This window comes from Ornithorhynchus anatinus, chromosome 7 (genome assembly GCF_004115215.2).
Source record: "Ornithorhynchus anatinus isolate Pmale09 chromosome 7, mOrnAna1.pri.v4, whole genome shotgun sequence".
Lineage (NCBI taxonomy): Eukaryota > Metazoa > Chordata > Mammalia > Monotremata > Ornithorhynchidae > Ornithorhynchus > Ornithorhynchus anatinus.
Genome location: NC_041734.1, coordinates 23,693,147 through 23,957,232, shown reverse-complemented (window position 1 = coordinate 23,957,232; position 264,086 = coordinate 23,693,147). Strand labels below are relative to the sequence as shown.

The following is a 264,086-nucleotide window of genomic DNA, read 5'->3' as shown; positions in this document are numbered from 1 at the left end:
AAGTCAGCAAGGAGGCTGAGGCAGTGTAGGGCAGGAAATGATGCGAGCTTGAATTAGCAAGGCAGCAGTCTGGTTGGAGAGGAAAGTGTAGTCACTCCAGACTTGACTTTGCTCTGCTCTCCAGATCATTTTTTTAAAAAGCTGTTGGTTCCATATCTCTCCTCTCAAGAACCTCCAGTGGTTGTCCATCCACCTCTGCATCAAACAGAAATTCCTTACCATCATTCCTGACAGGAATGATTAGGAAGGCCAGTATACAGCAATTGCTAAATTCATGCGAAGGGTTTGATGGCAGAAATGCCCAGTCAAATGGGTCTATAACACCCAATTTAGGGTGGATATTCACTCCACTTCAGCCCCAGCCCCACAGCACATATGTATCATATCCTTAAATTCTGCTGCTTCCCCTACCTGTAATTTATTTTAATGTCTCTCTCCCCTACTAAATTATAAAAATCCTGAGGGCAGAGATCATGCCTACCAACTCTACCATGTTGTACTCTTCCAAACGCTTAATATAGTGCTCTGCACACAGTAAATGATCAATAAAAACCATTGATTGATTGACTAATGGGCGTGATAGCTCCCAGATATATGACCTGGATTCTTAACTTTTCTCTTCCCAGGTCTCTGAGAAGTCCTGAGAGTTTCTGACCAGGGATAAAAAAGACCCAAAATGGTGGCTTTCTGAACTAATATCTCTTTGATAACTGTCCCCCTTCAGACTCTCAGAAGCCTGATTGCAATGGGTCAAGAAGAGAATTGCCAGAAGGTGGGTTTGTGGGGCAGTTGATATTTAAGGTGTAAGGCTGTGGGATCCAGGAATAAGGCAGTTTATTGAGCTAAAAAGGGCAGGTAGAAAAGAGAAGCAGCAGCTGAAGAGATATCTTCAGACAATGGGTAGGCAGGAAGTACAAACACCCCCCCAACATACACACAAACACACACACAAACACACCACCACAGTGGTTCTCATGGGGTAAGGTAAAAGATTGAGCCAGAAATGACAGGGTGGAGGGATAACCTGGTTATCTTCAGTGAATGGGAAAACAGCAACTCCAAAGAAGCTGAAAGGGGAGGAGGACTGCCCCCTTCCCTGAACTGTCAGAAAAAAGAGGTTCTCCAAGCACAGAAGACATATTAGCTGAAATGATGATGAACCCATCAAAGCCCATCAAAACCCATCAGGAGCAGGATGGGGAAAATGATGGTAAATGATGCTGATGCAACGGCTCAAGAAGCTGGATGTGGCACCTGTGTGGAGTCCAGGTCTCACAGTCGTACAGAAGGTAGGACAGCACTACAGCTTTGTAGACCTTTGGAATAGAACCTCCATTTGACACTTATCCCAAGGATATGCTGGCTTGCTTTGTTCTGTTTTCTACTTCCTCATCTGCCATTATGTAGTTGGTCAATGCTGCCTTGGTAGTATTTTGGGACAGACCATTTCCGTGTTGCCATTGAGTTCTGGTTGTACGTGGCCTGATACATCACCTGGGCTTCTTTAAACGTACTGTCAAACCTTCAGTGAATGGTTTACCATCCTCCGCGTGATTTTGAGTTTGTGTGTGTGTGTGTGTGTGTGTCTGCGCGTGAGAGCCTCTAGGAGGCAGTCATTCTCGTACAGTAATTATTTAGTGTAGGGGAGACTTCAATAGATTTTGAAGGCGTCATCTAAGAGTCATCAAAATGGGAGAGATCGAAGATAGCGATGCGGGAAGGGAGGAGAGTGGGAGCAAGATCTTTAGAGGTGTGATGGGACGGAGTCAGAGGCACAGGAAAAGGAGGTAGATTTTTATAAGCAAGCAAGAAACTGCCTCATGAAGAATAACGAGGAAGAGGGAGGGAGGGTAGTGAGGAAAAGATGAAGAGGATGGAGGCAATTTGGGAAGTTTATCCCCAGTGTTTTGTTTTTATTATTATCATTGGTAACAGTAATAATAATAGCTTTTGTTAAGCATTTACTATGTGCAAAACACCTTACTAAGCCCTGGGGGAGATACAAGGTAACCAGGCTGGACAAAAGCCCTATCCCATATGGGGTTCATAGTCTGAGTAGAGGAGAGTATAGGGTTTAATCCCCATTTTACAGATGAGTAAACTGAGGCACCGAGAAGTCAAGTCCAAGGTCACACAGCAGGCAAGCAGCAGAGGCAAAATTAGAACCCAGGTCCTCAGGCTCCCAGGCCCAGACTCTTTCCACTAGGCCGTACTGCTATGCTACTTTTCTTTTTTACTAAGTAGTTGATGAAGAATCAGGAGTTAGTGCAGGAGATGATGAAGGGAGAGTGTTAAAGGTTTGGAATAATTAGTGGAGGCTGCAAGCATGTGAGTGATTGAGAAAGGAACGTAAATTAGTTGTGGTATTTGTTGTGTTCTCTATGTTCTAGCACTGTGTTAAGCACTGGGTAGACTACAAGATAAATAGGTTAGACCTGGTTCCTGTCCCACACAGGATTCACAATCTAGGTAGGGGAGGAAAGACCCATTTAAAAAGATATGTAAGTTACAAACAATGAAAACATTTTAAAATACATAGATATATAAATAAAGGAGATAAAAGAATAATAATAATTGTGGTATTTGCTAAGTGTTAATACCATGTGCCGAGCAATTACTCAGTCTTTGCTTCCAAACTGCCACTGGTTCCTGGGTGGTTCCTTGACTGTTTCTAGCTTTCATCTTCCGTTGGCGGCTGAACTCCCAAGGTGATGGACAAAAGGTGGAAGGCTGCTCTGAGCAGCAGAAGCTCTGGAAGCTCCCCGTGGCTTGGTGGCACCATACACTCAGGTCCCAGGCTTGGTTGTTACTGAGCCAAGAGAAGACTGAATTATAACAGGTTAGAGTGATTTTCAGATGGTGGAAGTCAACCTGGTACCTGGATCTAAAGTTTAACTCTGCATCTCTGCCACTACCCACTCCACAATTTGTCTCCTCCACTTCACTTTCCCATCCCTGTTGAGAATATTACCACCTTCCCAGTTTTTCCACCTCATAACTTTGACACTGTCTTTGATTCCTTCCTCTCTTTAACTCCCTCGGTTCAGCCTATTGCCAGATCCCATCAGGTCTTCCTCATTACCGGAATCTTCCCTCCTTCTCCATCCAAACAGCTATCATGCCGTACCAAGCACTTGTCATGTCCCGGCTTGAAGAGTGCATCAGCTTTCTCACTGATCTCATTGTCTTCAGGCTCTCTCTCCTCCAGTCAATTCTTACCTTCGCTGCCTGGATCATTCTTTTAAAACATCCTGTAGCACTCATCTTCCCACTCCTCAAAAACTTTCAACAGTTGGCTTTAAGCAGCTCAGTCAACTCTTTCCTCCTATTGGTCCACTCATTTTCCCATTGCACCTCAGTTTCTGATCTCAAGCTAACGTATTCACTGTATCTCTAGTGGCTTAATCACTAAGCCACTGTTGCTAAGGAGTGTGGCTTAGTGGCAAGAGCACGGGCTTGGGAGTCAGAGAACGTGGGTTCTAATCCCAGCTCCACCACTTGTCTGCTGTGTGACCTTGGGCAAGCCATTTAACTTCTCTGACCGTCAGTTACCTCATCTATAAAATGGGGATTAAGTTTGCGAGTCCCATGTGGGATAACCTGATTACCTTGTATTTACCCCAGTGCTTAGAACAGTGCTTGGCATGTAGTAAGTGCTTAACAAATCCCATAAGATATTAATTTTTTAAAATCTCCTTCTTGATTCCCCTGCCACTGACCACTTGTTTACAACCTTCTTCCTGCTTGGAGTTCCCTTTCATATCTGACAGACCACAGCTCTCCCCAACATCAAAACCCTCTGAAAATCACCTCTCCTTCCAGAAACTTCCCTGACTAATCTCTAAATTTCCTCATTTTATATTCTCCAACTACCACTTTTTAATTGTATTTTTAAGTGCTTGCTATGAGCCAGGCACTGTACTAATCGCTGGGGTAGACATTAGTTACTCAGTTTGGCCATGGTCCCTGTCCCGCATGGGGCTTATGGTCTTCATCTCCATTTTACAGAAGATGTACCTGAGGCACAGAGAAATGAAGTGACTTGCCTAAGGTTACCCAGCAGACAAGTGGCAGAGCTGGAATTAGAACCTAGGTAATTCTTACTCCCAGACCCGTGCTCTATCCACTAGGCCACACGCTGTTTCTCTCCAGCTACCTAAACTCTTAAATAATCAACATCCCTCTAGCATGTATATATAAATATCAATAAATATATATTTATAAATATCAATTTATAATTTTATATATTTTATTTGTCCTCTATCTTTAATTTTTTTTAAAGTGTCTGTCTCCTCTGCTAGTCTGTGAACTCCTTGAGACCAGAGGGTCCTCTTCTAACCCTTTTGTTCTCTCCCTAACCTTTTGTACAGTGCTCTGCACACAGAAGGAGCTCAAAAAATGCTATAAATTGCCTGATTGATTGCTCCTGAGATGTTCTCAGAGTGTTCGCCTCAGTTGTCCTTGTTGCAAGAAAACATTGCTCTAAAAGCTTGGCTACTGTGTTAGAGATGTCTAAAAATGAAGTCAGAAGTTTCATAAGAGTTCTCCAGCCGTGAACCTTATTGCACTTCTCCTTCTCTATGCCACTATGCTGCACAGGAAACCCTTTTGCAAGCATTGCCATAGCCAGGAGCCCCATCTGAGACCATTTGATTGCTTATTTTTTAATCCATCTCAGCAGTCAGTGCAGCAGCCTACCCCTTTCTCAAGCTTCCTGGGTGCCAAGCCTGTCCTTTTGAGGAAGAGTGCATCAGGGAAAATTCCAGAGGCTCTGCATGAGATCAGGGCAAAAACTTTGCTCAGAAGCTTCCGTCAAGTGTTTGGGGGACTGCTCCTTGGGAGCGCGGAGAAGTGCTGCAAATGCCCCTCCTTATCCCTCGGGGTCATGTGACAAGGCCCCTACTGACAGCAGTCTCCGGAGCCAGTGGGAATGTTCCTCCCCCATCCGGTTCCAGTTCTTTGTTCTTCTCCCTTTCTTTTCTTCCCTTTACTGAGTCGAGTTCCCGATGTCTTCTTTTGCAGTAAGAAATGGTTCCTAGGATTAGGTTTGACCCTTTGGCAAGATAAGAGCATTGTCATCTGAAATGGAGATCCATCACCAATTGTCCCAAGCAAAACCCAGCAAGAGGCCATGTTGGTATTAACCCTTTAGCATGTGATGCTTACCACCCTAAGGTAGAATATTGAAGAAACTTAAAGTGTTCCCAAGAGTCAAGAAGCTTGCATTAGTCAGGTGGTGTTCTCATGCCACAGGTTGTCACTTAACCCACCCATGTGACATACAATTGGTAAATGTATTCATGACATTTTTAGAGGCAATTATAGTATCTGGGTGCCTAGGCATCTGGTGTCAGTCTGCAATGGGTTTATTTGATCGATCTTGTAAACTGGGACATAAAGTGAAAGGGCCATAAAGTGAAAGTCTACTGCTAAAGTTAGCCAGTAAATGGTTAGTAATTACCATGAATTTAAAAATGAGGGGGGTTGTTGCTGCCTCCTTAGTTCCACCTCAAATATTTTGAGATGCTCCCCAAATCAGAAGAGGACAAAGCCAACATCCACTGGAAGTGAATCCAGGTGTTACTAAAGGGCCCTCTGAAAAAAATCTGCCAACTGGCAATGTGTATTTTTCAGTTGCAATTCACCAAGGAAGAATGGAAATGCATCCATTGGAGGATGTATGTACGTATGTAGTAGCATTTGTTGAGTGCCCACTTAGTGCAGAGCATTGTTCTAAGCATTTAGGAGCTACAGCATAGTAAAGACACACAGTCTCTCCTTGAAAGGAGCTTACACTCTTATAGGAGAGACAAATACAACAATATTCACAAACAGAATCACATGACAAATAGATGCGGAGGCACAAATGCTAAGTAGGGTGGAAATAAGTTCAAAAGAGTTCGTTAAAGTGGGGATTTGGGGGATGACCTTGAAGCCAACTATAAGAAAATTTTGTTTGATTTGGAGAGACGCAGTGGAAGGTTTTGAAAAGAGGAGAGAGTAGGCCAAGGGACACTTCAAGATGATCCATGCAGCATTAATTCACTCATTCAATCATATTTATTGAGCACATACTGTGTGCAGAACACAGTACTAAACACTTGGGAGAGAACAGTATAACAAGAAACAGGCACCTTCCCTGCCCACAATGAGCTTACATGTAGTGGTGTAGGTTGGAGAGGGAAGAGATTGGTGGCAGCGACACCAGCGAAGAGGCTGGTGCAGTATTCCAGTAGCGATGTGACCAGAGCTTGTATCAGGGAGGTAGCAGTTTGTATAGAGAGGAAAGATTAGATCCCAGAGAGGCTGTGAAAGAAGAATTGGCCGGATTTGACAACATGTAGAATGCTAGAATTGAAAGACAAGCAAGGACTTGAGGATAATACTGAGTTTGCAGGCTTCTGGGACAGGGAAGGTTTTGGTGTTATTGAGATGGGAAAGTTAAGAGGAGTAGGTTTAGGAGTAAAGATGAGGAGTTCCATTTTGGACAAATTGAGTTTGACGTGAGGGTGGGACATCCCGATAAGGGACCAAATTCTGCCGCTTAAGATTCACCTCTTCTGTTACAACTCCACTTTATTTCTGCTCAGCAACCCTTCTTTTCTATCCTCGTCAACTCCTATATCCAAAACCTGCACCAAGTATTTCAGACCATTAACTACCTCCTGAAGTCTCCAGAAGTCCCACCATCACCCCCTCTAGGCCCTGATGATCTTGTCAGATACTATATGGGTAAAATCAAAACCACTGGGCATTAGCTTCCCCATTCCACCTCATCCCCTCAACTTTCTTCATCTTCACCTTAATTCTCTCCTTCTTCCTAGCTGCCTCTCAAGAAGAAGTCTCCCACTTGCTCTCAAAATCCACCCCCTCTACCTGAGCCCGAGCCCCAATCCCCTTTCATCTCCCACTAACCCTTCTTCCTGTCTCCTTCCCCCCTTTACCACTTCCTTATCATCCTCTCACTTTCTAATAGCTCTTTACCTTCAGCCTTCAAACACCCTCAACTGTCACCTACACTAAAAAAAGCCTTCTCTAGATTTCACTGCTCCTTCCAGATAATGCTCCATATCCCTGCTTCTATTCCTAGCCCAACTCCTCACATTTACACACAGTTAATCATGGAAGACCTTTCCCAGTTTGGCTTTTTGCGGATGAAGGGCTATGCACCCCACAACCACCTTGAGAGCCTCTGTCATGACTTGAGGTTCTACCTCCCGATGGAGCAGTTGGGATAGTAAGTGCTTAACAGATGCCATAAAAAAATGTTGGGATGGTTGTGCCTGGATTCGAGAAGAGTTGAGGGCTTTTCCCTTCAGTACTGATGTGCTGCTGCTGCAGTTTTAACCTAGCCCCTCCTGGATGCAGAGCACTGTGCTAGATTGGCCTACACAGTCTTTTTTTTAATGGTATGTGTTCACTTGTTAAGCACTTACTATGTGCTAGGCACTGAACTAAGTGCTAGGGTAGATGCAAGTTAATCGGGTTGGACCCAGTGCCTGTCCCACATAGGACTCGCCATCTTAATCCCCATTTTACATTTATAGTCAAAGAAGAAATCACTGACATTGAAATTCACTTATGAGTGTGTGGGGCTGAAAAGTTCAATGTGGGGCCCACAGTCTCAGCTACATTGTGCACACAAAAAGGCCACCCCCTGTTGTTATGTTTAATTTTTGCAGAGACTGGTTGTATTTTCTCTTTTGCCTCCTTTTCTCTTCCTCCTTTGAGCTTTAGCTCAAACAGAGTGACTTCTTTCTTTCTTGCTAGCAGTTTGCCATGCCGATCTATGCTCGATAACTGACTCCCACTTTTCTGCTGGGTTGCAACAATTGTTTGAGCTTGTGTTTATCCTTCTCCCTTTAATGTTCCCTCTCTTCTCCTTTCTTTCGGTTTCCCAATTTCCGCTCACCGTACAGCAGTTGTTTGGGTATCCTGCTGTTGTTCATTCTTCTTACCTGACCCACCCAGCAGAGTGAGTATAGCTTCAATGCTACAGGACTGACTCTGTTCTGTAACTTCAATGTCTGTGACCTTGTCTTGTCTTTTGATCTCCATTCTCTTCTGGACCCCCTCCAATCTGGCTTCCGTCCCCTTCACTCTACCAAGACTGCGCTCTCTAAGGTCACCCATGACCTCCTTCTTGCCAAATCCAATGGCTCCTACTCCATTCTAATCCTCCTTGACCTCTCAGCTGCCTTTGACACTGTCGACCATCCCCTCCTCCTCCACACTTTATCTCACCTTGGCTTCACGGACTCCGTCCTCTCCTGGTTCTCCTCTTATCTCTCTGGCCGGTCATTCTCAGTCTCCTTCGCAGGCGCCTCCTCCCCCTCCCATCCTTTAACTGTTGGAGTTCCTCAAGGGTCAGTTCTTGGCCCTCTTTTGTTCTCTATTTACACTCACTCCCTTGGTGAACTCATTCGCTCTCACGGCTTTGACTACCATCTCTACGCAGATGACACGCAGACCTACATTTCTGCCCCTGTCCTCTCCCCCTCCCTTCAGGCTCGCATCTCCTCCTGCCTCCAGGACGTCTCCACCTGGATGTCTGCCCGCCACCTAAAACTCAACATGAGCAAGACTGAGCTCCTCATCTTCCCTCCCAAGCCCGGTCCTCTCCCAGACTTCCCTAACACCGTGGATGGTACGACTATCCTTCCCATCTCTCAGGCCTGCAACATCAGTGTCATCTTTGACTCGTCTCTCTCGTTCACCCCACACATCCTATCCGTTACCAAGACCTGCTGGTCTCACCTTTACAATATCGCCAAGATCCGCCCTTTCCTCTCCACCCAAACGGCTACCTTACTGCTACGGGCTCTCGTTATATCCCAGCTAGACTACTGTGTCAGCCTTCTCTCTGATCTCCCTTCCTCCTCTCTTGCCCCGCTCCAGTCTATTCTTCACTCCACTGCCCGGCTCATCTTCCTGCAAAAACGTTCTGGACATGTCACTCCCCTTCTTAAACACCTCCAGTGGTTGCCTATCAACCTCCGCTCCAAACAAAAACTCCTCACTTTAGGCTTCAAGGCTCTCCATCACCTTGTCCCTTCCTACCTCTCCTCCCTTCTCTCCTTCTACCACCCACCCCGCACACTCCTCTCCTCTCCCACCCACCTCCACACCATCCCTCAGTCTCGCCTATCCCGCTGTCGACCCCTGGGCCACGTCCTCCCGCGGTCCTGGAATGCCCTCCCTTCTCACCTCCGTCAATCTAATTCTCTTCCCCTCTTCAAATCCCTATTTAAAGCTCACATCCTCCAAGAGGCCTTCCCAGACTGAGCTCCTCCCTTTATCCCTCTGCTCCCTCTACCCCCCCTTCACCTCTCCACAGCTAAACCCTCTTCTCCCCTCTTTCCCTCTCCTCCTCCCCCTCTCCCGTCCCACCCCCTCAGCACTGTACTTGTCTGCTCAACTGTATATATCTTCATCACCCTATTTATTTTGTTTATTTTGTTTAATGAGATGTACATTGACCTGATTCTATTTATTTGCCATTGTTTTTCTGAGATGTTCTTCCCCTTGACTCTATTTATTGCCATTGTTCTTGTCTGTCTCCCCCGATTAGACTGTAAGCCCATCAAATGGCAAGGACTGTCTCTATCTGTTGCCGATTTGTACATTCCAAGTGCTTAGTACAGTGCTCTGCACATAGTAAGCGCTCAATAAATACTATTTAATGAATGAATGAATGAATATCGAGTATGGCCAACAGATGATGCTCATGGAACCGTTCAAGGAGCTGGAATGTGGTGCCTGTGTGGAGTCCAGGTCTCGCAGCTGTAGAGAAAGTTGGACACACTATAGCTCTGCCGACTTTTACCTTGGTCTGGACAGGCATTCATTCATTCAATCATATTTATTGAGTGCTTACTGTGTGCAGAGCACTGTACTAAGTGCTGATAGGCATATGCTGCTGCCACACTCCGACAGTCTCCCAATGCTACGTTGCCCTTCTTGATTCATTTTTTAACTTACTTGCCTATCATTGCTTCATCTATCAATAAGCTGCCTAGATAAGTGAATTCTGAGACAGTCAATCAATCAATCGAACTTGTTGAGAGCTTACTATGTGCAGAGCACTGTACTAAGAGCTTAGGAGAGTATAATATAACACAGTTGTTAGACTCATTCCCTGCCCAAAATGAGCTTGCATTCTAAAGGGGGAGATAGACATGAATCTGTCTGAAACATGAAACATGATAAATAAATCACGGATATGAACGTAAGTGCTGTGGGACTATAGGAGGGGCAAATATAGAGTGCAAATTCAAGTGTAAGGGTGACGAGGAAATTAGGGCTTAGTCGGGGAAGTCCTCTTGGAAGAGATGTGCTTTTAATAAGGTTCTGAAGGTGGGTAGAGTGAAGGTTGATCGGATGTGAAGAGGGAGGGTATTCCAGGCCAGAGGCGAGAGGTTGACGGCAAGGTAGATGAGATCGAGGTAGAGTGAGTAGGTTGGCATTAGAAGAGCGAAGTGTGGGGTCTGGATTGTAGTAGGAAAGCGACAAGATAAGGTAGGATGGAGGGCAAGGTGATTGAGTGTTTTAAGATCTATGGGAAGGAGTTTCTGTTTCATGCCAAGGTGGATGGGCAACCACTGGAAGTTCTTGAGGAGTGGGAAAACAATGGACTGTATGGTTCTATAGATAAATGATCCAGACAGCAGGGTGAAGTATGGACTGGAGTGGGAAGAAACAGGAGGAAGGGAGTTCAGCAAGGAGGCTATTGCCATAATCAGGTCAGGGTAGGATAAGTGCTTAGATTAATGTGGTAGCAGTTTGGATGGAGGGAGAAAGATGGATTTTAGCAATTTTTGAAGTTTGAACCAACAGGACTTGGTGACAACTTTTAGCTCTGTGTTGCCAATAAAAATTTTTTCTTGTATATATGGCTTCACTGCTTCAGGACAGTGCACTGGGCTGGCAGTCAGGAAGTCATGGGTTCTAATCCTGGCTCTGCCACTTGTCTGCTCTGTGACCTTGGGCAAGTCACTTCACTTCTCTGACACTCAGTTACTTTATCTGTAAAATGGGGATTGAGACTGTGAGGCCCACATGGGACAGGGACTGTGGCCAACCCGATTTGCTTGTATACAGCCAGCACTTAATACAGTGCCTGACACATAGAAAGCATTAACAAAAACCATTATTATTATTATTATTACCTCAGTTTTCTTTTTTTAGATTTATTGTCAGCCCATAATACCTGGGTGATTCAGAGAAGCATTTTACAATAATTTGCATGTCTTGTTGGGTGGGTCCTCTAGGGTAGAGTCATTTGGATACAGTTAGTCTTGAATGATTGTTTCTAGGACTTTGGATGATGCTAAAAGCCTGTTGAATTAGAAGAGTTTTTACCATCGTCCAGCATGGCTGCACAGAATAAGTTGCCCAGCACCAGACTTCATTCCACTGGCAGTAGGGTATGGACAGTTGCCCAGGACCAGACTTCATTCCACTGGAACTAGGGAATGGACCTGAAAGATCACATCTGCTGTGCAATACTGCCATCTGATGCCACACAGTAATTCCAGGAGCGTTTAATTAATGATATTCCTTAGCTGCTGGTCCAGGAAGGCCCTGGTTAGCATTTTGCTGGCAACAGAGAGTAGTGAGACACCTCAAAAGCTGCCACAATCTTTTGCTTTTCTTCTTGAAGTTGGTGATAATAGTAGCCCCTTTCAGTTCCTAGTGCATTTCCTCAGGGTTGAAGAAATGTTGAGGAATAGTCTGTGCAAGTGTCACAGCAGAGCATCCCTTCCATGTTTGTAGATCTCAGCAGATATGCCATTGGATCTAGTTGCTTTTTCCATTTTTTTTGCTCTAGCTGCCGAGGTGACTTTTTTTTAGTGGTATCTGTTGAGCGCTTACTATGTAAACACAAAATGTCTGCAAAGTACTGTACTAAACGCTCGAGAGAGTGCAATGCAACAGAAGTGGTAGACGGGTCGATGAGGACGATAACGCCATGTGCCGTACTAAACGCAGGGGTAGATATGAGCTAATCAGGTCGGACACAATCCATGTCCCACATAGGGTTCACAATCCCCATTTTACAGAGGAGGTAACTGAGGCAAAGAAGTGACTTGCCCAAGGTCACACAGCAGACAAATGGCAGAGCTGGTATTAGAACCTAAGCCCTCTGACTCCCAGGCCTGGGAGCTTTCCACTAGTCCACACTGCTTCTCCTGTAGTTGGTACAAAGGCCCATTTTCACATTTGGGCAGTGTTGTGTGTCGTGCTGAGTCTCATCTTCAGTAGTAGGAGGCACGTTGAGGAGGATAGTGAAATGTCCTTGCCATCTTTTAATCAATCAATCAATCAGTAGTATTTACTGAGCATCATGGGAAGCAGCGTGACATAGTGGAAAGAGCATGGTCCTGGAAGTCAGAAACTGGGTTCTAATCCTGTCTTTTCCACTTGCCTCCTTTGGGAACTTGGGCAAATCACTCATCTCCTCTGTAACTCAGTTTCCTCAGCTGTAAAATGGGGAATCAATTCCTGTTCCCCCTCCCTCTTAGACTGTGATACCCTTCTGGGACAGGAGCAGTGACCAAACTTATAAACTTGTATCTACCAAATCATAGTGCTTATGCAGAGCAAGTACTTAACATACACCATTAAAAAAATTGAGTGTATACTCTTTGCAGAGCTCTGTACTAAACATTTGTCAGAGTAAAAAGGAGTTAAGAGACTTTTTCTCTGCCCTCGTGGAGCTTACAATCTAGTAAAATCCCTCCTGATGATCGATGAGACCGAAGCCGTCCTCACTCTTCAGAGGTACTGGAATGGCCTGTATGGGACCATGTAATGTCTTCAGCAAAGACTAGAAAATTTTGGATCCCTGGAGGTGCAGTCATGGTGCAGATTTCTGAAAGTCTCAGTTTTGTCAGAGTTCTCGAGTTCTACAAGATGCTGCAGGTGCAGTTGATGTCTCGCAGGAAGTAGACCTTTTATTTCCAACTTGTTTGCATCAAACCAGTCTCAATGTCTTTTCTTGGCCAGTCCCAGTGCATTGACAACTGCCTGGAAGACAACATAGAGAAATATCCATTCACTTTTTATGTTGGAGATAGTGATTTGATTTTCTTTTTTTCAGCAGGGCTTCTGGGATGTTGTTGCGGAGTTGCTTGTGGATGTCTTCATTTTCCAGAAGCTTAAGGGTAAGGTGTTTTGGTATTTTGGAAATCAATTTTTGGTGAAATGGATCTAAGGACAATGTGAGCTTGGAGTGAATGAGATGATGGTCCAGACAACATTCTGTTCTAGGCACAGTGGTTGTGCTTGAACCTCCTTTAGGTCCATCTGCCGTGCTGTGATGTAATCAGTAAGATGCCACTGTTTGGATTGGGGTGGTATCTGGAATGGTAAAAGATGGTATAGTATTTGTATGGCACATTCACTCGGCAAAAAAAAAGCTTCTACTGCTGAGTCTGCCAATCCCATGTGACCTATGACTTTCCTCTATATGTATCACTTTCAACTCTATCATTGAAATTGCCAGGTTACAATTAATTTATCTGATATCGGTACTCCCTGCGTTGAGTTTGTCTAAATCTTTAGAGAAGCACTCTTTATCCTCATCGCAATTCATCACTGTGAGGGCATAGACCCTTATGATGATAGCAAAGCACTTTTGTTTTGGGGCCAGGCAAAATGTCATTTGAGGGTCATTATGCCTCTGGGCAGATTTGGCAGGCCCCCTATTAATGACTGACTGACAGCAAATTCAACCCCTGACATGCATCATTATGAAGGGGGAGGCCTCTCCAAAGGCAGGTATATTCAATCAATCAATCAGTCGCATTTATTAAGTGCTTTCTGTGAGCAGATCAGTGTACTAAGTGCTTGGGAGAGTATACTTTAACAGAGTTGGTGGATACGTTCCCTTACAGTCTAGAGGGGAAGTCAGATATTAATATAAATGAATAAATTATGGAAATGCACATAAATGTTATGGGGCTGTGGGTGGCATGAATAAGGTACAAATCCAATTTCAAGGACAATGCAGAAGAGAGCCAATGGGAAAAGTGGAAATGAGGGCTCAGTTGGAGAAGGCCTCTTGGAGGAGATGTGCTTTTAATAAGGCTTTGAAGGTGGGGAGGGTGATCGTCTGTTGGATATGAAGCGGGAGGGAGTTGCAGGCCAGAGGCAGGATGTGGGCAACGGTTTGACGGTGAGATTGATGAGATCGAGGTACAATGAGTAGGTTGGCATTAGGGGAACAAAGTGTGTGGGCTGGGTTGTAATACAAAATAAGAGAATTAAGGAAGGAGGGAGCAAAGAGATTGAGCATTTTAAAGCCAACGGTAAGGGTAAGGAGTTTCTGTTTGATATGGAGGTGAATGGCCAACCACTAGAGGTTTTTGAGAAGTGGGGAAACGTGGATTGGAAGGTTTTGAAGAAAAATGATCCAGGCAGCAGAGGGAAGTATTGATTGAAGTGGGTAAAGACAGAAGGCAAGGAGGTCAGCAAGGTGGCAGATGCAATAATCAAAGAGGGATAGGATAAGTTATTGGATAAACATAGTAACAGTTTAGATAGGAAAGGGTGGATTTTAGTGATGTTGTTAAGGTTGAACGTCAGGATTTGGTGATGATGATCAATTGAATTTGTGGATTGATTGAGAGAGATGGGTTGAAGACAGTGCAACGGTTATGGGCTTGTGAGACAGAGAGGATGGTGGGACAGTGTACAGTGATGGGAAAGTCGGGGGGACGAACAGGGTTTGGATGGGAAGATGAGGAATTCTGTTTTGGACATGTTAAGTTTGAGTTGTTGGGGGGACATCCAAATAGAGATGTCCTGAAGACAGGACAAGATTGCAGAGAAGGAGAGAGATCAGAGCCGGAGATGTATCTTTGGGAATCATCCGCATAGAGATGTTAGTTGAAGCCATGGGAGTGAATGAGTTTTCCAAGGGAGTGGGTGAGGATGGAGAACTGAAGTGGGCAGAAGCCAGATTGGAGGGGATCAAGGAGAAATTCTGCCAGCTGTCCTTCATCATTAGTCTAGTCTGGGCTGGGATTAGACCACTCTGGGCTGGGAAACTGACTTGCTATCTGGACAATTCATGCACTATTAGAGCTGTTCTTCTTAAAGGTCAGTGACTACTTTCATCATCATGCAGTGTCTTGATGTTTCATGGTATGATTTTTTTCTTTAATATAGGTTTTTTTCTTTCTGTTTTGGCACAATATGTGCCAAATATACCCCATACCTATGTGTATGTGTAGATAGCTATAGATGCACCTATACATACACATACAGATATATCTGCATATATAGAGCTCCCCAGTCACAGTTTAATGATGAGCTGCATTAGGGTGAGGCAAGCAATTTTAGAAACTTTTTCTGGTTCCCTTCCCAATTCAGGATGAGCAGGACACTCCTAAATAGGGCTGCTCAGACATTCAGGGGGCTGCCGAGTGGTGCTCAGCACTCAAGTGGCCAATATCCTGGATTGCCTATTCACATCGGATATATTTATGTGCAGGGATGAGACATCGCACTGTCAGTAAGGGCTTGTGCTTGATGGTTTGCACTGAGTCATCCACACTCTCTTGCTCAGTCCCGTTTGAAGGCCACAGCATGCTTTGTAAGGTGGTTGGTTAAGGTTTGAGTGCAGTGTCTGTGTCTGTAGAAAAGGGCATCCCTGTTTGCCCTCTAAGCAGCATGCCCTAAGCCTCTATGGTATCCAGGCCCACCCCTCAAAACCCATCACCCATCAGTAAGGAAGAACCAGGCATTGACACTTAGAACAACTCACTCAGCCTCATTAATCACTTAATATTCATTCATCCAATCATATTTATTGGGTACTTACTGTGTGCAAAGCACTGTACTGAGCACTTAGGAGAGTACAATACAACAACAGACACATTCCCTGTCCACAGTGAGCTTGCAGTCTAGAGGGAGAGACAGACAATATAAATAAATAAATATATAAATTACAGATTTATACATAATAGAGGGATGTTCACCCTTACCGTGTCAAAGAACCCCAAGAAGTAATAATATTGTCTAAGACAGACAAGAGGGCTTACCTATCCTGTTGCTCTTCCTCTGCCTGGATCTGAAGCTGGCTGGGCACTGTATGAGGGCTTTGGTAGAGTAGATTAAAAGTAGAAAAGGGGTCCCTGTCCTTACAGTGCTTAACAGCCTGTTGTCGTTGAGTGCTTTTTTAGCTGTATTTATCCTGCTTTCCTTTCCTTGTGTACCTGCCCTCCTAACTCTAGATTTGAGTGAGCTTCCCAGGGGTCAGAGACCATGAATGAATCATTGTTCTTGTACCTGACGGCTGCATTGTACCTTCTTAGTCAACAGCAAAGCAAGTAAGTGTATCAGGTACTTAGAATCTGGCAGCAAACATTGGAGCTGTGCATAACTATCCACATAAGGAGGAAGCCCCTCCCTAACCCACACTTCAGAAATATTCAGCCATTAGATTACAGGAAGGAACTGCAGGGTTCACCTCTGGCTGAGGCCTAGGAGAGGTTACTTCTCTTTTTTTTAAAATGATATTTGGTAAGCACTTACTATGTGCCAGTGCCGGGGTAGATACATGCTAATCAGGTGGGACACAGTCCCTGTCCCACCTGGGGCTCATAGTCTTAATCCCCATTTTACAGATGAGGTAATTGAGGCACAGAGAAGTGAAGTGACTTGCCTAAGGTCACCCAGCAGACAGGTGGCAGATCTGGGATTAGAATCTGTGATCTCCTGACTCCCAGGCCTGTGCTCTCTCCATTAGGCCAGGCTGCTTCTTGTGTTAGGCTACATCATACTGCCCCCTTCCCATCTTTGAGGCCTTGAAGGTTGATTCCAAGGTGACTCCATAACCTGCCATACCCTCCCCTCTTTCCGGGGCCACTGACACTGATGGGTTAGAAGATTGGTCATAATAGATGGAAGAAGCAACAGGGGTGACAGTTTGATGACTGATTGTGGGGAGGGGCAGGGGGTTCGGCCAAGCCGAGGTGCCGTAATCTAGGTGAGATAGGGCCAGAGCAGGTCTAGATGAAAGGCAGAGCGATCAAGGGATGGGAAGCTGCTTCCAGGCCGGGTCTTATATTTAGAAAGGGGCATGATTTGCTAACTCCCCTGGGCTCCTCTCTGCAGCTTTCTAAATCTGAACAAAATTTCTGATTCTCCCATTGCATTTACAGTACTTACACTTCTAACAGTGGAAAGGCCAGGAAGGGCTCCATCTGGGAAAGTGCCACAGGAGTGGGAATAGGGCAACTTTTTAGGTTAACTTGAACAGCTTTGGACGTCTGGGAATGTTGCCGAATCTTCATTTCATTAAACATAGTTTTGTCCCTGCCATTCTCGGGGCGAATGCTAGCAGGATGAAGAGTTGCCCGCAAGTCTGAGGGTCCTTGGAAGAGATGCCATTAGTGATTTCAAGACTCAGCAATACCACTGGGCTAAGAAGACTGGATGCAGCCCTACGTGTAATAAAAATGCATCACTTGTCTGCAACTAACAGTGGTGCTGATAGTCTGATATTTTGAACTAGCCTGGCAGATGAGCTAATACACTTTGAAGGCTCAGTTCTTGGCCCTCTTCTGTTCTCCATTCACACTCACTCCCTCGGTGAACTCATCCGCTCTCACGGCTTTGACTACCATCTCTACGCAGATGACACGCAGATCTACATCTCCGCCCGTCCTCTCCCCCTCCCTTCAGGCTCGCATCTCCTCCTGCCTCCGGGACGTCTCCACCTGGATGTCGGCCCGCCACCTAAAACTCAACATGAGCAAGACTGAGCTCCTCATCTTCCCTCCCAAACCCGGTCCGCTCCCAGACTTCTCTATCACCGTGGATGGCACGACCATCCTTCCCGTCCCGCAGGCCCGCAATCTCGGTGTCATCCTTGACTCGTCCCTCTCGTTCACCCCACACATCCTATCCGTTACCGAGACCTGCCGGTTTCACCTCTACAATATCGCCAAGATCCGCCCTTTCCTCTCCACCCAAACGGCTACCTTACTATTACGGGCTCTCGTTATATCCCGGCTAGACTACTGTGTCAGCCTTCTCTCTGACCTCCCTTCCTCCTCTCTCGCCCCGCTCCGGTCTATTCTTCACTCTGCTGCCCGGCTCATCTTCCTGCAGAAACGATCTGGGCATGTCACTCCCCTTCTTAAACAACTCCAGTGGTCGCCTATCGACCTCCGCTCCGAACAAAAACTCCTCACTCTAGGCTTCGAGGCTCTCCATCACCTTGCCCCTTCCTACCTCTCCTCCCTTCTCTCTTTCTACCGCCCACCCCGCACGCTCCGCTCCTCCGCCGCCCACCTCCTCACCGTCCCTCGGTCTCGCCTATCCCGCCGTCGACCCCTGGGTCACGTCCTCCCGCGGTCCCGGAACGCCTTCCCTCCTCACCTCCGCCAAACTGATTCTCTTTTCCTCTTCAAAACCTTACTTAAAAATCACCTCCTCCAAGAGGCGTTCCCAGACTGAGCTCCTCTTCCCCCTCTACTCCCTCTGCCATCCCCCCTTTACGTCTCCGCAGCTAAAGCCTCATTTTCCCCTTTTCCCTCTGCTCCTCCACCTCTCCCTTCCCATCCCCACAGCACTGTACTCGTCCGCTCAACTGTATATATTTCCATTACCCTATTTATTTTGTTAATGAATTGTACATCGCCTTGATTCTATTTAGTTGCCATTGTTTTTACGAGATGTTCTTCCCCTTGACGCTGTTTAGTGCCATTGTTCTTGTCTGTCCGTCTCCCCCGATCAGACTGTAAGCCCGTCAAACGGCAGGGACTGTCTCTATCTGTTGCCGACTTGTTCATCCCAAGCGCTCAGTACAGTGCTCTGCACATAGTAAGCGCTCAATAAATACTATTGAATGAATGAAAAGGCTCTCAAAAGACTTCCTTTTCAATCTACTGGTGACTTAATAAGGAAATGTTTCCTATCGGCATTGCATAGATCAGGGGTTCAATCTCACTTGATTCAAAGCAGGTATTCCCAGGCTTGATTAATCGGCGATGGAACGGGGCAGACAGAGACGACAATGTTTTTTAATCTAGTTTTCTTGCATTTTATGTCTGTCATGAAGCACTCAGTAATAGCCAGTGGGGGCGCTGGAGTTTAAATGTGAAATACATTGAAACTCCCACTTAGTACACTAAGAAATCAAAACTTAACCTGCGTTTTAAGAGCAAATTTCCACTGGATAGAAATCAAGTATTTGATCGAAGCATTACATTAAATTCCCTTGCTCCCACATTAATGAGTTTGAAAGCTATAAGGAAGCTACGCCCCCTCGATTCACCCCTCTCTCAGCCCAGCACTAACGTACATATCGATCATTTATTTGTTTATACTAGTGTCCGTCTCCCCCTCTGGATCTAAATCCGTTTTAGATTGTACTTTCCCAAGCGCTTCGTACATTGCTCTGCACGCAGTAAGCGCTCAATAAATACCACCCAGAGGTTACAGTAACTAAAGGTCGGCTTGTTTTCCGAAATGGCCTATGCTCTTTTAGCCTAGCGAAAGAAGGGTGGGGGTAGTAAAATGCGGGGACCAATTTACAAAACTAGTGACGGTCCCCCCCAACTCAGCTCAGTTGAAGAATCGACTCATGAAGGGAACAGTCAGAGCAGGAAATGGCCAGACTGAGAGTTATGTCATTCGGAGAAAAAGTCATAGCTCCGAAGGGATCGCATTGAGAAACCTGAACGTGAACGAGATTAGTAACCGATGCTTATGAAACCACTTGTCAGTTGGGGTGGGGGGGGTGGGGGGAAGGACCATGCGATCCGTGTGCTCTGGTGGGAGGTGTTCCTTGCTGTCTTTTTGGGAGAATAATTTGGGTTCGTTGATCGCTGTTATTACCCGTGAGCGTCCAACCACCAATTCCTCTTCATTTCCGGGAGCTCTCCTCCACTCTAGACTCAATTATTCCAAGATCCCGACTCCCTCCGGTGTCCCGGGGACCACCCGGCCAGCCAGGGGCGGCTGAAACTCAAGTGCGGCGCTTCGGGGGCAGGGAGGGGTCCGGAAGAAATGCAGTGAGTCAGTGTCGGCCCGGTCTCGGACGTTAATAACCGCTTCGGGAGCTGGCGAAGTGGGGAGGCTCTCTGCTCGGTGAACCGCGGCCAGGGCTGAACGGAGGAGGCAGGTTGCTCCAAACGAGGGGACGGAAAAAATCTCCTTTCCGTCGAGGGCGGCTTCCCTGAGCGCGCCCCCCCTGTCGTCCAAACACCACAGGAGAGCCCTCCCTCTCCCTCCCCACGGCACTTGTGTATATTATTTATCGCTCTATTGATTTGATGAATGGTATATCTACGATTCTATATATAATATAGAATAATTTTCCATGGTGAGGTAAAAATTTATATATAGATATATATATATATAAAATCTACGATTATATATATATCTATGTTTCTATCTATTTTGATGGTATCGAGGTAATCTGACTGCTCGTTTGGTTTTGGCTGTCTCCCCCTTTTGGCCCCTGAGCCCGTTGTTGGGGCAGGGATCGCCTCCTCGATTCCGAGGGCTCGGTCCAGGGCTGCCCACAATGTAAGCGCTCGGGAAAGGGGCTTGACTGAGCGAATGAATGAAGGGGAGATGCAGAGCGCCGGTTGAGAGAGTTGGGTGAGTAGAGGGAGTGAGCGGGGCGGGCCATCTGCTGAGGAGAAGGAGGAGGGGGAGGACGAAGCGGCGGCGGCGGCGGCGGCGGCGACGTTGAAGGAGGCCGCCGATTGGCTCCCGGCCGCGCCCTTCTTCTCCCCACCGCCCCCGTGGCGCGCGCGTTCTCTTCCCGCGAACGCGCTTCTGCCCCCCTCCCGTCCCCGAGGTACTTCCCCGCATGCGCACTGCGTCCGGCGTTCTCCGTTTGTTTTAAACAGGAAGGCGGACATATTAGGGACTCTCACCGCCCCCCGCCCCCGGGCCGCCGTTGTAGCGGCCGCCACCGGCCCGGCTCCCCCCTCCCCCGCCCGCCTCGGTCGTCGCTCGCCGGACCCCGGGCTCGTTGGGCCCCACCCTGCCCGCCGGACTCCCACGTCAGCCAGACAAAATGGGCGAGTGAGGGACGGCAGCCGCCGGGCCCGCGGCACCTGAGGCGCCTCAGACGCGGCCCTCCCTTCCTCCTGCCCTCCGGCCTTCCCTCCCTCCCTCTCTCCCTCCCTCCCTCTCTCCCTCCCTCCCTCCTTCCTTCCTTCCCTCCCTCCTGCCCTTCGGCCTTCCCTCCCTCCCTCCGGTCCTCCGCCGCCCGCCCGGGCCCCCGCGGTCAGAGCCTTGCCCGAGGCGGGGAGCCGCGGCCCGGCCCCGACCCTTCGCCGACGGCATCTTCCCCGCGCCCGGCCCGGCCCGGCCCGGCCCGGCCCGGCCCAGCTTGCTGCGGGGCTGAGCCAGAAGGGAGGAGGAGGAAGAAGAGGGAGGGAGGGGGAATGTGCCTCGGGGCGGGCCTGAGGGAGCCGCTCCGGGGCCCCGGGGCCCGGGCCCCGCAGTGAGGCGAGGGCGACGAGGGAGCCGAGGGCCGGGCCGAGGCGGGGCCGCCCCCGGCGGGGGGAGTCGCTCGGGCTTTCGGCGGCCGCGGGCGGGCCCGAGCCAGCACCATGTCGACCGGGGACAGTTTTGAGACGCGCTTCGAGAAGATCGACAACCTGCTGCGGGACCCCAAATCCCAAGTGAATTCGGACTGTTTGCTGGTGAGTAGAGGGCCGCTCTCCCCCGCTCGGCCCTCCGAGCGGCTTTCCCGGCGGGGACCTCCGCGGCCGTGGGGCCGGAGTGGCGGGGACGGTCCTGCCTCGAGGCCTCCCTTCCTCTCTCTCTCCCTCCCTTCTCCAGCTGCACCTTCAACCCAACCGATCGGCCGAGGTCCGTGGGAAGGGCTCCTGCCGGGGCGGGGGGGACGAGGGAGGGTTGTTACTCCAGCCGCAGACCGGCGCAGCATTGCACCGAGGCCCTCCTTTTAGGAAGTCGTCTTCCGGATGGGGCTAAACGGTTCCGTGGGAGGCTTCTACTTTTCTGTCGCAATGAGGCGATCGAAGACTTGGCCGGATTTCGTCCCTGGAGCCTTGTGAAACAACAGTGCCTTTTGGCCGAGACGTCTTAGGTGATCCCCGCGACTCGAGAACTATTTGCTGGACTGGAGAGTATAAGAACCCAGACTTTTTATGGGTCATCACTCACCACGACCCTCGCTTCATTAGCCTCGTTGTGAGCCCTAATGATGTTTGTCTGTAGCTCTTGTAATCTTTTTATGGCGAGGCCTTGTGCTCGTTTGGGCCCTTTTCATTGTTCCCACAACATTTTATGTGAAGGAAACAATTCCAGGTTTTGCAATAGTCGTTTCGCCTTGTGCCACGCAAAATTTAGTCTAAGCAGTTGGATTTGGGGGGAAGCATGTTATCGTCCTGAAGTTGCATGAAAAACCTTGGTTGCATTCACTGGTGACTGAACCTGCCAACGTTTTAAGAACCTCTTAGAGAGGTCTACTCAAAACATCAGTTTCTGATGGTGCTAGCAGCTGATCAGGGAAATAAGCATGCCCCCACAGCATTTTCCCCATCAAGTCTCAGAGACTCTCTGTACCGATCGGATTTCACTCCTCTCTATCTAGGGAATTAGTGTTCAACTGACCCTTGCATTCTTGTCTATTACCACTTAAGGCCAGATAGTATTTGGGGCGGTGAACAGCATAGTGGTCCCTCGGCCTTTCGGTATATTTTGTTTGAAATAGAATTGATCTTCTCCGCTTTAAAAAGGAACCTAAATTTACGGAAAAGATCACAGGAGCGGTAAATTTACCAGGTTCATTTACAAAGGGTATTGCTGCGGTTACAAAGGGTATTGGTGCGGTTTCTGGAGGTAGGAACTTTTGACTCAGACCTAACAAGGGTCGTAATGGTTTTCCGCAGCCGGAAAGCAGTTTTGTGACTTTACAGATGGCCCTAGCTCAATTCTTAGCAGGTAATACATATGTTATCTATATATATGTGTGTATACATAATGTGTAGGTATATATGTGTGTGTGACGCCCACAGCTGATAGTGCTTTTCTTGTGAGAGCATGTGGGAAGGGATAAGGAAAATATTTACCCTTGGCTAGAAATTTGAGTGGTTATATTTAAAAAAAAAATTGGCCCCTTCAATATTTAATGGTAATCACTGCTCTCAACTTGATAGTTAACCTGTTAGGATCACTTCAGTCACCGATAGCCTAACCATCTTCACAAAAATTTCAGACTGACCGTTATTCTCTGGTGACTTCGGTGTTATCTGGAAGTTTCTCATTCTCTCCCTTAGTGTGACTCTACGCTTGTAACTTCCTTTACACATTTCACATAGGAAATATCACCCTGCAGTATTTTTTTTGACTATGTAGAAGGGAGCATGCTGTCTGTTAGATGCTAGATTGGAATTGTACCTATACCCTCCTTTTACGTGAGTGACTCCCAAATCTGTTTTTCTACCCCTGCATCGTTTTTCCTAGTCCAGCATCACCTGAGGCAAGTGTGACGAAAATCAAATGTTGGATTTTTGTTGGGCCATCCCACATCTACATAGTTGTTCCTACTTCCAGAAGTAGCCTGCAGGGTGACGATGAAAGGTACCCCCTGAATCTGGTGCTTTCTGGGCATTTTTCAGGACCACCACAGCTATTTGGAAACGCCCGTGGGCCCTGTTTCTCAGCACAGATAGGCTGGGGAAGGGGATGGAGCGTCCCTCAGTCTAGTCGACCTAATGAGCTTTAAGGAACTTTCTTACCTGGGTTGTTTCGGGGCCTCTTCTGGATTCTGATCAAGGCCTGGGCTTTCTGGTTGTCCATAAGCCCTCCAAATCTCTGGGGGATTCTTGAACCAGGAGTATTATAATCTAGCCAAGCATCCCCTCGGGACTGCCTCTCCCCCTCAATAGCTTGGGCTCTCTGTACTTGACTTGAGATACCTCCAAACCATCTCTGGTATCTGGTATTTATCGAGCACCTACTATGCACAGAGCAGTGTACCAAATGCTTGGGGGAGTACCAATGAGTTGGCAGATCCCATCCCTCTCTGAAGGAGTTTATAGTCGAATGGGTGAGGAAGCTATTGAAGTAATATACTGAGAGGAGGCAGAAGGAAAAGGGGTTGGTATAAAAATTAGTGTCGAAATTATAGGGAATGTAAGCTATGTCCATACATGCTTTGGGAGGTTGTGAGTACACAAGTGCGTAAGTGCTGCAGAAGTACCAGAGTGGTTGTTTCGGAGGTATGGCATCTGGGGGTAGTAGGAATTCTTTGGGGAAGGCCTTTTGGATTAATGTTGGTATTTGTTAAGCGCTTACTATGTGCAGAGCACTGTTCTAAGCGCTGGGGTAGATACAGGGTAATCAGGTTGTCCCACGTGAGGCTCACAGTCTTCATCCCCATTTTACAGATGAGGTAACTGAGGCCCAGAGAAGTCAAGTGACTTGCCCACAGTCACACAGCTGACAGGGGGCAGAGCCAGGATTTGAACCCATGACCTCTGGCTCCCAAGCCCGGGCTCTTTCCACTGAGCCACGCGGTGATTTCAGAAGGGATCTGAAGGGAGGGAGGGAGGGAGGGAGGGAGACCTCTGTTGGGTGTATTCAGGGCAATATTTCTGTGTTGGTAGTTTGCAGTTACGGCAGCGAGTCTTTCGGGTCTGCAAATTTGTCTTTCTTACAGATCTGGGAAGTGCCATTTCTTTCTCTCTATGGACTGGGAAAGAAGGATGAGAAGCCGACGGGGAGGGGTCGGGGGAACGAGAAATACTGTCTACTAATTCCTTAGGGACTTCTGGAAACTCCAAGCTCTTCCATGCAGAAAGTTTTGGAATTATCTCTTTTCCGTCCATCATACAAAATGGCTACATCTTTTTTTTTCTTCACAACAATTTCAAATCTATTTTTACTTAGGCCCTTGAGGGTAAAATCCTTTCTGACTAGCTTATCTCAAGTACTGGGCCAATATAGCCTTTCTAATTTCTTTTTTGTCTTTTTTTCTATTGCCTTTAATTGACAACTACCTATATCTTTCTCTTGTTTCCTGCATTAAACTCAAATTATTCACCAGCCTTTCTCCTCCATTGTCCACTCTCATCTCTCCTTACTCTCCTAACTGCTTATTTCTTGACTCTAGTCAAGCATACTTCTCACAAACCACTCTTTTTTTCTGTTATCTAATGCCCGTAACAACTTCCCAAAAACCGTAATGTCTGTAGTGCCGATTCAACTGAGTAGAAAAAACGAGAGTCCGCTTGTCCTTTCTAGAACCAAGTATGTACAATCATTTCTGCCGTAATTTGATAGATGTGTTCTTGAAGAATCTCTTATGAGTTAATGCATTAGGGGGAAGATGGCTCTAAGATTCCACCATGACTGATTTTTTTTTTTTAACAAATTCGTGCATTATTTTTAGGTTCACTGTTAGGTGAGTGTTTCATACCTTTTCCACTCATTTTTATTTTACTCTGTTAAATACTGTAAACTTCCCCAGGCACAAAGAAATGGATCCTACTGTAAAGTACAGTAAGACTGAGGCAGAGGCTGGAACTATAGCAGTATCTCACCTTGATTGATGTCATGTCCATGCGCACAACTGTTTCTTCCTAAACCCATCTCACCTAGTATCAACTTGTGGATTGTGTTGTGCCCAGAACAGAGACTCATGTTTCAGGAAGGAACATTCTCTAATACTTCATCATGTTAGGTCCAAATGGCATAGTGAAAGCATGTGTTAAAGCAGGGATTATTGCAGATCAAACAACCCTGAACCAAATCATTTTTTAAAAAAAGCTCATTGATGATACTTATCTGGACATCTGGCAGTGGATGTTCTTCGAGGTACCCTGTGAATGTATAATACGGGCTTAATTTGTATGCTTTTTTATGGTTTATTTGTTGAACGCTTACTGTGTCAAACATTCTTCTAAGTGCTGGAGTAGATACAGAGTGATCAGGTTCAACCCAATCCCTGTCCCACGTTGGGTTCACAGTCAAAGTAGGGAGAACAGGTATTAACTCTCCATTTTTCAGCTGGGGATACTGAGACACAGATAAGTTAAGTGGATTGCCCAAGGTCACACAGTGAGCCAGTGGAGGCGCTGGAATTGGAACCTGGGTTTTCTGACTTGCAGGCCTGTGCTCTTTCCACTAGGTCACATATTCAGTGGTTTTAATAAAGTAAATTGGAATTCATTGTTAAATAAATTACCAGAGTATGTAGACTGCCTCTCCTCTGTTCTAACCAACGGTAACTTTCAGAAAGTATAACAAAGTATCACCATAGTACTAAATCCTGTAAATTAATTGGAAGCAATGTGTTTCATGTGGGTTTAGGTTACTTAAGAAAGTGATGAAAATCTGTTGTGATTCCATTTCCTACGGTGAATTGACTTGGCTGAGATGATGGTCACTAAAATCAGTACCTGTAAGTTTCCTGAGAATTGCTTTGGAAAATGAAAGCACTATATAAATTGAAGGCTCAACATTCAACATCGATGAAGTGCCTTGAAAGCACTAAAACAGGATGAAAAAATTGACATCTTTGTTTTAGATGGGGTTCGTGATTATCTTCATAAATAGCTTTTCTCAGTTTTTAAATGGTATTTAAGTGCTTACTACACACCAGGCACTGTAGGCGCTGGTAGATACAAGCAAGCTAATGAAGTCGGACACAGTCCACATTCCACATGGGTCTTAAAATCCCCATTTTACAGATGAGGTTACTGAGGCACAGAGAAGTTAAATGACTTGCCCAAGGTCACTTGACCCCGCCAGTATCTTCCTCTATGTATCCTTTAGGTATGCAGTAAATACTGGATGATGATTTCGGTAATTGATTTACCAGGATTTTAATTTACAATGCAGATTTGGGCCGGTGTGGGGGGAGTTGATATTTATGCTGAGGCTGATCAGCACCAATTTTGTTCCGTATTCTGTCAGACATTATAGTCGACTATTATGGATTTTTCGATGTGTCTTTGCTGTTGGTTTGGATTTATTCATTCATTCATTCAATAGTATTTATTGAGCGCTTACTATGTGCAGAGCACTGTACTAAGCGCTTGGGATGAACAAGTCGGCAACAGATAGAGACAGTCCCTGCCGTTTGACGGGCTTACAGTCTAATCGGGGGAGACGGACAGACAAGAACAATGGCACTAAACAGCGTCAAGAGGAAGAACATCTCGTAAAAACAATGGCAACTAAATAGAATCAAGGCGATGTACAATTCATTAACAAAATAAATAGGGTAACGAAAATATATACAGTTGAGCGGACAAGTACAGTGCTGTGGGGATGGGAAGGGAGAGGTGGAGGAGCAGAGGGAAAAGGGGAAAATGAGGCTTTAGCTGCGGAGACGTAAAGGGGGGATGGCAGAGGGAGTAGAGGGGGAAGGGGAGCTCAGTCTGGGAACGCCTCTTGGAGGAGGTGATTTTTAAGTAAGGTTTTGAAGAGGGAAAGAGAATCAGTTTGGCGGAGGTGAGGGAGGGCGTTCCGGGACCGCGGGAGGACGTGACCCAGGGGTCGACGGCGGGATAGGCGAGACCGAGGGACGGTGAGGAGGTGGGCGGCGGAGGAGCGGAGCGTGCGGGGTGGGCGGTAGAAAGAGAGAAGGGAGGAGAGGTAGGAAGGGGCAAGGTGATGGAGAGCCTTGAAGCCTAGAGTGAGGAGTTTTTGTTTGGAGCAGAGGTCGATAGGCAACCACTGGAGTTGTTTAAGAAGGGGAGTGACATGCCCAGATCGTTTCTGCGGGAAGATGAGCCGGGCAGCGGAGTGAAGGATAGACCGGAGCGGGGCGAGAGAGGAGGAAGGGAGGTCAGAGAGAAGGCTGACACAGTAGTCTAGCCGGGATATAACGAGAGCCCGTAATAGTAAGGTAGCCGTTTGGGTGGAGAGGAAAGGGCGGATCTTGGCGATATCGTAGAGGTGAAACCGGCAGGTCTTGGTAACGGATAGGATGTGTGGGGTGAACGAGAGGGACGAGTCAAGGATGACACCGAGATTGCGGGCCTGCGGGACGGGAAGGATGGTCGTGCCATCCACGGTGATAGAGAAGTCTGGGAGCGGACCGGGTTTGGGAGGGAAGATGAGGAGCTCAGTCTTGCTCATGTTGAGTTTTAGGTGGCGGGCCGACATCCAGGTGGAGACGTCCCGGAGGCAGGAGGAGATGCGAGCCTGAAGGGAGGGGGAGAGGACAGGGGCAGAGATGTAGATCTGCGTGTCATCTGCGTAGAGATGGTAGTCAAAGCCGTGAGAGCGGATGAGTTCACCGAGGGAGTGAGTGTAAATGGAGAACAGAAGAGGGCCAAGAACTGACCCTTGAGGAACTCCAACAGTTAAAGGATGGGAGGGGGAGGAGGCTCCAGCGTAGGAGACCGAGAATGATCGGCCAGAGAGGTAAGAGGAGAACCAGGAGAGGACAGAGTCCGTGAAGCCAAGGTGAGATAAGGTGTGGAGGAGGAGGGGATGGTCGACAGTGTCAAAGGCAGCAGAGAGGTCAAGGAGGATCAGAATGGAGTAGGAGCCATTGGATTTGGCAAGAAGGAGGTCATGGGTGACCTTAGAGAGAGCAGTCTCGGTAGAGTGGGGGGGACGGAAGCCAGATTGGAGGGGGTCTAGGAGAGAATGGGAGTTAAGGAATTCTAGGCATCGATTGTAGACGACTCGTTCTAGGATTTTGGAAAGGAAGGGTAGTAGGGAGATAGGACGATAACTGGAGGGGGAAGTGGGGTCAAGAGCGGGTTTTTTTAGGATGGGGGAGACGTGGGCATGTTTGAAGGCAGAGGGGAAGGAGCCCTTGGAGATTGAGTGGTTAAAAATAGAAGTTAAGGAAGGGAGGAGGGCAGGGGCGATGGTTTTAAGAAAGTGAGAGGGAATGGGGTCCGAGGCGCAGGTGGAGGGGGTGGCACTTGCGAGGAGGGGGGAGATCTCCTCTGAGGATACTGCAGGGAAGGATGGGAAAGTAGGGGAGGGGGTTGTTGGAGGGGAGGGGTGAGGCGGAGGGGTGACTTTGGGGAGCTCAGACCTGATCGTGTTGATTTTCGTGAGGAAATAGGTGGCCAGATCATTGGGGGTGAGAGTTCTAGGATTTTGGAAAGGAAGGGTAGTAGGGAGATAGGACGATAACTGGAGGGGGAAGTGGGGTCAAGAGTGGGTTTTTTTAGGATGGGGGAGACGTGGGCATGTTTGAAGGCAGAGGGGAAGGAGCCCTTGGAGATTGAGTGGTTAAAAATAGAAGTTAAGGAAGGGAGGAGGGCAGGGGCGATGGTTTTAAGAAGGTGAGAGGGAATGGGGTCCGAGGTGCAGGTGGAGGGGGTGGCACTTGCGAGGAGGGAGGAGATCTCCTCTGAGGATACTGCAGGGAAGGATGGGAAAGTAGGGGAGGGGGTTGTTGGGGGGGAGGGGAGAGGCAGAGGGGTGACTTTGGGGAGCTCAGACCTGATCGTGTTGATTTTCGTGAGGAAATAGGTGGCCAGATCATTGGGGGTGAGAGATGGGGGAGGGGGAGGAACAGGGGGCCTAAGGAGAGAGTTAAAGGTCCGGAACAATCAGCGGGGGTGACGGGCATGGGTGTCAATGAGGGAGGAGAAGAAGCTTTGCCTGGCGGAGGAGAGGGCAGAGTTAAGGCAGGAAAGGATAAATTTGAAGTGTGTGAGGTCGGCTTTGTGCTTGGACTTTGGCCAGCAGCGCTCAGCAGCTCGAGCATAGGAGCATAGGAGACGGACGGAGGAGGTGATCCAGGGCTGTGGGTTAGTGGAGCGAGAGCGGCGGAGGGAAAGGGGGGCGAGAGAGTCGAGATGAGTAGAGAGGGTGGAGTTGAGAGCGGAGACCCGATCGTCGAGAGTGGGAAGAGAGGACAGGGCGGCAAGGTGAGGAGAGATGCTATTGGAAAGACGGATGGGATCGAGAGAGCGGAGGTCTCTGTGGGGCAGTAGCGAAGATTTGCAGGGGGAGGGAGTGTGAGAGATGAGGCAGGTGAGAAGGTTATGGTCAGAGAGAGGGATTTCAGAGTCGGTGAGGGAGGAGATAGTGCAGCGGTAGGAGATGACGAGATCGAGGGTGTGACCGAGTCGGTGAGTGGGCGCGGTATGGTGGAGGAGGAGGTCAGCAGAGTCGAGGAGGGATAGCAGGCGGGCGGCAGAGGAGTCGTCGGGTACATCCGTATGGATGTTGAAGTCTCCAAGGATCAGAGTGGGCAGAGAGAAGGAGAGAAGGAAGGTGAGAAAGGGGTCAAGGTGGTTGAAGAAGTCGGAGGTGGGACCGGGAGGGCGGTAGATGACGGCGACAAGTAACTGGAGTGGGTGGTAGAGGCGAATGATATGGGCTTCGAAGGAGGGGAAGGAGAGGGAGGGGGGAGGAGGGATAGTGCGGAAGCGGCATCGGGGCGAGAGGAGGAAGCCGACGCCTCCTCCCTTACCGGTGAATCTGGGGGAGTGGGAGAAGGAGAGGCCTCCGCCGGAGAGAGCGGCGGCGGAGACCCTGTCTTCGGGAGAGAGCCACGTTTCCGAAAGGGCGAGGAGGAGGAGAGAGCGGGAGAGGAAAAGGTCATGGATGAAAGGTAGCTTGCCTGTAATAGAGCGGGGGTTCCAGAGGCCACACTTGAAAGTAGCTGTGGGTGCAAGGGGAGGAGGGGGGGAAGGGCGGGGGGAGGGGAGGGTTTGGATGGGAAGGAGGTGGCGGGGCCCTGGACGAGGAGAGGGGGATGAGGGGCGGCGGTGGGACAAGAGGACTGGGATGGGGCATGGGTGGGGAAGAGAGAAGGGGGGAGGGGGTGAAGAGGGGGTTTGGTGGGGGGAAGAGTAGGGGGAGGGGGAAGAGGGGTAGCGCTGGTAAAGTGGGGTTCTAGGGCGGGAGAGGGGAGGGGTGGAGGAGACAGAGGAGAGAGCGGGAAAGAGCTGAGCGAGAGAGGGGAAGGGGAAGGGGAGGATAGGAAGGGGCGGGAGGGGGGAGGAGGGGAGGAGGGACATGGAGAGGCCAGAGAGGTGGGTGGCAGCACTGACAACAATAAACAGTAATAAACGAAATCGGTAATATAGCAACATGATACAATATGATACAATACAGTAGTGGATTTAGCAGCTTGCAAGGGGAACCGTAATATGTGCCTGCACCCAACTGCACCTGCATACCCAGTCATTATCCACAAAGGTCTACTTACCGGACCTGCATTTATCGCAGTTAAATTCTCCACAGCAGTGTGAGGGTGTCCTCAATTGAGCTTCTTAATTTTTAAAGTTCCTTCTTGGGAGATATAGATCAGCACTAAGTGCCTTTTTGTTCATTTTAATCACAGCTCTTGGCTTTGATTTGGCAAGTAATTGCTATCTGCACTTTATCTGCAGAGGGAAAATGAAGCTACCGGAACCACAACTTTGCTAGTGAGGTAAATTGTGGGAATGCCGATCTTGTGTTACCAGCATCTTATATGCTAAAATGTACCCCAGGATAGTGTTAAGTAAATTATTTGTTAAGCGCTTTCTATGTGTCACGCACCGTTCTAGGGCCTGGGGTAGTTACAAACTTATCAGGTTGGACGCAGTCCCCCTCCCACGTGGAACTCATAGTTTTACAGTGGACTACTAACTGACATTTTCTACTCTGCGGCCTTTAGAGTCTTGTCACGATACTTGAACGTTATTTGGGGCAGAAGCTCCTTCCCCGCTTCTGGCTCTTGGTGGTAATATGAAAGGTTACTTCAGGGTATTTTTTGACATCAGAGCTATTTATTTATTTATCTTTTCCTGTTCTCTGCCTTTGACCCTCTCTCATGCTTCTGGCTGCCTGAAAGTATCCCTTTCTTCTTTTGGCCAGTTTTGAAGATAACATGAGTATATGGTCAGCCAATAGGTCCAACTGTTAAGAAATCTTAAAGGGGCAATTATTTTTCATAATTATCCACTTGGTTCTCCACTACTAAGGTCTTGATTTTTAAAAAGGTATTATTCAGCATCTTGTACAAAAAGCTTTCTAAATTCCTCACTTCAGATCTAAAATTCTGAAAGGTAGAGCCTTGCTCAGGCTTAACACTTTTTGACCACTTTTCTCCAAGCGGTGCTTTAGGACTCTGGTCTCATCGTGGCTCACCAGACCTGAAAGGTATCCTGGCAATTTTAGCTCTATGTCAAATAATACGTATATATCAACTCTAGTGACATGCTGAGAAATAGACATGGTCCGTGGCCCTCAAGGGGCTCCCAAACTGAGAATAAAGAGAGGAAAGGGACCTGGTAGCAGGCATATGTTAAAAAAAAAAACAAAAACAAAACTATAAATATATGACAACCCACCCCCCCAGAAAATCAACATAAAATAAAAGCCATAGTGTGCTGTGGCTAGGACTCAGTTTTGGGCTTCTCGCAGCTTAGAGTCTAACAGTCTAACACAGCTTCCTAGTGTTCAACTTTCCATGGAGGTGGCCAGCTGCCATTGTTTTAGTCCTTCCCACTGCGATGTAGCAAAACAGGCTTTGGTAGGACTGGTTCAGGAATGGCCCTGCTACCTGGTGGATTGGGAGGCTGAGTTGCATGGATGGCTACGAAACAATAGCGGAGACGCATCTGCTTTTGTGGGGTTTAGGGAGAAAAAGAATAATTTTGAAATGCCTATGCTGGTTTTCATTTAGAGAAGCAGCATGGCTCAAGAGAAGCAGTGTGGCTCAGTGGAAAGAGCCTGGGCTTGGGAGTCAGAGGTCATTGGTTCTAATGCCGGCTCTGCCGCTTGTCAGTTGTGTGACTGTAGGCAAGGCACTCAACTTCTCTGTGCCTCAGTTACCTCATCTGTAAAATGGGGATTAAGACTGTGAGCCTCACGTGGGACAAGCTGATTACCCTCTTTATATCCCAGTGCTTAGAACAGTGCTCTGCACATAGTAAGCGCTTAACAAATACCAACATGATTATTATTTTCCTAAGCAGGGCTATTAAATAATGGTATTTATGGAACACACAATAGAATACGAGAGTAGGCTCCATCTCTGCCCTTAAGGAGCTTACATTCTGGTGGCTATATTGAGAATGTGGCAAAATGTACAAAGCCTCAGATTGTGCTATCTCCCAAGCACATAGTTCAGTGCTCTGCCCACAGTAAGTTCTTCCTCCCTTTTCTCCCTCCTACTTAAGCCCCATGTGGGGCAGAGACTGTGCTCGACCTCACTAACTTGTATGTACCCCAGTGCGCAGAACGGCAGGTGACCCACTGTAAGTGCTTAACAAATGCCCTGATAATATTAATAACAGTAATATGAATGTCAGAGGGGGATAGTCCTGGCTACCACCATTCCTCCTTGCCGCTTCCCTCCCTGCTGCTGTCCACACAGCTCTGGTTCCTTTGAGAGTTTTTAGGGAAGTAGCTGAGTCAGGTTTTTCACCCCAGAGGGCTAGTGGGATAAGTAGTAAAGTAGAATTAGAGAAAAATTCCCATTTCCGTCAAAAACTTTTTGTAATGTTTAGCTCCCTTCCGAAAGCCTCCACTATCCCCACTTGGTCCTCTCAATACCCTCATAAATTTGCCAACTAATCTGTTGACAAAGTCCAAACCATCACAGATGCCCCCACAACTCCCCAACTTCTTCACGTTTCCACTCTTAACTCTCTCCCTAGAGGAGATCTAGGGGCTTTCAGATTTTACTTCTCTGAAGTCTTCTTGCCCTTTGTTTTCAGACATGCCCATGTGTCCCCTATCCTAAAAAAACACCCAACCCAACCCTTTGAATCACACTGCACTTTTCAGCTATATCACCCCAACTCCTTCCTTCCATTCCTCTCCCAACTCCTCAGATGGGTTGTTTATGCCTGATGCTTCAGCTTCTCCTCCAGCTCCCTCTTGGCCCCTGAAAAATCTAGCTACTACCGTTTTCACTTCACTGAGACTATTCTCTCTAAGGTCACCAGCGGCCTCTTCCTTGTCAGATCTAGCAAACGCTACTCTGTCCTAATCCTCAACTGCCTCCGACACTGTGGATCACTCCCATCTCCTGGAAACACCATTCAGCCTTCTCTCCTGGTCTCCTCTTACTTCTCTGGCCAATTCTTTTGCTCTTACACAGGTTCTGCCTCCCACCCCTCAACTGTGGGTGTTCCTCAAAGCTTTGTTCTGGATGCTCTTCTTTTCTCTCCTTAGCACTTAATACCTTGGGGAGAGCTTATCTGCTCCCATGGTTTCAACTATGCAGATTGATCTCAGATTTACCTCACTAACTTGGACTTTTCGACTTTTCTGCAGTCCCGCATTTCTATATGAATGTCTCCCTAGTACCTCAAGTTTAATATGTTGAAAATTGAACTTCCCATCTTTCCCCCCCATTTTCTCCTCCACCCTGCTTTTCCATCACAGTCGTCAACACCACCAACCTCCCAATTTCTAGTCCTGCAGCCGTGGATTCCTCCCTCTCATTCAGTCCTCATATTCGGTTAATTGCCACATCCTATCCATGTTTTCTCCACCCTGTTTCCAGGATCCATCCCTTCCTCTCCTTCTTTAATGGCCACCTGTTGGTCTCGTCATCTCTCAGATCCCAATTTGATGTGTCGGATCCCAGTTTGACATTCCATCAGCCTCTTTACTGATCAACCTGACTTCAGTCTTTCCCCTCTCCAGTTCATAATTCTCTCTGCTGCCTGGATCATTTTGCTAAAACATCATTGTGTACATGACTCCTCACAGTAAAACTGTCAATGATTTCCCATTCCTTCTCCACATCGACAGAAACTCCTAACCCCAGACCTTCAATCAGTTCTCTCCTTCCTACTCAGATCTTCTAGTCTTTCAGTGTAGCCCACCTTGCCCCTCTCAAGCCAGCCTACTCATTATGCCTGTCTTCTCATCACTCCTGCTGCCTACCCCTTGCCCCTACACCCCCCAATTCCTCTGCCTGGACTCCCTCCCCTTCCTGTCTTTTATATGTTGTTTTTGTGTTTTTGTTTTATCCGCATTTGTCCATCGCCAACCCTCTTGCTTATTTCTTAGATTGTGAACCCCTCAGGACCAGGAGACGTTACCAGTTTTCATCTGCATATGCTTTTCCCAGTGTCTTGCATACAGTAGATACTTAATAAATACTGTTTACTACTAGGGGGGCAGCCCAGGAATTTATATTGAAAAAAACACATCAGAACTCTGTTCTAAGCCAACTTGGAGGTATAAATGAAGAGCGTTTGTATTTGTTGTCTGTTCCTTTTCCCCTTTCCTTTGGAAATTTTGAATGTATTCATTGTGCAAACTGATGAAACATTCATCCAATGTAAAAACAAAAACCCAAAACATTATTCTAAGAAGGATTTACCATGATGGTTCTCTGCCAGCATTTTTTATATAAAGTAAAAGCATATGGTAATTCACTTAAAACATTTCGGGCCTTAACCATTTTAATGTCTGGCTTCTGAAAATGACAATATTAAAAATAGAGCTTATATTTAAACTCTGCAAAATAGAGACTGGTGCTTCTCCCATATTGGTTATAGGAAAAAGAATGTGGGATTTCTTTGAGGGTGGGGGGACAGGGAGGTTAGTGGCTAGCTATTCCTGAAAAGTTTCATCAAAAAGAGTTTAGGCTAGCTAAAGAAAGAACTTCAGTCATGTTTATTGAGTGCTTACTGTGTGCAGAGCACTGTACCAAGAACTTGAGAGATATGGAAACAAATTAGATGAAAAGTATGGAATCTCTCTGAAATTTTTATAGGCAGACAACTCATCTGAGATTATTTCAGATTATTTTCCCAACCTTCAAAGCCTTATTAAAAGTACATCTCGTCCAAGAGGCCTTCCCGGACTTAGCCTTTATAACCTTTTCTCCCACTCTGTGTCACTCTTGCACTTGAATGTGCACCCTTTATTCACCCCATCCTGAGCCCCACAGCACTTATGTACAAAGCTGTAATTTATTTATTTTGTCTGTCTCCCCCTCTAAATCATAAACTTATTGTGGTGGATAGGAAACGTGTCTACCAACTCAGTTATATTATACTCTCCCAAGCACTTAATACAGTGCTCTGCATAAAGTAGGTGTTCAGTAAATATGATTGAGTATTCAGGGACATTTCATCCAGGAGGGACGAGAAGGGACTAAGTGACTCTCGCATGCCTCTTCCAGCTGTATTTCTACAGCAGCATTATTATCATCAGCAACATTCATTGAATGCCCACAGTATTGAGAGCATTGTTCTAAGCATTCTGCTCTGCCCTTATTTGTTCCTTCTGGTTCTCCTCTTACCCCTCTAGCCACTCCTTCTCAGGCTCCTTCTCTGACTCCTCCTCTGCCTCCCATTCTCCAACTGTGGGTCTTCCTCAAGACCCCGTTCTGGATGATCACTGCACACGAGGAACTTAAAATTCTTTCCTCATTGAGGGTGGCAAATGGAAATGTCTGTTCCCTGTTAACAGTAGACATTACATCTAGTTAGGGCCCAAGAGAACCTTTTCAGGAATGAATCTGGTTTTGGGAGAATGTAAAAAAAATAAATGGCATTCCTTATTTAGGTATTAAATAAGTATGGATACTTTTGATCTCATGCCAGTCCATTGCCTCTTACTGTTTGCCATTTCTGAATTTAATCCAATTGTCATAATAAGTTTCATAACATTCACTGTACATCTAGATAAATAGTATGTGTAATGGTGCTGCTAGATGCTTTGTAGAGCGTATTGAAAGTGCGTAGAAAAGCATAGTCGATCAGCAGTATATGAGTGTCTAATGAGAGTCCGGTAGAATTAGTCATGATCCTTGTCCTCAAGGAGTTTACAATCTAGGGAGGGAGACAGTAAAGTAAATTACAGATAGGAGGAAGTAATGGAGTATTTAAACTGTGTCCATAAATGCAATGGGAGTTGGGTGTGCTTAAAGGTCTAGGTGCCATCAAAGTGCTGATGTGGCAATTGGGCGATATATCAGGTAGGGAGATTCCATGTTAATTGATCAACGCCTCCCGGAGGAGATGGGAATTCAGAAGACTAGACTGTAAGGGTGTTGTGGGCAGCAACTGCCAACCAACTACCAACTCTGTTATATTGTACTCTTCCAGGTGCTTAGTACAGTGTTCTGCTCACAGTAAACGCTCAGTCAGTATGACTGATGGAGATGTGGTTTCAGAAGGGCTTCAAAGATGTGGGGAGTTGTCATTTGTCAAATATGAATGGGAAGGAAGTTCCAGCAGTGGGAGGTCGGGGTAAGAAAGAAGTCAGCGGTGGGTGAGATGAGGGGGAGGCATAGTAAGTAGGTTGGCTCGTCAGAAATTCATTCACGATTGACATTCATTCACTGAAATTCATTCAGTTATACTTATTGAGAGCTTACTGAGTGCAGAGCGCTCTACTAAGCGCTTGGGAAAATGCAGTATAACAATAAAGGGTGCAAGTCGTCGTGGATTTGGAGAAGAGTGAATAAGTAGGAGGAATAGTGCTGATTGAGTTCCCTAAAGCCAGAAAAAAGGAGTTTCTGCTTGATGCGAAGAGGAATGGGAAGTCATTTAAGTTTCTTTCGTGGAGTTGGGAGATGTGTGCAGAATGATGTGTAAGAAAAATGATCAGGAGAGCAGAGTGCAGTATGGGCTGGAGAGGGGAGAGACTGGAAGCGGGCAGATCAGTAAGGTGCTTGTGAGCAGGGAATGCGTCTACCGATTTTTGTAGTGTCCTGTCCCAAGTGCTTAGTACAGTGCTCTGCATAGAGTAGCAGAGTAAGCAGTCAGTGAAGAGGCCATTGTTCAGGTTGGGATGTGAAAAATACCTGGGCTAGCATGTTGGCATTTGGATAAAATAATCATAATAAGTATTTAAGAGCTTACTATATGCCAAGCACTGTAGGAAGTGCTGAGACAGGTCATCGGCTTCCTCATGGGGCTTGCCGTCTAAATAAGAGGGAGAACAGGTATTGAATCCCCATTTTGCAGATGAGGGAACTGAGGCCCAGAGAGGTCGTGACTTGTCCAAACTCACACAGCGGGTATGTGGCAGAGCTGGGATTAGAACCCAGGTCCCCTGCTTCCCAGACCCCTGCTCTTTCCAGTAGGCCTTGCTGCTTCTCAGAGGAACAGGTGGATCTTGGAAATCTGGTGGGGAAAAAAGCAACAGAGCTTGGGTTTCAACCCTGATTGTGAGAGTTGAATAGAGGGAGAGGATTCAAGGGTAATACCACGATAGTAAGTCTGAGGGAAGGGAGGGTTGGTGGTGATGTCAGTTGTGTTGGGAAAGTTAGGTGAAGGAGATGATTTGGGAGAGAAGATAAGTACTTCAGTTCCAGGCATATTGGATTTGAGGGGTCAGCAGGACATTGATGTAGTTCATGCTTAGCACAGTGCCGGGCACATAGTTAAGTGTGCTTAACAGTAACCATGAAAAAAATGTAGGGATGTCTCGGAGGTAGGAGGAAATGCGAGATTGCAGAGGTGAAAGGTTGGAGCTAGTAAGGTTGGTTTGGGGAATCTTCTACATAGAGGTGGTAGTTGATGCCTACCACAGCAGCGTGGCTCAATGGAAAGAACATGGTCTTTGGAGTCAGGGCTCATGAGTTCGAATCCCAGCTCTGCCACTTGTCGGCTGTGTGACTGTGGGCAAGTCACTTAACTTCTCTGTGCCTCAGTTCCCTCATCTGTAAAATGGGGATTAAGACTGTGAGCCCCATGTGGGACAACCTGATTCCCCTATGTCTACCCCAGCGCTTAGAACAGTGCTCGGCACATAGTAAGCGCTTAACAAATACCAACATTATTATTATTATTATTATTGAAGCAGCGGGAGTGGATGAGTGTGTATCTTTCTAAGACTGTGAACTCCTTGTGGGATAGGCACTGTGTCCAACCTGACTAACTTGTATCTCAGAGCTCAGAACAGTGCTTGGCACATAGTAAGCACTTAACAAATGCAATAATAATAATAATCCAGGAAGGCATCATGGAGGAGAGATGATTTCAAAAGGGCTTGAAAATGTGTTATGGATGCAATCTGACAAATTTAAAGTGGGGAGAGAGTGCCGGGCACGGGGAAAGAGCAATGGTCTGTCTGATTTGTAGGGAGAAGCAGCGTGGCTCAGTGGAAAGAGCACGGGCTTTGGAGTCAGGGCTCATGAGTTCGAATCCCAGCTCTGCCACTTGGCTGTGTGACTGTGGGCAAGTCACTTAACTTCTCTGTGCCTCAGTTCCCTCATCTGTAAAATGGGGATTAAGACTGTGAGCCCCACGTGGGACAACCTGATTCCCCTATGTCTACCCCAGCGCTTATAACAGTGCTTGGCACATAGTAAGCGCTTAACAAATACCAACCTTTTTTTCTTTTTTTTTTTTTAGGGAGAGGGAGTTTAAGTCAGGAGCTAGTGTTTGAGCAGGATGTCGGTGGTAGGAGAAATGAGAACGAGGCCAGAACAGTGAAGCCACGGAAGCCAGAACAGTGACTCGAGAAAGACCCAGAGATAGGGAGTGGAAGGTAGAGGAAGGGCTAGTGAAGGAGACTGAGAAGGAGTGGCCAGAGAGGTAAGAGAACAAGGAAGTCCATATAAGACAAGGTGATGTGGTAACATTTAAGTGCTTTACAGTGGGCAAGACTCTGGTGTTGGGAGGGGTTGAGCGGGGAACGGCCTTCCCCCCGCCCTCCGCCTGAGACACCCCGAGAGCTCACCTCCTTCAGGAGGCCTTCCCAGACTGAGCTCTCCCCTTCCCTCTGCCCCTCTTCCCCTCCCCATTCCCCCTACTCCCTCCCTATGCTATACCTCCTTCCCCTCTCCACAGCACTTGTGTATATTTGTATATATTTTTTAATACTCTGTTTTATTAATGATTTATATATATCTATGATTCTATTTATCTATTCTGATGGCATTGATGCCTGACTATTTGTTTTGCTGTCTATCTCCCCCTTTTAAACTATGAGCTCGTTGTTGGGCAGGGATTGTCACTATCTGTTGCTGAATTGTAGATTCCAAGTGCTTAGTATAGTGCTCTGCACACGGTCATTGCTCAATAAATATGAATGAGTGAATACTAAGTGCTGGAATAAATACACAGAAGTCTTTTAAGGCACTCTCCTTGGCCACAAGAGGTTCATCATGCAAATGGGGCTGACACAGACACATACAAGTAAGATTGGTCTGTGGACGATGGAGTCTCCTCTTGTAAATGGTGGGTACACCTCAGCCCAGTCACAAAGACATCAGAATAAGAACTTGTGTGTCATTCAGTTGTATTTATGGGGCGCTTACTGTGTGCAAAGCACTGTACTAAGCACTTGGGGGAGTACAATACAGCAACACATTCCCTGTCCACAACGAGCTCAGAGTCAGACAACAATACACATAAATATATAAATAAATTACAGATGTGCTGTGGGGCTGGTAGGGAGGATAAATAAAGGGAGCAAGTCAGGGCGATGCAGAAGGGAGAGGGAGAAGAGGAGAGGAGGGCTTAGTCAGGGAAGGCTTCTTGGAGGTGATGTGCCTTCAGTAAAGCTTTGAGGTGGGGGAGATAGGAGGGAGGGCATTCCAGGCCAGAGGCAGGATGTGGGCAAGAGATCGGCGGCGAGATGGACGAGATGGAGATACAGTGAGAAGGTTAGCATTAGAGGAATGAAGGTGTGGGCTGGGTTGAAGTAGGAGAGTAGGGAGGTGAGGCAGGAAGGGGCAAGGTGGTCTGTCCAATGCCACTTCTTCACTTTTGTCCCTTTGAGTCATGTAGGTGGGCAGGGGGACAGCAACCCATTTTGAGATGCCCACCAGAATTTAGGGAACAACGCCCATTTACGACCATAGTAACCCCAGTGAAATAACCAGAAGTTGGTGGATGGGTGGCGGCCTGGGGAGTCAATGGGGGCCTTCTACCCCCGTAATTAGCCAGTTTTTTTCAGGATTTCTGCTGAGCCTTTGCACCAGACTGCTGAGCCTGTCAGACCTTTCTACCACTGATAGCATAACCCCAGCAGGCACTGGGTAGTACACCTGATTGTTTCACTTCACCCCCTTGCCCCCGCCCTTCACCACCATGGTGGGGACCCTTGGCAGTGGTGGTGGGGAAATGATGAAAATATAATCCATTTAACAGTGCCATCCCCCCTTTACCTCTCCGCAGCTAAAGCCTCATTTTCCCCTTTTCCCTCTGCTCCTCCACCTCTCCCTTCCCATCCCCACAGCACTGTACTCGTCCGCTCAACTGTATATATTTTCGTTACCCTATTTATTTTGTTAATGAATTGTACATCGCCTTGATTCTATTTAGTTGCCATTGTTTTTACGAGATGTTCTACCCCTTGACGCTATTTATTGCCATTGTTCTTGTCTGTCCGTTTCCCCCGATTAGACTGTAAGCCCGTCAAACGGCAGGGACTGTCTCTATCTGTTGCCGACTTGTTCATCCCAAGCGCTTAGTACAGTGCTCTGCACATAGTAAGCGCTCAATAAATACTATTGAATGAATGAATAAACCCAAATTAAAGGAGCAGGTAGATTCAAGATACCTCACCATGCTAAGTAAGTAGTTCTTGTTGATTTTGAAGTAAGTACTGTGTGATGTGGAATATCTGCCTCTCTTCCACTCTCACTGAGTGGGAGATTTGATGAGTTTTGTAATAATCTGATGAATTCCTTGTCTAATCCACCCAGAAGGATAGTAGAAGTTTAGGAGTCATTCTGGGCCGTCAAGTTCATTTGATTGGATGTGGAGATTGTACAGGTCATCCAATGCTTGGAAAAACATTGCTTCAGTTTCATCAGTTTGGTAACTCTGCCTTAATTTTTGTTATCAAAATTTTACCTCATTCAAGCACGAATTTATTTAAATTTGAACTAATGAGAAATGAAATTTTTTTGGTGCAAGTTTTTACAATGCATTATGTGCATATTTTAGAAGGTTTTTTTACGTGTTGTTTTCTAGTGCCCTTACTGTCCTGACTTTCCAGGGAAAAAATTCAGTATTGCTGGTCTTTTTCCTTCTGTTCGGAGCAAGAAAGATCATCTCCTTGGTAGTGTCCTTTAACGTTCCCACACATTTTGGCTTCCATTTCTTAGCACCAGTGGGCTCCATCCTGCTCTGTTCTAGTGCAGGAGGGTGAGCACAAATGGTAGCTTTCCTGATGATCTTTGAACTGTTGGGATTGGGGTGATTGTTGGTCTCTGAACAGACCCTTCCGAATTGAAAGAAGCTTGACACTCTTGATTTAACTTCAGTGTTATGCTGCTTTTAGCATTTTTAGTGTCTGTCCGTAATATGTTTTTATTTCCTCTCACTTTATGTCCATCACCTATCCTCTCCCTTTCTTAGATTGTGAGCTGCTTGGGGCCAAGAATTATGTATAGTTCTCATCTGTTGATTCCCTTCGGCTAGATTTTACGATCCCTGAAGACAGGGATGTGTCTCCTTGCTTTCTTGTACTCTCCCAAGTACAATATTTAATACGGTGCTCTGCACACAATAAGTGGTCAGTAAATACTATTGACTGGCTTTCCCAGCAGTTAGTGTAGTGTGCTTTGCACACAGTAAAAGCCCTTAATAAATATTATTACTCCTATTTGCCTGAGTGGGATCAGCTACTACTTCCTAGGTTTATTTTGAATGACTCATGTACTTGTTAGGATATAACTTTTATCAAGGGAATGCAATCAGCTGTCCTGTAACATAGAAGTTATATTCTTGAAGAATCTCACTTTAAAGAAAAGTTGTGATGTACTGAAGCATTGACTGACACAGTACACATGGGAACAACTGTTTCTGCCAACACTGCATCGCATTCTGTCCAGACAAAACTCTATTGTTGGAAAAATATTCTCTAATTCCTTAATAGTGGGCTCTCCAAAATTCATAATGAAGGTAGTAGTGTATCCAAATTTCATAATGAAATGCATTATGGTAGAACTGACTGTGCATGTATTCTTAATCTACTTTGTTGGGTAAATTTAAGCAAAATGGCAGTGTCTGGGATTGGTAGTGATGAAACCTCATCAGGAATCGATTGGTAGAATCTTCCCTTGGCAAGGATTGGTTTTGATGAGCAGGACTATCCAGTCAGTCCCCTTAAATCAAGGAAAGATAGAATTTTATATTTTTTTTGACGATCCAGTGATTGATTTCCCTAAGGCCATAGCCCAACCTATTTCTTGGGAACTAGAGGGAAGTGGAAGTAGGATGGACTCCTTTCTCTGGGAAACAGGTTTCATGGCCCAGAAGGGCTCAGGTCTCAGTCCAGATGAGGTGAGAGTCCCAGCCTCATCTTTGAGAACTGGTGGAGAGGATGTTGGGTGGAGGAGAGGCAAGTTATATGTGATAGGTCAACCTGATGACTTACATGAAGGAAGGAGGGGAAGAAGGCAGAGGTGGAGGAAATCTATGTGTTCTGTTCCTGTAAGTTGTTCCACCTGGATTTGTTGTAAAGGAATTGTTGAAAAGTTATAAAAAAGATACTAAGATTCTGGGTTGCTGTTGCCCCTTTTGATCAATGAAAGTATTTATTAAATACCAACTGTGTGCAAAGCACCATACTTGGAGGGTACAAAAGAAGACACGGTCCCTTTCCACATGGATTTTCTAAGCTAGTAGGGGAGACAGGCCCAAAGTCATTATAGATAGGAAATATGAAAATGGAAAAATATATATGAAGTGCTTCATTGTAATGCAAAAGTATCGAGGAGGGAGTTGAGAGGTATGATGTAGCGAGGAGAAAAATTTATTGGGGAAGGGCTCTTGGACTTTGCCTAAAGCTGGGATTTCATAAGAGCTTTGGAAATGGAGAGAGCTTTAGTCTGGTAAATTCGAAGGGGGAGTGGCATTCCAGGTAGGAAGATTGATGGTAGAAGAGTCGAGAATAAGGCACAGTGAGAACTGAGCTTGAAGCAAAACTTTTGGAATATTGGTTCTAATCCCAGTTCTGCCTTTTTCTTGATGTGTAATGTTGGGCAACTTCTCTGTGTTTCCTCATCTAAAAAATGGAAATCAATTACCTCTTCTTCCCCCTAACCAGTCAGTGGTACTTATCAAGCGCTTACTGTGTGCAGAGTATGATACTCAGGTTTTGGGAGAGTACAGTACAATAGACTTGGTAGTTTTCATCCCCGTCCACAAGGAGCTTTCCATCTAGAGAGGAGCTTGCAGACTAAATAATGAGTCCCAGGTAGAACAGGGATGGTTGGATCTAGTAATTATTTATCGCAGCACTTATCCCAGTGCTTAACACATGTGTTGAACAAATGCCTCAATTATTGTTATTTGTGGTTCTGGTTCTGCTGTTGCCTGTACCAATATTTTGCTGTCATGTCTGCGTGATTGCCCTGGTCATTGAAGGTGGAGGTCTTAGCTACTTGGTAGATGGTGTAGGTTAGCCCAACCCACCTCTGCTTGAGAGCTGAGGTCTCTTAGGTGCCATGGTTGTTCTGTCTCCTTTTTTTGTTGTGGAATAGCGTTGTTGTCTCCTCTCCAAGCAGAATTTTGCGGTGGAGTGCCAGATTTCTGGGCAGTCTTGGATTTCCTTGGCATTTGCTGCTGGATTCAAGATTTGGCTTCCGGTGTCTGTAATTAGACTGATGGCTGACACAGTTTTTCAGACAACTGAGTTAATGGCAATTGGGTATGCAGTGGTACTCTGATTTTTTCTTGCAGTGGTTTGGATGAAGGCTTGAGATTAGCTGGACTCCTTTGTTTCTGGATCATTCCCACCCACTGTGCCAGCTACAGATGTCTGGTATTGTTGTGCTCCCTGATTTTTAAGTTCTAAGGCTGCACTTGAGTGAAGAGATTTTGGAAATGAGGAATGCTCTCTCGATACACTGATTTTGAAATGCATTAGGGTTCGCAGATAGTATCTTCACACCTCAAACCGATAATATCTTCACACCTCAAACCGTTATCCATCTCCCTTCCCATCAGCAACAGCTCTCTACATCACCCACTACTCCCCAGCTTGTATTCTTGGCTCTTCCCAAGAGTTCACCATTTAACCATACCTTATTCTTGCCTCCTGCTTCTGACCTCATAGTTTTTGTTTTCCCTCAGCCCTCCCTTCTCTGTCTCTTCAAAAAAATCCATCAGACCAGAGCTTTTCCCATCTTCGCAGGTCTCCTAAAGTCCCTCCTCCTCCAGAACACCTTTTCCAATTAATTCATAAAACAAATCATATCACTCCAGCACCTAAAGTAGTACTTGTAAGTTACTCTTACTCTCCCCATTCATGTACAAATGTGTGTTTTTATTCATATATATATTTATTCATTCACTTTATCTGTTCAGCTGTTTTCTGGTGATGATTCTTGTACTGTTTCCTACGTGATACTTGTTCTTTTCCTGCATTGCCTGTTGTTTTATAATATTTTTGTCTCAGATTCTAAGCTCTTGACAGGTGATGAGTGAATCAGTGGTATTGAGTACTCACTATGTACACAGCTCTGAACTATAGGCAGGGAGTAGTACAATAAAGTAGGCACATTCCCTGCCTTCCAGGAGCTTACAATCTAGTAGGGAGACAGACATTAAAATAAATTACAGGTAGACAGAGCTACAGATAGGGAGGGTAAAGATACGTATGTACATTCTGTGGGGATGGGAGGTTAAAGATTTGTACTTAAACTCTGTGGGGATGGGGATATGTGTGTCCCTAAGTGCTTAGGGAATAATATAGGCACCAAGTACCCAAGTGTTCAGATAATATGTGCCTTACCTCTGTTGTAGTATCCCACTATGGTTCCTTGCCCCCCAGTCTTGGATGTTAGGGCATGTATGAGATCCTTTCCTCCTCAGAGACTTCCTGATAACATTGCAAACTGGGGGAATCACACAAAGATGATACCTGCTCCGGGAGAATGGGTACTCCAGTCCTGGCGGCCGTAGAGTAGGTAGCCTCCCTCCACAATCGTTCGACTAAGTGGGAAAGGGCAGGGTCAGAGTGCTGTACTCTTCTTTTTTCCTACCACCCATTGTTGACAAGTTGCTGCTACTGCTGCTGATAATAATAATTGTATTTGAAAGCATGTACTATGTGCCAAAGCACTGTTCTGAGCACTGGGTTAGCTACAAGATCATCAAATTGAACACAGTTTCAGGGGCAGAGAAGACAGGCTTTTAATGTCCATTTTACAGATGAAGAAACTAAGGCATGGAGAAGTTACCTGACTTGCCCAAGATCACACAATAGGCAAGTGGCAGAGCCAGGATTAGAACCCAGGTCCACTGACTCCCAACCCTGTACTCATTCCACTTGCCATATCGCTTCTCTTACTAGAAGGGGGTTAGGGATTGAAGTTTCCTAGCTTGCTTTGTTCAGAAGATAGAGTTTGAAGTTAGAGTTAAGAAGATCCTTTCCAAAGCAGAAGGAGCCCAGGTGAGCCCCACTTTTTATAGGGGCCTGATCAACCCTTGGAATAGGGACATTCTGTCTCATGGGTTCCAGCCAGTAAAATGTGCCGAGTTCTTACTGCAGTCTCTTTGCACACAGTAAGCACTCAATAAATACTGTTGATTTTATTGGGCTAGAAATGGCCCGACATCAGGGATGAGATGGAGCTCCTTCCTTAATTTTATCTGGTGGACTACCCATTTTTGGTCTGTCACTTCCCTTGGGGATAACGATCTGGGACAAAATGATTTTTGGATTCTCGGATGAATCTTTTTATGAGTGTTTTCTTATGTTGATGATAATTATGGTACCTGTTAAGTGCTTACTATGTGTCAAGCACTGTTCTAGGTGCTGAACTAAGCATTGATAATCCTACACAATTGAAATCTTGGATTGCTTTAATTGGAGTGGAGGGAAACCGGCAAAAATTTATGTGCTGTATTACACTTACCTAGTCATTGCTTCAGGGTTTGGGAAATATTTTGAAGTGTTATGTTTATTGAGAGCATCCAGTATGTCAGGTGAGAAAAAGCAGTGTGGCCCAGTGGATACAGCACAGGCCTGGGAGTCAGAAGACCAGGATTCTAATCTCAGCTCCAACAGTAGTCTGCTGTGTGACCTTGGCCAACTCACCTAACTTCTGTGCCTCACTTACCTCATCTGAAAAATGGGGACTATGACTGTGAGGCCCATGTGGGACAGAGACTGCATCCAGCCTGATGAGCTTATATTCATTGATTCAGTTGTATTTATTGAGTGCTTACTGTGTGCAGAGCACTCTTCTAAGCCCTTGCGAGAATACAATACAACAATAAACAGACACATTCCATGCCCACAATGAGTGTACAGTCTGTGGGGGGCGGAGACGGCCATTGATATAAATAAATGCATTTATTTCTACCCTAGCACTTAGTACAGTGCCTGGCACATAGTAAGCACTTTAAAAAGGTTGGGCTGTATAAATAAAAATATAGTCTCTTGGATAAGGTAAACTTACTCATAAATTAATGATTTTGAAGGAAATTTACCGTCTAAACTGAAAGCTCTAATAAATCCTGGTTCCCCCACTGCCGTTCCTTTGCAGTCTGATGTAAATGAACTATTATGTAAGTAGACACTCTTTGCACTATAAGCTGTGTGGGTGTGTGTGGGAGAAACCCAGAGGAATAGATGAGGCATGAAATGGACCATTCATTAACCTCTTGAGTGAAATTTATCCAGAAATATTTCTAATTCAAAGAGGCCCTGTATGGAAATCTGTAATAAACAAAGAGGAAATGGCTCAATAAAATATGCTTTTGCTTAACTTCGTTTAAAATTTTATCTCATTTCATCAGATTTTAATACTCTCTTATAGCAGAGTCATTTTGATTTTTGGCGGATGGTTAGGCTAATTATACTGAAGTAAATGTTAATTTATATGTTTTTGTTTTAGAAAATTATCCTAAAATCCTGACTTAAAGGTATGTTTTATAGATAACCCAATGTGTGGTGGTGTGCACAGCGTGGCTGGGTCTGTAGGTTCCACTTGGGCCTTTTCACTCACACCCTTATTCATTGGTGCATTTGACTGTCAGTGGTGTCCCAAGTACAGAAAACAGTTTTATATGTATGTGTGTGTATGAATTTATTCAGAGAGCACACTAAGTTCAGGTTGTATTGCTAAGTATCCTACATTCCTCAATTGTGTATTTTGAGAAATATTTTAAGAGGGGAAACAGAGTAAACAGGAGGAGGAAGAAGGTAGAGTGCAAGAGAACCCTAGTTATGTAATTGACTTCAGATGTCTCATTTTTTGGGGTGACTGTCCTGAACTTAATAATTGTTGTCTTTTTTTGCCTATAGCCCTAGGTTCTGTGCTAACAAGTGTTCCTTACAGTCTTCCCTGCACCACTTTTCCTGTTTTTTTTTTTTAAAAAAAAGGTATTTGTCAAGCACTTATGTGTCAAAAACTGTTCTAAGCACTGAGGTACATAGAAATGAAATAGTTTGGACACAGTCCCAGTCCCGCATGGAGCTAAGTAGGAGGGAGAAAAGAGAGAGCAGGAGAACAGCTCTCTCAGAGCTTTTTATAAATAAAACTGCATTGTCCTGTAACTGATTTTTTTTTTTTACCCTTTTAATTTACCTACTTGCTCTGCTTTTGTTGCAGTGCCAAAGGGATTTGTGATCGAAGTGTATAGTTTAATGATTAACTTCTTACTAATTTAAAAATAGAAATACAGAGCTGAAAGTTGGAATCGTGTGGCTGAGGATGTCCTGCTGCTGTTGGTGTGTTTTCTAAAGAGTGAGTTCGGGTTCTCAACCCATTCCTTGGTCATATGTCAGTCCAGTGCTTAGAACAGTGCTGGGCACACAGTAAGTGCTGAACAAATACCATAATAATTATTATTGTTATTATACTGTTCCTGGCCCCCTTGGTTATCTCAGTTGACATGGAACAGTAACTATGGCTGAGGGCCTTTTGTCTGTCAGCCAGCCGGACTGGATCCTTCTGCTAGAGCAGAAGCCACAACCATCTTTGCATGCACCTTTCTACCCTTTTCACTAATCTTCAGAATCACTGTGGCATTTGTTAAGCGCTTACTTTAAGCCAGGCACTGTACTAAGCACTGGGGTGGATACAAGGAAATGGAGTTAAATACAGTTCCTGTCCCTGGCTCACAGTCTCAACCCCCATTTTGCAGATTAGGTAACTGAGGCATGGAGAAGCGAATTGACTTGTCCAGTGTCACACAGCTGACAAGTAGCGGAGCCAGGATTAGAACTCACGACCTCTGACTCCCAGGCCTATGCCCTATCCACTAAGAGACCAAGGTGGGGGAATGCTCTATAGATAGTCCCTGTCTAGCCAATGCAAGAGTGGTTTCCTTTGTTGCTACAGAAAAGCTGACCACAAAGGTTTTTATTATCATTATTATTATTTGTGATTTAAGCGCTTACTGTGTGTCAAGCTGTATATGTATAGTAAGCACTGGGGTAGATACAGTGCAATAAGGTCATACAGGGACTGACACAGTCACTGTCCCACGTGAGGTTCACAGTTGAAATTGGGAGAATGTGTATTTAATGCTCATTTTACAGATGAAGAAAATGAAGCACAGAGCGGTAAAGCGACTTGCCCAAGTTCCCAGAGCAGCAAGTTGCAGCCCTCACACTAACATTTAGATCTCTTGACTCCCATTCCCGTGCTCTGTCCTTTAGGCCACAGTCCTTCACATCACCAAGCGCTGTGCTCCAACCTCCCAACCTCTGTTAGCCTGATTCCCTCCCCCCCCCCCCCCCAATTTTAGAAATGGTTAGGCTTGCTATGCCCAACCAGGGGTCAAGGATATGCCAACAACACCCAGCTCACCAGCCGATTACTAAAGAAGATTTGTTAAAGTGCCTTGTAAAGTATGAAACCCGATATCGATCAAACAGTATTTGAGTGCTTCTGTGTGCAGAGCACTGTAATAAGTGCTTGGAAAGGGCAGTAAAGTAGAGTTGGTAGTCACAGTCCTTGCCCACAAGAAGCTTACAGTGTACGGGGGGGACACAGACATTAAAATAAATCACAGCTAGGGGAATTAGTAGAGTATAAGGATACATACATAAGCTCTGTGGGGCTAAGGTGAGTATCGAAGTGCTTAAGGGGTAACCAGCCAAAAGCAAAGATGTCACAGAGGGGAGGGGCGATAGGGGATATGAGGGCTTAGTTGGGGAAGGCGTCTTGGAGAAGGTTAATCAATCAGTTGTATTTGAGCACTTAATGCGTGCAGATCACTGTACGGAACACTTGGAAGAGTACAGTATAACAGAGTTGGTAGACCAGTTCCTTGCCCACAACGAGAGTGATTTTTTAGGAGGGTTTTGAAGGTGGGGAGAGAAGTGGACTGTCTGATACGAAGAAGGGAGGGAGTTCCAGGTCTGAGGGAAACATGGGCAAAGAGTTGATGATTGGATCAAGACCTAGAGAGTATGCTGGCATTAGAGGAGCTAAGTTTGCGGAATGGATTCTGGTAGGAGATCGGACAAGTTTAGATGAAAGGGAGGGAGCTGATTGCCTTAAAGCAGTTGGTAAAAATGACACGGACATGGATGAGCATGGAGGTTTGAGGAGGGGGAGTAGTGACTGAGTGGAGAATACATGGTTATTACTCGCACACAACCACTGGCCCCAAAGCCTCGGCAGAAACAGAAGGGTGAAAATGCCCTAGGGACAACATTAGGAATCTTGGAATGGCTGGAGCTTCTCCAGACTGTTTGGAACTGAGCTGCTTTACTACCTTCTGCCCACCTTGTGCCCAGCAGCATGGCTCAGTGGAAAGAGCATGGCTTGGAAGTCAGAGGTTATGGGTTCGAATTTGGACTCTTCCACTTGTCAACTGTGTGACTGTGGGCCTGCCTTAACTCTGCCCTCTCCTCCGCCAGGCAAAACTTCTTCTCCTCCCTCATCGACACCCATGCCCGTCACCCCCGCCGATTGTTCCGGACCTTTAACTCTCTCCTTAGGCCCCCTGTTCCTCCCCCTCCCCCATCTCTCACCCCCAATGATCTGGCCACCTATTTCCTCATGAAAATCAACACAATCAGGTCTGAGCTCCCCAAAGTCACCCCTCCGCCTCTCCCCTCCCCCCCACCAACCCTCTCCCCTACTTTCCCATCCTTCCCTGCAGTATCCTCAGAGGAGATCTCCTCCCTCCTCGCAAGTGCCACCCCCTCCACCTGCGCCTCGGACCCCATTCCCTCTCACCTTCTTAAAACCATCGCCCCTGCCCTCCTCCCTTCCTTAACTTCTATTTTTAACCACTCGATCTCCAAGGGCTCCTTCCCCTCTGCCTTCAAACATGCCCACGTCTCCCCCATCCTAAAAAAACCCGCTCTCGACCCCACTTCCCCCTCCAGTTATCGTCCTATCTCCCTACTACCCTTCCTTTCCAAAATCCTAGAACGAGTCGTCTACAATCGATGCTTAGAATTCCTTAACTCCCATTCTCTCCTAGACCCCCTCCGATCTGGCTTCCGTCCCCTCCACTCTACTGAGACTGCTCTCTCTAAGGTCACCCATGACCTCCTTCTTGCCAAATCCAATGGCTCCTACTCCATTCTAATCCTCCTTGACCTCTCTGCTGCCTTTGACACTGTCGACCATCCCCTTCTCCTCCATACCTTATCTCACCTTGGCTTCACGGACTCTGTCCTCTCCTGATTCTCCTCTTACCTCTCTGGCCGGTCATTCTCGGTCTCCTTTGCTGGAGCCTCCTCCCCCTCCCATCCTTTAACTGTTGGAGTTCCTCAAGGGTCAGTTCTTGGCCCTCTTCTGTTCTCCATTTACACTCACTCCCTCGATGAACTCATTCGCTCTCACGGCTTTGACTACCATCTCTACGCAGATGACACGCAGATCTACATCTCTGCCCCTGTCCTCTCCCCCTCCCTTCAGGCTCGCATCTCCTCCTGCCTCCAGGACGTCTCCACCTGGATGTCGGCCCGCCACCTAAAACTCAACATGAGCGAGACTGAGCTCCTCATCTTCCCTCCCAAACCCGGTCCTCTCCCAGACTTCTCTATCACCGTGGATGGCACGACCATCCTTCCCGTCTCTCGGGCCCGCAATCTCGGTGTCATCCTTGACTCGTCTTTCTCGTTCACCCCACACATCCTATCCGTTACCGAGACCTGCCGGTTTCACCTCTACAATATCGCCAAGATCCGCCCTTTCCTCTCCACCCAAACGGCTACCTTACTGTTACGGCCTCTCGTTATATCCCGGCTAGACTACTGTGTCAGCCTTCTCTCTGACCTCCCTTCCTCCTCTCTCGCCCCGCTCCAGTCTATTCTTCACTCCGCTGCCCGGCTCATCTTCCTGCAGAAACAATCTGGGCATGTCACTCCCCTTCTTAAACAACTCCAGTGGTTGCCTACCGACCTCCGCTCCAAACAAAAACTCCTCACTCTAGGCTTCAAGGTTCTCCATCACCTTGCCCCTTCCTACCTCTCCTCCCTTCTCTCTTTCTACCACCCACCCCGCACGCTCCGCTCCTCTGCCACCCACCTCCTCACCGTCTCTTGGTCTCGCCTATCCCGCCGTGGACCCCTGGGCCACGTCCTCCCGCGGTCCTGGAACGCCCTCCCTCCTCACCTCCGCCAAACTGATTCTCTTTCCCTCTTCAAAACCCTACTTAAAACTCACCTCCTCCAAGAGGCATTCCCAGACTGAGCTCCTCTTCTCCCTCTACTCCCTCTGCCACCCCCCCTTTACCTCTCCGCAGCTAAACCCTCTTTTCCCCTTTTCCCTCTGCTCCTCCACCTCTCCCTTCCCATCCCCACAGCACTGTACTCGTCCTCTCAACTGTATATATTTTCATTACCCTATTTATTTTGTTAATGAATTCTACATCGCCTCGATTCTATTTAGTTTCCATCAGTTTTTACGAGATGTTCTTCCCCTTGACTCTATTTATTGCCATTGTTCTTGTCTGTCCATCTCCCCCGATTAGACTGTAAGCCCGTCAAACGGCAGGGACTGTCTCTATCTGTTGCTGACTTGTTCATCCCAAGCGCTTAGTACAGTGCTCTGCACATAGTAAGCGCTCAATAAATAGTATTGAATGAATGAATGAATGAAGTCACCTAACTTCTGCTTCTCTGCTTCTCTTTACCTTATCTGTAAAATGGAGATTAAGACTGTGAGTCCCACGTGGGACAACCGGCTTACCCTGTATCTACCCCAGCGCTTAGAACAGTGCTCTGCACATAGTAAGCGCTTAACAAATACCAATATTATTATTTCTCGCTGCTGCTCTAAACCATCCTTCTCCAACATTGCCAAGACCTTCTCCAGATTGCCCCTTTCCTTTGCATATTAGCTTACTTGACCCACTACTCCCCAGCTCGTACTCTTTGGTCGTCCCAAGTACTTCTAATTGCACCTCAGTCGTGACTCCCACTCCTCTGTCCCCTGGATCTGGGCTGGATCTATCCCCTTCCCCAGACCACCTCATTCTAACTCTCCATCTTCAGAGCCCTCTTAAAAATCCCATCTCTCCAAAGACTTTGTCCTAGTGAATTCTTAGCAGCCCCCTTACCACATTGAAATTTACTGACACCTGTCCTCAGCACTTGGCTATTCATGCATATTCAATTGTTCAATTAACTACTCTAATCATGTTATTTGTGAATATTTTTATGCCCCTCTCCCCATGGGAGGGTAAGCTCCTTGTGGGCCGGGAGCATGTCACTTATTTCTGTTGTACTGCTGTACTTTTCCAAGCACTTATTACCGAGCACTGCACTCTGGACACTCAATAAATACCTTTACAACACAGACCCCTCCCATCCTGTAGCACCATGTAAAATGTGCCTCTGGAATTTCTACTCCATTGTGAATAACCTTCCCTTGATCCTGTACCTGTTCTTATCACAACCACTCTTCTTTGCCATCACTGAGACTGCTTTTTCCCTGAGGTGACCTGGCTCCAGCCAACTCCAAGGGAAAGGTGGAAAAGCAGGGTTAGTCTCACCATCTCACCTTTGTACTGATCCCTGGTGTTCACCTGTCCATCAGTCAGTACATATTAATCCCTGCCCGCAAGGAGTTTAAAGCCCAGCAGGGGAAACAGACACCAAAGTAAATTACAGAGAAGAAAAAGCAGACTACTTAGGAGAAGCAACATGGCATAGCAGATAGAGCATGGGGTTGGGAGTCAAAAGGTCATGGATTCTAATCCTGCCTCCGCACTTGTGTGCTGTGTGACCTTGGGCAAGTCGGTTCACTTCTTTGCCTCAGTTACCTCATCTGTAAAATGGAGATAGAGGCTGTGAGCCCCACATGGGACAGGGACTGTGTCCAGCCCGATTTGCTTGTATCCTCCCCAGTGCTTAGTACAGTGTAGTACAAAGTAAGCGCTCAACAAATACCACAGTTATTATTATTATTATTATATAAGTTGGTATTGCAGTAGTTCCCCATAGTTGCCATCTACTTCCTTCTCGGCACCACCTTTTTGTTTCTGAGTGGCTCTAGTAACTTTCCTTTCTCCTGTCTCTTTCTCTCTATCATCCACTGATTCACATTGATGTTCATGATGAGTCCCCAGGTTCCCACTTCCTCACACTACTCAGTTCTGCTGACCTCTTGCTCTACCCCACATTGGTCACACACCAACTTGTACAGGCACTAGATCTTCTTAGTAAAGCCACCACATCATTTCATTTATTCAGTCGTATTTACTGCGCTCTTACTGTGTGCAGAAAACAGTACTAAGCACTTGGAAAGTACACTTCGGCAATAGAGACAATCCCTACCCAACAACCAGGTAACAGTCTAGAAGGGGGACACAGACAACAAAACCAAACAAGTAGGCATCAATGCCATCAAAATAGATAAATAGAACCATAGATAAATGCAGATCATTAATAAAATAGAGCAATAAATATGTACAAATATACCCAAGTGCTGTGGAGAGGTGAACGGAGTAGAGCAGAAGGAGCGAGTAGGGACGATGGGGAGGGGAGGAGGAGCAGAGGGAAAGGAAGGGCTCAATCTGGGAAAGCCACCTGGAGGAGGTGAGCTGTCAGTATGGCTTTGAAGAGGGGAAGAGAGTTTGACGGATGTGAGGAGATAGGACATTCAGGGTCAGAGGTAGGACGTGGGCTAGGGGTTGACGGCGGGACAGGTGGGAACGAGGCACAGTGAGGAGGTTAGCGGTAGAGGAGCAGAGTATGTAGGCTGGGCTGTAGGAGAGAAGGGAGGTGAGATAGGAGGGGTCAAGGTGATGGAGACCTTTGAAGCCAGTAGTAAGTTTTTGCTTCATGTGAAGGTTGATAGGCAACCAATGGAGATTTTTGAGGAGGGGAGTGACATGCCCAGAGTGTTTCTGCAGAGAGATAATCCAGGCAGCAGAGTGAAATATAGACTGAAGCAGGGAGAGACAGGAGGATGGGAGATCAGAAAGGAGGCTGATGCAGTAATCCAGTCGGGATATTATGAGAGATTTGTACCTGCAAGGTAGGTACAAGGTAGCAGTTTGGATGGAGAGGAAAGGGCGGATCTTGGCGATGTTGTGAAGGAGAGACCGACAGGTTTTGGTGACGGATTGGTTATGTGGGGTGAAAGAGAGCAAAGTCAAGGATAATAATGTTGGTATTTGTTAAGCACGTGCTATGTGCCAAGCACTGTTCTAAGCGCTTGGGTAGGTACAGGGTAATCAGGTTGTCCTACTTGGGGCTCACAGTCTTAATCCCCATTTTACAGATGAGATAACTGAGGCGCAGAGAAGTTAAATGACTTGCCCAAGGTCGCACAGCTGACGAGCGCGGAGCCGGGATTAGAACCCATGACCTCTGACTCACAAGTCCGGGCTCTTTCCACTGAGCCACGCAAGGATGACACCGAGGTTGCAGGCTTGTGAGACGGAAAGGATGGTAGTGCTGTCCACAGTGACGGGAAAATCAGGGAGAGGACAGGGTTTGGGAGGGAAGATAAGGAGCTCAGTCTTGGACATGTTGAGATTTAGGTGGCGGGCAGACATCCAGGTGGAGACATCCTGAAGGCAGGAGAAGATACGAGCCTGGAGGGAAGGGGAGAGAACAGGGGAGGAGATGTAGATTTGGGTGTCATCTGCTAGAGAGATGATAGTTGAAGCTGTGGGAGCGAATGAGTTCACCAAGGGAGTGAGTATAGATGGAGAACAGAAAGGGACCAAGATCTGACCCTTGAGGAACCCCTACCATTAGAGGATGGGAGGGGGAGGAGGAGCCTGCGAAGGAGACCGAGAATGAATTGCCAGAAAGATAAGAGGAGAACCGGGAGAGGACGGCGTCCATGAAGCCAAAGTTAGATAATGTGTTGAGGAAAAGGGGATCGTCGACAGTGTCAAAGGCAGCTGAGAGGTTGAGGAGGATTAGGATAGAGTAAGAACTGTTGGATTTGGCAAGAGGGAGGTCATTGGTGACCTTTGGGAGGGCAGTTTCAGTGGAGTGGAGGGGACGGAATCCAGATTGGAGGGGGTCCAGGAGAGAGTTGGAGTTGAGGAATTCTAGGCAGTGAGTATAGACGACTCACTCTAGGAGTTTGGAAAGGAAGGGTAGGAGGGAGATAGGGCGATAACTGAAAGGGACAGTGGGGTCAAGAGAGGGTTTTTTTTAGGTTGGGGGAGGTGTGGGCATTTCTTACCACAGCAACTCTGAATACCATTCTCTGAACATAAGCACCACTCTCCTTATCCTCTCACTTTCCATAGCTATCCTTTCCGTCCACAAATTCTTCATTTGTCCCAAACCATCGGCTTCTTCTTCTTCCTACCGGCACTCGTATGTCTGGATGTGGAAGCCCACACCATCTTCTCCACTCAACTTTTGCCCCATGTTCCTCACTTGCTCTCGTGCTGTCAGTTTGCAGTCACCGTCCCCTCAACTCTCTTTGGCTTTTTCTACTCCTGCACCTGTGCTGTGTCTCAGAGTCTGTCCCCTCTATCTGTGCTTTAAATTCTGTCGCTTCCCACCCCTTAGTGCTTGGGAAAGTACAATGTAACAATAGGTAGACATGGTCTCTGTCCATGAGGAGCTCACAGTCTTAGAGGGGGAGACCTAAATTAATGTAAACAAATTATGGATCTGTACATAAGCGCTGAGGAGCCGAGGGTAATAATAATGTTGGTATTAGTTAAGCGCTTACTATGTGCAGAGCACTGTTCTAAGTGCTTGGGTAGATACAAGGTTCATTGATTCATTCAATAGTATTTATTGAGCGCTTACTATGTGCAGAGCACTGTACTAAGCGCTTGGGTTATCAGGTTATCAGGTTGTCCCACGTAGGGCTCACAGTCTTAGTCCACATTTTACAGATGAGGTCACTGAGGCACAGAGAAGTGAAGTGACTTGCCCACAGTCACACAGCTGACAGGGCAGAGCTGGGATTCGAACCCATGACCTCTGGCTCCTAAGCCCGTGCTCTTTCCAGAGTGCTTAAAGTGAGTAAGGGGTACAGACTCAAAGGCAGAGATGATGCAGACAGGAAGGCGAAGGGTTGGAGAAATGAAGTGCTAATCAGGAAAGGTTTCTTGAAGGAAATATAATTTTAATAGGGCTCTGCAGGTGGGGATATTAGTGATTTGTTGGATATTTACAGGAAGGGAGTTCCAGGCCAGAGGGAAGATGGGGCAAGGGGTTGGCGGTGAGACAGATGAGATGGGGTTGGTTGATTGGGAAAGTACAGTATAACAGATTTGGTTTACATGTTCCTTGCCCACAAGGAGCTTGCAATCTAGAAGGGGAGACTGACAATAAATAAATTATAACTATTTACCTAAGTGCTCTTGGGCTGAGGGTGGGGTGAATAAACAGTACGGATACATTTGCAAGGGGGAGGGAGTGGGGGAAATGAGGGCTTATTTGGGGAAGGCCTCTTGGAGGAGGTGTAATTTTAATAAGGCTTTGAAGGTGGGGAGAGCAATCATCTGTCGGGTGTAAAGGGGGGAAGGAGTTTCAGGCAGAGGCAGGATGTGGACAGAGGGCTGGTGGCAAGATAGGTGAGATCGACGTAAAGTAAGTTGGTGTAAGAGGAGTTAAGTAAGCATTCAGGGAGGTAAAAGTGATGGAGTACTTTAAAGCCAATGGTAAGGATTTTGTCTGATCCAAGGTTGATTGACAACTCCTGACGCTTTTTAAGCAGTGGGGAAACATAGATGAAAGATTTTTTTCTTTGAAAAATGATCCGGGCAGCCAAATGATGTATTGATTGGAGTGGGGAGAGACAAGAGGCAGGGAGGTCAACAAGGAGGCTGATGCTGACCTCCTTGGTGACCTGCCTGCTTCCTGTCTCGTTCCACTCCAGTCCATACTACCATTCTACTGCCTGAATCATTTTCCTTCAAAAATGTTCAGACCGTGTTTCCCCACTCTTCAGGAAACTCCAGTGGTTGCTCCGTATTAAACAAAAACTCCTCACCATTGCCTTTAAAGCACCCAATCCCCTTATCCCCTACCCCCACCTCACCTTGCCACTCTCCTAATACAACCCAGCCCACACACCTTGTTCTTTTGGTGCTAACCTTCTCACTGTACCTCGTTCTCATCTGTCTCGCCACTGACCTCTCGCCCACATCCTACCTCTGGCCTGGAACGCCCTCCCTCCTCATTTCAGACAGATAATTGCTGTCCCCCACTTCAGAGCCTTATTGATGGCACATCTCCTTCAGGGAACGTTCCCTGACTGAGCCTTCTCCTCCTCTTCTCCCACTCCCTTCTGCCCTCCTGATACTTGCTCCTTCATTCATCCTTCCTCCCTTCTTCACAACTTGTATGTATATATCTGTAATTAATTAATTTATATATTTATATTAATGTCTGTCTCCCCCTCTAGACTGTGAGCTCGTTGGGTGCCAGGAATATATCTGATGTTGGATTGTACTTTCCCAAGTGCTCAGTACAGTGCTTTGCACCCAGTAAGCACTCAGTAAATACGATTGAATATGCGGTAGTCATGGCGGGATAGGGTTAGTGCTTGAATCAGTATGGTAGCAGTATGGATTGAGAGGAAAAGGGTGGATTTTAGTAATGTCGTGAAGGTAGAACTGATAGGATTTGGTGACAGATGGAATGTGTGGGTTGAATGAAAAAGATGTCGAAGATAACATCGAGGTTATGAGCTTGTGATACAGGGAGGATGACTGTACTGTCTTCAGCTATGGGAAAGTTGGGGAGAACAGGGTTTGGGGTGGAGGATAGAGAGATCAGTTTGGGGCGTATTAAGTTTGAAGTGTGAGCGGCACATCCAAGTAGCGACGTCCTGAAGGCCGGAGGGAAATGCGAGACTGCGGAGAAGGAGAGAGATTGGGGCTGGAGATGTAGATTTGGGAATCGTCCACGTAGAGGTGGTAGTTGAAGTGAATGAGTTCTCTGTAGAGAATAGGAGGAGACTCAGAATTAAGCTTTGAAGGACTCCCACAGTTGGTGGGTGGGAGGCAGATGAGGAGCCTGAGCTGCCAGAGAGCTAGAACCAGGAGAGGACAGTGTCATTGTCAGTGAAGCCAAGGTTGGATAATGCTTCCAGTAGGGAGGGGGTGGTCAACCGCGTCGAAGGCAGCCGAGAGGTTGAGTAGGAATAGATTGGAGTAGAGACTATTGGGTTTGGCAAGAAATAGATTGTTGGTGACCCTTGAGAGGGCAGTTCCAATGGACTGTAGTTGGCAGAAGACAGACTGGATCAAGTAGAGAATAAGAGGGCAGGAAATGGAGGCAGTGGGTGTAAACAACTAGCTTTAGGAGTTTGAGAGGAATGGTAGGAGGAGATTTGGGGTGGTGACAGTGGAGCTGTGGGTCAAGGGAGAGTTTTTTTTGGGAGAGCGTGGAGAAGGGGTGGATTTTAGAGACGATGAGAGGGTAGAACAGATAGGATTTGGTGAGAGCCTGAATATGCAGAAGGAATGTGAAAGACCACAGTCCTTCCCGTATTCAAAGCCGAATTTCATGGGATGATAGGGGCTGTCACCCCCACAGCTTTATGACTAGAGTGCCAAGCATGCTTATCCCAGAACTCTGAAAAGATTTAAGACATTTTAGTCAGTGCTGAAAATATCCAGAAATGGTGGCTCTGTGTAGATGATTCCCAATTATCTCTTTGAAGTCTGTCTCTGCCCAATCAATTAGTGAATCACTGGTATTAACACTGTCCTCCCCTGACTGTCCCATCGGTGTAGACAGCACCAACATCCTCCCCGTCTCACAGGTATGATCCTCAATTCATCTCTCTCCTTCAACCCACACATTCAGCCATCACCAAATCCTGTTGATTCAACCTTCACAACATACCTAAAATTTGCCCTTTTCTCTCCATCCATACTGCTGTTATGGTAATCCAAGCACCTAGCCAATCCCACCATGACTACTGCATCAGCCTCCTTGCTGACCTCCCTGTGTCCCGTATCTCCCCACTCTGCTGCCCAGATAATTTTTCTACAAAACTGTTCAGTCCACATTCCCCATTCCTCAAGAAACTCCAGTAGCCCAACTTCAGCATCAAACAGAAACACCTTACCATTGGCTTTAAAGCCCTTTCCTTTCTTATCTTGCTGATTTCCTTCTACAGTCCTGCATGCTCACTTTTCTAATGCCAACCTACTCACTGTACCTCGATCTTATGTATTGTGCCGCAGACCTCTCGCTCATGTCCTGCCTATAGCCAGGAACTTCCTCGCCCTTCATATCTGACAGGTGATCCCTCTCTCCACCATCAAAGCTCTGTAAAAAGTACATCCCATTCAGGAGGTCTTCCCTCACTTCCTCATTTCCTTTACATCCACTCCATTTTGCCTTATCCTTGCACTTGGATTTTCACATTAATTATATTAACATGTGCCTCTCCCCACTAGACTGTAAACTCCTTGTGGGCAGGGAATATGCAGAAGGAATATTCTACCAACTCGTTATATTGTGCTCTCCCAAGCACTTAGTACAGTGTTCTGTACACAGTATGTACTCAGGAAATATGATTGATTTGAGTACTTATTCTGTGTTGACCCCTGTTCTGTGTCCTTGGAAGAATTCATAGAGTAAATACGCTTCATTCCTGCCTTCAGTGAGCTTACACGAGAAGCAGCGTGGCTCAGTGGAAAGAGCACGGGCTTTGGAGTCAGGGCTCATGAGTTCGGATCCCAGCTCTGCCATTTGTCGGCTGTGTGACTGTGGGCAAGTCACTTAACTTCTCTGGGCCTCAGTTCCCTCATCTGTAAAATGGGGATTAAGACTGTGAGCCCCACGTGGGACAACCTGATTCCCCTATGTCTACCCCAGCGCTTAGAACAGTGCTCGGCACATAGTAAGCGCTTAACAAATACCAACGTTATTATTATTATTATTACTTACAAAATAACAGGGGATACAGACATTAATTATTACAACTGAATATAAGAGTTTGTGCGTAAGCACGTAGAGTGAGTGCCCAAGGGAATATAGGATTGGGGAGATGAGAAATTAGGGAAGGGTCAAGGGATCAAGTGAGGGTTTACCCTCCCCCCCCCCCAACCTCCCAATAGGGAAGACATGAGAGCATGTTTGAAAGCAGTGAAGAAAAAGGCATTGGAGAGTGAACAATTGAAGATGGCAGTGAGTGAGAGAAGAAGGGAGGGGGCAAATGCTTTAATAAGATGTGAAGGGATGGAGTCGGAAGTGCAGGTGGAGGGGTGATTTTGAGTGAAGTAAGAGATGGCCTTTTGAGATACTGTGGGGAAAGATGAGAGAGTTTAAGGGACCAGGGAAGAGCAGGGGAGATTTTAGTGAGATCACACCTGATGGTTTCAATTTTCTCAACAAAATATGTGGCCAGATCATTAGGGGCAAGAGATTGGGAAGACAGGCGGATAGGGGGTTTGAGGAGGGATTTAAAGCATCTGAAGGAACTGGCAAGGGCAGTGAGCATGTGAGTCAGTAAGTGTACTGGAGAGCAGAGGAGAGGGCAGAGTTAAAGCAGGCCATGATGTGCTTGAAGTGGACGAGGTTGGCTTGGTATCTGGATTTCCGCCAGCAGCACTCTGCAGCTCTTGCACAGGAGCAAAGGAAGTGGCCTAGGGAGGTGATCCAGGGCTGTAGGTAGTGGTTTGACACTGGTGAATGGATAGGGGATCGAATGAGTTGAGTTCAGTAGAGAGGTTGGTCTTGAGGGTGTCAGTTTGGTTAGTTTTGGTTTGGAGACTAAATGGGAAGAATTTCCTCTCCATTCAAATGGCTATCGTGCTGGTACAAGCTCTCCTAATATCTCATCTGGGTTATTGTGTCAGCCTTCTCTCTGATCTCCAGTCCTCCTGTCCCTCCCCACTCCAGTCTATTCTTCATTCCGCTGCCCGGATCATCTTCCTACAGAAACACTCTGGGCATGTCACTCCCCTCCTTAAAAGCCTCCAGGCGTTGCCTATCAGCCCCCGCACAAAACAAAAACTCCTCACTCTTGGCTTCAAAGCTGTCCATCAGCTTGCCCCTTCCTACCTCACCTCCCTTCTCTCTTTCTACTGCCCACCCCATATGCTTCGATCCTCTGCCGCTTACCTCCTCACCGTCCACCATTCGCACCTATCCCACCGTCGACCCCTGTTCCACGTCCTGCCGCTGTACTGGAAAGCCCTCCCTCCTCATGTCTGCCAAACTAACTCTCTTCCCCTCTTCAAAGCCCTACTGAGAGCTCACCTCCTCCAGGAGGCCTTCCCAGACTGAGCTCCCCCCCTTCTCCCTCTGCTCCTTCTGCTCCCCCTCTGCTCCCCCTCCACCCTCTGCTCTTCCCTCTTTCCCCTTCACTTCTTTTCAGCTGAGCCCCCTTCCCCTCTGCCCCCCCTCCCCACCCCGCCCTCTGCTCCTCCTCCTTCCCGTTTCCCGTCCCCTCCGCACTGTCCTCATTTGTATATATTATTTATTACCCTATTTATTTTGTTAATGAGATGTACATCCCCGTGATTCTATTTATTGTGATAATGTCTTGTTTTTGTTTTGTTCTGTTTGACTTTGCTGTCTGTCTCCCCGGATTGGACTGTGAGCCCATCACTGGGCAGGGATTGTCTCTATCTGTTGCCGAATTGTACATTCCAAGCACTTAGTACAGTGCTCTGCACATAGTAAGCTCTCAATAAATGCTATTAAATGAAAGAATGTAGAGCACTGTACTAAGCACTTGGGAAAATATATTATAACAATAAACAGTGCCAGTCCCTGCCCCAACAAGCTCACAGTCTAGAGGGGAGTGTGGGGAGGGGAATTGGTGAATGGGTGAGGTGGGATGGAGCAGGAGATCCATTGAGTGAGGGGTGATAGCCAGCAGTGGATGCATGGGTCATCAGGAACATCCCTGTGGATATTGAAGTCCCCAAGGATCGGAGAAGTAGCACAGCTTAATGGGAAGAGCACAGGGTTGGGAGTCGGGATGCGGGTTCTAATGCCAGCTCTGCTACTTGTCTGATATGTGACCTTAGGCAAGCCATTTGACTTCTCTGTGCCTCAGTTACCTCGTCTGTAAAATGAGGATTAAGACTGAGCCCCATGTTGGACAACCTGATTACCTTGTATCTACCCCAGCGCTTAGAAGAATGCTTGGCATGTAGTAAGTGCTTAACAAATACCATCATCATCATCCAAGTAGGGATGAAGAAAGCGAAGGAATATGAGATATAGGTTCTATTAGACTAAGTAAAGTGCACCATACTGAGTGGATCCACTTAAGGGATCATCTGATTTGACTACATTACCTCTGGGGAAACTCAGATTTTGAGTTTCAGGTGGTTATGGGAAAATCCATTTCCACTCCAGCCACACAGATGGAAATCCATTTCCAGCCACACAGATCTGGGTTAAAGGGAAGAAGGATCTGTACGCATTGCATGGCATGTTTGTGAAAACATTTAGTTTTGTGAGTTGGGAATGTAAGTAGCTAGAAGTTGAAATTTCAAGCAAGAATGCCAGAACAGCCTTCAGGAGACTGTCATAGGAACTGTGACAACAGGGGGGAATTAGGCCCTAGACCAAACTGTCGTTCTACAGTGCTAAGTGTTGTCCAACTGTCTTTAAGTCTTGTCAGACCATGGTTCCCACAGATGCTACATCCAGCTCCTTGAGCAATTCCATCATAGTTATTTTGAGCTATAATCAGATGGCAGGATAGGATCGCAAGTAATGAAGTACTAGAATGAACTGAGCCTTGTAGCATCGGAACTCACTACACCGCTATGCTGGGTGGCACATGTGGGGAGAATGGACAACAGGATACCCAAGCAGCTGTTGTGTGGTGAGCTATCTGAAAGCGAAAGTCACTTGTGTCTTGGAGTATGAAGGACACTTCTAGATTTTAGACAGATATCATGAGACTGACTGTGGCTTGCTAATCTCACTGACAGGCTTACATGGCTTGGGCTTTCCAACTTCACTGACTGTAGTTTCCCACTTATAAATGTAGGTGATGGTATATCTCTTAGGATTTTCACAAAAAGTGCGTGTAGAACTTAAACTTGGGAAAGAAAAGCTCCACACACCAAGTGATGATGAAGATAAAATGTATATCAGCTATTAAGCGTTACCTTACTTGTGTGTGAAAACAGTGGTAGAGTCCACGCACATTGAATTTTTAATACAAGAAATGAAAATGTACCTTAATCATTTTCTGTCAATTAAAATTTTTCCAATTACTACAAGTGGGTTTAAGGATAATTTGTCGCCCTTCTTTTTATGAGTGCAAACCTGGAGTCTGGTAATTAGAACCTGTTGTGGATGAAACTGAACTCCCAGTTGAAAGTTGATTTTAAAAAAAGCACACACCTGTTGTGATAAAATTGGGTTCTACAAATGTAGTTACCAACACTTTTGAAGTTTCTTTTTCTCTAAGCACATTTCCTACCAGAAGTGCTGTTGCAACTGACTTCCCTTTCTAGGCTTAGGGTTTAGAACATTATGGTTTCAAAATTCTTACCGTAGCAAAACCTAAGTGTTGAAAATTGCCAAATGTCAAGCCATATTGAGTCACTTGATCGGTTTTTTTAGTACTTACATCCATAGGGGTCAGTGCAGGCAGTTACACAGACTTGCTTGTCCCCAAATGATGGATTTCTGGCCTACCAGCTCTCATCCTTCATCCTACAACTTCTCATCCAGCCCCCCAATTCCTGACTCTTTTTTGCTCCCGTGCTGTAATTGTAAAAAGTTGCCACCTTTGAGGTTTATAATCTGTACCTAAAATCCACCCTTTATCTCCATCCGAACTGCTACCATGTTAATACAATCACTCATCCTATCCCTCCTGCCTGTCCCCTCTCCAGTCATACTTCACTCTGCTGCCTGGATCACTTTTCTCTAAAAATGTCAGGACATATCACCCCCTCCTCCCTGTTCCCCTCAGAAAACTCCAGTGATTGCCCATCCATCTCTGCATCAAACAAAAACTCCTCACCATTGGTTTTAAAGTTCTCCATCACCTCACCTAGCTTCTCTCCTACTACAACCCAGCCTGCACACTTAGTTCCTCTAATTCTAACCTTCTCACTGTGTCTCCATCTGGTCTATTTCGCCGCCAACCCCCTCACCCATGTCCTGCCTCTGGCCTAGAACGCCTTCCCTCCTCAAATCTGACAGTTATTCTCTCCACCTTCAAAGCCATATTGAAGGCACATCTCCTACAGGAGGCTTCCCTGTCTAAGCTCCTCCATTCCTCTTCTCCCACTCCCTTTTGCATTGCCCTGACTTGCTTCCTCTGTTTTTCCCCATCTTGTAATTTATATTAATGTCTGTCTTCCCCCTTCTAGACTATAAGCTCATTTTGATCAGTGTATGTGCCTGTTTATTGTTGTATCGTACTCTCCTAAGCACTTAGTACAGTGCTCTTCACATAGTGAATGCTCAGTAAATGATGGAATGTTCCTCACCTATAAACCAGAAAATCTTGAGTGAGCTTCAATAGTTAGTAATACCTCAGTATTATTATATGTGGTATATATATTTGAGGAAGGCAGTGTTCTTAGCAAACACTTAATACTCTGGCTGACTTTCTGGGGCAATTCAAGTCCTAGGTAACATTAGATCGGAACACTCAATGTGGACCAATTCTGTGGTAGGAAGCTAGATGTCTTGATTACATAATCCCCTCTCAGGTAAAATACTGTCAACCTCCCTGTTGGTCCCATCACCGCCAGCCTATTCCCTCTTCCCTCTGCCCACGGTTGTCTGGATCATCTTCCGAAAAGGCCATTTTGAGTACTGCACCTATTTTTTTTTTTTAATGGTATTTAAGCGCTTACGGTGGGCCAGGCACTGTATTAAGCACTGGGGTAGATACAAGTTGGACACAGTTCACATTCCACATCTCTTCCTCAGAACCCTCTAGCAGCAACTCATTTTTCTTTGCGTCAACTCATATTCCTTGTCATTGCCTTCAAGGTTCTCCCCCAACTGTTTTCCTTTTTTTCAAGCCACACCTGAGCTCGTACATCTCCCAAACGAATCAAGCTCTTCTCCACTCCTTATGATTATGGTTCTTGCTCTTTGCTAACTGTGTGCCAAGCATTGTACTAAGCTTTGGTACAAGCTGACTAAGATGCGAGATAATCAGGGCCGACACAGTCCCTGTCCCACAGGAGGCTCACAGTCCATCTAGGAGGGAATAGGATTTGATCCCCATTTTACAGATGATGAAACTGAAGCCTAGAGAAAGTAAGCGATTGGCCCAAGGTCACACAGCAAGCAAGTGGCGGAGCTGGGATTAGAACCCAGGTCTTCTGACTTCCCAGCTTCAAGTTCTTTTCACTAAAACACGCTATTTCTGACTCTACCATCTCCTTAAGGTTTTCCTCTGCTCTGGGGAGCAAGTAAGACCCATCTGTCCCCGGAGACTTTGCTCATGGGGGAGGAGGGAGCGGCTCCTGCCTCTCTATTGTTGGTCTGCTCCCCTCCCCCCATTTCCTGCTGGCTCTAACAGCTGTTGCTGGGAACACCTATTCCTCTGAAGCAACCATGTGGAACAAGGTCATCACAATACACTGTGTGCAGAATGACAAAATGATGCCCTTAAAACTATTGAGCAGTTGGGATGCATTTCGTTGGACTGTGCAGTCTCATCTTTGGTCTGACATCCATCCACCAGTGGTATTTATTGAGCACTTACAATGTTCAGAGCACTGTACTAAGCACTTAGGAAAGTACAGCACAACAGAAGAAGGAGACATGTCCCCTGCCCCTAACGAGTTTACAGTCTAAAGGACTACAGCCTGAAACATTCAGTTCACTACTTTCTACTCCTCCAAAGTCTTCAGTAGTTTCTTAATTCTCTCGACCCCAAGCAGAAACCTCATCAGTGCACTGTATCAACACTCTCCATCTTAACTGTCACCCACTACATTCCAATGTGCACTTTTCCTTCCCTCCATGCTAGTCTTCTCATTTTGCCTACTTTTTTTTGTACCCTAATTCTCCTTGCCTCCATCTTGCTTATATCCTTGGCCTGGAACTCTTGACCCCTTCATATCTGCCAGACCACTGTTTTCCCCATTTTCTCACCCTCCTGAAACCTCACCTCCTCCAGTAGGCAGTCCCCGATTTAAGCTTCACCTTTCTAATAAATAGTATTTATTGAGCACCTACTGTGTGCAGAGCACTATTTTAAGTACTTGTGAGAGTGCCAGAGAATAAGGCACAGTCCCTACCCTTAAGGCACTTGCAATCTAGCCAGGAATATAGACGCTAAAATAAATTATAGATAGTAAATTGTATATAGTAGTATATATAACATATGTTCTTAAGTGCCTGGGAGTTGTAAGTACATAGGTACTTAGGTAATATGGAAGCGCTAAGAAGTGGCATGGCCTAGTGGAAAGGGCACAGGCCTGGGAGTGAGAGGACCTGGGTTCTGATCCTGGTACTGCTGCTTGTTTTATGGTGTTCCCTTGGGCAGATAGATCACTTAGTTGGCTCAGTTTCCTCATCTGTAAAATGGTAATTAAATCATACTCCCTCCTGCTTAGACAGTGAGCCCATAGGATAGGGAACTGTGTCCAAACTGATTATCTTGTGTCTACTACCTACTACAGTGCTTGTTACATAATAGAGACTTAACAACTGTCATAAAAATTGGCAGTTGGAAGGTGTAAAGTGGAGAGAGAAAAATTAATTGAAGATCTCTGGGAGGAGATTTCAGAAAATCTTCAAATCAATCAGCCAATGATATTTTTTGAATGCTTACTCTGTGCAGAGCATTGAACTAAGCACTTTGTCGAGTACATACTTCAGAGTTGGTAGACAAGTTTTCTGCACACAAGGACCTTTCAGTCTAGAGGGGGTGACAGGTTAATATAAATAAATAATTTACAGATGTGTGCATAAGTGCTGAGGGTGGGGTGAATACCAAATGCCCAGGGGTCACAAAAGAAGCTATTGGAAAGTGGCTTTGAAGATGTGAGGAGCTGTTGTCTATCGAATATGAAGGGTAAGGGAATTCCAGACGGGGAGTGATGTGAATAAGAGGTTCTAGCAGGAATGACAAGAATGAAGCTTCAGGAAAGAAGTGTGAAGAAAGTGAATAGGTGAGCTGGAGGGAGCTCTTTGAGGTTTCTAGAGCCAGTAGTCAGTAGTTTCTGTTTGATGCAGAGAGAGGAATGGGCATCATATGAGATATGTGAGAAGCGGAGAGGTTTGCCCATTTTGGAAAAATGATCTGGGCAGTAAAGTAAAGTATAGGAGAGGGGGAGAGACTAGAGGAAGAGACATCAGTGAGGAGACTGACAACTGTGGCATTTGCTGTGCACGTACTATGTGCCAAGCACTGGAGTAGGTTCAGGATAATCCTATTGGACATCAGGCTCTGTCCCACGTAAGGCTCACAGAGAACAGAATTCTGGATTCCGCCGCCCAGATCATCTTCTGCTGCCCAGATCATCTTCCTGCAGAAGTGCTCTGGGCATGTCCCTCCCCTCCTTAAAAACCTCCAGTGGTGGCCCATCAACCTCCGCATGAAACAAAAACTTATCACTCTGGGCTTCAAGGCTCTCCATCACCTTGCCCCCTCCTACCTCACATCCCTTCTCTCTTTCTACTGCCCACCCCGCACGCACCGCTCCTCTGCTGCTCACCTCCTCACCGTCCCCCCTTTGCATCTATCCCACCGTCGATCCCTGGCCCACGACCTCCCGCTCTCCTGGAATGCCCTCCCTCCTCACCTCCGCCAAACTCTCTTCCCCTCTTCAAAGCCCTACTGAGAGCTTACCTCCTCCAAGAGGCCTTCCCAGACTGAGCTTCCCCCTTTCCCTCTGCTCCCTTTCTGCTCCTCCTCTGACCTCTGCTCCCTCCCCCTTCCCCCCTTCACCTCCCCTCAGCTAAGCCCCCTTTCCGTCTGCTCCTCCCCCTCTCCCTCCCCTCAGCATTGTGCTCATTTGCATATATTTTTATTACCCGATTTATTTTGTTAATGAGGTGTACATCCCCTTTATTCTCTTTATCATGATTACGTTGTCTTGTTTTTATCTGTCTGTCTCCCCCATTTAGACTATAAGCCCGTCATTGGGCAGGGATTGTATATCTGTTGCTGAATTGTATATTCCAAGTGCTTAGTACAGTGTTCTATATATAGTAATCACTCAGTAAATACTATTGAATGAGTGAATGGAGATGATGTGGAGGGAATATCCACAGGATTTGGTGACAGACCAAATATGGGGGTTGAAAGAAAGGGAACAACCAAGGGTAATGCCAGAGTTGTGGGCTTCAGAGATGGGGATGCTGGGTTGTCATCAGCTGTCGGGGAAAGTTAGATGGAGGAGAGGATTTGGTAAGAAAGATAAGTTCCTCATCTTTCCCATGTCATATCCAGCTGGCAGCTACCCATAAGCATTTGGGTTTATTCCTTAGCACTTATCTATATTCTTGGTGTACATTAAGAAAATTATATATACATCTATCTACATGTATAGATAGAGGTGTATATATATATTCCACTAGATCAACAGACAGATGCCTTCCTTACAGTCCCTTCCTCCACTTTGACCTCATCGTGGCCCTTGCTTTCTAACCTCAGTTCACTTATTTCTGCTCTGGAAAAAAGATCAGGAAGTCATAGTAACCTTTGTCTTGGTTCCTTGTGTATGTTGTTAGAGCATCATAAAGGATTTGGTGGGTTGTTGTTTTTTTAAAAAAAATGCTTTTATGTACTTCGAGATGTCTTCTGAAGAGTTCTGAGATGGTTTAGCCCAAGGAATTGAGTATGGTATTTAATTTTGAAGATAGACTAATTTAAAAATAGTACTAGCTAAAATAGCATGGGGAAATATCGACTATTCATGCCGTCAGAAATAGCCTTCAAAATATGTTTAAAAACACAAATTTTATTTTGTCAGCAAAATTGCCTTCAGAGACATCGCTACTTTGCAGCAGACCATATATGCTGCTGCTGTCAAGATGCTCTGATAATGAATCTTCAAATCTGAACTCATTGTGCACCCGAGGGCGTGTCTGAGTTGTTTGCTGAAAGAGAAATCTGCCTCCTTGGCGATCCATGCAAATTCTCATCAGCATTTCCAGAGGTAAAAGAAACCTAGAACTGTCTGGCACGCCATATTTGGCTAAAGCAGGGAAGTGCCAGTGAGGCCGGCTTTTGAGGTGTGAAATATTTAAGAGCGAGTGATTTCTTCCCCACCTCTCCGCTCCTTGCAGCACTGCAGGGGCTCAGGAGGGAAGCTGGTATGTCCGGAGGCTCCGGACTGGGGATTCCATGTGGCCCAGGAAATGGGCTACCCCTCACTGGGATGGGGGCTCTCCTACTTGAGGTGCAAGGGAGTGGACTTGGCTTCACTGTGGAGCTGGCCCCTCCTCCCGAGTTCGTAGAATGGGGTCAAAGCTTCGGCGTGCCAGTTGGCCACCAGCTGCACCACCTGTCCCTGCAGCTAACTGAGGAGACCCCCTCCGGGTTGGGGTTGTGGGATAAGTCCAGTCCACGTGCTGGCTGCTCCGTCACTTTCCGCTAGCAGGATGAGACCCTCTCCCCCCCACCACGAACACACACATATACAACACAAGACCTCACAGGGTGCCCATCACCCCTCCTGGGCTGCAAAGCAAGGCATTGCAGCTCTCTGCCCTTTGCCACATGCCCAGCTCACCAGAGGGACAACCTTACTTATAAAAAATCTCATTTTACTAACGAGACATTTTTACTTTCACCCCTTCTTCCACTCGACACTTTCCACTCTGCTTATGGCCCACCTGTCTCTCATCCCAGCCTTTTTTCAGATTCACTTCTTTTGTTGAGCTCCAAGTTCAGACTCTGTCTCCTGAAACCTTATCTTTTAGCCACTACCAAGCCTGGAGAAATAGAGTCCTGGGGTTTTAGCAGTTTGGCAGAGTTACTCTGATTCCTGATGCTGGAAGGAGTTTTAGCAAGTCCCTGATTTTATTCATTAGGCAGATTGTGTTTTAATAACAAAAAGATAGGGCATGCTGCCATGACTCCTAGCGAAAGAAATTGCTGGGGGATATGAAAGTGGGGGAGTTTAGAGATTAGTCAGGGACTGTGTCTTGGAGGAGATATGATTTCAGAAGGGCTTTGAATCTTATTATTTCTCTCTGCCTGTTTCCTTATATGATTCCTTCTCCTTAGACTGGGAGCCCTATGAGGGGCAGGGACTGTGTCTGACCTGACTGTATCTACTCTAATACTTAGTAAGCGCTTCCAAAATGCAGAGCACTGTACCAACCTTAGCAGGCACGTTCCCTGCCCATAATGAGTTTACAGTGTAGAAGGGGAAGATGGGAGTAGCTGGGGTCTGTCGGATATGAAATGGGAGGGAGTTCCAGGCAGTGGGCAGAAGGTGAGCAAGAAACCAGAGAGATGAGCACAAGGCCCAGCGAATGGGTTTGGAAGTCTCTCCCACCCCACACTACATATCATAGCTCTCCCCACATTTGAAGCCCTCCTAAAATCCTGCCTACTCCAGGAATCCTTGCCTGATTAATTTCCCAACATTCCCCAGAGTCCCATCGGTCAGCTATCGCAGTAATAATAGTGGTGCGATTTAGACACAGTCAGGTCAGACACAGTCAGGTCAGACATAGTCCCTGCCCCTCATAGGGCTCCCGGTCTAAGGAAAAGGATTCATATAGGGAAACAGGCAGAGAGAAATTAAGTGACTTTACCTAGGTCACATAGATCAGTGATCTTTCCACTCAACCACCCAGTTTCTCCATTGCAACTCTTGCTGCTTTGTACTCTCCTTAGCGCCCATGCAGCGTGGCTCAGTGGAAAGATCATGGGCTTAGGAGTCAGAAGTCATGGGTTCTAATCCCTGCTCCGCCACTTGTCAGCTGTGTGACTGTGGGCAAGTCACTTAACTTCTTGGTGCCTCAGTTCCCTCATCTGTAAAATGGGGATGAAGACTGTGAGCCTCACGTGGGACAACTTGATTACCCTGTATCTACCCCAGCGCTTAGAACAGTGTTCGGCACTTAGTAAGCGCTTAACAAATACCAGCATTTTTTTTTTTACTCTGACCACTCCTCTTGCAAATATTTTTATGCTTGTCTCTCCTGTAGAGTGTGAACTCCTTGTGGACTGGAAATGACATTTCTTTATTCTGTTCTTCCCAAGATGCTAGGTCAGTGTGCTGCTAAGTGCACACTCAGTGAACGCTACCATTACTAAGAATGGAGAGTGAGAGTTGGGTTATAGTGGGAGAAAAAGTGTGTGTAGATGGGAGAGAGCTGACTGAACACTTTAAAGCAAGTGGGTCAAGAATTTCTGTTTGATGGGGAGAGGAGTAGAAGCCAGTGGGAAGAAGGAATGGTGGAGGAGCAGAAGCCAGTGGGAACTCCAGAAGGAATGCTAACTGTAAAACGGGGTTTAACATTCATTCATTCATTTATTCCATCGTATTTATTGAGCGTTTACTGCGTGCAGAGCACTATACTCCGGGCTTGGGGAAGTATAATACCACAGTAAACAGTGACGCTGCCTGCCCACAACCAGCTCACAGTCTGGAGGAGGGGAGACAGGCTTCAATACAAATAAATAAAATTGCAGATATGTACGTAAGTGCTGTGGGGCTGGGACGGGGGAAGATTAAAGGGAGCAAGTCAGGGCGACACGGAAAGGAGTTGGAGATGAGAAAAAGTGGGGCTTAGTCTGGGAAGGTCTCTTGGAAGAAGTGCGCCTTCAGTAGGGCTTTGACAAGGGGGGGGAGAGTGATGGGCGGATTTGAGGAGGAAGGGCGTTCCAGGCCAAAGGCAGGACGTGGGCTAGGGGTCAGCAGCGAGACAGGCTAGATTGAGGCATGGTGAGAAGATTAGCACCAGAGGAGTGAAGTGTGCGGGCTGGGTTGTAGAAGGAGAGGAGCGAGGTGAGGTAGGAGGGGGCAAGATGATGGAGTGCTTTTAAAGCCAATGGTGAGATGTATTCAATTTATATGGCGGTGGAAGGGCAACCACTGGAGTTTTTGAGGAGGGAGGGTGAACAATTTTGTAGAAAAATGATCCCGGCAGCAGAGTGAAGTATGGACTGGAGTGGGGACAGACGGGAGGCGGGGTGGTCAGCAAGGAGACTGATGCAGTAATTCATATGGGATAGGATGAGTGATTGTATTAACATGGTAGCAGTTGGGGTAGAGAGGAAAGGGCAGATTTTTGTGATGTTGTGAAGGTTGGAATAAAGGTATTTGGCGATGGATTGAATATGTGGGTTGAATGACAGAGAGAAGTCCAGGATAAAGCCAAGGTATGGGCTTGTGAGATGGGAAAGATGGTAGTGCTTTAACCGCTCATGCTCCAACCGTTTCTTCCCTTCTGTCTTCAAACATGCCCATGTCTCCCCGTCCTAAAAAAAAAACAAAACCCTCTTGACCCCACTGCCCCTTCCAGTTATCACCCTATCTCCCTCCTGCCCTTCCTTTCCAAACTCCTAGAACGAGTTGTCTATATTCGCTGCCTTGAATTCCTCAACTCCAGCTCTCTCCTGGCCCCCTCCAATCTGGCTTCCGTCCCCTCCACTTCACTGAAACAGCCCTTTCTAAGGTCCCCAGTGACCTCCTTCTTGCCAAATTCAATGGCTCCTACTCTATCCTAAACCTCTTCCACCTCTCAGCTGCCTTTGACACTGTTGAGCATCCCCATTTCCTCAACACATTCTCACCTCGCTTTCACGGACTCCATCCTTTCCCGGTTCTCCGCTTATCTCTCTGGCAGTTCATTTTTGGTCTCCTTTGTGACTCCTCGTCACCCTCTCACTCCCTAACAATAGGGGTTCCTCAAGGGTCAGTGCTTGGCCCTCTTCTGTTCTCCATCTATACTCACTCTCTTGGTGAACTCTTTCGCTCCCACGGCTTCAACTATCATCTCTATGTAGATGACACCCAAATCTACATCTCCTCTCCTGCTCTCCCTCCCTTTCTCCCTCCCTCCAGGCTCGTATCTCCTCCTGCTTTCAGCACATCTCCACCTGGATATCCACCCGCCACCTAAAACTCAACATGTCCAAGACTGAGCTCCTATCTTCCTCCCAAACCCCGTCCTCTCCCTGACTTTCCCATCACTGAGGATGGCACTATCGTTTGTGTCTCACAAGCCCATGACCTTGGTGTCATCCTTGACTCTGGTCTCTCCTTCACCCCACACATCCAATCCATCACCCAAACCTGCCAGTCTAACCTCCACAACATGACCAAGATCTGCCCTTTCCTCTCCATTCAAATTGCTACCTTGCTGGTACAATCTCTCAAGATCCCGACTGGATTATTGCATCAGCCTCTCTTCTGATCTCCCATTTTCCTGTCTCTCCCTGCTTCAGTCTGTACTTCACTCCACTCACCAGATGATCTTTCTGCAGAAACACACTGGACAAGTCACCCTGCTCCTCAAAAGTTTCCAGTGGTTGCCTATCAACCTTGGTTTCAAGCAACAACTACTTGCTCTTGGCTTCAAAGGGGTCCAACACCTTGCCCCCTCCTTCCTCACCTCCTTTCTCTCCTCCTACAGCCCAGCCCGCATACTCCGCTCCTCTGCTGCTAACCTCCTCACTGTGCCTCGTTCCCGCCTGTCCCGCCGTCGACCCCTGGCCCTCATTCTACCTCTGACCTGGAATGCCCTCCCTCCTCACATCTTCCAAACTAAGTCTCTTCCCCTCTTCAAAGCCCTACTCCTCCAGAAGGCCTTACCAGATTGAGCCCTCCCTTTCCCTCTGTTCCTCCTCCCCTCCCCATTCCCCCCTACTCCCTCCCTTGGCTCTACCCCTTTCCCCTCCCCACAGCATTTGTGTATATTTGTACATATTTATTACTCTATTTTATTAATGATGTGTACATATCTATGATTCTGTTTATCTATTTTGTTGGTATTGATGCCTGTCTACTTGTTTTGTTGCCTTTCTCCTCCTTCTAGACTGTGAGCCTGTTGTTGGGTAGGGATTGTCTCTCTCTGTTGCCGAATTGTACTTTCCAAGCACTTAGTATAGTGTTCTACGCACAGTAAGTGCTCAAAAAATACAATTGAATGAATGAATAAATAGTACTGTCTACAATGATGGCACAGTCAAGAGTTTGGGCAGGAAGATAAGGAGCTCTGTGGGCCCGATGTGGGATGTGTTCAAACTGATTAGCTTGTATTTGCCCCAGCGCTCAGTAGAGTGCCTGGACATATAGTAAGTGCTTAAGAAGTATCATAAAAAAATCAGAGGAAAGTCTGTCACGAAGCCTGATTCTTCACTGTCACTTTGCAGGTTTCACTCAGATAGGAATTACCTGCTTTAAAAAGGAGATAGAAATTTATTACTCTCATTAGATTTACCTAGTAAAGATATGCCTTCAAATATTCTTCAATATCATTTAGTGTAGCCTGGCTTTGAAATGACACAGTGATATCTACCCCAGAGTCCAGCTAGTAGTGATACAGAAATGTATGATGTTTATCACTGATGAAACTGCTCAAGGGGTCAGATGTGATTGATGTTTGGAAAGAGCCCAAGTCTCTCAGCCGTAGAGGATTTTGGCCAACATGACAGCATTGTAGACCGTCATTTTGTTTCTAAAGGCTGATAACACACGTCTGCCCCACTGTTTGACAGTCAACCAAAGGATGGGCTGGACTTTTCAATTCTGGAGCAATATTTAGTTCTGTGATGCCAGAATTTCTTAAGATCTTAAAGGTAACTCCTGGCTAATTCATTGAAGCAGCTCACAGTCACTTGGTAACCTTTTAGCCACATGTTATTTTCTTAATCTTAGAATACATTTCAGTCCTAAATACAAGAAATGAACCAGTAACGGTTCAGTGAGCAGATACAGTACTCATTAAGGTCATTGTGGTCAGGAAATGTGTCTATCAACTCTGTTGTATTTTTGCCAAGCGTTTAGTGCAGTATTCAGCATCCAGTAAGAACTCAGTAAATACTATTGATGATGATTAAAGTGTTTTTGTGTGTTCCTCAAAATGAGTCGTTTTCAGATTAGCAAAAAGGCAAGAATTACAGGAGGTTCATTTAAATGAGTTAATTGTGATTGCAAAGTACTTAAAATTATTTAAATACAATGTGTCATAATTGCATAATTGGGTATATAAACAAAGTGTAAGTTACCTTATTTGAATGGAAAGATGGGCATGAAGTTTAGGTTGAAATTTTTATTCTCAAATTAGCCTTGGTTATGTCCGTTTAAGAGTTGTACTGTAGAAAATGTCAATCTTTTAGTTTCCCATACTTTGGGGCAGTTTCTCTGGATTTGGGGCTTTTAGGTTTAGCTTAGTTACATTTCAGCCAACCTGTTATTGACAACTATATTATTTTAAGGTATAACGTAATAGAAAGGCAAATCCATTAAGATGCCTGGTTTATTTTACAAGTATAGACATTACTTTCTAGGAGTAAACGACTCACTTTTAAGGATGTATCACTCTTTCCATTCCTACCAGCACCGCTGCTCTAAATGGAATCTCAACAACAATATCTTGTGGAGAATTAGATATGATTGGACCTCGGGTACTTTGGTAAATATGAAGTCATGCTTTTGAAAGTAATAGGAAAAACTGCTTCAGTAAACAGAATTAGTGATCAGATTGCTATTTTTGAAGATTTCAAGTCCTCTAACCAAAAAAGGAAGGCTCACAAAGCCGCTGAGAACTGAGATATCCAGAAATACAATTTGTTTTGTATGCAGCTAATTTTTGCAAGGTTTTTCCTCATAAAAGTATTTAGGTGACCCAGAAAGGAATGCCTGTTCGATTGCTGGTAATTAGTGCATTTGCTGTGAAGATAATTCCTAATCTGAAAAGTCACCATGTAATGGGACTGTGCTTTAAATCACTTAACTTGCATTTAAACTGTCAAAAAAGATAACGATAGCAACGTTAATAATGATCATCGTGATATTTGTTAAGCGCTTACTATATGCTAAGCCCTGTTCCCATCCCACATAGGGTATACAGTCTAAGAGGGAGAAGGGTGTTTAATCCCCATTGTACCGATGAGGTAACTGAGGCCCAGAGTAGATAAGTGGTTTGCCCAAGGTCACACAGCAGGCAAGAGGCAGAGCTGGGATTAAAGCCCAGGTCTTCTGACTCCTCAGCCTGTGATTCACCCATTAGGCCATGCTGCCTCTCAGGTCTTTCTCTGGAGTTAAAAAATAAAAGTAGAACCAGTGACCTCATGCACTGAGTTAAAAGCCATCTTCTGGGAATAGGAGAGATTCAAGTGAAGGTTCATTTTGAGTGATTGTGGGTACGGATGCCATGGAAAACATAAAGCTAGCAGAAAGGAAAAGGCAGCCCGACTGGTTTAGCTGGTCGACGTGCCAACGTAAAGTTTCCCAGTAAATAGCGAGGGGAAACAATTCACTTTGTGTTCACTCCTTAAAAACTGAATGGCCTTAAAGCTGACACATTGGTCCCCTCTCAGGGTTTGCTGTCCAGGAGTTCGGGGCTTTTGTTCGGTTGGTACGTCGGGCTCTCATGCTTTTAAATGGCGCCCCGTTATTGAGCACAGAGCTAGAAAATAGGGTTGCATTGCCACTAAACTTTCAAAGGTTTCAGGTGAGTGGCCCCTAGAGAAGGTTAGTCTTTTGGGGCTCTTCTAGAGAAGCAGCGTGGCTCGGTGGCAAGAGCCTAGGCTTGGGAGTCAGAGGTCATGGGTTTGAATCCCAGTTCTGCCACTTGTCAGCTGTGTGACTGTGAGCAAGTCACTTAACTTTTCGGTGCCTCAGTTACCTCATCTGTAAAATGGGATTAACTGTGAGCCTCATGTGAGACAACTGATTACCCTGTATCTCCCCCAGGGCTTAGAACAGTACTCTGCACATAGTAAGCGCTTAACAAATACCAACATTATTATTATTATTGTTTTTATTATCCATTTCCTACTCCCTTTTCTCTCTTCTACCCGATCTAGTCTTTTTGAGAGTTACTATCTAAATCAAATTTAGTACTTGGCCCGTTTTACCACTTGTCCACCAACCATCAGATTATAAGTCAATTAGTCATATTTATTGAGCGCTTAATGTGTGCAGAGCACTCTACTAGGTGCTTGGGAGAATCACTTAACTTCTCTGTGCCTCAGTTGCCTCATCTGTAAAAATGGGGACTAAAACTGTGATCCCCATGTGGGACAACCTGATTACCTTGTATTCTCCCAGTGCTTAGAACAGTGCTTTGCACATAGTAAGACCTTAACAAATACCATCATTATTATTATTACAATACACCAGAGTTGGTGGACCCATTCGCTGCCCACAAGAAACTTACAGACTAGAGGTCTTGACTTTCATTTTTTTTTGTGTGTGTGTGTTTTTCTAAGGTCCTAGCGTAGTATTTTGTCATGTGTCTGCTCAGTAAATTCCGCTGATGACTGCGATAAAACCTAGAAAAGTGAGCTCCAGACATCGACGTAATGATAATAATAATAATAATGTTGGTATTTGTTAAGCGCTTACTATGTGCCGAGCACCGTTCTAAGCGCTGGGGTAGAGGTGCTATGTCCTCGACTCAACAAGAATGGAGTCAAAATTGGCTTCCGTGCCAGTGTGTGCTCAGTAAATCAGCTAATTTGGAGAGGGATTAAGAAAAAGTGCTATTCCCCGTCACCTGAAAGCTAGCTAGCGTAGTGCAAAGGGTAACTCAGAGTTGCGATCCTAATGCGAGTTAGCGGGCAGACTCCAAATCTGTTCGACAACTTTTTTTATAACTTTCAGACTCATTTAAGTGGATGAATAGGATTCACTTGGAGAAGCTCTGGAGGTCTTTGAAGTGAAATTTTGGGTATGCTAGTGACAACAAGATGCCTTAATATTTGCCCCAGTTGATGTCACCCTGCTTGAGGAAAAAAATGGGCTGTAGCCGTAGAATTTTCTGGTCTAAGATAACCGAATGGTTCACCCGGGCTTCTGCCTAACTGGCACAAGGCAGAATTTTCCATATCCACCCCTGCTGGCTGTTTACTTTAATCCGGGATCCTTAGTTTTCTGCGCCCCTTGACAGAGGGCGGAAGGAGTTTCTCGTCCAGAATAGCACAAGATTGGGAAATGCTATCACCATGCCAGTTGTAGGATTCATTACCTGGAGCAGCTGGGAAGATAGTGGCCTTCTCAGTAGAGGTCTGACGTGGACCTTAATTATGTGACCCAAATTTGGATTTTCTTACCCAGAGCACAAAGCTTATGTAAAAGCATTTCATTAAAGTTAAAGATGAGGTTAAGCATTAGGGGAAATCACTAATAGCAATCAGGATTTAACAGGCTTATTCTATCAATGACATCATGAGAAGCAGCATGGCATAGTGGATAGACCATGGGCTTGGGAGTCAGAAGGGTCATGGGTTCTAATTCTGACTCCACCACTTGTCTGCTGCGTGACCTTGGGCAAGTCACTTCTCTGTGCCTCAGTTACCTCATCTGTTAAAATGGGGATTGAGACTGTGAGCCCCATGTGGGACAGGGACTGTGTCCAACACAATTTGCTTGTATCCACCCCAGTGCTTAGTATGGTGCCTGGCACATAGTAAGCGCTTAACAAATATCAGAATTATTATTATTTTTATCATTCCAAAGAGCATAAAATTAAACCCCCAAACATTCTTTCTCTTTCCGGAGACTTCTCTGTAACAGGATTCCAGGTTTCAAGTTTTCAAACGTTACTAAGCAGGGCCTGGGGAGCTGTAGAATCTCTCTAGCATGTAATCTTCATGCAACTCTCGCTCTTCAGACCCAAGCTGGTTCTCCTTGGTAAAAGCTCTGAACTTTGTTCTGTCTTTCTATTTGATCCCTTTTGCAGGTTTCCACTCCCAACCTCCTGTTTGCTGAATCTTTAGTGATGACAACAATTTCAAGGGGCCCTAGCTTTTAAAAAATGTCCCTTTCACCTAAAGTGAATCCCTTTCACCTTAAATCAAGCCAAGTTTTCGGGGCCCTGGCCATTCATTCTTGCCCCATGCCTCAATTAACAGCTTATTGATTCGTTCAGGAAACTCCAGGTTTAATTCCCAGAACAGCTCAAGGACTAGTAAATCACAGTGTTTATTAACTCAGATCTTCCCGTTAGGCTCAGAAGCACATGCTTGGAGAGACTGGTGCCTATTTGCTGAACAGTGCTCGACAGAGATTAAAATTAACATGAATCTTAACATTAAGGTGAAACGAGGGGATAAGGATAAGGATAGCCAGGGCCTGTTTGCTAGTGCTACGAAAACCCTGGTAACTGTGACTGAACTAGGTTCCCACCCATAACAATGGCCCATGCCAATGTTTAATATTCCAGCTGGAAAAAATACGGACAGAAAGATTCAAATCGAAGTTGTGCATAGATGGAGATTTGCTTGACAGCCTTAAAAGATGGAGGCCTCTTAAACTGTGACCCGACTGAGGCCTGTAAAACACATGTGCCCCTAGATTGGAGACTTTTTCTTGGGGAAAGAGGGTTGGAAACTAGTCTACTAAAAGACAGTATGTATGTCCCACTGGGCACAGGATTGTCTCTGTCTGTTGCCGAATTGTACACTCCAAGCGCTTAGCACAGTGCTCTGCACATAGTAAGCACTCAATAAATACTGTTGAATGAATGAATACTAAGTGCTTGGGGAAAGTACAACAGAAGCACGACACACATTCCCAGTCTACAAGGAGCTTACATTCCAACAAAGGAGACACGTGAAATAGGTAGAAATGGGGTCATCAGAATAAGTAAGTTGCCTGTACAGTTGATCACATGTATATGCATCCATGCTGAGGAAGGGGATGAATAAATATGAAGTACAGAGGCGAAAGCAGAAGCTGTAAAAAGAACTGGGGTTAATAGAGTACATGCAAATTGGACAAAATGCCCGTCCCACAAAAGGGCTCTAAGTAGAAGGAAGGACAGCTAGTTAATGCCTATTTTACAGATAAGGAAATTGAGGCACAAGAGAAGTTGCGATTTGCCTTGGATCATTCAGCAGGCAAGTGGAGTTCTGTTGCCGACTTGTTCATCCCAAGCGCTTAGTACAGTGCTCTGCACATAGTAAGCGCTCAATAAATACTATTGAATGAATGAATGGAGGAGGAGGATTAGAACCCAGATCCTCGGACTGCCAGAACTGTGCTCTTTCTCTTAGGCCATGCAGGGTCACTATCCACCTATGGCAGCCAAGGCAGTTCCCTCCCAGAATGCCCTAAACAATAATAATAATAATGTTGGTGTTTGTTAAGTGCTTACTGTGTGCCAAGCACTGTTCTAAGCTAAACACTGGGGTAGATACAAGGTAATCAGGTTGTCATTCATTCATTCAATAGTATTTATTGAGCGCTTACTATGTGCAGAGCACTGTACTAAGCGCTTGGGATGAACAAGTCGGCAACAGATAGAGACAGTCCCTGCCGTTTGACGGGCTTACAGTCTAATCGGGGGAGACGGACAGACAAGAACAATGGCAATAAACAGCGTCAAGGGGAAGAACATCTCGTAAAAACAATGGCAACTAAATAGAATCAAGGCGATGTACAATTCATTAACAAAATAAATAGGGTAACGAAAATATATACAGCTGAGCGGACGAGTACAGTGCTGTGGGGATGGGAAGGGAGAGGTGGAGGAGCAGAGGGAAAAGGGGAAAATGAGGGTTTAGCTGCGGAGAGGTAAAGGGGGGATGGCAGAGGGAGTAGAGGGGGAAGAGGAGCTCAGTCTGGGAACGCCTCTTGGAGGAGGTGATTTTTAAGTAGGGTTTTGAAGAGGGAAAGAGAATCAGTTTGGCGGAGGTGAGGAGGGAGGGCGTTCCAGGACCGCGGGAGGACGTGGCCCAGGGGTCGACGGCGGGATAGGCGAGACCAAGAGACGGTGAGGAGGTGGGTGGCAGAGGAGCGGAGCGTGCGGGGTGGGCGGTAGAAAGAGAGAAGGGAGGAGAGGTAGGAAGGGGCAAGGTGATGGAGAGCCTTGAAGCCTAGAGTGAGGAGTTTTTGTTTGGAGCGGAGGTCGATAGGCAACCACTGGAGTTGTTTAAGAAGGGGAGTGACATGCCCAGATCGTTTCTGCAGGAAGATGAGCCGGGCAGCGGAGTGAAGAATAGACCGGAGCGGGGCGAGAGAAGAGGAAGGGAGGTCAGAGAGAAGGCTGACACAGTAGTCTAGCCAGGATATAACGAGAGCCCGTAATAGTAAGGTAGCCGTTTGGGTGGAGAGGAAAGGGCGGATCTTGGCGATATTGTAGAGGTGAAACCGGCAGGTCTTGGTAACGGATAGGATGTGTGGGGTGAACGAGAGGGACGAATCAAGGACGACACCGAGATTGCGGGCCTGAGAGACGGGAAGGATGGTCGTGCCATCCACGGTGATAGAGAAGTCTGGGAGAGGACCGGGTTTGGGAGGGAAGATGAGGAGCTCAGTCTCGCTCATGTTGAGTTTTAGGTGGCGGGCCGACATCCAGGTGGAGACGTCCCGGAGGCAGGAGGAGATGCGAGCCTGAAGGGAGGGGGAGAGGACAGGGGCAGAGATGTAGATCTGCGTGTCATCTGCGTAGAGATGGTAGTCAAAGCCGTGAGAGCGAATGAGTTCACCGAGGGAGTGAGTGTAAATGGAGAACAGAAGAGGGCCAAGAACTGACCCTTGAGGAACTCCAACAGTTAAAGGATGGGAGGGGGAGGAGGCTCCAGCGAAGGAGACCGAGAATGATCGGCCAGAGAGGTAAGAGGAGAACCAGGAGAGGACAGAGTCTGTGAAGCCAAGGTGAGATAAGGTATGGAGGAGGAGGGGATGGTCGACAGTGTCAAAGGCAGCAGAGAGGTCAAGGAGGATCAGAATGGAGTAGGAGCCATTGGATTTGGCAAGAAAGAGGTCATGGGTGACCTTAGAGAGAGCAGTCTCGGTAGAGTGGAGGGGATGGAAGCCAGATTGGAGGGGGTCTAGGAGAGAATGGGAGTTAAGGAATTCTAGGCATCGATTGTAGACGACTCGTTCTAGGATTTTGGAAAGGAAGGGTAGTAGGGAGATAGGACGATAACTGGAGGGGGAAGTGGGGTCGAGAGCGGGTTTTTTTAGGATGGGGGAGACGTGGGCATGTTTGAAGGCAGAGGGGAAGGAGCCCTTGGAGATTGAGTGGTTAAAAATAGAAGTTAAGGAAGGTAGGAGGGCAGGGGCGATGGTTTTAAGAAGGTGAGAGGGAATGGGGTCCGAGGCGCAGGTGGAGGGGGTGGCACTTGCGAGGAGGGAGATCTCCTCTGAGGATACTGCAGGGAAGGATGGGAAAGTAGGGGAGGGGGTTGGTGGGGGGGAGGGGAGAGGCGGAGGGGTGACTTTGGGGAGTTCAGACCTGATCGTGTTGATTTTCGTGAGGAAATAGGTGGCCAGATCATTGGGGGTGAGAGATGGGGGAGGGGGAGGAACAGGGGGCCTAAGGAGAGAGTTAAAGGTCCGGAACAATCGGCGGGGGGTGACGGGCATGGGTGTCGATGAGAGAGGAGAAGAAGTTTTGCCTGGCGGAGGAGAGGGCAGAGTTAAGGCAGGAAAGGATAAATTTGAAGTGTGTGAGGTCGGCTTTGTGCTTGGACTTTGGCCAGCAGCGCTCAGCAGCTCGAGCATAGGAGCATAGGAGACGGACGGAGGAGGTGATCCAGGGCTGTGGGTTAGTGGAGCGAGAGCGGCGGAGGGAAAGGGGGGCGAGAGAGTCGAGATGAGTAGAGAGGGTGGAGTTGAGAGCGGAGACCTGATCGTCGAGAGTGGGAAGAGAGGACAGGGCGGCAAGGTGAGGAGAGATGCTATTGGAAAGACGGATGGGATCGAGAGAGCGGAGGTCTCTGTGGGGCAGTAGCGAAGATTTGCAGGGGGAGGGAGTGTGAGAGATGAGGCAGGTGAGAAGGTTATGGTCAGAGAGAGGGATTTCAGAGTTGGTGAGGGAGGAGATAGTGCAGCGGTAGGAGATGACGAGATCGAGGGTGTGACCGAGTCGGTGAGTGGGCGCGGTATGGTGGAGGAGGAGGTCGGCAGAGTCGAGGAGGGATAGCAGGCGGGCGGCAGAGGAGTCGTTGGGTACATCCGTATGGATGTTGAAGTCTCCAAGGATCAGAGTGGGCAGAGAGAAGGAGAGAAGGAACTCTCTCCTCAGTCCCACATGAGGCTCACAGTCTTCATCCCCATTTTACAGATGAGGTAACTGAAGCACAGAGAAGTGAAGTGAGTTGCCCCAGGTCACACAGCTGATGCCAAACCAGCCCCTCTGTTCCTTTGACAATGGAGTGTGTCTTCTCCTTTTCTTCCTTCCAGGTCCTTTGCAAGATCTTAACAAAATCTGTTTGGATGAATGGAAAGCACACCCATATATTAAGTCTAGAAATATTAAATATTTTCTTCATTTTTTAAAAAGCCTTTTGTCTGGAACTTTGTCAAAGATCATCTGAAAATCTAAATATGTTACTGGTTCCCATAGATTCCATATCCACTGGGATTGAGGTGGGGTTATCATGCTCCTCCTCTCTTCCCCCCTTGCACCCAATCCATGGGATTAGCCCTGGAGGATGTAGACGCAGCTAGTCCTTTTCTTACACTGTTGGATTGTCTCCGACCCATAGCGATGCCATGGATGTATGTCTCCCGGAATGCCCCACTTCCATCTACAGTTGTTCTGGTAGGGTATCCATAGAGCTTTCTTGGTAAAAATATGGAAGTGTTTTACCGTTGCCTCCTTCCGGGCAGTAAACTTGAGTCTCCTCCCTCGCTGCCCTCCCGTGTCGCTCCTGTCTGGCACCAGTGAGTTTTGACTTGGAACAGAGTGCCCTCCACTTGCAGCGCACCGCCCAGGCTGGGAATGGAATAGAGATGCCGCTGCTTGACTCTCCCTCCTGTAGTTGAGACTGGTAGAGTAGTGGAAACTCTTCAGGTGTGACCCTGAGAGATTGCTAGTCCTACCCTTCCTCTTTATTGTCTTCCTCTCCCCCTCTTTCCCTTTCTTCTTCTGCTTCTTTCTGTCTCTGAAAAGTCTAGTGTAGTTGTCAATCAGTTCGAAGCTGCTGCTGCTGATGGTAACCATCGCATCCAAGAACGTAAGGGAAGCAGGTTGTCGAAGCGACAGAGCACCAGTGTAGGAGCTAGAGGACATGGGTTCGAGCCCAAGTTGTGCTACTCACCTGCCGTGTGACTGTGGGCAAGTCACTTAACTTCTCTAAACTTCAATTTCCACATCTGTAGAATGGGGCTAAAACAGCTGCCTTTCCTACCTACCTCCCAGGGTTGTTGTGAGGGCTAAAATGAGTCAATTAAGGGAGAGTGCTTTGGGGATAAAGGGTGCTTTAGAAAACCAAGGTGGTATTTGAGAAAATCCCTTGCACGCTTTGACCACAAAAATACAGTAATGGATGTTTTCTGACTCCAGTTCATCAGCTTGAACACTGCTCACATGCCAGTGACTGGGGGGGGACAAATGTCCCGTCACCAACAGCACATGGTTTTGAGTTATTTTTACATGAGGAGCCTTGCACTTTAAAGCAGTCAGTCACCTTCCCCCCTCCTACCTCACCTCACTACTCTCCTACTACAACCCAGCCCACACACGTCACTCCTCTAATGCTAACCTCTTTGCTGTACCTCGGTCTCGTCTATCTTGCCGCCACCTCCTCGCCCATGCCCTGCCGCTGGCTTGACACACTCACCCTCCTCAAATCTGATAGACATTTACTCTCACCCCACCTTCAAAGCCTTACTGACAGGAGGCCTTCCCTTATTAAGCCCCCCTTACCTCTTCTTCTCCCTTCTGCGTCGCCCTGACTTATTCCCTTTGTTCCTTACCTGTCCCAGCCCCACGGCACTTATGTACGTATCTGTAATTTATTTATATTAATGTCTCTCTCATGCAGTCTAGATTGTAAGATGGTTGTGGCCAGGTAATGTGTTTGTTGTTGTATTGTACTCTCCCGAGTGCTTAGTACAGTACTCTGCACAGTAGGCACTCAATAACTACAATTGAATGAGTGAATTGAGGCATACACCCTCTTCCACCTGGTCCTCTGTGCCCAATGGCGTACAGTGCAAGTTAGCTGGGTGGGAGAATGGGATTCAGCAGCATCATTCATTCAGTAGTATTTACTGAGTGCTTACTATGTGCAGAGTGCTTGGAATGTACAATTCGGCAACAGATAGAGACAATCCTTGCCCAGTACCGGGCTCACAGTCTAAATGGGGGAGTCAGACAGCAAAGCAAAACAGAACAGAACAAGACAACATCATCAAGATAAATAGAATCGAGGAGATATACACAAAAATATGGAACGCTTTACAAATTTGCGTGTCATCCTTGCGCAGGGCAGGAAGACCACTGTGCCCCCCTCCATTTGGTAAATGACCATCAACTAACATGCTTAGATTGGTTTAGAAAGGGTTGCGGGGAGGAGGGAGGACTCTTTTCCATCTCTTGGGAAAAATCAAGGTGAAGACAACAAAAACAAAAATGGTGTTCAGTTACATTATAGCATTCACACTGGGGAGAGGGAAGATTGAAGACTCTAATGCTGTGGAACCTCAGTTTCACACTCTCTGGACACTCCGAATCAATGGATTGTATTTGGAGACAGTATTGCTGGGTGCCCATTCTATCTGTGAAGCCGGCGTAGGCAGGGGAGGATGTCAGAAGTGGCATACCCAGGGGTCAGCTCCTGGACAGTGTGTGGTTATTCAACGCTTGGAAGAAGCTGGAAAGGAGAACTGAGCGAGCGTCAGACATCTAGGAACCTGCACTGTTGACCTGGGCCTTTACAGCTTAGTCTGGTAGGGAAACAGCAGGCCCTAATGGAAAGAGCCCAGGCCTGGAAGTCAGAGAACCTAGGTTCTGATCAACCTGTGCCTCTTGCCTGCTGGGTGACCTTGGGCAGATCACTTCACTTCTCTCTACCTCTCTTTCCTCATTGGTAAAATGGGGATTCGATGCCTGTTTTCCCTCCTTATACTGTGAGCCTCATACAGGACAAGGGAGTGGATCCACTTGATGATCTGGTCTCTATCCCAGTTCTTAATACAGTTCTTGGCACACAGTAAGCTCTTAAGAGATGACATTATTATCATTATTATTATTGTCTTGTGCCCCTTTTTCCTCTGTGTGAAAAGGGAGAGTGGAAACAGTCTACCCCTACCCCTCCCCTCAGCACTGTGCTCATTTGTATATATTTTATCACCCTATTTATTTTGCTGATGAGGTGTACATCCCCTTGATTCTGTTTATCGTGATTATGTTGTCTTGTTTTTGTCCTTCTGTTTCCCCCGATTAGACTGTGAGCCCGTCATTGGGCAGGGATTGTCTCTATCTGTTGCTGAATTGTCCATTCTAAGCGCTTAGTACAGTGCTCTGCACATAGTAAGCGCTCAATAAATACTATTGAATGAATGAATGAACACAGTTCCTGAGTGTCTTTGATGATGATGATGATGTCAATGATGACCATTGTGCTTGTTAAGCACTCAAGAACTGTTCTAAGGGCTGGGGTAGGTACAAGTTAATCAGGGACAGCCCCTGTCCCACTTGGGGGCTCAGTAAATACCACTGATTGATGGGGCTCACAGTAAGTAGGAGTGAGGACACATTTGTTTATCAATCATTGGTATTAATTGAACACTTACTGTGTACAGAGCACTTGGGAGAGTATAGTACAACAGAGCTGGCAGACTTGTTCCTTGCCCACAATGAGCTAACAGTCTAGAGGGGAAGACAGCTGTGGAAATAAATAATTTATAAACTGTAATTTAAAGATACGTACCTAAGTGCTGTGGGGCTGATGGTGGGGTCGACATCAGTTACTCAGAGGACACAGATGAAGAAAAGTGAGGGGGCTGGGGAAAGAGGGCTTAATCTGGAAAAGCATCTAGGAGATGATCGTAATGAGGCCCCAGGTGAAGCTTGTAATCATTCAATTGTATTTGTTGAGCGCTTACTGTGTGCAGACCACTGTACTAAGTGCTTGGAAAGTACACATAAGCAACAAATAGAGACAATCCCTTCCCAACAACAGGCTCCCAGTCTAGAAGAGGGGAGACAGACATCAAAACAAGTAAACGGACATCAATAGCAGCAGTATAAATAGGATTATAGATATATACACATCATTAATAACATAGAGTTCATTTATTTAGTGACCACATGCACAACAGAATTGAGAGCATATGCCAGACTGATTTCTAGAGTTGTCTGAAGAACAGGGCCATCCCACTGCCCCAGGTCCTGGGGTCCCCACCTGCCCTGGCCATGGGATCTTCAGAGCGATACTGTCACAAACAAGGGGAGTGTGAGACCCGTGAGGCCAGGGCCCAGATCGCTAGTCTCCCAACAGGATCCTCCCTCTCTTTCTGTACTTGGTGGTTGCTCTCTAGTGTCCCACTTGCAGTGTAAGGCCTGGCCTACAGGGCAGTCTGGGTCCCTACCTGATGGAGGACTGTTGGCCCAGGGAAGGAGCACTTTTTTAGCACTCTCCCACCCCGATTTGAGGGAACCTAGGCTTAGGTTAGTGGTCCCCTCCCCTCCCCCCCAAAAAACACAAACAGCTTGGGGTGCTCCTGATGCGGACCCAGCATCATTCATTCATTCAGTCGTATTTATTGAGCGCTTGCTGGGTGCAGAGCACTGTACTAAGCACTTGAAAGTACAGTTCAGTATTTGGAAAGAACAATTAAGTGACCCCAGCCAGAAGAGCACCTGGCCCCTGTTGTGTGTCTAGGATTGATGGCATTGAAATGTTTACCTCAAATCTGAATCTTTGGGGTAGTCCAGGGATGAACTTTCTGCTTTTCCATTCATTCATTCAATAGTATTTATTGAGCACTTACTATGTGCAGAACACTGTACTAAGCGCTTGGAATGTACAATTCGGCAACAGATAGAGACAATCCCTGCCCAATGATGGGCTCACAATCTAATCGGGGGAGCAGACGGCAGAGCAAAACAGAACGAAACAAAAACAAGACATCATCATCACGATAAATGGAATTAAGGGGATGTACACCTCATTAACAAAATAAATAGGGTAATATATACAAATGAGCACAGTGTTGAGGGGAGGGGAAGGGGGAGGAGCGGGGAGCAGAGGGAAAGGGGGACTCAGTCTGGGAAGGCCTGCTGTAACAGTTCAATCAATTCTATTACTACTACTATTACTACAACTTCTACTACCACTACCTCCATTACTACTACAAACAAATAGGGAAGAGGATTGCAATTGGGAAGAGAGAGAGCCTATAGATGGAAACGGCAGTCCCAGCTGGGTCATAAACTGCGTCACAGAGGCATTTCAGCATGGACTGCAACAGAATTAAATGCTCAGTGCTCTCTGGAAATGTCAAGGGTAGCAGAGACGCCTAGGTCTCCAGGGTACGTTCTTAGACCCACGGAGCTCCCAGGTGAGCTGGATTGTAATTTCGCTGGATTGTAATTTCTCCGGATTGGACTCTGCCCTGAGATTTCCACTCTCTGTACCGACTCCTCACACCCTTGCTAAGGCCTCTTCATTTCCCATCTTAGCTTCCTGGCTATCCTCTCCAGCTCCAGGCTCTCCCTCTCTAGTAATGTAAGTTTCATTTGGGGAGAGGACTGTGCCTCACAAACCTGTCATATGCTCCCGAATGTTTAGTTGAGTGCATTGCCCAGTGGGTGCTCAATTTATACTGCTGATATTGACATCTTCATGTCATAGCGTAAATCATCTTTCAGAAAAACCTATTGAATCACATCCTCCATTTCTCAAAACCCGTTCTTGGCTCCCGATTGCCACTGACCTCCGACTTTAGCTCTTGACCATTGGCTTCAAACACACTCCGATAGAAACTGTGGTATTTGTTAAGCGCTTACTTTGTGCCAAGCACTGTACTGAGTGCTGGGGTGGAAACAGACTTAGGTTGAACACAGTCCATTACCCCCATGGGGCTCACAATCGAAAGTACAGTGTAGTTAAATTATCCTTTTTGGAAAACAGGTTGCCTGCCTCAGGAAAGAAACGGTGATTAGACTTCTACTGATGATTCACTTTTTGACACTGAGGAGATAGACTATAGCCTTGTTTCAAATCTTCTTTTAGATAAAGGGGTAGAGGGAGGATGGGAATTGAATTCTCATTTAACAGAGGAGGAAATTGAGACCCAGAGAAGTAGAGTGACTTCCCCAAGGTCACACAGCAGGCCACCAATAGCAGAATCTCTGACTCCAGGCCTGAGCTCTTTCTGCTTGGCTACGCTGCCTCTTCTTCTCATATCTATATGCGACTACCTCATATCTGATTGCCCGTCTGCTATACCCCAGTGTACAACCATCACTCTGATCTAGGCTAACCCCCTTCCCATCCATAGTCAGTGAGTCGTATTTATTGAGCCCTTACTGTGTGGAGTGTCACAAGCTATGACTGTCATCAATCCATTGCTCATGCCATTGGGATGCCTGCCCCACACTCCTTCACCAGAACACACTCCTTTCTTCCTAACGCACCTTCCAAATATACCACCTTCAGGACACCTTCCCCGCTAGCCTCCCTGTGGATGGACACTCTTTGTTTAAATGTAGCTAAGGGCTCGGAAACCATTTGCTTGCTTCAGCTGCCAAGCTACCACTCTTGGGTGCCGCTTCCCATGTCTTTCTTTTGAGTATTGTGTATTCAGCTCAATTGCTTGCTCTGTGTTGATTCTCTGTTACCTGTCTTGAGTTTTCATTAAGTATTTGCAGGTTAAAAGCCTGCACGCCTGAATTATTTCTTTTGGAGAATTAAAGTCGATTTAAATCGTTAATCTGTCTCGTTGAAAAGATGGTGTAGTTAAATTATCCTTTTTGGAAAACAGGTCTCCTGCCTCAGGAAAGAAAGGGTGATTAGACTTGTACTCAAGATTCACTTTCTGACACCGAGGACATAGATTAGAGCCTCGTTTCAAATCTTCTTTTAGGTAAAGGTATAGAGAAAGGACCAAAGTAATGGAGGTGTTTATTGGCTTTTTGTAGAGCTGGATCTTTTTCTAATGGTAGGACTCTTCAAGACAAAATGCATTTTTTTCGGCCATACAAAAGCAGATTATCAGGCAAGAGGAGAGAGTATGTGTTGAGGACATCACTTAGCTGAGGCAAACCTAAGGGATGGGTCCTAGTTATCAGGAAGGAAGGTTTAGGAATCTTGAGGCCCAAGCTATTCTCATTCCATTATTGCTTCAATTGTTACAAATCCTGAGAAATACTTCACTCTGAGGTGGGAGGCAGCAACCCTGTTTTCAAGTTCACATTAGGATTTCAGGAGCCTGGTTCTCCAAGATGTTGGGGAAGTAGGGCGCTAGGGGTGTGAAGTATGGGGAAGGGGAAATTGCGTGCTGCCCATGTCTTTCTTTGTGGCTTTGGAGGAAAGAGAACCAGCTATTCTTCCGACCCGGTCTCCGCTGCCAGGCTGTCTTCTCTTCCCCCGCCTTCAGTCTCCTTCCCCGTTCTCCACCCAACTTTATCTCTTTCCTCTTTAATGATCCGCCCCCTCCGCCTTAAGACCTTCATGTCTGAACCGGGTAGCGGCTTGGCTTAGTGGAAAGACCATGGACCTGGAAGCCAGAGGACCTAGGTTCTCATCCCAGCCCCACCGGTTGTTTGATCAGGTCACTTGTTTGCCTCAGTTGACTCAACTTTAAGATGGGGATAATGTGAGACGCGGACTATGTCCAGCCCAATTAGCTTGTATCTACCCCAGTGCTTAGGACAATGACTGGCACATGGTAAGCATTTAACAAATACCATTAAAAAACAAAACACCCTGTCATGGCTCCAGACATTTCTTTACTTGTTGGTCATTGATGGTATTTATTGAATGCTCACTGTGTGTAGAGTTGGGAAGCAGCATGGTGTGGTGGTTAGAGCACGGCCCGGGGAGTCAGAGGGTCATGGGTTCTAATCCCAGCTCCACCACACATGTCAGCTATGTGGCCTTAGCCAAGTCACTTCACTTCTCTGGGCCTCAGTTACCTCATCTGCAAATGGGGATTAGGATTGTGAGCCCTATGCAGAACAGCGACTGCGTCCAACCCTATTTGCTTGAGACTTCCCCAGGCTTAGTACAGTGCCTGGCACATAGTAAGCACTCAATGCCATTATTACTAGACATGATTCCTGCCTACGGGAGGCTGCAACCTCTATAGCAACAGTCTACAAATTTTAATTTTAAAATTCATATTCCCCATTAAATTAAACACTGAGAGGGCAGAAGGCAGAGAAGCAGCGTGGCTTAGTGGAAAGAGCCTGGACTTGGGAGTCAGAGGTCATGTGTTCTAATCCTGGTTCCCCCACTTAGCTGTGTGATTTTGGGCAAGTCACTTAACTTCTCTGTGCCTCAGTTACTTCATCTGTAAAATGGGGATTATAACTGTGAGCCCCACGTGGGACACCCTGATTACCTTGTATTTACCCCAGCGCTTAGAACAGTGCCTGGCACACAGCACTTAATAAATACCATCATTATTGTTATTATTTCTTTTACATATGTTTCATTTTCCCAACTGGCAAGTACAATACTTTGCTCATTGTCCCTATAGGCTGTCAGCTTGTTCTGCGTAGGGAATGTGTCTGCTAATTGTGTTGTACTGTACTCTCCCAAGCACTTAGTACAGTGCTCTGCACATAGTAAGCACTCAATAAATGCCATTGATTGATCGATTGGATCAACAGGTGCTCAGTAAACTGGTCATAATGATATTGGTAGAGTGGTTTCATCGGTATACCTGCCCTGACCTCTCCATTAGACTGCAAGCTTGTGGAAGAAATTGTGTCTCCAGCTTCCTCTCTGGTGCTCACGACTCAGTAAATCTTACTAACACTTACCTGGCATGAATGTAAATGATTCAAGAATATGGCCAAAGAAACTCACTTTGCTTTATTTTTATTTCTTAGGATGGATTGGATGCTTTGGTGTATGACTTGGATTTTCCTGCCCTGAGGAAAAACAAAAATATTGACAACTTTCTAAGCAGGTGTAAGTAAATTTTCTTTGATTATTATCAAATGGAATCTCCGTCATTTGGGGAATTATTTGGGATTATTCAAGTCCCTCTTTCTTCCATTAGTTGTCTGTTTTGGAGCAACAAGTTTTTATGAACATCTCTAGGATTTGAACAAGGGGCGGGTGAGTAGGTGCGTAGGTGAGACTCGAAATGGGCAGTTTGTTCTGAGTTGTTGTACTTAAGTAGGGGAATGGCCATAACTAGGGTGGTCATTTATGTTATTTTTCTCCCGCTGGTCTGTCCCCTCTTTGGAATAAATTCGGATATAAATGCCTTTATGTCTTGGAGTAGTAGGAATTGCATTTATTAAGTGCTTCCAGGGTGCAGACCTATCACTGAGTGCTGGGAAAGAATACATAGTTGGGAATTAGGCCCAGTCTCTGTCCCCTCACCGGGGACTCACAATCTCACTTCCATTGTACGAGACCGGCCGCCACCGCCTCGGCTCCTGCTACCAAGTTCTGTAGCTCAGAAGCCTGTGTTTGTAGTCCATGTTCAAAGAAGTCTGGGAAGGGAAAGAAAAGGCCCTGGAGCAAGTTGGGGTGGTTGGGGGGGGAGGGGGGGTCCCTCTGGAGAAACACTCCAGGCTCTGGTGTGCTTCCTCCAAATGTTATTTGTCATCTCAGTATGTATTGTTGGGACTGATAAATGGGGAACGTTGTCATATACATCTGGGTGTCTGGTATCTTGGAGGTGCTGTCTGGGCCACTCTAGTGACTAAAATGAAGTTTCTGACCTGCCTTAGAATGGTAGCCATAGTATTTATTAAGTGTGTACTTTATGCAGAGCACTGTGTGAAACTCAGGGAAAGTATCCCGACTCTGCCCCTTGTCAGCTCTGTGACTGTGGGCGAGTCACTTCATTTCTCTGTGCCTCACTTACCTCATTTGTAAAATGGGGATTAACTGTGAGCCTCACGTGGGACAACCTGATTACCTTGTATCTACCCCAGCGCTTAGAACAGTGCTCGGCACATAGTAAGCGCTCAATAAATACCAATATTATTATACAGAAGCAGCTCGGGCCTGGGAGTCAGAAGGAACTGGGTTCTAATCCTCGTTCTGTTAGTTGTCTGCCTTGTGACCTTGGAGAAGTCACTTCACTTCTTTGTACCTCAGTTCCCACATCTGTAAATGGAGGATTAAGTTTTTGAGCCCCGTTTGGGACAGGGACTGTGTCGAACCTGATTAGCTTGTGTCTGCTCTAGTGCTTACTACAGTGTCTGGCACGTAGTAAGTGCTTAACAGATACTTTAAAAAAATTTTAACTTGGTCCCTGGGCCTCAAGGATCCCACAGTCTTCCACATGGCATCTTAGCCCCCTATGACCACAGGACCTGAGCCTCAGAGGTTGCTTCCCCTCTTTCAAATAAGGACAATAAGATGTCTTTCTCTTGAGCACTAAACCCCTCTGTGTTGGCAAAATGCATCGCTCTTAGATGGGCTCAAATAATTTATTAGCAAATCAGTTAGGCTGGCTTGGAAGATCTTGCGTTAAGATGAAAACATGTGTTTCTTTCACTTCTCGTCTGATAGATTTGCTGGGCTTATTCCTAATATTTGTTTCTTTGTGGCTATTTCTGAAGCAACAGAAGGCTTCAGAAATCATAGTTACGGCATAAGAAGTGGTTTATTTACTTATTTGAAAATGTAACAGTTGTTCCATGTGTTTTTTCTGAATTCCGATTCAATTCCTTCTGCAATTGAATAGGCCGACTACTATAAATCTCGAATAGATCTCAATACTTTTTGTAGGTAGAGTATCTCTGCAGACAGACAGGTGTCTGCAAGGTGAATGTTTGAGTCAAAAGTTTCAGAGGGGAAGAACTGGTATCCACAATTTAAAAAAGTAGTTGGTGTCTGATTTTCTGTAGGAGCTTGGGAGAAAAATCGGTGTGGTGGGTCCAGACTCCCAAAAATATGCTATGGTCGTCATCATCATCAACATCATCAACAATAGTATTTATTGAGCACGTCCTATGTGCAGAGCACTGTACTAAGTACTTGGGGGAGCACAGTACAACAGATTTGCTAGACATGTTCCCTGCCCACGTCAAGTGAACAGTTTAGAGGGGGAGACAGACATTAATTTACATAAATCATTTATAATATATAATTTATAAGTATGCTCACAAGTTCCTTGGGGGCTCTGATTGGGGCAAATATGAAATGCCCAAGAGTCACAGAACCTAGTTGATGCAGAAGGGAGAGGGAGCTGGGGAAAAGAGGGCTTAATTGTGAAAGACCTCTTAGAGGAGTTGTGATCTCAATAAGGCTTTGAAAAAGGTTGGGTGAGTGGTGGTCTGGTGTATGTGGACACAGTGAGCAAGCTGGCACTAGAACGAAGTGTGCGGGCTGGACCGTAGTAGGAGATCAGTGAGGTAAGACATGAGAGGGTGAGCTGATTGAGTGCTTTAAATCCATTGGACAGGAGTTTCTGTTTAATGCGGAGGTGGATAAGCAACCACCAGAGGTTCTTGAGGAGTGAAGAGATAGAGAATGAACATATTTTAGAAAAATAATCCATGCAGCAGAGTGAAGTGTGGACGGGAGTGGAGAGAGATGGGAGGCAGGGAGGTCAATGAGGAGGCAGATGAAATAGTTGAGGCAGGGTAGGACAAATGGTCTGATCAGCATAGTAGCAGTTTGGATGGAGATCTGAGGGAGGATTTCAGCGATGTTGGAGTGGTAGAACCAGCAGGATTTGGTGACTGATTGAGTATGTGGGTTGAATGAGAGAGACGAGTCGAGGACACCACCACTGTTAGGGCTTGTGAGATGAGAAGGATGGTGGTATTGTCTATGATGATGGCAGAGTCATGAAGAGGGCAGAGTTTGGGTGGGAAAATAAAGTAGATAAGCTAAGGAAGATAAGATAAGCCGCCCACTGGGGTAGCCCTTCCTGATTGATCCAGCCCAGGCATGCCATCCTCTCCTCCACCCCTTGCCTACTTTTTTTGGTAGCTGATTTACTGACCCACTTGCATTGATTGTATATATTTAACTTACATTTTTTTCAACCATTGTATTTGAATCCCTTTAAGTCTAGTGTCTTCCCCATTTGACTGTAACTTCAAGAGCCCAGGAACCAAGCACCTAGTGCAGTGAGCTCTGCTGAGTAGGCCCACGGGAAACATTGTTGACTGTGAAAATGGTACCGTGGCATGCCACTCTCCAAGGTCTCCGGAGGGTCCCAGAGTCAGGGCAGGCAGGGGATCAGGATAGTGAGGCATGCTGCCCTCCGATGCGCATGCTGGGGTTTTCCAACTCGGCCGTAGATGACAGTAAATTAGTAAAATTATGAAGACTCTAGCTAAGACCTTTTTTTTTTTTTACATAAAAAGGAAGACTCTGTCTTGCTTCATGCATTGTGATGCCAAAAGGGAGTTTGAGCGATTTAGTTCGGCCCCTGACTCTCAAACAAGATAGCGACCCCTAAGGCATTTAATTTTGTAAATAGCTAAAGTAGTTGGTAATTTTAAAGAGAATCGTTAGCACGGAAGTTAAATCAACAAAATATTTTGATGTTTCAGACTGAGTTAATTGATTCTTTCCATAACCTCAGTCCTCATCCCTGCAGCAAGGATAAGTAGGGAGAAAGTGAGGGGGGCAGTGACTCAGTTCTCACCCAGGGCTTCCCTCAGTTTATTCAGGCTGGGTTTGTGAGCATATAAATCCCTGATCATCCTCTTACCTAGACTGTGGAGCCCCTTGTGGGGCTCTGATATGATTATCTTTTAAGTGCCCCAGCGCTTAGTACAATACTCAGCACATAGTAAGCTCTGATAAATACTACTAATTATTATTATTATTATTACTATTATTATTATTATTAATATTGTAACAGGTCAGAGTGTGAGCAAGAGGGAACCTGCTCATCCTGTGAGCAGAGGGAACTGTCATTAAATAAAATGACCCAATTGTCTTGTGACCAGTGTTTAAAAGCCATTGCTCTTTCTTTATGTATTTTCCCCCTGGAGGCTTCACTCTTGGACCGAACAGCCTTTTTATTGGTTTTTGGCTTGTGCAGTGCAGTTTAGAAAGGATCAAGCCAACTGGCTACTAAACTTTCAGCTAGAGAGTGGGATAATTTTTCAGTCATCTCTATACACCTGCTTGTACATATTACAGTGGTAAATATTGACCACGGACGAGCAGTAAAATCATAAATTAAGATTTCATTTCCCTTTATGGAAATGCTTTTCATGCACTATCGTGAGGTCACATGTGATAAGCTTTTCAGAGGAAGAAAGATCTCAGATTGTTGCAACTTCTGTATATGTCCATGTCCAGAATTAATAAAAAGCAAATTGAAATTGCTTTATCTGAGTGTAATGTTTCCTTTGTGTTTTGAGTTCCATGTAGCTGATTTTCATACACCTATTACCTGGAAATCTAGGTAGTTTAGACTGCCTCAGTCACCACCAAGAAGAACAAATTGTAATAGGGGTGGATTTGAAAATTAGTTTCTGGACCTCCCCTCCCATTCATAATAATAGTAATAATTGTGGTAATTAAGTGCTTACTGATATGCCAAGCACTAAACTAAGTGCTGGGATAGATAGAAGATCAGCAGGTCAGTCCCAGTTCCGGTCCCATAGACTAAGGAGGAGGGAGAAAAGGCATCTAATCCCCATTTTACAGAAAGGGAAATTGAGGCACAGAGAAGTTGTGACATGCTCAGGGACACACAGCAGGCAAGTGGTGGAGCCAGGATTTGAGCCCAGGGCTCTTGACTCCCAGGCTTTTTCAACTAGGCCAGGCTGCTTCTCCTGGCCTGGCTCTCTCTTAACATGGTTGATCGTATGTTATAAATTACATTCTAAAACCTGAACTGAAGCCAACAATCTCCACACCCCACCCCTCCAGAGATAGTCACTTTTAATAGGCAAGGTTTATAATTAAATACAAACTATTTTGAAGCTCATTTAGAGACAAACACCAACTACTTTGGGGGCGTGAGCTTTATATCCCTGCCCGACCCCATCGCCATACTCTTATGTCCCAACATGTGTTTTGAAATCCCTAGTTGTCTTTCTGTCTGGCACCCATTGGTCATTTGGGTTGGAAGCTGTGGTGCTGGAGTTGGAGTTAGCTTGCCCTAGAAGGCTGGGCCAGGGGTAACTTTTCTCCCATCCGGAAGGCATATTTCCCTTCTGCCCTGGGCTGCTCTCATTTGTTTGGCTCCTTTAATGTCCCTGGCTAAGCCTTTTAGTAAAAGTATTGAATCCTGAAAAATTCAGCCCCTCGTATAGTTCCCTTCTAAGTCTTCTGTCAGAGGTTTGGACTCTAGAAAAGTTTTAATCTAGTTTAAGATAAAAGATGTTCCTTGAATTGTAAGCATATTCACACCGAGAAATTTGCCTTTCAGAAGCTTATAAGTTGAGTGGGAGGGAATTTATACAATGCGAGCTTTTTCTTATGTTGGCAAAATGGCAATTGAGAAAACAAACACAATTCTAGGCTCTGCATATCCTGCTGATATCATCAATGATTCTGTTGTACATACAAGGAAGTAAACAAAATTCTGCTATGTTTGCTTTGGCTCCTTTATAATTACAGAACAAAGTACATGCTTGCCAAAAACAGAAGGAGAAAGGATCCACAGGGGCAAGATTCTGTTCTCTGCTTTCTGTAGTACATTTAAAAGCAATATAGCAACTTGTCAACATGAAATATTTTTCTAACAGTAGAGTCCTTTAAGCCATGATAAACTGCACATTGAAAAGAATGCTCGTAATGGCAAAACCTAGTATCTTTTTGCGTCAGATACACAGTATGTTGCCATGGTCTGTAAACTTGAAATTTTCTTGCAAAGCCAAAAATGTTTGGAATTTGAGGGCCAGCATTTTGAACGAAGTGGATGGCTTCTTATAAAAACTTAGACAAAACTGGTTTTTTATTGACACTGTTGTTATGCATTGCTTTAGTTTAGGAAAATTTGATTTTATGAAGAACATTAGGGTACAATTAGTCCCTCAGTTGGAGAGAAATATAAAAATGGACATGTGTTGCAGAATATAATCCAGTCATACCCTAGGAATTAAATCGTTTATATAAAACTAGGTAGATGTAAAAGCTATGTCCAAGTAATCAGTCAGCCGTATTTGAGTGCTTACTATGTGCAGAACACCGTACTAAGTGCTTGGGAGGGTAGAGTTTAAGACTATAACCAACCCACTCCCCGGCCACAGTCAGTTTACAGTCTAGAAGGGGAGAGTCTAGTAAGGCAGCATTCAGTTCATCTCAGTCAGTTTTGTTTATTGAGTGCTTACTGGGTGAAGAACACTGTACTAAGCACTTGTGCAACTACAGTGCAGCAGAGTTGGTAGACACATTCCCTGTCTGCAGGGAGTTTGCAGTCTAAAGGACGTCAGAATGTACCCGTTTCCTTGACAACTTCAAATTAGTGTCAGCTGTCTATTCTCCTCTTTATTGCTTATCACTTTGGAGCCATTCTTTTACCCCAAATAGGAATTCTGTGAGATTTTTGTTAAAAAGACAAAAATGATTCACAGAATGAACAGTGTAATGTTAGTCTCCAAATAGTTTTCTGATAATGGGGAAAAAGGGTATTTTTGAACCCGAGAGCATTATCTAGCAAATGCATTTCTAAGATGTCTTCTTATAGATTGTTATAAAAATTTATTTGGGGGTTTCTAGCCAAAGAATTTCTATTAACTCTGACTTTTTTCTCCCTTTAATTTATAAGTATGTAAGCTCAAACATTGTTTCCCCTGCAGGTCCTAGGCAAGAGCTTGCCATCCATCAATTTTATTTTTCGAGTGCTTGCTGGGTACAGGGCACTGTAGTAAGCACTTGGGAGTATATAATATAACAGAATTGGTAGACATGTTCCCTGCCCGCAATGAGCTTACAGCCTGTCCCACCTTGATTACTGCACTGGGAGACAGACTTTAATATAAATAAAATTTGGATATTGTACAGAAGAGCTGTGGGGCTGAGGGAGAGGATAAATTAAGAGTGCAAATCCAAGGGAGAAGGAAGTCGGTAAAGAGGAAACAAGGGCTTAGGTTGGGGAAGGCATCTTGGAGGAGTTGTGCTTTAAATAAGTTGAAGGTGGGGAGAGTGATTAGATATGAAGGGGGAGGGTACTCCAGGCCAGAGGCAGGACATGGGTGAGAGGTTGACAGTGAGATAGATGCAACTGAGGTACAGCGAGTAGATTGGCATTAGAGGAGCGAAGTATGCAGGCTGAGTTGTAGTTTGAGAGCAGCCTGGGAAGGGAGGAGGGGGCAAGGTGATAGAGTGTTTTAAAGCCAATGGAAAGGAGTTTCTGTTTGATGTGGAGGTGGGTGGGCAATCACTGGAGGTTCTTGAGAAGTGAGGGAGACATGGATTGAAAGGTTTTGTAGAAAAATCAAGTATGGATTGAAGTAATAAAGACAGGAGGCAAGGAGGTCAGCAAGAAAGCTGATGCAGTAAGCCAGGAGGGATAAGATAAGCGTTTGGATCAACAGAGTAACGATTTAGGAGGAGAGGAAAGGGCAGATTTTAGCCATGTTGCGACGTTGAAAATGTGGGTTGAATGAGAGTGATAATCATAGCATTTGTGAAGTGCGTACTTTGTGCCCACCACTGTATTAAACGCTGAGGTAGATACAAGCAAATCAGGTTGAACACAGTCCCTGTCCCCCATGGGGTCCACAGTCTTCGGCCCTATTTTACAGGTGAGGTAACCGAGGTACAGAGGAATGAGGTGACTTGCCCAAGGTCATGCAGCAGACGAGTGACAGAGCAAGGATTAGAACCCATTCACATAGTAAGCTCTCAATAATTATGATTGAATGAATGAATGAAGTCCTTCTGACTTCCAGGCCCCTGATCTGACCATTGTCATAAGTCGAGGATAATACCAAGGTTACGGGCTTGTGAGACTAGGGGGATAGGTGTGCTGTCTACAGTGATGGGAAAGTCACGGGGAAGACAGGGTAGAGTGGCAAGATGAAGAGTTCCGTCTTGGACATATTCAGTTTGAAGTGCTGATTGGACATCCAAATAGAGATGTCTTGAAGGCAGGAGGAAAAAGGACATTGCAGAGAAGGAAGAAGATTAGGGCTGGAAATGTAAATGTGAGAATCATTCGCAAATGGTTGTTTAGGGCCTGGGAAAAAATGAGTTCTCTGAGAGAATGGGTGGAGATGGAGAATAGAAAGGGTTCCAGATATGAACCCTGAGGGATACCCAAAGGTAAGGGATGGAAGGCAGAGGAGGAGCCTGCAAGAAAGACTGAGAAGGAGCAGCCAGAGAAATAGGAGCACCAGGAGAGGACAGTGTCAGTGAAGCCAAGGTTGGATAGTGTTTCCAGGAGGCGGGGGTGGTTCATAGCGTTGAAGCCATCTGAGAAATCAAGGAGGATTAGGATGGTTTAGGATTACCACAGAAAATAGAAACCACCAACGTGCCTTGGAACGTATCATAATTGAATTCTCATGTTTGTGACTCCAAGAGTGTATCGGGGAAGAGGAAGCTTGGGCGTCCTGGAGATAGTTGGGTCTGGTCTAATAGAGCCCCACCTCGAGAATGATTGAGGAAGAGAGTTACTAACAGGTCTATAGTTTATTCATCCCTTGGGACTAGAAGAAGCCCTTGAGGTAACAGGATCATCCAGCCTTTCAGCCACCACCCTTCTAAGCCGTGCCCAGTGGTGCCTGAGATGAGCCGTGGTGTTGGGGCGCGAGTCCAAGAAGGAGCCAGATACCCTGGTGATGGAGATGCCAGCCCACGGATGCTTCTCCGGGCCCTGGGAGTGGATGCACACCTGGAGTCAGCCTCTCTCCCTTCCTTGACAGCCTGGGCTCGGGAAGGAATAAGGGGCACGTAGGAAGCAGAAGGTTCTTGAGGACCAGAGGCACTGTGGCCCCTCTCTGAACTGTTTTCTCCCCCGTGCTCTTGGTGTGCTCATGCGCGTGTGTGTGTTTGGTGGGGGGAACGACCTAAACCCACAAACTTTTGGGTAAGAAATGCGATTTTCTAAAACAAATCAACTATTTACTGCGTAGCTTTTCCTGGAATCTGAGACAAGTTTAATAGTCGTGCTGTGCCTTGTACAGCTTGAACATTGGAAGCTTTTCCATGTATTTTCATGCCAGTGTTGACCCATGGGGATTAAAATAGCCCTATTTTAATCCATGACCAAATTTGGAATTAGAGTATCTATCCTTTGGGAATTTGTAAATTACTGTAGTTTATGGCATGACAGGTTTATATAAATAATTACAGTGGTTCCCACTGCAGAGTTTAAATTAAAATCCAGTTTCAAATAGAAAAATGTAGTAAAACAAATGCTGTAGGTGGACAGTTTCTATTTTAAGTATGATCTTTATCACTTATACCTACCTGTCTGAAGCCAGTAATGTTATTCACTTTGTTTAAAGTAATTGTTTCACTTTTTGCAAAATGTACAATCAGATCCCGAACCTGTCAGGAGGTAAGTTTTCTGCAAAAACACATTTTTAAGGTACTTTCCTGATGGATAAAAAGTAGGGATTGTACGTTTGAACCATTTAGCACCGGTTTCTCCTCATTCAGATTTAGAAGGCAAGTTTGTGCTTTCAAACCACTTCTTGACATATTTCAACTTGTATTTCAGTGGATTAAAGTTCACTGGAAAAAAATAGCTGGGTATCGACTTGTTAAAATGAATCTTTCAGACACGTGTCAAATTTCGTGACTCGAATTTTAAATAAATGGAACGCCAGTGGTGATGTTTCTGATGCTTGTATGTAAACATCTGAAAGTCATGGAAGTTAATGTTAATTTTGAAACTGTTTCTCTCTCTGCACAGATAAAGACACAATAAATAAAATTCGAGATTTGCGCATGAAAGCTGAAGATTATGAAGTGGTGAAAGTGATTGGGAGAGGTGCATTTGGAGAAGTCCAGTTGGTAGGTTATATTGCATTCGGTTTGAAGGGTTAAGTTTAACTCTGGTCAACCGGGCCACCTCTCTCTAGACTCTTCCATCGTTCAGTAAACTAGGATCCTTTTACCAAGTGATTCTGAGTTAGTATATGCGTTTTCCTCTTGAAGAGCCTTGGGGAGACCTGAGATAGCTTTTAAAACACGATCTTGTCAGGCAGGCTGTGCCTTTTACTCGAAAGTGTGTTCTCCTCACCAACATGGATAGAAAGTGGTGGAGGAATAGAGAAACTTAGTTACCATAACACGGGTGTAAATGAAGTAAAACTGACTTTGAAAGAGGCCTTTCCAAAAGCGCTCTTTCAGGCAGATGAAAATGTCTGTGGGAACCTTGTAATAGAGAAGCAGCGCAGCTCAGTGGAAAGAGCACGGGCTTGGGAGTCAGAGATCATGGGTTCGAATCCCGGCTCCACCACTTGTCAGCTGTGTGACTGTGGGCAAGTCACTTCACTTCTCTGTGCCTCAGTGACCTCATCTAGAAAATGGGGATTAAGACTGTGAGCCTCAAGTGGGACAACGTGTATCTACCTGTATCTACCCCAGTGCTTAGAACAGTGTTCTGCACATAGTAAGCACTTAACAAATACCAACATTATTATTATTATTAGTTCCTCCTTAACATCTGCCTCTATAACACAAGGGTTGCATTCTTCCAAGATTTGGAATAAGGGGGCCTCACATGGCAGTACTCATCTTATCCAGTGCCCCTCCTATTTCTTCCCATACTACATGGTGGCCAGATCCTAACAGGCTCATGTTGGTTGGGCAGTTGTCAATGGATAGTTCTCTAGCCAAAGTATGCCTTTGGGGAGGCCCACATGACTGCAGAAGGTAGCATTTAACTGGTTTTGAGCAGATTGCTTCCCCTTAAGGTGTTTGTTAATCTACCAATTGAGTTGAGCTCTTGCTCTGTGCAGGGGACTGTACTAAGCGCCTGGGAGAGTAATAATAATAATAATAATGCTGGCATTTGTTAAGCACTTACTATGTGCCGAGCACTGTTCTAAGCGCTGGGGTAGATACAGGGTCATCAGGTTGTCCCACATGGGGCTCACAGTCTTAATCCCCATTTTACAGATGAGGTCACTGAGGCCCAGAGAAGTGAAGTGACTTGCCCAAAGTCACGCAGCTGACAGAGGCGGGATTAGAACCCACGACCTCTGACTTCCAAGCCCGGGCTCTTGCCACTGAGCCACCCAGCTTCTCTACAGCACAACAGTAATAACAGACACATTCCCTGCCCGCAACGAACTGACAGTCTGTCACAGAGAGAGAAATGTCAGAGAAACATATAAAGGAAAATAACTTGTTAAAACTTGAAGAGAATCAAACTTTTTAAGACTTTTTTGACTCTGCCCTATTCTTGGCTTTCACCTGGTGGGATAGAAGCCTTGTACAATTTCAGTTGTTTTTGAACCATTTTCTACCATACTCATTTTGCATTGAAAGCAGTTGTCGACACAATGAAGTTTTGAGTTTTTTTTCAGGGATCCAGTGGCAGTGAGAAGGGTTGGGGAGAAGCGGGGGGACAGGAGAAGAGAAGAAATGCTTGTAGTTGTAAATGTCCCTTCCTCCTGACCCCGGGTGAACCAGAGGGAAGGCAAGTCTAGCTGCCTCTTTTCTTCCCCCATGGTATTTGTTAGGTGCTTCCTGGCCTAGTGGATAGAGCACGGGCCTGGGAGTCAGAAGGACATGGGATCTAATCCTAGCTCCACCACTTGTCTGCTATGTGACCGTGGGCAAGCCACTTTACTTCTCTGTTACCTCAGTTCCCTCATCTGTAAAATGGGGATTACAGATAAAATTCGAGATTTGTATATGAAAGCTGAAGATTATGAAGTGATGAAAGTGATTGGGAGAGGTGCATTTGGAGAAGTCCAGTTGGTAGGGTATATTGCATTCGGTTTGGAGGGTTAAGTTTAACTTTGGTCATCTGGGCCATCTCTTGTTAGATTATTCTCTCATTCAGTAAATTAGGATCCTTTTACCAAGTGATTCCGAGTAATCACTCGGGCAAGCTGTGATCTCTTGGAGCAACGGGCGGCGGGAGGGCGCAAAACAGCCGCGACGGGTCGCAGTGTGAGGGGAAGAAAGAGAGGAAGTCGAGGGCGATGGCGCCCTTCTGGCCCCGTCCTCCACTGGACCTGCCCACCATACGCCTTTCATCCTACTGCTGACCCCTCCCCACGGGGCTCCCAAGGACCGATCACCTCCCAGCCAACCCAACTCCGACCGTCATGTCAGAAGAGGGCGGGGAGAGCGGGGAACGGAGGGGGTTCTATGTAAGACAGGGACTCTGTCTGTATCTTCTATCTACCCCAGTGCTTAGAACAGTGCCTGGCACGTAGTAGGTGCTTAACAAATACAATTATTATTATTATTATCATTATTATTAAGCGCTAGGGTAGATACACGATAATCAGGTTGGGCACAGCCCCTGTCCCACATAGGACTCACAGTCTTAATCCTGTTTTGGCAGATGAGGTAACTGAGACACAGAGAAATGAAGTGACTTGCCCAGGGTTACACAGCAGACAAGTGGTGGAGCTTGGATTAGAACCCAGACCCTTCCGATTCCCAGCCCCATGCTCTATCCACTAGGCCATGCTGCTTCTCAGACCACACTGTTGCAGGTGGCAGAGCCGAAATTAGTTCCCAGGTCCTTCTGACTTCCAGGCCCGTGCATTAACCGTTAGGCCATGCTGTGGAAGCACATTCCATGTGATTACCCTCTGCTGGTTGAAGAAGTGTTTCTTTTCCTTCTATTTATTTTCTGCCTACTCTCACAAGCTCAAATAAGTGTTCCTGCATCATTATGTGTCGGTTAGGGGAAAAGGATCCTGCATTCACCCTGCCCACATCCTTTTCTCGGAGGGGTTAGTGGAAGTGACCTGGTCGCCCTTCTCCCCCCCTCCACCTCCCCTCAAGGAATGTCAAGATGTTTCCTCTCTTTCACTGTCAGATGGTTTTGCAGCCAACTAGCTCAGCTCAGGGCTGCCAGTCTTTCTCTGTTCCTTGGTGGTTTCCAGGTGTTGAGTAGGTAAGGAGATAAACTACTCTTGACTGGTATTGTTGAGCACTCACTATGTCCCAAGCACTGGGGTAGCTATAAGACAATGGGGTCCCACTTGGGGGTCACAGTCTAAGTAGGAGGGAGAACAGGCACTGAATCCTCATTTTGCAGATGAGGGAACTGAGGCACAGAGAAGTTGTGACTTGCCCAAGGTCGCACAGCAGACAAGTGGCAGAGCTGGGAGTAGAACCCAGGGCCTCTGACTCCCAGGCTCATGCTCTTTCCACTAGGTCACACTGCTTCTCATTTGACAACACTGCTTCTCAGACACTCTAAAAGTTTGGCGAGTGCACGGGGTGGGGTAAAGTGGGCAGGAAGACAGTGAATCTGCTGGATAGAGACAAGGGAACACAGGGACCAGGGAAAGGTGTTTAAGGAGACTTCAGGGGTGGAGAGGGTAAATTTTGAAAGAAGCATGGCTAGCCTGCATGCAGACAATGAGCAGTATGTTATCATTATCATCGTCGTCATTATTATTAATAATAATGATGATATTTAAGCACTCACTATGTGCCAGGCACCATTCTAAGCACTGGGGTAGAATCAAGGTAGGTTGGACACAGTCCCTTGTCCTACAGAGGACTCATAGTCTTAATCCCCATTTTACAGACGAGGGAATTGAAGTCCAGAGAAGTTAAGTGACTTACCCAAGGTCACCCAGCAGACAGGTGGCACAGCTGGGATTAGAACCCAAGACCTTCTGACTCTGAGGCCTGTGCTCTACCCAATAGGCCATGCATACTATGTGTCAAGCATTGTTCTAAGTGCTGGGGTTGACTGTCAAGTTGGACAGTCTCTATCCCACTCGGGGCTCAGAGTCTACTGTATGTGCTAGCCTCCTTGTATGAGGGTGTTCAGAGCACAATTCAAATAATGTACATGTTTTCAATTTTCCTTCTGTGTGAGAACCCGACATTCTTGCAGGGAAAAATGAAGAACTTTTTTTGGTGAAATCAATAAAGCAAAAACTCTACAAGGACAAGAAATCCTTTGGATGTTATAAAGTTGCTACACCGAGTGAATGGATTGTTATGTTTCTTGTAAAGTGATTCTCTCGTGAAAGTCTCAACTCAGTACTTTTTATATGAATTTATTTTAAAGGTAAGGCATAAATCCACAAAGAAGGTTTATGCTATGAAACTTCTAAGCAAATTTGAGATGATAAAAAGATCGGATTCTGCTTTTTTCTGGGAAGAAAGAGACATCATGGCATTTGCTAACAGCCCCTGGGTGGTGCAGGTAAAATTATACCACTGTTTATTTTTTCAGTAGCAGAATAACCTGGTTTGTGTAAGTGCTTTATTTGTAACCTATATAAAGTTTCTGGAAACTTTAAAACCTCCTTCTTTTAAAAAAAAAAAGAAAAAAAGAAATGAGAATTGGTCTGGAAAAATGCATCATTAAATTCGTGGTTCTCAAACCAGAGCCCAGTTTTGAGATGCATGTACCAAACGTTATCGACCTTTGTCTTACCTGTGCTTCTTCCAGCCCATATTCTGTCTCTAACCATGGCATCATAATAGGCTTGCAGCCAGAGAACATTGATTCTCATTTTTAGGAATGGGCTATCTAGCTTTCCTAACCTCTCCCTCTACCTCCCTAACTGTCTTGCTAGCAACTCATTATGAACCTCTAATCCAAAAGGTATAGGAGCAGAATTTCTTAATACACTTCACGTGTATGGAATTAGTGAAGTACACTGGTACTTGGAAGATAAAAAAAAATGGTAGCATTCAAAATGTGACAATAATCACGTGTCATTTGGCATTTCTAAAAGATTTCCAGTTACTCCAAGACATTGATTTAGTAAACTCTGTTTGTAAAACCCCATAACAAAACATAGGGGAATTTTCAAAGGAAGTAGAAGGCACATTCCCATGATTTCTGAGGACTTACTTTTAAGGGGAATCTTAGAATGTACTTGAAATGGAGTGTGAATGAAGTTGGTTGAAATGCCGATGTTTAAGTTTCCAGAGCTAGATGTATTGTGTAGTTGAATATTGTTCATTCGGCGAAATGGTTACCTGATGAAGGTCAATATAAATTAAATTACCTTCCAGTAATATATGGAGGCTTTCTCCTTTGACTCTTGAGCCTAAGGGAGTCAATCTTTTAATTGCTAGCCAGTGTATATCAAGCTTTTGTTTGGGATTTTTTCTTCTCTGTTAACTTGTCCTAGTATACCTGCTCGTTACATCTTGTGAGAGGTCTTCCCATACCAATTCAGTTTCCTCTTACATCTGGAAGACCTTCTCGATTTCTCTTTAAAGATTGAAGGAAATGCATATAGTATAGAATTCGGTAATGATCTTTCTAAATGTAAAACTTAACTGGCAAGCACATTTATTCGATCCTCTCTGTTGCTAAATTATATTAAAATTCAGCGCACCCTGCTTCTGTCTCAAACAGTTATTTTATGCATTCCAAGATGATCGTTACCTCTACATGGTAATGGAATATATGCCTGGTGGAGATCTTGTGAATTTGATGAGCAACTACGATGTCCCTGAAAAGTGGGCCCGCTTTTACACTGCTGAAGTCGTTCTGGCATTAGATGCAATCCATTCAATGGGTTTTATTCACAGGTAAGACTGTAATTATTTGCATTTAAGGTTCTTTCGTTTGAGAGAATAAACCAAAATGCTCTCAATGGTTTCTGGATCGGGATAAGACATTCTTATTTCCTCGACTTGTTTTTTCATTTTTGAAGCTTTTGAAACAGTTTTATCACCCACATTGAAAGTGAATATAAATCCCAGGGATTTAAATCATTTTCATAATTCAGTAATATGATGATGTCTTGGGAAGTGTAGCTGTAACCAAGCCTCAAAAAACATAATCCTGGCTGGGGTGTCAGAATCCCCAGATCATGGTTTTGTTTATTGGAGAAGGATTCATTGCATTCAAATGATTTTTGAGCAGTAAATAATCATTTGGATTAGGTGGCCCAAGTGACCTTTTAATCGGTCATTTATTTCAAATCCTGGATGTGACAGGATTGATCAACTTGCCTTTTAATATTCAATTCTAGGCCTCCCACCCCACATCACTATTTGAAAGTTCTGAAGAAGTCACAAATGTCTTAGGGAGAGAGATTCTAATTCATATTTTTCACCTAATATGCATTTGCAGTGAAAGGAAGATTGAGAGAATGTAGCCTTCTTAGATTATTGTGGGGTAATTCTAAAACAGTACATTGTAAATAGTAGTCTTTTGTTTTTATTTTTAACGGTATTTGCGAAGCACTTTTACTGTATGCTGTTTGTACTAAGCCCTGGGATAGATACAAGTTAATCAGGTTGGACACAGTCCGTATCCTTCATGGGGCTCCCGGTCTTAATTCCCGTTTTACAGATGAGGTGACTGAGGCACAGGGAAGTTCAATGACTTGCTCAAGGTCACACACAACAGGCTAGGGGCAGAGCTGGGATTAGTAGCCAGGTCTTCTTATTCCCAGCTCTGTGCTCTTTCCCCTAGGCCACGCCGTTCTTGGTTCCACTGGAATTATCTGGGTTCCTCCAAATCCAGTTTTATAATCCCCATGCATGAGGCATGGGCTTTGGGGTGGTATTTGTTAGGCACATATAACTCAGACATTTTAAGGTGTTTGGTAGTGATAACGCAGCTGCGTAGCTGATTCCTTACCCATCGCTACCATTCCCAAAGCGATTAGAAGCTGCATGGTCTCGTGGATAGAGCACGGGCCCAGGATTCAGAAGGACTTGGGTTTTGTTCTTGGCTCTGCCCCTTGTCTGCTGTGTGACCTTGGGCAAATCACTTCACTTTTCCATGCCTCAGTTACCTCATCCATAAAATGGGGATTAAGACTGAACCCAATGTGGGACAGGGACTGTGTCCAACCCAATCACCTTGTATCTATCTCAGTGCTTACTACAGTGCCTGGCATAACAAATCAGAATTGCACTTTCCAAGCGCTTAGTACAATGCTCTGCACACAGTAAGTGCTCAATAAGTATGATTGAACAAATACCACAGTTATTATTAGTGTTGTTATCATCAGCAGTCTGCTTTCCTTTTGCTTTTTGTATCTCTTTTTTGGCATAGTGCAGGGAGTTTAGAGTTACAACTGATGAGTGGGTGAGAGATCAAAATTCTAAAGCAGCTGAATTTACAGGGGTCATGGGAGAGCAGTTTTTCAGAGCCAGTGTTCTATGTCACATCAGAGGTAGAGGAATGGAGATTCCTTTGATCCACTCCACCCACTTCTTTTTACTCACTCTAACACTCTTCCCCTTCCTTTATCAAGTTTTTTGGAATATGACTAGATGATAATAGTAACGATAATTATGGTCTTTGTTCAAGTGCTCACAATCAGATCAGACACGGTCCCCGTTGCACGTGGGGATTCACAGTCTAAGGGAAGGAAATGGAATTTTAAGCTCCATTTTACGTGTAAGGAAGGCACAGAAAACATAGTGGCTTGCCCACAGTAATCAAATAGCTAAGCCAGAATTGAAACTCAGTTTTCCTGACTTTCAGGCCTGTGCCCTTACCACTAAGCCGAACTGCTTCTCTAGAGAGGATTCATCTAGCATTTACTCCTATTTTTGTATTTTCCATGAAAAGCCACCGATTTAGAGCAATTTTTCACTTGAGAGTTGCTACTTTAGAAATATATTGTATTATTTCTTGGGTAATCTGCTTTTCCTCTTTGCAGAGATGTGAAACCTGATAACATGCTGCTAGACAAATCTGGTCACTTAAAGCTAGCAGATTTTGGTACTTGTATGAAAATGAATAAGGTAAGTATACATAATTGATTTACATTTGGTTTTGTTGCACCTGTAGCTCAGTTCAACAGATATACACCTTTTCAAAAGTTTCAGTTAAGGGCCCAGCACTTAACACTTATGTGGGTTTCTTCGGCATGATGTTAGCCCTATTTTTTGACGTGGAACTGAACACTCTGTTTCCGGTGCCACGTTACTGAATTATTCACTCTTTATTTTCCCCTTGAGAATGTATTTAATGATATTTGCTAAGCACTTACCTTGTGCCAGGCACTGTTCCAAGCGCTGGGGTAGGTATAAGGCAATCAGGTTGGGCACAGTCCCTCTCCCCCATGGGGCTCACAGTCTTAATCCCCGTTATACAGATGAGAGAACTGAGGCCCAGAGAAGTTAAGTGACTTGGCCAAGGTCACACAGCAGACAAATGGCAGAGCCAGGACTAGGACCTAGGTCCCTCTGACTCCCACATTCAGGCTCTATCCAACAGGCCACACTGCTTCTCAATTTTCAGATGTATTCAACCCTTCAGAATAGTGCAGTAATGTATACAACTGGTGACCAGAAACCAAATTGGCTTTAAGTGTCACTAAACAGCTATATCATTGTGGTAAACAGAATCTAAAAAATGCTTTTTGTCTTTGATCATACATGATCTGTGTGTTTTAAGTAGCTCTTGATTTTACTGTTATATTTCTCGATTGTCCTTGGTGGTGGAAGTAGTTATCTTGGTTGAACGTTGTAGATTGGGCTAGCTTCACAGAAGCAAATAGGTTGCTGTCTCTGAGGTAGCTTTTACTAGACTGTGTGAAACATTAGTTTTTCCAAGAAATGCCACTGATTAAACCCTTTGTGGAAGAACGATTTTGAAACGTAAATTCTTGTTGTACGGCATCTTTCTTCAATTGTATTTAAGAGAAGCAAGTCCTTTATAACTAGAAATTCACATTCACTCTAGACCTCAGATTTGTCATCTTTTGTAGGAAGGTATGGTACGATGCGATACAGCAGTTGGAACGCCGGACTATATTTCTCCTGAAGTATTAAAATCCCAAGGAGGTGATGGCTATTATGGCCGAGAATGTGACTGGTGGTCAGTTGGAGTCTTTTTATATGAAATGCTTGTAGGTAAGTTAAGCCAAACAGGTTTATTCCTCCTCACATCACCATTCCATTTCTTATTCAGCTAAAAAGATGTACTGGTGTTTAGCAATTTCTTTATTTTCAATCAGTTGTATTTATTGAGCACTTACCATGTGCAGAGCAGTATACTGAGTGCTTGGGAGAGTACAGTATGACAGACACATTCCCTGCCCACAACGAACTTACAGTCTAGAGAACTGTATTATTTTCACCAGTTCAAAAGCTGCATTGGTTGTATTTGGATATCTTGTGTCCAGAATTATTTTAGAATACGGTGCTAACCCTCACAATTACACATTGCACTCTGGCAGTTGCTCAGCACTAATTAATCAGTTAATTTTAGCTGATTTTACCATATAATCTGTATGTTTAAGTTAATTTGATTTTTGAAATTTATAAGGTGCAGTTCTGAAGTTGTATCATTACTTTTTCCTGTTTTGTTTTTTTTCAGGCGATACACCTTTTTATGCAGATTCACTTGTTGGCACATATAGTAAAATTATGAACCATAAGAATTCACTTACCTTCCCCGATGATAATGATATATCAAAAGAAGCCAAAAATCTTATTTGTGCCTTCCTCACTGACAGGTAAAATAACTTAAAAGCTAGATTGTTGTCCAAAGGAGGAATTAAGGACCTGGAGGTTGGCCTGTTTGATTTGCTGTACTGTTGAATAGTCGTGGCAGTATCGACCTGTCAACTTTTCACTCTCCAATGGCTCCTTCCCTGCTGCTTTCAAACATGCCTGTGTCTCCCTGATCCCCCCAAAACCTTCCCTTAATTCCACAGCTCCCTCCAGTTATTGCCTCATTTCCCTCTTACCATTCCTCTCCAAACTCCTTGAGCGAGTTGTCTACACCTGCTGACTCAAGTTCCTCTCTTTCGATTCTCTCCATGACCCCCTCCAAACTGGCTTCCATCCCGTTCAATCCACAGAAACTGCCCTCTCAAAGGTCGTCAATGATCTTCTCGCCAAATCCAAGTGTCAAGTATAGACTTATCAGTGGTGTCCTGGTAATAATCCTATTCCTAAGAAACTCTTTTCTGGTATTACACTGGTGTTTCATGGAAAAAACAAAACAAAAACTCCAAAACACAAACTTACTTTTTCTCCCATTGGAAATAAAATAAAAGTAGATGGGCTGGGGGAAACTTTTGAGCATTGAGAGAAGCTAGTTCCCTCTTTTCCCCAATTCCCGGAGCTGGGGATCCCTTTTCCCCTTCCTTTCTGTAACACTACCCACTTAGGTCAAGAAACTGCATTGTCTACACTGCTGCTGGGCCCTAACTTCTCCTTTGCACTCCCACTTTGCCTCCTGCCTCCAGGACTTGTGTACGTGGCTATCCCACTGGCCCCCTCACATTTAATGTATACAGAGCTCAACTCCATTTCTTCCCTTGCAAATCCTCTCTTTCACTTGACACTTGGATTTGGCAAGAAGGAGATCATTGACGACCTCTAAGAGGGCGGTTTCTATGGAGTGAATGGGATGGAAGCCAGTTTGGAAGGGGTCAAGGAGAGAATTGAAGAGGAACTTGAGTCAGAAGATGTAGACAAGTTGCTCAAGGAGTTTGGAGAGGGGAGGGAAATGAGGCAGTAACTGGAGGGAGCTTTGGGATTAAGGAAAGGTTTTTTGGGGATCGGGGAGACATGGGCGTGTTTGAAAGCAGTAAGGAAGAAGCCGTTGGAGAGTAAATAGTTGAAGATGGGCATTGGGGAGGGATGGAGGGAGGGGGCAAATGTTTTGAAAGGGTGAGGTTGGATGTGCAGGTGGAGAGGGTGAATTCTGAGAGAAGGCAGGAGATCTCGAAATACTGTTGAGAAAAAAGGGAGAGTAGAAGAAGGGGCAGGAGGAGGGAGAGACTGCGGGGTGACAGGGAAGATTTTAGGGGAATCATGCCTGACAGTTTCGATTTTCTCAATAAGTAGGTGACCAGGTCATTAGGGCCAAGAGATGGGGGAGGCAGGGGGTTTAAGGAGGGAGTTAAATATCTAGAACAACTGGTGAAGGCAATGGGCGTGGGTGTTGGTAAGGATAGAGAAATCTTTTTGCCGGGAAGAGGAGAGAGCAGCATTAAAGCATGCAAGGATAAACTTGAAGTGGATGAAGTCGGTCTGATACCATTTCCGCCAGCAGCGCTGTGCGGTTCGTGCACAAGCACAAAGGAGGCGAATTGTGGAGGCGATTCTGCATTGTGGATTAGTGGTACGAGATCGAAGGGTTAGGGGAGCGAGTGATGAGTTCAGAAGAGAGTGTGGTGTTGAAAGCGTCGGTTTGGTATTCAAGGGAAGGTTGTTTGGGTATGGAGGCTAAATGGGCATGATGACTTGAGAAAATTGGATGGAGTCAAAAGATCAGAGGTCTCTGTGTGGGGTCTCTGCTTGGCACATAGACACTTAATAAATATCATTATTAGTAGTAGTAGCAGTATTTGTGGAGAGGAGGTGTGCGGGAGAGAGGGCAGGTGAGGAGGTTGTGGTCAGAGAGTTTTCAGAGTTGGTGAGGGTAGAAATTATGCAGCAGCCAGAGCTGATGAGATCGAGTGTGTGTCCAAGTTGGTGAGTGGGCGAGCTGGGGTTGAGCGGAAGGTCAGTGGAGTTGAGGAGTAATGGAAAGTGGACATCAGAAGGGTGATGGATCAATGTTGGGAGGGAGAAAGAGAGGAGTAATGAGAGAGAGGAATCAAAATGTTGTAGGTGGGACCTGAGGAGGTAGATGATGATTAGTAGAATCTGGAGTGGATGGTAGTGGCGGATGATAGGGGCTTCAAATGAGGAGAAAGAAAGGAATGTGGGCAAGGCGGAATGGTGTGAAAGCGACTTATTCCTTCTGTTGCCAATTCTTGGTGGTGGTTCCTCCTTAGCACTTCCAGAATTCACTCCTTCTCCAATCCAGATGGTCATCATGCTGGTCCAGGACCTTGTCAGTATCCTGCCTTGATTACTGATCAGCCTCTTCATTGATACATATCCCTGCAGTCTCTCAACACTCCGGTGCATATTTCATGCTCCTATGTGGATCATTTTCCAAAAACATTCTGTAAATATTTTTCTACTCCTGAAAAAATTCAGTGGTTGTCAATTATGCTCCAGCTCAAGTAGAAACTCCTAACCATTGACTTTAAGGCATTGAATTGAATCTCTCCTTCCTGTTTTTCCGTTCTCTTTCTCCATTCCACCCTAGCTCACACTTCTCACTCCATTCATTCATTCATCCATCCATTCATTCATTCGATGGTATTTATTGACCACTTACTATGTGCAAAGCACTGTACTAAGCGCTTGGAATGTACAATTTGGCAACAGATAGAGACAATCCTGTCCAGTGACAGGATCACAGTCTAAACAGGGGCTCACAGTCTAATCAGCTCCTTCCCAGCTGATCTCCCCACTGTGCCTCAGTCTTGTCTCTCCCACCTCTAACCTCTTGTCCACTCCTTTCCCTTCACTTCTCCTACAACCCCTTCCTACTTCAAATCTGGCACACCACAGATTTCACCGTCTTCAAAGCCCTTCTGAATTTGCATATTCTCCACAGGGCCTTTCCTGATTAATCTTTCATCTCTCCACCCTGTATTCCCCACCAACTGCCATTTAAGCACCAGCTGAGCACTTAGGTATTCACCAACTAAAGAAGCAGAATAGTCTAGTGGAAAGATCACGGGCATGGGGGTCTGAGGATCTGAGTTCTAATCCTGTCTCCTCCATTTGTCTGCTCTGTGACCTTGGGCAAGTCACTTAACTTCTCTGTGCCACAGTTCCCTCATTTGCAAAATGGAGATTCAATGCCTGTATTCCCTCCTACTTAGTCTGTGAGCTCCATGTGGGATATGATTATCTTGTATCTACCTCTGGACTCAGTACAGTGCTTGGCACATTGTAAGTGCTCAACAAATACCGGTATTATCTCATATACATATCCCCATTTTCTCTTTCCACCTAGGTTTCAATTATTTTAATATCCATTAGAATGTATACTGCTTGAGGGCAAGGGGCCATGCCTACTGACTCTGTTATACTTGCCCAACCTCTCAGTCCAGTGCTCTGTGCAGAGTAGGAGCTCAGTAAGATTCAATTGATTGACTGATTGATTGAATGACAGACTTGCGGGAGTGCTAAGCTGGCTGGTGAAATGGAGAGAACTGATCTGGGTGGAAGTGGGAATGGAAAGAGCTGAAGGGCACCAGCCTACAAGGAGAGGCCAAAAAACTCCTGCTCTTCAGCCTTCACACCAAGAACTAGCAAATTGTCCAGAATTTCCATGCCTCAGGCTCCACTACTATGAGTTGCACACAAACACATATACACAATAAATGTGGGCTGCCCAACATGGAGGTGCCACATCAAATTCCACCTCCATCCATTCCCCTCTCCTATTTACTACTAGAGTAAAACCACGCTAACGCACACATCAGAAAGGCCCATATGGGCCTGGACAAAGAGATGCCCTAGTGAAGAAGAGAATTGAAATTCATTCATTCAGTCATATTTATTGAGCACTTACTGTGTGCAGAACACTGTACTGAGTGCTTGGAAAGTACAGTTCGGCAACAGATAGAGACAATCCCTACCCAACAACGGGCTCACAGTCTAAAAGGGGGGAGACAGACAACAAAACAAAATGAGTAGACAGGCATCAATAGCATCAATATAAATAAATAGAATTATAGATATATGCACATCATTATAATAAGTAGAATAATAAATACATACATATATACATAAGTGCTGTGAGGCGGGGAGGGGTGTAGAGCAGAGGGAGAGATCGAGGCGATGGGGAGGGGAGGAGGAGCGGAGGAAAATGGGGGCTCAGTCTGGGAAGGCCTTCTGGAGGAGGTGAGCTCTCAGGGTTTTGAAAGGGGGAAGAGAGTTAGTTTGGCGGAGGTGAGGAGGGAGGGCGTTCCAGGCCAGAGGTAGGACGAGGGCCGGAGTCGACGGCTGGACAGATGAGAACGAGGCACAGTGAAGAGGTTAGCACCAGGCTCACTCTCCTATAGGCTGGAAGGTTTTTTTTGGAACCCCAAGTCATTTACTGTTTTTGGTGGCCATTGAAGTACTATTTAATAAGTCAACTTCCATTTCGCTTGAGTAATTCAATAATGGAATGTCAGATTGTAGCACTATTTATGAATGCTTGCTTAGTGTAGTATGCTATACTCTTGGCTGAGGAAGTACGGGCTAGTGAAGTGACACATTTCCTGCCCAAATCTCTTAATGGGGTACACAAACATAAAAATATTTAAAAATATAGAAGTCCAAAATCAATAGGGTGTAAATACATTTATAATAATAATAATGGATTAAGCACTTACTATGTGCCAAGCACTGTTCTAAGCACTGAATAATAATGATGGTATTTGTTATGCGCTTACTAGGTGCCAAGCACTGTTCTGAGTGCTGGGGTAGGTACAAGGTAATCAGGTTGTCCCACGTGGGGCTCACAGGCTTCATCCCCATTTTTACAGATGAGGTAATTGAGAGGCACAGAGAAGTGAAGCGACTTGCCCCAGGTCACACAGCAGACAAAGGGCCAAGTCGGGATTAGAACTCACGTCCTCTGACTCCCAAGCCCGGCCTCTTTCCACTCAGCCACGCTGCTTTTCTAGGGATAAATCATGATGCTTACTTGTAGTCTCCCAAATGCTGCACACAGTAGGCGCTTAATGCATCAGTTTAAATGAGGGCCTGAGTGCTTGTTCAGCCTCGTTTAGACTTTGAGCCCGTCAGTGGGGAGGGATCGTCTCTATCCGTTGCCGAATTATACATTCCAAGCGCTTAGTACGGTGCTCTGCACATAGTAAGCGCTCAATAAATACTATCAAATGAACGTACTTTCTTGTTTGGTCCAGAGTACTAATGAAACTAAAGGACCCCCAGGGACCCAAAAAAGCCTGAAACTCTGTTTCTAGCCACAGTGCTTCCTGTTCTTTTGTATTTGTCGTCATCCTTTTCTCATAGTTTTTGTTTTTATCTTTCCTTATCTGTCAGTCCCCAAGTGCCTCTCTCCCCTGAATTCTCAGATTGTGAGTGCCTTCTGGTTCAGGGACTGTGCTTCTATCTCTGGGATGTTTTTTCCCTTGGAGAGTGCTTCGCACGCAGTAGGCCCTCAGTAAATACTTTTTCTTCTACTGTTTGTTCCCAGGGTTTTTCCCTTAGCTATTGAAAGCCGATTGGCCATTTTGTGACCAATTTTTCTCCATTCTCCTAAAAGGACTGCTATTTCTTCCTGATAGTTTTAGTTTTGAAAGCAGAGATTTTTCTTATTGCCGATAGGACTCGCCAATTGTTGCCCCCACACCAGTTCTGTCACCTATTTTGTCTTAGATTCGTGGGTTTCTCTGCTTTTTATTTCCTAACCTTATATGGCCACCTGCCCGACTTTCCCAGGTTTATAGCTGAACTGTTATTTAGAATACAGTTTGGAAATGTATTGGTGCCTTTAACCCTGTTGCAAACGTGTCATTCCATGTTTTCGGGACTATAAAAGGGTCAGAATGAGGGTTTTGGATCAGTGGATCAATTGTTTGCCCCAACTTCCTATGTCAGCTGAAGGGCCAAATCCCAGACCTTCAATGCCAAGTACCAAAAAAAAAAAAAAAGTCTGAGAAATCCTATAAATCTGCCCAATTTTTGACAGTGAAGTCACGTAATATGATGAGTTTAGATGTGTGGTCTGTGATGTTTTTATCTTAAGAGGTCAAAAGTTGCAGCAATTTCCAAAGTAGAAGTAGTTAAATAAGAATTTGTGGGTTTTTTCAGGGAATATTTGAGTTAAAGAGATTCTCACCTGCAAATTTTCATTATTGTACTAACCTGACCCTAGCTTTCCTGTTTCCTGGGGAAAAAATGTGTATACCATCCAAAATTTCACCCTGATTTTCTCTCAGTGTTTTAAAGAAGGGACCCATAGGGATGACAAGTGAAAAACTTCCTGGGGTAGTGATGTAAAAGTAGTCATTGCTAGAGAGAACCACTGGAAAATTAGTGTTAACTAAACTTTGGTACTGTTTTACCAGACATTTTCTTCTTTTCATGATTTTTCTCCCTTTCATGGACTTTTGTATTCTGTTTTTTTCTGGACAATTTTGTCATCAGGAAGATTTGAAAACACTTGTCAAAAAATATGGAATAATGTTGATAATAATTTGGACAGGCGGTCTTTTCGTTCTCAGCCTTGAAGATTCGGGCGATAGGGATATGCTAAGGAACGTATCGAGAATTAATGTATTGTATAATGTCTTCTTTTTGTAGAGAAGTGAGATTGGGACGAAATGGTGTGGAAGAAATCAAGCGTCACCTCTTCTTCAAAAACGATCAGTGGGCTTGGGAAACCCTCCGAGACAGTAAGTTGTTTATCACTAGCTGGGCATTTTCCCAACAAAAATCTGCTTGATGGGTATATCGTTCTTCCTCTCCTGCAGTATCTTCAGTATCTGTCACAATTTCTTTTCTGACGTAGGCCTGCTTTGATAGAAGCAGCATGGCATAGTGGATAGAGCCCGAGCCTGGGAGTCAGAAGGTCATGGGTTCTAATCCCGGATCTGCCATTTGTCTGCTCTGTGACCTTGGGCAAGTCACTTCTCTGTGCCTAAGTTACCTCATCTGTAAAATGGGCTTTGAGTCTTTGAGTCCCGTGAGGGATGAGGACTGTGTTCAACCTGATTTGCTTGTATCCTCCCCAGCGCATAGTACAGTGCCTGACACCTAGTAAGCACTTAACAAATACCACAATTATTATTTTTATTAATCATCTTTCCAGATGATTTACTCCTAAAATAGGCAGAAATTTGTAATTTGCTATTTTAATCTGGGCACAATACATAGCCATTGGTATTGTCAGGACCGATCTCAGTCTTGTGTTTAAAGTCTTTGCCAAACCACTTGCCTTTTTAAGCATATGCTAAGAGCAAGCCACATTAAGACTCCCAAGAACCCCAGAGCTCTTTAATTTGGGGAGCACCCTCCTCGTAACCATACCACTTCGCTTCAGCCTTTTTGCTCTAACAGTCTCTGACCCCACAGTGCCAGGTAACAGGTGGTCTTAGCTATTGCAGTGCGGATCGCTGCCAGGTATCTCACTCTTGCTTGCAGGACCTTGATGCCCCCGGAGACCATTCAGCCAGTCGGTCCATCCGTCAGGGCCTTAAGCCTGGTCGTGGGGTTGGGGTGAGACCCGGCAGTGATAACAGCCAAGACCGGCTTCTCACCCTACCTCCATTCTCCACCTTCCCCCTCGGACCGGTTTTACTGGGACTTGGGAGGGGTGGGAGGGCGGAGAGACAGAGGGTAGTCCTCTAGACTGTAAGCTCACAGTGGGCAGGGAGCAGGTCTACCAACTCTGCTGTATTGTACTTCTCCCAAGCTCTTCGATGCTGTGCACACAGTAAGCCGTTGATTGATTGATTCCACTGTCCTGACTCATCTGCAGACTCCAAACCAGAGGCCATTCATCCTCTGCGTGCTCTCAAGAGTGGCTGAGCCACTTAAATCGCAACCTCTTTAAGAAACCGAAATGCTGCTCCCTGGGTTTGGACAGAGAGCAGGATGACAGCACAGGTTGCCACATCCCTAGAGCAGGCTGTGATGGCGGTTGGAAGTGGGCAGTGGGGTTAACAGATCCAGACCACTACAGGGCAGCGCCTGGGGGTTGGAGCTGAGCCCTCACACAGTCTTTTCCACCCTGCTCTCCCTATTCTTCACTGAGTGAAAAAAATTGTAACCGACCGCTACGCTTGTGCAGCATCAGAGAGAGTCGGGGTGGGGCAAGTTGAATGGCAGAACAACGGGTCAACACCAGAGCCACACCACCTTCTCTGACTTCACAGCTCAACAGTCGCTATCTTGGGGCAGCTGGGTTCGGGCCCACCTTTGTAATGTCCTAAGTGGTAGTCATAGCGATATGGTCAGGAGGTGCAAGTCAGCATCTTAATCAGCGCTGGCTTGTATGGGTACAAAGCCTCTGTGTGGGTCCAACCCTGACTTTCAGCGGGTCATCCAGCAAGTGATGTTCCCACAAGTATGACGCCATGAGGAACCCAGGTACTCATGACTTGAATTGGATAGTTTTTACTAGTACTAGTGCTTTGATGTAGGGAGATGTGGTGGAAAACGATCATACTTGAGTCAGTGATTCCTGAGGCAGTTTTTTTCCTCATAACTTACAATTGCCTATCAATCAGTGGTATTTATTGAGCGCTTACTGTATACAGAGCACTGTACTAAGCGTTTGGGAGAAGTACAGTGTAACAGAGTTGGAGACATGTTCCCAGCTCACATCAAGGGCGTGAAGACTTTTAGCTCTATTTGGGACATGGACTGTGTCCAATGTGACTAGCTTGTATTTATTTCAGCACTTCGTACAGACCCTGGCACATAGTAAACGCTTAACAAATACCACAAAAAAAGGGCATACAGTCTAGAGGAGGAGACAGACATATAAATTAATTACTGATATGTATGCAGTGCTGAGGGAGGGGTGAAAAATACATGCCCAACATTAAATATCTGCTGTTATACACCACAGTATTTTCAGGAAAGTTTTATTAGCCTTGTTTCTAATGGCTTGAACATTTACTGCATGATCAAAAAGATCCCTTACCCACACACCCCTTCCTCCAAGAAACTTTAACGAACATTGGTGGACAGTGAATTAAAATCAAGCTTGTTAGATGTATAAGATGATTATAGTTTTTAGATCTTTTTCATATTAAAAGTTTTAGTAGATTTGAATAAAAAGAGATTTATTACAATGTGGCTAAAAATTGTGCCTCACTATGTGGATGAGGCTGGTTCAATGATGGCACAATTTTTTTTTTCAACCTGCAACAGTTGGGTGTTATTTTGTTGAAAGAACAGTAGAATCTAGTAATTGAAAGAATTAAAGGGTACCGTTCTTGATTTGAGAGGGGTTGCTTAAAGCCGACCTTAGGTTTTTTCTAAGATAGTGTGTTTGATTTCCTTGACAAGGTTGGAGGAAATTAGAGTACTAACTCATTTGGGCCATAGGCTGAACCAATATTCGGTGTATTTATTTAGATGATAGGTTAGCCTTTACATTTGAAAGAGAATCAAAGCTCTGTAGGTGGGATCAATTGAATTAATGACGTTTTTGAGTGTACTCTTTACTAAGTGCTTGGCAAAGTACGGTATAGTAATATATATGTTTTGTGCCCTCGAGGAACTCATTTGATGGGAGACATACAAAAATTACTTTCAGGGAGTGAAAGGTGGAGAAAGAGCAAATATAAAGCAGGAAGCAATAAAAAAACCATCTGGATGAAACAACAATGTAGCGGTGTTTGGTTAGATGGTATTCACTTGTTGGTGATAGTGTTCTTTTCCTGAGTAGGCAAAAGGGTTCCTTAAGTGATTTTGGGAGGCGTGGAACAGACCGGGTACCCCGAAAGAGGTAGTTAACCAAATGATTGCCTCATAGGTGTACAGCCCTGGAAAGCTTCCATAAAGCTAGCCGTCAGTAGCCTATTTGAGGGCACCGTGTCTGGGTGTTGTATTTGATAAAGAGCGGCACGTGGAGAAGGGCATGGAAAACTGCTCCTTTTAGGAAAATGTTCAGATAATTTTGCATCTGATCCTCATTTATGATCCTTCGATTTCTCTGGGATGACTATAAAACTTGGAGTGCATAACCAAATTTTTTATTTTTTTGCCTTTAGCTGTTGCACCAGTTGTGCCTGATCTTAGTAGCGATATTGATACTAGTAACTTTGATGATCTGGAGGAAGACAAGGGAGATGAAGAGACGTTCCCTATACCAAAAGCTTTTGTTGGCAATCAGTTGCCTTTTGTAGGATTTACTTACTATAGCAACCGAAGGTAAGCCACATAAAAAGTATTTTGTTAATAAGTACCAGTAAAATGAATGTCGTTCTAAGTGTGGAACACTCCAAGCTGGAGAGAAAGAAAGCATCTCTTGGATCTTGTGCTTCATCGTTTGTCAGCCTAGGAGAAGCAACCCGATTTCAAACTAGGCTTTTTTTTTCAAACTCCATGTGCTAGTAACGTGGAGTTACTAGCTTGAGATATGATTAGGTTTGACAGAAAGTATATATTCATATAATCACTTAATTTCTTTGTCCCCCTCTGCTCTTAAAATCATGGTGTTCTTTTTTTTTTTAACATATTAAAGCATTTCTGTGCTAATAGTACATAGAAGAGGGGAAGATGAGACTTTTGGAACAATAGGAAGATTTATTTTTTTTAAGTTTAAAAGGAATTACTGCTTAACCCTTGAATAGAGTAAGGGCCTGGGAGTCAGAGGTCATAGGTTCTAATTGTGGCTCCGCCACTTGTCTGCTTTATGACCTTGGGCAAGTCACTTCACTTCTGTGCTCTAGTTACCTCATTTGCAAAGTGGGGATTGAGACTGTGAGCTCTGCATGGGACTGGAACTGTGTCCAACTCCATTTCTTGTATCCACCCCAGCGCTTAGTACAGTGCCTGGCACCTAGTAAGCGCTGAACAAATACCATCTTTTTTTTTTTTTTTACCTGAAAGGTACCGCCCACTTTCCAAACTTTTGCCTATGTGTACATTTTGCATTTGATTTTTTTAAGATTTTCTCTCAAACCTGGCATTTGTGTGTCTCTCTTAAATAAGGATTCCAGATTTATGACTGCATGCATCCCAAAATACTGCCTTGGCTTCATTACCAGTTCCTTCTAGAACATGTAACAGGTAGCAAGATTGGCCCCAAGGGAGGAAGAAAGGTGAATATCAGTGGGGCAGGATAAGAGGATACAAAGGGAAGAGGAGAAAGGCCAGCTAATTATTGCAAATTAAAAAAGAAAACTGAAGAGCAAAGGTTCATGTAGAACTGCATTGTGGAAGGAAGAAAATCAAGAACTAGGCAGAAATGGAACCACAAAAAACAGTGAAGGAGAAGAGGAGCACGTGCCGGGCCGCTGAGAACCAACCAGAAAGTGATAAAAAGGAACAGTGATCACTTTCAAGTGCTTAGTACAGTGCTCTGCACACAGTAAGTGCTCAATAAAGGTGACTGAATGAATAATAAGCTATGCCTCCCCTATTTGTGCATAGCCTTCCCAGCAAGCCCAGGTGTCTCAAAACAATGAACTGGAAAGACTAATCAGATTCACTCAGTCAGAATTATTGACTGAGGCCCTCCTGGTTGCTAGCCACTATATTAAGTGATTAGAAGAGTTCAGTAAAATTAGTAGATGTGATCCCTACAGACACCAGAGAAAATTAAGAAGGAAGTAAGAGAGCATAAAGGAGATGTGATTTCTGATCGGCTTTGAGGATTGTTTAGGGGGGAGGAAGCTGTGATCCCTGATGGTTGTGAAAGGGGAGGGAGTTTTAGGCAGTGGGGAGGATTGAAAAAGGGGAGCATGGGCCTGGGAGTCAGAAGGACTAAATGCTGAGGGAGATACAAACTAATCGGGTTGGAAACAGTCCCTGTCCCACAGGGAGCTCACAGTCTTAATCCCCGTTTTACAGATGTGGAAACTGGGGCACAGAGAACTGAAGTGACTTGCCCAAGGCACACAGCAGACAAGTGGCAGAGCCAGGATTAGAACCCAGGGCCTTCTGACTCCCAGGCCTGTGGCCTAGATGTAATGGATAGAATACATGCCTGGGTGTCAGAAGGTCATGGGTTCTGACCCCAGCTCCACCACTTGTATGCTGTGTGCCCTTGGCCAAGTCACTTCACTTCTCTGGGCCCCAGTTACCTCATTTGTAAAATGGGGATTAAGGCTTTGAGCCCTATCCAGGACAGGAACTCTGTCCGACCCGATTTGCTTGTTGTATTCACATCAATGCTTAGGACAATGCCTGGCTGGTAATAAGTGCTTAAAAAGTATCACAATTATTATTATTAGGCCAAGCTACTTCTATACAGTAAGTGCTTCACTACTGCCATTTTTTTAAAAAAAGACAAGAACGAGGCACAGTGAGTAAATTCGCTTGTGGGGAAACAGAAAATATAACTGGGGATAGAGTGGATAAATAGTGGTGAGCAGAAGTTGATGGGAGGAGAGGGGCCGTGGTGAAGTCCTGGAACCTCAGGGATTGCAGCTTCCTGTCTGAGGTCCGAGTGACCGCGGCTACAGGCCACATTCACTGACGTGGGATTAGGCCCTGAGGTTTGGCCCATGAGGTGCAAGTGATCCAAACACATCGTTAAAGAAAGCTATGAAAGGCAGAAACAAAGTTTTGTTTATTATCTGATTACCTTGTAACTATTCCAGTGTTTAGTACAGCATTTAGCATATAGTAAAAGGTTAACAATCACCAGAGTTATTATTGGTGTTAGTAATAATACCAAGTAATAAATAGTGTAAACTCTTTGGTGTCTATAAAACCACAAAAAAATTTCCCCCAAGGGAAAAACTAAAAAAAATAAGGTAGAAACAGTAAAAGAGTCCATCAGGTTATACCCAAATACAAATCGTTAAAACGTGCCCCACTGTTGCCATATTGAGGAGATGTTAAAAATACTGGAAGAAGTATAAAATCAAGTAACCAAAAACAAATAGTGCTTACACTTAAATTAGAATCAAAACCTAACCTGACAACATGGAGAATGCATAAGAAACTGGAAGGAGAGAAGATGTTCGAAGAGAGGAAGAGAAGAAGGAAGAAAAGGACAAAATTAGTGAAGAATTTGATGCATTCAGTCATATTTATTGGGTTCTTACTGTGTGCAGAGCACTGTACTAAGCCCTAGGGAGAGTGCAGTACAACAGTAAACGGACACATTCCCTGTCCACAATGAGCTTAGAGTCTAGAGCAGGGAAGACAGACATGAATACAGATAAATTAAATTACAGGTATGTACATAAATGCTGTGGGGCTGGGATGGGGGAAGAGCATAGGGAACAAGTCAGAGCAATGCAGAAGGGAGTGGGAGATGAGGAAAGGTGGGACTTAGTCTGGGAAGGCCTCTTGGAGGAGAAGTGCCTTCAGCAATACTTTGAACCGGGGGAGAGTAATTGTCAGTTGGATTTGAGAAGGTAGGACATTCAAAGCCACAGGGAGGTTGTGGGCTAGGATTTCGTGGTGAGATAGGTGAGATTGCGGCACAGTGAGAAGGTTAGCCCTAGAGGAGCTTAGTATGTGGGCTGGGTTGTAGAAGGAGAGAAGTGAGGTGAAGTAGGAGGGGGCAAGGTGGTGGACTGCTTTAAAGCCAATGTTGAGGAGTTTTGGTTTGATGTGGAGGTGGATGGGCACTGACTGGAGTTTTTTGAGGAGCAGGGTGGAGTGTCCTGACATTTTTATAGAGAAATGATCTAGGCAGCAGAGTGAAGTACGGACAGGAGGCAGGGAGATCAGCAAGGAGGCTGATGCAGTAATCCGGGGAGTGATTGTATTATCATGGTAGCAGTTTGGATGGAGAGGAAAAGGTGCATTTCGATAGTTTTGTGAAGGTGGGACCGACAGGATTTAGTGATGAATGTAATGTGTATTTAATGAGAGAGATGAGTCCAAGATAACGCCAAAGTTAGGGGCTTGTGAGACGGAATGGATGGTGGTGCCATCTACTGCGATGGGAAAATCATGGGGAGAACAGGGCTTGGGTGGGAAGATAAGGAGCTCTGTTTTGGACATGTTAAATTGGAGATGATGGGAGGACATCCAAGTAGACAGATCTTGAAGTCGGGAGGAGATGTGAGACTGGAGAGAGGGAGAGATTGGGGTATCATCCACATAGAGGTGGTAGTTGAAGCCATGGGAGTAAATGAGTTCTCCAAGGGAGTGTGTGTAGAAGAAGAAGAGAAGGGGACCCAGAACTGAACCTTGAGGGACCCCCACACTTAGGGGGTGGAAGGCAGAAGAGAAGCCCGCAAAAGACACTAAGAATGAATGGCCAGAGAGATGAGGAGAACCAGGAGAGGGCAGAGGTAGGGAAATCGAGGTTGGGTAACATTTCCAGGGGATGGTGGACAGTGTCAAAGGCAACTGAGAGGTCGAGGATGATTAGGATGGAGTAGAGACTGTTGAATTTGACAAGAAAGAGATCATGGGTGACCTTTGAGAGGGCTGTATCTGTGCAATGAATGGGGCGGAAGACATACTGGGTCAAGGAGAGACTTGGAGAAGAGGAAATTGAGACAGTGAGTGCTGACAACTCAAGATGTTTGGAGAGGACTGGTAGAAGGAAGATGGGGGCAATAACTGGAGGGGGCCATGAGGTCAAGAGAGGGAGTTTTTTAGGTATTGACCCCAGATGAGGAAGTATTTCTGGGAGAATTACCATAGTTTGCACTGGAAGCCAGTTTGGTAAGACATCACCCCATGTCCAAGAGGATTCTAGAGTGCTGGTTTTATATGGGTCGGTTATAATTATAGTCTATTTAGTGTAGTGTCCCCAGATGTCCAGTGCTGTGACACATCATTTCAAATTTTGCCTCACTCTATTTTTAAAAGCATTTCTGCTGTTCATGGTTTTCCCATTATGTCTCATACTACAATAGGTGGGTTTTCTCATTGTTTTGCTTTCCATTCTCCTTATTGCCTACTAGCAAAATTTCGATTTGAGGAACATAGAATTAAAACACTGAGCAGAGCCATGGTAATGACATTATTCCCTGGATCCTAACCAAATAATAATAATAATAATGGCATTTGTTAAGCGCTTACTATGTGCCAAGCACTGCTAAGTGCTTGGAAAAGTACGGCGGAAGCACGAGACATGATCCTTGTCCATAAGGAGCTTGCATTCTTCATTGGGGAGGTGGACGGGGACATAAAATATTTACAAGCAGCAGAATTGTAATAAGTTGAATGGTGAAGCCAATGTGCATATGTCCACAAATGCTGAGGATTGGATAAATAGATGAGTTGAAGAGGTGGTTCTTGGGGTGATTTCACCTCGAAGTGTTGATAAATGAAGAAAAGATTGGTGCCACTTCAGTGGGCTGTTGATTAGAAACCATTGCCTTCATTTCAGAATTGGCTAGCAAATAAGCGTATGCAACATTTCAGGGACCGTATGTGATAATTTTCACACCCAGTATTAACATTTATGTAAAGCGATTATAGCTGGCCAGATATTTTGCTTAATGTGTTACGTGCTGTTCAGATCAAGTGTGATATTGTTGCTGTTCCCATGAGTTTTTAATCTTACTGTTCTCTTTGTTTTTCTGAGGAAGGCCAAGCGTGCGGCACTTTAAAAAAACACACACACACATGCACACCAAAACAATATTTGGAGATTATTTCTTAAAATGAGTACTTTTTGGCTCTCTGTATCTTTTTGATTGGATTTGTAATGAAAATAGCTTCTAAAAATATTTTTCAGGTATTTATCTGTACCCCCAGCAAATCCTAACGACAATAGGAGCAGCTCCAATGTGGATAAAACTTTGGTAGGTGTTTCATTTTTAGAGGTTGTTTTCTTGCAGGTCTTATTAAGAATGCAGTCAGAGCTGGTATTGTGTACTATTTCCTTGATCAAACTGTAAATATAAGCAACTGTGATAAAATCATAGAATTCCTCCCCCTAAGGTTTTCTCATTCTGTAAATATGAATAATTCTTACCATTCTACTTCATATAAATTGCCCACTGTCAACGCTGGCTTTCAAAAGGAAAAACTTTATAGAAGTGCTCTCTAATTCTCTCTAACCTTGGAATATTTTAGGCATCATTGATACATAAGGGCTGGCCCACAGAGAGAGAGGAAAGACAGACACCAATCTATGTTGTAAAAGGCAGTGACTATCTCTGTTTTACCTTTTAGGGGAAAATATTTATAGGTCTTGGTTAATTAATAGCCTTGTTTTCCTTTCTGACTCTTAGGCTTGATATTCTTACCTGCTTTTACCATACAAAGGCAGCATATTTTCTCTTTTTTCCAATGACCATTGGAAACTGCTCTTTCGTTGATATTTTTATTTTGCAAACACCCCACTGAAAAGAACAAAAATCTACTCATGTTTTTCCATCAAATTCCATGAAAATACCCATTCTTGAACTTTCAAGTGATCGTGGTTGAAAATAAGGAAGCCCCTGTATTTTAAATAGTTTGGTTTAGTTCAGCAACATGATATTCTCAGAGTATTGGGGAAATCTCAAGTTACGCCTGATTATATTTTTGCCTAGGAAGTTTATAACAGTCCCTTGACAGTTGGTGAATTTGGGGAGAAAATTCAGTCGCTGATCCCTAGGATTTCCCCATAATCAGGCCGTTAATTAGTTGTATTTATTGACCGCTTACTGTGTGCAGAACACTATACTAAGCCCTTGGGAGAGTACGACACAGCAGAGTTGGTAACCAGGTTCCCTGCTCACAAGGAGCTTACACTCTAGAGGGGGAGACAGCCTATAAATAAAAATAATATATTTTTAATTTATAATTTATAAATTGAATATGTGATTACTTTGGATGTGATTACTTTGGACTTCGATGCATTAGCACAAGGCTGATTTTTAAGTGCCCTTCTTTGTAATGGAAATAAGTTATGTTTAGATATTGGATTTCGATAATCTAATTCTTATTTCCTAATTTCAATCATTCGAGGGGGCAGAAGCCCTTGGAAAGGTAATCACAAATGGCCTATTTTCTGTTCTGGTGGTGGGAGAAATGAGAATATGCATAAATGAAAGCCACCAAAAACTACTAGAAATCTCATCGTATTCTCTCTCCAACAGATTTCCACCAAAGCTAGCAATAGCCACATTTGAGTTTTATCTTTTTTTCTTTTACTTATCATCCCCTGGATAAGGTATTAATGGACATCTGAGATGAGCAAAATTCAAACATCTGAGACATGAGGGGTCTGTCCCTAGGAATATTTATAAAAATTGTATCATCCAGTTACAACATTCAAGTAAAATTTAATGCCAGAAAATTTGCACATTTTAAAGTATTTCTGTCTCTTGTTAAAATATTTTTATATTTCTGTTTAAAGGTAGAAAATTTGCAGAAAACAATTTACAAGCTGGAAGAACAACTCCATAATGAAATGCAGTTAAAAGATGAAATGGAGCAGAAGTGTAGGTGAGCTTGAATTTTTGTTTTAGAGACTACAAATTGAATTACAAACATTTATTTGACAGCGAAAACATTATCAATCCCATCACTTTTTAATGACACTAAGAATAGCCGAGGAGGTTTACCATCACCTGCATACCGAGCTGTGAAATGAGAATGTAAAGGTTGCTGCTGTAAATATTCACTTCCTTAGAGTATCTAGGTTAGGAGAGGAAAGCAATTTTTTTTTATGTTGGCATTAATAAAATAGACACACTTTTCTAAGGGCATTTGAACTGCAAATTGCTCTATATCACTCTTTAGAGGCTTCTACCCACTAGTGAATTCATTCTTATGTGTAGAAAATTAAAATGTAGTGTTATCAAGCCTTAGAATTTGCTTAAATTTCACCTCTCAATTTTCTTATGTAGGCATTCAGTTAAAGTAGCCTGTTTCTAATCTTCATTGTAATAGCAGTGGTTTTCGAAGAAGCTCTATTTTTGGTTTTGATTCAACTGTCGTTAAAAGGATGAATGCGTTTTCGAGTTCATTCCAAACAAAGAAGTCTTCCCTAAAACCATAGTTCTCAATATTTGGCTTGAGAAGAGTTTTTGTTAGTTCAGCATCAATTGAACTAGAAGAGCACAAAACTGGAATTTGACCAAGTCTGTTTATGTGGGAGTGACAGAGTGTAGAGAAGTACTGTGGTCTGAACACAGGCCTAGGAGTCAGAGGACCTGGGTTCCAATTCCAGGTCTGCTATTCGCTTACTGTGCAATCTTACACCAGTCACTTCACTTGTCTGTATCTGTTTCCTCATTTGTAAAATGGAGGTGAAATCCTACTCACTCGTATTAAAATTGTGAGTCCCATGTGCGAGAATCTACCCCAACACTTAGTATGGTGCCTGGCACTTAATAAGTATTAGTTGTTATTAGATAAAAAGCTGAAGATGTTAACGTCCTAGAGTTCGGGTGAGGCTGTTGATTCTATCCCTCATGACGTCTTCATTGAAAGACTTATGGGAAGCATCTTGGCTTAGTGGAAAGAGCACAGGCCTGGGAGTCTAAGGACCTGCCACTTGCCTGCTAAGATTCCAAGCTGGGCAGGGACTATTCGTCCTGGTTATCTAGAATCTGGCTCATTTTGTGATTAACAAAATATCACTTTTAAAAAAATATATATTTTTAATTTGGTGGGGAGACCATGGGCTTGAAGTGAGTCATCATAGGCTTGGTGCAGGGATCTGCAGGGATACACTTAGGGGCAATTCTGTGCAATGTCTTTAGTGATCATCTGGATGAAGAAATTGAGAATGCTAGTTAGATTGGCAGACGATCCCGTGGAACAGCTAACATTTTGAAAGGCAGGCTCCTGAAAACAGTGTAGCCTAGTGCCTCAACTCTGACAGATAATTACTCACCACCTCTTCAGAGCCTTATTGAAGGCACATCTCCTCCAGGAGGCCTTCCCTAAGCCCTCCATTTCCTCATCTCCGACTCCCTTCTGCGTTGCCCTGACTTGTTCCCTTTGTTCTTCCCCTCTCCCAGCCCCACAGCACTTATGTACACATCTGCAATTTATTAATTATTTATTACTGTCTGTCTCCCCCCCCCAAGGCTGTAATAATAATAATGTTGGTATTTGTTAAGTACTTACTATGTGCCGAGCACTGTTCTAAGCGCTGGGGTAGACACAGGGAAATCAGATTGTCCCACGTGGGGCTCACAGTCTTCATCCCCATTTTACAGATGAGGTAACTGAGGCACAGAGAAGTTAAGTGACTTGCCCAAAGTCACACAGCTGACAAGTGGCCGAGTCGGGATTCGAACCCATGACCTCTGACTCCAAAGCCCGGACTCTTTCCACTGAGCCACGCTGCTTCTCTTCGTAAGCTTGTTGCAGTTAGAGAATGTGTCTATTGTTGTAGTGTACTCTCCCAAGCGCTTAATACAGTGCTCTGCACACAGTAAGCCCTCAATAAATACGATTAAATGAATAAATAGTGGAAAGAGCATGGGCCTGGGAATCAGACAACCCTGGCTCCCCGACTAGCCTCCTGGGTGAACCTGGGCAAGTCTCTTAACTTCTCTGTGCCCCAATTTCCTCAACTGTAAAGTGGGAATTCAATACTTGTTCTCCCTCCTACTTGGACTGTGAGCCTCAAGTAAACAGGGGCTGTATCCTAGCTCATTAACCTTTACCTACTCCAGTGCTTAGAGCAGTGTTTGACACATAGCAAGTGCTTAATAAATATTATTATGTGAGAAATAAAATTCAGAGACCAACAAATTACAATATGGTCCCACAAAAGTATGATGAAATTCCATTCTGAAAGTACCAACAATAACTAAAATTTAGAAGGGCTAAAATTGATGAGGCATAATTATACCAGAAAAAGACCCTAATGGTTGACCAGAAATCTGACTGTGATTCAGAAATGTACTACCATTATTCCAAAGCAAACAGTGTACTGAAGGGTTAGCAGAAGGCATCTGATTTGCAAGAGTTGGGAAATGACCTTTCAGCTGTATTCTGAACCTGAAAGGGGGGTATCCTAAAAATCATTTCTGAAAATGCTGATTTCCTGCTTACTGTGTCCAGTGAAGATTAAGGAAGAGGAGGAAGTGGAACCAAGCGATTATATTTTGGAGAGACTGTCAGAGTGATCACATTGGCATGGTCTATCAAAGAAGTCCCCAACCCAAGAGCTAATTTAAAAAAAAGAATGACTAGCTGCCATCTATCTTGGAGTTTGTGATGATCTTTTAGACCGTGAGCCTGTTGTTGGGCAGGGATTGGCTCTGTCTGTTGCCTAATTATACAGTCCAAGCACTTAGTACGGTGCTGTGCACACATGAAGCGCTCAATAAGTACAATGAATCCCCAGTAGGGATAATGGTTAATGAGCCCTCAACAAAGCTTGCTCACTTCCCTTTTCACAGCTTAATGGTGCAACTCCTCCTCTTTTATGAAAGCGTAAGTAGTCCATTGGACATGCATTCCAGAGATCCATACTAAATATGTGGAGCCCATATTTAAGTTGAGGAACTCAATCTGACAAGGTATCTCAAAGGTTTTCCAGGGAATGTTGTGGAAAATACAGAAGCAGAGTGGCCTAGTGGTTACAGCCCGAACCTGGGAATCAGAGGACTTGGGTTCTAATGTAACCATTCCCACTTGTTTGCTGTGTGACCCTGGGCAAGTCATTTAACTTCCCTGTGCCCTCAGTTACCTCATCTGTTTAAAAACAAAAAAAAGAGTTAAGACTGAAAGCCCCATGTCAGATATGGACTGTGTCCAACCTGTTTAGCTTTTATCTGCCCTAGTGTTTGCCACATAGTAAGTGCCTAACAAATACCCTTAAAAAACACACACCTATGAACTCTTTGTTAGCCACAATAAATTCTTTCCCAGTCAAGTGTTGGGCACTGGTCCCAGCAGCTGTCCCTGTGAAACGTCGAGTGACTTGATTAGCGACGTTCTCCCCGGCAAGTCATAGCTGCTCTTTGCCGGCTGAGCTTGGCCCCCCAGTAATTTGTTTTTCTGCCAAGTTTCTCCCTGTAAAACAGAAAAACCTGTTGCCTGGAAAGTATAATTTTCATTGATGTTCCACACCAGTTGCTAGATGTGTTACCTTACCAGTAACTTAATTTAAAAAAAAACGAAAAAAAGGGAGCAAAACCAAAATTAGAAGTTTACTTTAGCAGCGCCCCTTCCAGGAATATTCAGATAGTTGAATTGAGACAAATAGGCATTCTTTGCGTTATCTATCCTGGATGGTTCTTTGGCAAGGGGTTACTGCTGTTTGCAAGGCTAGTGTGGTGGTTTTCAGGGATGATGTCTACCAACTCTGTTATATATGCTTAGTACAGTACTCCGTGTTCAGGAAATACCACTGATGGATTTACAGTCACCTGTGTTTATTAAAGAGAGACTCTACCTGTTAAAAGGTTTTTGCTGCCAGACTTCTCCATTGCTCCCCGATCCTGATTTTGCTCCCTCACCCAATAGTGCCCATAGAAGAATGTCTTGGATGTTTTGGGAGATGCATATAAGGTGCAGGAGGGAAAAGAATAAGGAAAATGGGGAGAAATGTCCTTTCTGAGACCAGATGTTAGCAGTTAATTGCTTTTAAAGCACTTCAGATCTCCCATACTAACAAATGTTATTAGTCATTATTAAACGTTTACCATAGTCTAGTATTGTAAATCTGGAGTGGCATACAAATGGGTTGGCCCTGCTGGTGAGAAGCAGAAGAACACGGTAAGTGAAATCTTTTGACAATGCCAAACCGATATTTCAGCTTCTTAACTCACCAAATCTCATGTGTGCACTTAAAAAAACATTTAAGTGTTTGGATTTGGAGTTTTCTTTCTCTCCAGTCCTCTTAGTTAGCAGTGCTAGTCAGTGATGAGATGGACAAAACTTGGGCAACAAGAAGAAAAGGAGAGAGAAGCCAGTGACTGAGTAATCCGTAAACTGGAAAGTGTATCTTTGAAGACAAGCTTTGACTGTAGTAACATTTTTCACTATGTTTTTGAACAGAACTTCAAATATGAAACTAGACAAGGTTATGAAGGAACTGGATGAAGAGGTAGGTCTTGTTCTTTTTGAGTAGTGGTTCTTTCTATGAGACATTTTTTGTAGATCATGAAAGGTTTGTGCCACTTAAAGGCAAGTTGCAACCTAAACAATAAAGTGAGGTAAAAATTTGGATTTGGGGCTCAAGGTCTACAAAGAAGCAGAGAGGGGGATGAGTTTTGAATGCATTTAATTCTCTGGCTGTTGAAAATTTGTCTAGCCACACTGCAGTAGCTCTTTAGAGGTTGTATATTATTTCAAATAATTTCATACGATCAAGTGTTGGGCACTGATCCTATCTGCTATTTCTTTGAAATGTAGAGTGTCATGAGTAATATTGTCTTCCCTAAGTCATTCGTGTGTATGTGTATCCCTGTTTGGCAGAGGGGGAACAGCAACTGGGAAGAGGCTAAGGCAAAACAACAGGAAGCTTGAGAATTAGCCGGTAGAAGGGGTGGGCAGTACAAGTAAGGGAAGAAGTGAGAGAAGAATGGCACTGGGAAAGCAATTAATCAGTCAGTTAACCATATTTATTGAGCATTTACTTTGTGCAGGTGCTAAATGCTTGAGAAAGTACAGTATAACAATAAAAAAGACATATTCCCTGCCCACATAGAGTTGACAGTTTAGCGGTCTCCCGGCAGACATTAATGTAAATAAATAAAATAACAGTTATGTACTTAAGTGCTTTGGGGCTGGGAGGAGAGATACATAAAAGGAGCAAGTCAGGGTGATGCAGAGGGAGTGGAAGAAAAGAAAAAGAGGGTATAGTCAAGGAAGGCCTCTTTGAAGTTGAGTAAAGTAATTGTCTGTAGGATATGAAGAGGGAGGGCGTTCCAGGCCAGAGGCAGGACTTGGGCGAGAGGTCGGTGGTAAGATAGAGGAGATGGAGGAACAGTGAGAAGGTTAGCATTAGAGGAGCAAAGTGTGCAGGCTGGGTTGTTGTAGGAGAGTAGTGAGGTGCGATAGGAGGAGCCAAGGTGATAGAGTGCTTTAAAGACAATAGTGAGAAGTTTCTGTTTGACGTGGAGATGGATTGGCAGCTGCTAGAGATTCTTGAGGAATGGGGAAACATGGCCTGAACTTTTCTGTAAAAAAAAAATAAAAATGATCCAAATGGTCCAGGCAGCAGAGTGAAGTATGGACTGGAGTGGGGAAGAGACAGGAGGCTGGGAGGTCAGCAAGGAGACTGACACAGTAATCAAGGTGGAATAGGATAAGTACTTGGATTAACATGATAGCAGTTTGGATGGAGATCTTAGCTAGGTAAAAGTTACACCGACAGGATTTAGTGATGGATTGAATATGTGGGTTGGGATTTAATGTCCTTATAGTAATTTCCTGAGCAGATCTCTTGTCTGCAAATCAGTCAATCAGTGGTATTTATTAAATGCCTACTGTGTGCAGAGCACTGTAACTAAATATTGGGAAGAGGACAATACAGTAAACTTAGTAGATACTTTCCCTGCCCATAAGGAGCTTTTCAGTCTAGAGGGGGAGATGGACATTAATATAAAGAAATGAAGTGTGGATGGGTAGGAAAGTGCTCTGGAGCTGAGGGTGGGGTGAGTACCCCGTGTCCAAAGGGTACAAATCCAATTCAGTAGACAACACAAAAAGGGAGGGAGTTGGGGAATTCGGAAGTCTGTGTAAACGTGGTAGTTAAAGCCTTGGGAGTGAATGAGTTCACCAAGGGAGTGGGTGTAGATGGAGACTAGAAGGGGACCGAGAATTGAATCTTGAGGGTCTCCACGGTCAGAAGGTGGGAGGCAGAGGAAGAGCCTGCAAAAAAGACTGAGAAGGAGCAGTCAGAGAGATAGGAGGAGGAGAACCAGGAGAGGACAATGTCAGTGAAGCCAAATATTTTGCTGTGCCCCTTTTTCCTCCTGACTATACCATTGATTTGCCTTTACCAGACTGGAGGGGATGAAAATTTCAGGGAACCTACTCCTGAGTCAGCCTAGGCCCTTGCTGGAACAAATGAGAGACGGGGTGGGGGGAAGGCAGGGAGGAGAGAAGAGAGAGAGCCCAAGCGTACGCATTCTTCCACCGCCATGTCCACCTAAACTTTATCGTCTTTTGTGTAACTCTACCCAGCAACATTATTTCTTCACCTATGTTGCCTCCCACACCCAGTGCCCTTGCCAGTTTCAGATGTTTAACACCTCCTTAATTTATTGAGTACTTACTGTGTGAGGAACACTGTACTAAGCACTGGGGAGAGTACAGATAACAGAGTTGGTAGACACATTCCCTGTCAACAAGGAATTTATAGCCTAGTCCCTATCCCCCTGCCCCTAGCCCCCTTCCTCTCCCCCAGTCTCTCGCCCTTAATGACCTGGTCACATGCTTCCTTAATAAAATTGAAGCCAACAGGTGTGATCTCCCTAAAATCTCCTGTGCTCCTCTCCCTTCCCTCTGTCCTTCTGCCTCTTCCACTCTCCCATTTTTCCCAGTAGTAACTTGAGATCTGCCTCCTCTCAAAAGTCACCTCCTCCACCTGCACACCTAACCCATCCTTTTACACATTATCAAAACTCTTGCCCTCTCCCTTGTTCCCTCCCTGACCATCACAGTCATCTATTCACACTGTTTCCCCACTGCTTTCAAACATGTTCATATATCCCTTATCCTAAAAAAGCCTTCCTTTCCCTGACCCCTCCAGTTATTGCCCCGTCCTCCTACGATTCGGCTCCAAACTCCTTGACAAGTTGTCTACAACTGCTTCATTCACCTCCTCTCATCCAATTCTCTCTTTGACTTCCTCCATTCTGGCTCCCACATCCTTCGCTCTACAGAACCTCCCTCTCAAAAGTCACCAGTGATTTACTCCTTGCGAAATCCAGCGGCCTCTACTCCATCCTAATCCTCCTTGACCTCTCAGCTGCCTTTGACACTGCAGACCACCCATTTTTCTTGGAAACATTATCCAACCATGTCTTCCCTGACACTGTCTTCTCCTGGCTCTCTTTTTAGCACTCTAGCCACTCATATTTCGCAGGTTGCTCGTCTGCCTTCCCCACTGAAACTGTGAGGGTTTCTCAAGGTTCAGTTCTGGTTCCCATTCTATTGTCCTTCTACACCCTCTCCCTTGAAGAACTCATGCGCTCCCATGGCTTCAACTACCACCCCTCAATAGATGATACCCAAATCTATATCCCCAGTCCTGATCTCTCTCCCGTCTAACTCGGTCAAATGGCTGACCTTTTACTTGTGAGTCTTTAGGGTCTAGCCATCTGAGCATACAGCAGTTCCTGTATGGCTGGTTCTAGGATATAGTGTAATGGTGCTTAGAATCTGGTGAAGTGGAAGAGATTCCCAACAGCAGACAACGCTGTGCTTTCCCCAAGTCCGTACAAATTATTGGTGAGTAAAGGATGTGGGAATGCCAGATGAAAATTGGGAAGAAGTGGAGAAGAGTAAAACATGTGCATTTTGGCTCCAGAGAGCATTATTTGGCAGTTTTACCTTCGGGCCCACCCGTCATCATCTCCCACTTCCCAGGAAGTGAACCCACTAACAAGCTCAGTGTGAATGAAAAGACTTAACTCACTCTTAAAGCAGGAGTTAAACAGAATCCCAAATGGACAGTGAGCTAGTTTTCCTGTTCCTCCCCTCATTGTTTTATGATGGCTCTCTAGTGATGGATTGCCACAGTGATAGCCTGGAGTCATGAAGGTTTGGTTTGGCCAAAGAAGGTCGTTCCCCTGCCTTGGAACCATCCCTGGCTCTCTGCCTCTGGCTCTCTGCTCTTCCTCCTTCCCTTCCCCGTATAAGTTTCATCGGTGTCCATTCGCAGAACTATTTGGGACTGGGGAACCAAATGGGATAAGCTCTGGTTCTCAAGTCTCCGTTACATTTAAGATCCACTGGAGGTCTGCCTCCGCTCCTATTTTTGCTCCCACCGAAGTGGTCCATGGAGGCTAGACTGTAAGCTCGTTGTGGGCAGGGAATGTCACAGTTTATTGTTGTATTGTGCTTTCCCAAGCACTTAGTACAGTATCCTGCACACAGTAAGCGCTCAGTAAATATGAATGAATTGGTGACTGCTGAGCAGGGAACGAGGGCACAGGATGAGGGGGGCCACCAGATGTTCTTGTTGTGTAGAGATCTCCCTGACCTACGCAAGTATGGACAGTGCCTTTCCCCCAGCAGTGGTGTGCAGAATTATTACTGTTCCTCAATCAATCAGTCATCTTTTGAGCACTTATCATGTGCAGAACACTGTACTAGGTGCTGGGGGAAAGGGCAGTCCAACAGAGTTCTTATACACCATCTCTGCTCATATGGAACTTTCTTACAGGGAAAGACAAACATGAAAATAAATTACAGATAGTGGAAATGGTAGAGTCTAAGAAGATGGAGCCAGGGTGATATCAAATAAGTAAGCTGTGGAAATCATTCATTCAGCCATATTTTTGAGTGCTTACTGTGTGCAAAGCATGGTACTACATGTTTGGGAGAGTACTGTTCAACAGTAGACACATTCTCTGCCCACAGCCAGCTCACAGTCTAGAGAGGGAGACAGACATTAATATAAATAAGTAAATTACAGATATATGCGTTATGTGCTGTGGGGCCAGGAGGGAGGATGAATGAAGGGAGAAAGGGAGTGGGAGGAGAGGAGAGCTTAGTCAAAGAAGGCTTTTTGGAGGAGATGTGCCGTCAATAAGACTTTGTGTGTGTAAGGGGGGGCAATTATCTGTTACGGAGAGAGGGTGTTCCAGGCCAGATGTAAGATGTGGGCTAGAGGTCGGTGACGAGATAGACAAGATCGAGGTACAGTTAGAGGAATGAAGCGTGCAGGCTGGGTTGTAGTAGGAGAGTAGCGAGGTGAGTTAGGCGGGGGCAAGGTGGTCAAGGGCTTAAAGGCCAATGGTGAGGAGTTTTTGATTGATGCAGAGGTAGATGGGCAACCACTGGAGTTTCTTGAGGAGTGGGGAAACGTGGTCTGAACATTTTTGAAGGAAAATGATCTGGGCAACAGAGTGGAGTGTGGACTGGAGTGGGGAGAGACAGGAGGCTGGGAGGTCGGCAGATAGAACAATCAAGCCGGGATAGGTTAATTGCTTGCATTAATGTGGTAGTTTAGATGGCAAGGAAGGGGTGGATGTTAGTGACATTGTGAAGATAGAACTGACAGGATTTAGTGCTGGCTTGAATATGTGGATTGAATGAGAGGAATCAAGCCAAGGTAGTAGACCTGTGAGACAGGAAAGATTGTGGTGCTGTCAGCAGTGATGGGAAAATGAGTGGGAGGACAGGGTTTGGGTCAGATAATAAATTCAGTTTTAGCCTTATTAAGTTTGAGGTTACAGGAGGACTTCCAAGTAGGCAGGAGGAAATGTGAGACTGTAGAGGGGGAGAGAGAGCAGGGCTGAAGACGTATATTTGGGTGTCATCCACATAGAGGTGGTAGGTGAAGCCGTGTGAGCGAATGAGTTTTTCAAGGGAGTGGGTATGGATGGGGAATAGAAGGGGACCCAGAACTGAACCTTGAGGGACCCCCACAGTTGGGGGGGAAGAGGAAGAGCCCACGAAGGAGACTGAGAATGAGCGGTCAGAGAAAATAGGAGGTGAATTAGTAGAGGACAGTGTCAGTGAAGCCGAAGTTGGATAATGTTTCCGGAAGAAGGGAGTGGTTGATAGTGTCAGAGGCTGAGAGGTTGAGGAGGATTAGGATGGAGTAGAGGCCGTTGGATTTGGCAAGAAGGAGGTCATCAGTGAACTTTGAGAGTGTTGTTTTGGTAAAGCGAAGGGGAATGGAAGCCAGATTGGAGGGAGTGAAGGAGAGAATTGGAGGAGAGGAACTTGAGCCAGCGGGTGTATACAGCTCATTAAGGGAGTTTGGAGACGAATGGTTGGAGGAGGATGGGGCGATAATTGGTGGGAACCTTGGGGTCAAGGGAGGGTTTTTTTAGGATGGGGAGATGTGGGTATGTTTAAAAACACTGGAGAAGAAGCCATTGGAGAGTGAACAGTTGAACATGGCATTTGAGGGCAGGGCAAATGTAGTTCTAGGGAATCTTGGCATTCAGAGTAACTGGAGGAAATTTTGGTTACTTTTGACTCCCGTCAGGCTGTTATGCAACACCATGGTCAGGGAATGTGCAGCATGGCTTAGTGGAAGAGCACGGGTTTGGGAGTCAGAGGTTGTGGGTTATAAATTCTGGCTCCACCACTTGTCAACTGTGTGACTTTGGGTAAGTCACTTCGCTTCACTGGGCCTCAGTTCCCTCATCTGCAAAATGGGGATTGAGACTGTGAGCCCCACGGGGCAACCTGATTACCTTGTATCTTCCCCAGCACTTAGAACAGTGCTTGACACATAGTCATCATCATTATTATTAAGTCTTTTGTATTGTGCTCTCTCAACAATTAAGTGATAGAGAGTGCCCACTGGAGCAAAACTTCATATTGTATGGGCCTTGTATTATAAAAGTCTGAAAGTTTAGGGAACCGGGTTTACTCATTCCCAGTTCAGTATTTTGCTTGTTTATATTTTAATTTCTTGGGGAATCATACAGAAATTGCAGAAAGAATACCGTCTCAACAATCCTAGGGTAAGAATAAATATGCCAATGTTTATACTTTCAGGGAAATCAAAGGAAAAGTTTAGAGTCTACAGTGTCTCAGTTTGAAAAGGAAAAAATGTTGCTCCAACATAAAGCGAATGAGTACCAAAGAAAAGCTGATCAGGAGAATGAGAGGAGACGAAATGCAGAAAATGAAGGTAATTTGTCCATGTTTTTGGAATGTTCTGTGGAATATTTCAATTTAGCAACATAATTCAGAATTTATTTTGGAACTTATCCAGTGCCTCCACTTCATCTTCACTTGTAGTAGAGGTGAGAAGTAGCGTGGCCTAATGGAGAGAGCACGGGCCTGAGAGTCAGGACTTGGCTACCAGTCCCAGCTCTGTCAATTGCTTGCTGTATGACCTTGGGAAGGTCACTTAACTTATTTGTGCCTCAATTTTCTTAACTGGAAAGTGGGGATACCTGTTCTCCCTTCTCCTTAAACAGTGAGCCCCTTGTGGGACAGGGACTGTGTCCAGTCTAATTAACTTATATCTCCCCTAGCACTATGTCATACAGTATTTGACACATAATAAGTGCTTATCAAATACCATTTATAAAAAAAGATATTAACTGTAGTTTACTTCTTAAGTGCTTACCTTGTGCCAAGCACTCTACTGAGCATTAGGGTAGATGTCAAAGCTAATCAGGTCAGACACAGTCCCTGTCCCCCTCAGCATTAACAGTCTAAGCAGGAGGGAGGCCAGGTGTTGAATCCCTAATTTTCAGATGAGGAAACTGAGGCACGGAGCAGTTATGTGACTTGCCCAAGGCCGCACAGCTGGCACATGACAGAGCTGGGATTAGAACCCAGTTGCTTTGAATCCCAGGGCCATGCTTTTGGCACAAGGCCATGCTGCTTCTCAGGTGCCTCCAAGTAGTCTTGAGCAGAATTTGGCTTTACGAAGCTGCCTCATGTAGCTGACATTTTGTAGCCTTAAGCACGTAAGAACATTTTAGAGGTCTAGCAAGTTGCTCCCGCCACACGTGATTAAGTGCTGAATCAAAACCTTCATTCTTTCTCCTATTAGTGTCTACATTAAAAGATCAATTAGAAGATCTGAAGAAAGTCAGTCAGAATTCACAGGCTGCAAATGAGAAGGTGGCCCAGTTACAAAAGCAAGTAAGTCCTATAGTTCAGTTCCTTTTCTCCCCTTGCCTCCGTGGTTGTAGTCATAATTGAGCTTGTCAACTGCTTCTCAGCTGCACACCTACTTGCTTTCTTCCTTTCGTAGCTAGAAGAAGCCAATGACTTCCTGAGGACCGAATCGGATACAGCAGGAAGATTAAGAAAAAGCAACACAGAGATGAACAAAACAATAAGTCAGTTAGAGTCGCTGAACAGGGAACTTCAGGAGAGGAACAGAGTATTAGAAAGTTCCAAATCTCAAGTGGACAAGGATTATTACCAGCTGCAAGCTGCCTTGGAAGCGGAACGGAGGGATAGAAGTCAAGGATCTGAAATGATTGGAGATCTACAAGGTAATAACCATCGAAGACTGAAAAAGTGATTTGACCCCAGACATGTCAGAAATCAATCTACCTATCTACCCGTTTTTCTACCAAGTAATGCCACCACCCAGAACCTTTTTGAACAGGGGTCAGATATGGAGCACAATTATTGGGATTTAGCTTCCTAATCAGTAAAATCTCTGAACCTGGGAGAAGCCTGAGCCCCGAAATGAAGGGTGGGTAGTATCTCCAATCTGTGAGTGAGGGAGCTGGGTTTAAGTTAGGGCTCCGCCACCTGGGAATGGGGCAGATGGGTGGCCCATACTCCTCCGACCTCAGAGATCCCTGGCATTATCGGGGGCAGAATGGGATTTGGCTCTGTGATCCTGGTGGGGGAGTGCTGAATCTTGGGCGCCGACAGCATCGCCTTCCACTTTCCTATTTCATGTCTTCCATGGGTGTGGCCAGCGGTACACTTATTTTAAGAACAGCTCCATACTCACACATATATAAATCTATATTTATTTTTAAACAGGTATTTACATGCGTATGTATATAAAATTGACTTCATTTTGAGAAAATCACTTTGATATTTTCCAAGTAGCTCGTGCATCAGTCTCTCCTAGGTTTTCGGGTCTCACGCTTCCTTATTCCTGTCAAAATGCGTAGTGTGCAAAAGTTGAACAAAAATGTAAAAAACATCCCAGTAAGCTTTCAGGTCCCTTTAAATAAAGGGCTAATTTTAAATTGTTGCATTTACCTCTTCCCAGTTCGATGCTCACTTGGAGGGGTCACTGTTCGGCCTGTCTAATGAGCCTCTTTATCGGCACATTCTTTGTTCATTTGCTCAGAGTTCTCTTGACGTACCAGCCTATTTTTGTACACGAAAGCATCAAAACTGCAGACTTTTTGTAGGATGTGTTTTTCATGTGGTCGTCAGAACTGCTGTTCAGGTTATTCTCCAATTCTCAAGGTTGTGTTTTCTGACCTACTTTTAGATTCATAACTCTGTAGTTTAAGCTGATCTTTTTCAGCGTTGTTCAGAAGTGAGGCGGTGGTCATTGTTTCTTGTAAAAATAAAGCTAGGAAAGAATTTTGAGTTAGGAAGAAATATTGAGTGTTTTTTTAGATCGAATAAGAACACTAATTTCTAGGTCATCTGGGAAAAGAGAAGAATGAATAGGCCCTCCAATGATAAATGCTTATATAAAGGTCAGTTTTGGAGGTTTCAATATAAAATGTCCATAAGATGACTCTCCTTCTAGCTTTTGAACAGATTCAGCTTCACTGGTTTAAAACTTTCCAAAAAAAAAAATTAAGACTGATTCTGCTCTCTTCAAAAAGAACGTTTCCCGATTGACAAAATGACCAATAATAAAAGATGGTTTTCTTTACAGAAGTCCCAGTGGAATGGGGAAATTAATTCTATTAAAATGTTATTCAAGATTTCTCTGATTTAGATAGCGATGGGGCAAGTGATATACCTTGTATGGAAGATAACTTTTTATTTAGATGCAGTTATTGGTCAAATAAAAGGAACACATTTTTAAGAGCAAAAAAATTTGAATTTTGTTCAGTTGTAGCCTTCCAATAAATAACTTGAGAGGGAACAACAGAAGCAAAAGATGTCGTCCCTACCTTTAAAGAGCTTACAACTCCTCTCGTCACTTGAATACACAGTTTCCTTCCATTACATGCATGATCAACTTGGCCTCTCTTCACATTCCTTTTTTTTTTCCTTAAAAGCTATTTGTTTAGCATTTACTATGTGCCAGACACTGTATTAAGCATTGAGGTAGATACAAGTTAGGTTGAACACAATGCATGTCCCACATGGGGCTAATGTCTTATTCCCCATTTTCCAGATGAGGTAACTGAGGCTCTGAGAAATGATGTGATTTGCCTGTGGTCACACAGCAGACAAGTGGTGGAGCTGGGATTAGAACCCCAGTCCTCTGACTTCCAGGCCCGTGCTTTATCCACCTGACCATGTTGCTTCCCTTTCCAGGGAATCCCTCCAGGCCCATTCACTCTTCTCCCACCATACACACGTTTAATCGATTACCTTTACCTCTTTTCTCTACGCAAATCTCGGCCTCCTTATCTCTTTTCTTCTTCCTTGCAGTAGGCTTTCTCAGCTGTTCAGCCTCTGACCTGTGTTTGTTGTGATTGGATGGTACTATCACCATTTGGTCAGTTCAGTGAGTGCTTTTGCCTAGGAAGACATAAGTTGAAAAGCAACCTTTTGAAGCCTGGTTTCCAAAGAGAAATCACATCTTAACCAATATGAAATTGGCATCTAGAGAAGGAAAGAAACAGTCTGTCGATCCTGATTTCACTTCTTATACAATATGAAATTGGTGTCTCTAGAAGGAAAGTAACGTTCTGTTGATTCAGATTCCTTACACTTTGAGGGACAAATGCTGGGACTGATCAAGAGCGTTCCGTGGGTTATTAAAGAAGATAGATTTTCATATGAAATTGTTCTAGTTTTAACAAGTAAAACTGCTCCTGAGCCGAAATGGTTTTCATATTTTCTCTCAGAAGTAGTATTTGTTATATTCAGGATTCAGCTATATTTTTTTTCTAAATTCAAGACAAGTTTTTGCAGTATTGCATAGAACTGACACATTCTTTCCTTCAGGAAATAGGGGTAATGAGTTTTGGTTTTTTGTCCTGAAATATTAGCTCGAATTACATCTTTACAAGAAGAAGTGAAGCACCTCAAGCATAATCTTGAGAGGGTAGAAGGAGAAAGAAAAGAGGCTCAAGATCTGCTCAATCACTCTGAAAAGGTAAGGATTCTAGAAGTACACTGTGAGTTTCAGAGAGAACTAACGTAAAGCTCATCTAACCCTGAACGCATTAGGAGTCTGTTTTTATAAACTAACTCTCAGCTTCTGGTACTAAAGTTTATTTAAGTTTATTTAAAGTTTATTTAAGTCTCTGTAAAAGCATAGGACCATATTCATGCAAGATTCTGTTCCATTCCTTTTAGTTTGGATTTTCCATCCTTAATATACAGCGTATATTAAGTTCTTACTGGGTGCCTTGCGCTATGCTTAGCATTGGGGTAGATACAAGATAATTGAATTGGGCACAATCCCTGTCCCAAATGGGTCTCACAGTCTGAGGGGGAGCAGTGTTCTTATCCCCATTTTTCAGATGTGGGATAAGAGGCACAAAGATGTTAAGTGATCCTACTACAGGCACGTTGTGGAGCTGGGACTAGAACCTCCGTCTCTTCACTTAATCCCACGCTCTGACCAATAAGTCACACTGACTCCCTTCAGAGATATATAAATGAAAAATCCACAGAGATTGGAGTGAAAGGAAATTTAAGACACGAATCCTGTCCTCAAATGCCAGATTCTAAAAGGGAAACAGGACAAACACATGACTATTGTTGAATGAAAGTACCACCATTGGGAAAATAATTTAGAATACTAGTAACAAGCATATTGTAGATGTACTGTGCTGAAGTATATGAAGATGATAAGGTTCTGGGGGATATTAACTCACCTGGCTTAATCTGAAAAGGTTTCATGCAGGACTTGAAGTAGAGATTTGAAGGAGCAGAGGGGCATAATATGAAGTGGAGTGTGGAGAAATGCTAGGTGAGTGAAGTGACATTGTGGTATTTGGAGGACAAGAGATTGTGAACAGCCTTGTTTGTGGAGTAGAGAACGTAACTTGGGATGGGACAGAAGTTAGGAACTGAGTAACCTAAGTATAAGGAGGTTAAGCCCCTGGTCGAGAGCTCTGAGTTGTAGAAGAGTGACCACAAGGAGGTGGGGGAGCAAGGAAAAGCCAGTGACAGTGACTGAGATGTAATTTAATATTAGGGCTTCTCATAGTGCCTTGGCCATATAGATGGAGAGGAAATCTGGGAAATAATTGCAGAGGAAGGATCAGTAGTGCTTGGTGATCGGTTGAATGAGGGAGAGGAGAGAGAGTACTCCAAGATTATGAACCTGGGGGTCAGGGAAGGGTCTCATACTATTGCCAGTGATGGAAAAGTTTAGGGAGGTGGGTTTGAGGGATTTAATCAATTAGTATTTATTGATTGCTGAGTACAGAGTACTGTTCTAAGCATTTGGAAGAATACACTGCACATGAAAGACCTGAGCCTTGCCCTCAAGAAGCTTAGAGTCTAACAGAGGAGATAGACATAAGTTATTTTCAATTAGAAGGAAAAACAGAAGTATACATGGTTATAACAAGGGAAGGGAAAGATAGATGTTAATAACCAGTAGAGCACCTAGACTGAGTACATGAGTGTTCCGGGTAACTGTAAATGTGTACTTTCTGAGTTGACTGAAGGGTTGACTGAGTTCATCCTGGAGGAACGGGTTTTCAAGAGGCCTTTGAAGCTCAGTAGAGTCATGTTCTGCTGGCGGGGAGGGTTTCAGGCAGGGCGGTGGACATGACCAAAGAGCCAGGGGCAGGAGAGGCCAGATCATACCACTTAGGTGGAAAGCAAAGCACAAACTGGGGAGAAGCAGGAATATAGAGAACGGATATGTTATGTAATAAGGAGAGCACGGGTGGAGAGCCCTGAAGCCAAAGGGCAGGAATTTGTCTTAGAGAGATGAGTAACCATGGAGGTTTTGGAGGCGGGGAGAGACATAATCCAGAAAACATTTTAGGAAGATGATCAAAGCCACGGAGTATGGTATAGATGTTAGATTGGAGTGGTTGGAGTCAAGGAGACCAGGAAGCTGCAGTCCAGTGATGAAAACAGAGCCTCCGGTCAAGAGTGATGGGCGAGCCCAGGCCCTTTTCAGAGAAGCAATGTGGCTCAGTGGAAAGAGCCTGGGCTTGGGAGTCAGAGGTCATGGGTTCTAATCCTGGCTCTGCCACGTATCAGCTGTGTGACTTTGGGCAAGTCACTTAACTTCTCTGTGCCTCTGTTCCCTCATCTGTAAAATGGGGATTAACACTGTGTGCCCCATGTGGGACAACCTGATTACCTTATATCTACCCAGTGCTTTGAACAGTGCTTGGCACATAGTAAGCACTTAACAAATACCAAAATTATTATTATTATTATTATTATTATTATCTGAGTGCTTGCTAGAAGGAATGGATGATAACACATCAGTTTTGTGCTCTCTTATCCTGCCGGTTATTCTCCCACCAGGTCAAGGGATGCAATAACCTAATAGGCTGGTAGGAGTTCAGAACACTGGGAAGTGAATTAGGGGGGTGTTTTGCATGCAAGACCCATTTATGGGTGAGGTGCCTGCAGCCTACCATCCAGCACGTGGTTGCTTCAGTAGCTGCTGCAGTCCTCTGAGGCCTGGCATTTTCAGGATTCCTGCTGGGCCTGAGCCAGTCCACCTTGGTGAAGCACTCTAAGTGTCCCAGCAGGCTGGTCTAGCTGTAACCCTCCCCCATCATGGTGAGGTGCGTGGGTTGAATTTGGGGGAAGGCAATGGTCTAGGCCAAACCTGACAAGTGCCTGAACTGAGATGGTGGTCATCTGGGTGGAAAGGACGGTGCAGATTGAAGAAATATATGGGAAGAACTGGCAGAATGTAGCAACAGCTTGACAGCAAAGATTAAAAGGTAGCAAGGAGTCGAATGTGACTACGTGACCAAGGTAGCAAGTTTTAGGGACAGGGAGGAGGATGGTACTGGCTTTTATGGGAAAGACAGGGAAGGAATGGGTTTAGGTTTGGGGGAGGCTTTGAGGAGTTTAGTTTTAGCCCAGTTGAATATAAAGTGTACCACTGGAACATCCATATGGAAGCAGCGTTGTGGGGCAGATGAGATAGGTTTGGGAGTCATCTACACAAAGATTCTAGCTGAAGCCACGTCTGTGGATGAACTCCCTGAGACATGGGTATATAGCAAAAAGAGAAGGCGACCCAGAGCAGTGCCTTGTGGAATACCTTTAGCTAGGGCCTGAGCAGTAGAGGGGGAGCCAATGAAGTAGACTAAAAAGGTGGAGAAGGAAGTAGATCCTATTAAACTTGGCAAAGAAAAGGTTGGTGGACACTTGGGTGAGCACTGTCTCCGTGCTGAGGGAGGTGGAAACCAGTTTGTGGTGAGCCTAAAAAAAGAGAGCCAGAAGAGAGGCAAGGGAGATGTGGCGATATCCAAAAGGTATTGAAGGTTCTTTAGTAGGAGAGATAGCATATTTGAAGACAGAGCAAATGTGAGTATATCTGAAGGGAAGAGCAAATGCTCTTAAGAGATGAGAGTGAGTGGGGTCCAGGACACAGATAGTAGATTCTGAGAGTAGATGGAAGACTTCCTCATGCATTACAGGTGGAAAGGAGAAATGAATAAGGTGGAAAATGAATGTTGAGGGAAGGCAGGCGTGAGACTCGGGGAAAATTCAAGCTTGTTGGTATCTATTTTACTGATAAAAGAGCTGGTGAGTTAATTCATTAAGGATTAAGGAGGGAGGAGGTGGTACAGAAGGATTCCAGAGGGACTTTAAAGTCTGGAATATTCGGTAAGCTCTGCGGGCCTGGCCGCCCAAGCTCGGTCAGCGTGTATGGGCCCTGATGAACTGTGTCTCGTGTTCATTCATTATGCCTAGAGATGACATCATTATAACATACTTGTGGGGTTTGGAATGTCTCTGGGTACTTTCTTCTAATGAGAGTCCCTTGTTAAATCTGTTTCTGGTGAGTTTCTGACCATAGGTTAGAAGGAAGGAAGCCGGGAAAGAACCTTGAGCTCTTTATTTCAGACCCTTTGGGCCCATGTGATCCTCTTGCTCTAAATTCATTTTGCTGATGAGTGGTCTTTATGCTTTAATCACACACAATATTTAGGAAAAGAATAATTTGGAAATAGATTTGAATTACAAACTCAAATCACTACAACAGCGACTAGAACAGGAAGTAAATGAGCATAAAGTGACCAAAGCTCGGCTAACTGACAAGCATCAATCTATTGAAGAGGCAAAATCAGCAGCAATGTGTGGTAAGTGGTCATTTTCACATTTCTATATTGAATTGTGCATAGTTTGTAAGGTTATATTATGTAGTTATTTGGACAGATTTCTCTTTTGAACAAATGCTTTGGTCAGTCCAGGAATTCACACTTTACTATTTAAAGGAAAATATTCCCACTAGAAGTTAGCAAATGATCTAGAAGTGAGACCCTAGATAAAGGGTATTTTTGGACATGTAAGCCTTTGAAAAGTTTTGTGTCATTGGAAAAACATATCTTCCATGTGTCTGACTTTTTTAAAAAATCAAAACTCCCATAGGAATTGAAATTTATAAAAATTTTCATCCCCAATTCTTTAATGGGAATAGGGACAAGTACATTTTCTGAAGTGATTGTTTTGTAGGGTTGCTGCAAGTAAGGTCTGTTTGTCTTCCTGACCTCTGGTCAGCTACAGCAGTCCCAGGAAAACCCACATTCCTCTCTATCCTCAGAGTCATGGAGTCAAAACTGGATTCTTATTGACCCATGGGAATACATTTTTTTGATGAGAACCAGGATTCCAGTTCTCTTTAGTGAATTATAGCCCCATTCTTCTGAGGTCCAGAAACTTTCTCAATGAAACGACCCCCAAATCATAAGGACTTACCACACACCAGAACAGTTTTTTACCCTCTTGTTCACCGGGACACAGTTGTGCAATTGACGAAGGGAGAACTGTTCTGCTGTTAGAGCCTCTAATGTATCGGGTGCATCTTTTCATAATCAGAGATGGAAAAAAAAGTGAAAGAAGAGAGGGCAGCCCGAGAAAAAGCTGAAAATAGAGCTGTGCAGACTGAGAAAAAATGTTCTATGCTGGATGTTGACCTGAAGCAGTCCCAGCAGAAGCTGGAGCAAGTCACCGAACAAAAACGGAGGGCAGAGGATGAGGTGAGGAAATAATTTGATGTTTTAAGTAATTAAGTAGACCCGAGGAAGGGATGGGCATATTGGTAGTTTGGGTGACCAGTTTGGAGAAATACTTTTGGATTCTGTAGAGGTGATTGATGGTCTGGGTGTGTGCTCTGTGTGTGCAGCTCTGAAGTAAATGTTCCACGAATATAAGTAGGACTGAGGAGATGAGATCCTGTCTTTGAGGAGCTTCTCTTCTGGATTAGGGTGATTGGTTTTCCAAAATATAACCCTGGGACAGCCCAGCCTTGAAACAGGCAAATGCTGATGAATGTTTACAGCGCCTCCGAGAAGCAAGTCGTGTTTTCCCCCCACCCCACATTCTACCTCTCCTGCCTTGAGATTTCAGTGTGGAACGGTAAGGTCAGGTCTGATGGAGGAGAGCGAGATGGTTTCATCAGCTCTCTAGAGATCTGGAGACCAGACCACTTGGAGCAATACCAGTAGATGTTCAGTTCACAGCAGAGGTAAAAAGGCAGGATGAAACCTCCAAGCTCCTACTTTTCCCCCCAAATCCTTTCCTGGAGGCAAGAAAAACCTCATGCATTCTTGTCCAAGGTCACGCAGCAGGCAGATGGTAGAACTGGGAGTAGAATGCAGGTCCTTTGACTCCCAGGTCCATGTTTCCATAGTAATAAAGTGTATGACAGGGTGGAATAATAATGATAATTGTGGTGTTTCTTAAGTACTTACTCTGTGCCAGGCACTGTACTAAGCTCTGGAGTGGATACAAGCAAATCAGGGTAGACACAGTCCCTGCCCTACATTGGGCTCACAGTCTCAATCCCCATTTTATAGGTGAGGTAACTGAGCCACAGAAAAGTGAAGTGGCTTGTCCGGGGTCACACAGCATACAAGTGACAGAGCCTGGATTAGAACCCATGACCTGCTGACTCCCAAGCCCATAAGTTCAATAATTATACATAAGTACCGATGAGCGTATAAGTCATAGGTTAAGTAAATGCCAAGGGAAGAAGAAATAGTATTGTTAATAGTAAGTTCTGAGTGAATATTAAACCTGGGGATAAAATACTCGGATGAGAATTAGACATAGTCCTTAGCTCCCAAGAAGCTCACAATCTATAAGTTAAGTGGGGAGAAGAAAACGGCAACATACCTGTAGGAAAGATGAAACAATAGAAATACAAACATGAAAAACAACTGGGCAGTAATTGAGAAACATTTCTTGGAATTTTTAGGAGAGCTCTGAAGATGGGGAGAGCTGCCTATGGTCTGGCAGATTTGAAGTGGGGAGGGGCTACAAATCAGGAATATTTCTTGGGTAGCCTACTGAGTGGAAAACACTATATTAGAAACTTTCCAAAGTTCAGGAAAATTAGTAGACCTGATCCCTGCTCTCAAGAAGCTTCCAGTCTAGTGGGAAGATGGATGCTAAAATCAGTTGTGGGTAGGAGGAGATATCTTCCTGTCCACATCTATCCTCCTATTCAGCATCTTCCCATCATCTTCTCCCATTCCCCCAGACCCCTTGCCCTCCTCTAGCCTTGAATGCCCTTCCTCTTCAAAACCTACATTTGCACTTCTCCCCTTCAATGCCTTATTGAAGACTTGTCTCCTCCAAGAGGCCTTCCTTGCCTAAACCCTTATTTTTGCTTCTCCCACTCCCTTCTGCGTTGCCCTGACTTGCTCCCTTTATTCATCCCCTCTCCCAGCCCCACAGCGCTTAGGAACATATCTGTAATTCATTTATTTATATTAATGTCTCTCTCCTCCTCTAGACTGTAAGCTCATTACGGGCAGGGAGTGTGTTTGTTTATTGTTATATTGTACTCTCCCAAGCACTTAGCATAGTGTTCTGCACAGAGTAAGCATTCAGTAGATACGACTGAATGCATGAATCTGACTGCCAACCTCTCACCCAATGCTCTGTCTGTGACCTGGAACACTGTCCCTCTTCATATCCTACAGAAGATCACTCTCTCCACCTTCAAAACCTTATTAAATGCTTATTTCCTCTTCTCTCACTCCCTTTTGTAATGCTATCTCACTTATTCACCCCTCCCTCAGCCACGCAACACCTATGTAAATATTCATAATCAGCGCTTGGCACATAGTAAGCGCTTAATAAATACCATAATTATTATTTATATGAGTGTCTGTCACCCCGTCTAGACTGTAAGCTTGTGTTGGCAGGATACATATCTTTCAGCCCAAGTGCTTAGTACTTTGTACACAGTAAGCGCTCACTAAGTATGACAGATTGAAAAAGTAGTGCAGGAGAGTTAAAAATGAGGTACAGAAGAAGGTATGCAGTTAGAAGGCAAGGAGAAAAGAGGTTTGAGGGATTTAAAGAATGAGAGGTAGAATTTGAGCTGCCGAGGAAAGCATTTTATTTTATAGCTGTACATTCTGTGAATAATTGTGGTTCTGCATTAACATTTTGGATATAGATAATTTTAAAAAGCAAAAACACACCTGCATTTCCTTTTGAATATGTATTTAACTTTAGTTTTATCTTTTTAGATGGGGGGATGATTTGTAGCACACTTCCATACTTCCTAAAACCTTCTTGAACTTCTTAAAACAAGGAATCACCATTAATCCTTTGTTCCCAGGTCATCTTACCCAAAGGAATTAATCAACATTATTTATGAAGCACTTACTGTTTGCAGAGAACTCTACTAAGTACTTGGGAGAGTACAATGTACAAGGAGTTTACAGAAGGCCCAAAACTCTTTAAATTGAAATTTGAATTACAAAATCAGTGGGCCATGTAGAAAATATGTTCCCTAAGAATGAGCATACATTTTGGTAGGATGTATTTGGATTTTCTAAAATGTTAGGAATTATACTTGGTATGTGTGTCCTTCAAATTAGGAACTATTGAAATTGGAAATAACTAAAGTTCAAAACTGTTTTGTTCACAGGCAAAGAATCTCAATCTTCAGTTGGAGCAGGAGATGAATAAACGGCTGCTAACACAGAATGAACTGAAGAGCCAGGCCCTTGAGGCAGACCATTTGAAAGGTTCAGAAAAGCAGTTGAAACAGGAAATCAATACATTGTTGGAAGCCAAAAGATTACTGGACTTTGAGTTAGCTCAGCTCACAAAGTAAGGTTCCATATATGAAAATGAACATTTCTTGGCTTTATTCCGCTCATTATTTATGCAAGTTTTAAAATTTGAGAAGCAGCGTGGCCTAGTGGAGGGAACATGAGTCTTGGAGCCAGAGGACCTGGGTTCTAATCTAATCTAATCTCAGACACAGAGAAGTTACATGGCTTGCCCAGGATCATGCAGCAGGCAAGTGGCGGAGCCGGATTAGAACCCACGTCCTCTGACTCCCAACCCTGTCCTCTTTCCACTGAGCCACACTGCTTCTCGCACCAGGTGTGTTTCAACATGGGCCAGGCTGGAGTTTTCGTTCTGAAACAAGATACGAGAAGAACTGAGCCTCCCCTTCTGATTTCCTCTAAAGACTGTAGAACTGCCCATTTCTCAAATGAAAAATGGTCATACTTGACAATCTGCCAGTTCTCCCAGGATGTGATGCTTCTATTTTGTTTTCCTTATCTTCCTTCCCAAGCCCTCCCATGCCCCACCTCCCCCCAGTCCCAAGTAAACAAACACTCTGGCTTTACAGTGCCTTTGCTTCACCTAAACTGCAGCTGAGAAGAGGAACCACCTATCTTCACTAAGATACTGAAGCCATGCAGTGATGACAGTGACAGGCCAGGGTAGTTTTGAAAGTGATTCTAGCAATACATTCACCTTAAAAGGCCTAAGGGAAGATTAGCATCATCATGGAGGTCATAACGCTTTTCTCTCTCTCTAAGGCAGTATAGAGGAAATGAAGGCCAGATGCGGGAACTACAAGATCAGCTTGAGGCTGAACAGTATTTTTCGGTAAGTGGAAAGCTTTGCTACTGGTTTCTAGGAACTTTCCGTGCAGCTAATCCACTCATTTCCTTTTGGCCAGCTCTGGCTGTGTTAGGAAGCAGCAGATGGCCCCCTGCGTTCATTCCAGTCGGTAAGCGGGTGGGAAGTGGAAGGCCAGGGGGCTCCCAGCTCTTGTTTGGCTCATTACAGCTTTAGGGTAACAGCTCACAGCTTTACAGCTTTACAGCTCACCTCCTCCAAGGCCTTCCCAGACTGAGCTCCCCTTCTCCCTCTACTCCCTCTACCGCCCCCCCTTCACCTCTCCGCAGCTAAACCCTCTTTTCCCCCCCTATCCCTCTGCTCCTCCCCCTCTTCCTTCCCATCCCCTCAGCATTGTACTCCTCTGCTCAACTGTATATATTTTCATTACCCTATTTATTTTGTTAATGAAATGTACATCACCTTGATTCTATTTATTTGCTATTGTTTTAATGGGATGTTCATCCCCTTGATTCTATTTATTGCTATTGTTCTTGTCTGTCTATTTCCCCCCCCAGTTGGACTGTAAGCCCATCAAAGGGCAGGGACTGTCTCTATCTGTTACCGATTTGTACATTCCAAGCGCTTAGTACAGTGCTCTGCACATAGTAAGCGCTCAATAAATACTATTGAATGAATGAACCTCATTATTGACAGACTTCCTAGGGAAGTCCATCCTGCTGTTGGTGAATGCCCAGCTGGTCAGAGGACGACAAAGAACGAGGAGTGGTCAGAGGCAACCTGGGGGAATTTCCATTGGTAGCGCACAGGGATTAGAATTCACAGTGGCTTCAGCATATTGGAAACACGGTCTTCCAAAACAGGTTGGCATCCTAGAGGGATATGGGCAAGGAGAGTTTAGAAGGGAAAAAAGAAGCCCTCTCAAAAGACCGGCTAGGAGTAAGTACAGCAGAAAGAGGCCTGGGTGCAGGTTGAGGTTTCGGGTTGACCAGAAATGGAGTACGTATGAGCAGTGTGGTGGTGTTTTAAAAAGCCTGCCTGGTAATAAAAATGATAATAATGTTGGTATTTTTTCAAGTAAGCGCTCAAAAATACTATTGAATGAAAAGGGTAGGAGAAGTTGGGGCCGTACTAGTTCACGGATAGGTGATCCTGGGCAGTGTTTTGGGGGATGTTAATTGACCCCTTACTTGCCCTGTAGGGAAAGCAGAGTAATTGAAATCTCTCACAAGGGACACTCTTCTTAAGGGAGAGCTTGATCACACCTTGTACGTAGTACAGTGCTCTGCACACAGTAAGCGCTCAATAAATACGAATGAATGAATGGACTGGTCTTCTCCAATCGTTATCAGTTTATGAACATTTATAGGGAAGGAGAAACTTGTAACCAAATCAGTTTTTGTGAAAAACCAGACAGATGTAGAGGCCATAGGATTGATTGAATGAATGATGGTCAGAAGTAGCCACTGCAGCCTGTTTTCATTCTTGGGAGAATACACTAAAAATAGAAGATATGCTCCTTCTCTCCAGTTATAATCTAATGCGGTAGTTAGACACATTGAATACGCACAGTGGGAACAAGAGGAAAATCGTGTATCAACTGGGGACACAATTAAACTCCTCCTCCCGGTCCCCCCAATTAATCACATGAATACAGGGGATGAATAAGACGGTGTCCCCAAAAGGGCTAAGGGAGTTGACACGACTAGAGAGGTGGAGATTATTTGGATGATGGGGCTTTTCAGGAAGGCTCCAAGAACAAACGTCTACTCTCCTAGTCAAAACAGGGCCTGCAGTTTTGGAAGCTTCTAGCAGATAACTTCCCAAGTTCTATAGTAAATTGATTGTTTATTTGGGGCAAAAAATAAAATAAGGGAAATGTCAGGGAAATCCATTCACTCATAATGAGGCCAAGAGTAGAAGAAGTCTGGGATTCTCTACCCCTCCACTCCCCAACCTCTCTCATACACACTCAAGGGGGAGTGTGCTTTTTTATTAAAAAAACCCGAAAAACCACAGTACGTCTAAATGCCTTTATTTTCACACTGGAAATACTGGAAATAATACTCAAAATCTAGACTAGCCAGTATGATTGGTCAGTTGTCAGGATATACCCCAAATCAGATTATTTTGCCCTCCATATCATAATGTGTAGCTCATTATATATGGTTGGTAGAGATAATCTGATCCAAAATGACTGCATGGGTATAATAAAATCATCAAAGTAAATAGAGATATTTTAGAATTCTAAGTTTTCTTAAAATCCTCCTGAAGATGTTAAACAGTGAATATAAATGGTTTGATTCACAAAACAAATTTGCCCCTACAGTAAAGAAATGGTATAATAAACTGCATTGCATTTGTCTTTTAATTTTAACCGTTTCCCCAATTCATTCATTCATTCAGCCGTATTTACTGAGTGCTTACCATGTACAGAGCACTGTACTAAGCGCTTGGGAAAGTACAGTGCAGCAATGGAGAGAGACAGTCCCTGCCCACAAAGAACTCACAGTCTAGAGGAGGGGAGAAAGACATCAATACAAGTTAACAGCCATCAATATAAATACATTAAATTACAGATATATAAATAAGTGCTGTGGGGCAGGGAGAGGGGGGAAGAGCAAAGGGAGCAAGTCAAGGTGATGCGGAAGGGAGTGGGAGATGAAGAAAAGTGGGGCTTCGTCTGGGAAGGCCTCTTGGTGGAGATGTGCCTTCAACAGGGCTTTGAAGAGAGGGGTGGAGAGTGATCGTCTGGTGGATTTCAGGAGGGCGGGCGTTCCAGGCCGAGGCAGGACTTGGGATCGAGGCACAGTGGAGCGAAATGTGGGGGCTACGTTGTAGAAGGAGAGAAAGGAGGTGAGGTAGCAGGGGCCAAGGTGCTGGAAAGCTTTAAAGCCAATAGGGAGGAGTTTTTGTTTCATATGGAGGTGGATAGGCAACCACTGGAGATTTTTGAGGAGGAGGAGGGTGACATGCCCTGAGCGTTTCTGTAGAAAGATAATCCGGGCAGCGGAGTGAAGTGTGGACTGGAGTGGGGAGAGGCAGGAGTTTGGGAGATGAGAAAGGAGGCTGATGCAGTAATCTAAGCCGGATAGCCTGAGTGATTGAACTAATGTGGTACCGGTTTGAATGGAGAGGAAAGGGAGGATCTTAGCGATATTGTGAAGTTGCGACCGCTAGGATGAGTTTTTTAATGGCTAGTAAATGGTTGTTTATTCTTGATGCCTGTTTTGCAGACACTGTACAAAACTCAGGTAAAAGAACTTAAAGAAGAAATTGAAGAGAAGAACAGAGAAAATCTAAGGAAAATACAAGACCTGCATAATGAAAAGTATGTCCAGTGTCTTTCAGGGTAGCCGTACATATTTAAGCTTGTTAAATTTTCCTTGTAGTGAAAGTTAAGGAGTCTGATTAAAGCAGTATTTATTGCAAAGTGTATTGGTAGGGAGCCTCAAAATGTCAGTGATGCTGAGCCCAGTGCTTCCTAAGTCAAAGAAGTGGAAAGCTCCCCTGGTACTCAGAGTTTGCCCAGGTGGTCGGGGAGGAGGGGATGGAGGGCCCGGCAAAAAGAGCCAGGTAATGACAGTTACTATGCCCCTATTCTGGGAACTTCCCTCCAAAGTCTGGGGATTTTGATTGTAAAAATCTGCCCCCTTCCCCCTCCTCCTCCTCATCCCTCCCCCAACAGAGTTTCAGGAGTTTGTTGTTATCAAGTAAGTGGCATAATTTGAACTTTTTTTTGGTTTCAAGGTTAAACAGCTTTTCACTGAAAATTCCCTGTTTTTGAAAATGTGCTGGAGTTAAAATGAAAAAAATAAGGAATTGAACTTTTTCCTAATATCTGCTGCTGTAGACACTTTGTCAACCATTCTGTCACCTTTGCCTCACCAGCCTAATTTGTGCCGTTCTCATGGGTGCAGGGCCATTGCAGAGATAGCAGGCTTGCCCGGTGCTTACTGCAGTGTCTGCCTGGGGATTTTTTATTTTTAGCAGCTAGTCATCCGGAAAGGACCTCAGAAACTGAGGGGGGATGGTCTGATCCTTCTTATCTATCACTGTGCAACCCTCAGAGGCTGGGGGTGCCCTGCTTGACCTCACACTCCCTGAAATTTAGGCGTTGCCACTTGCCAACTGGCTAACCCCCCTGGAGTTCCAGGGCTTGCACCGAGTGATGCAACAGGTCACATAATAATAATAATGTTGGTATTTGTTAAGCGCTTACTATGTGCAGAGCACTGTTCTAAGCACTGGGGTAGACACAGGGGAATCGGGTTGTCCCACGTGGGGCTCACAGTCTTAATCCCCATTTTACAGATGAGGTAACTGAGGCACAGAGAAGTTAAGTGACTTGCCCACAGTCACACAGCTAAGTGGCAGAGCTGGGATTCGAACCCATGACCTCTGACTCCAAAGCCCATGCTGTTTCCACTGAACCACGCTGCTTCTCTTCCCCCATTCCCAAGGCACCCCCCAGTCCAGGCAGAGGAGAATACTAGAGGTGGAGTTTTGCGAGGCATGGAAGAGTGGTATTGCAGTTTTAGAAAAAGGTTCTCTAAAAACCTCTCTAAAAACCAGCCGCTTTTGGGGCCGGTTTAGTTGGGAATGAAATAAACCACAATAAGTCTTGAGGAAAAGTCAGTAGGAAAAGAAATGAAAACCCAGGGTCTAATCACAAACTTTAGAACGCTTGATTTTAATAGAGAAGATCTAACTCTAATGTCTCTTCCTTGGAGTTGAAGTGGGAGTTACTGGGTTTAATAGCTGATCCTTTCTAGTTTTCATAACGATAGAGAGATAGAGGCGTAGTTAATAATAATAATAATGATGGCATTTGTTAGCACTTACTGTGAGAAACACTGTTCTAAGTGCTAAGGGGGGGGGGGGGAATAAAAGGTTCGTTCTCTTTGCAAAATTGTTTCACAGATTCTACAGTCTGCCTTGAGAGAAGATAATATATCTCGTGAAGCTTTAAAAGGCAATGTTTTTAGAAGTGATCCATTTGAAAAAACAATCTAAATTGGTTTATTTTGTAGCACGAAGTGTTTAGGTTTATTACGGAACTCTTAAAATGTTCCTTTGCAGAGAAACTCTTGCAGCACAATTGGACCTAGCCGAAACCAAGGCTGAGTCAGAGCGGTTGGCTCGAGGGCTCCTAGAAGAACAGAATTTTGAGTTGACTCAAGAGTATAAGAAAGCCGCCTCACGCAATCGGCAAGAAATTTCAGATAAGGACCACACTGTTAGCCGGGTAAGTCCTTTACATCACAGATGAGACCACACTTTTAACTGTACTGAATTTCAATCATTGATGTGTGTGTGAATGTAGTTTAGCATATTATGTGCTCGGACCTCCCCCGCTGACCTCTCCCTCTCTCCCATTCAACCGTCCCATTTGATCTCTTGCATTCTACCACTTCTTACCTCACAGGTGTTATCACATCCCTCTCTAGACTGTAAACTCCTTGAGAGCAGGGATTTTCTCTGCTTGCTCTGTTGTTCTCTCCCAGATACTTAGTACGGTCCTCTGGCCAGAGTACAAACACTCAGTAAATATCATTGATTGATCTTTTGGTGGCATTTGCACTTTAGTGTTCCTGCTGTCTCTGTCCAAGCTTGATGAGAGTAGTTTCAGCTGGATCCAGAGGAAGGAAAGGAGAAGAGTAAGGCTTAATAGAAGCAGGGGCCCGTGCAGAGCTTTCCCTAGCACATAGTACAGTGCTTTGCACATAGGAAATGTTCAGTCAATGTCACAGGTTGATAGAAAATAATTTCATTGGCGGGGTGCATCAATTTTCCTGAAAAGTGGTGTAGGGGAGCATTGGAAACTCCCCCTCTAGATGTGAGTTCCCTGTGGGCAGGGATTACTGTCTGCCATCTCTAAAGAGCATGTACTAAACTCTCAAGCATTTAGTACAGCGCTCTGACACAGTAAGCTCTCAGTAAATCCCACTGATTGATGGATTCCCCCTGATGGCCTGTATGGTTTGTGTGGTAGGGCGAAGATAGCTAGGCATAGTCCTCTCTAGGAAAGTTTTCTCCCCTTCCTCCCCACACAAATCCCCATCTGGCCACCCCTGAATGGAAAGGAAGAGGGAGAAGGAAGGGATGGCTATCTGTGGGAACTAGGGGTTGGCACCAGGAAGAGGGGCTGCCTCCCTTCTGGAAATAGGCCTAAATATGCCTAGAGTCTTCCGTTCAACACATCTTATGTAATTCTTTATGGCACAAGTTTCTACATGGGTGACTATTTTACCCCGAAACGGTTATTTCCCACTGAGACAGTTGTTGACACAGCATGAGCGTTGTATAACATGGGGCTTTGCCGGAGTACAGCTACAGTGATGTAGGAGGAATGCCCAAATGTATTTGTTTATCCTTCCATACTTTTTGCTGTCGAAAGTGGTAGCAATTTTTTCTTTCTCCTCTCTTTGTGAATGGCTTGTGACTGTCAGTCTCCCACTTGAAATTCTCAGCTCCTTTGTGAGCAGAGACCGTATTTTTTTTCACTCGGTTGTTTTCTCCCAAGTGTTTGGGAGTAGACACTCATTAAACGTGATTGATTGAACAGGTTACATACTTGTTATGATGTGCTAGATTGTTCCTAAAGGGCAAGTATCAGGTCTGCTAACTCCACTGTCCTCTCTCAAGCGCATAGTTTAGTGTTCTGAACCAAATAAATATCCAATAAATACTTTGATTGCTAGATTGGTAGGCCTTTGAAGTCAGTAGAAAGGGACCTGTTGTAAAGTTTGATGGGTAGTCTCTTCATCAAGGCTTTGAAACACTTCAAAGCCCAAAAGTAAACTCATTGTAATATTTAAAAATAGGGAGGACTTTGTGGGGTTGCTTTCAGATTTAGGTGTTCACAGGAACGGCTCTGTTTAGAAATTAGATGTTTGCACGCCAAACCTCCATGCATATATAGCATATTTTTTATTCTTTTTACATTCACTTCTAGCCTGGAAAACCATTTGATTCTAACAGTGTAATCAAAAACCAAATTTCTCCCTACTGCTAAGGTCCCAATGCCTATCTTTTTTCCTATGGTCATAGGCATTGTACACTTTCTGACCTCAAAAGTCGTGCACACAGAACTATGGGCTTCCTTCATTAATGTAATACTTTTTCCTCCAAGTAGGCAGTGATTGAGCTGTTCTTATCTGAAGAAAATAACACACCTAATTTGTCAAAGAGTTGTTTTTAATAAAAATTACTTATGGAGTTTGTGTTTTTTATTCAGTTGGAAGAAAACAACGTTACCTTAACCAAAGATGTTGAGTTATTAAAAAAAGAAAATGAAGAGCTGACTGAGAAGATGAGAAAGGCAGATGAAGGTATACCTTTTTTATTTTGTTTTCATAATGCCAAATCAAATCCAGGCATAAGTATGCACACTGGCAAATTATTTCTCCAACCTTATTGACATCTGTGCCCATTATCCTCACCAGTTATTCCAGATGTTTGACTTGCTCCTAAAGCTCCTGTTCCCCTGCCTCCTTCATTTCTTGCCGCTATTGACTGGACCACCTATTTTGAGAAAACTGAAACTATTACGTGTGATCTCCCTAAAATTTCCTTTGCTGTTTTTCTGGTCCCTCCCTCCTCTTGCCCCTTCTTTAACTCTCCCATCTTTCCCAGCACTATCTCAAGAGGAGATCCCCTGCCTTCTCTCAAAATACACACCCTCCACCTGCACATCTGACCCCATCCCTTCATACCATAACAAAACACTTGTCCCCTCCCTACTTCCTTCCCTGACAGACATCTTCAACTGTTTGCTCTTCACTGGTTTCTTCCCCACTGCTTTCAAACATGCGCATGTCTCTCTTATTCTAAAAAAAAAAAAATATATATATATATATATGTATCCAGGAGCCCACAACTCCCTCCAGTTATCGCCCCTTCTCCCTCCTATCATTCCTCTACAAACTCCTTGAGCGAATTGTCTGCACCTGCCATCTCAAGTTGCTTTCCTCCAATTCTGTCCTTGATCCCCTCCAATCTGGCTTCCATCCCCTTCACTCCATAGAAACCACCCTCTAAAAAGTCACCAGTGATTTCCTTCTTGCCAAATCCAGTGGCCTCTACTCCATCCTAATCCTCCTTGACCTCTCAGCTCCCTTCACCCCTGTCGACATTATCCAACCTCAGCTTCATTCTCATTCCTCATTCTCAGTCTCTTTTGTGGGTTGTTCCTCCTCTCCCTCCCACACTTTTGAGAATTCCTCAGCGTTCAGTTCTGGGTCCTATTCTGTTCTCCATCTATACCCCCTCCCTTGGGGAACTCATCTACTCCTTGGCTTCAACTACCACCAGTATGCGATGATTCCCAAATCTTTATCTTCAGCCCTGATCTCTCTCCTTCGCTGTAGTCTCACATTTCCTTCTGCCTTCTAGACATTTCTACTTGGATGTCCCGCCGACACCTCAACATTAACATGTCCAAAGCAGAACTCCTTATCTTCTGATCCAAACCCTGTCCTCCCACCAATTTTCCCATCACTGTAGACAGCACCACCATCCTTCCTTTTTCTCACAAGTCATTGGCATTATCCTCCTCTCATCTCTCATTCAACCCACATGTGCAATCTGTTACCAGATCCTCTCGGTCCAACTTTCATAATATCATTAAGATCTGCCTTCCAAATTGCTACTGTGTTAATCCAAGCACTTATTCTGTCCCACCTTGATTACTTTGTCAGCTTTCTTGCTGACCTCTCTGCCTCCTGTGTCTCCCCACTCCAGTCCCTACTTCACTCTGCTGCCCAGATCATTTTTCAGTCCAGTCATTTTTCATTTCAGTCCATGTTTCCCCATGCCTCAAGACCCTCCAGGGGCCAACCCAGCCCACCCATTGTGCATTAGAAGAGCACAGTGTCAAGTTCTGCTTTATGGAGCATTGGGCAAATACGGCATAAAGTGAAGGGGTGTCAATTTTAAAGAAATTCCATTTAAGAAATGTGGGTGTTTGATTGTTGAAGGGACTGGTGATTGACTTGGGGAACAACTTCAACAATTTCTAGATCCTGGCAGCTAGTTCCTACTACAGGCCCAATTGGCCACAGTTGAGGAGCTCAATTTGAATGGGTAAATCCTTTCCAGAACTCTCTCAAACCAAAATTACCTCCATTATCCTTGATGTTTTAGCTGTTTGGGTAGAAGGATCTTCTGAGTATTGAAATGAACCTTGACTGAAGCATGGCTTAATAGTCACTTGCCATACTCACCACTGTAGCAAACAAACTGAGGTAGGGGATGATGGGCCACAGAACCAGAATATAGCAGAGTCTTCCATTTCTAAACAAGCCATTCCTTATTTGGAACTGGTAACGAAGGACAGCATCCTCTCAGTCACACTCCTGTCCACACTCTTAGCCAAGGTTCTTACCAAGGAGGCCAGCTGATTCTGATCCCTCTTTATTGGCCAGGTCCAAAGTGGCTCCCCTCAGTCAGTCCAACAGCTAATTGGATATGGATGGATCGGTCGGGCAGTATACTGCTCACCTTTTTTTATGGTTTTTGTTAAGCACTTACTATATGCCAAGACTGTACTAATCTCTGAAGAAAATGCAAGATAATCAGATTTGACACCGACCCTGTCCCACATGGGGTTCAAAGTCTCATTAGGCATTTTGCAAGGTCACCGGCAGACAAATGGCGGAGCCGGGATTAGAACTCAAGTCCTCCGACTCCTCCCTCTCAGGGTTGCACCTGGAGAGTTTCCGGTACTCTGCCGCTATCAGCAGTGGGAGGGAGAATCCAGCATGGCGTATCCATTCCATTCCTAGCTTGGGCAATGGCTAGTGAGGGGAAGACAATCTGCTCCAAGTCAAAACTCACCTGTGCTGGGCAGCAGTGGCACGAGAGAGAGTGTAGAGAGTGGAGATTCAAGTTTACTGCGTGGAAGGAGGCGGCGGTAAACCACTTCCTTACTTTTACCAAGAAAACTCTGTGGATACACTACCAGAATCATTGCAGATGGAGGTGGGGCATTCTAGGAGAGATGTGTCAGTGGCGTCGCTATGGGTCGGAGACGACAAGACCTGTGACTCCCAGGCCAGTGTGCTCTTTCCACTAGGTCACACTGCTTTCTAACCCTTTTCTTCCATGGGTACATGTGAAAGTTTAGAATGATTCCGATCTCATCCAGCTCGCTTGCCACTAGACAAAGTTACTGCAACTAGTGTTTTTCCAAAAGTTAGCAACATGAAGTTGCATAGTAATAGTTGTTGTTATTTGTTAAGCTCTTACTATGGGTCAAGCATTGTTCTAAGCACTGGAGTGGATTTGAGCTAATCAGGTCAGGCACACAACCCGTCACGCATGGGGCTCACAATCTACATAGGAGAGTGAGCAGGTATAGCGTCTATTTTGCAGTTGAGGAAACTGAGGCATAGGGAAGTTAAAGTAACTTTCGCAGAGTCACCCAGCAGGTAAGAGGCAGAGCTGGAATTAGATCCCATCTCCTCTCACTCTTAGGCTTTTGCTCTATCCAGTAGGCCACACTGCTTCCCATAGCCCTAGACTTTTTGGAAGGCCACTTCCAGTTTGAACTATGTCACCCGACATGCCTGTGGTCCATCCAGTTCGTATTGCTGCCAGAGCTGTATCCCAGTTGCTTGGGAGAGGTAGAGACTAAGAAACTGTCCCAGACTCTCTAAGATACTATAAAATTTAATTCCCAAGGAGAACAAACCCACTCCATGGAACAAACGTTAACCATTCCCAAGTATCCCAAGTAACATTGTGATCTCAAGTCTTGTTTCTGATGGGAATGACTTGGGAACCCATCTTCATGAGAGTCAAGCTTTAGTTATCAGCACCTGTCTCCTCAGGATCCTCAAAGTCAGCTTCTGTCTCTTGGGTCCTTCTCAGTGTGGCTCTGATTTCCTCCTTCCCAAGCCATGGTCATCAATCAGTGGTAATTGTTGGGACTTATTGTGTACAGAGCACTGTGCTAAGCTCTTGAGAGAGTACAATGCAGGAGAATTGGTAGATGCATTTCTTGTCCATGTCCATGTCCATGAGCTTACAGTCTCGAGGGAGAGACAGACGATATAAAGAAATTATGGACTTGTACATAAGTGCTGTGGGGCTGAGGGTGGGGGAAATATCAAGTGTCCAGAGGATAGAAGTGCATAGACAACATGGAAGGGGAAGGAGTCGGGGAAAAGAGGGCTTTCTGGGGGAAGGCCTCAATCAATCAGTCGCATTTATCTAATGCTTACTGTGTGCGGAGCACTGTACCAATTGGGAGAGTACAACATAACAAAGCTAATAGACACGTTCCCTCCCCACAGTGTGCTTAAAATCTAGAGGGGGGAGACGGGCATTAATATAAATACAAAAATTACAGATACGTTCATAAGTTCTGTGGGGCTGAGGGTGGGGTGAGTAAAAGGTGCAAATCCACGTTCAAGGCTTTTTGGAGGAGATGTGACCTTGGTAATTTGGCAAATAGGGAGGAGGGCATTCCAGGACAAAGGCATGATTTGAGGAAGGGGGTTGGTGGTGATAGAGGAAATGGGGGGACAGTAAGCAAGCTGGGGCTACAGGATCGAAGTTGGTGGGCTGGGCTTTAGTAGATCAGTGAGGTAAGGTAGGAGCGGGCAGGGTAACCGATGGTAAGGAGTTTCTGTTTGATGCTGAGGTGGATGGTCAGCCACTGGAGGTTCTTAAGGCGTAGGGAGATGTGGACTGAATGGTTTTTTTTTTTTAGAAAAATGAATTGTGTCTTGGAATGAGGAGAAACTGGAGGAGGGGAGGTCAGCGAAGAGGCAGATGCAGTAGTTAGGGCGAGATAGCATAAAGTAGTAGATCAACGTAGTAGGAATTTGGGTGGAGAGGAAAGTGTGGATTTTAGCATTCATCCCTTCTTTTCTCATCCTGAGCCACACTCATCCCGGGGCAGTCTCTACATGCTAGGCATTAGACGAGGGATGACCGTGACATCAGAATATACAAATAGCTATCTGTATCTTTGACCCCAGGGTCAATTATCAGAAATTCCTCCGCTCCGTGAACACTGCAAGACAAGGAGCTGTGTGTTCCTTGGCCACCTGGGAATGTGAGGGGGAGGTGCACCTTGAGGTCACCTGGACTTAGGTTTCCTTTACTTGCTAGAGAGAGGGAATCTTTTATGCTCTAGAGCTAGCAAGCATCTGGGAGTAGAGTGGCGACTATTTAGTTTGACCTCGCAGCACGGTAACAGTAAGTGACCCCAGGTTACGTAGTCCTTGTCCTCTTCCTGACTTCCCCGTCACTGTGGACAGCACTACCATCCATCCCGTCTCGCAAGCCCGCAAACTAGGTCTTGACTCCACTCTCTCATTCATCCAACACATCCAATCTGTCACAAAAACCTACTGGTGTCACCTTCACAACATCGCCAAGATCCGCCCTTTCCTCTCCATCTAAACTGTTACCTTGCTAGTACAAGCTCTCATAATATTCCGACTGGATTATTGCATCAGCTTTTTTTCTGATCTCCCAGCCTCTTGTGTCTCTCAGTTTCAGTCTGTACTTCACTCTGCTGCCCAGTTTATCTTTCTGTAGAAACACCCTGGGCATGTCACTCCCTTTCTCAGAAATCCCCATTGGTTGCCTGTCAACCTTCACGTGAAGCAAAAACTCCTCACTCTTGGCTTCAAAGCTCTCCATCACCTTGCCCACTCCTACCTCACTTCCCTTCTCTCCTACAGCCCAGCCCGCACACTCTGCTCCTCTGCCGCAAACCTCCTCACGGTTCTTCCTTCTCGCCCGTCCTGCCTTTGATCCCTGGCCCACGTCCTACCTCTGGCCTGGAATGCCCTCCCTCCTCACAACTGCCAAACTAGCTCTCTTCCCCCCCTTCAAAGCCTCCTCCTCCCCTCCCCACTTACTCCTCCCCTCGCCCTTACTCCCTCCCTCTGCTCTACCCCCTCTCCCGCCCCACAGCATTTGTGTATATTTGTACAGATTTATCCTATTTATTTTTATTAATGATGTGTATATATCTATAGTTCTATTTATCTATTTTGATGCTTTTGATGCCTGTCTACTTGTTTTGTTGTCTGTCTCCCCCATCTAGACTCTGAGCCTCTTGTTGGGTAGGGATTGTCTCTATCTGTTACTGAATTGTACTTTCCAAGTGCTTAGTACAGTACTGTGCACACAGAAAGTGCTCAATAAATACGATTGAATGAATGAAAGTAGTTGAAGTGTAGAAAATGACCGACTTAGTGGCAAGTTAATGCTTCCATCAGGCTCTAAATGTGATATTGGAGAAATTCATTATGTAATAGGATGAACTTGACATGCCCTGGCATTTGTTTAACAGAATACAGATTGAAGAAAGAAGAAGAAATCAGTAATATCAAAGCTACTTATGAGAAGAGTATTAACACTGAAAGAACCCTGAAAACCCAGGTATGTGCTTTCAGCATTTTCCTAGTGCTTATAGTTTTTCATCAAGTCCCCATGCGAATATGACACACCGAGTTAGGGGCTGGTGTAGAAAGAAGGGAGAAGACTCATACTCTGTTCCAAGAAGCAGCCAGAAATTTAAGCAGACTGTAAGAAAATGAGTGCAACAGCAATATCTGAACTGGGCCCAAAACAAGATGCAGAACCCTCTTAGGGCTGTACTATAGATCCTTTGAGACCCTGAACGTTTTCTGCCTGGCTTAATAGATGTGTTCTCCATGGTTCAAGGCAGACTAAGAGCCTCCAGTAGATATCTGGGGTGTCTCAGTTGCTTCTGTTCACTGTCCTGTAGAGACTTCTACACATACAAAAAAACCCACCAGCATTCCTCCCATTTAGTATTAATGTAAAGGAGACCAGATGGCCAGGTTTAATTCCTTTCCTGTGGGGTGAAGGTGGGTAGTTTGGAATCCATTCTGTTTAGTTATTCGTAATTTATTTATTTATTCGCATTATTGTCTTTCTCCCCCTCAATACTGTAAACTCACTGTGGGGAGGGAATGTGTCTGTTTATTGTTCTAGTGAACTCTCCCAAGTGCTTAGTACAGTGCTTTGCACACAGTAAGCGCTCAATAAATACAACTGAATGAATGAATGGTTAGAATTAAAAATTATAAAGGACAAGGAAAACTAGGATGGAGCTGAAATGGAGGAATATATGAAGGTAGGGTGGGGTGACCAAGAGGTATTTCCTAGGGGGCAGTCGGGGAGGGCAGAAGGAGGCAAGGGTTATGTGGGCTTGGACTATAATCTCAGTTCTTCCCCTTCAAAACTTTGGTCCATCATCTTGAGCAAGGGGACCTTAGAAGAGCTAGCTATCGTAAACCTCTTCATCAGGCAGCAGTATTGAATGAGTGCCCATTGGCAGCTGTCCCTATTTTTGAGTTGCAGACAGCTTAGTGAGGGAACCTGAAATATAATAAAGTTCCAGGTGTCAAAGGGTGGTAAGCAGATGGTAGGCTTAGCTGGAGCAGACGGTCTTGCCTCAGCAGGGTCGTTGAGGAGAGAGAAGAGAGGAAGGAGGCCCTGAAGCCTAATGGAAGGACTTCTTATTTGGTTACACTGGTAATAGGTGTGACATGATGTGTCTGCTCAAGGAAGATGCCAGATGGATTCTTTACCATCCCACCAGTTGTTGCTTTGTGTGTTTATGTATATACATATATACACACACACAGCCCCCCATGTGCATCTCAAGTTCTGCATAACCTACACATTGCTGTTGAATTTTATAATTGGAAAATTCAGTGGGTTTTTTTACTGCAGATTAGTATGTAAGGCTGGGGGAACCTATCTTGTAGCCACAAGAATGGGCTCATGTAGAGAAGCTTGCTATGGTGACTTTAGTCACTCTGGGCTTTAGAAAACCTAACATCTAGAATTTGAGCATATTTCTCTCACTTCTAATTTTTGAAGTTGTTTTATCCATTTAGGAAGATGATTCAGGTGGATGTAAAAAATTCATCACTTTTATTTATTTTTGTCTTAAATAGGCCGTGAACAAATTGGCAGAGATAATGAATCGCAAGGATTTTAAAATCGATAGGAAGAAAGCGAATACCCAAGATTTGAGAAAGAAAGAAAAGGAAAACCGAAAACTCCAACTCGATCTTAATCAAGAAAAAGAGAAATTCAATCAGATGGTGGTGAAATACCAGAAGGAACTCAACGAGATGCAAGCGGTAATGAGTGTTTCCTATATCACCTCAGATTTAACAGTTGGACGGTAGGCTCTGAGGGACACAGAGCCACTGGATGATTTTCATTCTGCCATCAGGAAAATCAGAATTAATTTTATTGAAAATATATTTTTTCAGGCATTATACTAAGTTCTTACATTTAATATATTAAATACTAGTTTGCGATCTAACTTTAAATATCAATATTAAACGTAAACGTTGATATTATAGCTTGAGTGTATTTAATTATATCTATCTAAATATAAATATTAATACTTCATCTACCCCAGTAACCCAATTTTAAAAGGCGTGAGGCTAACGCAATGCGGAGAGCAAAGTGGTGCTTGAAGGCTCTAGGAGTCGAGGGTCCTCTTTTTTTTTTACCCTCCAGGTGGGAAGCTCACAGGAACAGGAAGGATAGGGGAGAGCCTGGAAGCTGGAGGCCTCCTCCCTTCTGCCCCCCAAACTTGGACCCTCCCTCATAGCATCCAACCCTTCTATTTCCCTCACCTCTCTATCCCTCCTTGCCCTATTCCCCATTGCTGCTGCTTGTCAAAATCCACGGGTTGCATCAGTTCAAAAGCGGGGTTTCCCCGTTTTCCCGGAGACCCAGAGAGGCAGAGGCAGAAACGTAATTGAGAGGTACAGACACTAGGCAATAAGCAGACTTAAAAACGTGGCTGTGTATGCCACGGGTTAGATTATTACTCCTCTGAAGGGGAAATGGCAAGCCTGCTACATAAGCTATACATTCAGGTGAAATTGTTGCCTTTTGGACGGAAAGCAAAGCTGTTTCAGTGTGGCTTTTATACTTTTTCAAACTGTATGCGTGATCCAAAAGCACTTTGTGAAAGCCAAGCAAAGCGAAAGCTTCCAGTCTTTCAAGCCCATGTAGGAGCCCCTTTATTAATAATAATAACAATATTATTATTATGGTATTTGTTAAGCGCTTACTGTCAAGCACTGTTCTAAGCACTGGGGTAGATACAAAGTAATCAAGTTGTCCCACTTGGGGCTCACAGTCTTAATCCCCGTTTTAGAGATGAGGTAACGGAGAGGCACAGAGAAGTAAAGCGGCTTGCCCAAGGTCATACAGCAGACGAGTGGCGGAGCCGGGATTAGAACCCACGTCCTCTGACTTGCCAAACCCAGGCTCTTTCCACTAAGCTATGATGCTTCTCTAATTCTTTTCTTTATTCTAATAGCTATTAAGGTAATTTTTTTGGAGTTCTCATTAAAAGTGCCTAGTCCTTGTGATCTCTCTGAAGCCAACCATCTCCCTCTTTGGGTTCCGGAGAGGATTATTATTCAACATACTTTGTTCAAAACTATTCTCTTTTTTTGTGTGTGTGGTGATGTACACTTCATTAAATGCAGCAACTGGTGGAAGAGTCCACCCATCGGAACGAGCTTCAGATGCAGCTGGCCAGCAAAGAGAGTGATATAGAGCAGTTACGTAGTAAACTTTCAGACCTTCAACTCGGAATGGATTCTGGCAGTGTGGCCAGCCTTCAGCCTGATGAAACTGATGGGAACCTTGTAGGTAAGTACACTTAATTTCACCCAGGTCTGCTTGCTTTATGCCTTAGGAATTCTTGGTTCTGAAAGTTTATTCCACTTATTTAATGCTGTTATGTTGAAGGGAGAGGAAACCATAATTATGATTCAGATTGGCCAAACCCCCCGGGGATGAGCAGTACCCCCAGCTCCCCAAAACAACCCCATGTGGTCGGGCCGTTGAGGTTTGGGGGGGGGTCCCTCAGGCTGACACCGTAGTAAAGGCCAGCGGCTTCTTTGTAAATTGTTGAGGCAATCTTGGCGAGCCCCTTCCCCTAACAGTAGCCATTAGCCTTCAGAAGAGGCAGGGCCTCACACCAAGGTGTAGCTCTTCAAAAGTTGTAAGAACAGCAATAGCATTTACTGAGCACCCATTTGGTACGGTGCCCTGTACCGGGCCCTTGGGAGGTGCTCGATAACAAAGTGACACATTCCCTGCCCACAAGGAGCTTACACTCCTGAGGGAGACGACCATAAAAAATATTTACGGTAGTGTGTTCCTGCCCAGGGCTAGCACAATGTTCTGGGGCCTGGCTACCATGGTTCCCAGTGTTCTTCAACCAGCTGGCAACCCAGTGCCAGAATGGGGACAGAAGAATGAGGGGCTGAGGGCAGCAGGATCAGGGTGGGCAAGTGGGTTTGGGGATTGGAACCTAATCTTTTAAAAAGGGTTTCCAAGCCTAAATTAAGCCATTTTGCCCTGTCCTGCAGACTTTCCCATCACTGTAGACACCACCCTCCCTGTCTCACAAGCCCCTACCTGGCATTTTCCTCAACTCAGCTCTCTCATTCAATATGCACATTGTCCGTCATTAAATCCTGCCCATTTGATCTGCAGAACATCTCTAGAATTCATCCCTTCCTTTCCCTCCAAACTGATCCAAGCACTGATCCTATCCTGCCTTGACTTCTGCATCATCCTCCTTGCTGATCTCCTTGCCTCCTGTCTCTCTCCACTCCAGACCTTACTTCACGCAGCTGCCCAGATAATTTTTCTAAGAAAAAAAGGAAACATTCAGTCCACGTTTCTCTACTGCTCAAAAACTTCGAATGCCTTGGCAACTTGATCGAGAAATTAGCACGTCTAAGAGTTTGAAGTCTTAAATTCTGACTCTGTACTCTTTGACTTCTTTCATCCTCTACTTATCCATTTTTATTCTACATTAAAGCCATGAACTGGTAAAGAGAGTCAGGTTTGTTGACTGCCGAAGAATTTAACTGGGTCTCGTCTGAGTTGATTAAATTGAGTTATACTTCAGCGTTTTGTTCCTGTTAGATTCCTCTGAAGGGCAGAAGCAACCAGTAGAATGTAAAAGGCTTATTGTGGGCAGGGACCGGGTCTGTTTATTGTTATATTGTACTCTCCAAAGCGATTAGTACGGTGCTTTGCACTCAGTTAATAAATAGGAATGAATGAATGAATGAATGAATGAATGAATGAATGAATGAAAAGGGGCCAGGATTTTTAAATACTGGTTGGTTTTGGGGTTTTTTTTTAAATGATGGAATTTGTGAATCGCTTACTGAGTGCCAGGAACTCTACTAAGCGCTGGGGTAGTTAAAAGGTAATCAGGTTGGACACATACATGCCCCCCATGGAGCTCACAGTTATAATCCACATTTTACAGCTGAGAGAACTGAGACTCCTATTAGGTATAGTGTTTTGCTTTTGTTAGACCTGTAGGCAGGAAGAGTAGAGTTGGCTTGCTCCCCGAACCCAAACTATGAAAATGTCCTCTAGAGATTTGAGAGTGCTGCATGGGCAGTGGTCCTCAAAGCTGTTGAGGGACGGACTGCTCTGTCTCAGAATGGGTTCGGAATGAAGGTTGGCATTCCTGATAAGAAAAATGGAATCCGGATGAGTGAAATTTGATGGAGAGGATTAAAAGTAACACACAGATGTTCACTTCCTGGAGAATCCATGGTGTAGCATAGCATTAACCACCCCCAATAAATGTATAGATATGAGAAAACACTAGTAAAAAAATTCAAACCCTGAGCCAAAGAGCATAGCATTTTAAGCTTTTGTCCCCCAGTGGTTGGGAGTATACACAACCTCATTTGAACATATACTTGCACATTTAAATAAGCATACATTCTACATTTATTATAGTATGCTTATTCTTAATATCCATACTAAATATATCACACATTTCATAAATTAATTTTTGCAAATATAACAGCTTCTGTACAGGTATCTACATATAGAGACTGTATATTCCGTCGAATTTATCAAGCACTTACTATGTGCAGAGCACTGTACAAGAATTAACAGACACATTCCCTGCCCACAAATGTACATGGCAATATATATCTGTTAATTGGATCTATCTAATATTTTGAATGCCATGTTAGGAATATGTGTGTGTATATATATATATTTCAAGGTTTTAATACCTTTGGAAGCTTTTCCCTATGTGAAAGACATTAAAATAAGGAAATAGGTAATGATTTAAATAGTCCGGATTTAAACTGGACTATTTAAACATAGTCCTGATTTAACCAGAGAAGCTGTGTGACCTAGTAGATAGAGTACGGGTCTGGGAGTCAGAAGGACCTGGTTTCTAATCCCACTCTCCCACTTGTCTGCTATGTGACCTTGGGCAAGTCACTTAACTTCTCTGTGCTTCAGTTACCTCATCTGTAAAGTAATAATGATGGTATTTGTTAAGCACTTACTCTGTGCCAAGCACTGTTCTAAGCACTGGGTGGGGATTAAGACTGTGAACCCTCACGGACTGTGTTCAAGCCAAGTAACTTGTACCTACCCCAGTGCCTGGCACGTCGTAAGTGCTTAATAAATACCATAAAAAATATATATTGGAAAATTACAAAATAAGTTCATCCTAGCCCGAAACCTGGCTAGGTCTGACAGCACTCTGGTGGGGGAAGAGCACAGAAACATGCTATGTGTGTGGAACAGAACAGAACAGAAACAAGGCCTAGCGGCTACTGGGCCTTGAAACCCGGGTGTGGATGTAGAAGCTTCTGGCAGTGGCCACTGTGATTTCTGTGGGCCAGAGTGCTGTTTGTTTTCCCCTCCCTTTACTCTTCCCCATTCTTACCTAAGGTTACCCTAAATTGGACCCGTTGTCGTCCCTTGGTTGGACTGTGTGGAGGTTCCTGGGTCAGGCCCAGTTTGCTGGGCTCCACCCTTTGGTCACAAGTTATCCATTGTTTAACAATACAATGTAAACTGGGAGAGGGTGGGATAGCCCTTTTTTTTGAAGTATGAGGGAATGTGTTGAAAAATCAAATCTTTTCCTCCTACAGTGAAAAATTAATTGAGAGGACAGACTTTGTTAAGGAAGTATCGACCAGCAGCTGGTCTCCAGCACAATAAAACTTCCTGAACTTATTTTCAGGTCCAGTAAATGCAAAGGATGTAGGAGTACAAAGATTTGGGCAAAAGAATTGAATACAATTTTCTAATTATTTCAGTTAAAATAATACTGCCAATCCGCAGAGGCTAGGGAGCTAAGCAGTTAATGGTATTTGTCAGTCTTCGGGTTTCAGATGATAGTATTTATTGAGTGCTTGCTCTGTGCAGAAGATTATACTGAGCTTTTGGAAGAGAACAATAGAGTTTGTAGATACGATCCTTGCCCTGTTCTAGACTTACTTTGTAGACTCAGCTGGATTTTCTTAAGCCATTTCTTCACAACTGGCAGGCTTTGGTGGTATTTTAGTTGAATTGTTGGATACTTACCCCTTCTCTCATTATTTGCTAACAGATAACTTTTGGAAAGACTTTCCATTTTGTAATAGTCACTGGGAACATACACAGAAATCTACAGCGGATCACTGTCGTTATTTCATTTGATAGTTTAAACAGTATGGATATACATCACCTTCAGCATTCATTGAACCAGTTATGGGGTACTGAGTGGAAGGATGGTAATGATAGTGATAATAATAATAATAATACAGTGACATCTATTAAGTATTTACTATATGCCAAGTGTTCTACCAAGTGCTGGGCTAGAGACAAGATAATCTGATTGGGCCTAGTCCCTGCCTCACGTAGGACCCAGAGTTGAGGTTGGCATCCAGTTATTGAAGGGAGCAAGTGGAAATCTCATTATTCGGGGAGGCTAGAGTTAGTTGTATTCAGACTTCCCTCCTTAAGGGACGACTGAGGGTATGTTGGAACAATTCTAGGAAGTAGTTTGTTCTAGGCTGTTCTTTTCTCTGAATTTGCTGGTTCCACGGTTTCTATAAAATCAAAATTGTTATCCTCTGTAAGCTTCGTAAGTAAAAGAAAACACAGTTCTATTACTGCAGACCTGTATAGATTATCAGCTGGCTTTTTTCAGAGATCTTTTTTATGCTAGGAAAATCCCAGGAAGGCCAGTTCTATGGGGATGTATTTTTATAGTTTACAAAGCCTTGAGTATAGGTTTGGGTAGTTTCTGACAAGAGAGTCTAGGGTGCGTTTACCTGGATGGAAACCAAATAAACTGCTTGTCTCTTATTCTTTATATCTAGTTGATTCTTCCTGCATTCCTTATTTATTTATCTTCTATTCTTGTCTTCTGTGAGTAATAGGACCCTTCTGTACTTGTGCTTGCTCTTGCCCTCGTGTAAACTGTCGCTGTGGCTTGTTTCACTCGCCGCATCATTCTGCTAAGTGTTTTAGTGTGACTGGATGTTAAATGGCATCTCTACCGGGAACCTTTCCGATCATACCCCATTTAAGCTGCAACTCATTCTTCAGTGCAGTCTTGCCTGGCTCGGAAAGAAATGAACCTTCTTTCCTGTTTCGTAGTTAAGTGTTATGTGTTAATCTTCTGAAAAAGTGGCTTTATGATTTTTGTTTTTCCCGCCGTTTGGTATGGCTATTAAAACGTTAATTTGTAGTTGAAGCATGAGAGAACAAATGACAACACTTTCATTTAGCTTGTTGGAACGGCTGTTGCTGCATGCGATCAAGCTGACTTCCTTACATTTTCTTTGGTCACTCACCTAATTATTGTTATGGGTCTTTTTTTGAATCCAGAGTCCAGAATTGAAGGTTGGCTTTCAGTGCCCAACAGAGGAAATATAAAACGATACGGCTGGAAGAAGCAGGTATGTCATACTCGTTTAAACTGGTGTCCTCTAACTCTCGTAATGTACTTTTAGAACACTGCTTTTTACGTATTTTTTGCTTTACAGTGTGGTTTTGTTTTTATCTTATGAAGCTTACAAAGGATAACAATTTTGATTTTATAGAAACCTTGGAACCAGCAAATACTGCAAACTATTGAGGACCTAGGACTGATTTCAAAATAATGACTTACTAGAGTTTCAGATGGGAGAACAGTTAGTTTGGACTCTGAGTTGATTGTTCCCGACAGAATGACTTTGGGAGTTTTTCCAGGAGTAATAGTGCTAATTAATGGTGTTTATTAACACTTTTCCAGTGCAGCAGCAGTGCAGCAGTTATTTAATTTTATCATTTTACAATGCAGCTGTTTTGATTAGGTTCAAAAATAATTGGTAATGGAAAGGACTAGGTTTTGGCTCGGGTGTTTACAGTGTAATAGGGTATCACAGGAAGTCGAGTAGATGTGCAGTGGAGTAATGTTTCACTTTGGGTAAAGTGGACCTGGAGGCGCTTATGTTATAACTTCCCCCCTTTTTTTTCTCATTTCAGTATGTGGTAGTGAGCAGCAAAAAAATTTTGTTCTATAACGATGAACAGGACAAGGAACAATCTAATCCGTCTATGGTTCTAGACATAGAGTAAGTTTTGTTTTGCTTTTTGTATGAGGTTGGAAGAATTAGTTGCAGAATTGTCCTTTATTAATTATTATGAAGATTGCTTCTGGCTTATTTTAGGGTATTTCCAATAATCTGTATTTTTAAAGTGGACTGATTCTTGTTTTGCCAGTGTCTGGGGGGGAACCTCCCAGAGATGTACATTTTAGGGTTTTCCATTTTGTATTATCCAAATGATGTGGTTTAAGAACAAGTCATTAAAAGTAAAGCGAGAAAGATTTGATCTGCGAGAGGGAAAGGAATCTCTGTGCCTTTTGGAATGGCCCAGGCAGTGGAGGAATTTTCCAGCATAGGTATGGAAGAAAACATCCCTTAGTGGGTTCATCAGAGGCTTTGCATTTTGCATTGGAGGCAAGAAACATGGTTTTATATGGTGGAATCAACTGCCATAGAAGCAATTTTTTTGAACTTTTAACCCTTCTATTTTATTTTATTTCAGTAAATTATTTCACGTTAGACCTGTAACCCAAGGGGATGTATATAGAGCAGAAACCGAAGAAATCCCAAAGATATTCCAGGTGAAAATTTGTTGAGAGCTTTTCAAGTTTGTCTTAGAACAAAAATTTCCGGCATGTGTGACATGTAATTCCTGTACATCCAGAGTTATTAATAACCATTCTGTTTCAATTAGATCCTCTATGCGAATGAGGGTGAATGCAGGAAAGATTTGGAGTTGGATCCAGGTCAGCAAGCAGAGAAGGCTAACTTTCAAAATCACAAAGGCCACGAGTTCATTCCTACACTCTACCACTTTCCAGCCAATTGTGAGGCCTGTGCCAAACCCCTCTGGCATGTTTTCAAGCCACCCCCTGCTGTGGAGTGTCGGAGGTGTCACGTTAAATGCCACAGGGATCACTTAGACAAAAAGGAAGATTTAATTTCCCCTTGCAAAGGTAAGAGTTTGATTTTTATCCTAACTTTTCTAGGGGATAATAGTAGGCACCTACTGAGTGCCTGCTGTGTGCTTAGCCCTAAACTAAACACTTGAGAGAGTACCATAGAATTAGACTGTCAGCTTGTTGTGGGCAGGGAATGTGTCTGCTGTTGGAATGGACTCGCCTAAGCTCTCAGTACAGTGCTCGGCACACAGTAGTGGCTCGATAAATACGATTGAATGAATGAATGGATGAATGGTTAGCATGATCCCTGCCTGGAAAAAAGCCCATGTGACCTAAAAGAAAAAAGTTTGCCATCGTTTTGTTACTCTGGCAAGACAGACCACTTTGAGATCCACATACCTGAGACACTGTGTATACCAGTGATTGGTTGGTAGGGTTACATTTCGTTCCCCGAAATTTCAGTTCCTTGTCTTGGGCATGTACTTTTAGGATTTATCTCCTCTTTTACTAACAACAGATTTATTTGGCTTTGCCTATTGGTCTGAATACTATCTTGTCCGTTTTCTTTCCAGGAAATGAAAGAACATGTGAAAACCATTCTTATTTGACATTTTTTGTTTTCCCAGTGAGCTATGATATAACATCAGCAAGGGATATGCTACTGTTGGCATGTTCCCAGGATGAACAGAAGAAATGGGTTACTCATCTAGTAAAAAAGATCCCCAAGACTCCACCATCCAGTTTTGTCCGAGCTTCCCCAAGGACGCTTTCTACAAGATCCACTGCAAATCAGTCTTTCCGAAAAGTTGTCAAAAATACATCAGGGAAAACCAGGTGAGGACTGTAATATCCATATTTCTTGTGATGATGGGGAAAAAAGATCTTGCCAAATGATCTCTCGGATCTCTGCTTCCAGGCACTCTCATAGCAAGTCACCTTCAAAAGGGATGACGAGAGGCATGCCTGAAGAGACCCCTGCTCCATGTTCAATTTATTAAGATGTCTGTCTGATCTGTAATAGACCTCTCTTGCTCATAAGAAAGTAGTTGAAGAATATTAATAGAAATATTGGAAAACAAATCAGCAGAATATTCTATGCCCCACCATGTTTTTCTACTCTTTTGATTTTCTCAAATGCTCTCTGTAACATTGTACTAAAAGGTGGATTTGGGATTTTTTTCAGCAGATAATTAGGAAAGTCACTTAAGTATTACAGTTGTTGGGCTTTGAAAGGGCATTTTGTTTGTGCTCATGTAACATACTTCTCTGTATTGTATTGATATTCAGTATCCACTCTTAATTTTGCTTTTAATATTTGAAAATTTGAGAAACTTCTTAAGTATTTGTCTCTCTGCTTACAAGTTTTGGTTTTAGACAGGATTTTCTTTGCTGAAAGATATTATCTTATAAGGGGAGTTTAAAATCACACCCCGGGACCCAGTGGCTTTTAGAGGACAAGAATGTTTGATTCTTCTTGAACTGAGGGCTTGATTGAACACCTCAATGTTCTGTTCTTATCCTGGAGCTCTTGTTGATGTATAAGAGGACCCAAGGAATTAGGAAGGCACCAACCTGGCTCTGAGAAGAACCTGTCCTACCAATTGGAAGCCCCGTAGGCAAGGGAGAGCAAATGACATAATGCGTCTGGACTTCAGTGAGGTTTCTCTTCCAACCTCGATTAGACTGTAAGCCTGTCAAACGGCAGGGACTGTCTCTATCTGTTGCCGACTTGTTCATTCCAAGTGCTTAGTACAGTGCTCTGCACATAGTAAGCGCTCAATAAATACTATTGAATGAATGAACCTCATTATTGACAGACTTCCTAGGGAAGTCCATCCTGCTGTTGGTGAATGCCCAGCTGGCCAGAGGACTGCAAAGAACGAGGAGTGGTCAGAGACAACCTGGGGGAATTTCCATTGGTAGCGCACAGGGATTAGAATTCACAGTGGCTTCAGCATATTGGAAACACGGTCTTCCAAAACAGGTTGGCATCCTAGAGGGATATGGGCAAGGAGAGTTTAGAAGGGAAAAAAGAAGCCCTCTCAAAAGACCGGCTAGGAGTAAGTACAGCAGAAAGAGGCCTGGGTGCAGGTTGAGGTTTCGGGTTGACCAGAAATGGAGTACGTATGAGCAGTGTGGTGGTGTTTTAAAAAGCCTGCCTGGGAATAAAAATGATAATAATGTTGGTATTTTTTCAAGTGCTTACTATGTGCCAAGCACTTTCTAAGCACTGGGGTAGATACAAGGTCATCAGAATGTCCCACGTGGAGTTTACAGTCTTAATCCCCATTTTACAGATAAGGTAACTGAGGCACAGGGAAATGAAGTGACTAGCCCATAGTCACCCAGCTGATACGTGGCGGAGCCGGAATTAGAACCCACGGCCTCTGACTCCCAAGCTCGTGCTGTTTCCACTGAGCCACGCCGTTTCCTGCTTGGCTTGGGGATGGATCGTCGGATCATAAGCGACTCGATAGAGGGAACTGTGTGTTTGTTTCTACCAGAGTTTTTTGCATGTAGTGCTCAGTAAGTGCTTAGTGGATGATAAGGATGGCTCAGGAAGAGTATGAGAAAAGGATGCAGAGAAGTTGAAGAGGGTTCAGGCAAGAGCGACCAAACTAATTAAGGAAAAAATGACTCTTGTGGGAACAGGTTAAGGGAAATGGATTGTTTAGCCAGGAAAAAGGGAGGCAAATATGAGCTCTGGTCCTATTACAGATAGACGTTCTTGTCAGCTTTCTTACTGGTCTTGCAGCCTCCAGTCTTTACGATATACATAATTAAATTATTTATTTATATTAATGCCTGTCACCCCTCTGGACTGTAAGCTCATTATAGGTAGGGAACATGTCTGCTGCTTCTGTTGTATTGTACTCTCTCAAGTGCTTAATACCGTGCTCTGCATTTAATAAGTGCTCAATAAATACCACTGCTGCCTGAATCATCTTCAAGTGTCCTCAAAACCCTCCATTGACTTTTCTGATTATCTTCTATCTATACCAACACTTAGTACAGTGCTTGGCACCCAGTAAGTGTGTTACAAATACCATATAAAAAACCTGAAGCTGAGCCTTAGAGCCTATTAAAAGTTTATAATAGGAAATAGACTTGCTGTTTATAGTCAATCAGTGGTATTTATTGAGCACTTACTGTTTGCAGAACACTGTACTTGGGAGAGTTGAATACAGCACGTTCATAATAAGCTTACAGTCTAGTCCCGGCTTATTTTCATTTTTAAGTAAAGAGATTACCTTTTTCTATTGGTAATATAGTCTCTATTCCTGTGGATAAGGAAGGAAACTCATTTGTGTGCCTACCTATCAGGTGTGTGACCCTTCTTAGTCCCCTGTCTCTCATTGCTTTCGTGTCTTGGTTTCTGGCGCCTTGTGCTAGCAACTGGGATGCTGATCCAGTGACATTCCAGTCCCTAGAGAGTAGCCCCCTTTGATTAACCCTTTTACACCTGGAGCTTGTGGTTTATAACTGCAGAATTTAGCAGGGTAATGGGAGCATTGGTGAGAAATCACTTCTCTCACTGTCACAGGGTTTGAACAGATGATTTCATTTTGCTGGGCAAAGAAATATGAGAGAGTTTAGCCTCCTTTTGGACTCAAAGATGCATGTGCTGGTAGTGATTTTGCCTGTGAGAGTCACTGAAAGATCATTTCCTGCACTGAAATGACAAGGTATTATAATAGGGCTCCTTTTCTCGCCCAACTCAAATGCTGCAAACCTTATATTCTTAGGTAGGGCTGCTCTTGAGCTATAAAAGACCAACATGCATTGACTATTCAAGTCAGACTTTAGATTTGGAAGGAGGGGAAAGGGTAACCCACCATTCATTCATTCATTCGGTTGTATTTATTGAGCACTTACTGTGAGCAAAGCACTGTACTAAGCACTTGGGAGATCCCAGTATTACTACACACACTCCACCCCACAATGAGCTCAGAGTCCTCCAGTGAGATACACATTTTGGCTGATTTTCCAGTATTTGTGATGGACTTCTAGACTGTGAGCCTGTTGTTGGGTAGGGATTGTCACTCTCTGTTGCCGAATTGTACTCTCCAAGCACTTAGTACAGTGCTCTGCAGACAGTAAGCGCTCAATAAATACGATTGAATGAAAGAATGAATGACTACCCTGAGCCATCCATATCCACATGCCAAGTCTCCCTGTGGCCAGCAGCTCCTATCGGGAGAAAATTGGCACGGAAGTGAATGAAGGGTGTGGTCTCTGAACAGTAAATCCGTGAAATTTCTCAGCATCGATATGGCTGAGTCCTCACCGTTTCCCAAGTCACTGATGAGTTTGTCTCTTGCTTTGGCAGTTCAGAAGTGTTCAGGGTTTTGTATTGTGTGGGAACCAGTAGAGTGACTATTAAGTCCTCAGATGGGGATAACATGCCAAGGACCTAGGTTGAAATCTTTGATATCAAGCTCTTGTTTGTTTCAGTTATAGCCAGAGGAGGGGAGTGAAAGGAAAAGGTAATAGTAATCAGAAAACAAAGGAAAAATGGTTTAGCTCCCTCCCACCTCAAATCCTTCCTTTGATACAGATGTTCACACCAGGACCCAGATGGGCATTTACCCCTCTCTGCACCCATCCTCACTCCTGGACTTTTTAATTGAAGGCCAAGGGGCTCGTACCATCACCATCAGTGGTGTTTATTGAGTGCTTACTGTGTGTAAGGAGATGAACAGCATGGCCTAGTGGAAAGAGCCTGGGCTTGGGAGTCAGAGGAGCTGGGTTCTAGTTCTAGTTCCACCATGTGCCTGATGTATGACCTTGGGCAAGTCACTGATCTTTTCTGCACCTCGATTGCCTCACCTGTAAAATGGGGGTTCAATACCGGTTCTCCCACCTCCTTTCACTGTGAGGCCTGTTTGGGACAAGAACTGTGTCGAACCTGGTTATCTTGTATCTTCCGCAGGGCTTGACACATAGTAAGCACTTAACAACTGCCAAATACAACAGAGTTGGTAGACAAGTTCCCTGCTCACAATGAGTTTACAGTCTAGAGGACCTGGACAACTCCCAACCCACATCTGGCTTCAGGCCTGGAGGTGAAGGATACCCGTTCTGAGGCCTGGCATGGGACTGTGCCCTTTGGGAGGACTCTCTGCCAATACACTAAAAGCTTTGGCCCCAGGCTCCCTGCGTCGAACTAGTCCTTTGCAAGCAGGCATCACTGTGAAGAGGTATCCGAAGATTTTGCTGTGTTTCTAAATAGGCCGACTGGCACCCGCCCCTCTTTTCTTTTTAAATGACTGCATTTTTTACCGATGGTGTCTAATCTCTGGCAGAGCAGGCTTTCCTAATGACAAGGTACTGCATTTCAAATTTGAAGAGATGTTGCGGCTCAGTAACAGTAGTCAACTGGAGCTGAAGCTGAAAGGATCTCGCGTTGGAGAATTAGTTTTCATCATTAAAATGTCACCAGGCTACATACAATATTGTTCACTGAGGCAGGAATAAAACTTGCTCCCAAGTTTTGGAGCTGATCTGGCCCTTGTTTTCCTCAAGTCCAAATTAGATTTGTCCGAACAAGTCTCCTACTGCTAAATTATAGCTCCGTTCACATGTGAATGACCTTTTCAGTAGTGATGGGATTAAATGAATGATTTCCATAGGTGGTGGTGGTAGCATTTACTGAGCTAGCAGTGGCTTGTTGATGGAGGCGGAATTTAGGATGTGAAGATGGGGAGAACTGTGGTGTCTCCTGTGGAGAAGGAGAGAGGGCATTCCAGACCATTTGGAGAGAGGAGAGAAGTGGACCGAGTGATGCTTCAGGAAGATGATCGGTGCGACATCATGTAAGGTAGATTGGAGGCTGAGAGACCAGCAAGGACCCTAATGCAGTAGTCTAGCCCTCGCCAAACCAGAGGTTGTACCTCGGTGCTAACAGTGTGGGTGGAAAGGAAGAGGTTTTATGAGAGTCAAATTTTATAACTGCCAAAAGGAAATCTGTTCTCCTCCGCACCTTTCCTCCCTTCCCCTCCCACCAACTCTGCTGCATGAAAGTTTGGCTCTAATGAACTTTTTCTTTATTTTGTTTTTATTACAGCTAACCACCATCGTGGTGTCTGTTGGAATCTAGCAAGACGCCACCTGAGAACCTGGGCTTCTTTAACCATGCAGAGCGGACAGGCACGAATCACAGGCTTCAGGGTTAAGATTGCTGTTATTCTCTCCTCCTTGCTTTGCAAAAAAGCACGCAGAGGGTATCATTGTGGGTTTGCCTCCAGATAGATTAGATTAATTATTACTATGTAATGCAAGTACAAGCAAATACAAGCTTAGCTAGATACATGAAAAAGGTGCTGCCTTTTTGGATTTCTACAAAAATGCCTATCAATCATGATGGAACACACTCACTTTTCCTCATATGAGTTAGAGAGAAAGGGACAATTTCCCCTGGGGAATGACTGTCATCAAGATCATTATAACGAAGGAATAAAGAAAATATCTCAATGTGAGACAGACTGAAATTTATTTGAAGACTCAGTGTTTTTATGCTCTTGGAAGATTTCAGACCTTCAGAGAAGCTTTTTCCTTCCCTCGACCCAACATCTTCACCGGAGAGTTAAACAGCCTGGACCAGATCTGGGAGTTCAATCTTTTCCATTTTGCTTTACAAAATACTGTAGATTCAGGGGTGGGAAAAGACAAAACCAATTCCATTTAATCTATGCATCTTTGCCAAGCCATACCTAATTATTCTAATCCTAGAGGCATTAGGGACTAAGTGTTCAAGACAGCCAAGTTGGAAAGCATATTGTGGGGTACATCAATTCTGTGATTTTTTTAATAGATTTCCTTATGGTTTAAAGTGATAAAGACTTTGTTAACAAACATATAAGAAATGTATGCACTGTTTGAAAAGTAAATTATTCTTAGTACACTTAATGGGAGTTGCTTTATCCTTTTTAGTGCCTTAATTTGAGAAAATTATTTCACCCATCTGTGTAGAAATTTCAGCAAACTTTCCTGTCAGGCTTTTTTTTTTCTATAATTGGTTTAATTTAAAAGATTCTAGAGGTTGATTTCAAGTACACAAACTGAGTAGTGTAAAACTGTCCGCTACAAATGAACTTCACAATTATCTGCAATATAAAATCTGAACATTTCCAGTTTATAAAGGAATTGCAAGGTAAATGCTGTCAAACTCTTGCCATGAAACAAGAGTTCATACATGTTATGAGCAGTATGAGTTTTTTTAATTTTTTTTAAACAAATACCTCCTCAGTAATTTATAATGGCTTTGCAATTCTGTGTATCAAAGAAGAAGCACTGGAAAACAGATTTGCCTGCAGGGTGATGTGCATGTTTCAAGTCGTATTTTGAAAGCCGCACTGTTAGATATTTAACAAATACACATATCTGTTATTAATATGCTAATGCCTCTGTGCTCATTTAATGAGAAATAAACATAATTTAAAGACTCTTTGGAAGGTATGGTGTTTTCTTAAGACCAAAACCTATGCATTATTTTAAGGTGTTTTAATTATTAAAGAATTATTAAGACCCGACAAATATTTTCTTCCTGCTATAACTACATTTCAAATTTTGCCAAGCAGTTTTACCTCATGTGTTCAGAAATCTACACAAAATTCCCCTGAGAACTTATGTTTAAGAGCACTATGACAAGCACATGAAAGAGTACAATAGAGTAAGTGGACACAATCCCTCCTCTCAAGGAGCTTACAGGCTAGTCAGGGAGACATAGATTGGAATAAATCACAGGCAGGAGAGACCCCAGAGTTCAAATATTGAACATAAGTGCTATTGGAAATTGGGAGGAAGGGAGGAAGGAGTATTCAAGGAGTCAGGTGATGCTGAAGAGGAGTTGGGGTTTCAGGAGGACTTGGAAGATGGGGTGAGCCACTTTTAGTGGAAAGTGCAAAGGAATGAGAGGAGACCAAGGTTCTAATCTTGGCCTTGCTACCTAATTGCTGTGAGTCCTGGATCTATTTCCTCCTCTAAAACGCCGACGACGTGCCTGTTCTCCCTCTCCGTCCTTACACTGTGAAAACTGTCTTGGGACAAATACTCCCATCTGATTGTATTGAGTCGACTTCAACACTTCACATGGTTCTTGGCCTACAGTAAGCACTTTCACAGATATCATTATGACGGAGAGCAGTGGTGCGTTAGACTTAAAGGGGAAGGGGCGTTCAGGCAGAAACGATGGTGTGAGCAAGAGGTTGGCTGCTTGAGAAGTAAGAATGAGGCATGGTGAGTAGGCTAACTTGAGAAGAGTGAAGGGTACAAGCTGGGTGTAGTGGGAGAGGACCATGGGTATGTCAGGGAGAGCTCATGTACCAACTCTTTTGTATTCTACTTTCCCAAGTGTGTAGACTAGTGTTCTGCTCACAGCTGATAAATACCATAGAGAAACAGCATGGCGTAGTGGAAAAAGTCTGGGCCTGAAAGAGGACCTGGGTTCGTTCTATTCATTCATTCATTCAATCACATTTATTCAGCAGTTAGTGTGTGCAGAGCACTGTACTAAGCGCTTGGAATGTACAATTTGGCAACAGATAGAGACAATCCCTGCCCAACGACGGGCTCAAAGTCTAAAAGGGGTAGACAGGCAACAAAACAAAACAAGTAGACGGGCATCAATACCATCAAGATAGATAAATAGAATCATAGATATATATACATAGTCTAGTCTTGGCTTTGTCACGTACCTGTTGTGTAATCTTGGGCAAGTCACTAAACTTCTCTGTGCCCCAGTTTCCTCACTTGCAAAATGGGAATTCAATACCGGTTCTCCCTCCTACTTTGACTTCCACAGTGAGGGATTGGGAAGCAAAGGAGGAGTCCCCGAAAGAGATTGAGAAGGAGCAGCCAAAGAGACGGGAGGAGATCCAGGAGAGGACAGTGTCAGTAAAGCCAAGGTTGAATAAGGAGTAGGCTGGTGTAGAGGCTGTTAGATTTGGCATAGCGGAGAAAGCGTGGGCCTGGGAGTCAGAAGGTCGTGGTTCTCATCCCGGCTCTGCCACTTGTCTGCTGTGTGACCTTGGGCAAGTTACTTCACTTCTCTGGACCTCAGTTACCTCATCTGTAAAATGGGGATTGAGACTGAGTCCCACGTGGGACAGAGACTGTGTCCCACCTGATTTGCTTATATCCACCCCAGTGCTTAGTACTGGGCCTGGCATATAGTAAGCACTTAAATACCACAATTATTATTATTATTTTTGGTGACTTCTTAGAGGGCAATTTCTTTGGAGTGAAGGGGCAGAAGCCAGATTAGAGGGGGATCAGGGAAAGAACTGGAGGTATGGTACCCAGAAGTAGCTACCTGTTCCAGAACCTTCTGAGCTTTTCCCTTCCGTTTCGATATGTGGGCCTTGTCCAGCAGCACCGTCAAAGTCCTGAGATTTATCCCCACTTGCAACAGCAGTTCCCACTCTAGAAGAGTTTAGTATGACGTGCACATTTGGAAATTGTACTCTGTACTCTTTGGGGCAGGCTTTGGACACTTGGTTTTCCATTCCTTTACTTATGATGTAATTATTAAGTCTCCCCAAATTCTTGAATCAAGAGTATTTCTCCAGGAGGACCCGTTTCCCTCTCCCTCCAACCCCCCTTGCTCCAGAGGTATTACATTCCCCTCCCAGGTCCCTGTTAACCCGAGGACCATTTCTGAGCGAAACTAACCCTGCGACTATCTCTTCCAAAACATTTACGTAGGTGCTAAAAAGCAGATTTATGCATTTTACTAATTTTATAATCTTCCTTGACCTCTAAAAATTGTCTTTGATATTGTCAACCATTCCCTTCTCCAAATCAGTCTCTTGAGCCTTTGCTTGACTGAGTGGATGTTTTCCTTGGTTCTCAGATTGCTCCTTCCCAGCCTTCACTCATCTTTCCCTTGTTCTTTTTACTGTGGATGTCCTAGTCTCATCAACCCAACACCACCTTTAGCACTGGAAATATACATAAATAATAATAATTATGGTATTTGTTAAGCGCTAACGATGGGCCAGGCACTGTTCTAAGCACTGGGGTGGATACAAGCCAAGGGGTTGGACAGGGTCCCTGATCCATGTAGGGCTCACGGTCTCAATTCCCATTTTACAGAGGAGGTAACTGAGGCCCAGTGAAATGATTTGCCCAAGGTCACCCAGCAGACAAATGGCGGATTCGGGATTAGAACCCACATCCTTCTGAGTCCCAAGCCCGTGCTCTCTCCACTACCCCATGCTGCTTACGTTATGTATTTTTACATATGCAATGATTTATTCAGTTATTTCATCTGGATACATTTGTACTACCTATTGAAAATAATTTTTGCCTGTCATCTCCATTAGATTTTAAACTTCTTGAGTGCAGTGAATTGTGTGTCTTCTGATGTAACTCTTGCAAGCACTTACTACTATACCAACTGCTCAGCACTCAGAAAGTGTTCAATAAATACCACCGATTGCTTTCAGAAATATTGGTCAAAATCGGGCATCAAAGTGTTCCTTTCTGAAGCTCATGATACCTTGGGAAAAATGAAATAGAAAACGATTGTGCATTTCAACACACACTGGTCATTTAAGAAAACAAAAATCATTTCAGGATGTGTGTTGACATTTAAGTCACAGAAGAATGAATAAAGTAAAAATAGCTTATATCTTGGTCCCTAGGGGCTTTTGGTATTTTGAAAACTTATAAGAAAATCTCTCTCAGTTCTTCATTTCAAACCAGCTATGGATAAAGCATTTAAGCTACCGATTCAGAATCAAACAAAACTGGGGTGACTCCTTATTTGGCTCAGATTTTGCCCACTTTAGACTGAACCCTTTCGAATTCTGGAAAGGCTGGCCTCAACTCTCTTGGTGACCTCATTCGCTCCCACGGCTTCAACTATCATCTCTACGCAGATGACACCCAAATCTACATCTCCCCTGTTCTCTCCCCCTCCCTCCAGGCTCGTATCTCCTTCCGCCTTCAGGACGTCTCCACCTGGATGTCTGCCTGCCACCTAAAACTCAACATATCTAAAACTGAGCTCCTTATCTTCCCTTCCAAACCCTGTCCTCTCCCTGACTTCCCTGTCACTGTGGATGGCACTACCATCCTTCCCATCTTACAGGCCAGCAACTTTGGTGTTGTCCTTGATTCAGCTCTCTCATTCACCCAAAACAACCAAGCCATCACCAACACCTGCCAGTCTCACCTTCACAATATCGCCAAGATCCTCCCTTTCCTCTCCATCCAAATGGCTATAGTGCTGGTACAAGCTCTCATAATATCCCGACTGGATTACTGTGTCAGCCTCCTCTAGGATCTCCCTTCCTCCTGTCTCTCCCACTCCAGTCTATTCTTCATTCAGCTGCCCAGATCATCTTCCTACAGAAACGCTCTGGGCATGTCACTCACCTCCTCAAAAACCTCCAGTAGTTGCCTATCAACCTTGGCGCGAAACAAAAACTCCTCACTCTGGGCTTCAAAGCTCTCCATCACCTTGCCCCCTCCCACCTCACCTCCCTTCTTTCTACTGCCCCCCCCCCCCCCGTACACTCTGCTCCTCTGCCGCTCACCTCCTCACGGTCCCCCATTCATGCCTGTCCCGCCATCAACCCCTGGCCCGCGTCCTACTGCTGTCCTGGAATGCCCTCCCTACTCACATATGCCAAACTAACTCTCTTCCCCTCTTCAAAGCCCTACTGAGAGCTCATCTCCTCTAGGAAGCCTTCCCAGACTGAGCCCTCCATTTCCCTCTGCTCCCCCTCCCTTCCCCACCCACCCTGTGCTCTTCCCCCTTCCCCTCCCCTCAGCACTGTGCTCATCTATATATATTATTCATTACCCTATTTATTTTGTTAATGAGGTATATATCTCCTTGATTCTATTTATCTTGATGATGATGTCTGGTTTTGTTTTGTTTGGCTTTGCTGTCTGCCTTCCCCAATTAGACTATGAGCCTGTCACTGGGCAGGGATTGTCTCAATCTGTTGCCGAACTGTACATTCCAAGTGCTTAGTACAGTGCTCTGCATAGTAAGCACTCAATAAATACTATTGAATGAATGAATGAATTACTGTTGGATGAATTTTACTATCTAAGAAACATGGATTACTAGGGTAAGAGAAATTTGGACCAACATTAACATGAAGGTAAATACTGAGTGCGAAACATTATAGCCCAATATATAGTCATCCCATGTCATATTGGCATTTCAACAATTATACCAATTAAAATCACATGAGCTACATCCTAGACTTGTATTTAAATGAATTTAAAACTACCATGCTGTTTACACTCCAAAACTGATGAAGTTATGTAAATAGTCCTTTTTCAGATCTTGCCCCTTTTGACTGCAGCTATGTATGTTACTAAATTTGAATAACAGCTTCCTCCTGGAAATGTTTCCTGATTTCTACAGTTTTACAAGCTCCATTCCCAAGAGGAAAACATTATTGGCCATACTGTAGAAGACACTTCTTCTGAAATCACACCTCCTCCAGGAAGTCTTCCTTGATTCATTCACTCATTCAATCAATCATATTTATTGAGCCCTTACTGTGTGCAGCACATTGTACTACGCGCTTGGAAAGTACAATTCAGCAACACATAAAGACAATCCCTGCTCACAAGGGTCTCACAGTCTAGAAGGGGGTGTTTAGACATTAAAGCAAGTAAATGGGAATCAATAGCATCAATATAAATGAAGCGAATTATAGATATATACTCATCGATAAAATAAATAGAATTATAAGTATGTACATATATACACACAAGTGCTGTGGGGCAGGGAGGGGGTAGAGCAGCGGGAGCAAGTCAGGGTGATGGGGAGGGGGAGCAGAGGAAAAGGGAGGCTTAGTCCAGGAAGACTTCTTGGAAGAGGTGAACTTTCAATAGGGATTTGAAGGGGTAAATGTGCTAGTTTGGTGGATGTGAGGAGGGAGGGCATTCTAGGCCAGAGGTAGGAGGTGGACCAGGGCTCGACAGCGGCACAGGCGGGAACGAGGCCCAATGAGGAGGTGAGCGGTGGCAGAGTAGCGGAGTGTGCGAGCTGGGCTGTAGAAACAGAGAAGGGAGGTGAGGCAGGAGGGGGCAGGGTGAGGGAGAGCTCTGAAGCCAATAGAGAGGAGTTTTTGCTTCATGTGAAGGTTGATAGGCAAACCACTGGAGATTTTTGAGGAGGGGGATGACAATGCCCAGGACGATTCTGATTGATTTCTCTTCCTCCAGTTATAGTTCTTTCACTATGCAAATGCACACTCACAATTTAAAGCAGCTTGACCTCGAGGAAAGCACAGGATTGGGAGTTAGGATACCTGGGTTATAATAATAATAATGATGGTATTTGTTAAGCACTTACTTTGTGCCAGGCACTGTGCTAAGCACTGCGTGGTTACAAGCAAATCGGGTTGGACACAGTCCCCCGTCCCACATGGGGCTCACAGTCTCATTCTCCATTTTTCACATGAGGTAACCGAGGCCCGGAGAAGTGATGTGACTTGCTCGCGGTCACACAGCAGACGAGCGGCAGAGTTGAAATTAGAACTCATGACGCATGACGGGACTCCTAGGCCCGTGCTCCATCCATGACGTCATGGGTTCTAATCCTGGTTCTTGCCACTGATCAGCTGAGTTACAGTGCACGATTCCCTTTGCCTCTCTATGCCTCGATTTTCTCATCTGTAAAATGAGGATTAATAATTATAACAATAGTAATGATGATGGTATCTGTTAAGTGCTTACTATGTGCCAAGCACTCTTCTAAGCGCTGGCGGGGGGGGGGGGGTGATACAATGATACAAGGTCAGGAGATTGTCCCACGTGGGGCCCACAGTCTTCATCCCCGTTTGCCAGATGAGGGAACTTGAGGCCCAGTGAGTAATTATAATGTTGGCATTTGTTAAGCGCTTACCATGTGCAAAGCACTGTTCTACGCGCTGGGGGATACAAGGTGATCCCACGTGGGGGCTCAGTTTTAATCCCCGTTTTCCCGATGAGGTCACTGAGGCCCAGAGAAGTGAAGTGACTTGCCCACAGTCACACAGCCGACAAGTGGCAGAGTTGGAATTCGAATCCATGATCTCCGACTCCCACGCCCGGGCTCTTTCCACTGAGCCACGCTGCTTCTCTACAAGGTGATCCCACGTGGGGCCCAGTTTTAATCCCCATTTTCCCCATGAGGTCACTGAGGCCCAGAGAAGCCAAGTGACTTGCCCAGGGTCCCACAGCCGGCAAGCGGGGGAGCTGGGAGGAGAACCCATGCCCTCCGACTCCCCAGCCCGGGCTCTTTCCACTGAGCCACGCCGCTTCTCCAACGTGCCCAGGGTCACCCAGGCGACAAGTGGCGAGGAAGTACCATCGAATGAATGAACGAAGGGCGGAGCGGGGATTCGAACCCCCGGCCGGAGACTCGCCAGGCCGCGCTCTCGCCACGCGGCGGCCCTGCGTACGCGCGCCCGCCGCCGCCCCGTCCCCGCGCCGCCGGCGTCTGCGTGCGCGCGCCCGCCCCCGGAGCCGCGCCCCAGCGCGCCGCCGCGTCATCGGCCGGGGCCGGTTGGAATGAGCCGCGCCGCCATGCCGCTCTTCTCAGGTCAGTCCGCCCCGGCCCTCCCTCCCTCCTTTCCTCCCTCCTTTCCTCCCTCCTTTCCTCCCTCCTTTCCTCCCTCCTTCCCCCCCGGGGGCCCCCGCAGACCCCCGGCGCCGGGGAGCGGGGTGGTGGCGCCGGGGCCCTCCCGGCAGGAGGCCGCCACCCTCTCGGGCCGCATCGGGCCTCGGCCAGCCCGGCGAAATGGTGCCCGCCCCCGGCCTTCGGGAGGCCGGCCGGGGCCAGGCGGTCGGCGGGCCTCTTGGGCCCTTTAGCCCGCCCCCGCCTTGACCCCCTTCCTCCGCCCCGCCCACGTGTGCCCCCGGACCCCGCCGGTGGGGTGGGGCCCCGGGACATCGTCCCCTGGCCGAGGGATGGGGCCCGCCCTCCCTGCTGCCGCGGGCTCAACATGGCCCCGCCGATTTGAAGCCCCCGGGTTGAAAGGGGCGGGCGAGGCCGGCCGCGCCGCCCGCCACCGGGCTGCTGACCCCTTCCCCCCCGCCGTCGGCTCTGCGGTTCATTCCGTCGGCTTTGCTGAGCGCTCCGTCTCCGCAGGGCACTGTACTAAGCGCTTGGAATGTACAGCTCAGCAGTGGAGATCAGCCGGCCCGGGACACCCCCCTCTTAAAATTGGGTGGGTGGGGAGGGGAGCGAATTCGTTCATTCAATAGTATTTGTTGAGCGCTTACTATGTGCGGAGCACTGTACTAAGCGCTTGGAATGTACAATTCGGCAACAGATAGAGACAGTCCCTGCCCATTGATGGGCTTACAGTCTAATCGGGGGAGACAGACAAAAACAATAGCAGTAAATAGAATCAAGGGGATGTACATCTTTTTAAAACAATAGCAATAAAATGAATCAAGGGGATGTACATCTCCTGCCTATTGCCTCGCATTAAGTAGGATTTGGTGCTTAATAATAATAATAACGATGGTATTTGTTAAGCGCTTACTATTAAGCCCTGGGGGGGGATACAAGGTGATCAGGTGGTCCCACGTGGGGCTCACAGTCTTCATCCTCATTTTACAGAGGAGGGAACTGAGGCCCAGTGAAGTGACTGGCCCAAAGACACACCGCTGACAAGCGGCAGAGCCGGGATTAGAACCCATGACCTCTGACTCCCCAACCCCGGGCTCTTGCCACTGAGCCACGCTGCTTCTCTAAGACCGGAATTCTGGTTGAAATGTTGAACCAACGGGCCAGCTGGCCCTTGAAGCCATTTATTTTCTGTTATTTCAGAGAAGTGGGAGGCATGAGGGCCATCGGGGGACAGCGATCAGACTGATTTCATTTGACTTATCCGCTCCTATGCCAGCTGGAAATTGCTTCTTTATTTTCACCGTTCAGGATCTGCTCCTTTCCCCGGGAACTAGCTCCTCCAAGTTCTACCCTGTAACTTGGTCGTGCATGAAATAATAGAGGTCCTTGAGCTAGCTCCCCTTGAGGAATGTGTTTAACCAGACAGATGAGCTGAACTCTTTATTTGCAGTTAATGTAAAATGGGGGAAGGAGAAGTTTGACGGTGTGGAGCTGAATACCGACGAACCTCCCATGGTGTTCAAGGCCCAGCTTTTTGCACTGACCGGTGTCCAGCCAGCCAGACAGAAAGTTATGGTGAAAGGAGGAACTCTGAAGGTAAAATTAAGTAAAAATCTTTTCTGCTTGGAGCCACGTCCTATTGAATGTTGCTCGTTTTGCATTTAAGGGGAGGTTTCGTACATCTGAGAAATTCTTCTCTTTGCTACCAAAGGGCATTTTTTGGGTGTCTCCACTCATAAAGTTTATGAGAGATGCTCACATCATCACTTCCCCACTTCCGCACATCACTTGGGGTGGATCCGATTGGCAGGTGTGTTTTGGTCCCCCCTGGTGCCCTTCTGTCCTTCTCGGCCTGCAGTGTCTGCTTGTCTGCCCAGGTGAGTGAGGAGGGGTAGGAGTGACGAGCACTTCATTGGTGAGCATGTCTGCCCTGGAGCCAAAGCTTGGTGCGGAACAAGTAGAGCCCAGCGGAGGAGCCCCTAAGTCCGAGAAGTCGACAGCTACTTAGGGGCAGGTTGGAGCAGGCAGAAAGTAGAGAGAAAGAGGTGCAGATATCTCGTAGAAAGTTTCCACAAATTCTTAGCCCCTCCCTATGCAGCCATGACTTTTTCAATCCCTGCTGCTAAAATATGGATGTACACACCCCCTCCCAAAATATGGGTGGCAGAAATTGTACATATTTTGTCTATTCACTTAACAGTGGGATCCTTCTAAATTCTTCGTAGTCTTGACGTTCTGTTCCCCACTACTACATGAAATGCAAGGCCCTGTTAAAGCAGAGTCCAGAATTCCAAATAATAATAATGATAATGATGATGGCATTTGTTAAGCGCTTACTATGTGCCAAGCACTGTTCTAAGCATTGGGGGGGATACAAGGTAATCAGGTTGTCACACATGGGGCTCCCAGTCTCAATCCCCATTTTACAGATGAGGTAATTGAGGCACAGGGAAGTGAAGTGACTTGCCCAAAGTCACATAGCTGACAAGTGGTGGAGCCAGGTTTAGAACCCCGACCTCTGACTCCCAAGCCTATGCTCTTTCCATTGAGCCATGCTACTTCTCCTTCTAATTACCTGGTCCTAGGGGTCCCTGATGTAATTTAGGTCAGGGAGGGGCCCCTGGTAGCACTCAAATCTTATGGACACTCTTACTGACCCAGTGAGGTAACCTAGTGTATATTGCAGAAGTAATGCATCATAAGAACACATCAAAGGGGCCTTTGTTCAAGTTACTATTATTATTTACTGTGATGATGATTGTGGTATTCCTTAAGCACTTACAATATGCTAAACTCTGGGGTAGCTACAAGCCGATCAGGTCGGACATAGTCTCCGTACCAAATGGGCCTCACGGTCTAAGCGGGATGATGAATAGGTATTGGATTCTCTACAGATAAGGAAACTGAGGCACAGAGAAGTGAAGTGACTGCCGAAGGGTGCAGAGTTGAGTTTAGAGCCCAGGTCCTCTGACTCCCAGGGCTTTGCTCTTTAAAGGCACAGAAGTAATCATTGAATAGTATTTATTCAGATGAGGAAACAGGCATAGAGTAGTGCCGAAGTGCTGTGTTCTTTAAAGGCACAGAAGTAATCATTGAATAGTATTTATTGAACCCCTGTATGCAGAGACTGTACAATCTTTGGAGAGCACGGGAGAGGTAGAGGCAGTCCCTGTCCTGGGAGAGCTAGCGCTCTATCAGCGGGGAGAGAAAAGTAATAAAGTGCATAAAACCTAGCTGCTACTGGTTAGGTGATGCTAAAGTGCTGATGAAGGGGTTGGGGTGATATAATTTGGGGAGAAAAGAAATTAGACCTGGGTTCTAATCCCAGCTCCTTCATTTGTCTACTGCGTGACCCTGGACAAGTCACTTCACTTCTCTGTACCTCAGTTACCTCATCTGTAAAATGGGGATTAAGATTGTCAGCCCCATGTGGGTTAGGGACTGTTTCCAACCTGATCTACTGGTGTCCACCCCAGTTCTTAGTACAGTGCCTAGCACAGAGTAAGTGCTTAACAAATGCCACAATTATTATTAATCAGAGAAGGACTCCTGGAGGAGATGTGACTTCAGAAATGCTCGGAGTCAGTCAGTGGATGGTATTTATTTGAAGCTTTCCTTGGATGTGAGAGGGGAGCGTCGGTGGTGGGAGAATGAGAATGAGACTATTCTCAGAATGAGACATGAGAGTGTGTTATTAATCAGTGGTATTGAGCATTTACTGTTCATTCAATAGTATTTATTGAGCACTTACTATAATAATAATAATAATAATGTTGGTATTTGTTAAGCGCTTACTATGTGCCGAGCACTGTTCTAAGCGCTGGGGTAGACATAGGGGAATCAGGTTGTCCCACGTGGGGCTCACAGTCTTCATCCCCATTTTACAGATGAGGGAACTGAGGCACAGAGAAGTTAAGTGAGTTGCCCACAGTCACACAGCCGACAAGTGGCAGAGCTGGGATTCGAACTCATGAGCCCTGACTCCAAAGCCCGTGCTCTTTCCACTGAGCCACGCTGCTTCCCTATGTGCAGAGCACTGTACTAAAAGCTTGGAACGTACAATTTGGCAACAGAGACAATCCCTGCCCATTGACAGGCTTGTGCAGAGCACTGTACTAAGCCCTTGCAGGGTATAGTACACTCCAACAGAAGAAGAGGGCCAGGTAGGGCGTAAAAGAGAATAAGTAGATAAAATGATGAGAGAATTCGAATTGTAGGCCCTAGAGCCAATTGCCAGGAGTTTCTACCTGTTGCAGTCGGGAATGCAGAATCTGTGTAATAATGAGGGTGCACGGTGATAGGGTGCAGGGAGAGAAGGGAGGTCACATCTGGCTCCCTCTGTTGCTTCAGAGCTCCGTTCCTTTCCCAGGTTCTTGTACAAAGGAGCACCACTTCTGGAACGTGAAACGCAGCAGCAGAAGCTGAGCCTGAGGGTGGCCGAGGCCTTAGAAATAAAAGGTGTCCAGTGCCTATAGTACCTAACAAGGAACGAACCAGCCAAAAACAGCCATCCGAGAGGGATCCTGGTGCCCCAGGAAACTGGTGGCTGGAGTTTTCCTAATCCTGTCTCATGGGGGCTCAGAGGGCATTGAAGAAAGTCCCTTTGGCCTTTCGGCAGACCACATTTCTGCTTTTCTCTCACCAAAGTTAGACTAAGAACAGTAACAGTGATGAAGGGATTCTGTGCTTCCCCATACTAGTGAGTTTTTTTTATACCCCTAAGGCCTTCCATCAGCTCTCTCCCTACTACTTCTTCACTCTCCTCCCACTGCACCTGAGCTCACAGACTTGGTTCCCCTTTCAAGTTAATCTCATTATGTCTCTTTTCAGCTTTCCTGCACTGACCTCTTGATCACACCCTTCCACTTAATTATAATAATATTGTTGTGGTATTTTTTAATAATAATAATAATAATAATGGTGGTATTTGTTAAGCACTTGCTATATGCCAAGCACTGTTCAAAGTGCCAGGATAGATATAAGGTTATCAGGTTGTCCCAGGTGGGGCTCACAGTCTTAATCCCCATTTTACAGATGAGGTAACTGAGGACCAGAGAATTGAAGTGACTTGCCCAAAGTCACACAGCAGACCAGTGGCGGAGGTGGGATGCGCTTATTATGCGCCAGACACTGTATCCACTGGGGTGGATACAGGCAAATCGGGTTGGACACAGTCCCTGACCCACATGGGACTCATAGTCTCAATCCCCATTTTACAGATGAGGTAACTGAGGCCCAGAGAAGTTAAGTGATCGCCCAGGGTCATACAACAGACAAGATGCAGAGCCGGTAATAGAACCCCTGCCCTTCTGACTCCCAGGCCCTTGCTCTAGCCACTAAACCGCACTGCTTCCAAAAACTAACCTTGAAGGGATTCGAACGTTCAGCCTTCTGAAGTCGGATGCCTTATCCAGTGGACCAGTGCTTGCCTTGCCCCTGAGCTCCTTCCCGCTTCATATTCGGCAAGTCTACTGCTCTCCATCTTCACCAGGAGATTAATCTCTCATTTCTCCACGTCTGTATCTCTCATGAGTCCCTTAAGGGGTCAGGGACCATGTCTAATCCCCCTCTCTGTATTTTTTTTTCCCAGTGCTTAGTACAGTGTTCTGCATAGAGCGTTTAATAAATACCATTGCTATTACTGCTTCAGCCCTTCTCCGTCACCCAAGCACTTGGGAACTCGTACTTCTCCTTTGTGCCTATGTATGTAAACTTAATTCCGTATTGCCTCCTCCTTCCTATAATTTGTTAGTGACAGTGTCCTCCTCCCTGCCTTCCCGCTGGATAGCAAGTGACTTGAGGGGAGGGGTTATGTCTGTGAATTCCGTTGTACTCTGCTCCAGAGATTACTATAACATTCTGTACCCAAATGCTCATTGATTAAAGAGGGCCTCCTGCCTGCCCTGATTCCCTGGGCATGCCACATATAGGGTAGGTGCCTGTGGTAATCCCTACCCCCCACCTCCATTCCAAAAATGGGCGCAGCAGAAGCGCCAGTTAAGAAAACGGAGGAACCTTCCTTCCCAAAGGTGAAAAATTGGGGAGCAGCCACCTGGAAGTTCCTTGCAGACCACATTTTGAGAGACTCCCCTCTTAAATGAAATGAAATTTCATTTTTCATACCCAACTTCCTTGGTAGGAAGCTATCGAAACAAGTGTTTTAGTAGCTGTAATAGTACTAAGCACATACTGTACTGAAAGCTGGGAGTACACCAGGTAGGAATCAGATGTGGTTCCTGGGATAGAGGGGACTGGTGGCAGACACAGAAGGATTGATGCAACAAAACACTGAGACAACATGAAATCCAAACACAGAGCTTAGTAGGGTCGTGTGGCTAGAGGAGCAAAATTTCAGGCTCCTTGGCACTCAAATTCTGCAGTGACACCTTGCCGAGGTTTTGTGGAGACGGCACCGGCCTGCGCATGCTTTTCTCTACCCCGCCAGGGTGGTGTGAGACAGGCTGGGATAAAGGTTCCTCGGTGACCAGGAGGCTGCTGTGAGTTTCCAGGAGAGCAGTGAAGTGATCCCTTAGATGAGGAGGATGCCGAGGGCCCCAGTTGTGTGTTTTTTTTGTCAGTTGGCTTGTTTTCTTTGTTAAATTTCATGGTACTCGTTAGCGCTACTTTGCACCAAGCACCGTACCAAGTACTGGGGTAGGTACAAGATAATCAAGTCTGACACGGTCCCTGTCCCATAAGGAGTTCACAGACTTAACCCCCATTTAATGAACGAGGAAACTGAGGTGCAGAGAAGCCAAGTGACTTGTCCAAGGTCACACGGCAGACGAGTGGCCGAGCTGGGATTAGAACCAGCCCAGGTCTGTGCTCCTTCCATTAGGCCACACTGCTTCCCTAATGCTGACGCGGGAAGGCGGCGGCCACGAGGGTTCGCATGGCTGCTTGGTGGAGAGAGAAGTCGAGGCAGCCCTCCGCAGGCATAAGGCCCTGCCAGCTACAGGGCGTTAGCATATTGGGAGCTGTGCCCAGGGATTACCATGGGTTGGCAATTGCAGGTTCCTAGAGGATTTGCTCAGCTGTCTAGTAGAGGGTCCTTTCCACATGTGAAGAGGTCATGTCTTAAAAGTCCACAACCTTGGTGTCATCCTCGACTCTGCACTCTCATTCACCCCACACATCCAGTCTGTCACCAAAACCTGCCTGTCTCACCTACACAACATCGCCACGATCTGCCCTTTGTTTTCCATCCAAACCGCAACCATGTTGGTACAATCAGTCATCGTATCCCAACTGGACCAACTGCATCAACCTCCTTTCTGGCCTCCCAACCTCCTGTCTCTCCCCACTTCAGTCTATATTTCACTCTGCTGCCTGGATTATCTTTCTGTAGAAACCACTCTGGGCATGCCACCCCCATCCTCAAAAATCTCCAGTGGTTGCCTGTCAACCTTTGTATGAAGCAAAAACTCCTCACTATTGGCTTCAAAGCTATCACCTTGCCCCCTCCTACCTCACCTCCCTTCTCTCCTTCTGCAGCCCAGCCCGCATGCTCCGTTCCTCTGGTACTATCCTTCTCACTGTGCCTCGTTCTCACCTAGCCCACATCTTACCCCTGGCCTGGAAAGCCCTCCTTCCTCACATCCGCCAAACTAGCTCACTCCCCCCCTCCACAGCCCTACTGAAAGCTCACCTCTTCCAGAAGGTCTTCCCAGGCTGAGTTCCCTCTCTTTTCATCTGCTTCTCCTCCCCTCCCCATCACCCCTACTCCCTCCCTCTGCTCTACCCCCTCCCCGCCCCACAGCATTTGTATATGTATGTACATATTATTCTATTTTATTAATGATGTGTGTATACCTTATTTGTTTATTATTTTGATGCTGTTGATGCCTGTCTACTTGTTTTGTTTTAGTGTCTGTCTCCTCCCTTCTAGACTGTGAGCCCATTGTTGGGTAGGGATTGTCTATCTGTTGCCGAATTGTACTTTCCAAGCACTTAGTACAGTGATCTGCACACAGTATGAGCGCTCAATAAATACGATTGAATGAGCGAATGAATGAGAAAAGAGCTATTTGTCAGAGTAGAGTTTGAAAGCAGTTTGAGGAGCATAAAACTGAGTTTAGTGTAGAGTATAATCTGATTCAACTGCTGATGTTTACTGTGATACTGTACATATAGTGGGTGCCTCAGTACTGCCGAATAAGTCATTTAAAAAGATTTCTTTTCTGTTTAAAACAGGATGAAGACTGGGGAAACCTCAAGATAAAGAGTGTAAGTACCTTGACTCTAGTTATGCAAATGTAATTTCTTAATAGGCTTAAATTATATTAAGCTAACTTTGCTTCATTGGAGGTTGTGTTTCTATTAAAATTAAACTTGTCAATTTTTTGAGAAGTTAAAGAAAATGTAATTGAAATGACTTATGCCTAGACCTGATTTTGTTAAAATTGCTTTATCTGAGTTTCCCATTAACCATCTCCTATTGGCTCTGCAAATTTAGAACAAATTGTGATTTGATTTTAATTCGTATTTCAAAATGTAAAGTGCCAGAGAGATTTTCTTCACTTACCTAATCAGTTCCCTAATATTTTTTGAGGTGATCTAAGAATAGGATCAGGCCAAAATGTTATAGTAAATTTCCAACTGTCTGAGTGCACTTTGCACTGTCCAGATCTGATTTTTCAGTTCACTTGCCTTTCATTTTGTTGGTTGCCCTGCTTCCGGGCAGGCAAATCTGTAGTCAGTCAGTGGCATCTACTAAGTGCCTACTGTGTGCAGGGCCGTGTACTCTGACTGCAACAGAGGCCAGAGATACAGTTCCCCCCCTCAGGCTAGCAGTCCAAAGGGGTGGCAAGACACAAAGTATTTAGAAATGGTGGGAGCAGGAGAAAGAAAAAAAGCACCACTGGTAAGACCGTGACATTGATGAATAATAATAATAATAATGTTGATATTTGTTAAGCGCTTACTATTTGCAGAGCACTGTTCTAAGCGCTGGGGGAGACACGGGGGAATCAGGTTGTCCCACATGGGGCTCACAATCTTAATCCCCATTTTACAGATGAGGTAACTGAGGCCCAGAGACGTCAAGTGACTTGCCCACAGTCACACAGCTGACAAGTGGCAGAGCTGGGATTTGAACTCATGACCTCTGACTCCAGAGCCCATGCTCTTTCCACTGAGCCACGCTGCTTTTCATAATTGCACAGCATGTGCACATCCATTTCCACTCTACTCAGTGTTGAGACCATCTCTCGATCAAGAGAGGTAGTGTAAAGACTGATGACACACTGATCGATCGGATTTATTAAGCACTTACTATGGGCCGAGATATTAAGATGTATACCATGGGAGTTGGTAGACATATTCCCTGCCCACAATGAGATGACGGTGCCAGGATCATCTTTGCTCACTCCCCTCTCCCACCACATTTCCTGTAGAATCGACCATGCCACTTCCTCTTTCCCCTTATTTTGGGTATCAGAGTTGACTTTTTTCATTTATGTCGTGTGGCTCCTGTGTGAAAAATGTACTTCTGTTGTATGTGCATGCATGTCTTCACAAGAATTCAACAGAGTTTGTCATGCTGGCCCAGGCTCTTGTCATTGCATGCTTGACCTCTTATTGTATCAGCCTCCTCGTTGTTCTCCATGCCTCCAGGTGGTACTTGATTCTGCTGCCTGGATTGTTTTTCAAAAATATTGTACTGCCCCTGTCTCTCTACTTTTCAGAAGCCTCCACTGACTGCCCATTCCTCTCCACATGAAACAGAAGCACTTAACTGTTGGCTTCAAACATGTCAGCTCTCTCCTTTCTAATGTCCTCTCTTCTTCCCCTACACCCCAGTTCATTATCTTCATTCCTCTCAAACGGATTTACTCACTGTGCCTTGTTCTCATTTCTTCTGCCACTCCCTCATGCTGCTCATGCCCTGCACCCTGCCTTTAACTCCCTCCTCCTTCATATATAGCGGACCCCAGATCTCCCCTTCTTCAAACCCTTCTGTGATCATATCTCTTCTAGATGGTCTATCCCAATTATTGTAAATCTCCCCACCTTGTTTCACCTGAGTTACTTTGCATCACCTGGGCCTTTCTATAACTACATCGATTATGCGGGGAGTAATAATAATGCATCTCCCGCTAGACTGAAAACTTCTTCAGTGCGGGGATGAGTGTCTTCTGATTCCATTGTACTCTCCCGACTATTTAATATAGTCCTCTGCACACAGGCAGTAAATGCTACTGAGTGATGTATGGTCATTTAGTGTAGACTTTTTCATTCTGAGGTTCCTTTTTCATGCCTCATGAAATTGAAGTGTAGGGTGTCCTGCCGTTCTGTTAATTGTTAAGAAGCAGTGAGACCAAGTGGAAAAAGTACAGGCCTGGAAGTCAGAGGACCTGGGTTCTAATCCTGACAGTTCCATTTATCTGCTCTGTGACCTTGGGCAAGTCACTTCATTTCTCTATGCCTCATCTGGAAAATGGGGATTAAGATTGTGAGCCCCATGTGGGTCAGGGACTGTCCCCAACCTGATAACGTTGTATCTCCCCCAGCACTTACTACAGTGCCTGGCACATAGTAAACACTTAACAAATACTACAATTAATATTATTATTACTTGCCTGTGGTGTGATTTTTGGGCAAGTCACGTAACTTCTCTGTGCCTCAGTTTCTTCATCAATCAGTTGTATTTATTGAGAGTTTACTGTGTGCAGAACATTGTACTAAGCACTTGGAAGAATAGAGTATAGCAGTATAACAGATACATTCCCTGCCCACAACGAGCTTACAATCTAGAGGGGGAGACCAGCATTAATATAAATAAATTACGGATGAGACTGTAAGCTCGTTGTAGTCCGTTTATTGTTACGTTGTACTTTCCCAAGTGCTTAGTACAGTGCTGTGCACACTGAGTGTTCAGTAAATACGATTGAATGAATGGGGCTCAGGGAAGGGTTAATAGAGAGCAAATCAAGGTGATGCAGAAGGGAGTGGGAGAAGAGGAAATGAGGGCTTAGGGAAGGCCTCTTCGAGGAGATGTCCCTCCAATAAAGCTTTGAAGGTGGGGGGAGTAATTTTGTGTTGGTTATGAAGAGGGAGGGTGATCCAGGCCAGAGAAAGGACGTGGACAGAGGTCGGCCGTGGAATAGATGAGATCAAGGTACGGTGAGAAGGTTAGCGTTAGAGGAGCGAAGTGTGTGGGCTGGACTGTAGTTGGAGAGTAGTGAGATGAGGGAGGAGGGGGCAAGGTGACTGAGTGCTTTAAAGTTGTTGGTAAGGAGTTTCTTTCTGATGTGGAGTTGGATGGGCAACCACTGGAGGTTCTTGAGGGGTGGGGAAATACTAACTGAACGTTTTTGTAGAAAAATGATCCAGGCTGCAGGGTGGAGTGGGGAAAGAATTGAGGCAGGGAGGTCAGCAAGGAAACTGATGCAGTAATCAAAGCGGGGTAAGATCCTCATCTTTAAAATGGAGTGAAATACTTGTTCTCCCCTCCTCCCTTCCTGTGAGGAGGAGGGGACACAGGGACTGTGTCCAACCTGATTAGCTTGTAACTATCTTAGTGCCTAATATAGTGTTGGGGACATAGTAACTGTTTGACAAATGCCATTATTTGTCTTAAGAACTTACTGAACTTAATACATTATTTTTATTATCATTACTTATCAAGCAAATACATCTTAACTTTTAAAATTCACCTGCATTTTCCTCAGAAGTAAGACAGATCTTTTAGAACCCATTTGGCTTTTTTCATGGTATTTGTTAAGCATTTACTAGGTGTCCAACATTGTTCTAAATGCTGAGGCAGATAAAGTTTAATTAGGTTGGACACAGTCCTTGTCCCACATGGGGCTCACAGTTTAAGTAGGAAGGAGAATAGGAGAACTAAGGCACAGAGAATAATAATAATAATGATGGTATTTGTTAAGCGCTTACTATGTGCAAAGCACTGTTCTAAGCACTGGGGCGATACAAGGTGATACAGGGTGATCATGTTGTCCCATGTGGGGCTCACAGTCGTAATCCCAATTTTACAGATGAGGGAACTGAGGCACAGAGAAGTGAAGTGACTTGCCCAGAGTCACACAGCTGACAAGTGGCAGAGCTGGGATTAGAACCCATGACCTCTGACTCCCAAAACTGGGCTCTTTCCACTGAGCCTCGCTGACTCACAGTCTTAATCCCCATTTTACAGATGAGGGAACTGAGGCACAGAGAAGTTAAGTGACTTGCCCAAGATCGCAGAGCAAACAACTGGCAGAGCTGGGATTAGAACCCATGTACTCTGACTCCCAAGCTCTTTCCACTAGGCTATGCGGCTTCTATTGTAAATTTAGTTGGAATTATAATAGTAATGTTGGTATTTAAGCGCTTACTATGTGCAGAGCACTGTTCTAAGCACTGGGGTAGATACAGGGTCATCAGGTTGTCCCATGTGAGGCTCACAATCTTAATCCCCATTTTACAGATGAGGTAACTGAGGCACAGAGAAGTGAAGTGACTTGCCTACAGTCACACAGCTGATGAGTGGCAGAGCCGGGATTCGAACCCATGACCTCTGACTCCCAAGCCCGGGCTCTTTCCACTGAGCCACACTTTAAACATTACTAAAAATTACATACTTTATAGTTTGAGAATAAACCTTCCTTCAATCGTATTTATTGAGTGCTTACGATGTGCAGAGCACTGTACTAAACGCTTGGAAACTACAGTTCGGCAACAGAGACAAACCCTATCCGACAATGGGCTCACGGTCTAGAAGGGGAGCAGACAGAAAGCAAAACAGGTAGGCAACAATAGCGTCAAAATAAATGGAATCATAGATATATACACATATATAAAAATACCTTCGGAACCCTTTCTGTTTCACTTAGTTCTCCCATAACCAAGAAACCTATATTAAGAAAAACTGCAGCTTGCCTAAGACTTTAGATGTGGGTCACAAACCTCTTCCCATTGCTTTCGATCCAGTTAGATAGTAATATTGGAAGAACAACCCCTAACTGTGAAAACAAAGCTTATGGAATTGCTGGTTTTATAATATATTCATTTTCCTTGAGCAAAGGTTGGTTAAGAGCACCCATTAGGGTTTTTTTTTTTTAACTTTACACTTATCCATTTACTTAAAATGATGATAGCGATAAAACTATTTGGCTATGAGAGAGTCTCCACAACACTTTCTTTAAGGAGTGGCAGGGTTTTGAGCACAGGTGAGGCATTCTTTAAAACATGATGCTTCATGCTTCATGTTGTTTTTAAAATAACCTTAAAACAGTTGAGATTGGACTTCTTGGTGATATAATACTAAGTGTAACAGGCTGAGATAAGTTCCATCATGTAGGGTCTAGAAAAAGTGCGTTCTTCCACCCCCTGAGAATAAGCTATTTCCTGTTAGCAAGAATGTCATCACTCTTCCTCAGGCAATTCTTGCATTAGAAATTAAAGGAGGACAGTGGATTTGCAGAGCCTTATGGGATTCAGTAGAAATATGTGAACTTAAGACATAAGTCTCTACTCCTAATGGGCGAGGGCCTGAAGCTTGCTGGCCAGCGCTGTTATTTCCACCTGGCCAGCGTAGAAAAGCAGCTCATTTTCCCTGAGTTCTGCACGTGGCTTTACATGTGTAATGTCTTCGTTTCCCGTCTCAATTTTGGTGGTCTGCTAAGGCTACGTGTACTGTCTCACTTCACCGAGGTTACCGTTGTCACCCAGTAGTGCTAGGGTCTGTGGGAATTCCACAGTTCCCACACTCCGTCAAGAAGGTCGACATCTGTCTACAGTTCTGGTCTGGAGCAGCTGTTGCACTCAGCTGGGGTCACATCCCATCTGGTTCTGGGCAAAGGCATAATTCTGAGCAGAGATGCTTCCGATTGATACGATTTGGAGTCTTAAAATACCGGGCCTTCCAGAAGCCATCTGAATGATTAAGTAGGGCAGGAATATTTTTGGTCCTGCATTTTTTTCTGAAAGCATCCCTCAGGCATTTAGGATTTGCCTCTCAGTTCTGGAGAATTCTAAGCATATGGGAGAGTGCCACAGAAGCACATGACCCATACCCTACCGACGAGGCTCTTACAGACTAAAAGGAGAGACCCGCCTTACAGTATTTCTAGATCATGGAAGTAGAACAAATAACGGAATGAAAAATTGAATGTACACAAACACAGAGAATGGTTATAATTCAGTGTATAAGTGCTACAGATGACTGTTGGTTTGGGATGACTTTAAGCATTGGGAATTAAGTGTGGAAGGCATTTTTGAGGAGCTGGGAATATAGGAAGTATTAGAAGGTGGCGAGGGCTGAGATATGGTGGATTTGGAGGGGAGGGGTCGGTTCCAGCCCGAAGGAATGGAATGAGCAAGTTTTAGAGGCCGGCAGTGCGAGGGAGGGGGTGTAGTTCAGATGTGTGCTTGGTAGAAGTGAAAAGCCCTAGCTTGGGGATAGTGGGTGAAGAAAGCTGATGTATTTGTGTGTGTGAGAGAGAGAGAGAGAGATAGCTGGTGGAGAGCCTTAAGCCTATGGCAAGGAGTTTTTGTGTGAGTGGGTTGTGTAATCATTGGAGATCTTTGTGTGGATTGTTTCAGGAGTGTGGAGAATGGACTGAAATGGGGAGAGGCTGCAAGGAGGGAGACCATTGAGGAGGTGATTGCAGTGATCTGACCATGAAAGGAGGAGGGCTGAGTGGGAACCAGATGGGAAATGTGCTTTCTGATCCCTTTCCTAAGTGATCACGCACCACCCCCACAGATTCATGGCTATAGGATCAGTTCTTCCATTTTTTACAATACCCCCTGAATAGTGTGTAATGGAAGAATTAGGAAATGTTCTTCCAACAATCTGTGCCTGCCTCAGTATAGAGGCTGATGCGGTTTGGTGTAGCCACATGATTAGAGTGTTGCAGCGTTAGTTTTTCTTTATGTGGGATTCTGCAAAAACTCAACTCCCAGGATAGGGAAGAACTGATGCTATGATTTTGCTTGTATGTGTTAAGCTAAACATCTTAGTATTTCCTCTGATTCTTGAAAAATAAAATCTGGAACCTTGCCAAGAAACTCTTTCCTAGGTGTTAATGGGTGAAGCAGTGATTTGGATTGGAAAGTGTGTACATTTCAGACGTGTACATTTCAGACCTTTAGCTTTCCTTTGAAATCGTCAGTTCTTCCATATGCCTTTTTTCTGTTCATTTAGAACAACACTATCAACTACTTGTATTGTTGAATTCCTATCCGCGTGTCAAGTATGGCACACATGGAAGAGAGTACACATGAAGCAGTAGAGTTAAAAGACCAGGTACTTGTTGCCATTGTGGGCAAGGAATGTGTCTGTTGTGTTATACTCTCCCAAGTGCTTAGTACAGTGTTCTGCAACCAGTAAGCATTCAGTAGATATGATGGTTCGTTTGCCCTCAAGGATTTTATAAACTGGAGGAGGGGTTACAGACCCAAAAATGACTTATCGTTAGGAGGAAGAAGGCAAAGGGGATATGCGTAAGGAATAGGATATGTAAGACATGTACGTAAGTGCCATGGGAGATTTTAGGTAACCAATTTTATAGTTTCCCAGTGTTTAGTATGGTGATTCACACACTCTAAGTACTTAAATGCTACCTCAATTTGATGCAGAAGTGCTAACGTGGGAGTTGTAGGGGGAATTATAATCTTGGGAGATTAGAAATTAGTCAGGGATGGCCTCCTGTAGATGGTGTGTACTCAAAGGGGCTTTGAAGATGGGTAGAACTATGATCTGCCTGTCATATTTGAAGGTGTGAGGTTCAGGAGAGATGTGATTGAGGCAGCATAGTCAGGTTAGCTCGAGCAGAATGAAGACTCTGAGGTGGGATATAGAGGAAAAAGCAGTTGGAGGGAGCCTGTTGATTGAGTGCCTTAAAGCTGATGGTCAGGAGTTCCTGCTTGATGTGAAGAGAACTGGGCATCTATTGGAGGCTTTTGAGGAGTGGGGAAATATGCTGAGCATTATTAGAAAGCTAATCTGGGAGAGAGTGTGAAGTGTGGCTGGAGAAAGGAAAAACTAGAGGCAGGTAGGCTGATGGAGTGAGCGAGTCGAGATATGACAAGTGCTTGGATCAGTCAGCGAAGGGTAGTTATTGAGCACTTGGTGTGTGCAGATCCACTGTGCTTTGGGAGAACGCATGGCCTAGAGGAAAGAGCTTGGACCTGAGTTCTGCACCGGCTCTGTCACTTCCCTGCTGTGTGACTTCGGGCAAGTCACTTAACTTTTCTGTGCCTCAGTTACCCCATTTGCAAAATGGGGTTTGAATCCTCCTTCCGATTTAGACTGTGAGCCCTCTGTCCAACCTGATTATCTCCTTTCTACCCCAGCGCTTAGAACAGTGCATGACAAATAGTAAGTCCTGAGCAAATACTATTTTTAAAAAAGAGTCGGTAGACCTGATTCCTGTAAGCTTATTGTGGCAGGAAATGTCTGCCAACTGTGTTTTCTTATACTTGCCCAAGTACTTAGTACAGTGCTTAACAAATACCAACATTATTATGATGATGATGATCCCTGCCTTCAGTTACAGCTTGGTAGCAGTTTGGATGGAGAGGACAGGGTGAACCCTGGAAATGGTTTGAATGAATATCGGCAAGGTTTGACAGCAGACTGAATAATGAGGGTGAATGAGAGCAATAATGGGATAATGCCAAGTTTGTGAACCTCAGATGGGGGAGATGGTAGTATTAGAAAAGTTAGGTGCCGAAGTGGATTTTGGGGGCAAGCAGTTCAGTTTTGGACATCCTGCTGAAAGCCACTAGAAAGGATGAACCCCCCCCTACAGTCACAGAATGGGGAGTTGGAATCGGAGATCACAGTGGTCACTGTTGCTCATCATGATTCTAGAGAAAAACGAAGGTATTAAGGGGAAGTCTGCATAACTCTAGTAACCCAATTTAAGTGTTAGTTGAAGCCGTGGGAGTGGGTGAGCTCCCAAAGGGAGTGAAGATCAAGTGAGAAGAGAAAAGGACCCAGTATTGAGTCTTGAGGCATATATGTATTTATTTAGTGGGTGGGAGGGCAGAGGAAGAGCTGGCTTGAGAAGGAACACTAGAAAGATGAGAATCAGGTGGGAGATATCAACAAAATTAAGATTATATTGTCTTTGCAGAGAAAGAGAGTGACCTGTAGTGTCGAAAGCAGTCAAGAGGATTTAATATGGCATTTGTTAAGTGCTTACTCTGTACCGGCCACTGTACTAAGTGCTGGGCTAGACACAAGATAATCAGGTTGGACACAATCCCTGTCCCACCTGGGGCTCACAGTAAGCAGCATGGCTTAGTGGAAAAGGCACCGGCTTGGGAGTTAGAGTTGGGTTCTAATCAAGGCTCCGCCACTTATCTGCTGGGAGACCTTGGGCAAGCCACTTAACTTATGTGCCTCAGTTACCTCAACTGTAAAATGGGGATTGAGACTGTGAGCCCCACGTGGGACAACCTGATTACCTTGTATCCACCCCAGTGCTTAGAACAGTGTTTGGCACAGAGTAAGTGCTTAGCAAATGCCATAATAATGATGATGATTATTATTATTAATTCCCATTTTACAGGTGAGATAACTGAGGCACAGAGAAGTTAAATGACTTGCCCAGGGTCACACAGCAGACAAGTGGCGGAGCCAGTACTAGAACCCAGGTCCTTTTTAAAGCCCTAGATTTGGTAAGCAAGAACTCATTAGTGAGTTTGGAGAGAGCTATCTAGGGGAGTAAAGGGGAAGGGAACAGGATTGTAGAGGGTCAAGAAGGGAGAAACAGTGTGGTCTAGTGGATAGAGCCTGGGAATGAGAAGAACCGGGGCTCTAATCCCGGCCCCATCATTTGTCTGCTCTGTGAACTTGGGCCATGTTACCTCTTTTACCCCTGTTACCTCTTCTGTAAAATGGGAATTAAGATTGTGAGCCCCATGTGGGGCAGGCACTGTGTTCAACCTGATTATTTTGTATCTGCCCCAGTGCTTAGAACAGTTCCTGGTACATATTAAGCACTTAAAAAATACCATCGAAAGGGGCAGGGAGTTGGAGGAGAGCACTGGGAAGCAGTGGATGTATACATTCATTGGAAGAGTTTGGGCAGGAATGGGAGGGAGGTGGGGTGATAGCTGGAGGGTACAGGGAGATCCAGAGAATGATGTGAGCATATCTGGAGACAGAGGACAAGGAGCCATCAGAAAGTGAGTGGTTGAAGATGGCGGACAGGAAGGAAAGGGGAATGGGCTGTGAGTGAATTCAGAAGCTGTGAGGAGATAGGTAATAATAGTAATAATAATGATAATATTTGTTAAGCGCTTCCTATATGCCAGGCACTGTACTAATCGCTGGGGCAGATGCAAGCAAATTAGGTTGGACAGGGTCCCTGATCCATGTGGGGCTCACAGTCTTAATCCCCATTTTAGAGATGAGGTAACCGAGGCAGAGAAGTGAAGTGACTTGACTCGCCAAAGGTCACACAGCCGACAAGTGGTGGAGCCGGGATTAGAACCCATGACCTTCTGACTCCCAGGCCTGTTCTTTATTCACTACCCCATGATGCCCTAGTAGAGAGAACAGATTTTGTAAACGGGGGGAAATCTCAAATGATGACTGGGGAGGGTGATAGGAAGGATTTTCGGGACGGAGGGGGTCGGAGGGGTGAAGGGAGGGCTTTGGGGAGCCCACCCCTAATGTTTTCGAATCATGGGATGTTTTTCCAACAACTCATGTATGGATAGAATGTGATGCACTGTCAGGAGAAACAACCGTGCCCGTGTGCACTAGGTTCATCTAGGTGTTTGAGTTCCCTTTAACGTGGGATGCTTCAAACTCGTGACCCCTGGGTAAACGTAGAACTGACTAAAACTAGTATGCCGGTATAAGGGGAGAGTTTCTGCGTTGATTTGAATGCTAAATTTCTTGTGTTCCTTCTGGTAAATTGAAATGGAAGCTTGAGTCTAGGTTTAGCAATCGATGTAGGTTTTCATAATGTTTAGGAGTAATTAACCGTGTTTAATGCATTAATGTGATAGCTCTCAATAGGGGACAGTTAACTTTAATGTATTTCAGTCGATAATACTTCTATCAGTGTTAAAATTCAACCCTCTTCAGGAGGATTATTATCCTGTGATCTGAGTTCACCTAAATGATGAAATGAAATAAATGAAATGATGATGAAATGATGATGAAATAAAGCGTAATATTAAGGAATCAGTAGACGACTCCTTTAACAACAGGTGGCCCCGAGGGGCCGTGACTGGCAGAGAAGAAAGTACAGGTGGGTACCACACAAACCTGTCACTATAATCATTTCTGTTGCATATTTCTCAAACTTGAAGTTTAAAGACGGGAATTGCCTCCGTCAACAACAAAGTGCCGATTCTCACCGTTTCCATCCGGATAATCATTTTTGTCTCTCAAACAGGGAATGACTCTTCTGATGATGGGTTCAGCCGACGCTCTTCCCGAGGAGCCTGTGGCTAGGACCGTCTTCGTAGAAGACATGACAGAAGAACAGCTAGCCTCTGCTGTAAGGAATCTATCAGACTTTTTCCTCTAGTCGCATCACTGTTTTCAGCAGATGTTTATGGACACCTATTGGAATATTGCTTATTAAAATGACTTGTAGTTTTGATTGCGAGAGACAGTAGGAGGTGTAATTCAGTAGTCAGTGGTCAATCCATTTGTAAGTATCCAGTCATAGGATTTGGTCCTTCGTGAAGGTGAGAGACCAGGCCTAGGTGAACTTCCCTCCCTTATCACTCTCTTGATATTGACAGCTGTGCTAAAAGTAATCCTGAAACCAGAGTAGCCAGTTTTGGAACTTGTGCAGTTTTAACTCCTTAAGAACTCACAGTAGTTGAAGTATTTATTGAGCACCCCCCGGTGCAGAGCACGGTACCAAGAATTCACTGAAAGTAGGCATTTCAACAGATGTGTCTAACATGGGGATCGGCAACGAGTGACCCTGGAGCCGAAGTTGGCCCCTGGAGCTAAACGTGGCTCTTGAACAGGCCACGGGTAAAGGGGCGCCCTTCCCAAACACCCCGCAATGCGTGTTACTGCTGCCGCACAAGGTCCTGCAGCTGTAACCTAACTATAAAGCCTGCAGCTAATGGCCCCGGTAGCTTTTTGAGCCGGACCCTCGGCCTTACTCATCCCGGGACTCTGCCGAGCCTTGAAGGCTACTGATCATGGCTGGAAAGACCCAAGATTTTCTGGCCCACCAGCAGTTTAAACCTGTGCCCTCCCACTCCTTATCCCCCTTCAAATCCTTGTTTCTCATTGCTCTCAGTTTCCAAATGAAATGTTAGCATCTGTGGGCTCCATCCAGCCCATCGCTGCCAGGGGTGGAGAAGGGATGGGGAGGAGGATTGGGGAGGACTGCAATAGGCAATTCCCCCAAATACCGTCAGCAACAGGTAGCCTCCCCAGGGTCCTTTTCCAGACCGGTGGCCACTGATCCCCAGAATGCCTCAGGCCTGGGGCCCTGGGGACCTCTAGAGCCTGACAGGCTGGCCTGGGTGCATCCAGAATTATACCACTCTCATTTCCCATCTGGGCTGTTCGAACCTGGGAATCCTCTCCCTGATTCTCCCGGAGAGGGATTTCCAAAGGGAAATCGGTACCCTTTGGGAATGTCTGCTCACCTTGCAGGCTGAAGGCTCTCATTGAACCTGGGAGAGGAAGAGGAAGGCAGGGTGACCTGTAGGGAGGAGGTGGGGAAGAGGCAGGAACAGGACTTGGGCACCCTTTACGGAGTTCCCTCTCCAGCCCTCTCCTGGCCAGCATAGCTGAAATGAAAGGGCATGAGGGTGTCCTGCTTCAAACTAGGGAAAATAGGACCCATATCTGTCTGCAGAGATCTTTATGCGGTTCATATAGGTGTGGGTGAAGGGTTTCTACCCTCACTGTGGGGTCTGGGCAGTGAGGGAGGGGCCTCGGGGATGCTACCTGTGTCCTGATGGGTGGGCACTGCCCCCTGGCATCTCTGGAGTGAAGAGAAGGGAAAAGAGGGGAAGGAAAGGGTAAGAAACTAAAGTCTGCCAGTGTCACCCTGCACTTTCCCTGTCCTGCCTTGTCCTTTCGTCCCCTTCTCCTCTCCTGGATCCCTTTCACTGCCAGTGACAACGCCTTCACGTGCAAAACGCAATTATATGCACACATTATTATGTATCTCTGCAAGTATATAACAACTCCCCCCACCCATACCTGGTGGGAATAAAGAGTTACATTTAATGCAGTTGCATTTCCCACCACCCTCTACTCACCGTGAACACATGCTTCTTTCCAGTGTGGATGCAGGAATCACCAGCATTCCAGCTGGTGCAGTGACTGTCACATGGATCACTGGGCTATGCTCAGCTAAAGGAATATTTTCTCTCTCTGCACTGAAGTCCATGGAGGAATCTTTATGTGGACCTAACTTGTCCTTTTTCTGTGAAGTGGTATAGTCTTTATGAAACTGTTTAGAAAATACAGAGGAATCATTCAGCGATTGATGTTAAAATCACAGTATATGACAGCTTATTTGACTTATCAGTGCCTTTCTCCTCCGCCTTCCTCCTTTAAGTTATTAAGCACTACTTTGTGTCAAGCACTGTTCTAAGTGCTGGGGAAACGGCAAGCTAATCAGATCAGACACAGTCCCTCTCCCCCACTGGGCTCACATTCTAAATAGGAGAGAGAGCAGGTGTTGAATACCCATTTTACGTTTGAGGAAGCTGAGGCACAAAGAAGTTAAGTGATTTGCCCAAGTTCACTTACTAGGTAAGTGGTGGAACCAGGATTAGAACCCAGGTCCTGTGATTCCCAGGCCTCTAGGCCATGCTGCTTCCTTCTCTGCCAAAATGCCTCTCATCTTGTGCACAAGTGGCTTGGCAAGATGATTTAAGAATTGTAATAGCTGAATAGCCTCGATGGGAAAATTATGGGGGGAAAGGACTAAAAATTTTAAATACTTGATTATATTTTTTCTGGGGCTGACTGACCAAATAATGGAGTTGTAAGTGGTTTCATCCTATAATGAAGTTTTAGAAGCCGTGAAACCAGTCAGAACTTGCATCTAGCATTAAGTCCCAGTCAGAATGCTGTCTGAATGAATTTACTCATTTTTCAAAGATGTAAAATAAAGTGTGTGGCTAAATAATCAAAAAAGCCTGCTATGGTAAAGATGTTAAAAAAAAGAACCTTTTCTCAGTCGCTAGCTAGGTATCCAGGGTTGGCATAGCTTAGAGACTTCCATTAGCCTGACACATTATCAACAATGTTAATTGAAATACTCTCTTTGATACAAATAGGGTGACGAGGTAAAAAGGAGAATTGATACTGTGCAAATCCTTTAGCCAAGCCAACTGAAGACCTTGCTTAAAAAAGAGTGCCTTAAGTAAATGCCATGTTAGCCTTGTTGGCAGCATTTCCTGTGCACCCGGTGATCATTTATGGGGAGAGTTGTACAGTGGTAGGTTTTGGGTTTATAGGAAAGCCAGCCTGCCAAATCCTGAAATTGTAACCTTTTGAAATACGATTTTTTTCCTTTTTCTTGGTAGATGGAACTTCCTTGTGGACTGACCAACCTCGGTAACACTTGTTATATGAATGCTACAGTTCAGTGTATCCGCTCGGTACCAGAACTCAAAGAGGCCCTTAAGAGGTATGACTGAAGGTTGACAGGTATTAAGAACTGATGATTATTTTGCAGTCTTACAGAGGTGTCTTTCATTGGGCTTCAGGAGTCTTTCTGAAGGAGTAAATCCAAACTGATTATTTCCGGAATTTTGAATCTGTTAGAGAAGTGTTTGCTTTCTTATAGGAATGAGAAGTAAGGGAGGTTTAGAGATTTCTAATTCCTCTAACATAAAATCAAAGTTTGACTAAAACCTAGATTGCAATTCTGAAACTACATTTAGCAGTGTCCTGAGTAATACTTAAGTTTTTCAGTCCTGGTGAGCCAATACACCAAATGTATTTGAATTTAATCTTTTGATGAGAAGTGTCTGGGCATCACTCATAATATACAGTAGTTGTCTGAATGAAGAAGAACAATTTTAAAAGAGCATTTCCTGTCAAAAATTCTTGTTTTGCCACAAATCCACCTTAAGATGCACTTTAGATTTTTGCATCCTTCCAACAAGAAGACTATTTTTATTTTTATGTCCCACTAGTCCTATCTCCAAGCGTAGAATAGACATCTGATTGACATTTCAGAACAGATCATTTGAAGTTACAACAAGAAAACTTCCAAACTTTGGAAGGTTGACTGTTCCTTTTCCTTCCTTGGGCCTGGGCCATGCTTTCCCAGAGAGGGCTGCTGAGGGAGCAGGTAGCCCGAGAGGCTCTATCAGGCTTGATCGGATGTAAGGGCCCACTTGGTCTTCCCCAGGATCAGACAGACAGGCCGCTGATCCAACGAGGTGACTGTTGGGAGGACACTACTACCCTGTGGGATTAGACTCCTGACTGTCTGGAGGTGGAAAACTTCATCCCGGTGCAAAACTTCCCTTTCTTCACTAGTACAACTGAGCACTTTAGAAAAAAAACCAAACCCACACATGTCCAGCAAAACATGAAAGCTTCAACACCCTTTGCTCAGTACCATTAGCTGGCTAACAAACCTAATACTGTTAACACTCATTATGGCACTTATGGATTCTGAGAATTCTGTTTCTGTTGACACAGCATTGGGGTATTTTAAGTGACGTTATTGCGTTACTTGTAGCAATGTAAAATAGGTTTAGTATTTAATTCAGTACTCAGTACTTAATTTCATGTAGCACTTAGAATAAATTTTCAGGAAGTAAATTAAAATGAATTATATTCACCAGCCACTTACTATTTGTTACAGATGATTATTAAAACATTATTCCAACTTTTTGCAAGTGTACTGACTTGGAATTGTTTTTCTTAGGTATGCTGGTGCTTTAAGAGCTTCTGGGGAAATGGCTTCAGCACAATATATTACTGCAGGTAAGTGTTTAAAAGGCAGTGCTTAATGGGATTATCCCAAAGAAGTATTTTTACTTAAAATTGGTTTTCAAACTTCGAATTCATTTGTTGGCAAAACTCTACCTAAAACACTGTGCCCAACCCGATTTGCTTGTCTCCGTCCCAGCGCTTAGCACATGGAAAGCACTCAGCACATACCATATTTAAATTGGTATTTACCTCAGATATTTAGAACAATCCCCTTCTTAATGTTTAAAATCTGTAGGTTCCTTCTTTATCTTTAGAGCAAAGCCAGTGGGACATCTGTGATTATGTCAACTTCATTGAAGAGACCAGATTGGAAGGAGAAGGGCGTTCCCCCCTCAAATCTGCCAGACCACTTCTCTCCCCCTCAGATTATCCCAAAGAGGCATTCCCTGACCCATCATCCACCTTCTATGATTGAACCACTGTCTCCACCATTTAGCATTTTTGTACCTGTCGTCTCATTATTCAATTTAGGAAGGGCATTTCTACCTTTTAGACTGTTTGGTTATTTCTTGGCGTTTGTTCATTATGTTTTTATGTCTGACTCGGAGAGGTGGGAACCCTCTTGGCCAAACGTGACGTTAAGTGATTAACGGTGTTAAGTGAGTTGTTCGGTGCACACACAGACCCCTGCTTTATCACGCCTTTCCAGCCACTGCTCTCTGTACCCATTCGTCTCCGATTACTTGTGTAGACCAATGAAGAGCACAGCAGGGTCTGCTGTGGAGAAGGCACACAGATATTCTGTTCCTTGAACACAAGTTACTGTGGTTTCCAAGTGAAAACCACATGACTGATGTAGCAGCTGTGGCAGTAGGGAACAGATCGAATGAGGGCTGAGCAGGTTCTGCTGCTAGGAGGGCGGCCAGGGATACGCCTACTCTAAGGCCAGAGGCTGCGCCCCTACCCAGACCAACCATCTAATAAGGCATGCTTTTGGTGGAACCTTGGTAAGAGAGTGTGAATGACTTGGTGCAAACCGTCACCACTAATGAAAAACACTTGAAGCCTAAGTCTTCCCCATGGTGGGCAAACTTCATAAGTACCTGCCCTCAAACCGTTTTTGCATGAGAAAGAAGAATATGGTAAAGTATTGGTTGCTCGATTGCTGCACCCTAGTTGAGCTGCCAAGTTGAGAAGTGCACTGCTCCTCAATGGCAAAGGGACTGGAAAAGGTGCCCCTAAAAATTGTCTGCTTCACCCAAACCCTGCTCTCCTATTAACTGTAACTGGTAAGCTTGGTATTTGCAGAGCCAGAGAAAAACAAGAAAAGAGACATATTGAGAAGTAGTTGTCGTATCAGAGAATGTCGGAATGTTGCGTGATGATGAAAGAAGTCATCATCTTGAAAGGAAAACAGCTCTAATAGTAGAGGAGCTGGCTAAGTATGGATTGGGTATTGCAGGACTAAGGGGGAATAGACTTCTGGGTGAAAGGGTACTCACAAAAGTAGGTGCTGTCTGGATACGTCTTCTCTTTGGAAAAGTTTTCCCTTTTTAAGATACCCTTATCAAGGGTTGGATTTGTAATGGGACAGTTACTGATGTTGGGCCTCCCCAGTTGGCCCAGAAGTATGTGTGGTTGTCTGGTGAAATTCTACCTGACCCGAAACCAAAGCCCTTTCCTACTATCACAAGCACATCTGCCCTCATGATGACATACAGTGATGAAGAAAAAGAAAGGCTCTCCAGAGATTGCAAGCTCGTTGGAGGAGTACCCGTTTTAGAAAAATAGGCGATTTCAATGGGGAAGTGATGCCCCCTTAGGGAGAAAAGATAGGCTGCATGGGATTGGCAAACTCAACAGCAGTGGCTGACTTTCAGTAAATAAATGCTGAATACCATCTTGCAATCAAAAACCACATCTTCCACAACATCCTAGATGTCTTCACCCGCTAAATAGGAGCATCATGTTGATTACATTGTAGTGCAACAAAGGGACCTTAGGGATGTTCAGATCACAGCAGCCAGGAAGCAGAATGTTGGACAGACAATTGTCTGATTTGTGAAGACAGGGCAGAGCAGAGGTGTGAAAAATGGAAAGGCACTTTATCCAATGGGATACCTGCAAGCACGGAGACTTGGGATCACTGAGGAAGTGCCTCAGAGTCTCAAAGAGTCACAATCATCACCATCTTCAAGAAGAAAGATGGAGGATCATCTTGCAGCAGTTAAAGGCCTCATTATTCTCCGTTGCCAGCAAGGTTATTACTCGTTTGGATCCTGATTAATAATAATAATAATAATATTTCAAAAGTGCTTACTATGTGTCAGGTGCTGTACTAAGCACTGGGGTGGATAAAAGCAAATTGAGTTGGACTCAATTCCTGTCTTACATGGGGCTCACAGTCCTTAATCTCCATTTTACAGTTGAGGGAACTGATGGCCAGAGAAGTTAAATGATTTGCTCAAGGTCCCACAGCAGACAAGTATGGAGCCGGGATTAGAGCCTAGGTCCTTTTGACCCAAGCCCTTGCACTAATATCAGTGACCAAATGTTCCTGATCACTGTATGCTTTCAGACCACAACTTGGCACAGGGTGCATGATCTTTTCTGTGCCTTAAGGTAGACTCAAGGCTTCTTCACCCTTTTCAGAGAATTTATGAAACCATTTGAACTATGACTCATCTCGAAATATGTCATCTGTTACAATTATCCATTGAGAAGCAGTGTTGCCTAGTGGAAAGAGCACAGGCCTGAAGACAGAGGACCTAGGTTCTAAACCCTGCTCTGCCAGTTTCCTGCTGTGACCTTGGGCAAGTCACTTAACTTCTCTGTGCTTTAGTTTCTTTTTCGGTAAATTGGGCATTTAATACTCGTTCTCCTGCCTACTTAGACTGTGAGCCTTATGTGAGAGGGGCTGTGTCCAGCTTGGTTAACTTGTACCTACCCCAATGATTAGAAGAGTGGAACATAAGAAGTGCTTAACAAATACCATAATCATCATCATTATGTGTATTCACACTCAGCTTTTAGAAATAGGTAGTGTGGTCAAATAGTGTATAATGCATCTCTGATTTAAAGGATTTGTTTAGTAGCAGTGGGTCAGTACATGTCAGTTGTGAAAGCATCATTTGAGCTAAATGGAAAACCCGAACCCCGTTACCATGTAATTCCCAGTTTGTGTCAGTAGGTCTTTGATTTTAGGCTCTGGCTTGCGGTTTTTTTATAGAAAGATTTGCTTTGTCTTTAAGCTCTTAGAGATTTGTTTGATTCCATGGATAAAAGTTCCTCCAGCATCCCTCCGATTATTCTTCTGCAGTTTTTACACATGGCCTTTCCTCAGTTTGCAGAGAAGGGTGATCAAGGACAGTATCTTCAACAGGTAATCAATGCCAGACTCCTAAAGTTTTGAAAAAATACGGGCTATCGACATTACCTTAAGGAGTTCTTATTTGTTGTATGAGATTGGATTTTCTTTGCTAAGTATCAAACATGTAAAATAGTTCAAAAGCTTTTGACTTTTTCTGGGGGTCCAGTATTGAGCTGTAATCTCTCCCTGTTGTAAGAAATGCCATTTCAGTACTGCTTAATGTGTTTTAGTAGTCCATAATTTTTCAATTTGCACATATAGATTTTTCTGAAGTGAGCACCCAAAATTATTGCTATGTAGGCATACTGCCAACTTCTTAATAATAATAATAACAACTCTTTTTTTTTTACTTTCCCAAATGCTTTGCATCCAGTAAACTTATCGATAGGCATTCCCTGAGTGTTTTTTGGGTGTGTTTTAATTCCAGGATGCCAATGAATGTTGGGTCCACGTGATGAGAGTACTGCAACAAAAACTGGAAGCTTTAGAAGGTGACTCTGATATGGAGGTAATTGAAACTAATTTATTTTAAGGCTTATCTTTAGCTGTTGTTTAAAAAATGCTATCAATAGATTAGTTTAATAAAGAGTCTGAGTAGCTGCCTGGCCTAGTGGAAAGGATAAGGACCTGGATTCTAATCCTAACCCTGCCACCTGCCTCTGTGTAACCTTGGGCAAGTCATAACTTCTCTGTGCCTATTTCCTCATCTGAGAAATAAGAGATTAAATTTTTCTTCTCCCTCACTCTGAGACTGTGATTCCTATGTGGAACAGGGATTGTGTTTGACCAGATTACCGTATATTTATCCCAGTGCTGGGCACGCACCAGAAAGTGCTTAACAAATGCTACAATTATTATTATTAATTCTTAGATTTTGGTCCCTTCAGGCCAAGGGTCTCTCTCTGACTGGGACACCAAAGGGTGGTGGTTGCCTTTCTTGACATCACACTGTCCCTCTACTGACCCATTATGAACTTCTCACCCATTATTTGCTGGTCTTTCTGGGCTATGCAAATTTCATGTGAAAATGAATTCCTTTTGCTTACCACCTGCTGAGAAGTATTCTCTTTTATTCATTTTGTGCATACTATCTTCTGATTCCAAAGAGTGCCCCCTCCTTTTGACAATGCGGGATACGGGGAGCAAAATTCTGTATGCAAGCTCTGTATGCAAGCAATTCCACAACCCCTGTCTTTGTCATCTGAAGAGTCCTAACCCTCTCAATCCATCCTCCAGCTGCAGTTATTCCCCTTATTATCCTGGGGCCATTTTTGTAGTCTGACCAGCTCTCTAGTACCCTTCCAGTGACCAGCACTGCCCAGGGCATAGCCCAAGAGGAAAGGACAGTGGTTTTATGTCTTAACAGTCCTGTACCTTTTGTTTCTTCCCCTTTCTTGATAGTACCCAGCATTGTGTTGGTCCATCTTACACTTGGGACCAATGCTCTGATCTTTTTTCACAGTTTTTTCAGTGAATTGCTCTGAAAAGGTAGACCCCCCTTGATTCCTCAGACTTAGGCCTGTGTGTTTGTTTCGCTGAGTATTTTAAGCCTAGTGATTAGTAGATAATTTCACACCTAAACCGTATAGAGAGATATAGTCAAGCATCAGTGAACTTGTTTTTCTGCCTGAATACAATCTCATAAATCAGCATCCTTGATACCTAGCCAATTTTCAATTCTATAAATGTTCCATTTTGGACCTCAAAATGTGCACACTTCTATCAGTGCTGCATTTGTTTAATGCTAAAATTATTTGCTCTCAATGTATTATTTTGCATCTTTACATCAGCATTGCATACGAGTGGGTATGAACAGTACAAGGGATGGATTTTTGAGAGTTCCATGAGTTCGGTTTACTAGGTTTAACCAAAATTGTTTTTTGTCAGGTAGGGCTATCCAGAATGAGAGCTACCCTTGTAAGAAATGTAGACTTTATTGCCTATCTTGCTTGGATAAAAATCACTTTCATTATTGTGTATTTACATGTAAACATAGTGTTTTAAAATATACGGAACTTTTTTGCAGACAGATTCTGGATCAACAGCAGCAGCACCTCCTAAAAAGAAGAGTTTGATTGATCAGTTCTTCAGTGTTGAATTTGAAACAACGTATCCTTAATGAAAAATGTCTGGATTTATCCAGAGTATAGTTCCCCTTTAGATGAAGGAAGATGGAAACAGGTGGATGGACTCACCCAGGGAAAAACTGAAAAGCAAACTTTGGAGACCTTTAGAAAGAGGGCATTCACCTGAAGTAACACCACATAGTGTGCCTGCAAAATATGGATGTTCCATTAGATCACAAGGCTCCTGCCTTCTGAATAACTGAGAGGACCACTACCAAGATCAGAACCGATAATAGTATGGGGTTGAGTGGATCCTGAAAACTTGGATTCCCCAAAGTGGTTCTTTTGTAGGATACAGGAGCAGTCAGGCTCCCTGGAAGCAGGACTTCTCTAGACCCTCTGCACTAGTGTGGAACTGTTTTAGGATCTGAGGAAGGTGAGGAATCCAAATGGAAGTGGAAGGCCTGAGGGAAATAGGATGTTAAATTAAGGAGATTCAGAAATATTTTGGTAAATACGGCAGCAGCCAATGCAGTTGCTGTCCCGTTAATCTGATTCCTGACTAGAAGCAGTTCCTGTTCTCTCCCATGTAGCAACTTTAAATCTAAGCCCATAACCGAGTAATAGCAGGTGCACCTGCCTTGACTTATTTCAAAAAGCATGAAATGTACAGAAGCTGAAGAAGAAGAAGCCACTAAAGGAAAGGAAAATCAGCTTCAACTCAGCTGCTTCATCAATCAAGAAGTCAAGTATCTTTTTACAGGACTTAAACTGGTGAGTACTATTTTTAATCTTTTAATCTTGAGTAATTTCCAAGGCAAAAGTGAGTTCAGTTTTTCCAGCTACATTTCAGTGTGAACACATAGAGGCTGCCCTTTTCTCTTGTGTAAAAATTTTCAAGAAACTCTATCATTTCTGTCCCGTAAAGTGGTGGCTTACTGGAAGAGATAAACAGATGATAGATTTTAGATAGAGATTTGTTTTGGGGGAGGAAGAACAGAAGGAGAATGTCATTATTGTCAGTCATTATTCAAGACAGCATTTTATATGGAACAGATTTTTCACTCCTCTTGGTTACCTTATAGCGACTTCAGGAAGAAATCACCAAACAGTCTCCAACGTTGCAAAGAAATGCTCTGTACATCAAATCGGTAAATATATCCTTTTCATTTCCCATTCATTTATTGAGGCTGGGGGCTTTGCCCAATGGGGTGTCAGTCAGTCAGGAACCTTTCTTCCTTAGTATCAAAGAGTTGAAAAATGAAAACGTAATTCAGTGCTGGAAATGTTGGCAGCCTGGCCTGGTGGAAAGAACATGGGACCGGGAGTTAGAATACCTGGGTTCTGATCTCAGCACCGCTACTAGTTTACTGTGCTGCCGTAGTTTCTTTGTCAAGAGTGGGTAAGGATGCCTGCTTTCCGTGCTTCTTGGATAGCGAGCCAGGTGTGGGACAGGTATTGGTTCTGACCTAATTATGGTGAATCTTCCCAAAAGCTTAGCAAAGTGCACGACACAGAGTAAGCACTCAGCAGATACTATAATTATCATTTCTGTTTCTCCCAATATACTTTTCTCAGTCAAAGATCAGCCGGCTGCCTGCTTACCTGACTATTCAGATGGTTCGATTTTTTTACAAAGAAAAGGGATCTGTGAATGCCAAAGTTCTCAAGGTAATGGTTCTGGTGATTGAATAGCGATAAATTGAATGTTTATATTCTTGTGCTGGTAATCACCTTTTTCACTCCAGAACTTGAAATTTTCAGTGATTGTATTTCAAAACTACTTCTTGGGGCTGGAGAAATCCCAGAGCAGAATAAGAGATCTTCCTCATTGCTAAAGTGTGGCACTTTGAGGAAATGACAAGGAAAGGAAATCCTATCTAAACGGGACTACACTGGGGAAATACTGCCTTGAGTCTGGGCAGGAAAGGATTTCCTCTGAAGTGAGAGTGCAATTTGGTCATTTAACCCTACTTCTGTAGTGAATGATCAGTGTCCCTTACTGTTCTCTGATTCTGCATTCCCTTTCTCCATCTAATAGCCCTTTTCCCCGTTCTGTATTTAGGATGTTAAATTTCCTCTCATGTTGGATGTTTATGAGCTCTGTACCCCAGAACTTCAAGAGAAAATGGTCTCCTTTCGATCAAAATTCAAGGATCTAGAAGACAAGAAAGTAAATCAACAGCCAAAGAAAGTAGGTAGAATATGAATATCTCTATCTATGAGGTCTGCCCGCAAATAATTTACAGTCTAATTGGGGGAAACAGGTAGACGCAAATTTACAAACAGTGCAGGGCAGGAGAAAGGACCAAGATGAAGCCTACAGTAACAAGAATATATGAGATTGAACTAGATGAATGAATAAGTAATTGGATATGCATGATCACAAAATGATGAGGATGGGGATATAGACAAAAGTATTACAGGCAGTTGCTGGGTTGATGCCAGATTTGGGGTGTTGGGAATTGGGAAGTGGCTTCCGGGGGGAGGTGGGAGAAGGTGAAGCAAAGCAGGTTGTAGATTTGACGAACGGAAAGCCTGGAGACAGGGAGGTTATTGAGGAAGCTTAAAGGTTAGTCTAGTTGAGAGATGATGCAAGTTTAATTAGAATTAGAGAGTGGCCGTGTGGGTGTAGAGGAATTGGTCGACTGCTTTTGTTTGCTGCATGAAAAACATGAGTAAAGGGCCAAGGTGTTTGGAGAAAGGTCAGGTCTACCTGTAAGAGGGCATTGCAAGCCCCACGTTCTTTGTGATGCCCTGTTACGGGTAACCCTTACCTTTCTCCAAATATTGTGTAATACAGTTACTCGTTAAAGGGAAGGGTTGAGGCTATTCTCCAAGTATTCTTAGGAAAATATTTCAAAAGCATCTTTCGCTTCACAGACAAACAAAGGTAGCGGTACCCAGAAAGAAGTTAAATATGAGCCCTTTTCTTTTCCTGATGGTAAGTGGCTTTTTCAGTCCTCTGGAAAGGTTGGCAAGCTCTGAATTTGAAGTGAGGAATGTGTTCTGGGCTGTTCAACTGCACCCTCTAGACTGTAACCTGGTTTTGGGCAGCGAATGTGTTAGTACGTGCTCTGCACACAGTAAGCGCTCAATAAGTATGATTGAATGAATGACTGATGCCCTATATGAGTAAGCATCAAGTGTCTCTCTAAAATGCTGAACTTCATAATTAACATTTTGCCCTGCCCCCTGACCTTGGAATAATATGTCTGGTAAGAGTTTGGTTTTGTTGGCTTTCTCTATTGAGAACACCACGCAGGCCTCAGTCTGCGCAAAAGATTTGATCAAAGCATGAATGGGGGGCAGAGTGTCAGTCGTGTTCCTGCTGGGGCCCCGAGTGCAACAGTCAACTAGGTGGTCAGGGTTACATCCTGTTGTAAGTGTCCCCTCAGGGCTAGGGTCGAAGTGGCCACACCCGAGTGCCACCTGTAATTGTGGAGGCCTTGGTGATCTGGGCCACCTTTGTTAGCCAGGTCTTTTTCTTGCTGGGCCTATCTGCCTCGCAGAATGCCCTAGGTTTTCTTTAGTGAGAAACCTTCCCCACTGATGGCATAGCCCGTCGAGGGGCACCAGGACCAGAGCCAAGGGATGCCAGGGATTCCAATGTCTGAAGTTTATTATGCTCTTTTTCCCCCTGGACCAACATGAAGTACCCGATAAACATGACAGACTGAACAAGAAGGTGTGGCAACTTCGCACAAATGACTATTCTGAACAGTTTTCAGGATGGGCTGAAATAGACATGCTTTTCTCTCTTACCTAGATATTGGTTCCAATAATTGTGGTTACTACGACTTGCAAGCGGTGCTAACGCATCAGGGAAGGTCTAGTTCCTCAGGCCATTATGTATCATGGGTGAAAAGGAAACAAGGTAACGGAATCCTTTGTTTTTGCATTTTCCAAATAGCCTTGGTCAGCTGTTCTAAGTTGTTTCTCAACATTTTTTGATTTTCATCTCTCTGTCTCTCTCCTGTTTCGTAGAAGAGTGGATTAAGTTTGATGATGACAAAGTCAGCATTGTTACTCCAGATGATATTTTGCGATTATCCGGTGGTGGAGACTGGCATATAGCTTATGTTCTACTCTACGGGCCCCGCAAAGTTGAGATCATTGAAGAGGAAGCGGAACAATAATCTACATTTGGGCTATTTCTGACTAGGTGTGAAATAAATGTTTGTTGATCATTTCTTAACCAGAGCTTTAGAAGATGATAATCAGGTCTTATACCCTAAATATGTAGTTTGGTACCCTCCCATGGAGCAAAGAGGGTGAAAGTAGACTCAAAAACAAATTCATGTGTCAACCAGCTTAAACAAAAACAAAAAAACAAATACCCCAGAAAAGAAAAAGTTATCATTTGGAATGTGCTACCTCTAGAGGAAGGTAGCAGAGGATAAAAGAACATTTTATAAGGGCTTGTTTCACGCATTAAAAAAAAAATCTGAACTGAAATACCTTCTACCCTACCACTTTTATGATGGTGTTAATTTCTTTCCTTCTGACCCCCACCACTAAGAAGGTTCAGCAACTGAATATTTATTGCACACCTAATACTTCATCATTCGTTGTTCTTGCATGCCACCCTTCAATAGCTGCCCATCCTTTGCCTTATCTAACAATTTGAACAGGAAGGTGGGGGCAATGAGACCCTCGTTATGTAACTCAGTGCTGCTGCTCATAGCCCATGGAAACATGGCTCCAATCAAGTGTTTGTCCAGCCTGACCTATCTGCTGACTCGGTCTGTTCTGTTGCTGGCATTTCATGACTTCAAAATAAATCGTGATCAATGAGAGAAAATTCGCTTATTCGTTTCTCATGTCTCCCTCTCTGGTTAATCTTGCTGGGGTTGGTAGTCATCTGCCTTTGTGCAACAAGGGTTGGCCTTGTTGTGTTGGCTGTGGTTGGCTTGGACAAGTGGAGAGAGACCAACTCCTCTTCCTAAAGTCCAGTATCAGCTGGCAACTGATGGGGCTTTCATGGAGTGGCCTTTGGATTAGTGTTGGCCATAGCGTCTGGACGTAGGGCGGGGTTAGTTTTGCCACGCCTCCTATCTTTCTGAAGCTGTATCTATTTGCATCCCCTCTGCCTTTTTCCCTGAATTGTTTATTATAAAATGAAAGCGAATCTGGGCAAATCCAGTTCTGGTCATGGCTGAAGAGTAGGGCTCATTTCCAGAGAAATATGGGTAATTTTAGAGGGTTTTTAAAAATCCTTCCTAGAGGCTCCTTGCCATCAACCATTGTTTTCCACATCTCCAACTAATGGGGTCCTGGCTCTAACAAGCCTAAAGTATTAGCCCTCTGCAAAGTGCTAAGAGGGCTACTTGCCTGAGACTTCACTTTAAGAATTTCCAGGTAAGAAGACCCATCTCTTGGACAGAGGGATGAATGGTATTTTGCTAAACTCTATTACTTCTGGTTCCTCCTTGGAGATGAAGCAGCCAATAGCTGGGAGCCTAGAAAAAGAATAGATTTGGTGATGGGTATCTTCAGATTTTTATTGAAACCTTGGCCATATTTTCATATGTTTGGGCCTTGGTAACCATTTACAGAAATTTTATTCCTAAATCCTAGGATTGGACTGGAAATATGGAGAGATACTGTTAGGGTGGATAATTTGCTCTTTCTCCAGAAGTTTATAATTATCCTTCCTACTTGAAGATGCCGCTGCTCTAAATTAACTGCTGTGTAGAGACTCAGGTGCAGATGTCGCTTAAAGTAATGACACTCCACCTACAGCTGCTTTTATGCTTTGTGTATATAGTGTGTAAACATACATGTCTACATACACGCACACACTAACACTCCCTCCACCTCTCTCCCCACCTCCCCAGTACAGAAGGCTGAGGCTGAAAGGACAGTTTTTCGAACTCCTCACTGCTGAGAGTGGCCTTTCCCCAGTTCAGTAATCCAAACAGAACTACTAGTAATAGTATTTAAGCACCTACTGTGTGCAAAACATGGTACTGTCGCCTGTCGTGTGAGGACAGTTTCGAGGATCAGCACAGCGAGAAGGAGAGACTGCGGTCAGAAAGGCTGAGCCGTGCAATATTCTGTTTGGCGAGTTGAACTTCCCATTCAGAAGGAATATGCTTATTTTTAGTTATTCACTTGTGGCGAATTGAACTTCCCTCTTGGGAGGAATACACTTCTGCATTACTCACATATGGTGAAGCATCTAGCTCCCACACAAGAACATTTCTCAGCGGGAGGAATACGTTCACGTTAGCCACACGTGGTGAAGTGCCCTAACTTCCAGCCCCACCACTAATCAGTGGGATACTCAGTTGTACCATGGGAGCTCACTTGGTGCAGACCAATTGGATAACCCATGCTTTGGGCAGAGGTGACATGTAGGGGACTACTGCAAGTCTCAATCCATTGCCCAGAAAGTTGGAGGCGGCAGGTATTTATCACCTGTCCTTCCAGGCCGTACTCTTCCGATTTCTGCTTGTTCATCTCTGCCCCCCACTCCTCCATATAGTATTTGGTTGGCAAGGTGGTGAGTTACACCTTCTGTATTCCTGGCCTAGGATGTGTAGTGGATACATTTGGAGAGGCAGTGTCCGTCTGCGTTTCCAGGTTCCACTTTGCTAGCTCGGGCAGTCACAAGATAACATTTGACCTTGAGGTGGTGGGTGCCCCGGTTCAACATGAGGCAGGTACCACGTCCTGGAAAAGAAGTACACCAAAAGGTCAAGATCTAAGAACAAGGGGGTAGACAGGCAAGGAAAGATGAAATAAAGCTATAAAAGATAAGGGGTGGGATCTCAGGCTCCTCACACATCAACCCAACAGCCCCAGAACTCACAGCTTCAGTCATGGCAGTGGCCTAATCGATGTTCTAAAACTTGAAAAGCCTCCAAGCTTCTGCCACTGCCCAAACCCTTCCTGAACAAGAGCTGATGGGAACCCCTGAAGCCCGGGTTTGGGGTCAGTCTCTTCCATGGGGAACCCCAGAGGTCTGGTGGAAGGGAACCAGTTGTAGGGTTCAGGGTTGGCTCTTGTCAGCCATAGCCACAGCCTTTCCCCACGCTGCTTTGGCATTCCAGGTCAGGAACTCCTGGATGGCAGGGGGAATGGGGGTGGGTGTACTGGATTCATTCATTCAATCATATTTATTGAGTGCTTACTATATGCAGAGCACTGTACTAAGCGCTTGGAATCCCGGCTCTGCCACTTGTCAGCTGTGTGACTGGGCAAGTCACAACTTCTCTGGGCCTCAGTTCCCTCATCTGTAAAATGGGGATTAAGATTGTGAGTCTCATGTGGGACAACCTTTCATTCAATAGTATTTATTGAGCGCTTACTGTGTGCAGAGCACTGTACTAAGCGCTTGGAATGAACAAGTCGGCAACAGATAGAGACAGTCACTGCCGTTTGACGGGCTTACGGTCTAATCGGGGGAGACAGACAGACAAGAACAATGGCAATAAATAGAGCCAAGGGGAAGAACATCTCGTAAAAACAATGGCAACTAAATAGAATCAAGGTGATGTACATTTCATTAACAAAATAAATAGGGTAATGAAAACATATACAGTTGAGCAGACGAGTACAGGCCGAGGGGATGGGAAGGGAGAGGGGGAGGAGCAGAAGGAAATGGGGGGAAAAGAGGGTTAAGCTGCGGAGAGGTGAAGGGGGGGTGGTAGAGGGAGTAGAGGGAGAAGGGGAGCTCAGTCTGGGAAGGCCTCTTGGAGGAGGTGAGTTTTAAGTAGGGTTTTGAAGAGGGGAAGGGAATCAGTTTGGCGGAGATGAGGGAGGGCGTTCCAGGACCGCGGGAGGACGTGGCCCAGGGGTCGACGGCGGGATAGGCGAGACCGAGGGACGGTGAGGAGGTGGGTGGCAGAGGAGCGGAGCGTGCGGGGTGGGCAGTAGAAAGAGAGAAGGGAGGAGAGGTAGGAAGGGGCAAGGTGACGTAGAGCCTCGAAGCCTAGAATGAGGAGTTTTTGTTTGGAGCGGAGGTTGATAGGCAACCACTGGAGTTGTTTAAGAAGGGGAGTGACACGCCCAGATCGTTTCTGCAGGAAGATGAGCCGGGCAGCGGAGTGAAGAATAGACTGGAGCGGGGCGAGAGAGGAGGAAGGGAGATCAGAGAGAAGGCTGACACAGTAGTCTAGCCGGGATATAACGAGAGCCCGTAGCAGTAAGGTAGCCGTTTGGGTGGAGAGGAAAGGGCGGATCTTGGCGATATTGTAAAGGTGAGACCGGCAGGTCTCAGTAACGGATAGGATGTGTGGGGTGAACGAGAGAGACGAGTCAAGGATGACACCGAGATTGCGGGCCTGAGACGGGAAGGATGGTCGTGCCATCCACGGTGATAGGGAAGTCTGGGAGAGGACCGGGTTTGGGAGGGAAGATGAGGAGCTCAGTCTTGCTCATGTTGAGTTTTAGGTCGTGGGCCGACATCCAGGTGGAGACATCCTGGAGGCAGGAGGAGATGCGAGCCTGAAGGGAGGGGGAGAGGACGGGCGGAGATGTAGATCTGCGTGTCACCTGCGTAGAGATGGTAGTCAAAGCCATGAGAGCGAATGAGTTCACCGAGGGAGTGAGTGTAAATGGAGAACAGAAGAGGGCCAAGAACTGACCCTTGAGGAACTCCAACAGTTAAAGGATGGGAGGGGGAGGAGGCTCTGGCGAAGGAGACCGAGAATGACCGGCCAGAGAGATAAGAGGAGAACCAGGAGAGGACGGAGTCCGTGAAGCCAAGGTGAGATAAGGTATGGAGGAGGAGGGGATGGTCGACAGTGTCAAAGGCAGCAGAGAGGTCAAGGAGGATTAGAATGGAGTAGGAGCCATTGGATTTGGCAAGAAGGAGGTCACGGGTGATCTTAGAGAGAGCAGTCTCGGTAGAGTGGAGGGGACGGAAGCCAGATTGGAGCGGGTCCAGGAGAGAATGGGAGTTAGGGAATTCTAAGCAGCGATTGTAGACAACTCATTCTAGGATTTTGGAAAGGAAGGGTAGTAGGGAAATAGGGCAATAACTGGAGGGGGAAGTGGGGTCAAGAGCGGGTTTTTTTAGGATGGGGGAGACGTGGGCATGTTTGAAGGCAGAGGGGAAGGAGCCATTGGAGATTGAGTGGTTAAAAATAGAAGTTAAGGAAGGGAGGAGGGCAGGGGCGATGGTTTTAATAAGGTGAGAGGGAATGGGGTCCGAGGCGCAGGTGGAGGGGGTGGCACTTGCGAGGAGGGAGGAGATCTCCTCTGAGGATACTGCAGGGAAGGATGGAAAAGTAGGGGAGAGAGTTGGTGGGGGGGAGGGGAGAGGCAGAGGGGTGACTTTGGGGAGCTCAGACCTGACTGTGTTGATTTTTGTGATGAAATAGGTGGCCAGATCATTGGGGGTGAGAGATGGGGGAGGGGGAGGAACAGGGGGCCTAAGGAGAGAGTTAAAGGTCCGGAACAATTGGCGGGGGTGACGGGCATGGGTGTCGATGAGAGAGGAGAAGAAGTTTTGCCTGGCGGAGGAGAGGGCAGAGTTAAGGCAGGAAAGGATAAATTTGAAGTGTGTGAGGTCGGCTTGGTGCTTGGACTTTCGCCAGTAGCGCTCGGCAGCTCGAGCATAGGAGCGTAGGAGGCGGACAGAGGAGGTGATCCAGGGCTGTGGGTTAGTGGAGCGAGAGCGGCGGAGGGAAAGGGGGGTGAGAGAGTTGAGATGAGTAGAGAGGGTGGAGTTGAGAGCGGGGACCTGATCATCGAGAGTGGGAAATGAGGACAGGGTGGCAAGGTGAGGAGAGATGCTTTGGAAAGACGGATGGGATCAAGAGAGCGGAGGTCTCTGTGGGGCAGTAGCGAAGATTTGCAGGGGGAGGGAGTGTGAGAGATGAGGCAGGTGAGAAGGAGGTGAGGTTATGGTCAGAGAGAGGGATTTCAGAGTTGGTGAGGGAAAAGATAGTGCAGCGGTAGGAGATGAGATCGAGGGTGTGACCGAGTCGGTGAGTGGGCGTGGTATGGTGGAGGAGGAGGTCGGCAGAGTCCAGGAGGGATAGCAACCTGATCGCCCTGTATCCCCCCCAGCGTTTAGAACAGTGCTCTGCACATAGTAAGCGCTTAACAAATACCAACATTATTATTATTACAATTTGGCAACAGGTGGAGACAATCCTTACCCAAATAGGTGGTCCCCAAGGAGGTGAGGTGATAGAGAAGCAGCGTGGCTCAGTGGAAAGAGCACGGGCTTTGGAGTCAGAGGTCATGAGTTCGAATCCCGGCTCTGCCACTTGTCAGCTGTGTGACTGTGGGCAAGTCACTTAACTTCTCTGGGCCTCAGTTACCTCATCTGTAAAATGGGGATTAACACTGTGAGCCCCATGTGGGACAACCTGATTCCCCTATGTCTACCCCAGCGCTTAGAACAGTGCTGTGCACATAGTAAGCGCTTAACAAATACCAACATTATTATAATGGCAACAGCCCTGCGGCAGAGGGAGTAATACAGTGTCCCACTCTGCCTCCTCCCCTCCCCCACCCTGATCCCTCTTAACTAGTAATGCCAAAATAAAATTTTGGAGGACTTGAGACAGAGAATCATAATGTCCCCCTACTCTGGTGCTCTCTCACTGCCCCAAATCTCCCCACAAATTCACTGCCACCCAGCCCTCCCCGCTTAGGTGGTCCCCACTTCTCTACTCCCCAACCTGACAGTCCCAGCTGTCTGTGAAACCCCTGCTCCATCATGGGCAAAGTTACCTCATCCCTTGACCTGCTCCTGACCCAGTTAATGCTCGTCCTCTCCATCACTGAAACCTCAATAGAAATAACATTATGGGGGTTTTCAGCTAAAAAAATGAGCTGTGGTCCTTTTCTACAGACACAAAAGAGTGAAGAAACAATCTCATTTCAGAAAATCCCCAGTTTTGGAAAGTGAATTCCAATAACAGCTGCTCTGGGAAAGGACAGGAGAGGGCACTATTGGTCCAGGAAAGCAGGCTTCCTCCGAAACCCATGATAGGAATTTCCATTGGAGCCAGAGTCCCAAGAGCCCTAGTTAAGGCTTTTTCCCTTCCATTTCAGGTCAGTTTCCTTCTCTTTCCTTCTTCTCTCAGGTTTGTAAGCCTGCACATTCAGCTGATCTAGGCTGTTACACTAAAAGAGGCCAATTTTAATACATGGATGATTGTTCTCATACAGGCCACGATGGGCAAGGTGACACTGCAGTCTCTGGAATGCCAGCTTGTGGACCAACTGTGCTGTTTCTGGAGCTGGCGATTTTAGAAAAGGGGGAGGGAGTCTGGATGGGGTGATTAGAGAGAAGACTTTGAGGGGACATAGTGAGGTCCAGTATTTTTCTGAGTTTTAAGAGAGACTGTCCAGAGCAGTTGCAACTTAATCTGGTCTTTCCTGTGATTAACTGTGGGACTGATTGCAGGGCCTTCCCTGTGGGAGAGAGAGAGCACATTCAGTCACAACCAGAGTAAGAAGGTGGATGTTTATATGGAAGCAGGTTGATGGGTCTCACTGCTGTGGCCTCCCTGCCCTGGGTTCTCTTTGTGGCTGGTGGGCCCCATAAAGGGGTATATTTTGGGAAGGTGGTCAGGGAAACTGTGGCGGAGACTGCAGCAGGGAGAAGCTTCGAAGAATGGCAATATCAGCAGTTAAGGGGTCACGGTCGTGGTGAAGCGTTCGCCAGGCTTCCCTGTCACGTCCATGGCCTTTCTTGGTCTCGTGGTTACTAATAAGAAAACCAGCCTGGTAAAGGGTTGGATAAGCAGGAGGGTGACTGGCAGGAGTCTGAAGGTGAGACCCCTGCTATACTCTCTGCAGATCAGACCGTGCAGTGAAGCTAATCTGATTTTATGCAGAGAGAGTCTCCTGTTAGGCCAGTTATGATTCCCCTTTTCAAGTCCACCCAGGTTGTATTTTGGCCTTACTAGTTAAGAGAGGTCAAGGTGGGTGCAGGGAGGAGGCAGTGTGGGACTCTGTATTACTTCTCCCTCTGCCGCAGGGCTGTTGTCACTCGTCTCACCTCCTTAGAGACCACCCATTTACACCCAGTTTTCCTGGAGTTGGAATCCCAGGTTCCGGACTATTAATCTCCCCTTGCCTCCCCGCCATCCTGCCCCTGCAAGGAAGAATCGCTGAGTGGCAGCCAGCCGGCTGACAGGTTTTCCAGGGGATTTGTATATCTTGAGCAAGTGTGATGGGGCTTGGCTCAGACTTACCCTGCTGCTTTGAGAAGCAGGATACAGAGGATGATGAGCAGGACGTGGGGCAGACTTGCAATAAGGTCCAGATTCTAGTTACTGTCGCCTACCGCCCTCCAGGTCCTACCGCCAACTTCCTTAAACCATTTTGATCCCTTTTTCACATTCTTTCCCTTTTTCTATCCCTACACTGGTCCTTGGGGACTTCAATATCCACAGAGATGTTCCTGAAGACCCTTATGCTGCCCGCTTTCTATCACTCCTCAACTCCACTAACCTCCTGCTCCACCCCACCTCACCAACTTGAACACACACTCAATCTCATCATCTTTAGCTACTGCACAATCTCTACCCTCACCAACTCTAAAATCCCTCTCTCTCACCACAACCTCCTCATCCGACTTCTTTCCCACTGACCTCCTCCCCCCAAATCTGTGCAGTTCCCCCAAAGGAATCTCCTATCTTTTGACCCCATTCAATTTTCTCAAGTCCTTATGCCTCATTTAGCCTCCATACTCAAACTACCTTCCCTTGATGAACAAATTGACACTCCTAACAACACCCTCTCTAAGCAGCATGGCCTAGTGGCAGAAGCTCAGGCTTTAGGAGGACATGGATTCTAATCCCGGCTCTGCACTTGTCTACTTTGGGACCTCAGGCAAGTCACTTAACTTCTCTGGGCCTCAGATACCTCATCTGTAAAATGGGGATTAAGACTGAGTCCCACGTGGGTTAACCTGATTACAAGGTTGGCACATAGCAAGCCCTTAACAAATACTGTTATTATTATCATTGATTTTGAACTCAACTTCTCACCCCCCATCCCTTTGTTAGTCTCGTACCACTAACCCACAGCCCTGGATCACTTTCAAAATCCTCCTCCTCCTCTCGTGCACAAGCCACAGTGTGCTGCTGACGGAATCTAGATATAAAGGCCTACTTCGTCCACTTCTCTCTTATTCTTGCGTGCTTTAACTCTGCCCTTTCCTCTGCAGGCAAAATTATTTCTCCATCCTTAGTTCCAGGTGTTTAACTTCCTCCTCAAACCTCCTGCCCTTCTGCCCCCTCCAATCTCTTGCCCCTAATAATTGGGCCACCTACTTTATTGAGAAAATTGACACTATCAGGCATGATCTTCCTAGAATCTCTCCCGCCCCCTCCCCAACCCCTCCCTTCTCCCTCCCCTCTCCTGCCTCTTCTTCAACTCACCCATCTTTCCCAGTAGTATCTCAAGAGGACATCTCCTGCCTTCTCTCAAAATCCCTGGCTTCCACCTGTGCTTCAGACCCCATTCCTTCACACCTTATTAAAACACTTGCCCTCTCCCTTCTTTCCTCCCTAATTGCCATTTTCAACTCTTCACTCTTCAATAACTTCTCCACTGCTTCAAAACATGTCTACGTCTCCCTTATCCTAAAAAAATCCTCCCCTGACCCCCATGGCTCCCTCCGGTTATCGGCCCATCTCCCTCCTACCATTCTTCTCCAAATTCCTTGAGCAAGTTGTCTAAACCTATGGGCTCAAGTTCCTCTCTTCCAACCCCCTCCAATCTGGCTTCTGTTCCCTCAATTCCACAGAAACCACCCTCTCAAAGGTCACCAATGATCTTCTTCTTGCCAAACCCAGTGGCCTCTACTCCATCCTAATCCTCCTCTGCCTCTCAGCTGCCTTTGACACTGTCGACCACCCCCTTCTCCTGGAAAAATTATCCAACCTCAGCTTCACTGACACTGTCCTCTCCTGGTTCTCCTATCTCTCTGGCCACTCATTCTCATTCTCTTTCATGGGCTCCTCCTCTGCCTCCCACGCCCTAGCTGTGGCTGTCCCTCAAGGTTCAATTCTGGGTTCCCTTCTATTCTCAATCTAAACCCACTCCCTTGGAGAACTGATTCACTTACATGGCTGTAACTACTACCTCCATGTGGATGAAACCCAAACCTCCATTCCCAGCCCTGGTCTGTCTCCCTCTCTGCATTCTTGCATTTTCTATATGGGGGTGGCTATTTGGATACCCTTCCGTCACCTCAAACTTAATATGTCCCAAACTGAATTTCTTATCCTCCCACCCAAACCCTGCCCTCACCCAACTTTCCCATTTCTGTAGATGGCACCCCCATCCTTCCTGTCTCACAAGCCCATAACTTTGGTGTTATCCTTGATACCTCTCTTATTCAAGCCATATATTCAGTGCATCACTAAATCCTGTCAGTTCAACTTTCACAACATCGCTAAAATCTGCCCTTTTCTCTCCATTCAAACTGCTACCACGTTAATCAAATCACTTATCCTATCCTGCCTTCATTATTGTATCAACCTCCTTGCTGACCTCCCTGTCTCCTGTCTCTCCCCACTAATAATATAATAATGTTGGTATAGCACTGTTCTAAGCGCTGGGGGAGATACAGGGTAATCAGGTTGTCCCACGTGAGGCTCACAGTTAATCCCCATTTTACAGATGAGGTAACTGAGGCACAGAGAAGTTAAGTGACTTGCCCACAGTCACACAGCTGACAAGTGGCAGAGCCGGGAGTCGAACCCATGACCTCTGACTCCGAAGGCCAGGCTCTTTCCATTAAGCCACGCTGCTGCTGCCCAGATCATTTTTCTACATAAATATTCAGGCCATGTTTCCCCACTCCTCAAGAATTCCCCACTCCTCAAGAACCTCCAGTGTTTGTTAATCCACCTGCACATCAAACAGAATGTCCTCTCCATTAGCTTTAAAGCACCTTGCCCCATCTTACCTCAACTCACTACTCTCCTACTGCAACACAGCCCACATACTTCGCTCCTTAAAAGCTAACCTTCTTACTGTATCTCAATTTCATCTGACTCACCACGGACCTCTTGTCCACATCATGCCTCTGGCCTGGAACACCCTCCCTCCTCATATCTGACAGACATTTAATCTCCCCCACTTCAAAGCCTTATTGAAGACACATCTTCTCCAAGAAGACTTCTCTGACTCAGTCCTCTTTACTTTTTCTTCCACTCCCTCCTGTGATACCCTGACTTGCTCCCTTTATTTAATGCCCTCTCCCAGGCCCACAACATTCATTCATTCATTCATTTGATTGTACTTATTGAGACATTACTTTGTGCTGAGCACAGTGCTAAGCACTTGGGAGAATACAACAATAGACACAATGAGTTTACAGTCTAGAAGGGAGGGACACAAACATTACTAAAAACAACTAAACTATAGATAAGTACATAAGTACTGTGGGGCTGGTGGGGGGGCGGGGGGGGGGGAGAACAAAGGGAGCAAGTCAGGATGATGCGGAAGAGAGTGGGAGAAGAGGAAAGAAAGGCTTAGAGTCAGGGAAGGCCTCTTGAAGGAGATATGCCTTCAATAAGACTTTGAAGTGGGGGAGAGTAATTGTTGGATTTGAGGATGGAGGGTGTTCCAGGCCAGGGGCAGGACATAGATGAGGTGTTGGTGGCGAGATAGACAAGATTGAGGCACAGTGAGAAGCCACTGGAGAGCTAACGGTTGATGATAGCTGCTGGGAAGGATGGGGGGGGGGGCGAGAGTTTTGATAAGGGGTGAAGGAATGGTGTCGGATGCACAGGTGGAGGGGGTGGTTTTTGAGAGGAGGCAAGAGATCTCTAGAGATACTGCTGGGAAGGATGGGAGAGTAGAAGAGGGGCCTGAAGTGGGAGGGACTAAGGAGGGGCAGGGGTGATTTTAGGGAGCTAGGTAACAAATGCCATTATCATCATCAGGGGGCCTGAGGAGGGAGTGAAATGTCTGGAATAACTGGTAAGAGTGATGGACATGGGTGTCAGTAAGGTTGGAGAAATAGTTTTGCTGAGCAGAGGAGAGGGCCGAGCTCAGAGTTGGTGAGAGCAAAATTTGTACAGTGGTTAGAGATGATGAGATCGAGTGTGTGTCCAAGTTGGTGAGTGTGTGAGGTGGGGTGGAGCAGAAGGTCAGCGGAATTGAGGAGTGATAGAAGGCGGGCAGCAGAAGGGTCATCAGGAACTTGACCTAAGAATAATAATAATGATGGTATTTGTTAAGCACTTACTATGTGCCAAGCACTGTTCTAAGCATTGGGGGAGATACAAGGTAATCAGGTTGTCACACATGGGGCTCACAGTCTTAATCCCCATTTTACAGATGAGGGAACTGAGGCACAGAGAAGTTAAGTGACTTGCCCAAAGCCACACAGCTGACAATTTGCAGAGTCAGGATTAGAACTCACAACCATGTCCCCTTGATGGCTTAAACATTGCTCTTCTGCATGTTTGCATTGCCAGTAGGTGTTTGAGCACCAGACATGTTTTGTTCTATGATTTTGCAGGTCAGTAGTTGGGCATTACAACTATTCTTATATCCTTGGAGCAGGGAATATGGTTGAAGAAGAGTGCACCTAGTGGAAAGAGCACAGGCCAGAGGGCCAGGGTTCTAATTCTGGTTCTGCCACTTGCCTACTGTGTGACCTTGGGCAAGTCACTTAATTTCTCTTGTCTCAGTTACCTCATCTGAAAATGGGAATTAAAACCTACCCCCTCCTACTTAGACTGTGAGATACATGTGGGACAAGGATTGTGTCCAAACAGATTATCCTAGAGAAACAGAATGGCTCAGTGGAAAGAGCTCAGGCTTGGGAGTCAGAAGACATGGGTTCTAATCCCGGCTCTGCACTTGTCTGCTGTGCGACCTTGGGCAAGTCACTTAACTTCTCTGTGCCTCAATTACCTCATCTGAAAATGGGGATTAAGACTGTGAGCCCCACGTGGGACAACCTGATTACCTTGTATCTCCCCCAGCACTTAGAACAGTGCTTGGCACATAGTAAGCACTTCAATACTATCATCATTATTATTACCCCAGAGCTTAGTCTCTTCTAGATGGTAAGCTCCTTTGGGCAGGGAAGATGCCTACCAACTCTGTTATATTGTACTCTACCAAGTGCTTAGTACAGTGTTCTGCACACAGTAATCTGATTAGCTTGTATCTACCCCAGCACTTAGAACAGTACCTGAAACCTAGTAAGAGCTTAACAAATACCATCATCATCATCATCAATAAATACAATTGATTTTTGATTGATTTGTTGATGGAGTACCTAATACACAGTAAGCGCTTAAAAATACCATTAAGAAAAAGTGAAAAAATGTCAAATTTTAGCTGAGCCATTAAAGTGGAGCCACCCTTGAACTTTTCTAACATTCCTTTAGCAATTAAAAGCGTATCTTACATTTTGAGTGCATTTAAAGGGATTCCAGCAAATCCCAACTCAGAAGCTAACAACAGAATGGCCAGGCAGCAGAGAATGGTGTCAGTAAATGCTGCTCATAAATGGAAGGGAATGAAGGGAATGGATGTAGGCTATTGTGGGAATTGAGGTAGGGAGAAGGTTTTGCTGGGGAGCAGGTGTTCCGGTCTATGTGTGCCTATGTTTGCCCAAGTTCACTGCTCTGTATCTCAGAACATCAAGGAGGAGACATTCAGGTTCCTTGGGGCTCTTCATTCATTCAATCATATTTATTGAGCGCTTACTGTGTACAGAGTACTGTAGTAAACACTTGGAAAGTACAATTTGGAACAGAGACAATTCCTACCCAACAACGGGCTCACAGTCTAGAAGGGGGAGACAGACAACAAAGCAAAGTAGACAGGCATCAATAGGAACAAAATAAACAGAATTGTAGATATATACAAATCATTAATAAAATAAATAGAATAATAAATATATACAAATATACTCAAGTGCTGTGGGGCAGGGAAGGAGATAGAGCAGAGAGAGAGGGAGTAGGGGCAATGGAGAGGGGAGGAGGAGCAGAGGAAAAGAGGGGCTCAGTCTGGGAAGGCCTCTTGGAGGAGGTGAGTGCTCAGTGGGGCTTTGAAGGGGGGAAGAGAGCTAGTTTGGTGGATGTGAGGAGGGAGGGCATCCAGACCAGAGGTAGGACATGGGCCAGGGGTTGACGGTGGGACAGGCAAAAACGAGGCACAGTGAGGAGGTTAGTGGCAGCAGAGGAGTAGAGTGTATGGACTGGGCTTTAGAAGGAGAGAAGGGAGGTAGGAGGGGGCTAGGTGATGGAGAGCTTTGAAGCCAAGAGTGAGGCGTTTTTGCTTCGTATGAAGGTTGATAGGCAACCACTGGAGATTTTTGAGGAGGGGGGTGACATGCCCAGAGTGTTTCTGTAGAAAGATTATCAGGGCAGTAGAGTGAAGTATAGACTGAAGCAGAGAGAGACAGGAGGTTGGGAGATCAGAAAGGAGGCTGATGAAGTAATCCAGTAGTGATATGATGACTGATTTTACCAACATGGTAGCGGTTTGGATGGAGAAGAAAGGGCAGATCTTGGCGATGTTATGAAGGTGAGACCAGCAGGTTTTGGTGACAGATTGGATGTGTGGGTGAATGAGAGAGCGGAGTCAAGGATGACACCAAGGTTGTGGGCTTGTGAGATGGGAAGGATGGTAGTGCCATCCACAGTGACGAGAAAGGGAGAGGACAGGGTTTGGGAGGGAAGATAAGGAGCTTAGTCTTGGGCATGTTGAGTTTTAGGCATTTATTGAGCGCTTACTGTGTGCAGAGCACTGTACTGAGTGCTTGGAAAGTACAGTTCAGTAACAAAGAGAGACAGTCCCTGTCCACAACGGTTTCACAGCTCAAAGGTGGGGTGACAGACACTAAAACAAGTAAAGAGACATCAATAGCATCAATATAAATAAATAGAATTATAGGTATATATATACACATCAAAACAAGTAAATGCATTAATATAAATAAATAGAATTATAGATATATACATACATATGGAAGTACTCTGGGGTGGGGAAAGGGGGGAAGAGCAAAGGGAGTGAGTCGAAGTGATGTGGAAGGGAGGGGGAAATGAGGGAAAGGGAAGCTTAGTCTGGGAAGGCCTCTTGGAGGAGGTGAGACTTCACTAGGGCTTTGAAGGGGGGAAGTGTGATTGTTTGGCAGATCTGAGGAGGGAGGGCATTCCAGGCCAGAGGTAGGATGTGGGCCAGGGGTCAACAGCAGGACAGGTGAGAATGAGGCATAGTGAGAAGGTTAACACCAGAAGAATGGAGTGTGCAGGCTGGGATGTAGAAGGAGAGAAGAGAGATGAGGTAGGAGGGAGCAAGGTGATGGAGACCTCTGAAGTCAGTAGTGAGGAATTTTTGCTTGATGTTGAAGTTGAGAGGCAACCACTCGAGATTTTTGAGGAGGGGGGTGACATGTCCAGAACGTTTCTGTAGAAAGATAATCCGGGCAAGCAGAGTGAAGTATAGACTGAAGTGGGGAGAGACAGGAGATTGAGAGATCAGAAAGCATGCTGATGCAATCATCCAGTCAGGATAGGATGAGTGATTGTACCAATGTGGTAGTGGTTTAGATGGAAAGGAAGGGACAGATCTTGATGTTTTGAAGGTGAGACCAGCAGGGTTTAGTGATGAATTGGATATGTGGGGTGAATTAGAGAGTGGAATCAAGGATAACACCAAGATTGTGGGCTTTGAGATGGGAAGGATGGTAGTGTCATTCACAGTGATGGGAAAGTCAGGGAGAGGACAGGGTTTGAGAGGGAAGATAAGAAGCTCAGTCTTGGACATGCTGAATTTTAGGTGGCGAGAGGACATCCAGGAAGAGATGATTTGAAGGCAGGAGGAGATGCAAGGCTGGAGGGAGGGAGATAGAACAGGGAAGGAGATTTAGATTTGGGTATCATCTGCATAGAGATGATAGTTGATTCCGTGGGAGAGAATGTTTTGCTCTCTTTTGCTCTGCCATCTGTCTTCCCCGCTTAGACTGTGAGCCTGTCATTGGGCAGGGATTGTCTCTGTTGCCAAATTGTACATTCCAAGCACTTAGTACAGTTCTGTGCACATAGTAAGCACTCAATAAATACTATTGAATTGAATGAGCTCACCAAGGGAGTCATTATAGATGGAGATAGAAAGAGACCAAGAACTGACCCTGAGGAACACTTATGGTTAGGTGATTGGAGGGGGAGGAGGATCCTGTGAAGGAGACTAAAAAGGAATGGCCAGAGAGATAAGGGGAGAGCCAGGAGAGGATGGAATCAGTGAAGCCAAGGTTGGATAATGAGATGAGGAGAAGGGGATGATTGACAGTGTCAGAGGCATATGTGAGGTCGAGGAGGATTAGGATGGAGTAAGAGCCAGTGGATTTAGCAAAGGAGGTCATTGGTGACCTTTGAGAGGGCAGTTTCGGTGGTATGTAGGCGATGGAAGCCAGATTGGAGGGTATCCAGGAGAGAGTTGGAGGAGAGGAATTCGAGGCAGCGAGCATAGATGACTTGCTCCAGGAGTTTGGAAAGGAAGGGTAGGAGGGAGATAGCTGATAAATGGAAGGGGCTTGGGGTCAAGGGAGGGGTTTTCAGGATTCATTCACTCATTTAATTGTGTTTATTGAGTGCTTACTGTGTGCAGAGCACTGTACTAAGCGCTTGGAAAGTACAATTCAGCAACAAGTAGAAACAATCCCTACCCAACAACGTGCTCATAGTCTAGAATGGGGGAGACATGATTATGTTAGAGAAGCAGCGTGACTTAGTGGAAAGAGCTTGGGCTTGGGAGCCAGAGGATGTGGGTTCTAATTCTGGCTCTGCCACTTGTCTGCTTTGGCAAGCCACTTAACTTCTCTGTGCCTCAGTTACCTCATCTGTCAAATAGGGATTAAGACTGTGAGCACCACGTGGGATAACCTGATTACCTTGTATCTACCCCAGCACTTAGAACAGTAAGCACTTAACAAATGCCATTATTATTATTATGTTTGTGGGAAGAGGGGAAGAAGCTGTTGGAGAGTGAGCAGTTGAAGATGGAAGTTAAGGAAGGGAGGAGGGAAGGGGCGAGAGTTTTTATAAGGTGGGAAGGAATGGGGTTTGAAGTGCATGTGGAGCGTGTGGCACTTGAGAGAAGGGGACAATGAGACACAGATAAATTAAGTGTGTTGCCCCCACTATGCAGCAGACCATCAATAGATTTGGAACTTCGGACTCCTGACTCCCAGGCCTAAGCAAGTTTCACTTAGCTCCCGAATTGCCTCCCCAAACCTTTGGGTGAACTGAGTGCTTTAACTGTTTTCTCAAAAGCCTGGCGACAGTATCACTGTCCAGGTAGATCAGGACATGTAGTGCGAGAGATATTGAGAATAGATGGTCTACATATTCACAGGCTAGTCTGTATCTTTTGGCCCCAGTCACCTCTGGATCCACATCCCTCTGATGAGCTCTCACTCCCTCCCTGGCTGGGGTGCCGCAGTAGCTCTGTAAGTGCTGCCATCCAAATACTAGAATACGCATCCAAAATAAGCAGGTAATTCAATTCACCTCATGGAATAAATTTTATATAAAACTCAGCCTTTCTGTCCCTGGTCTCTCTCTCTCCATGCTGATTTCCAAAAGAACCCGTCCCAGGCGATGGTTGACGGCACTGCACAGATTTGCGGGGAGGAGGTGTCTGGGAGAGATGGCAGGTGAGTAGGTTGTGGTCAGATAGAGGGATTTTACAGTTGGTGAGGGTAGAGATTGTGCAGTGGCTCGACATGATGAGATCGAGTGTGTGACCCAGCTGGTTAGAGGGTGAGGTGGAGTGGAGCAGATGGTCAGTGGAGTTGAGGAGTGATAGATGGTGGGCAGTGGGAGCGTCAACAGGAACATCTATATAGATGATGAAATCCCCAAGGATCAATGTAGGGATGGAGAAAGAGAGAAGAAATTTGAGAAAGAGATCAAAATGGTTAAAAAGGTTGCAGATGGGAGCTGGGGGGCAGTAAATTACCATGACTAGAATCAGAAGTTGGTGGTAGAAGCAGATGATATGGTCTCTGAATGAAGGGAAAGAATGGGACGGGGGAGGTAGAATGGTGTGAAAGCAGCACTGCGGGGGATGAGAAGGAAACCAACACCTCCTCCTTTACCAGTAAGTCTGGGGGAGTAGGAGAAGATGAGGACCCCTCTGGAGAGATCCAGTAAGCCAGCACCTACTGAACAGCAATTTCTCAAGCCTAGGCCAGCCCTGGGCCCTTATTCACAGCCCACACTGAAAATCAAAAAGTCCCTCCTTCCTCACCTAGGGCCCAAAGCTGAAGGAGGTGAAATTTCCAATTCTGAATAGGAACCAATTGTATTGCAAGCTATACTCTTTTATGAAAATCCCCTCACTGGTCTTCAGTGCCCATTCCGCTCTTCAGCATTCAGAGCCTGGTTTTGCACCTCTGCAACCCACCACTAAGGATCAGAGGAGGGTCAGATCTGCTTTCTGGGTTAGAGTCCTGATTCTGAGAAAAATCATTTCTCTCCTCTTCTGAAACCCTTTGCCTTCTGTGGCCTAGCTCCCACCTCTCCTCGAGTCCTCCTCTAATTGGTTTTCTCTGGTGCCAATCCCACCAGTGCTGGTCAGTCTCTCTTGTGGTCCTTGAAAAGGGTGGCTAAGGAACCCAAAAAGAGCATCCTTGACTCCTCTCTCTCGTTCAACCCAAATACTCAATCCATCACTAAATTCTGTCAGTTCCACCTTCACAACATTGCTAAAATCCACCCTTTCCCCTCCATCCCACCTGCTCCCATGTTAATCCAAATCAGTAACGCTCTCCCGCTTTGATTACTGTATCAGCCTCCTTGTTGACGTCCCAGCCTCCTGTCTCTTCCAACTCTAGTCCATACTTCACTTTGCTACCCAGGTCACTTTTCTACAAAAAGTTCAGGATGTGTTTCCCCACTCCTCAAGAAACTCCAGTGGCTGCCCATCCACTTCTGCATCAAACAAAAACTCCTCACCATTGGCTTTAAATCACCTTTCCTGTTCCTACCTCACTTTGCTACTCTCTTACTACAACCCAGCTCACAAACGTTGCTCTTCTAAAGCCAACCTTCTCACTGTACTCTATCTCATCTATCTTGCTGCCAACCTCTTGCTCACATCCTGCCTCTGGCCTGGAATGCCCTCCCTCCTCAAATCTGATAATTACTCTTCCCCCCTTCAGAGCCTTTTTGTAGGCACATCTCCTCCAAGAGGCCTTCCCTGACCAAGTCCTCCTTTCCTCTTCTCCCACTCCCTTCTGCATCTCTCTGACTAGCTCCCTTTATTCATCCCCCCTCCCAGGACCACAGCACTTATGCATATATCTGTAATTTGCCTATCTATCAACCTCCACATGAAACAAAAGCTTCTCACTCTAGGCTACAAGGCTCTCCATCACCTTGCCCCCTCCTACCTCTCCTCTCTTCTCTCTTTCTACTGCCCACCCCGCACGCTCTGCTCCTCTGCCACCCACCTCCTCACCGTCCCCCGTTCTCGCCTATCCTGCCGTCGACCCCTGGGCCACGTCCTCCTGCTGTCCTGGAATGCCCTCCCTCCTCACCTCCACTAATTCTCTTCCCCTCTTCAAATCCCTACTGAGAGCTCACCTCCAAGAGGCCTTCCCAGACTGAGCTTCCCCCTTTCCCTCTGCTCCCTCTGCTGCCTCTCTACTTCTCCTCACTCCCCTCAGCTAAGCACCCTTTTCCCCTCCTTTCCCTCTGCTCCTCCCCCTCTCCCTTCCCCTCCCCTCAGCACTGTACTCATCTGCTCATTTGTATATATTTTTATTACCCTATTTATTTTGTTAATGAGATGTACATCACCTTGATTCTATTTATTGCTATTGTTTTAATGAGATGTACATCCCCTTGATTCTATTTATTGCTATTGTTTTTGTCTGTCCGTCTCCTCCGATTAGACTGTAAGCCCGTCAATGGGCAGGGACTGTCTCTATCTGTTGCCGATTTGTACATTCCAAGTGCTTAGTACAGTGGTCTGCACATAGTAAGCGCTCAATAAATACTATTGAATGAATGAGTAATTTATATTAATGTCTGTCTCCTCCTCTAGACTATATTCATTCAATGCATTTATTGAGCACTTACTTTGCGCAGAGCACTGTGCTAAGCACTTGGAAAGTACAATTCGGCAACTGTAATCTTCTGAGCAGGGAATGTGACTATTGTAATATTGTATTCTCCTAAGAGCTTAGTACGTGCTCTGCACAGAGTAAGCACTCAATAAATATGTTTGAATGAATCCTCCTCCCAGCCATACCACACTTTTGTACATATCTGTAATTTATTTATATTAATGTCTGTCTTCCAATCTAGACTGTAAGCTAGTTGTGGGCAGGGATTGGATCTGCTTATTGCTGTACTGCACTCTTTCAAGCACTTAGTAAAGTGCTCTGCACACAGTAATTCTCAATAAATAGGACTGAATGAATGAATGAACAAATTGTTCTCCTGCCAGTTTCCACCATTCTTGATGACCCCATTTTAATCAGTGACACGGAAATTCTCACAAGCCCGTGCTTAAGATGTTTGTCCCCAGGACCAATGAGTTTATTCACTAAAATTAAGAGTTATCAGTTTGCTTGGGACCGACTTTTCCCATTCCCATCATTACATTTGGGTTTATCATTTGAAAATCTAAATCCTTGTTTTGAACTAAAAAGCTTTTCTCCTCTCATTGATTGCTTTGGAAGTATGGGAAGGAAATCCATCCTGGCCCAGGGCACTGGGCTTAGGCCAGCTACCCTGTTGGCTTCCTTTTTTGGCTCACTGGGAAACACTTGCCCTTCCCTGCAAATGTTCAGTTGATTTTGTAAATAAGAAGACAATTAGGAATGTGAATCTGAGTGGGTGGGTCTGGCCTGTGTCTCTTATCTATGATCAAGTGAAGGTATTTTTTGGGCACAGAGCTTGGGAAAGTACAAAGGAAGCAAAATGCTTATTCTCTGCCTTCATGGTATTTGCTAAGCACTTACTATGTCCCAGGACCTGTAGAGAGAGCCTGGGTAGATATAAGCAAATTCATTCATTCATCCATCAATCATTTTTATTGAGTGCTTACTGTGTGCAGAGCAACAGTACAATTCGGCAACAGATAGAGGCAATCCCTACCCAACAACGGCCTCACAGTCTAGAAGCGGGAGACAGACAACAAAACAAAACAAGTAGAGAGGCATCACTACCATCAAAATAGATAAATAGTACCATAGATTAATGGACATCATTAAAAAAATAAATAGAGCCATAAAGATGTACAGATATATATAAGTGCTGTGGGAAGAGGAAGGGGGGAGAGCAGAGGGAGGAAGTAGAGGCGATGGGAGGGGAGGAGGAGCAGAGGGAAAGGGAGGGCTCAGTGTGGGAAGGCCTTCTGGAGAAGGTGAGCTCTCAACTCAAATTGAGTTGGACCCAATACCTGTCCCGAATGGGGCTCACAGTTTTAATCCCCATTTTACAGATGAGGTAACTGAGGCATAGAGAAGTTAAGTGATTTGCCCAAGGTCACACAGAAGGCAGGTGGCAGAACTGGGATTAGAACCGAGGTCCTTCTGACTCCCAGGCCTGTGACCCACTAGGCCACACTGCTTCTCGAGTTCAGTTGAAAGTGGCTCTGGTTGTGGCCATCCCCGTAGTGGGAAGCAGAGTAGCCTAGTGGATAGAGTACGGGCCTGGGAATCAGAAGGACCTGGGTTCTAATCCTGGCTCCACCACTTGTCTCCCATGTGACCTTGGGCAGGTGAAGCAGCTTGGTTCACTCTGAAGCCCTTGCATCATCCCCCACAGTGTCAGAAGGGATCAGATCAATGACCCTAGGAATCCTTCAACATCCCAACCCAGAACTCTGATGCTGCTGGGAGTCCCCAGTGGATAAACCCCCTCAAAGACAGGAGCCTAGGATGGCCCATTGAGTCATAGTGGGGTTCCTCAGGCACCCACCCCAGTTCCTCACCCAGACAATCCAGTAATCATTCAGTAACTGGTATTGATTTATTTAATCAATTAATTTTTAAAATATGGTATTAAGCTTTTACTATGTACCAGGCACTGTTCTAAGTGCTGGGTAGGCCCAAGGCTATCAGGTTGGATACAGTCTATTTCCCACATGGAGCTCCAAATCTTAATCTCCATTTTACAGATGAGGTAACTGAGGCACAGAGAAGCTAAGTGACTTGCCCAAGGTCAAATGGCAGACAACTGGTGGAGTCAGGATTAGAACCCAGGTCCTTCTGATTCCCAGGCCTGTACTCTATCCACTAAGCTAATCTGCTTCTCTCTGAGTAATTTCTACTGAGCACTTACTGTATGCAGAGCACTATACTAAGTGCTTCGGAGAGTACAATACAATCCAAGTACAGTGCTTTGCACCCAGTAAGCACTCAATAATTACGATTGAATTAATACATTTCAATTACCCAAGAAGCAGCATGGCTCAGTGGAAAGAGCCCGGGCTTGGGAGTCCGAGGTCATGGGTTCTAATCCTGGCTCCATCACTTGTCAGCTGTGTGACTTTGGGCAAGTCACTTACCTTCTCTGTGCCTCAGTTACCTCATCTGGAAACTGGGGCTGAAGACTGTGAGCCACACGTGGGACAGCCTGATTATCTTTTCTCTCCCCCAGTATTGCTTGGCACAGAGGAAGCGCTTAACAAATGCCAATCTTATCGTTATTAGTATTATTCTTCAGTGGGTCAGGGGTTCTTGCTGCAGAAACTCTCCTCTGGCTGGGGTCGACTCAAGAATATTCCACCCAGTGACTCTGTGGGTGCCCAAGCCTACCAAGGAATCTTCACTTCTGTCCCCCAAGCAGGAGTGAGTGACTCACTGATTAGGCTGAGTGTTGGACTAGGATGTTAAAGAAATCTCTAGCTGGGAGAGCTTCTCCTAGAAGGCCGATCCTTCCTCCTTCCTGTGCCACCCTTCTAAACAGTAGTGGGAGGAAAAGAAGGTAGGAGAGGGACCCGGGATTCAGTTCTTCTTTTCCTAGCGTCACCCTCTCAGTAAAGGGACTCGCTTTGCCTTGTTTGAGCCTCCCTACAACCAACTAGTTCATCGATTCCCGGTTCTATTAGCCAGGGCCCGCGCCTGGGGGTGGGAAGCAAATCTGCAGGATTGTTCCAAAATCAGGGTTAATAGGCTCTCCGGTTAGGACTCTATTGAGCCACTAGGAGGTAGCACATCCCTTTTGCAAATAACCTTGCGGGAACGGGCTTCAATCCAGAGGAAGCCCAAGACTTCTGACTTGCTTTTCGAGGCCTGAAGAGGTGAAAAATCAAAGATTCTTCCTTCTTGATACACGACCCAGAGCTTAACTTATTTTAGAATGCGGTGGTCCTCCATGGGGGCCATTCCAAATATCTGATCTCTCATTTTTAGTGCTTTCACCTTTCACTATGGATTCCCAGTAGTAAATGGCACTGATGGGTATGCGAATAACTGTGCAGTTGTGTATGGGTGTGACTTTCCATGCAGGCTTATGCAATAAGTTTTCTGATGTTACAAGGGTAATAGGGGAAGTACCTCCTTCCCAACATACCAGGCATGCACGGCACGGGAAAACCAGAGTGGAAGTTCCTCACTTGAAAAATGATTCTCAGGGGATCTGAATTTGGTGGTAAACCTGATCTCTGAGTCTGTAAGGAGCAATGGGAAGTTTGGGAAGACTTGATCAGGCATCTTCGCTTGGTAAAGTGGTTTTCCTGTAGAGACCCATTCAGATGTGTAGGAGCTCAGTACCATGAGATAAATGAAGGGTTAGGTTTTTGAGAAGGGATGTTCTGGGGTGCTGTGGTCATCCACTTACTAAAGGTTGCACCCCAACATGCTGGCTACTTTATTTGTAATTAAAAACCTCCCACAAAGAGGAAGCAAAATGATTTTTTATTCAGGGTCTTCTGGAAGCCCACAGATTTTTACAAATCTCTTGAATTGCTCAGTTTCCAACATGTAGTCTCATAGAGAGGGTTAGTCTATTCCTGGTCCCAGACATCTGTTACCAGCTCCTGCTGGGCATTCTGGGATTTACACAGCCATCTGCTTCCTCTCTCTGAAGTAGCTTGACAACAAAAGGAATTTTCTCAAGTAACAAATAAACTCTTTGACTAAGAGGCATTGGTGTGAGCATACATTATTCCCTCTTTAATTTTGCTCAAGGTAGTTCTGAGAACATTGTTAAATGGCAGCGTGCAGGAAAAAGAAAAGAAAAATATGCAGGGTTAAAATACCCAGGTTTAACACTTTCCTTCTTCTATTGTTTGACAGACCCACTGAAAATTAATGGACAGCACTAGGCATCGCTAATGACCACACCCCAGTTTCCATGACAGCAGCAAGTAGCTGCCGTTAGAAGTCTCCCATTGATGACTCTATTAGGAACACTGATGTCAGTGCTTCTCGCAACATGCATACACTGGAGATTGTGGCTTCCGATTCCATAGTTTATTCCATAAACCATGAGAAGCAGCATGGCTCAGTGGAAAGAACCCCGACTTTGGAGTCAGAGGTCATGGGTTCAAATTCCAGCTCTACCACTTGTCAGCTGTGTGACTGTGGGCAAGTCACTTCACTTCTCTGTGCCTCAGTTCCCTCATCTGTAAAATGGGGATTAACTGTGAGCCTCATGTGGGACAACCTGATTACCCTGTATCTACCCCAGCGCTTAGAACAGTGCTCTGCACATAGTAAGTGCTTAACAAATACCAACATTATTATTATAGTTTACCATTTTTGGGAAGAATCAATCTGGGCTACCTGCTGCAGCCACTGCGGCCCTCTGGGGGGCAGACGTCATGGAGAACTTGGAGAGTTAACACCCATCCGAACCCTGTCCTCCCCCAGACTTCCTCATCACTGTAGGCAAGACCACCTTTCTCCCTGTCTCACAAGCCCATAACCATGGCATCATCCTGGGCTCATCTCTGATTTATCCTGTGTATTCAGTCTGTCACAAAATCTTGTCGGCTCTACCTTCATAGCATCTCTAGAATCCACCCCTTCCTTTCCATCTAAACTGATAATAAATAATAATAATTATGGTATTTGTTAAGCACATACTATGTGCCAAGCACTCTTCTAAATGCTGGGGTAGATACAAGGTTATCAGGTTGTCCCATTTGGGGCTGACAGTCTTAATCCCCATTTTGCAGATGAGGCAACTAAAGCACAGAGAAGTGAAATGACTTGCCCCAGGTCACACAGCAGACAAGTGGTGGAGCAGGGATTAGAACCCACGTCCTCTGACTCCCAAGCCCGTGCTCTTTCCACTAAGCCACATTGCTGATACCATGCTGATCTCCTAGTAGTCAAACTGCGGTATGACTACTGCATCAGTCTCTTTGCCCATCTCCCTGCCTTCAGCTTCTCTCCATTCCAGTCCATATTTCACTCTGCTGGCTGGAGCAGTTTTCTAAATACTCAGTCCACATTTATCCACTCAAAAATATCATTGGCTTCCCATCTAGCTCTGCATCAAACAGAAACTTCTTGCCATCAGACTCCTGCCAAGATTTCCCCATTGTCAAATGCCTTCCAGAATCTCCCCCGTGATGTCATCCTTGATGATTTTGGCACCAGGACAAGTGAGACCCAGAACTTCTGGATTCTCTGAATCCTACCCTTCTGAGAGCCTCCTCTAGACATAGCAGAACTGATGAGATGCCAGAATGAAGGGAATGCAGCCAAGAGAAGTAAATAATCATTAGATTGAGGGTAAGGCCATATTAGCTTCTCTAGCACCTGTAAGGTACAGTGCTTTGCACTCAGGAGTTGCTCAATAAATACCATTATGAATTGACCATGGAGAATGAAACCCGAGAAGAGAGCTTGTGCCTGTCCAAATCAAACCCCTCAGGGAACTTCAGGTTCCCCAATCACCCCATTTACCCTCTTACCCTTATTACCATGCCTACTGATTTCCCTTGGATAATTCAACCTTGGTTTCAGTGTGGGGCTAGATTAACATAAGGGCTTTAAAGGGCGCAGATCTGGGTGAATGGTAAAGCGAGAGTGGGGAGTATGTGTGTCCATGTGCCCACCTGGCCACCGCCCAGAGGTGCCCACTTTGAGCAGCCCCAACTTCAGGTGGTAATCCTGTCCCTCCTGATCCAATTCACTGTTTAAATTCCTCCCAAACCAATCTTCTCCCATCTCAACTTCTCCCTTCTCCTGCCATCCCTGGAGAATGGGAGGAGGGAATAGACTGCAGCTGCATGGGGACTATGAGGCCTCAGAAGGCAGGGTTTTTCCATGCCAGTTTTGAAATGGCCTGGGCCAGATGCCTCTTGGAGTTGTGAGGGTTTATAGGTGCCTGTTGAGGTCAGGCCTGGTGGGGTGAGGATGCTGTTTGCCCCAAAGGCACATGTGGCTACTACACCTAGGTGGGGGACCACGGAAGGCATCTGTAAAGGAAGACCTTCGTTTCCTTTGCCTTGTTTTTGTAACTGCTCCCCACAGAGCCTGATGGGGTGACTTCCTCAAGAGTCAGCTCAAAGTTTGTGCACCACATGCTGGGTAGTTCTTTATTCCTCTTTGTCAGATGGCAAACTCAGGAAGCCGTGTTTTGCTGGTCCTCAGGAGACCCTCCTTCTCTCTAATCAGCATGAAGCTGTCTCCACACTCACCTTCTTCCAGAGTGTAAGGAACTTTTCAGACACAAGGTCCCCAAGCATATGGAACACAGATTAATCTACTGGTTTTTCAACTGAACTGAATTGATCGCTCATGGTATTTCTGATAGTAACAAACTGAGTTTGTCTGAAAGCCAAGGGATGGACCAGCTTGTACATAATGATGCTATTTGAGCAATTTAAATCCCTTTTCAGTAGTTATCAAATGAATTATAGAACAGTTAACTATAGGCTTTTAGGCTCTCAGAGTTGAAATTCCCACTGCCACCCAAGTGATTTACAGGACCTATTCTCTCTTCTGCTTCTCATCTCTCCATTCCCTTGGGTCTCCATATCCTGTTAAAGAGAGAGGGGATAGAGCTCTGCACAGGATATCTCAGAGCAGTTTCAGCTGACCACTGTCTATCATACATCTAGTGGGATATCCCTGTTCCACCTTGGCTACCTTGCTGCCTCATATTCAGTTTTGGATCCACTATGAACCCCAGGTCTATTCTTCTGTCTTTGGTTCTACCCAGATTTTTCCCACCCTGGGTGTGTGGCTTGTCCCTTCTGAATTTCTTCCTAATTGGCAAAGCTATTTTCCCATTGTGTCCATGTCAGGCAATCAATTGGTGGTATTTTACTGATCATCTACTGAGTGCAAAGGCCTGAACTAAGCATCTGGGAGAGTACAGTAAAAGCAAGATTCAGTGTTCTTCTTGCCTGCATGACTGCTGCTGACAGTACTCAATACAGAGCTCTGCACAGAGTAAGCGCTCAATAAATACCACTTATGATGATGATGATGATGAAGATGGTGATGATGATGGCATCAGTGAGGCTGAGTTTGCTTTTCAGAAAACAATGCTGATGGCTTCCTAGGATCTTTTGCTCATTTAAGAAATTTCAAAATGATTTCTGATCATTTGTTCTAGTTGTTTCCCCGGTAGAAATATGACTCTGACCATCTGCCTTGATAGGATTCACTTTTCTCTTTTTTAAAGGTCATCATAAACCCCTTTCCAAATTAGGGATTTCTCCCCACCATGAGGAATAATCCAGTAATCCAACAACTTCCTCTGTATCCTAGGGCCTATGCCATCAGCGACAGACTCCTCTTCTTCTCTGGGACTTTTCTGATGAAGGAGGGTTCCTTTGCAGATGTTGTCATCCTGGTTCAAGGCAGGTGACATAGTCCAGGGAGTATTGGGGTTCAAATCTCCTTTGTTCTGTCCTGATTCCCCCAGGGGTAGCAGATAAGGGAAAAATTTTGCTCCCAACCATTCCCCTTCAGTGACTCTGAGAAGTTTCCTGCAGAGGCCTGGAGCCATATTTCAAGCAAAATCCATCCCAGAATGATGGACAATAATCATAGTGAACTTAATCTCCTAACTTCTCTAGGCCTTAGTTACCCAATGTGTAAAATGGGGATTAGGTGCCTTCTTTTAGCGAGCCAAGAGTAAAATGGAAACTGTGTTTGCTCTAATTGTATTGTATTTATCCTTGTACTCAGGACAGTGCTTGACATGCAGTAAATACTTAATCAAGAAGCAGTGTTACCTAGTGGATAGAACACACGACTAGGAGTCAAAGGATCTGGGTTCTAATCCCAGCTCCGCCAGTTGTCAGCTGTGTGACCTTGGGCAAGTCTCTTAAATTTTCTGTGCCTTAGTTACCTCATCTATAAATTGGGGATTAAGGCAGTGAGTCCCATGTGGGAGGGGGACTGGGTCCAACCTGATTAGCCTACATCTACCCCAGTATTTAGTACAATCTTGGCACATAGTAAGTGCTTAATAAATACCATAAAAAAGAAAAAAATCAGTGCTATAACTAACTATCCAGGCCCTGCTGATTTCAATTCCTCCAGCTTGTAAATACCTGTTAATGGTTTCTTCCCTTTTCTATTTTGGCTTTCCAACTTTCCATCACCAAGGCAACACACTGTTCATTTTTGCTCTTTTTTTATAAATTCAGAAGTGAAAGAAACATCAAGAACCTCTACCCACTCATCACTACCAATGCTGGCTTTCCTGTCCCCCTTGCTAAGGGAGGTCAACCTGTCCTGGGTTGTTACTTCTGGCCTTTGGAGCTGAAAAATCATTTTCAGAGTCATTTTTATGTCCCAATTTGACTGCTTGTCCTGCCCAACCTTCCCCTTCCTAATCGTGTTCCCACAGAGTCAAGCTATTTCTTTATTCTTCTCCTTACTGCTATAGCCTGGATGCTATGATTTGTTACTGTGTCATTAGGGCAAAGGGTGGCAGATGGCAAGAAGGAGACTTCAGACCCAGCAATTTTGAACTCCAGTCAAGCCTTTCAGAGGGTCCATCAATCAATCAATCAATCATATTCATTGAGCACTTATTGTGTTCAGAGCATGGTACAAATTGCTTGGGAGAGTACAGTGTAATAGAGTTGGTAAACACAATCCTGCCTCCCAAGGAGCTTATAGTCTAGGGGGAAACAAACATTAAAATAACTAACAGGGAGGGGAAAAGGGAGAGAATAAGGTTATGCACATAAATCCTAGGTGGGTAAATACTGCCTTGCACAATGAGAACATGATGAGCGGGTTCTCCATCCCTTCTTCTAGGCTCCTAAGTCATTTTGAATTGAGTTGTGCCAAGGTTGCTCACTGAGGGACAACCCAAGGGGATTCAGTCCGGCACAGTGAGGGCAAGACTGTGGTACTCTGCATGGGCTCAGCTGTTCCTCTTCCCCTGCTGCAACCGTGATGAAAACGTGCATTAACACAGCTTCAGGCTTGGCTCCTCCTTGGGTTTCCCTCTGTAGGGTCTTGTAGTGGGTGGAAGAGGTAGCTGGATCTGTGTTGCTCAGAGAAGCAAGCCCCCAAGTTTAGGAGGTCTGTTTAGGTGCTGCTGAAGGAAAGTTCCTGCTGGTGCTGTAAGCAGATGGTGATTTCAGCAGGAGCCCTGGGGTCAGCCTGAAGATTGCCCTTGGAAACTCTGCTGGAATTCTTTTCCTGGAGACCAATATTCCTCTACCATTTGGATGCCTTGTGACCCATGGCCAGCTCCTATGACTACGGTGACTATCAGGGAGGGCTTGGGAGCCAAGGCAACTATTTTTCAGGGATGGGACATCTTCTAGGGATCCTCCCAGAGAGACTTTTAAAAATGAGTTTTCCCTTATATTATCGACACCCTCATGACCACCACCACTACCTTCAGGGGAGTGGGTCAGAAGGGGTGCAGGCCTCCCAGGAAACTCCTGGGGGTTATGCTTTGGGTTAGGAAATTCATCAAGCCCTTCTCTCTTTCCTGTAATGTGACTCAGGAATTCAAGTCTTGCTTTCCTCCCAACCTAATTAAGCAAATTATGAGATAAATAAGTAAAAGTGGGTTTAATCAAATACAAGTACTTAATAGACAAAATTCAGTGCACACTGAATCGCCTAGCTCTACTCAAAACAGTGTCTATCCCAGGGGAGCAATCTTCCTATCCCAAGGTCCCTCCCTTATTTTCCTTGAGAGGTCCTTGATCAGTGCCAGCAGCAGCTTATAGGTCCATTTTCAGCCTCCCTCCCCCAATAAGTTTTGGAATGTGATCTCTCACTTCCTCTACAGCCTCTAATTCCTCTTATCTCCAAGACTTCTCCATAAGAGTGTCTCGCTGGCCCCTCAAGGACAGTATGTCTACAACTTCTCATCTTCCCTTTCTAATTCACTTCTCCACATAACTTTCCCATCACAGTTAACTTTCATTCATTCATTCAAAAGTATTTATTGAGAGCTTACTATGTGCAGAGCACTGTACTAAGCGCTTGGGATGAACAAGTAGGCAACAGATAGAGACAGTCCCTGCCGTTTGACGGGCTTACAGTCTAATCGGGGGAGATGGACAGACAAGAACAATGGCAATAAATAGAGTCGAGGGGAAGAACATCTCGTAAAAACAATGGCAACTAAATAGAATCAAGGCGATGTACAATTCACTAACAAAATAAATAGGGTAATGAAAATATATACAGTTGAGCGGACGAGTACAGTGCTGTGGGGATGGGGAGGGAGAGGTGGAGGAGCAGAGGGAAAAGGGGAAAAAGAGGGTTAAGCTGCGGAGAGGTAAAGGGGGGGTGGCAGAGGGAGTAGAGGGAGAAGAGGAGCTCAGTCTGGGAAGGCCTCATGGAGGAGGTGAGTTTTAAGTAGGGTTTTGAAGAGGGAAAGAGAATCAGTTTGGCGGAGGTGAGGAGGGAGGGCGTTCCAGGACCGCAGGAGGACGTGACCCAGGGGTCGACGGCGGGATAGGCGAGACCGAGGGACGGTGAGGAGGTGGGCGGCAGAGGAGCGGAGCGTGCAGGGTGGGTGGTAGAAAGAGAGAAGGGAGGAGAGGTAGGAAGGGGCAAGGTGATGGAGAGCCTTGAAGCCTAGAGTGAGGAGTTTTTGTTTGGAGCGGAGGTTGATAGGCAACCACTGGAGTTGTTTAAGAAGGGGAGTGACATGCCCAGATCGTTTCTGCAGGAAGATGAGCCGGGCAGCGGAGTGAAGAATAGACTGGAGCGGGGCGAGAGAGGAGGAAGGGAGGTCAGAGAGAAAGCTGACACAGTAGTCTAGCCGGGATATAACGAGAGCCTGTAACAGTAAGGTAGCCATTTGGGTGGAGAGGAAAGGGCAGATCTTGCCGATATTGTATAGGTGAAACCGGCAGGTCTTGGTAACAGATAGGATGTGTGGGGTGAACGAGAGAGACGAGTCAAGGATGACACTGAGATTGCGGGCCTGAGAGACGGGAGGATGGTCGTGCCATCGACGGTGATAGAGAAGTCTGGGAGAGGACCGGGTTTGGGAGGGAAGATGAGGAGCTCAGTCTTGCTCATGTTGAGTTTTAGGTGGCGGGCCGACATCCAGGTGGAGATGTCCTGAAGGCAGGAGGAGATGCGAGCCTGAAGGGAGGGGGAGAGGACAGGGGCGGAGATGTAGATCTGCGTGTCATCTGCGTAGAGATGGTAGTCAAAGCCGTGAGAGCGAATGAGTTCACCGAGGGAGTGAGTAATAATAATAATAATAATGTTGGTATTTGTTAAGCGCTTACTATGTGCCAAGCACTGTTCTAAGTGCTGGGGTAGACATAGGGGAATCAGGTTGTCCCACGTGGGGCTCACAGTCTTAATCCCCATTTTACAGATGAGGGAACTGAGGCACAGAGAAGTTAAGTGACTTGCCCACAGTCACACAGCCGACAAGTGGCAGAGCTGGGATTCGAACTCATGAGCCCTGACTCCAAAGCCCGTGCTCTTTCCACTGAGCCACGCTGCTTCTCGAAGAGGGCCAAGAATTGACCCTTGAGGAACTCCAACAGTTAAAGGATGGGAGGGGGAGGAGGCTCCAGCGAAGGAGACCGAGAATGACCGGTCTCCACCACCACCTTCCCTACCTATAAAGGCCCAGTAATCTTGACTCCTCTCTCTCTTTTAACCCCCATTATCAGTCTGGCACTAAATCCCGCCAGTTTTTTTCTCCACTAAATTTTCAGGATCCACCCATTTCTCTCTACCCAAACCATATTAGTCCAGTTGCTTAACATATCCCATTGCCTCCTCATTGATCTCTCTGTCTCCAGTCTTTCCTCTTTCCAGTCCATACTTCACTCTGCTGCCCAAATCATTTCCTGAAAATTTTCTTCTGCATTCATCTCCCCACTCCTCAGAAACTTTCAATGGTTATAAATTCCTCTCTGCTTCAAACAAAAAAAACTTCTGATCATTGGTTTTAAAGACACTCAATCAGCTCTTTCCACCCTACTTAACCATTCTCTCCTCCCACTATATTGTAATGAGTTCCTGTTATGTCATTCTGTCATGTGGTGCTTGGAATAATTGCTCTGTGCATCTTGCCTGGCCATCTGAGCCATGAGTCCAGAGTTCCATCTGTAGGAATCTACTTGAATCGAGCAGGTGGACTGGGGAGAGTGAAGAGCAGAATGGGAGGCAGATGGAATGGGTTTGCATGTCTGGGTATGGGTTTGTGTGGCTGGATTTACTTTCTTTCCTACTTTCTCATCTCTACTATCCTCCCCTTCCCAGAAGCCCTCAACCTTGGTTTCACCCTTGATTTCTCACGATCTTCAACTTTCAAGTTCAGGAGATTGTTAAATCGTGCTGGATCTTACTATGCAGCATTTACCATATCTGTCCATTCCTCTCCACCCAGTCTGCTACCGCCTTTTTCCAAGGTCTCTACTTATTTTCTTCATGGTCTTCTCATAGTCCCCTCTGATTTAAATGTCAGCCTCCTCCCTGTCCAACCTGCCTCCAGCTTCTCTCACCTCTATTCTTTACTACTTACTGCTGCAAGGATAATCTTCTTTAAGCAAACTTTAAGCAAACTCAATCATTAATTCATTCTAATGTATTTATTGAGCACTTACTGTGTGCAGAGGACTGTACTAAGCACTTGGAAAGTACAATACAATAATAAAGAGAGGAAATCTCTGTCCACACCAGGTTTACAGTCTAGAGGGGGGGAGAGAGACATCGAAACAAGTAAACAGGCATCAATATAAATAAATGGAACCCGCCCCCGCCCCGGGGGACGATGTCCCTGTTCTCACTGTGTTACCTTAGCCGCCGCCTATACCCGCAACGCCTCCCGGACAACCTCAGGGCCCCTGCTGCCGCCTCAGAGACATGGTCATGAGCTCTGGGACTTTCCCTGCCGCTAGCTGCTTGACTTTGAGTTTGATCAGGTCCACCCTTAATCAAGTGGACCCCCGACCTTGGTCATCACCTGCTTATTAACACTTTTGTATTGTATCATACTGTATCATGTTGCTATATTACCGATTTCGCTTGCTTTTGTTTATTGTTGTCAGTGCTGCCACCCACCTCTCTGGCCTCACCATGTCCCTCCAACCCCTCCCCCCTTCTCCTTCCCCTTCCCCTTCCCCTCTCTCACCCAGCTCTTTCCCGCTCTCTCCTCTGCCTCCTCCCCCCTTCCTCTCTCCCACCCTAGAGCCCCGCTTTACCAGTGCCACCCCTCTTCCCCCCACCATTCTCCCCCCCCACTAAACCCCCTCCTCATACCCTCCCCCCTTCCCTCTTCCCCACCCACGCCCCATCCCATCCTCCTGTCCCACCGCCACCTCTCCTCCCCCTCTCCCCGTCCCGGGCCCCGCCACCTCCTTCCCATCCAAGCCCTCCCCTCCCCCGCTCTCCCCTCCCCTCCCCCCCTTGCACCCACAGTTACTTTCAAGTGTGGTCTCTGGAACCCCCACTCCATTACAGGTAAACTACCTTTCATCCATAACCTTTTCCTTTCCCGCTCTCTCCTCCTCCTTGCCCTTTCGGAAACGTGGCTCACTCCCCAAGACACGGTCTCCGCCGCTGCTCTCTCCAGCGGTGGTCTCTCCTTCTCCCACTCCCCCAGACTCACAGGAAAGGTAAGGCGTCGGCTTCCTCCTCTCACCCCGTTGCCGCTTCCTCACTATCCCTCCTCCCCCTTCCCTCTCCTTCCCCTCCTTCGAAGCCCATATCATTCGCCTCTACCACCCCGTCCAGATACTTGTTGCTGTCAGCTACCGCCCTCCTTGTCCCATCTCCGACTTCTTCAACCACCTAGACCCCTTCCTCACCTTCCTTCTCTCCTTCTCTCTGCCCACTCTGATCCTCGGATACTTCAACATCCACATGGATGTACCCGATGACTCCTCTGCCGCCTGCCTGCTATTCCTCCTCGACTCTGCTGGCCTCCTGCTCCACCGTACCGCTCCTACTCACCGACTCGGTCACAGCCTCGATCTCGTCATCTCCTACTGCTGCGCTAGCTCCTCCCTCACCAACTCTGAAATCCCTCTCTCTGACCATAACCTTCTCACCTGCCTCATCTCTTACAGTCCCTCCCCCTGCAAATCTTTGCTACTCCCCCACAGAGACCTCCGCTTTCTCGATCCCATCCGTCTTTCCAAAAGCATCTCTCCCCACCTTGCCCCCCGTCCTCACTTCCCACTCTCGATGATCAGCTCTCCGCTCTCAACTCAACCCTCTCTACTCATCTCAACTCTCTCGCCCCCCTTTCCCTCCGCCGCTCTCGCTCCACTAACCTACAGCCCTGGATCACCTCCTCTGTTTGCCTCCTACGGTCCTACGCTCGAGCTGCCGAGAGCTGCTGGCGAAAGTCCAAGCACCAAGCCGACCTCATACACTTCAAATTTATCCTTTCCTGCCTTAACTCTACGCTCTCCTCCGCCAGGCAAAACTTCTTCTCCTCCCTCATCGACACCCATGCCTGTCACCCCCGCCAATTGTTCCGGACCTTTAATTCTCTCCTTAGGCCCCCTGTTCCTCCCCTCCCCCATCTCTCACCCCCAATGATCTGGCCACCTACTTCATCACAAAAATCGACACAATCAGGTCTGAGCTCCCCAAAGTCATTCCTCCCCCTCTCCCCTCCCCCTCGCAACCCTCTCCCCTACTTTCCCATCCTTTCCTGCAGTATCCTCAGAGGAGATCTCCTCCCTCCTCGCAAGTGCCACCCCCTCCACCAGCGCCTCGGACCCCATTCCCTCTCACCTTATAAAAAACATCACCCCTGCCCTCCTCCCTTCCTTAACTTCTATCTTTAACCACTCAGTCTCCAATGGCTCCTTCCCCTCTGCCTTCAAACATGCCCATGTCTCCCCCATCCTAAAAAAAACCCTCTCTCGACCCCACTTCCCCTTCCAGTTATGGCCCTATCTCCCTACTACCCTTCCTTTCCAAAATCCTAGAATGCGTCGTCTTCACTCGCTATTTAGAATTCCTAAACTCCCATTCTCTCCTGGACCCCCTTCAATCTGGCTTCCGTCCCCTCCACTCTACGGTCACCCATGACCTCCTTCTTGCCAAATCCAATGGCTCCTACTCCATTCTAATCCTCCTTGACCTCTTAGCGGCCTTTGACTGTCGACCATCCCCTTCTTCTCCACACCTTATCTCACCTTGGCTTCACGGATTCCGTCTTCTCCTGGTTCTGCTCTTATCTCTCTGGCTGGTCATTCTCGGTCTTCTTCGCAGGTGCCTCCTCCCCCTCCCATCCCTTAACTGTTGGAGTTCCTCAAGGGTCAGTTCTTGGCTCACTTCTGTTCTCCATTTACACTCATTCCCTTGGTGAACTCATTTGCTCTCACGGCTTCAACTACCATCTCTATGCAGATGACACGCAGATCTACATCTCTGCCCCTGTCCTCTTCCCCTCCCTTCAGGCTCGCATCTCCTCCTGCCTCCAGGACGTCTCCACCTGGATGTCTGCCCGCCACCTAAAACTCAACATGACCAAAACTGAGCTCCTCATCTTCCTTCCCAAGCCCGGTCCTCTCCCAGACTTCCCTATCACCGTGGATGGTACGATCATCCTTCCCATCTCTCAGGCCCGCAACCTCGGTGTCATCTTTGACTCGTCTCTCTCGTTCACCCTACACATCCAATCCGTTACCAAGACCTGCCGGTCTCACCTTTATAATATCACCAAGATCCGCCCTTTCCTCTCTACCCAAATGGCTACCTTACTGCTACAGGCTCTTGTTATATCCCGGCTAGACTTCTGTGTCAGCCTTCTCTCTGATCTCCCTTCCTCCTCGGTCGCCCCGCTCCAGTCTATTCTTCACTCCGCTGCCCGGCTCATCTTCCTGCAGAAACGATCTCGGCATGTCACTCCCCTTCTTAAAAACCTCCAGTGGTTGCCTATCAACCTCAGCTCAAAACAAAAACTCCTCACTCTAAACTTCAAGGCTCTCCATCACCTTGACCCTTCCCACCTCTCCTCCCTTCTCTCTTTCTACTGCCCACCACGCACGCTCCGCTCCTCTGCTGCCCACCTCTTCACTGTCCCTCGGTCTCGCCTATCCTGCCGATGACCCCTGGGCCACGTCCTCCCGTGGTCCTGGAATGCCCTCCCTCCTCACCTCCGACAATCTAATTCTCTTCCTCTCTTTAAATCCCTACTTAAAACTCACCTCCTCCAAGAGGCCTTCCCAGACTGAGCTCCCCCCTTTTTCCCTCTGCTCCCTCTACCCCCCCTTCACCTCTCCGCAGCTAAACCCTCTTCTCCCCCCTTTCTCTCTCCTGTCCCACCCTCTCCTGTCCCACCCCCTCAGCACTGTTCTCGTCCGCTCAACTGTATATATCTTCATCACCCTATTTATTTTGTTTAATGAGATGTACATCACCCTGATTCTATTTATTTGCCATTGTTTTTATGAGATGTTCTTCCCCTTGACTCTAATTACTGCCATTGTTCTTGTCTGCCTGTCTCCCCCGATTAGACTGTAAGCCCGTCAAAGGGCAGGGACTGTCTCTATCTGTTGCTGATTTGTACATTCCAAGTGCTTAGTACAGTGCTCTGCACATAGTAAGCGCTCAATAAATACTATTGAATGAATGAATGAATGGATATATACATACATACATCAGTGCTGTGGGGGGTGGCCAGAGGGAGAAGAGCAAAAGGAGCGAGTCGAGGTGATGTGGAAAGGAGGGGGAGCTGAGGAAAAGGGGTCTTAGTCTGGGAAGGCCTCTTGGAGGAGGTGCACCTTCAGTAGGATTTTGAAGGGGGGAAAGTGTGATTGGCAAATTTGAGGAGGGAGGGCGTTGCAGTCCAGAGGTAGGATGTGGGCCAGGGGTTGATGGCTGAACAGGTGAGAATGAGGCACAATGAGGTTAGCACCAGAGGAGTGGAGTGTGCAGGCTGGGATGTAGAAGGAGAGAAGGGAGGTGAAGTAATAAGGGGCAAAGTGGGGATGGAAAGCTGTGAAGCCAATAGTGAGGAGTTTTTGTTTGATATGGACATTGATAAGCGACCACTGGAGATTTTTGAGGATGAGGGGTGACTTGCTCTGAACAGTTCTGTAGAAAGATGATCCAGGCAGCAGAGTGAAGTATGGACTGAAGTGGGGAGAGGCAGGAGGTTGAGAGGTCAGAAAGGAGGCTGATGCAGTCATCCAGCCGGGATAGGATGAGTAGCAAGATAGTGGTTTGGATGGAGAGGAAAGGGCAGATCTTGGCGATACTGTGAAGGTGAGACCCGCAGGATTTGATGATGGATTGGATATGTGGGGTGAATGGGAGAGTGGAGTCAAGGATGAAACCAAGGTTGTAAGCTTGTGAGACGAGAAGGATGGTAGTGCCGTACACAGTGATGGGAAAGTCAGGGAGAGGACGGGGTTTGGGAGGGAAGATACGGAGCTCAGTCTTGGACATATTGAGTTTTAGGTGGTGGGAGGACATCCAAGCCTGAAGGCAGGAGGAGATGCGAGCCTGGAGGGATGATGATGAGAGAGATGGAGGAGGATGGAGAGAAACAAGGGAGGAGATAGAGATTTGGGCATCTTCTGCACCGAGATGATAGTTGAAGCAGTGGGAGCGAATGAATTCTCCAAGGAGTGAGTGTAGATGGGGGCCAAGAACTAAATCTTAAGGGACCCTACAGTTAAGGGATGGGAAGGGGAGGAGGACCCCGTGAAGGAGACTGAGAATGAGTGGCCAGAGAAATAAAAGGAGAGCCAGGAGAGGATGGAGTCAGTGAAGCTAATCAAGAAGCAGTGTGACTTAGTGGATAGATCACAGTCCTGGCAGTCAAAGGGACCTGTGTTCTAATCCTGGCTCTGCCACATGTCTGCTGTGTGTCCTGGGGCGTTTGGGCCGGTGCGCGAGGGCCGCCCCCCGACGCGTCTCCGGTCCCTCCCTCGGCTGAGGGGTCCAGGTTGGGTCCCAGGCGCCGGGGTGGCGTTCCGCGGACCCGGCCTCCACCTGTCGTGTGTCCCCGCTGCCGAGGCGGGTGGCAGTTTTTTCACACCAAGGGTCAGAAATGTGTGCGGAGATTTTCGGCGACGCGTTTTTTGGTGGGACTTAGTCTCTGGCGTGGTTCAGTGGAAAGAGCTTGGGCTTTGGAGTCAGAAGTCATGGGTTCAACTCCCTACTCTGCCACTTGTCAGCTGTGTGACTGTGGGCAAGTCACTTAACTTCTCTGTGCCTCAGTTACCTCATCTGTAAAAGGGGGATTAACTGTGAGCC

At 45.3% G+C, this 264,086-nt stretch overlaps 2 protein-coding genes across 2 annotated transcripts; both read left to right on the top strand.

The window, feature by feature from the left end:
• The first annotated feature begins 21,525 nt into the window (after nt 1–21,525).
• ROCK1 (Rho associated coiled-coil containing protein kinase 1) lies at nt 21,526–185,091 on the top strand. Its single transcript, XM_029068629.2, has 33 exons — nt 21,526–21,680; nt 93,055–93,136; nt 102,972–103,072; nt 107,280–107,417; nt 108,588–108,763; nt 110,857–110,941; nt 111,910–112,054; nt 112,521–112,659; nt 119,324–119,415; nt 122,746–122,905; nt 128,355–128,421; nt 129,966–130,054; nt 134,576–134,624; nt 141,209–141,344; nt 142,221–142,312; nt 142,425–142,671; nt 145,330–145,436; nt 149,433–149,583; nt 150,320–150,480; nt 153,390–153,574; nt 154,300–154,369; nt 157,579–157,673; nt 159,425–159,590; nt 161,583–161,676; nt 167,661–167,749; nt 169,300–169,488; nt 170,863–171,028; nt 176,042–176,112; nt 176,681–176,769; nt 177,245–177,323; nt 177,437–177,698; nt 178,271–178,478; nt 183,712–185,091. Exons 1-33 carry the CDS (start codon nt 21,588–21,590, stop codon nt 183,713–183,715), a joined length of 4,077 nt encoding a protein of 1,358 aa, XP_028924462.1. The 5' UTR covers nt 21,526–21,587; the 3' UTR covers nt 183,716–185,091.
• Nucleotides 185,092–192,122: 7,031 nt separating this feature from the next.
• USP14 (ubiquitin specific peptidase 14) lies at nt 192,123–226,331 on the top strand. Its single transcript, XM_029069409.1, has 16 exons — nt 192,123–192,201; nt 193,688–193,833; nt 200,431–200,463; nt 211,602–211,706; nt 214,726–214,829; nt 216,084–216,142; nt 219,343–219,473; nt 219,889–219,969; nt 221,488–221,570; nt 222,187–222,301; nt 222,613–222,678; nt 223,106–223,198; nt 223,593–223,721; nt 224,411–224,471; nt 225,297–225,404; nt 225,515–226,331. The coding sequence occupies exons 1-16, from the start codon at nt 192,171–192,173 to the stop codon at nt 225,664–225,666; spliced, it is 1,497 nt and encodes a 498-aa protein (XP_028925242.1). The 5' UTR covers nt 192,123–192,170; the 3' UTR covers nt 225,667–226,331.
• The last annotated feature ends 37,755 nt before the right edge of the window (nt 226,332–264,086 follow it).

Excerpts from the sequence above, each read along its gene's own strand:
- ROCK1 (XM_029068629.2), top strand. The coding sequence starts at position 21,588 with ATGTCGACCGGGGACAGTTTTGAGACGCGCTTCGAGAAGATCGACAAC. Across the intron at positions 145,437-149,432 it reads TGCTCAATCACTCTGAAAAG|GAAAAGAATAATTTGGAAAT; the intron begins GTAAGGATTCTA and ends CACAATATTTAG. Across the intron at positions 157,674-159,424 it reads CAAGACCTGCATAATGAAAA|AGAAACTCTTGCAGCACAAT; the intron begins GTATGTCCAGTG and ends GTTCCTTTGCAG.
- USP14 (XM_029069409.1), top strand. The coding sequence starts at position 192,171 with ATGAGCCGCGCCGCCATGCCGCTCTTCTCAG. Across the intron at positions 214,830-216,083 it reads CTCAAAGAGGCCCTTAAGAG|GTATGCTGGTGCTTTAAGAG; the intron begins GTATGACTGAAG and ends TGTTTTTCTTAG. Across the intron at positions 221,571-222,186 it reads AGTGTTGAATTTGAAACAAC|CATGAAATGTACAGAAGCTG; the intron begins GTATCCTTAATG and ends TATTTCAAAAAG.